This window comes from Haliotis rubra, unplaced genomic scaffold (genome assembly GCF_003918875.1).
Source record: "Haliotis rubra isolate DU_JTF1 unplaced genomic scaffold, ASM391887v1 Scf952, whole genome shotgun sequence".
NCBI classification, from domain to species: Eukaryota; Metazoa; Mollusca; class Gastropoda; order Lepetellida; family Haliotidae; genus Haliotis; species Haliotis rubra.
Window position 1 is genome coordinate 4,576 of NW_025767693.1, and position 288,358 is coordinate 292,933.

At 39.9% G+C, this 288,358-nt stretch overlaps 5 protein-coding genes, 5 long non-coding RNA genes and 1 pseudogene across 15 annotated transcripts; 4 read left to right on the forward strand and 7 right to left on the reverse strand.

Moving 5' to 3' along the window:
- Positions 1-14,387: 14,387 nt before the first annotated feature.
- On the reverse strand, positions 14,388-178,483 carry LOC124264963. Its single transcript, XM_046699748.1, has 10 exons — positions 178,128-178,483; positions 174,307-174,387; positions 162,475-162,525; positions 161,891-162,010; positions 160,581-161,301; positions 103,992-104,164; positions 99,713-99,880; positions 97,694-97,861; positions 20,562-20,672; positions 14,388-14,515 (listed from the first exon to the last, which is right to left on the reverse strand). The coding sequence occupies exons 2-10, from the start codon at positions 174,332-174,334 to the stop codon at positions 14,388-14,390; spliced, it is 1,668 nt and encodes a 555-aa protein (XP_046555704.1). The 5' UTR covers positions 174,335-174,387; positions 178,128-178,483.
- On the forward strand, positions 79,345-81,129 carry LOC124264973. The gene is made up of 3 exons (XR_006895307.1): positions 79,345-79,462; positions 79,538-79,574; positions 80,670-81,129. It is a non-coding gene; the product is annotated as an uncharacterized LOC124264973 (long non-coding RNA).
- Positions 82,197-83,411, reverse strand: LOC124264972. Its single transcript, XR_006895306.1, has 4 exons — positions 83,397-83,411; positions 83,330-83,365; positions 82,910-83,149; positions 82,197-82,250 (listed from the first exon to the last, which is right to left on the reverse strand). It is a non-coding gene; the product is annotated as an uncharacterized LOC124264972 (long non-coding RNA).
- LOC124264969 lies at positions 82,249-84,027 on the forward strand. Of its 5 annotated transcripts, XR_006895301.1 has the most exons (7): positions 82,249-82,356; positions 82,477-82,716; positions 82,956-83,285; positions 83,346-83,381; positions 83,442-83,675; positions 83,736-83,741; positions 83,802-84,027. It is a non-coding gene; the product is annotated as an uncharacterized LOC124264969 (long non-coding RNA). The 5 variants fall into 5 exon arrangements; XR_006895300.1 differs by having other exon boundaries at positions 83,442-83,741; XR_006895299.1 differs by lacking the exon at positions 83,736-83,741 and having other exon boundaries at positions 83,442-83,711.
- On the reverse strand, positions 105,603-125,298 carry LOC124264968. The gene is made up of 4 exons (XM_046699753.1): positions 124,972-125,298; positions 118,717-118,797; positions 107,170-107,894; positions 105,603-105,755 (listed from the first exon to the last, which is right to left on the reverse strand). The coding sequence occupies exons 2-4, from the start codon at positions 118,742-118,744 to the stop codon at positions 105,723-105,725; spliced, it is 786 nt and encodes a 261-aa protein (XP_046555709.1). The 5' UTR covers positions 118,745-118,797; positions 124,972-125,298; the 3' UTR covers positions 105,603-105,722.
- A 20,026-nt stretch (positions 178,484-198,509) lies between the features above and the next one.
- LOC124264970 lies at positions 198,510-205,827 on the forward strand. The gene is made up of 15 exons (XR_006895303.1): positions 198,510-198,548; positions 198,609-198,637; positions 198,758-198,816; positions 198,937-199,027; positions 199,209-199,267; positions 199,447-199,536; positions 199,808-200,192; positions 202,072-202,136; positions 202,458-202,607; positions 202,846-202,905; positions 203,381-203,470; positions 204,155-204,303; positions 204,867-205,016; positions 205,047-205,495; positions 205,605-205,827. It is a non-coding gene; the product is annotated as an uncharacterized LOC124264970 (long non-coding RNA).
- On the forward strand, positions 200,272-201,200 carry LOC124264971. 2 transcript variants are annotated; one of them, XR_006895305.1, is made up of 4 exons: positions 200,272-200,287; positions 200,559-200,588; positions 200,768-200,857; positions 201,129-201,200. It is a non-coding gene; the product is annotated as an uncharacterized LOC124264971 (long non-coding RNA). The 2 variants fall into 2 exon arrangements; XR_006895304.1 differs by lacking the exon at positions 200,272-200,287 and having other exon boundaries at positions 200,454-200,588.
- Positions 205,828-206,272: 445 nt separating the features above from the next.
- On the reverse strand, positions 206,273-208,062 carry LOC124264967 (putative ankyrin repeat protein RF_0381). The gene has a single exon (XM_046699751.1). It carries the CDS (start codon positions 208,056-208,058, stop codon positions 206,922-206,924), a length of 1,137 nt encoding a protein of 378 aa, XP_046555707.1. The 5' UTR covers positions 208,059-208,062; the 3' UTR covers positions 206,273-206,921.
- Positions 208,061-209,272, reverse strand: LOC124264964 (putative ankyrin repeat protein RF_0381). Its single transcript, XM_046699749.1, has one exon. It carries the CDS (start codon positions 209,270-209,272, stop codon positions 208,061-208,063), a length of 1,212 nt encoding a protein of 403 aa, XP_046555705.1.
- Positions 209,273-210,462: 1,190 nt separating this feature from the next.
- On the reverse strand, positions 210,463-248,614 carry LOC124264966. Its single transcript, XM_046699750.1, has 11 exons — positions 248,543-248,614; positions 233,004-233,114; positions 222,348-223,072; positions 221,563-221,608; positions 221,032-221,151; positions 219,706-220,426; positions 219,388-219,560; positions 211,546-211,698; positions 211,073-211,165; positions 210,835-210,909; positions 210,463-210,624 (listed from the first exon to the last, which is right to left on the reverse strand). The coding sequence occupies exons 2-11, from the start codon at positions 233,059-233,061 to the stop codon at positions 210,581-210,583; spliced, it is 2,208 nt and encodes a 735-aa protein (XP_046555706.1). The 5' UTR covers positions 233,062-233,114; positions 248,543-248,614; the 3' UTR covers positions 210,463-210,580.
- Positions 248,615-277,504: 28,890 nt separating this feature from the next.
- Positions 277,505-288,358, reverse strand: part of LOC124264965 — an 18,884-nt pseudogene continuing 8,030 nt past the window's right edge.

Consider the following 288,358-nt stretch of genomic DNA (forward strand, 5'->3'; position numbering starts at 1 on the left):
CTGTCACCAGCAGACGACTGATCTAACTGAATTTTCGCTTGCTATTTTTTGTTATAAAGCGAACTGATTTTGCCTCGTAAGTGGTATTAACGATCTCGGGTAAATGATATTGATGTTTGTTTGCTTTTTATATAACTTTACTTCCTGATTTCCATTGTCAATAAAACTTCTCACGACAGCGACTGGGCACCCGCCCTACCAGTGAAACTGTTTGTGCACTCCGATCGCACACATACTCATCTGATATAGCGCGAGCAATGCAATCATCGAAATCACCAGAACGTCGAATTCAGTTCGTGTTGGGATACATGTCTTTCATCTTCAATATAGCCCTTGCAGGGCAGAATATACACATACGATAATCATATGGGGTAATTGTTTGGCTGCCACATCCAACTGCAAGTCTGAAGCTATTGCAACAAAATAAGGTTATTACTTTCTGCTAAAATATCTTATATGGAACTCACTCACGCACTCACTCATAAGGGGAAATGGATTTTATTATACCAATGGCTTTTCATTAGACACAATCTTATATGGAACTCACTCACGCACTCACTCACAAGGGGAAATGCATTTTATTATACCAATGGCTTTTCATTAGAAACAATCTTATATGGAACTCACTCACTCACTCACTAATAAGAGTAAATACATTTTATTATACCAATGGCTTTTCATTAGAAACAATCTTATAGGGAACTCACTCACTCACTCACAAGAGTAAATACATTTTATTATACCAATGGCTTTTCATTAGAAACAATCTTATATGGAACTCACTCACTCACTCACTCACAAGAGTAAATACGTTTTATTATACCAATGGCTTTTCATTATACACAATCTTATATGGAACTCACTCACTCACTCATAAGAGTAAACACATTTTATTATACTAATGGCTTTTCATTAGAAACAATCTTATATGGAACTCACTCACTCACTCACTCACAAGAGTAAATACGTTTTATTATACCAATGGCTTTTCATTATACACAATCGTATATGGAACTCACTCACTCACTCATAAGAGTAAACACATTTTATTATACTAATGGCTTTTCATTAGACACAATCTTATATGGAACTCACTCACTCACTATACACATACGTTTATCATATGGGGTAATTGTTTGGCTGCCACATCCAACTGGAAGTCTGAAGCTGTTGCACCAAAACAAGGTTATAACTTTCTACTAAAAAGGGAGAAGTTGACATGCTAAATAGGTTTCGTTGCGTAGGTGAGTGAGTTTAGTTTTACGCCGCACTCAGCAATATTCCACCTATATGGCGGCGGTCTATAAATAATCGAGTCTGGACAAGACAATCCAGAGATCAACAGCATGAGCATCGATCTACGCAATTGGGAACCGATGACATGTGTCAACCAAGTCTGCGAGCCTGACCACCCCGTTCGTCGTCTCTTACGACAAGCATGGGTTGCTGAAGGTTCATTCTAACCCGGACCTCCACGGGTTGTTTCGTTGCGATTCATACTGACAGTAATATTTTCATTTGGGTGAGGGGCGGTGGGGTAGCCTAAAGGTTAAAGCGTTGGCTCGTCACGCCGAAGACCCGGGTTCGACTCCCCACATGGGTACAATGTGTGAAGCCCATTTCTGGTGTCCCCCGCCGTGATGTTGCTGGAATATTGCTAAAAGCGGCTTAAAACCAAACTCAGTCAGTCAGTCAGTACATTTGGGTGAAGCGTTTACGTTGCTGAAGGAAGCAGTCATAATATATCTGTTTGAAAATTACAATAAATGTATCTCTATCATCGCTATTAGACGGCGTTTCATAAAAAAGTCGTGATCGCACAATCGCCTCTTATTTCTTCTTAATAATCTTTGTCGCTTTTTCATAACATCATTTAACTATTTCTCTTTGATGGATGAAAACTATCTTTTAAAATATTGGGCCAGTCATAAATTCTTCAAGGAAAGTATATACTAGTACATGCTTAAGACTGGGTAATAACATCACATACCTATGGTTGGTTCACAAACGTAGTCGTCATTCCTGTGATCTGAGGCTGAGGTAATTTCCAGTCTATGTAAGTTCAAAAGTTAATGTTAGAGCGTTAACGCCGAAGTCTCATTTCACCTATAACACGCTGGCTTGCTGCCTTCGAGCCTTTACCAGCCGGAATAGAGGGACATCACTCGCAAACAGACAATCGACTATCCGATCCATCCCAGACGACCTTTATGACAATTATCGGTTTCTCTGAACAATTTTCTCTCTTGATTTTCAACCAAAGCCGGGAGCCTTACCACATTTGTCACTTGTCACCTTCCCGCCTTCGTCGGTTCTTCAGGCAAGCATAAGATACTGATGGAATAAGACATTAAACACTTCAGAGCTAACCCGGTTTACAAAATAATCTTTTCGCTCTGCGCCATGAGAAACACAATCTTTAGAGAAAGCCAGTTCAATCTGAAAATCTGGCGATTGGGCAGCCTGATGGTTAAAGCGTCCGCTAAAAGCGCCGTTATTTTCTCACTCACTCATTCACTCATCATAATCATAAGTGGATGAGTTTTGCGCAGTTGTAAACATATTCCAGGGATATCTGGGAACTGTGGAATAGGCTGCACACAATGGACAATCTGGTAATCGAGGCAAATTCCTTAACCAGGGACACCGATAAACTGAAACCTCACGATCGTATGTATGTATGTATGTGTGTGTGTGTGTGTGTGTGTGTGTGTGTGTGTGTGTGTATGTGTGTGTCTGTGTGTGTATGTATTTATGAATGAATGTGTCTCTGTACATGTCTGTCTGTCTGTGTATGTATGTATGTGTCAAGTATTACACTCAACGGGGAGTATAACAGTATTTTATTCAGTACAACAGTATTTTATTCACGTTTGTGTGAGTACACATGAAAGCACATGGTCGCCATGCTGTTCGCTGCTCGTGCGCATGCGTGCTGGGGGAGTCCTCCTTAATACCTCAACAGGGACCATTAATTTAGCTATTCTGCCACTGCTGTCCCGATACGTCACAATATGTATGTATGTATGTGTGTATGTATGTATGTATGTATGTATGTATGTATGTATGTATGTATGTGTGTGTGTGTGTGTGTGTGTGTGTGTGTGTGTGTGTGTGTGTATGTGTGTGTGTGTGTGTGTGTGTGTGTGTGTGTGTAGTATGATGTATGTATGTATGTGTATCTGTATATACATGTATGTATGTATGTGTATCTGTGAGTGTATGTGTATGAGTGTTCAAATAAATCACTGTAAGTTGTCAGTCTGTAACATCAGGTGCGTTGATTAAAGCTCCACCTCCGGTGTATCGGCCACCTCCGCGGTGTAGTGGTTAGAGCGTCCGCCCGGAGAGCGAAAGGTCGTGGGTTCGATCCCCGGCTGCGTCATACCAAAAGACGTAAAAATATGGGTACAACAAGGACTGGTTGACTCTTAAGTGCGACGTTAAACTCCATTTCACCTCACTTCACTTGGTGTATCGTAAACTGCCACAGTGGTTCTGGTTTGCCTAGAATTGAATCCTAGAAGGGACAAGCAAAATGTGGCAAAATTAACCATAATAATGTCGATAATGATTTGGATGAATAAATAGATAACCCGACATAGCGACAGTGTCCCTTCTAGGATTCCATACTTGTGCACAACGAATTGCGGCACCTGTCACGCATGACCTCATTAGTGACTGACCATTTAGAGGACTAATGTATATGCTTTGTTTGTAAATGATTGTTTTGGACAAGGAACACTAGATATCCCTGTCAAGAAACCGATTCGGAACAACACACACTTACAACCCTCCCAGTGGTTAAAGCCTTCGCTCGTTCATCATACCTGCATAATCTTAAGTATTGACATGGATAATCTTAAGTATTGACATGGATAATGAATATAGCTATCCACACACATGTATAAACAATCACCCTACCTGATAACCCAAGCTGCCTGTTAGGCGCTAGAAGGTTATAGTACCACTTTTTTTGAACAAACTCACTTGCCATGGATACATGATGTGGAGTTAGACTCAAGTAACATAGGTATGCCAAAATACCCATCCAAGGACTCTCCACACCTGTATAATTTTGAAGAATGTGCAGGACCACGGAAAATAAGTATTTACATGGATAATGAGGAGTTGTCACATGGATATACCATCAACCTGTATAATTTTAAGAACAGGGAAAATCACTGTCTGTCACCTGGTATAAAACCATTCTACCTGTATAATATTACGTATTTATAAGGATAATGAATGTAGATAGTTGTCACATAGGTAAAAGTTCCATTATACCTGTATAATAATTAGTATTTAAGATAACATAAGATAACATAAGATAAGATAAACTTTATTTTCCCGCAAGGGAAATTTTCAAATAGCCAATGCAAAGCATGTAACAACAAATAATTAATATACATACATATATACACACAGTCGAGCACCGTTGTGTCGAAATCTGACAACTCGATATATCTGTTGTCTCGATATAACATCACGTTCCCGTCAAAATCATCATTCATCATTTATCATTATTCAAACTCTTTAAACTCGATACGGATGTCTCGATATTTTGGATATCTGGATATAATTTCATGGTCCCAACACGAGAAATTACCCCTTTAACTCGGTATTTGAAAAGAAACTCGATATTCACCTACCTTTCATGGGCAAGTACTGGGGCTAATTGAGTTGAAGATGTCACTTGTTTGTTATTAAATTAGGATTAATTAAGAAGGATTTAATTATGAAGTACTCATGTTACGACTAAATACTACTGATAACGGATTATAGTTTCGTATGAAAACATAAATAGTGATATGTTATGATATGCCATGGTCTGATGTCTCGAAGTTAGGATAATTTGATATCTTTTTCTTGGTCCAATGAATATCGAGACAACGGTGCTCGACTGTATATACAATGTCAAGCTAATCACAATATAATGATGAATCACAATCAAAGTACATAATATGATAATCACTCGTGCCACATCATTGATTTCACTATTACAATTTTGGAGGAAGATTTAGAAGTTATATACTGTATGGGACAAATGATTTTTAAGTTCTATTAGTTTTGTAATAGATGATTTTGAAACGGCGGCCAGAAAGCAGAAATTCATAACATTCATTTAAAAGGTGTGATGGATCCGATTGCATGGCCAGAACTTTCTTTTTAACTTTCTTGGATAATGGATAACTTTCTTGGATAATGGATAACTTTCTTGAATAATGACATGGATAATGAGTAGTAATCTGTCATATTAGGTATTAAAATCACCCTACCTGTATAATCTTTATAAGGATAAGTATTTTATACTACAACCAATGTTATAAAAACATTGTAAATAAACATATTGAACATGGCACAAATCGATAAACAATTACTGATAAAGAGTAATTAATGCATATGACAATCAAAATTAGCAAACGGCAAATTGAATATGATTGAATATCATACATCAGTATTTGTGATCAGTATACGTTTTCAGAGTAGGTATTCCTCTACTATAAAATGCATATCACAATACATATTCCAGCGTTAGACAGTACAATAAATTGAAACAGAAATAGCGCGATCTAATTACAAACTTATTACAAAGCTGGAATATCAGCAAAGGCACGATGCGGTAAAACAACCGCAGAAACATGAAGATAATGTAAAAACCGAATCGACAAGTAAATTTCGGGTTAACTTATTATTATTACAATAAATTACCCCCTTAATTTACTTGTTGATTCTCAAGCTTAAACAATAAGTTAACCCTTAATTTACTTGTTGATTCCCAAGCTTAGATAATAAGTTGACCCTTATTTACTTGTTGACTCTCAAGCTAAACAATAAGTTAACCCTTAATTTACTTGTTGATTCCCAAGCTTAAATAATAAGTTGACCCTTATTTACTTGTTCATTCCCAAGCTAAAAACAATAAGCTAACCCTTAAGTTACTTGTTGATTCCCAAGCTAAAATAATAAGTTAACCCTTAATTTACTTGTTCATTCCCAAGCTAAAATTATAAGTTAACCCGACATTTATATTTCTTCAAGAAAATCTAATGATATACGAGACCAGGTGTCTACCATTGATATGTTTGGATTTGGAAAAACAAAACAAATATATGCATTTGCTAAACAAGAGAGATATATTATCATGTTTCAATGATCACGTGATTATAACATTCAATACACACACAAAGGAAACATTATTCTATCTTTCCAAATATGATATAAACGAAATACTATAAGCTTCAGCAACATATTATCAACAACGATGATTCTTCACCCGTGTTGGTGAGGGTTAGAATTGATCTTCAGTAACCCATGCGTGTCGTAAGAGTCGACAAACGGGATCGGGTGTCAGGCTCGCTGACTTGGATGACACATGTCAATTGCGCAGATCGTTGCTCATAGGTTTATCAAGTTAAGAACCCATATCCACTCATAATACTCGTAATTATGGCATTAGCAACTACATCCAACATCAGAAACTATATCTATCCAATGGGGAACATTCCTGGAGTTGCGCACCCCTTGCCCGCTTGGGGCACTGTGGTAGTTACGGTCCAACAATCGCGGGTTTGAACACCCAAGGGGGGAGTATATCGGACTCGCTCGAACTTCAGTAAAACATTATACTTAGCGGTGTAAACACTTCTCTGAACAGCTTCGAAATACCGGAAGTACTCGTAGGACCGTAGTGGTTGGTGCCACCTCTTGGCGAAGTGGTCAAGGGGGATAACTGAGGAATGTTCCCCATTACCAGAAAATACATCTAGATGAGAAATTTATTTGTTTCATACAAAGATAAATTCGAGCAAACAAAGTTTACAATGATCACATAAGTAAATATTTACAAAATATTTGCATAAGATATAATGTTACCATTCCAATATCTGAAACAAAAATAACCCCAATACCAGAAACTAAGTGATGACGAGAAAGTACATTTTGCATACAAAGATATATTTGAAACATACAATGTATACAATGATAACATAAGTAAATACTTACAAATACGAAATCGCCATGCACAAACTACCGTAGTTTGCATTGTATATATTGTTATCGTCCACCTTGTGTATCAGCAACAATGTTTAATTACAATATGAGCTGCTTGGTGTCCATCCGGGTTGTCATTGATGGAAACACCACAATATACTGGACAAAATAAGTTAGGGATATTGGTATTTTTATGATTGATATTTTATCAGTGTGTCAATGAATAAATAGGTCATTATTCATAATTTCAAAATTTACATATATCCCTAACTGTTTTTGTCCAGTATTTTTCTGCTGGTGGGACACTGTACTCCATTGTTAGGATTTTCAGCAGAATAACAGGGGCGGCAGGGTAGCTTACTGTTGGATTCATTAAGCCATGTCTCTACTTGAAATTGACGATATGTAATGTTGTGCATTCCTATCGCAGAATTTAAATCCCAGTCATTAGGATAAGAATCCTCTTGAATATTCTTAAGTATTTACAAGGATAACGAATGTAGATAACTCCCACATAGGTGTAAATACCATCACACGTGTATAATCTTCAGTATGTACATGGATAATGAGTAGTAAGCTGTCATATACGTATAAATATCATCCTACCTGTATAACCTTAATTTTATCATGACTACGTAAAATACTCGAATTTGATTGGACATTAATAAAATTAAACGCTATCAGTTTGGATTGAAAATGCGTCTGATTTTATGACAGCTTCACCACTGCGCACGTATACAACACTGCCGCACTACTTCAGCTTGACCACCAACGTGGCTAAAATCAACACAGTAGACGTGATGGAAATGCTTATAAAACATGCATTAAAATCGAAAAATACAAATATATGATTTTACCTCCACAATTATTAGGGAACCTCACTGTCATATTACCTTCTATTATAAAAATATTCAAACCCAAAATATTCATAGCCCTAAACATAAACAAACAATATCTAACTTATAAATCAGAAAGCCTTGTAAAAATACACCCCTATTTATACACAATCTGCTGAGAAACGTTAGTAAACTTTTGCCTACCTGGTAAATGGTATGTTTGTTTCCTTTTAGAATGGGAAATTCGCAAGATAACGGTCAGGCGAAACACCAAATATTTGCCACTCATACTCCATCATGTCCCGTTTCATCGTTAATAAATACATGTCAAAAACTCAAAAATTGAACCACCAGAATTCTGCTTTCTTCCAGCTATCCCGCAGTCACTACTGGTGATCCATGTTCGTATACTTTGAAAAAAGCTTGGCCACAATCCAGTCCCAAATGATGAACACAATTTCCAAGGAATCCCAAGTTAGTCGCATGTACACAAATCATTGCGTTAGGCCAGCACTGTCACTCTTTTGTCGCATGCCGGGGTAGAGGCACGTACGTGAAATCATGATGGAAACTCGCCGGTCATAAAAATCAACAGTCTTTGATGAGTTACAACAAAGTTCAGTTCACCTCTCGTCCCATGCCGGGTTACGCTACGCGTTCGGCTTAAAATGAAATTTAGAGTCAATCAATTCCTTTTAAGTTCATCTAATTTCCAAACACAGAACGTTTTTCTCCTAAATATATACAGTGATAATGAATGTAGAAGGTTTTCACATGGGTACAAATATCATCCTACCAGTATAACCTAAAGTATGTACATGGATAATGAGAAAAAAGATGTCACATAGGTATAAATATCATCCTACCTGTATAATCATAAGTATTGACAAGGATAATGTGTAGTAAGCTGTCACCTAGGTATAAATATCATCCTACCTGTATAATCATAAGTATCGACAAGGATAATGTGTAGTAAGCTGTCACCTAGGTATAAATATCATCCTACCTGTATAATCATAAGTATCGACAAGGATAATGTGTAGTAAGCTGTCACCTAGGTATAAATATCATCCTACCTGTATAATCATAAGTATTGACAAGGATAATGTGTAGTAAGCTGTCACCTAGGAATCATAAGTATTGACAAGGACAGTGAGTAGTAAGATGTCACCTAGGTATAAATATCATCCTACTTGTATAATCATAAGTATTGACAAGGATAATGAGTAGTAAGATGTGACCTAGGTATAAATATCATCCTACCTGTATAACCTTAATTCTACCATGGCTACGTAAAATACTCGAATTTGATTGGACAATTAATAAAATTAAACGCTATCAGTTTGGATTGAAAATGCGTCTGATTTCATGACAGCTTCACTGAGCACGCATACAACACTGCCGCACTACTTCAGCTTGACCACCAACGTGGCTAATATCAACACAGTAGACGTGATGGAAATGCTTATAAACATGCATTAAAACTCGAAGAATACAAATATATGATTTTACCTCCACAATTATTAGGGAACCTCACTGTCATATTACCTTCTATTATAAAAATATTCAAACCAAATTACAATGCATAGCCCTAAACATAAACAAACAATATCTAACTTATAAATCAGAAAGCCTTGTAAAAATACACCCCTATTTATACACAATTTGCAGTGAAACGTTAGTAAACTTTTGCCTACCTGGTAAATGGTATGTTTGTTTCCTTTTAGAATGGGAAATTCGCAAGATAATGGTCAGGCGAAACACCAAATATTTGCCACTTATACTCCATCATGTCCCGTTTCATCGTTAATAAATACATGTCAAAAACTCAAAAATTGAACCACCAGAATTCTGCTTTCTTCCAGCTATCCCGCAGTCACTACTGGTGATCCATGTTCGTATACTTTGAAAAAAGCTTGGCCACAATCCAGTCCCAAATGATGAACACAATTTCCAAGGAATCCCAAGTTAGTCGCATGTACACAAATCATTGCGTTAGGCCAGCACTGTCACTCTTTTGTCGCATGCCGGGGTAGAGGCACGTACGTGAAATCATGATGGAAACTCGCCGGTCATAAAAACAACAGTCTTTGATGAGTTACAACAAAGTTCAGTTCACCTCTCGTCCCATGCCGGGTTAGGCTACGCGTTCGGCTTAAAATGAAATTTAGGTCAATCAATTCCTTTTAAAGTTCATCTAATTTCCAAACACAGAACGTTTTTCTCCTAAATATATACAGTGATAATGAATGTAGAAAGTTTTCACATGGGTACAAATATCATCCTACCAGTATAACCTAAAGTATGTACATGGATAATGAGAAAAAAGATGTCACATAGGTATAAATATCATCCTACCTGTATAATCATAAGTATTGACAAGGACAATGTGTAGTAAGATGTCACCTAGGTATGAATATCATCCTACCTGTATAATCATAAGTATCAACAAGGATAATGAGTAGTAAGCTGTCACCTAGGTATAAATATCATCCTACCTGTATAATCATAAGTATTGACAAGGGTAATTTGTAGTAAGATGTCACCTAGGTATAAATATCATCCTACCTGTATAATCATAAGTATTGACAAGGATAATGAGTAGTAAGATGTCACCTAGGTATAATATCATCCTAAACATCCTGTTCAACAAAACCATCAATTAATAATATGTCTCTTTCATATGCTTAAAACATTGTAAAAAGTACTCCTACACGTTGATATAAAACTTTAGTCAGCATTTACATGCTTTGAATCTTTGAACGATAAAAGATGTAGCCCATCTCACACGTGTTATGTAAACTCATTACCACATAGAATACAACAATTATACACTAAACACCTAAAGAAACGTTACCCTCCTACCTTTATGAATTGCTTAAAACTGTCAAAGATCTGTTAGAAGGTATTAGTTTACAAGAAAGCTTAACAGCACAGGCTTATGCAAATCACGAAATCAAATTCTCAAATGCATTCATATTTTGGTGAAATGCATCTTTTTCAGAAGAGTTGAATGGTCATATTTTCGTCCATGCCGAAATAAACCAATAACAGTGATTTGGATGTCCAAAAGAACGACTGAAATAAAATTCTGCTTTGAGACAAAGATAAATCATTTAAAGTCACAATTTTTCAACCATTAAAATAAGAAACAACTGTTGTAGAGTGTGTAAAATTGTAAAATATTCATGAAAACAAGTAAAACGTGTCTCTGATATTGTGAAAACTTGTTTAGGAACATCTAAAATTATATTGTTAACATTTTTGCTTGCAAAGTAACAGTTTTCCATTTTCTGTTTACACATATCAATATCAATCGCCAAAACGCAGCAATATTCAAGCAGTATTTGCATCCATTTCACCTGTAGAATGATTCTATATGGTATAAAGAGAGCCTAAAATGCGTGATATGATACACAAGTACGATAAATATACCACGATTAACAGCTGAAGACAGAAAGAGCCATTGGGATGGTGCAGATGGTGTCGACATAGATTGCTGTTTCCAACGCCCTCGGATGCCACCGTATCACGGTTATAAGACTTATTCAGGGCTACAGACACTGGGGTCACCGTATAGGCAGGCCAAGAAGTGGACGTCCACGCATCACAACGTCAGCTGAAAGTTTCTCCGTCATTAAGGAAGGGGGGTAAGGTTTCTTTTAGCGTTTAGTGTATTTATGGTCTTGGGTGTACATTGTTCTACATGAGCAATATGTGTACTTTATTACCCATATTATGAAACATAAGCAGTGTCATATATATCATATGTGCACGTGTGCAGATACCAATTTTTGCCAAGCAACCATTGTTTCTGTGTTTCGTCGTCTGTGACGTCATTAAACAATTGAACGTGACGTCAATGAAGAGGGCCATCACACTTGTTTATCGTGTTCTACTGCGCAAATGTACATGCATAAAGTGGATGCTCGAGCAACTATGTCATATGACATATACGAAACGAGTGCAAAATGTCACATTCTTTTCGTATAAGTCGTATGGCACACTTACGCAATGATCTCTATTTATCATGTCCAGCGTAAGCACATTTCTCTTGTGATAATACTTAATACATATCTTCATGCACTTGATATTGATGTCACATATCCTGGGGTGAATTTTGGCATGGCCTCGCTATGGTTTTAACAGTTGAAGCCTCTTCAAAAGTAGCAATCCTGGATCCCTTGCAAGCAGCATGAAATACAGGTAAAAATGTCCCCTTAAAAGAGCACAGTCACAAGCCTGTATACTTGTCATATCAAGCAGAGTCGTGTTACAGTTAGCCCTTAGCAGTATCTCCACTATATGTTTTCTACCTCTCCAGGCGGAAATATGCAAGCCCATCTTTGTCTCTGAGGTTGAGGTCAGCCCCAGCGTGGATGAATATCTCCGCAATAGTAGAGCTCCCGTTGGCACATGCAATATGGAGAGGTGTTACTCCCTTGATATTTTCAATGTTTACATCTGCACCAGGTTGAACGCATTGTGAAACTAGTGATGAATGGTCCAAATAAGTACTTACACTGAGGAGAGACTCATTGGTAACTGTCCTTGCATTAACATTAGCCCCTCGATCTAATAGTTCACGAGCCACATCCACACTGCCTGAATGAACTGAGTGATGAAGTGGGGCATGGGGCGTTGATATCCATGTCAAGTGCTAAGAGAAACATCACTAGTTTTCTATCAGGGAGTGTTGCAGCGTGTTCGAGAACAGTCACATCCCTTGCAGGTTTATGCTGAACATCACAATGCATTTGTAAGAGAGATATCAGAGCACTTTCCACATATTTAACTGCTGTAAGAGATCCTGTTTCCACTATCAAATGCAAGGGTGTGTTGCGCCCGTCTTATCCTTAACCTGCATGTTTAATCTTTGTTTCAACAAGTTAATGATGTCACAAAGTCCTGACGCCATAGGAAACAACATCCGGAAGGAGATCCACGTTGCCTGTTTCCACAGCTGTATGCAATAGTGATTCCACATCCTGTCCTAGTAGATGAACATTAGCTCCTCTTGACCGCAGCCATCTCATCCAAACAATGAATGAACCTCTGCCAGGGGTCATGAACTTAATCCATCCATCCTGTGCAAAAGTTTGACTAATTCAACATTTCCTCGAAGGCTTGCAAAGGGCAAAGCAGTCCAACCTTTTTCATGTCTCACGTTTACCACAACTGCAATATCAATCAGTGATTCAACGATTTCTTTTAAACCCTTTTCAGCAGCTTTGATGATCATTCTGTTGAAATGAATACGTTGGTGTTGATTCTGAAGATTCAACTTTCTAATAAGTGTCTTGATTATAGCAGTTTGGTTATTGTCGATGGCAGTTTGGAATGCTGCCTCTACAAAATCACTTTCAAAAGATAATGCTTTGCACAATGCTTCTGATGAGATTTTCATCTTTATTGCTGCACACTAGGTAGAGGAATGAATGGTTTGATCTTGTATCTTTCGTGCGTAATAGTCTTTGTATATTTACCTTGGATAAAAACTCCACGACTCCTTCGTGTGTCTTAAACACACTATGACTGAGTACTTCTGAAATGTTACCTTCAATCAGTTCAGAAACGAGTCTATTCATAAAATCTGACATGGGCCATTTAACCAGAGGTATGTCTAAACAGGAACTGATACCTCCATCATCATTGAACTGGACAATGTCCTTCAGATATATTATAGGCTGGAATGATCAATTATAAACTTCACTTTATGCTTACCAATTACAGCAGATACTCTTTCCTAACTGAAGCATGGGAAAAGCAAACAAAAAGTTCTTCTGTCTTCAAATGAGAGCTCATCATATTCTCAATTGCTTGCTGTAGTTTCATGAAATGAACACAGAGGCTTTCACTTGGAATGACATCATCGTTTCCAAAGATTTCTTTTGACATGTTTGCAATCTGATGCTGTTCTGCAGTAGGTTCTTTCGATAAATTTAGTTTAGAAACGTGAATCCGACCCTCTTCATAAACAAGAAGGCAGTAAGCAGCTCTTTTGTACAAATCTTGCCAGGTAGCTGTGATAGTGTCATCAAGAAACAGTTTTGGATTCTCAAAGAATTCTTCTGGACTGTCCGTTGTACTTCTAAGGGTGAAAAACAATAGGCTAATGGAAGGAAAACCATAAGGGAAAGTCAGTCCAATGAGCTTGACAATGTCTTCATCAGACAGCTGTTCTTTCTCGGGATGTTGAAGTTAATAGCATTTGAATCATTTCATCTGAAGTTGATCTTGAATTTTTGTAATGTTGGAATCTTTGGCCTTGAAAACATAAAGATTTGAACCTTTTCCAATTGGGGGGTAGCTTCTTGAAGTATGTAATCCCTGGATGTAAATAGTGCCAGAAATCCGGGGTCTCTAGAAGAATACAATCTTTTGTTTACATCTTCAATGAATGGTTTCCATCGTCTTAATTCATTTGTATCAAAATAGATGGATCACAATATGTCATTAAATAAGATAAGAATATGCAGTTGAAAAGATTCCTCGGGACTTTTTGCCCAAACACTTTTCATCCCTCTTTGTTAAAAATCCATTTAAGAAAAATATCATTCAGTTGACTTTCCTTCTCCTGGTGCCCCAGCTACAGTTAAGTTTCCTACAGTCTCCAGTTATTTTCTTGCCCCCAGCACAATTTTCAGTGTTAACAGAACGCGTCTCAACCTTCAGCTTTGGCCATTCTGCAACAACAACCAGAAAAGATGGAAGATTCATGCAAGCCATCTATTAAAGAACAAATAAACTTTTTTTTTACTCTTTTAACCATTACATATGAAAGATGTGTGGTAAGTCTTATGCAGAACCCCAAATTCATTCTTGAAAACCTTGTGGTTAATTAATACCGAGCGATTGAAAAGTTGCCCCAAAGTTGCCTGTTTCTCTCTCGCCCGCAAACGAAACCACAGACAGGTTACGTAACGAAACGATATCTTACGATTTTGTTAGTTCAGATCATTGTAGCACGTCATTTTGATGATTTAAAGAATCAAAACTACTTACTAGTTATAGTAGGGGAAATATGTATATGATTTGATGACCATAAAGATGTTTTTCCATGACACAACTTGTCAACATAACGATTTCTTCCAGTTATAGTAAAATATGCGAGGTTGTGGTCCATGAAGTAACAATAATATTGTAAGTAGTACTGTATTGACACCCGCCTCGCTTCCAAGAGAGAAATTGTTATGTTATTAGCTATGTCATGCAAAATCCTAATGGCAATCAATCAAATACATAATTTACTACCAGTAGAAAGTAGTTTTGATTTTGTAACTCGGTGAAAACAAACCTAAAGAGCATTCATCCTCAGACTGGCGGATGTTCGCGACAGGGCGCCGCTATTTTTTAAAATCGTAAAGTCACAGGCTAAAGTCTGTAAGAATTAATGAGATTATGGTTTGTTTTCATCAAGTTAGGAAATCAAAACTACTTTCTACTCGTAGTTACATATGTATTTGAATCATGACCAAAAGGATCTTGCATGACACAACTTGTAACATAACGATTTCTTCCACAGAAGCGAGGTGGGGGTCGAAGTCACAATACTGCGCGATAATTTTCTTGCTACATTCACGTGGTTAACGTCCACTCCCCAGTATGTAGATACCAGTCAATGTACGTCTTTATATTTGGTCTTATAATCCTTATTAGTTTAGTCACACTTGTATGCACTTTGAAATTAAATAAAAAGCAGACGATATGCTGATACTTATAGTGAATTTATAACAGGACTGTAATATCTAGACACTTTATAGTTTGCCAATGTGAATCATAATTCGCACACACGCCCTATATGTATGTTGTCTGTGTCATTTCATCAAGTTAGAAAACTAGTATAAAACTGTTGTCTGTCTCATTCTAAATCGCATTGTGTAATCATGTCTCATTACACTTCACAGCGAAAACAATGATTCTGTTGAATGCTACGACAAATGAATAAAAACATAATGCATGTATTGAAATTAAAACAGATTAAAGTTACAGGAACAATGCCAGGCTATTACCTTGTTCGAGGAATGTATTCATCAATATCCACAAAAACGAGTGATATGACATTTATCTGCAGCTGTTCCAAGTGATGTGTCTAATATACGAAAAAGTGATATATCGTTATAGGTATTTCACATTGGTGTATAGTCTCATTGGTCACCCAAGATAGCACACCTGGCAACTAATTGCATAATGTCCGTCATTCTTTAAACAAAGAGTAATTTAGTTAGCCAATAATGAGCAATCAATCAATGTATTGGCGGTTAATCCTTTGAAAGAAGGACGTTGTTTTTACACAGACACTACACTACCTTTTGACAAATCCGCTGTGCAAGATAAAAGTAATTAATCAATCAGCGTGTTATCGGTTAATCCTTTGACCGATGTTTATGATGTTGAGACACAAGAAATGCCAAATAGGACCTTTGTCGGGTAATCTATAGTTTGGCATGAAATGCATGTGGACCCGGTTTTTTGTAAATATCTCTTCATCCAATGACCCAATCGATCTCAAACTGTGCAAGTGGATGTTTTGTCAGACAACCTAAGCACATTGTAAATCACCGATTTTATGCATTTGTATTACAGAATCTGTCTATGTTACTGTCAACAAAATAAACAGCAGAACGCAAACTGCTTGCAGAGGGAAGGAGCCAATGACTTGTAATTGTTACCACTAATTATACCTGTTATAATTTCATTAACTGACCATCAAGTGAATAATGACAAATAACGTGTAGGTTTATGCCACGTAACACGGGTTACAACAAGGGAGTATTAATTGCTTTATTGCATGCAATTTTAATTGCATGTGAAAACTTATGGGCCGCCACTGTTTTGAGAATACGAACAGTACCTTATTGTTGCATAAAAAGTACATATAAGCATTTGCTGTGTGCCAAAACTGTATGTACCTATTTACCTAAGTAAATGTTCAGATTCTTCTAGCAATGGCAAAGTAGGGTTGTTTAGTTTACGGATTCAAATAAATCAAATGTCAATTTTTACTATCATACGTAATAGACGTCATATGTTTACATGACATGATCAAATATCGAGGTAAAAAAAACACAGAAATGGGATCAATTTGGATCAGTCATTATACCATCAAGGCATTAGAAAACCTGAAAAAGCCCACACTGCTTTGATACTTTATTACAATCAGACAGGAACTACCAGGGATATTTTCAAATAACTGCATCTGATGGGCATCCAACCTTCTTAATGTCGTACTGTTTAGGTTGAAGAAATTAACCGTAACCGTGATGAGCGAGGCTGATCATCGTTTTCACTATCACTAGCGTCTGGCTCGAACAAATAAGGCCTACCGACACCAAGCGATTTTGACAGAATCGTCTATGAAAACAAGTTGTAACTCGGAAACTAGGCAAATCAGGAGACAAAAGTAAATGACGGTAGATTGTGAGAACATATAGCTTTCATTTTTCACAATAGTTGTCACGATTTCAGGTTTATACAAACCTGAAAACAAAATAATTTACCCCCTGAAATGTACATGAATTCAGCATTGGCCCTCATATCTATTCCTCATAGGACGTAACAGAGACGCGCGGCTCTAATTGGTTGAATTTCGTTCACGGGGGAGAATTGTGCACTGTTGTCACAAAGGTCGATTTCAGTTAATTAAAGATCGAAATGAGTAGTTTTAATGACGGGCTTTCATTTATAACGAGGCCATTTAGTGATTTATGTATTTGTACCCCGTAGAGTATATATACGATCTTGAGCTGTCCCTGGAGCTGCATTGCGCCATCGTGTGCGGTCAGACGGGGTGCGGGAAGACCGTTTTTGTATTGGATATGCTGGAAGGGTATTATCGGGATGTGTTCGATCATATTCTGATTCTTTGCCCTACTATACGCGTCAATAAAATGTACACAGAGAGAGCGTGGGTGGTGAATGGTGTGAAGGTGAAAAAATCGACCCGGGAGTACGTTTACAGGACTGGTTGCGAGCCTTTCACGACAAGTTCGAGGGAGAATCGGCGCTGTTTATCCTAGACGATTGCAGCGCGAATAAAGGGATCACCAAAACGAGGGATATATTATCGTTTTTAGTGTTTTCGGGACGCCATATGAAACATAGCGTTTGGGTCCTCACGGAAACATTCAACTTGGTCCTGAACGACCTCAGGGAAAAGACGAGATGGGTTGCCTGATTCCACTGCAAGGATAGGGATTCGTTCGAGGAATGTTTAAGAGAAAACAACGTGATTCCCACCAAACCCGAGCCAGAACGCGTGAGAACATTGTTAGCCGAAACAAAACACGCTAAACTAGTGCTGAAACCAGAACAATCCGTGGCTTATGCGGTGTGTTTGCTAAGCAACACTTAGCAAAATCAAGCAACCTGCTTAGCAAAATCAAGCAGCCTGCTTAGCAAAATCAAGCAACCTGCTTAGCAAATTAAATGTATAACCATGACGACATTTGAAATTCTAGTTCTGTTTACATGACATTCATATCGTTCTGTTTGGATTTTGCCGGATTTTATTATATTAGATTTAAAAACAGATTGATGTATTAGAAGATAGAGTTTGTCAACATGCTCAAACAAATAATATCAGAGAAGGGAGATGTATCGTCCCACATCGGGGATAAGCGAGAAAGACTCGTGGCTCTCGCCGTGGGTGCGAAGGGGGAACAATACTTGGGTGAAAACATCACCACCGATAAAACTTATAACATGTCCGATGGAGACATCAATAAACTGTACACGAGATACAAAGCCCGATTCGGTGCTGAAATGACAAAAACCGAAGGGTTGACTATAACGCAATTCTACACCGTTATAGCTTCGTTTCTGCTTACCATTCTGCCGGAACGTCGACTTTATTTGTGCGAAGATCTCGACGCGATCGAGCCTTGAACATCCTCAGTTGTGAGTTGTATCACCGATATGGTATGTTCTTAGCTCCCGTCACTGCGGCGATCATTATGGCGGAGCATTGTCAATTTAAGCATAAATATTTGACTAATGATATATAAGATGATGGAGCCAAAGATCCAAACGACCTCGACACCTGTGGAGGAGACCCCTTAAGTGATTGATCCCATAATGAAGAAACCCAAGAATCCGAAAAAAGTAGCCGCCGGTAAAAATGGGGGTTAGCAAGGCATCATAAACCGGTGATTACCCCACCGTGCATTCCGTACGCTGTGGCAGCCACCACTTTCGTGGGTATCACCACGGCTGTATAGTTATATCAACAAAACAAAAAGACGACACTACCGGTTCAACCATTAACCACACAATTACAGGTAAACCCACACGTTATGCTATAATCATGTCCACCGCCGACGGAAAAACATTTGTCAACGATGCGTTCACTCATGGTCAGTGGTCTAGCCATCGGCTACGCGCGTTTAAGTAAAATGATCACGAAAAAAACAACTCCAAAACTCGATTTCAACACGTACGACATGGGCATGCTCGTCCTAGATTTGGCAATGGCGATGACCACCAAAGATATGCCTATCAAGCAAGGGATCATTCCAGAAAACATATTAAAGTAAGAGTCATGATATCAAACATAAATGTCTACGTTCGCGATGATGCTCGGTGGGGCTTTAGTCAACGTCATAGCCTTTTCGGGGAGCAATTATCTCTTCTCCCAATTACGAACGTCAAACAAGACCGAAATCGAAGCGGAACGGAAATGTCATGATTTAGTCATCGAGAAATTACAAGCCTACTATGCAACAAAACGCATGCAGAGAATAGATTTTATCCACGACCAACGAGACGGTCGTGCCGTTCGAACGTTTAAGTACGTGGACGAAGCCATGCACGTGTATTATCTCATCACCGGAAAACGACGAACCCACACTCTCGCCATATTACACACCTTTCCCGGAACAGAAAGATCGTGAGTTGACCTTCGTGGCATTAGGGTTAGCTGCGACCGTGTTGATCATCAATCAATTAGACTAAAGTATATCCAAGTTCATATAGCGAAGATGAGACCCAGCCCGTATCATTGCAAATGCGTGCTTCTGGGAAAAGCTGAGACCTGTGACAAGAAATGCAGGACCGAGTACTGTGGGATAGACATGATGTCTATCAGAAAGGGTTTCGTGAACTACACGTGTTCTGTATGCAGTATTGGAGTGAAATGCCATTATGGTTTGTGCAAAGCCAATGGAGCAGACCAGGTGCGAAACCAACTTATTTATGATAAGAAAAAAGATTATCTGAATGAACATAACCGACTACTGCTGTCAAAAAACAAAAAAACAAAACAAAACAAAAAAACATGTGCGACAAAACACTGATGCACATGACATGCTCCAAAATATGAATCATAATTTTTTTCGCGGGGCATGAGGGAACAAAATTAACCACAAATAAAACCATCGGGGTACCCGGTATTAGAACCCCCACTATTAATACTACTTGCCTCATACATCCTTAAAATCCACATTTCTGAGAAATTTGACTAGATTAATACCAGAGAACAAATTCTAGCCTCCACATCATTTAGCAGATTTCCTGTAATATCTTTGTTCAAATTTGAGCCTCAACGTTGCCAAAATATGTTTATTTAGCCCCATGCTTATGACACACGTTAGGAAAACAAATTTAACATAGTCACTGGGATTCCTTACGTATCATTAAACGGCAAATTGATCTTGGGGGGATCTCAATACTTTCTTTGAGTTTCATAGTTACGAATGCACTGCGTTCATATATATTTCCTGATTAGTGTTAAACCTGTGTCTAGTGTAGTCCAGATCGGCGTGGGCTTATCCGGTCCTTGCCCAAGTGGCACCCAGTCATCCACAGATTTCAGCTTTCCTTCATGATCAGTTTCTTCTGTTGCAACTGAAACATATTAAATGTAATGGTTTATTGCAAAATGGTGAGTTTGGTTTTAGTTAAAACGACTGAAGTAAGCATCATAATGTATACTCAAAGGCAAAAGTAAGTGTGATGAACACATGTGTTTATATAAATGAGAAAGATTTAAGATTCTTTATAATACATTTAATCCATAACCTAAACAGGGATCTATCGGTAGTTTTTGTTTTGCATATGTTTTTCATGCTTTCATGGCGTCCATGGTAAAAGAAAGGCATAGAACGTGCCCTTTAAAAAGCTTTCCTCTAAACCTCGGATCATTGGCACCCAAATCAACATTTAGATGTTGACGGGTCCGAAAAACACAAATTTGGAAGAAGCTGTTTGCATTAATATATGCCATGTCTCGCTGAAATTGAAAGATGGCAAGCCACAGGAATGCTTGAAACTGGAACACGCCAGTGCAACATTGCACAACAGTTTACTGGGCTCAGGAACACCATGTGCCACTTGTGGAATCGTTATCAACAAAATGCCATCGTTGCAAATCGTCCCCGAAGTGGCGGTCCATCTGTAACCATGCACTAAACAATTGTTGGATTCCAACCACCCATCAGCGCCAAAGATTCCAATCAGCCACACTGACAGCCCTAACAGATGAGATGTTTGATTGGCTCTATAAGGCGCAGGTGTCAAGCATGTATCCATGCTCATGGTGGACAATCAATCAATCATTTATTCAACAGAAAGGCCACTGGCCCACGTATAACACATTTCAAGCATATTTTGTCGTGACATTTTGATACATTTTATATAAATTTACATATCGAGCTGTTATTTTCTCTGTAAGAGAGCTTCCTTGATTATTATAGGACAATTGTGAATTATATATGATGAACAGAAACCCAACAAAATTATATATGACTGAACAGTGACATTTGTGCAATAATAAGGCAGGAAATGTTTTAATCTTATGCTTTTGTATAAGAGGCATTTAAGGAGGAAATGGTATTCATCTTCAACTGCCTGTAATTCACACACTTGGCAGATCCTTTTTTTCATGAAGCAACCCTTCCCATCTTCCCGTGTTGATTCTTAGTCTTAATTCGGATGAACGGTTAGAAACAATAATCTTTTTAATTCCTGTTTCTTGACAGTTGATAGATAAAACCTCTGTATTTAGAACGAATATAAAGTCTTTGCAATATGTCATTTGTCTTGATGTTTATATGCCTCTGTCCATTCTTGTTGATAACAATCTTTAATCCTTTGTTTAAATGTAATTGTGACATCCAAAAGAATCCAAAAACCGTACTGAAAAAGTTCTTTTATATGACTGGCCCATGTTTTTCTGTTGCTTAAGTCCAGTTTAAACATCATGGTATACACCTGTTTCAGGTGTCTGTTTGATGGTAGCCGTAGCACCTTACACTATAATATACATCTTGCGTGGTAGTACCTTACACCAGTATATACATCTTTCTGATCCATAAATATGATTGGCTTGATCTGAACGTTGACTATCTTATACAGGATATGTAGTGATATGTTCTTCAACCGTCCCGGGAGAGCTTTGATCCTGAACAATGTTTTGCTGGCCTTGGATGTTAGTACATACATAGCCTTGATCTATGATAATTTCGAGACCTAGATAATTATAATCAGGAGAGATCTTTATATCAACTTCGCCATATTTCCATTTTTCTGTTTCTGGAAACTATCATGTCGGGTTTTTTCTAAGTTTACTTATAATGACCCCTTGAGACAAAACTTCTTTAAAAAGTCAATCTTCCGTCCATTCCTATTACTGTATCATAAAAATGCACACATCATTGGCATAGAATAATAAAAGAATTTCTAAGAAGTCTTGTCCAACAAATATCTCTCTCATGCAGTTCCGAATCCAGTATCATGTGCTCCAATTATACAATGTATAACGGGAACAAGATCGAACCTAGATGGCAGCCTTGTCTCATTCCACTCACAGTATCGAAATAGTCAGTAATAGATGAATTAGCCATCCTAACAGCAGAATCCACGTTTGAATATATATCCTCTAAAATATGAAAGAATCTTCCGTGAATACCTTTCCTCAGTATCATAAACCATAACAACTTTGTATTCACACAGTCAAATGCCTTGGGAAAGTCTACAAAGAGACAATAGAATCGTCCTTTCCGTTTCGATAGGTATTTATGTGCTAAAACCTGGAGACAAAACATGTTATCCACTGTATTGTAACCTGACCGAAATCCAGCCTGTGATTCTGGGATATTCTCACATATTTCACAAAATGCTTACAAACGTTTATTCAATATATGCGTAAATAACTTTCCCAATATGTCGATCAAAGAAATTGCTCTGTAATTATTTACATCTTGAGTGATTCCTTTCTTGTGGAGAGGTTTAATGCGTGCCCGTGACCATATGTCTGGAAACGTTCCTGAATACAATATTTTATGAAACAATACTGACAGGTATCGGAGTAGTATAGTTTTGCAGCTCTTGATCATCTCCGGAGTATACCGTCAGGACATACACATTATCGACTGTGTGGTATTCATTTTGACCGTTCTCTCACTGAGACCGCATTAGAATGTGTCCGCCATAAAAGTTGCGCCATTTGCAGTTCTATTGTGGACTGATTTTCTTGCAATATATACAAAGTCTCATCATAAATATACTAGCCACATAAAGAAACTGTGCATTGTCAAAATATTATCCCAGTTGATAAGTACGATAACAATGTCAAAGGTACATATAAACTTTAATGGAGGGATCATGACACCATAACAAGTGGGGAGACTTTCAATTGAAAAGTCAATCAAAATGACGTCACGAGTCCACAAGCGGGACAGGGGTCAAACGACCATGTCACAAGCTCAATAACGGGTATGTCCACCATCGGCATTGAGAACAGCAGTGCATCGACGACGCATAGAGCCTATCAAACGTGCAAGGAAGGCTTGTGGGATGTCACGCCAGATTCTCTCAAGTTCTGTTGCAAGGTCAAGGACGTTATCTGGCGGATGAGGAAGACGGCGTAGACGTCGATCCATCTCGTCCCAAGCATGCTCTATCGGGGAGAGATCCGGTGAATTTGCAGGCCAAGGCAGTAAGTCAACGTTGTGGTGTTGTAAGAAATCCATAGCAACCCTTGCCGTATGAGGGCGGGCATTGTCCTGTTGGAATGTTAACCCAGGGCCATGACGTTGCAGAAAAGGAATTTCCACAGGTCGAAGAATCTGATCCCTGTAGCCCACACCAGTTGAGTTGCCCTGAACAATCACCAAAGGAGTTCTTTGGCGTGCTGTTATTCCACCCCAAATCATCACGGAACCACCACCAAAGCGATTCCTCTCCAAGACACATGCCTGTGCATAACGTTCTCCCACGCGTCTATAGGCACGTTGACGTCCATCACTATGGGAAATGTTAAACTTGGACTCATCTGTGAAAACAACATTTCTCCACCAAAACAAGGGTCTGCGGACATGATTTCGGCACCACATTCAGCGAGCTTGTCGATGACGTTGTGTCAGGATAGGCCGTATGGTGGGACGTCGTGGTCTGATCCTGTGATGACGTAAACGTTGTCGAACTGTGTTGGGGTGGATACGGCGAAGTCCTGGGATGGTTCGGGCAGTCATCACTGCTGTCTGAAACCTGTGGCGCAGATGGGTCACCCTTATCCATCTGTCCTGTCTTGGCGTTGTTACACGTGGACGTCCAGAACGTGGCCGATCGATGACGTCATTTGTGTTCTTGTAGCGTCTCACCAGTGCAGAAATGGTGTTCCGGTGGCAGTGGAAATGTGCAGCCACTTGTCGTTGAGACATTCCCCCACGGACCATCCCAATAGCCCCATGACGTTGTGCAAACGTGAGCCTTGGCATGTTATGCGTTTCAATAGCCGTTTAATTTTTTGAACGATCTCAAGGGCAAGGGTTAAGCTTTCCAAAGTGACAGTATTGTGTGGCATTCATTTGCTCTGTTTCTCTTTCCCTCAATGCAGGTGCAACAACGTATTGCACGTCTCAAGGACGAACCCACTGACGTCACGGAACGTGGCACGCGCATGCATGTTGGATACATGTCACTAATCTCTGAGTTTAAATCCTTATGTGTCTACACAGGTTTGATAAATTTAGATGTTAAATGTTTGTATGCACAGTTTCTTTATGTGCCTAGTATCTTATGTGTCTACACAGGTTTGATAAATTTAGATTTTAAATTTTTGTATGCACAGTTTCTATACTAACTCTTGCCTTTGAGTACATTAACGATTCTGACATGAATATGATATCCATGTTGTCTTTCCTTATACTCCTTCTTAAAATATCTTTTTACTTGAACAAGTTGTGCAATGCTAATTTCAAGACCTTGGAGTTGACCCATTAGAATTGATCTTCAGCAACCCATGCTTCTCGTAAAAGCCGACAAATGGGATCGTGTGGTCAGGCTTGGTGACTTGGTTGAAACGTGTCATCATATCCCAATTGCAAAGATCAATGCTCATGATGTTGATCACTGGATTGTCTGGTTCTGACTCGATTATTTACGGACTGCTGACATATAGTTGGAATATTGCTGAGTTGCCACACCAAGCAAACAAATTCTGGGAAGTAAGTGCTTACTTTTCCTTCATAGCAAGCAGTACATCTTTAACCCATCAGTAGAGGAAGTTTTTGCTCCGAGGGAAAGATTGCTAAGAACTGTCTCCCATATTCAGGAAGAAACCATTCACACATTGTCTGATTCCAGATGATATCCCATCAATCAAAACTGTTATCGTGGAGTAAGTGAGAGAGTGAGTGAGTGAGTGAGTGTTTACCATCACATCGGCAATGTTTCAGCCATATGATGACAAGACCAGATTTTACGTTCATAATGAATATACATGTATATTATATAAACTAACACAATCATTAAAAAAAACAGGTTGGACAAGAACGTGTTAAACAAATAGTGCAAATGTTGGATGCATCTATCATTCAGCCATGCGAGTGTTAGTGGTGCTCTCCACTAGTTATGGTTAAAAAGAATGATAATTATTTTTAGATTTCCTGTTGAATACCGAAAATTAAATGAAGTCACAAAACCTGCATGCTATCCTCTCTATTTACTATTCTGGATTGTGCAAGCGGATTCTGGCAAGTACTACTGCATTCAAAATGTAAGCATAAATCAGCATTCATAACTTAAAGGGGGCACTGATCCAGAGCAATTTCCGTGGACCGGTTGTTGCTTTTGTTATTGTTTTTCTCCCGTGAGTACTCGGATGATATCCCAGAATTCGTGACTGCTTCGTGACCTCTGCTGCGCCACCCACAGGCATAATTGATAGTATATTTGATAGTTGATTGATCAACAAAGATGGAATCTTTCTTACTCGATAAAATTTCCATCTTCATTATTATGAGAACAAATGAAAACATTTTGAAGTTTAACCATCTGCCCGTGGTAAAAACAGTTAGAACTGAAAAATAACGAAGTCAATATATGTCTTTATATTTTGCCTTATAATCCTAATTCTACCACGACTTCAGTAAATACTGGATTGTGATAGGTTAATCAAAGTCATTCAGAAGTATATAATCACATTATATTCCTCTGATTTTCCAACACAGTATGTATTTTTTTTTTAAATATCAACAACGCAGGTTATGGTTCAATGGAGATAAACGTACTGTGTTGGAAGATCAGAGTAATATAATTAAATTATAATAGCTCTAATATATTAATTTAAAACCTCGTTCAGATTTAAATAAAATTTAGAGCTATTATATTTTCGTTATATACCTCTGATTTTCCAACACAGATAGCACACCCAAGATAGCACACCCTGGCAAGTAATTGCATGATGTCAGCCATTCGTTAAAAAAGTAATTCAGTTAGCCAATGCTGAGCAATCAATCAACGTATCGGCGGTTAATCCTTTGAAGGAAGGACGTTGAATTTTACACAGGAAACTCTACGACAGGGTGTATTCAGTATGGATTAGTAAATCTACATACATAAACACTACCTTTTGACAAATCCGCTGTGCAAGATATATGTAATTAATCAACCAGTATGTTTTCAGTTAATCCTTGACCTTAATTTACGATGTTAAGTATTTACTCCAGACGAGAGAAATGCCAAATGGGAATCTATGTCGGGTAATCTGATTTGTATTACCACTAATAATACCTGTTAAAAATTTATTAACTGACCATCAAGTGAATGATGACAAATAACATGTGTAGGTTTACACAACACAAATACTGGTTGCAGCAAGGGAGTAGTAATCGCTGTATTGCATGCAATTTTAATTGCCTGAAAAAAACTTATGGGCCGACACTGTTTTGAGGAAACGAACGGAACTTCATTGGTGCATAAGAAATACATAGAAGCATTTGCTGTGCACATAAGTTAGAAATTGTATATACATATTTACCTAAGTATATTTTCAGATTTTTCTGGCAATGGCAAAGTGGGGTTGTTATGGATTCAAATAAATGAAATGTTTGTTTTATTACCAAAGTTAACAGACATCATGTTTTTTACATGGCATGATAAAAGATCGAGGTTAAAAACACAGAAATAGGGTCAAATTGGATCAGTCGCTATACCATCCAGGCATTAGAAAATCCGAAAACCCTACACTTCTGAGATAGTTTATTACAATCAGACAATAACTACCGGGTATATTTTCAAATAACGACATCTGATGGGCATCCACCTTTTCTAATGTCCCACTGATTAGGTTGAAGAAATTCTGCCAAGGTGGACAGTAGCCCAGTCCCCGTCACGGTCGAGGGAGCAGGTACTGACCAGCTTGCAGCTAGGTTTCATAATTGGACTGTTGGCGAGAAACATTAATCGGTCTGGATCAGTGCCCCTTTAAGAAAGTCTCTTTGAGTTTAATCGTTTGCCCTTAGGCTTAAAGAATACATTAATGGATTTTCATTCAACTCTCGCTCAAGCTCTCCAAGCAATCAATTGGAAATTTCTATTAATATACATGTATGTTTTGATCTATTCCAAAACATTTTAAGAGCATTTGAAACATCTCAAAGCTGGCTTTTGCATAAAAAAGGTCAGTTATCTAGAACATATAATTTGAAAAAATATCACTGTTGCTACAGACAAAATTGTGAAATCATGTCCAGTTCTAAATTCCCAGCAAAACTTCTGCCAACTTCTTATATTATCTGCTAACGGAAATCTGTTCCAAATTATTCTGAAGTTGCTGTTCCACTCACACGGATGATACATAATGCCTAAGCTTACATTAAGATGTGCAAGAACAATGGCACTGGTCGTCTTGTGCGTTATGAGTTGGTCCCTGATCCTCCAGGAATATGACTTTGAACTTCAGGGTGCAGGAATTCTGAGTCCAGAAGACAATATTTCGAACAAGAGGCCAGCAAATACTGATTACTTTCCATACACATGATCTGCAGTTTGATCTGCACGCTTCAACGGTTGAAGCAAAGAGTATTTAGTGACGTTTGGATACCCGACCAAATGCCTTGCATACCAGCAGTCACTAAACCGGATCACATTCCCTAGATTGCCCCGATTATATCCCTATCTTCAGCTCCAGGAGAAGAAAGAATTGCTACCTGATTACACAGAAGCCCAGATTAAATGATTGCAATTGAATACGACATTGTTAACAACAACACTCTATTATATCTACTACCCCAAACAAAGAGAAGCTAAACCAGGCAGACCTTCTTCAGTAACACATTTTTTCCCTTTTCTTATTCCATTTCATACATTTATGCATATACAAGGCAGACATCAGATGTGGAAAATATACATTTCAATGGTCAATAATTCAGTCATGTTATGCAAATTTTGGATAAGTGTAATGGATACGTAAATGCTTTAACAGATTAATTCAATCCATACTACAAATAATACACACTGACACTATACATACTTCCCATCAAAAGTTTAGACTCACTAGTATAGATATAGCCACTTACTTCAGGCAACTGTTGTAAGCTATATCTTTCACAATATTCCATACTGTTATACGGTACTGTTTACACATGCATGAACTGTTATATTGTAAAACAAATTCGTAACGTTGAAAAGATTATTGTCACGAGTTCAATAAATGATGATCTTAAAGTTTTACACAAAAACGCAGCGGTTACACATGCACGATATCTGCACGTGCTTTTCAGCAATTTGAAGCATAATCCTCGTGGAATTCATCTGATGCAGTTGGTTCCCCAAGTCAGTGGAGAAATTCATCTTCAATGTAACCACTATTTATATATTTCTTATATATCTTTTTATATATTGATATATATAGTTTAGTGTTACGCCGCTTTTAGCAATATTCCAGCAATATCACGGCGGGGGAAACCAGAAATGGGCTTCCCACTAGGGCTGAGACGGATAGAAAAAATGGAATCGAGTACCCGCATGTACTTACCCGAATCGAAATCGAGTACCCAGAAATGTAAGGAATAAAGCGCTTCAGTCAACTTTCTGAATATTCAATCATGAGTTGACAGGGATTCGTATAGAAAAAGTATGGCAATAAGACACTGAAACTGAACTTAGGCTATTCAATTCACGTCTGTTTAACAAATATAGAGAGTTACACCATTCCTCGTTAAAACACAGAACTTTTCGTTACCGTTGTTACTGTAACTTGACTCCTCACTGCTCATGCTCAGATATAATTCAGTCGTTAATAATAGCCCCTATTAATCGCACAATAACAATGATGCAAATGCGTGTTACGTCAATAATGAAAAAGACATTATCTGCCCTTGCCTTTACAGAGTTCTCTCCTTTCCGGGTACTCGATTCCTAGAAATAGGACTCGATTCCAGTTGTACCCGACCCGGATTCGAGTACCCGAGTACCCAGTGAAGACCCTTGAGGCTACTAAAGTTGCAGACTTGATGGTTACAAGTTACAAGGTATGGTACACCAAAATCTTTGGTCACAGACAGAGGAAGACAATTCACCTGCAAGCTTTGCAATACCATCTGTGCGCTGTACAAAATTCAACATCACAACATATCACCCTATCACCCGTAAACCAATGGAGTCTGTGAAACAAGAAACAAGGACATTTCACAAAGCCTGCAGATCTATGCCAACCCCCAACAGGACAACCGGGATGAGGTTGTAAAATTGGAATCAGACGCTCCCTGTGCCAGTCAAACATGAAATGTTCATCCCTTGTGACACCAACATCCTACCAAAGGAATCCATGAGAAAAGATGTGATAGATCTCCTCAAGGAACTATTGGATAACCTGAAGATCACTGATAATATCGCCAGACAGAATATGGAATCCAGTCAAGAAGAGGTATGACCAAAAGGTGGCCAGCGGTGCAGAAACGTCTTAGTTGTAATAATAATTCCATTTGTACACACAAATCCACACATCAATGCACACTCAAAGCGCTTTAGTAAAGAAAGTCCAGAGTCAGAGATAGTTGTTGAACAGATAGGTCTTCAGGAGGGCTTTGAATGATGGAAGAGAGTCAGAGTTTTTCAAAGAGTCAGGGAGCTGATTCCATTTGACAGCTGCTGTCACACTGAAAGATCTGCCTCCGAATGTTTTTAGCTGAAATCTGGGAAATGTCAAGGAATGTAAACTGACATAAGCAAGCATTGGTGCCTTATGATCATGGTCAGATGAGACAGTAGTAGAATGGATGCCAACATGATCCACCCCTGATAGACACCAGTGGTCTAAAAGGTCACTTAGGTCAAGCTGACCTGTCAAAACAATAAAACTGAATACCTTGCATTGTTAAATGAATCCCAGAAGTTTATTCAGTTTGTAGTCCATCGGCCAATGTAAACTTGCGGGGGAAAGAAACGCCACCGAAATGATTTTTTTGATCATTTACCGTACACTAAGTGATTATTCATATTTGTAGTGCACACTTTCATCATTCAGAATGTTGTAAATCCATTAATTTTCCACATATGATTGTTAAATTTCCAAAATCTGAGTTTGTTGTTTTGTGACATGTTAAAAGAGCGAGGTGACGTTTCTTCCGCTCGTGAGTGTACAACAGCAATAAAAATGATATTGTGTATAATGGCAATAGGCAGACATTTGCGTTGTCAATTTACAGAAGATCGACATTTAAGAGATGATTTGATAGATTTAGTACAACATAATAAAAGTACCATGTCATTAGAAATTATTAACCTAGAATTTAGAAATTACAAATATTTGTTAAATTATTCCATAGAGGTAAATACCTTTTTCGTAGTGTTACATTTTTATCTCATTCAAACAGGAAGTCGACCTCATCTTCATTTCAATTACTATTACACATCTTACAAATTACATCAGAGTTCCTTTCCATCTAATATTACATCGCAATGGTAATGCATTGAATCTTAAAGGTCACATGCAACGTAAAACACAACTTTGCAGATTCTGATACCTTTCAATATGGACATACAGTAAAAAATTATCAAAACTGCAAATTAAACTCATGGCGCATGCGCAGTGAATAGGTTCGCGCAGCAACTGAGGCGGGGATGTCGATAGTATAAGGAGCAGGGGTAGTCTAATCTTGGTTGTGTACACAAACAACAAATAGTAATTAACCTACTCGTTACATAAAAGAACCATATTAAGGATCTAGATCTACTCAGCTATGTGTCAACCAGTGAGGCGTTCGACATTTCAAGACGGAAAACCTTCGCTGGCAGTGAGTACTCGGAGTAGGCTTTGATGTGAGCTATTTTTCTAACGTTTTGTTGATATTTCACAGGTGCGAGCTTTTTATATGTTATGACAGTAGATAACCGATTTCACTGCATATATAATTTCATTTGACTATTTCACCACACGTTCTTCTTACCCATACACTTTCTCAGTTCAATACTTAAAAGCAACGTCATTATTTAGCATTGTCAGAATTTCTAGCTGTGATATAGATGTGCCTCTGTCACAGACAAAACTCAATCTGCCTGAGTAGTATATACAATGATTGTCCGAGATCAGTTCCAACAAAAGCCTCTGTAAAGCTTTATTTCACAAAAAAAGCTTTTGTCAGGCCCTTAGATCTCGCCCCCATCGTATATACTACTTTTGAATCCCGAGTTAACTTCCCGGCCCACACGTGACACAATAGTGTCACTATGACCGCGAACTAGCACTTTCCTGATCATGTGACATGTCGTGTCGACAGGATACTATTGGGATTACTCAACAGTAAGTGTTAAATATTTTGCTTGGGGGGTAACATTGTGCCGTACGGTATAACTAATAATTCCTTCTCTAATGAAACATCTCCCTGGCCCATCTCTCAAGTAGTAAGAGTTCGGCTCGTCGGCTTTGATGTCTACTTTATCTATGTTGTAAGTTTTGACTGACCATATCGGATCGGTGGCTCGTTTCCGAGTGTCCCCTTCGTGTTCCCCCGACTGGTAGAGGTACATCACGAAGGACCCTATCGGGTATCTGTTTCTCCTTCCCACGCGATGGTGCAGCCGGTTCGGCTATCACAGATTTCAGTTTGATAGCGTCGGCTGGTTTCTTGCCGGTGAGACGGGTGGTTTCGTGGTTGATGGCCGACAGCCTGAGGTAGCCGAGCTACCCATTGAGTTGATCGTTTCCTCGGGTTGGCCATCTCTCTTGCATACTGGTGCCTGAATAAGCGCTCGGCCAAAGTCCGATTGAATCTCTCAACTATGGCTTGGCTGCGATGGGCTCTGGCCATGCCACGCCTGACCTTGGTATCATGTTTGTCTAGCAGGTGTGACACGGCACCCATGAACTCCCGCCCGGGGTCGACTTGCAGCTCTGTGGGCCACGGGCTGCGTTTGTATATGCGTTCGAATCCGCAGGCTACCTGGGACGAGTCTTTCGCGGTTAAGGGTTCGGCTTCTTTGTAGCGGCTGGCCACGTCCATGACAGTTAGGGCATACTTGTACCTCTTGTCGTTGGGTAGGAACAGGAGGCCAGCCTGGAGAATGCTATTGGGTATGTTAATGCCAAACTTTCTTCGGGGCACGTAGCGTGGTGCCGGTAAATAGATCTGCCACAGGGCTTGTTTTTCAAGTCACCCTTTGGCTTCGTCCAGGGGTACTCGCGCCATTTTAGCCAGCTTATGTACGGCGCTAGCTCCTTTCCAGTACCCACACGGGCTGTAGTAAATAGCCTCAAACTTTCTTTGGTTCCGTGACATCCTGACAGGGTATTTATATATACACCTATGTTCTCGGTTCCATTTTCTCATGCCCGTACGCGTACGTGTTGATCCCGTCGATGGCTATCCAACGCTTCGTGTCCATCGGTGATAGGGACGTCTTGTTTATCGTCAGTCTGTATATCCTGTGCCCGTCGCTTCTCAGCATGTTCATTTGATGCCTGAAGGTGCGGGTCTTGAACAGGGCTTCCTTGAATCTGGCGTGTTTGATGTGTTGTTTAACCACGTACTTCTTAACACCCTTCGCCTTTCGGATCTCACCATTGTCGGCCTTCAGGATGGAGTACATCTTGGGTCTCAAGCCTATGTACTCAGCTATGGGCGTGCCAGCACACTCGTCCTTCATCTTACCGAGGACCTTTATATTTACCTTGCTGTGTATGGCATGGCCCTTGGGGTAGTCGCTGGTGTCATACAAATCGAGGCGTTTCTTCATGTCCTCGTACACGTCCTCGGTTCGAATCTCCATCAGCAGGGAGTCCCTGTCCGTGTACAGTACTTCGCACCTGTCGCCGTACTGTTTCTTGAGCTCGTTTTAGTAAAAGTCGTACATCAGGTGTTTGGAAAAATCGAGGATGCTCATCCCCACGTAAACAGGCCGGTTGAATTTGATGTGGCTTTTCTTCATGTGTAGGGCCACCAGGTCGTCGATGAATATCTTGCTCCGGTTGAATGCCGGGCTGGCTATCAGTTTCCTGAGCTTGTCTTCCTCTTTCGACCGAACCAGCTTCAGGGTCACGCGTTTCCTCAGGTTCTCCATTGTCTTACCGAACACCGAGTTGTTCATGAGCTTGTAGAGGTTTTTCTCAAAGTCACTGGTGGCAGCTTTCGCAGGTCCGTGTTCATTATGATGTAGGGTTCCATCCAGGGGCTCTGGTCGAACGTGAGCACCCTGTGTATTTTGGTCAGCCTCATACCCAACGACAGGTACAGCTGTAGGTTGCGATAGTGAACGATGTACTTGGGCTTATTCATTAAGTTGGGCACTAGTTTTTCAACGTCTGCCACCCGCCCACCTAACAAGTTATTTTGGTACTCGGACATCCAGTCTGGGTTAACCCTCATACGTTCGAGGGCCAGGGGGTAGCTGTTGTGCGATGTGTGCAATGCCAAGTCCACTTCGAGGATATAGCCTTTGTTTCATAACATCGATCTCGGGTGATGCCCATTCGATTCCCCATGTGGGTAGATTCTGGCTCATGGCCCAACCGTACAGGTTGTTGGCATCGAGGTAGAGGATGTGATTGGTTGGCTTGTTCGAGTCGTAGCCCTTCACGTATTGATTATTGGCTTTCGCGTAGCGTTTAGAGGCCATGGAAATCCCACCTCGCAAGCCTTTCTCAATGAACAAGTGCATGTCGTAATCGGTGAGCAATTCCAACTTAACTCCGGTTTTCTTCAGCAAGGCATCCCAAGATAGACCTGGGCTGGTGTAGTACCATGCGGGGTCGAGTTGATACTGCTTAAAACACGTCCTCCTAAACGTCTCGAACACGTCGGCTAGCAGGAGTACGTCTGTTCTCAAGTACAGGTCGTGGTAGTCACCCAGATTCTTACAGCCAAGTTTATTCCATACGTTAATCGCGTGCGAGTAATCATCTTGGGTGATTGTCGAGTCGGTCAGGTTGCTGTAAAATCGGTTGATAGGAGGCAGTCGGGTCTCGGCGAACTTGGCCCAGCCATCCATGTACTCGTAGGGGTACACACCCTTCCTCATCAGCAGGGGTCGAGTCTCGGCGTCGGTGTATCGATCAGTGATGGGGAAGGTATCGTTGGACTTGACCAGACTGTCGAGTGACGACAGGAGGAACTGAACCGAGTCGATGAACCTCAGGCCATTCAAGCTGAAGGAGATGTATCTCTCCATGTTGTTGGGGATGCATGTCAGGTTGCCGTCGACTTTCGCGATGGCCTGCATGGAAGACCACAGGGATGTTTATTGTCTTGGGGTTGATTCTTAGCTTGAGGTTACAAGCGTTGTGAGCGGCGCCTCTATACTTACCAGTGACATGGCAGTGATCTCTCACCACGCCGTTCAGTGGGCTATCACCGCCGTTCAGCGGTTTATCACACACATGACAGTGAGTGCTGCAGCCGTGAGCTAGCCGGTCGGCTTGAGTCATACGCATGGGAGCGACTGTATACAGCGCATCCCTGATAGTTTTCTCTTCCTCCTGCAAACACTTTAGAAACTTTTCAGCCGCGTCGGGACCCCTGTACACTACGGGAGCTTTCGTTTCCCCATCACATCGGACGACCACGTATCCAAACCCACAGGCCTCGTGCTCCTGTGTTTTTTGTGTGTTGGGGGTACCCCCAGCCGCCTCAACGGGTTTGACCAAGGCTTCGAAGTCGGCGTAGATGACATAAGGCACGGGCATCTGGTTCTTGTGGTTGTCGAATTTTAGGATATTGTTGCCTTCATTGGGCATGTCGACTCGTATGGCCGTCTGCCCCACACCTTGGCAATCCTCCCGGTGAGAATTCCAGCAGGGTGGGTCGACTGAAACCGTGCAGGCATCGTACGCAAAAGTGTTTTTTCCCAACGTGTTTCGACTGGTTGTGCAACAGGCTGCTGAGGTTTTTCATCCACGTGTAGTGATACTTATCACCTCGCTGGATCATGAATATATTGATCACGCGGCGACCCAACATTGGACTGATCCTGTGCACGACCGTTGTGTTGCCTTTGGGCCCTAAGAAGTTTATGGCTATGCCGTTCTGTTTTTCTATTTTAGTGATCTGGGATATGGGGGTTGGTTCGGTTATACCATCCCAGTTGAGCCCATCGTCTTGGGGATAGCTAGAAGGCCTGTTCGAATTAGTGTCAGCTGGAAACAAGGCTGACCTGATAGCTAACCTCATGCAATCGTCTCCTCTATTCTTGATGTTGACTATGGCCTGTTTTGCCTTGTAGTAGGGGGGCAAGTCTAGGGACGACCGCCCTCTGAATGGTACGTAGTTAGCTACAGTAGATCATGGTTATAGCGAACACAGATATAGCGTACAAACGGATATACCAACAAATTTAAAAGTCCTGTCAATAGTCCTTTATAATATCATTGAAATTATACGTGAATAACGAACTCGTGAGTAGCGAATTAACAGCTATAGCAAACTGATTTACTACCCCGAAGACCCAATTAATGACGTGATTAGCGAACTCACTCAGTGTCAGCTCAGCCACTTAGCGGTACAGTATACATCAATCTTGTTGGCGGTGAATCAACAATGTTTGATCGTCATTAATTAATTAACAAAACAAACATATCGTGTTTAACCCATTCAACACTGCAGGCCGAATAATCGGCCACAGCATTATGAAAAACGAAAGTTTTCATTGACGAGGACGGTATCCATTGCCGTAGTATGATTGGCTGCCTTAGGTCACGTGTCTGATTTTGACCAATCATGATCCTTATAGCAGACTGTGGCGAAAAAGCGTCATTAGAAACCAATCTTTATCCAATAAAATCGCTTTTTACAACTGTGAAAATACTCTCGGTGATATTGTTGATGTTCCAGAGCTGTCTAACGATACCAGACACCACACAATTCGCCTCACATGTTATTCATACGAAGCTTCGAAAACGGAGGTATTTCCCGTTGTTGTGTCATGTTAACGAACGGAAAGCCTGATAAATGAAAATATAAAGGAAAAAAGCACGGGCATGTTATGACATGTCACAAATGGAAAAAAAATCGCTACAGATTTTGCTTCTTTCGTGGTTTATCTGGACATTATAAATGTAAGCTGGCAGTTTCATTAAAAAATAAATTTATTTAAGTTGTAGTTGTATTATTTCAATTTTATTATAAAAATAAACTTGATATTTATCAACATGATATAGGTAATGTCTGTGAATGTCTACATCTCTACAATCCATGGTGGTCAATGTGAATAACGAACCACGGATATAGCGAACTAAATTTCTTGGTCCCTTGGAGTTCGTTATATCCGTGTTCTACTTTATGTCTAGATAGACATTATCGATTTTATCCACGAACCAACCGTAACCCATGTGTGTGTAGCGTTCTAGGTATTCTCGTATCTGCTGAAAACTGATATCGATTGACTCGTCTATAGTATCGGTATGAGTCACAACTTCTTGTTTACCTCGGAAGTAAGGCTGAAGGTACTCAATGACCCCAGTGGGGGTTCCCCCTGCTGTTTATCGAGTGACATTTTCACTGTGATTTGAAACTTTATACTTCCCAAATCGTTTAGTTCCTCATTAACTTTATCAGCGATTAGAGGCTTGATGTCGGCGATGTCTATGTTCTTATCAACATGCATGCGCCAGCCTCTAAGATAGTTACATACAGCATGCTCAGTGCGCATGAACTCTAGGTCAATAGCTTTATTCTGACGTAATAGTTTGACAAGCTGGGGCTTCCTCATACGGGAATAACCTACTAACTCCAGCTCGTGGGCTTCCTGTTTGAGTTGTTTCACAGTGTGGGTCTTTACTACGGAGTCGTTTAATAGTTCGACTAACCCGGCTTTCCCCAGGCGGGAATAACCCGTCAACCCCAGCTCTTTCGGTCGGAGTTTTAGTTGTTTTACCGTTGGAGAGGGAGTTGTATATTGAGTAATCTCAACAACTCTGGTTTCTTCATTCGGGAGTAACCCACTACACCTCGTTCTGTCGCAATCTGCTTGAGCTCTCGGACAGTAGTCATTGTTATATCCATTTGTTACAATCTCTAATTGGGCCACCGGCAAGGGAGGTAACTCCTCTCAACACGAATCTAGTCCCCCGCCCAGTGCTATATTTAGAATAACCGTATCGATTCTGGGCTCAGGATAGCTTTCACTTTTTTATTATTTCCAGAACGTTGGGTATACACGTATATATATTAGCTGATTCAGTCAATACTTGTTCTCTGAAGACATCCAGCTTTGTAGTAACAATCATTTGAAAGTTGATGTGTCCCAATTCATTTATTTCCTCTTCGAGTTTGCTAATTACCAGAGGTCTGATGTTATCAATACTACATTTACCCGGAAACATCAACCAGCCTCTCAGGCCAAAAGCCAGGGGGTGGAATTCGTATGAACACAGGCATTATTATACTTAGGTGTACACAGGCTCTAATTGGGTCACTGGAGGTAACCATTAAAAAATTACACCTCCATACTAAGGAGGCGTCTACATTCGTTTATGTAGTCTTTTTTCTTCTCGTAGATAAGCTGGTGCCTGACTACGTTTGCCCCATGGGCTTTACATAAACAGTAGTGACATTTCACTCCAATACCGCACACGGAACACGTGTAGTTCGCAAAACATCTCCTATGAAAACAGCAATACCCCTCCATCCTACATTTCCTACTGCAGGTCTCGGTCTTCCCCCTAAGTATGTACTGACATCGGTACGGGGCAGGTCTCATCTTTGGTATACTCATATGGGGACTTAGTCTAATTGCTTTACAACCAACGCAGTCGCTGCTAGACCCAGCGCAATAAAGATCAATTCCCGGTCCTTTTGCCCCCGGGGATGGTGTGTAGTACTGAGTGAGTGTGGGCTTAGGAGGGAGTGGTTCGAGCTGTTTGTCGGTTAGTAGGTAGTATTCTCTCGTTGCGGCTTCGACATCATGGAATGTTTTAATGGAATGGTTCTCAGGCTGGAGTTAATGTGATCGAGCCTCTGCTTGCACGGCCTGGAATTGCTCCAAGGCCAAATCGTGACGCTTCCGTTCCGCTTCTATCTCGGCCGCGTTCGACTCCAGTAGTTTCGAGAAGAGGAAATTACTCCCGGAAAATGCCAGGGCGTTTACTAACGCCCCACCAACCATCATGGTGATCGTAGCCATCCATATAGTTACATTTACTTCAAAATATTTTCCGGTAGGATCCCTTGTTTTACGAGGATGTCCTTGGTGGCCGTCACCATACCCAGGTTCATTATGAGCATACCCATATCCTGCAGGTTGAAATCTAGCTTGATAGTCAGTTGTTTAAGCACCATTTTGGTCACCCGAGCGTACCCTACGGCTAGACTGGCGACCACAGTGGCGTGGTATGCATCGTTGACGAACGTTTTCCCCTCAGACATTGTGTATATGATATAAAAATATATATTTATAACATGATATGTGGGTTGACCTCTAATTGTGGGGGAGGGTGAGGGATACCCTCCCGGGGTGGTTGTTTATTATATAATAATAATGAGAGAGCCGCGGCAGCAGTTGCGCCTGCAATCCAAAGGAGTGTAGGGCTCCACGTGTAGTTACTCTTGTGATGCTTGGTTAAACCACCTTTTCTACCGGCGGCGACACTCTTAGGGTTCTTCTTCCTGGTTACTGTAGGATTCTCCTAGGGAGGATTCTCCTCCGGGGGAGGGTTTCCCTCCTGTGGGGGGTTCCCCCCTATTGGGGTCTCCCCCAATGGGGTCGGAGTCACTTCTTGATCCATCTTGTATACCATTACTATTATTTTTCCCCTCCTTAAATTGGCAATGCTTTGCTGTGATAATCGCCGCCGTCACCGGGGCTAAAAACATACCATATTTGTGGTACAGCACGCAGCTGATAGAGCTCAAGGCGTGTTCAATAAACGGGTCTTTCTCAAGGTCCTCCCACAGGTAAAGTTGACGTTCCTGGGGAATGGGAAGGAAGTACGACGCAATACCAGTGTAGATCCGGGTCATAGCCGATCCTATAGTCTTTGTCATCTCGGCCCCGAGTCTAGTCTCGTATCTCGCGTACAGCTTATCGATTTCTTCGGCTGACATTTTGTGAATTTGATTGGGAGTGTAGTCCCCAAAGTATTGTTTGGCTTTACCACCAACAGCCAGTGCCACCAGTCTCTCTCGCTTGTCATCGCCCACCAGTTCCTCCTGCTTATTCCCCTCCACCAACAGTTGTTCTAGCAGTTCATCACACTCCATTTTATAATGTAATAAGCAAGTTTTAGTTTTTTTATAATATAATACCCGATGCAGGTGAAACATAATGAGATAAAGGTAAAGTTGCATACGACGAGCACTTCAAAAACAACCATCGGAAGACTCGTCTTCCCTATAGAACTGTAACAATTAATTGCTAAGCTTTGCTAAGCATTTGCTAAGCATTGCTAAGCTAAAACACCCTATAGGCCACGGGTTGGTTGGTCTTGAGCACGAGCTTAACATGCTTAGTTTCAGCGAGCTGTTTCTTCACACGTTTTCGTTCTAGTTTGCTCATCACATCGTTCTCTCTCAAACACTCCTCGAACGAATCCCTCTCCTTGCAGATGAATGAGGCCACCCATCTGGCCACACGCGTCTGCTCCCTGAGGTCTTTCAACACCGAGTTGAACTTCTGCGTCAGCACCCAGACGCTGTGCTTTGCGTGCCGGCCGGAGAAGGCCTGGTATGATAGCATGTCTCTCTTTTTTGTTATCTCTCGATTAGAGCTGCAGTCGTCCAGTATGAACAGCGTCGACTCCCCTTTAAATTTGTTGTGATATGCCTTCAACCAGTCCTGCAGATGTGTCCCCGGGTCGACTTTGTGTACGTCCAGGTCCGTCATCACCCAAGGTCTTTCCGTGTACGTTCTATTCATGTGCAGAGTAGGGCACATGATAACGATATTGTCGAACACATCCGGGTAGTACCCCTCCAACATATCCAACACGAAAACGGTCTTCCCACAACCCGTCTGTCCACACACTATGGCACAGTGCGGGTCGTGGGGTAGATCAATAGATGGCTTGCCACCGGCAGGCAGTGGCTTGCTGCCGTCAGTAGATGGCCGCCGGCCATCAATAGATGGCTTGCACGAATCTCCCATTCTCTATATTAAGTTGCGCGTCCATAATCACGTACAGATATAATTTCAACTTGCCCGCGGGTTGAGCCTTCTTGGTAATCTGGATTGTTATCCCCTCGCTGCCACTGTCGATGTGGCGACCACTGCCGTGCAGTTGATCATCGTCCATGGATCACATGTCCAACCATAGCGCGTACTTGGTGGTCAGGTATTCACCGATCTGAACAGAGGATAGGTCCAGGTCTTTGGTTATGTGTGGGTGTTGTTTGATAGCCGGTAGCTTTTTTATCTCATCCCACTGCTGGTATGCCCTCATACCATGACTGAACATCTGGTTGGGCACGCCCTCGATGGTCACTTCCACCTTTTCAATCTCGGGGTTGAAAAACTTCTCGCTGTCCCTTCGGAACGGCTCGTAATCCTCCACGGGGACGACCAGGATACCTTTCATCGATCGCGCCGGCACGTTCAGGTTGATGTTCCTCACAGTGTCGCTATAATCCCGCACGACCGATCTATGCCGCAGGACCCGGTTGTACAGGATGGCCACCTTCCTTCGAACCTGCCTGGCCAGCTCCGGGCTAGTGACCATGTCGAATTCCAGAGAGATGTTGTCGATGGCATAACTGGCTTCATCACCGTTCGGCGTACGCACGACTTTGCTGTAGTCGTTAATCGTGAGCTCGTATTCAAGCCTATCCCCCAATGCAGCCTGGTAAAATGGCGTGCCCGTCCGCGGAGCTTCGAAGTCGAAGCGGCACGCAGAACCTGTTCCCGTACGCTTGGGCGATGGCCTTTTCACCCTCTGAGATCTTGTCTAGCTGGTCTTGCTTGAAGCCGTACCCCACGCGCAACCGAGACGATTTGCTGATGCCTTGGTACACGTCATTGACGCGTTCTCCCTCGCTTTTCCAGAGGTCCCCATAGCAGTGAAACACATTGCTGTCGTTGATGCTCAGCAGCTCGTTACCACTGATCTTGATAGTGGTTTTCTTGATGATGGCTCGACCTATTTTCCGCACGAGCTCGCGTTTGTCGTTGGCGGAGGTCAACGTGAGATTGAACGTCAGTCGAACCGTGACTGGTACGATGAGGTCATTCTCACCTAGGTTTGGGAATCTAACCAGCAGCGTTTGGTTCTGGTCTATCTTGCTGGGATTGTTGTTGATGGTCACCGACTGGCGCACGGCTCTGACGCCTGGAGGCTCTCTTGATCTTCTGAAAGGATCTAGTTTCCTACCATACATTGTTATATAGATAAAATATAAAAGTTAAATATAAATAATGGCTGAAGGCGGCCATGAGGACATCCTGATGGATGATATGGGTGCTGGTGCTGATGGGGATTACGATGACACCTCATTCACGAACAACTCCTTGGGGCTCGGCCACCCCTAAAGTGCTGAACTTGTACATCCTGCCGTCGACGATTATTACGACGCAGTTGAAAAGAGAGACAACATCAAGCCATTGGTACGAGACTATACCAAGTTTACCATCGAAAAGAAGGGCACACTGCGATCGAAGGCTCACCCGGGGGTCGATATCATGAAAAAAGACGGGAAAGGACCGTATGCTTTGTCAACACTCGCCAGTCGCCCTGGTGGGAGTCAACTGATCTATGATGAACTAGGCTTCATAGATTACGGTGGCACCAGGCCTAACCTTCCCCCCCGAAGGCCATCCAAGATCTGCAAGCAGCCAGGCCCAAACTCAGCGGTGAAGGTGATATGCCCCAATGTGCTAAAGAAACATCAGACAGTCTCGAAAAAATATTGGCCATGTACCATGCCAAACCCTTGCCGGGTCTCGAATTTACCCTGAGGGAACTGCGAGGACTAGACGAAGCCTTGAAACGTGTACGCGGAGAACTCGTGAACAACATGGGGAAACTGAACGAACTTGATGCGCACATCGCGCTCGAGAGAAGAAAACTCACCCAAACGGACGACGAGGATATGAAGCGCCATATCGAAAAACGGCTGCGCGAATTACAAGATCATAGATGGACTCGGTGGGAATCCGCTTCCTCGAACCGGGAACAGCTTCGATCCCAGATCAGCCGCGCGCGGGAAACCATCGATCAAGTCCTAAATGAAGACACCACGTTGGCCAACAGGATCCGATTCCTCTTCCGAGAGCAAGGGATTACTATCGCCAGCATTCTGACTGCATTGGGCTTCATCATATCAACCCTGGTCATGTCGCTGAGTGGTGGTACCCCCCACACCCATCCCACCAACACCCACTGGTGACGTCAGAGACTGGATAAAAAAACACCTGAAATCACCCGGGGAGGCACTGGCTAAACTCGCTGGTAAGGCCGCCGAAGCCATGCCTGGCATCCTGGGTAGCATCGTCTCGTGGCTGCTGAGCACGCTGGCTAAAACTGTGATGTGGCTCGGTCAAAACCTGTGGGCAGCCGTCGTCGCCGTGGCGGGTCTGGTGTACATAGCGGCTAAGGAATTTTTAACCAAATGAGACCCAATCGCGACCCCACCAACCACCAGCGCTGTTTTACGGTCGATGTGCTGCTGATTGGAAGCCTGCTGTTGGGGTTGTGGGGGTGTGGGTTGAACCCTGGGCTCCGGGGGTGGTACGACTATACCCGTATCACCGGTCGTGGGGAGTGGTAGGTGGGGGACGTTGACATCGGGGTTGATACCCTGCTTCTGTTCGGGCGTGGCTACGGCGATTTTGTTGTTGTAGCCCACCACTTTGTTGATTCTCAGTCGCATATCGCGAACACGTAGTCGACTTTCGATCGGGCATGTTCCAACACGTCTTGGTATCGTCGGATGGCACCCGGTAGATCGACCGGGGAGGCTATGGCATCCTCGACGTTGGACACGAACTGTTTCTGCGTGTCGTAAGCAGTCCCCTTACCGATAATACTGGAAACTCGTTTGTTGTGAGGTAATGATACGACTTGTAACCCCATTTTTTTCACCAGCAGTTTGCTGGCTTCCACGATGTGCATATTGTGAGCGATGGGGATACCCAACCCATGGTTCGGGCCCGGCAAACGCCAATCTGTCTTCGGGTCTAGTTCAAATTCGTTGCAAACGCGTTCGTAGACCCGTCTATCGTACTGGTTCTTTACTGCGTCCCATGCTTTGTCCTGTGGGAGCGGGGCGCTGATCTCTTTGAGGATACGTCTGACCTGGTAGTACACGTGAAACGTGAACACAGACTGACTGAGTGTCGGTCAATGTCAAGCCACACCCCGTTGTAGCGCACCACATGGATAAGTTGAGTTGATTCTGCCAGAACTGCATTGGGTTGTTGAACCAAGCGTGGACTACCTTAGCTTTAGTCACCGAAAACCTATACCTGGCAAATACATCTATAAACTGGGCGCCGAAATACAGCCCATCAGCGACCACGATCTTCATGTGCGGGAAATCTATGTCCAGTTTAGGGTAAAACACTCCCCCGGAGCGTAAAACAATCCTGGTTTGTACGTTTTTAAAGTATTATATAATGGGTATATATACTCTAACATGTACGTAACACTTCCAGGAATGACGAGATGCGAGTCCGTTCAGCTGATGCACGCGATCGATAACACGTCGGGCCAACTCGAAGTCACACTCTGCGATATCACCTACCTACCGCGATGGACTAACATCAACGCCAACAACAACAAGCTGTTTGTCAGTGGCACCCGCAACCAGATAACTGACGGCTACTACAGCGTGTGCTCGCTAAGCGACGAGGTCTTCAAATCCTTGGGAGCCAAACTCAAGATGAATGACTCAAACGGCACAGTGGTGTTAACCAACAACGGAATAAACCCCCTGAGGTTCGGCCGACCATTGGCGAGGACACTCGGGATGTCGCCGGGCGAGATAAAACCCACAACTACCATCACAGGCACGAAGTTACCCAACCTAGTACCGTCCCGAGAGCTGTGCATTCATCTCGGTCAGTTGAGCACAACGGACAACATTCAAGGTGGTCACCCTTCCATGATACTGAGAGCCGTACCGGTGAAAATGGAGATATACAACGACGGTAGCACGGAGTCGTTTTCACCGCGGCAGTATAAGAGGTTAACTCGGGGCAACATCCCTGAGTTGATAATATCTGTGTTAGATATAAAGCATAATGCTGTGAATATAGGATACCTCAGCATAACGCTGCACATAAAATGACCAGCGCACAAGGTCCCGGGATGAAGTTGAAAAAATGCGTCAATGTGGGGATCTCCGACCTCGGGGACACACGCGGATTCGACGACCCCGGAGTAGATGGTAAACTGTACACTTTGCAACTGAAAAACAACATTTACAAAGGCGTTGAAGTCCCCTCCATCGGTAGAACCCTAGGTGACATAGTAGATACCTCAGGAGCGGCCCTCAACACTCGGTTCGACCTAGTCCGCATTGGTGATGATAGATGGGCGGTATCCCAATCGTTCGGAGGCAAACTGTTCGACTTAGAAGAAGTTGATAGCTCGGCCGTCGCCCGAAACAAGCAGTATACCCTCTTCTTCACTGACGACGACAAGTGGGTGTTGTTACCCTCTCGAGTAGATTCGTTTCTCAACATTAGGCTCGGCTCCCCCTACGTGTTCACGGAGAGCAAAGACAACTACCTAAACAAAGTCGTGAACAACGGAACCCTGCTCGTGGCTTACATCCCGGCGCAGAGACGTAGCGTAGTCATCAGCCCAGTCTCGAGTGCTGCAGCCCACATGTTGTCGAGCAAGCCCGGGATGCAAAACATGGCATTGCAGGTGGGGTCTGAATTCGAAGGCATGGTCAACATCCTTGAGAGTCTACCGGCAAACTCCACGCTGGTCATCCAAGTCTACCTAGGGGAACCATCGTGGGATGAAGTCGAAATCGTGAAGGGAATCAAACACCGGTGGGTGAAACGGCACCAGTATCAGGCTTGCACAGTTTACGTGCGGGTGGGTGTCGACTCCCACACTAGTCTGCAGGGGGTCACTGTGACCGTGGAAGACACGATATCACTCACCAAGATCTTCCTGCCCGACAACATACACTTCATGGGGGTGAAGTGCACCCCTGAGAAATTATCAGAAAAACAATTGGAAACTATCTAGTAATAGTATTATAGCAATGTCCAATCGTCATCGGCCCAACGCCACACTTAACGATCTAGGAGACACGGAGGGATTCGATCTGCCCGGCGAGGAAGACCCCTCGTCATCCTGCACTTAAGAAACGGCATGTACATGCGGCGGCGCCTGCCAGACGACTTTATAGAGCCCAAATGGTTGCTCAACATGATCCTCACTGAACTTGTGTTTGATTATGCAGAACGGCAACTTTTACCCGGGGTGACAATACACTATAACGCCCTACACATGGCCGAACATTGCCGGACCCCTCAACGGGTTCTATAGTCCCCTCAGTAAGCCTCGATGATGTTTGTGTGGACGCAAAGTTACCTATTAGACCCTCACCTATTTCCCTGTACGATAGTCTAATACTTGTAAGCTTTACATACACTGTGCAAAAAGTAAATTAGGCACATTTTAAACATATTTTTAGAATACACTGTGCAAAAAGTAAATTACGCACATTTTAAAGATATTTTTTAGAATATATTATATGCACAGGATGGGCCTGTACCCAGTCGTAGAGGAAGTCGCGAAGACACTGGAAACCGTAGACGGATTCCGCTTGAGACAGTTATGTGATGTAACACGCCAACTAGAACAAGACCACGACACACGGAAAGCACTATGTAAGAAGTACCATAGAGCTTTCAATATCGTTGACGGGGCTGATACTGTCCTTACGACAACCAGCATGGGACTAGGGAGGCAGGTGTTGGGTTGTTAACCACCATCGTGGCCGCACCTCTAGTGCTAGGCATTGAAATAACAGCTGGGGTGGTAGGGGTGGCAGGGTTGGTGTTTAAGTTTGCATCCTGCAGACTGCATCATTAAGCGTTGAAACACGACGAGATCAGGGTTCTAGCTGAACACGGTAAGTGAGCGTATTTCCACAGCACTCACTGACAGTAAGATCTCAGAGGAGGAATTTCGTTCAATCCTCTCTGAACTCGACAAGTACCGTAAGATGAAACAAGAAATCCGGTCCAATTCTCGTAAGTCTGCTATCAGCAAAGACTAGAAAAAAAAGTACATAGAACAAGGGGTACGAAAAGCCCAGCAAGCCTTTATTACGAACACCAAAGAGATCATAGGCGATTCACATTAAACTGTTTCATCGAGGTCAACACGACATAGTGTCACGTGATCAGGAAAGTGCTAGTTCGCGGTCATAGTGACACAATAGTGCCACGTGTGGCTGGGAGGATAACTGGGGATTCAAAAGTAATATATACAATGGTGGCGAGATCTAAGGGTCTGACGAAAGCTTTATTTATAAAACATAGCGAGATAAAAGTTAAGTTACACACTATAGTCGACATTGTATATATCTTATTAACAGTAGCCGGGATGCACTACTGTAGCAAGTATAGACGGAGCCCAGCTTTGGAGGATGATGCAATCTCAGGATAGACCCGTTAAACTGAGATTTTTCAGCTAAGTCCCAGGTAGCTCATTCGGTCGAGTGGTGCGGCTCATTATGTATAGTTTGAGCGGGTTCGTATCCCGCCGTTGCCTCAGTGGAGATTCCTTGCAACTTTGTGTGATGTGAGGTGTTTCGGTAAGGAATCAGGATCATATCAGTTGGGTCGCTGAAAAGGGCTTAGCTGAGTGGGGCACTCTCATGGCGAGAGAAAGGCAGCCGACGCAATTCCTCTTGGGAGAAGCGCAACATCATCTTTCGATTTCACCCTGGGGAATTGTGGCTGTCGGGGACATTTTACTACTTTTTAGAACCTTTCTATCTTTCTATAGGTATATTCGCTGTCATAGTGACACAATAATGTCACGTGTGGCCGGGAAGTTAACTGGGGGGTCAAAAGAAGTATATACAATGGCGGCGAGGTCTAAGGGCCTGACAAAAGCTTTATTAATGCAATAAAGCTTTACAGAGGCTTTTGTTGGACTTGATCTCGGACAATCATTGTATATACTACTGCCTGCCATGACAATATGCAATACACAACTTCGATCACTGACCACATACAATCTGAACTTAACACCTATCAGGCTATACACCATAAACAAAACGCATTGATTTATGGCTCGTGCACCCCGAGTTCTGTCTCTGTCACATTATGTAATTACACAAACACACAGGTGTGATTCTTGTACACATGACATGTTATGATGTCTGTTGATTGCAAAATGTTATACACAAAAATTGAGCATGTATTTACAAAACCCAATATCTCTATACACACACAAAGAGCCCTGAGTGTATCGGAAATGAACCGGCCAATGAAAGCCTTCATCACACTTAAGTGCACACCCACCCGCTCTGACTGGGTTCGGTATCCCGGGTGCTTCGTTTCAAGGGAAATAAACCCAAGTACTCAATGCTCTTTTGATTTGCGATTGTACGCTTATAATTTTGTTCATTTGTGTTTTTCATAATCAGCTATGTATATTATGTGTCATGAATAAGTGATAATTGTGTTTTAATTATGCTTGTGTTTTTTTGGTTGCATGTGACTTTTAACAAACATAAATATCTTCTTAAATCTCTAACATTAATTCCTTAAATGTGATTATCAAGCGGCAAAGAGGATATAATACTTTTAAAATGTACAAGACTGGATAAATCCATGATATTGGTACTTATATTTTGTTTTGAACAAATCAACTAACCTCTGCTTAAAAATGATAGAAATAATGATACATTTCCAATGTCTTGGGAAAGCCAAACGTTACCAAATCTATACTCATATAAAAGCTTACGTATTTTTGAAACCCAAGTAATCCCACCAACAGAATCTATTCAAAGTATATAATTATAACAGTGTTTAGGATAACGATCATTAATAGCTTCTTGATAATGTACACCAAAATGTAACACATTTATGATTATAATCTACTTTCATACTACATCTTTCACATTCAGCTAATGCTGCATTACTTGATGTATGTTTACCAACCCCTAAAACAAATTTACAAAAAATATTATGAAATTTATTAACAATATTTCTTTCCAGAAATCCCCCAAGAATGGATCAGAGACAAACTGGGGGCCAGAAGATAGCATTGAAATTGAACACAAAGGTCAAAGGAAGCGCAAGAAGAGGCCACTCTTCAGTAGAGTATAAGCATGCTTGCTAAGTGTAGATCTTCAGTTACCACAGATTCAATGTGACAATGGAACATACTAAGTGTGAAATAGACATTTACGTTTTATTAGGCTTACCTTTCTGCCAGGTCCTCCCAAGTTTGTTTAGACCGTGAACCTTCTCAGAGATATCACAGTCTGCCACTATATTGACAATGTCTGACGTCTCACTGAAAGTCTCCTGTCCAAGTTCATCAGCTGGGATGATGCGATCCTGGCATATGGACAACCTCCTGAAAGAAAATTAATGCATTATGATGTATTGATACACTGTTCATAAAAATATTGTTGAATATTAGGAATTTGAGATCAACAAAAAGAACTTAATGAAGAAGAAATCAGCTGTTATTTTATGGAATTTGAAGGAGAATGAAGTACCTGGCACTCTTTAGTAGTGACTCTGACTTTGCAACAATTGCCGTATGGCCTGATTTTTCTAGTCTTTGTGCGATCACAAGTAGCAGGATGTTCCCTCCACAAGAAGGTTCCGAACTCACTTCCACTTGGTTGTAGTCAATGTTTTCGGTGAGGACCCGAAACTGCTCCAACGTGAGACAGTTCAGCGAATTACCTTCCTCCTCTGTGAAAACACAATTGGTGAAAGCAATTGACATGATAAATGCAGAAGTGACTTCCTTGAACTTTTTCTCTGACATACTCAGTGTAACTGGAATGCACCATTTGGACGTTTTGACTTTGATTGTGTCCATGGCTTTCTTAAACTTGTCATCATCCTTGAGGTCAGTTTCTGTCATCAGCCCAAAAACCACACTAAACTGTTCTTTTGCATACCTTCGGACAGATGCCACAATACCTTTTGCGAGTGTCTGGTTATACTCAAGTACTCTGCTCTTTCGTTTGCTGTTAACTTTGTCACTGATAACTGTGAATACTGTTGTAGGTCCATCTGGGACAAACACGATCACATCGTAAATGGCCTCAGCTGAATTTGGTTTGGCAGCAATATTAGCAGACACTGCCATCAGTTTGGCTGTGTAGGCAAAACATGTCTTGTAGCTGCTCTGGAGTCTCTGATGTATTGTCCATCGGATTCCAGAGTCTTCATTGATGTCGAGTTTGGGATATATACACACTTCCCCTAGAAGGGAAGAACAGTGAATACATGAAATTACATTCTTTGTTAGTTTCATTTCTAACATCAATATTGCAGAATGTGCCATTGGCCTGGAGATAACCGAGTCTGGACCTCTCAGTATTTGATGTCGTTTATGGTCAACATGTCCTTTACTGCAATAAAACTGGAACAGGTCTATTATCTTCACATTTTGCCTAGAGTGAATACGAACATCTACATACTATTTCGATTGAACTTATCATGTTATTTCAGGGAAATGAAAAACACAAAACGTTTGGGGAAGACAATGACTTGTTATCGATGTATATGCAGAGATAGTGAGACATTTGATCTGTTTAATAACAGATGACACGACCAATCTTTCTATGGTGTACACAGAAACATGCACTACATACCTCCACTGAATACATGCTGTTTTATCAAGTCGGTACTGTTTCCAACCTGCAAAAGGCGTGGACGATGATGGTCAAAAGACACAATATTTACTTCTTGGATACGCGCCTTTGAAACAGGTTCTGAAACATAAACACAGATTCGGCTTCAGTATGTATCTTTGAACTGTAAATATATGAAAAGGCATTAGAACGTGTTTGTGGGCAGTTGAAAAAAACAATTCCTGTTTCCCCATGTTGAATGTTCTTCAAAATGGTATTATTACGTGACCAAGGGTGTGGAAAGGGCGCATTATAAATATGCATTTATTATTATTATCATTACCACAGTACATTCACTTGTCTAAGAACAAGATGATCATGAGTTCTGCTTTAAGATAATGATATCTGATTTCTCAGAACCCTAAGACCCATGTGTTTCATCAACGTGGTATCTTTTGTCGACCTGTGCCTCTTGTGGCTTTCTTCCCAAGATACTGTTAACTCAAGCATAAGGGATTGCGTACATAACCTAAACAATTCACTTGGTATTACTCGTCTTATGAAGCCATGAAAGTGATTGAACAAAATACCCACCTGTTATCACTCCGTGTCTTGATTTATGATACGCCATATCTGCTTTCTGTTATAATAAAAATATTATATTGTTATACTAAATTATATTTGAATTGGGATAACATGAGCATAAATCTAAGAGAGAGAGACTAAGCACTATTGTTTTAAAACTGCACTATTTTTGCTTAAAAATTATGATAATTTTTTACAGTGGATTTATACTTTCCACTTTTGAATCAGAAGAACTTATTTTAAAAAGTAACATCCTATATTTGTGTTTACATACAATATGACATTTTGCTACATTAAGAATTGTCATGATGAAAAGATAGAAATAGCTTTGTTGGTAATTACACATTAAGAGTCTGGTACGCCACTGGTTTGCGGTAAGTCGTATGCAAGATCCAGACTCCCCTGGTCCTAATTCATATGCCTCTGGTCCTTCTTTGTCATAGAACACCAAGCCATTAATGGCTGGTACGGCAACCTCTATGACAAAATGCTTATTTTCAGTTGGATGGAACTTAATCCTCACAAGTTCTGGTGGCAGCGGGCCAGGTTCAAGTCTTTCGTCAAAGTAGAGCACGAGAGTTTCAGTCCCAATTTTATGTCTTATTTTATCTGCTACAGATGAGTGATAAGTTTCAGGAACATCAATTCCATCAACAACGTATTTGCGAGACGTATAGGATTTATACTTTGTATCCTGTTCAGAGATTCCAACATAATATGAACCTCCACCATCAACCTTGGTAAAGGCACTGATGTAATGGTTTAGTCGAAGCGGATCCCAAATATGATTTACCAGTCTTTCAGGGTTGTTGAGAATGTTGCCAGTGGCATCTGCTCCTGCTCCATCTGGTTGAACTGACTTGAATTGCATGCATCGACTTTCATGTAAACGGTCCAAATTGTCCAAATTACGTATTTGAGCTGTAACATTTTGGAACAATGGCTTCAACTTTAAGAACTGTACTATTTCAGTATTCACTGGATCTACAACACTGTTGTCAAGTGGGAGTTTTGTTTTGAAGTCAGTTGTTACCACTGAGAAAGAAGGTACTACTGTCACACCAACTACATCTCTATACAAATTGTAATCTGTGGCTTCTTCAGTGGAATCTTCATCTGTATCATCTCCAGACTCGCCTTCGTCATCAGAACAATCAGCTAAACAGTATAACCAATTCTTCCTGTACACTTGGATAAACAGACTTCCATCTTCAATAATTTGACTGAATTTGACATCGACAAGTTCATGGAAATAGTCCAGGTATTTATCTTCACGGTCAAGGTCGACTATATGTAGAAGTATGACTCCTCCTCCTGAGTTCCGTAATGCTGATATGTATTTCTTGAGTTTCAGAAGTAATGTAACTCGATCAACCTTCCTATCAGACTTTTCTTCTTGAAGAAGTTCTTCATTTGGCAGGTTGATAAGAACAGATGATGCATGCAAAAACAGGAATTTGTTTTCAGCTGAGAAGATTTTATCCTTCTTCCTGAATAGTTCTGAACAGGTTGGGCACGCTGGAAAAAAGACGTTAAAAGTGTAGCAGATTTGTGAGTATATCTGACATATATATCATAATTGAGATTAGATGGGGACAGATGAATATGCTTGCACAGATCGTTTGCGAACGATTACAATCAAAGGCAATATACTATAAGCCTTTGAAATATGCATGAATGACAGAGGGATGTTGACGAAGGAATGGTTGTTGGCATTTAAGGCTGAAGAAGAAGGATCAGCATGAAGCAGAGAAAATTAGCAGAAGCTAATGTCCAGAGTTAAAGTTGTGAAATTATTAAGGGACACTGGTTGAAATATTGACCTGTATTATGAAGAATATAATATAACAGGTCAACAGAGGGGTATATCCTACAGAAAATACAATATGTATGAACATATTCACATGTGTAATAACGTTCTTAACAAATCCAATTGAAACGAAAGATATTTTACGTTCCAGAATTTGCGTGGGTTTCAATACCATTCCCTGTAGAAAAAACTGTGTCCCAAAATATCCCACAATGTTTCAAATTTCAGGAACAACCAATTATGTCCCTTCCCTACAGTTGCACTGTTTCATCGCGGTTGTTCAGAATGTGGAATTGGCAGCTCACGATGCAAAGTCGATGCTGTCGAAGTATATAAAAATGTACACACACACAATAACAAAGAGACCAAAAGAGAAAAGAAAACTGTAGAACGTCTTTTAGAGTGGGTTAAGTCAAAACACGAGGGGAAAGAAATGCAATAAACCTGTTGTGTCCCAGCCAACTGCCATCCAAAGTCTTTCTGCCCTGCATGTACAGTTTGCAGCTGTTCCTACTGACAGGCTTCAAATAACATAACCATTATTTGTGAACATACCTACATGAACTGTTTGATAAAAAAGCTTGGCACAGGGGCTATATCAAATAATGCCACATAAAAGGTCTTTATGTTAAGTAATCTGCCGAAACCATTCATTGTTACCATCTACTTTAAGAAAACTACTATTTTGTACTGGATTTCAACATTCAATAAAATCCGTACAAAGAGATATTCTGCCTGGTCCAGCAAATACATACAACCACATCCTTAACTCAAAGATTAACCGTTACCCTTAATCCAGGAAGAATTTTCTCTGTAAACACAGAAAGTATTTGATACAAGCGGGATCAATACCACGTAGATTCTTTTCAGCTTCAACGTTACACATCACTATCCCACATGACAAACTAGAAGAAAAATATTCATTTCTTGATCCATGGATATCTATCCTAACAGGTTCAGAACAATTTGTCCAAAATGAACGTGGAAATTAATATGTGAAACTCTGTAGTTTTTCTGATCACCAGAAAATTGTGTTGGCACACGAAATTGTGGTCACATGAAGGGTTGCATTTCACAAAAGAGCATGCACTGCATGCACACTGGGTGGTTCACCACGGCTTAAATGGCTGGATGCATCAGTTACCCTTCAAGATGGCCGCCACTGGATATACATAAATATTGCATTTCACAATAAAGTCGCAAAGATTTGTCGTATTTGAATGGTCTTGGTGTCAAAGCATACATTTTTTTACTAATAGAATCCGAATTGTGAACAATGTTTCTACTCTCTAGCTTCCTTGTACAATATCAGTCCCGGAATTATAATTAGGGTAAAAAGTGACGACATATTATTGGATGGACATGTACGCAGTAGGCTTACACTTACTGTCTTGCCGCCTGGATGGCATTATAACTAACTTGTCCTCACCGTAGATTTCAGCCAGAGCCAATAGATTTACTTGGCTACTGCATATATTGGCTAGTCAGCAGCAATGACTGGCACCTGCCCGGGGTTCAGAAATGCCACTATCTCCTTGATCATGTCCATAACATGCCTGACTGTAGCAAATGAGTGGGCCTGGTTTCACAGCAGAGGCAAAAGTGAAGTAATGCTGACATCAAATGGTTTTCCTCTTTTCTGTGAAGCATGGTGGGCTGACCAAGTCACATCCACTGGCCCATCTGTCACAGTGACCTTCTCCAGCCACGCATACTCCATTGCCAGTTGTGGCCTTAATAGACTGGTGTCTGGGTATGTCACACCATTCTGGGAAGGAGAGGGTTTCTTGGTGAAGAAGGCGGGTCGGACATTGGTGAAAGAGTCCGGAAGTTCTGGAACAGTCTTCACTTTCTCCTCTCCAAACTTCAGTTGTCCATGCTCTTCATCTTTGTTTTCTTTGGCTGGGTGCTGGAAACCAGAGATGCTGGTTCCATGGAAAGAAGTTGTCGCTGTCATTGCAGTGGGATTGTGGTGTATGTTGTCCATGGCTGAAGTGGTGAACAGCCCTTTTTGCAGGACTGGTGGACAGACCACCCCATTTTCCACGTACTTGTTGACTATATCTCCCAGCTGTGCATATATCTCTAGCCCCCTGCCGTATGCATGACATGCTGATTTCATGCTCGTTTAGCATTTCCACCAACGTTCTCTTTCTGGTCTTTGTGTAGACTGGGAATGGGGTTTCTTTGTCTTTGGAGTGTCTGTGAGTTGCTGCTCTTTCTTTGAACCTTGCGTAGGAGTTGTACTGAAGCAGCTGAGCAATTGTTAGGTCTGTCTTTGATGCACCAAACCTCAGTGGACATTTGATATCTGCTCCGTGTTCAAGCCTGTCACAAACTGAAGAAGAGTGCACACCTCATGGAAAGTTCCGTCAAATATGGACTTGTGGTGCAGCATATGTCTTCTCAAGATGTTAGTTGCTTTGCCAAGGATAAGAGCTTCACTACAATAGTCAGAAGCTTCTGACAAAAGCCCACATCTTTCTGGAAAACCAGAAGAACACCCCTTCCCTGTTTGTGAGCTTCCAGCTCAGGTATTTGTGACAGCAGGGTTTCTGCCAGTCTTGTGGAGTTGACAGCAGGTGCATCAACACCCATCTGTTCTAGGCGCCGGGCATACAGATGTACTATGTCTGCAAGTCAGAAGCAAAATGGTATTTTAGCTCCTGTGCAATAGTATCTCCACCGCTGTATCTTGCAAGAAGTTTTCCATCATATTAAGTTTGGGCACATTCATTTCCCCGCTAAATGTCAGGATGGGTCTTCTTTGTCACTTATTAAGCACGCCTGACCTTGCGGCTGGTTCTACGCAGCTTGGTCTGGCATTCTACTGGCTTAGCACTCTCTGCTCTTCTTTTTCTGGCTCTCTGAAGTTTTGTGTCGTTGAACACAAGGTAACAACTATGGTGATATTGCGCCTTGCTCCTCCTAAGAGTTTCTTCAATGCCACCACCATCATCAAGTCAGGCTGGATCCAGAACAATCGGCATCTCATTAATTGCGTGAAAGAAGGGAATGCTATTTCGCGATCACAGTGTAGCCTTCATGTTCTTGTGGTTGTTGAACACTTGGTGACTTGAGCTCTTCACATATTCTTCTTCTTCATCTGGCAAAGACAACACTTGCTCCAGTCAGTCCGGAATTTAGACGTGTTGGTGAATAGTTATCCGGGTATCACAATATAATATTTATATGTATTTAGTGAATCAAGGCCGAGGGGTTATCCGTTTACCACCTTGATCACATTCACGCACAATATGGTATGGGATATGACTAGGTTCGGGGATAAAATATGTGACCTACACCTTGCCCAATCGTTCATCCAGTATCATTTAAGTCCCAAGCGATCTGTACACCAACCAGGTATCGACATGCAAAGCAATGTAAAGCCCCGTTACCCTTGGCTCGGCTCTACCACACCCTGTCAGTTCAGGCGAGGCAATCTAATTAAACATCTATGTTAAACCACACTAGCTAACTGATGCGGGGCTAATTAGATAGCATTTAGGACACTAAACTGATTATTTAGCTATACTAAGCTAATTATTTATCTGATACTGAACCCCATGCAGAGTTTCATAACAACGGTGCCACCAGTGTGCCCTGGTTGTGCGCTGACATCCGGTCAGTTGAGCTACTACTCTATACCAACCACTGCAAGTCTCTCAACGTCCAAATGTCTCAACACCCACCCCACACCCTCACACTTCGTGTCATGTCCAGCTTGGAAGCCTTCCACAGAAAGATGCTACACATACAAAACCTCAAACACAACTGCCATATAAATTACCATGCATTTTAGCAGAGTCAGACGTAACACGAACCTCTTATTTCGCAGAATGTTAGGGTTTTGGGACTAATAGAACGTACAAGGAAGCCAGTGAATGAGTCCAAGGTTCAAAATTCGGATTCTACATAGTCAGAAATGTATGATTTGAGGCCAAGATCGTTCAAATAGGACAGGTCTCTGCGATTTTATTGCGAAAAACAATATTTTTTTTATATTCAATGGCGGCCATCTTGATTTTTTAGCTGAAAGAAGTAAAAGTATCAAAGTATCAAAAGAGTAATCCCCAAGGAGTATGTGTGCCAGTTTTGGTGCTTGTTTCCGGAAGTGAACGATTCTCAGTTCAGTTATCTGCTCCAGTAGTATATATGCTGGATCCAGTACCTTGTTCTACCACCGCAAATTACCCACCCTTGATTTTCATGTATTTTCTTAGGAAAGCTGAACATCCACATGAGGGAATTGTCAAGCGAGATAACTTGTAAATACCCTGAAACCAAATCTACATGGCGTTGAAGACATTATTTCAATACTCATTTTCTTGCAAGCTTGATCATGACCAATGGGAATTGCTGCAATATTGCTGATCCTGTCCAAGCCACCAACACTTTCGCTGTGTCAGTCCTATCTCATTCTTTTGGAGTATTTGATTGGAAAAAAACGCCTTTTGACCGGTTTTGCCTGTTACACAAGCACACCACCTTCATTCCTATTTTAATCGTTTAAATATATCAGTTAATTCAGGATGTAGGGATTTTATTATTGTGGAGGCTCTTCATGATAGAATGATATCGTGTACTTTTGCACATGTTTATGGTGAAGCATGTCAAGGCTAATTATGAAATATAAAATTCCATAGCTGTTTTATCACAGAATCACAAAGTCGAAGATGATTTTGAATAGCAATCCAAATGATTCCTCCGCCCGATGAAGTCAACTGGTCCTAAGTGTGAAAATGAGGGTTTTCTTTTTGCTGCTCAGGATCAGTCACTTCCCACATGTAATCGCCAAAATGTGATTCTTAAAGAAAATAACAATATGAACCGTTGACTTTGCAATGAATTAACTGAGACTGCCCAAGACCTTGTCAGTGGTTGCCCTTCATCAAACATCATATCTTTAACAACATAATGGCATGGCTCATTGCTTCTACTACCGTCTCCTTTTTGATATAGCCAATGCAATTTATCCATGCTATTGAATTTTCTGTCCCAACGAGGTAAGATTCAGGAAAAGCATGCTAAATGTGCAGACCTCGCCTTTGGAATTTCTCGCTTGCATTCCAAGTACAATGTCGTCAGGCTCCCCATTGTTCTCAGTGCCCTTGGTGTGGAACCTCCTGATGCCTTGGTGCAGATCAGAAGAGTCCGCGGGTTCTCCACCGGGAGCACAGCCCTTCTGACACTTTGGGTAATGCAGAAGGCTGCATTCTTGGGGAGCCTTCCTATTCTCCAGAAAGTTCTTAGTGTGTTTGACAAGGGAGAAGTCACAATCGCTCTCTGGGCTACGTGTAGAGGGGGCTAGGGCCCTGAGCTGATGATGAGCCTAAATAGCCTGACTGTGCAAGGATCACGCGAACATTTCTGCTGCATACTATTTTTTAATCTACCTCTATAGATGCACTACAATAAAAACACATGGTGGGTTTGAAGAGTTAGTAACAGTTGCTCTTGAAAAGATTGAATTTCAAGTGAGATTTGAAACTTGTGGGAAAGTTTAATGTTGACTGGTAGAGAATTCCACAGACATTGAGCTGCACGTCGGAAAGATCGCTTGCCGAATGAAGTTAAGCAGATCTTGGGGTCTGTTCACAGGAACTTATTCTGGGAATGAAGAGTTCTGGCTGGGATGTATTCTGTGTAAACACTTATAGACAATGCAGAGGAGCTTACAGTCAATGTAGGGATTTGAGAACAATCTTTCTCTGCAATCTGTACGAGTTTTGTATTGTGTCGCTGAGAAGACAAATACATCCAGACCAAAAACAAAAATTGTTCAAACACAAACATTTGTTTTAAAACAGATTTAGGGTGCTTTGTTAATCAGTGTCAACAAACTCAAGATAAAGGAACACAATTTATGGTGCCATTCAAGGTTTGATTTGGCAAATGACCCGTCTTGCACTTGCCACTACCTACTTTAATATATAGTTAAATGTCCTTTTCAACTATACAGAACCACAAAAGAAATGTCGCGTCGATAGCGGTTTCTTAAAGCACACATTTTAATTCACTCTAATTAACAATCAAAACGGAGGATTGAGTCCAAACTTGTCAATTATGGTTAACACATTTTCGGGAATCACATTTAGAGTTCACACAAACAAAATCACCAAAAATGGTACCATTAAAATATCCCAAAATCAGTATTGTGTGTGGCCTCTATGGTCATCAATGGAAGCATTGTGTCGTCTGTACATGGAATGAATTAGCCGGTTGATGAAGACCATAAGCACTTAGGCTCCATACTCTGTGAAATGCCTGATCGAGTCTAGCAGCAGTTCAGTCTTCTTTGAATCTCATCCCGAAGGTGTTCTATTCAACTCAATCAAGACTGAGTGCAGGCTATTGTAGAGTTTGGATGCCATGTGCAGTCGATACACCGCCGAGGCGTCTCGGTCTCTGCTGCTGAGAAAGGGTGTTTATCCGTACGAGTACCTGGACGACTGGTCGAGATCTGATGAAACGCGATTACCTCCCATGGACCACTTTTACAGTCACTTGACCGACTCGGTCATCATTGAGAATGATTACTCACATGCAACAAACGTGTGGGATAAAGTCGGCTGCAAGACTTTGGGCGACTACCACGATCTCTACTTGAAAACGGACTTGCATCTGCTAGCCGACGTCTTTGAAACGTTCAGAAAAACCTACCTGAAACAATACAGCCTGGATCCTGCTTGGTACTGCAACAGTCCCAGTCTCTCCTGCGATGCCTTTTTGAAAAAGACCGGTGTGGAATTGGAACTGCTGACTAACTACGACATGCACCTGTTCGTCCAGAAAGGTTTCAGAGGCAGGATTTTGATATCCACCAGGCGCTACGCCAAAGCCAACAAGAAGCACGTGGATGGCTACGATTTGAGCAAATCCACCAAACACATACTCTACCTCGACGCCAACAACCTGTGGTTTCGAGTGGTGCGACGTCGGCATGATCGGCGACATCGCGAGCATCCTCCAGGTTCGAACGTCAGCTACATGCTCGAAGTCTACTTGGACTATCCTACCTGCTGGCTCCCGAGATGTTGACGTTGAACCGAGACTGGCTGTGCCCAACTACCAGCGACACTTGCTTGGCGAAAAAGGCAAACTGGCCGACATGCAAAAACTCGTGCCCAACTTGATGACTGACTGACTGAGTTTGGTTTTACGCCGCTTTTAGCAATATTCCAGCAACATCACGGCGGGGGACACCAGAAATGGGCTTCACACATTATGCCCACCCAACTTGATGAACAAGAAGTACATCGTGCACTACAGAAACCTGCAGCTGTACACATCATTGGGAATGAAGCTGACGAAAATACACCGAGTGCTACATTTCGATCAACGGCAGTGGATGGAGCCGTACATCTGAATGAACACGGATCTGCTAAAACTGGCCACCAGCGATATCGAAAAAAATCTGTACAAACTCATGAACAACTCGGTTTTCGGCAAAACCTGCGAAGGCGAGTTGACGTGAAACTGGTCCGAGCTCACAAGGAAGAAAAAATCAGGAAGCTGATAGCCAGCCCGGCATTCAACCGAAGCATAATATTCTCCGACGACTTGGTGGCGCAGCACATGAACAAAAGCCACATCAAATTCAACCAGCCTGTTTACGTGGGGATGTGCATCCTGGACTTGTTAAAACACCTAATGTATGACTTTTTCTAGAACGAACGCAAAACGGAGTACAGCAATCAGTGCGAGGTGCTGTACACGGACACGGATTTACTGCTGATGGAAACCCACACCAAGGACGTGTACGAGGACATGGCGAAACATATGCACCTGTACACCACGAGCGATTATCCCAAAGACCATCCGCTGCACAGCCAAGTCAACAAAAAGGTGCTCGGAAAGATGAAGGACGAATGTGCAGGCACGCCAATCGCAGAATATGTAGGCCTGAGACCCAAAATGTATTCATCAAGAAAGCCGATGACGACAAAATCAGAAAGGCGAAAGGCCCTGTTCTAGAAACGGACCTTCAAACACCAAATGAACATGCTGAGAAGTGAGAAGCACGCGATATATAGTCTGAGAATAAACAAGACGTTGAAGTAACAAGTTCGCCAAGACGAGAATTAACAAGTATGCCCTGACCATTGTGGATGTCACCAGTCGCTTCAAAGAGCCTGAACCATTAATGATGAAAGACTCGTCCGAAGTCACGAGTTCCTGGGACGCGAGTTCATGGGAGCCGTATCGCAGCTGTTAGCCAAGCACAAAGTCGAAATCAGCCAGGTTACAGCTGGAGCGCATCAAAGCCAAGCCATGGATAAGAGATTTAATCGTGCCTTGGCTGAGCGGCTATTCCTCCACCAGTACTCCCAAGATTTGATCAATCCCAACTCATGGGCAAGAGACCAGTCGAAGCCATCAAAATGAAATCCGTCACCATCGAATCGTCCGGACCACCTCATGCCAAAATAGAGAAACAGCTACTGGACAGGATCAGCTTGGGGTATTTGTAACAGCCGGGTGAACACGAGGGAGATAGCAGAAAGCGTTCAACGGAATTAATATGGTCGCTGAAAACCTACAGCATTGACCGAGTCGATATCCGAGATGGTGAACCCAATCTGTATTATCTCAGAGACGGGCCAGTCAGACCATTCGTCAGAGAAGAATTACAAGTTGCTTCCCAGCTCAGTGTAGCTCTGCGATTCACTTATCGATCACCGTACACACAGTGAGCGAGAGAGAGAGAGACGGACATCCGTGTATAGATTACTATGATTTAACATCTAGCTATCGGAGCTGCGGTGGCTCAAGTCACAGGTGACTGTGGGATCAGTCTTATATTGTAGAGCAGCACAACTCGAAAATGTGAGTTCGTATCCCGGTGAGGCCTCTGTGGATGTCTTGCAACTTGCAATTTCGCTACCGCAAGGCATCAATAGCATATCGGAGAAACCTTGGACGTGTCTTCTGAGAGGGGCCCTCTCAATACGAGAGCTTAAATGCAGTCGACACAATCCCTTAGGGAGGAAACTGCGGTAATAATGACAAACATGCCTAAACATTGTAAAGCACCATAATGCTATTCGTGTTGATGGAAATGGTCTTCTAAACAGAATAACCTGAGCATTTTAATGATGAATATAGTGACGGACGATACCGTACATCGCTTTGTTAGCGCCATATTTTTCCCAAATACAAAACTAAACGTCATCACTCCAAACTGTATTTAGAGTTAGCTCCCTGCACAACTCGAACCACTGATAATGCGGTTTCTGCCTGTTGGTAACGTTTTTTTCACTTCATGCTCTCGTCTTCGTGTATGCGCATGTTTCGCCACATACATGTTTGGAAAAGAAACAAGAAAAGATTGCTATATAGTTCAGTGTCTCGAAAATAGTAGCCACAGCAATGCCCAATACCAGCCTACCAAACGGATGTCATTTACAATTAGCGTTTTACTGTAATGTACATGTACACATAGTAAACGTGTCAGCCAATAATTAGTATGGCACCTCCCACCCTCCTGAAAGTCTTGTCGCCTTGGAACTGGCTACAACAAACTGCTTGGCTCACACAGTCCACGTCTAAGGTTTGAGGACGTAGGTTACAAGGATCAAGATTGAGATTAACAGTATTAACTGCATGAAAATGATGCAAATTATAAATTTCATCACCTTACTCAGATATGTTTTATAGTCGAGAAGCATTTCACTCTATATAAACAAAGAAAGGGGCAGGGTTCAATGCACGAACTTGAACAGGTACATTGGGAAGTTATAAACGTTTGATATAGTGCAACTGAAATACTACTATATATAATAACGGTCAAGAGAGCAGATATATATACTGAACCACAAAACCAAATGCAAGAGTGTGTTCTTAGTGGCGTTTTTATAATGATTGTATCCTTTGGTTAACATGTTTTTCAATCCAAATTGACAGTTATTACCAACATCAGTGTGTTTTCTGATGAAAAAGCATACCGACCAAATGCACCTAAAAAGGCAGACGTGGTAAAAGGTTCCGTATGACATTCGTGAAAATGAAAATGCACGTGCATATCGTGACAACCCTATCACTGAAAACGAGTCCCAAACTCGCTTGAAATCATTTTGCCATGGCACGACTTAAAAGAGATCAGAGGAACCAAGTCTTGGGACAATTGCAAGCTGGCCAGACTGCACGGAGGGTAGCCAATCATTTCAATGCTCATGTTAGGACAAGCTACCGACTGCAGGAGTGGTATCAGGTCACTAACAGCATCCAAGACCGTCAGCGCAGTGGGCGACATTCAGTAACATTACAACGTCAAGACCAACAGATCTGCAGGATCGCTTCCCCAGAGCGACGGAAACAGCATGCCAGACCATTGGGACTGACAACAGACCCATCAGTGTCGATGCAATGAGTCTGCGTTTGCGCAGAAGAAACCTCGTAGTCCTGTTGTCCTAGGCAAATGTAACTCACTGAGGCGCTGTGCTCACAAACTGTATGACTATTAATCCCCAAATATGGAGCATTGATGAAAAATCTGGTGTAGCATAAAGCCCTATGGTCCTTGGCTTGTAACGAGCTCCAGATTTGTTCATTTTTATTACACAACTATAAAAAAGAATTTATATGTTTTACAGTTTTGGAAATCGTACGTTATTTTCGAGTATAACTTCTTTGTTCAACAGTATAACTAATGCCAGAACGGAACAAAGGAACAATCCCACAGTGTCAAAGATTCGAAGGATTGTGAAAACCAGTGTATTGGCCGCATGAAGTGTGCATTGCTCTATAAATATTATTTGACACAATTATGACGAGTTATTCTTCAGTGATGGTATATGATGGCATGTGCAGCATTGCCCTAACGAAGGTGGTGACGTCACGATCAGTAGTGATTTGTTTTACCTGATATTGGTATGTCTGGATCTCGTCTGTATACAATTTCACGACCAGCTTCTGTCATTGTCCATCAAGAACTTTCATGGATTTTAAAATGAGATGGTTCATTATCCACACCTGCAAATTATGAAAGCACCTTGTTAAATTCATACCACAAAACCATTTCAAAGAAAACCAAATATGGTAGTAAGCATTTATAAAATCATCAGACCTGTGAGGTTATTTTGTATTTTAAGTGGGTGACAACTTGCTTCAAATGTCTGAAACATGTTGTTTTTTCTTACAATTCCCAGTCCTCAGTTCGGACACTATGATGTTCTTAAGCAAACTATTTGAATCACTTAAATATTGTTTCAGACAGACATGAAATGAAACACAAAACATGCGTGTATCTCTTCGACATTAGCCTTACAGAATTACCTTGAAATGAATATATCGTAGAACAGAAACACTGCTTACAGATCCGACTCAGAGGCCACCCTACGTTCACAAATATATTTTAACAAGAAATCAAATTAAAATCAATTAAATTAAAATTCAATGATGTAAAAACAAACTCGATACACTTTATGTTGCCTTTTTGTACATGAAGCCTGTCCGTCATGGAGAAACTTTCAATTTTAATTGAATTTCTGTCTTGTATTCAGTTATTACAACGTGCAAGCTTTATGTTACAGTAAACCTGGTTATGGGCGTATTGGTTGGTGGGAGTGCTGTTCATATGGGACGAAACATTTCAAATGTAATTGAAAAGACATCATTGTCATACATAAATCGTTTTTCATTCATTAAAGCTGCTTTAAGACTCAAAAGGTATCGCGAGATGCTTTTTTTCAGTCAATACGAGTCACATAATGCCTTCATCATTATTTGTCTGACAAAGAAGAGCTCATTGAAGTTGTATGGATATTCACTCTTGTTTTGTTTTGTTTTTGTTTTGTTTTTTGTGTGTAGCAGTAGATTCGCTTAATTAGACAGTAACTAAAGAGTGATGGGGAATGACCACACCACAAGTTAATGCAAACAATGTTCGATCTAAGTTTTGGTAGTCGATTCTGTCAAATAATACACTGGACCGTTACTATTCTTAATTTATATCAACGACTAATTATGTCATGATCACATGAATGAGTATATTTACGCCAAATAACATACCGCCGCCTTAGGTTGGGATGCAGTGACGTAAACAGTGATAAATATAATAGTTTCATTTCAGGTAATGCTTCTTGTTCCATCTCACAAGATTATGAGGATGTATTCCTTTATTTTTTTATGTGTCCTAAATTTAATAGCATTCGATACGAATCATATTTCTATGCGAAAGGTTTCTCCCTGCGGGATGTGCTAGATGATAATAATCTGACGAATATGGATTTATGAATATGGATATTCTACAGTCAGTTCATCAAAACGATTTGATTCATAAAAGATTTGTAGCTTCTATTATTTTCCAATTTGTATCAACTGGACATTAAACAAAACTAAGATAAATTGTTGCTATCTAAGATTGTTATTATCCAGAGATAACTTGTCATTATAGATAACTATTATTTACAACATTACGCATAAATGTGAACCTCCACATGTATTCTGGTGTAGCATTAATATAAGCTTGTTTGCCCATCCTTTTCTTTCTTTCCCTTTGAATGGAATAAATACGTTTCTCATACCCCTTCGAATGTGTAAAGGGTGTCCTCCCGCCTAGCCTAAAATCCAATTTCCCCTTTTCCCGCCTTACCAAAAGTCAAAAGTGTGATGTTGTTACAAGGGATTAACGCTCTGAGTTATAGCCTGTATATATAGTATAGGTGGACATAAAGTGGACATAAAGAAAGAAGAAAGAAGGTCGCCAGACATGGAACCACTTTGACACCCAGGGTCCCCGTACAACACACCATCTTGATGGGTGGCACCATAAACTCGACAACGCCATCAAGACACCCCATCTTAATCTGTACAAGTTCATCAGTGTCATCAAGACCAAGTAGGCCAAGAATGAAACTTCAATCATCCAACCCCAGGCCACAGGCAGACAACTAAAGTGCAAGTAGAAGTATCAAGATATGCAGACTCAACTCCACACACTGAAGACCAGATATCGATGTGGCGAAATTGTCGGTTTCATGTTTGCTGAAGCTGCTTCCTATTTAATAAATGTTGGCTTCTAAATGATTGTTTAAGGACTAGAAGTGTAGTGGTCTAAATAAACTGGAACATACTATATCAATCTGTATAGAAGTTTGTGTTTATTTAGTACTGGGAGTAGTCATGATGGGAATGAACCTGGGGGAAGGGATCTCATCACTTTGCCAACACCTGCTGTTGATTGCAATATATAATTTTTGGACTCTGGCATTAGTCGGTTCATTCCCATAATGACTACTCCCAGATGCCTTACGCACAATATGCGGTGCAGTTAGAGGTACGAGCCATGCAAAACCATATGAGGAGGCCCTTCATCAAGGTCGAAGGACAAAGCTTTAGTTTTTAGATGCCTCTGGTCATCTCTTGAAATTGTAGATTGATGATGATGATCATGATGATGGTGATGATGATGATGATGATGTCATTACAATCAATATGATTTCTGGTGTACATGTCTATATTTCATATATAGCATGTTATCTACTATACATAAAATATAAATGCAATGAAGATTGTGTTTTGTTATTGTCATGGGCAAGTTCATTTCTAAATTAGGGGTGGCCTGATTTTTCTCATTCTGCCTACACTTTTATTAGGTCTGTAGAATGAGATGTAGGCAGAATGAGAGTAAACCAGTTTGACTACCCGTCCATTACACAACCTGTTCCAGTCGATTGGATTTTAAGTACTAAAGTACTGTCGGAAATAGAAAAAAACCACGAGGGGCCCTCGTCTCACCTGGCATGAAATGCACGTCCTGCCTACAGGCACAAGGGGTCATCTCAATGATATTTTATGTTTTTTCATGTGTGTTGAATATGTCTCATCTATTGATCTAAAAGTTTATGTGGAGATACGTAAAAGGGTATGATACCCATGGAAAAGCTTAAATCAGCCATCGTATTAAATGTCTCAAAATATATAGGTGGCATGACCACCCGAAGATCGACAGGACTGGATATTATTTGTAAATTGTTATGACACGCCGTTTGCTTCCCAGTTTAAATCCCCTAAAGGATTATCTTATCTCAGTTTATATCTCTATCCCCCAGCCCGACCCCAACCACCGTCTGCGACACCCGCCCTGGATTTTCTTTTGAGACGACCCCTCCTACCTGTTTCTTTTTACAGTAATAGTGAGATTCCATGGCAGCTACGTCCTTCATAGTTTCAGAATTAAAGTTATTATCTTTTACGTCAGCTATCGTTTCTAATGAAGCGAAGTTTAATTTCAAAATGGACATTTAAAAATTGTCCGTTGTAATATAACATCATCGCAAGGAAGGGGTGGCGAGCCCCTACCTCATCGACGAAAGCGGCGCCAAGTTCACTGAGAATGTACCCATGAAGATCCGGGTTAGAATCTTGTCATAAGAGGCGAGTAACTGGTTCGGGTGGTCAGGCCCGCTGACTTGGTTGACACATGTGATGGTATCCAAATAGCATGGATCGATGTTCATAATTTTGATCACTGGATTGTCTGGTCCAGTCTTGATTATTTACAGACCGCCGGAATAGCTGGAATATTGCTGAGTGGGGCATTAAAACAACCAAACCAAAAACTTAGGGATAACTTGACCTTTTGTGAAACTACCTATAATTTGTCTGATAAAACTGTCATGTGTCAACAAGCACCTGTAAAACCCAAGGGGTCAACATGTGTTAAAGAATTGTGAATAGGAAAAACAATCAAAACAAACAAATGATACATACTGTTTGAAATTCAGAGTTCTCTCTGTGACCACAGCCGATACCTGTCACAGCATTACCGCAGCTCCTTCCAGGAAAATTGCGTGCGTACCCAGTCCTTGTGTTGATACTATTGAGGAGTACATGTAGTGGGATTGATCTATACAACTTCCTTCTGTATGTCTTGACTGGCGATAGGGAATGTTCATAGCTGTTGACACATTTCTGGGCGTGACATCTGTGTTACACAATCAGAAGTATCAATACAAACAGTTTGCGCCAAGACTACTGACTGTTGTCACTGTGTCGTGTCTATTCAGAGCTGTAAAAGATGCTTAAAGCATTTGTTCGTCACATGAGCATGACAGCCCACATATTTGCGTTGTCGTAAGTTTATGCTGTACTGAATATAACCATTGAGTCATGCAGCTTGAATGTTGCTCGACGGGTACAATCAAAATTGCATAATGTTAACCGCAGTGAAATCTTTAGTTATCGCGTAAACAAGATGTTAAATGACTGCGCAATATTTCATTTTATGCGAGAGAAAGTCTCTTCACTTCAACAGATAAATATTGTGGTCGCCCATGTACGTAAAACGGGGGCTGAAACGTTCTGAGTTTGAGTGCGGTTGACTGCATCGGTTACTAAATATACTGGACAACAATAGTTAGAGATATATGCAAATCTTGAAATTATGAATAATGATCTATATATTCATTGACACACTGATAAAATATAAATCATAAAAATACCAATATCCCTAACTTATTTTGTCCAGTATATTTCAAGCATAAATCCCATCCGAGTTCCACAAACTTCTCAAGAAGATGCTTAATATTGAATGAATGTAACTGGTGTAGAAGGTCTCTCCCTGGACGTGTACCAATGTCTGTTTGTTGGTTGGTTTTTGTTTGTTTGTTGCTGTTGTTTTTTTGTTGTTTAATGTTTGTTTTGGGGGGGTTCTTGCGTTTTTAGCCCAGAGGTTGAATCGTTCGCTCGGCACGCCGAAGACCCGGGTTCTATTCCTCACATTTGGTACAAGAAGCGGCGTAGAACAATATTCACTCACTCACACACTCATAAGATGTTTATTGTATGAAATGCCTCCAATATACATGAGAGTTACAGTGATATAGCAACATTCTATATTCAAATAGATATTTAAGGGTATGCCATTCGTTTTATAAGATTTGTATTTGCTAATGCATGCTTTATATACTAAGTCAGTTGAACAAAGATATAAGAATACAGGGGTTGTTATGCTAGTAAATGGTCTGGTATATATTTCTACCTTAATTCGTGATAACAAGGACATATCAGTGCAAAATTAATTTCATTTTCTATTCCAAAGTTACATAAAGGACAATGAAGGTTTTTCTACCCTCGTGAATCATTAAAGATAACAAACCTGAACCATTTGTAGAATATATACAATAACTACATTGTACTTTCTTATTTGTGCTCTTCCTTTCTTCAGTTACATGTTATTTTAAATGAACCATTTTCAAAAATGTTTCGGAGCGGACATTTATGTTATTTTAGTTATTTAGTTTTGTAGCAATAGTATTTTTCATGTTTGGGTGCAGCTTAGCATGGCAACATGTCGGAGCGTAAAGTATGCTTTCATATAGATATAATGCTTTAAACAACGTTGGAAAAGCTGTCTGTTTACTCTGTACAAAACACATCAGGAACAAAAATAGATAATCCACGTTCTTTGTGTGAAAGCAATTCTGTTTAACCACGTTACAAATGTGTTTTGTCAATTTTCGATAGAGCTGGTGTGTCGCCATGGACCAGCTCACAATGACTGTACTACCTTTGTACCGAATACGTGTCAGGTTACAGCTTTGAATGAAATCCACTCTCTTTGTAAGAAACAGCCAACATATAATGTGTCGCATTTATCCTGAATTCACGTCTGGGCATTTTCATACAAATCTTTTCGTCAATTGTTGATTTGTCTGAACACAAGTTTCCTTGTGAGATTGTGGAGTTGTGTGGCAATGTAAGTATTTATAGTAGTGTATAGTGAGTCAGTTTGGTTTTACACCGCTTTTAGCAACATTCCAGCAATATCAAGGCGGGGTCACCAGAAATGGGCTTCACACATTGTACCCATGTGGGGAATCGAACCCGGGTCTTCGGCGTGACGAGCGAACGCTTTAACCACTGTGCTACACCACCACCCATTAAGTAGTTCATTGGCAGAATGCCAATAATTGCATGCAATACAGCACAGTTCTAAATATTGATAACCTCTGCTGAAATATATTAAAATACACCATTTATGACATTACATCAATATTCTATTTTAGATTTCCGTGCAATACTATGATAACGTTTGAGGAAACAATATGACGCAGAGAAGTAAGAGGTTTTTCAATTTCATGCAAAAAATAAAATGTCACAATCAAGTACATATTAAACGCTTTAACAGAATGAAAGGGTTGATCAGTTTATCTCTCTCCCTCTGTGTGTGTGTGTGCGCGCGAGCGAGAGCTCGCCTGCCTGTCTGCGTGTCACATGTTTGTGTGTGTGCGCCTGTCTGACTGCGTGTCACGTGTTTGTGTGTGTGCGCCTGCCTGTCTGCGTGTCACATGTTTACCCTGAATACTGCATTTAAAGTATGTACAGAAATACCACTTGACAAGATAAGGCCATTCAGGACATTTACGCTAGCACGCGCGTTCGATCAAAAACGTATTCTGGGATCGGCATTAAATCACCTCATTGTGGCCTGAAAGGAAAAGCGCATAAAGATATTGTGGGAGGGTTGAGGTTTATACGAGATAAGAGATAAGACAGCACACATGCACACATGCTATATCTACAGAAAAAAATTGATACATTTATTGTGAAAAGGTACAAGGATATCTCATGATACTTTCGGATTTTTCCGAACAAACTTTTGGCTTACCCCCGATTCCACTACTATACTAAGAGTGAGTGAGTGAGCTTGGTTTTACGCCGCTTTTAGCAATATTCCAGCACGATGATAGCGTGCCTAATAATTAAGATTCAAGATTCCTAACAATGTGACACCGGTAATAATATAAATCTTGTGTCTCGAATCAGTGCAATCAAAAACTTTACGCATTACCATTATCAGACACGATGAAGAGTTGAGATGTCATTTACTCAGATATCGCCAAGAACATCGATCCTTCTCTGAACGGGATGTTATTCAATCCGAAATCCAGGATGTATGGTGTTATCAAAACGTGTACTCACCTGGATAATGATTAAATGAGGATCCGTACATAAATAATGCAGAATGTAACATAAAATGGTTGCAATATTAGATTGCTGCTTTGTTGTTTAACGCCGCACTCAGCAATATTCCAGCTATGACAGGGGTCTGTAAATAATCGATTCTGGACCAGACAATCTAGTGTTCACACCATGAGCATCGATCTACGCAATTGGGATACGATGACATGTGGGCACCCAAGTCAGCGAGCCTGACCACCCGATCCTGTTAGTCGTCTCATACGATAAGCATGGGTTACTGAAGATCAATCTAGCAAGGATCTTCATGGGCTGCATTATGATTAGTATTATTATATGTTATATTATATGGGTATTTATATAACACTATAGTCCATCCCACATGCATGCTCAAATGTGCTCTGTATTATTTTATTATTATAGGATATTTTTTTATTACAGGATATTTACATAGCGCACATATCCACGCAACTAGTACATGCTCAAGGCGCTGGTATTTTTTTCCCTCGATCATTGGATGTCAATCTCAACGCACATCGTATTTTCAATCTCAGCTCCCTGGGGACCATACAACTCGTGCAGCCCCTAGGAGCACCAAATTGATGGGGCTTTCCCATCCTTGCTAAGTATTCATTCACAGTTGGATGGACTAGGACACAGAGTCAAAGTACTTTGTCCACGTTTACTGCACGCTGCTGTACCCGCAACTTGGTGTTTGCACGTATTTATGTGGCCACCATCTGGTCATTTACCAACGGATTCATGGGTTCTTTTAAGTGCACAGGGTTGATTCAAAATACTGGGCACAATGTGTTAAGCCCATTTCTGGTGTCCCCCGCCGTGATATTGCTGGAAAATTGCTAAAAGCGGCGTAAAACTTAACTCAGTCAGTGATTCGAAATACACGCTGGATGTAAAAGATGGATATTTGCTTGGATTCGAGCTGACCAGCTCGAATGGGAATGGGAATATGATGAAATAATGAGACTAACTTATAATAGTTTGAATTGTGAATGATAGTGCGTGTCTTTAGGAAACACAACCATTAGCCTATTGGCCTTTTTCAAGAAGCAGGGGTTTCGGAAGACGAACAGTAATCCGGATCTTCTAGAGTGTCAAGGACAAAGAGGAAAGAGGACACCTGGACAAAGACATATCACATGACCCGAAGCTACCATTATAACAAAGCTCGGGCTACGTACACATGATTGTTGCTTAAAAGGTTAGACAAGCCTTCAATGCTATCTAAATATGAAGCTTTACAGCAATATATCAGCAAGATCACCGTGGGAAACACCAGAAATGGGCTTCACACATTGTACACATGTGGGGAATCGAACGCAGGTCTTGGGCGTGACGAGCGCAAGCTTTAACCACTAGGCTACCCCATCGCCCCGCATGTGACTGGAAGCCTTACGGTTGTAGATTTGTGAGAGAAGTAAAACAAATATTTCTCAGCATGTCAGGCAATAAATGCTTACTCTTAAGACAAATTTGCTTTTGAACCGCAGATGTTACATCCTGAGAGCAAACTATTGAGCTGCAATATGGTACAACTGTCTGGAAGCTGAATGACCAATTCCACGGGCAACAGATGGTCATGGATAGATGGAAGAAAATGGTCACATGGCGTTGTGGGATCGTGAGGCTGAAACATGGCATAAGCAATTTGCTTGAGGTTGGCACTTAATATGTATAAAAATAAAACTTAAAAACAGCACAATTTTCTAGGTGGGGCCGACAACTTTGGGCAGCCCCTCGTATGAGTTAAACTCTTTAGTTTATGTTATCAATTTATCGGTAATGAATAGACATACTTGTTGCAATACAAATATTCTTTAGATCTACAACATTGCTCTTTATTGCTGTGAAATGTCAATGTCAAGGCCAACACGATAAAGGAAGTAACTCCAGTTTATTTCCTAAGTAAATTTTCACTTTGTAAGATGACGCATATTCGGAGTTCAAGCCATGATTTTCATAAAAAACAAAGAAAATGAAAATATTGTTTGCACATTTCTGATTGCTTTTTTGCAGACTTTCAAACTCTGAAGAAAATTTTTATCTCCTTGTTGAATAAATGAATTTTATGTCATGAAAATATCGAATATACTGAACATCATTTAAAACTCACCACCTGTATATTTTGAAACATGGTAATAGGAATGATTTGAGAGTGAAAATGAACGTTGGAAATGTTGTTAATAACACAAAAGACAATAAATAATGCTGTACAGTAAAACACGGATTGCCCGAACACATCATGGGACACATCACAAAATTCATGCACAACACACACGAAAAGCACAAATTGCATGCGTAAAACATGCTGATTAGGGGTATAAATGACCGTCGGCAAAAAACCGTTCTCATTTTAGTTGTACCTCCGCATGTAAAGTTTTTTTGCAATGCCAAGATTGTCACCAGAGGAACGAGAACGGGCGCTGGGCATGTTGCAGGTTGGCACATCAAGCATGATTATTGCCAGACGATTTGGTTGCCATCATTCCACCATCATAAGACTTGCCAACAAGTACCAACAAACGGGGAGAACGTTACCATCAGGACTATATAATTCTCAAAACTTTAGTACTATTGATCCCGACTGCAAAAGCTGTAATTGTATACAACCATCACCCTCAAACATTTTTTGTTATGGATATTGTCACCCGGCATCAGTCTCATAAATGCTTCAGCTGTTGGTGGATTAATCAAATAATTTGGAAACCATTCCCGTCTCACTTGCATATTAGCAGTACATGTCTTTCATCTTCAATATAGCCCTTGCAGAGCAGAATATACACATACGTTCATCATATGGGTAATTGTTTGGCTGCCACATCAAACTGTAAGTCTGAAGCTATTGCACCAAAACAAGGTTATTACTTTCTACTTATAAGGGAGAAGTCGACATGCTAAATAGGTTTCGTTGAGTGAGTGAGTGAGTTTAGTTTAACGCCACACTCAGCAATATTCCAGCTATATGGCGGCGGTCTATAAATAATCGAGTCTGGACCAGACATACCAGTGATCAACGGCATGAGCATCGATCTACGCAATTGGGAACCGATGACATGTGTCAACCAAGTCTGCGAGCCTGACCACCCCGTTAGTCGTCTCTTACGACAAGCATGGGTTACTGAAGGTTCATTCTAACCCGGACCTTCACGGGTTGTTTCGTTGCGATTCATACTGAGAGTAATATTTTCATTTGGGTGAGGGGTGGTGGGGTAGCCTAATGGTTAAAGAGTTGGCTCGTCACGCCGAAAACACGGGTTCGAATCCCCACATGGGCACAATGTGTGAAGCCCATTTCTGGTGTCCCACGCCGTGATGTTGCTGGAATATTGCTAAAAGCGGCGTAAAACCAAACTAGGTCAGTCAGTCAGTACATTTGGGTGAACCGTTTACGTTGTTGAAGGAAGCAGTCATAATATATCTGTTTGAACATTAACATAAATGTATCTCTATCATCGCTATTAGACGGCGTTTCAGTAAAAAAAAAACATACTCACGAAAGAGTCGTGATCGCACAATCGTCTCTTATTTTCGTGAATATATATTTCTTATGGATATGAATAATCTTTGTCGCTTTTTCATAACATCATTTAACTATTTCTCTTTGATGGATGAAAACTATCTATTAAAATATTGGGCCAGTCATAAATTCTTCAAGGAAAGAATATACATGCTTAAGACTGGGTAATAACATCACATCTACCTATGGATGGTTCACAAACGTAGTCGTCATTCCTGTGATCTGACGCTGAAGTAATTTCCCGTCTATGTAAGTTCAAAAGTTAATGTTAGAGCGTTAACGCCGAAGTCTCATTTCACCTATAACACGCTGGCTTGCTGCCTTCGAGCCTTTACCAGCCGGAATAGAGGGACATTACTCGCAAACAGACATCCTGACTATCCGATCCGTCCCAGACAACCTTATTGGCAATTATCGGTTTCTCTGAACAATTTTCTCTCTTGATTTTCAACCAAAGCCGGGAGCCTTACCACATTTGTCACTTGTCACCTTCCCGCCTTCGTCGGTTCTTCAGGCAAGCATAAGATACTGATTGAATAAGACATTAAACACTTCGGAGGTAACCCGGTTTACAAAATAATCTTTTCGCTCTGCGCCATGAGAAACACAATCTTTGAAGAAAGCCAGTTCAATCTGAAAATCTGGCGATTGGGCAGCCTGATGGTTAAAGCGTCCGCTAAAAGCGCCGTAATTTTCTCACTCACTCATTCACTCATCATAATCATAAGTGGATGAGTTTTGCGCAGTTGTAAACATATTCCATGGATATCTGGTAATCGAGGCAAATTCCTTAACCACAAGACATCGCGGACACCGATAAACTGAAGCCTCATAATCGTATGTACGTACGTATGTATGTATGTATGTATGTATGTATGTATGTATGTATGTATGTATGTATGTATGTATGTATGTATGTATGTATGTATGTATGTATGTATGTATTGTATGTATGTATGTATGTATGTATGTATGTATGTATGTATGTATGTATGTATGTATGTATGTATGTATGTATGTATGTATGTATGTATGTATGTATGTGTATCTGTAAGTGTATGTGTATGAGTGTTCAAATAAATCACTGTAAGTTGTCAGTCTGTAACGTCAGGTGCGTTGATTAAAGCTCTCTTACAGCACCTGGTGTATCGGCCACCTCCGTGGTGTAGTGGTTAGAGCGTCCGCCCGGAGAGCGGAAGGTCGTTGGTTCGATCCCCGGCCGCGTCATACCAAAAGACGTAAAAATATGGTACTTGTTGGTCTCTGCCTGGCGCTCGGCATTAATGGGTACAACAAGGACTGGTTGACTCTTAAGTGCGACGTTAAACTCCATTTCACCTCACTTCACCTGGTGTATCGTAAACTGCCACAGTGGTTCTGGTTTGCCTAGAATTGAATCCTAGAAGGGACAATCAAAATGTGGCAAAATTAACCATAATAATGTTGATAATGATTTGGATGAATAAAAAGATAACCCGACATAGCGACAGTGTCCCTTCTAGGATTCCATACATGTGCACAACGAATTGCGGCACCTGTCACGCATGACCTCATTAGTGACTGACCATTTAGAGGACTAATGTATGGATCGCCCGAAAGGAACCCTAGATATCCCTGTCAAGAAACCGATTCGGAACAACACACACTTACAACCCTCCCAGTGGTTAAACCCTTCGCTCGTTCATCATACCTGCATAATCTTAAGTATTGGCATGGATAATGAATATAGCTATCACATATGTATAAATATCATCCTACCTGTATAATCGTAAGTATTTACATGGATAATGAGGAGTTAGCTGTAACATAGGTATAAATACCATCACACCTGTATAATTTTAAGAATGTGCAGGGAAAATCACTGTAGCTGTCACATGGATATAAACACCATTCTACCTGTATAATATTACGTATTTATAAGGATAATGAATGTAGATAGTTGTCACATAGGTATAAGTTCCATTATACCTGTATAATAATTAGTATTTGAGATTAGATAAGATAAGATAAGATAAACTTTATTGTCCCGCAAGGGAAATTTGTCTTGCATTCAAAGACCCAATACAAAGCATGTAACAACAAATAATTTATATACATATATACACACCGTCGAGCACCGTTGTGTTGAAATCTGATAACTCGATATCTCTGTTGTCTCGATATAACATCTCGGTCCCGTCAAAATCATCATTCATCATTTGTCATTATTCAAGCTCTTTTAACTCGAAACGGATGTCTCGATATTTTGGATATCTGGTTATAAATTCATAGTCCCAACACGCGAAATTACCCCTTTAACTCGGTATTTGAAACGAAACTCGATATGCACCTACCTTTCATGGGCAAGTACTGGGGCTAACTGAGTTGAAGGTGTCACTTGTTTGTTATTAAATTAGGACTAATTAAGAAGGATTTAATTACGAAGTACTCATGTTACGACTAAAGACTACCGATAACGGATTATAGTTTCGTATCAAAACATACATAATGATATGTTATGATATGCCATGGTCTGATGTCTCGAAGTTAGGATAATTTGATATTTTTTTCTTAGTCCAATGAATATCGAGACAACGGTGCTCGACTGTATATACAATATCAAGCTACTCACAATATAATGATGAATCATAATCAAAGTACATAATATAATAATCACTAGTGCCACATCATTGATTTCACTATTAAAATTTTGGAGGATAATTTAGAAGTTTTATGCTGTATGGGACAAATGATTTTAAGTTCTATTAGTTTTGTAATACATGATTTTGAAACGGCGGCCAGAAAGCAGAAATTCATAACATTCATTTAAAAGGTGTGATGGATCCGTTTGAATGGCCAGAACTTTCTTTTCAACTTTCTTGGATGATGGATAACTTTCTTGGATAATGGATAACTTTCTTGGATAATGGATAACTTTCTTGAATAATGGATAACTTTCTTGGATAATGGATAACTTTCTTGGATAATGACATGGATAATGAGTAGTAATCTGTCATATTAGGTAAAAATATCCCCCTACCTGTATAATCTTTATAAGGACAAGTATTTTAAACTACAACCAATATTAAAAAACCCATTATAAATAAACATATTGAACATGGCACACATCGATATACAATTACTGATAAAGAGTAATTAGTACATATGACAATCATAATTAGCAAACGGCAAATTGAATATGATTGAATATCACACATCAGTATTTGTTATCAGTATACGTTTTCAGAGTAGGTATACTATAAAAGGCATATCACAATACATATTCGAGCGTTAGACAGTACAATAAATTGAAACAGAAATGGCGCGATCTTATTACAAACTTATTACAAAGCTGGAATATCAGCAAAGGCACGATGCGGTAAAACAACCGCAGAAACATGAAGATAATGTAAAACCTCATAGCATATACTAAAGATTTAACATTCTATACCTAACACCCACACAGTGATTTGCATAGATTTGTTAACTTTGGTTAACTTTAAAATACAATTGTTAAGTGTATCACGTTTCTTTGCTGTTTCTTGTTTTCACACCGAGTCAATATAGGAACAGATTTCGGGTTAACCTTTTGTTTCAGTTTGGGAATCGACAAGTAAATTTCGGTTTAACTTATTATTATTACAATAAGTTAACCCTTAATTTACTTGTTGATTCTCAAGCTAAAACAATAAGTTAACCCTTAATTTACTTGTTGATTCCCAAGCTAAAATAATAAGTTAACCCTTATTTACTTGTTGATTCCCAAGCTAAAACAATAAGCTAACCCTTCAGTTAGTTGCTGATTCCCAAGCTAAAATAATAAGTTAACCCTTAATTTACTTGTTGATTCCCAAGCTAAAACAATAAGTTAACCATTAAGTTACTTGTTCATTCCCAAGCTAAAATTATAAGTTAACCAGACATTTATATTTCTTCAAGACAATCTAATGATATATGAGACCAGGAGTCTACCATTGATATGTTTGGATTTGGAAAAAACAAAACAAATATATGCATTTGCTAAACAAGAGAGATATATTATCATGTTTCAAAGATCACGTGATTATAACATTCAATACATACACAAAGGAAACATTATTCTATCTTTCCAAATATGATATAAACGAAATACTATAAGCTTTAGTAACATATTATCAACAACGATGATACTTCACCCGTGTTGGTGAGGGTTAGAATTCAGTAACCCATGCGTGTCGTAAGAGGCGACTAACGGGATCGGGTGTTAGGCTCGCTGACTTAGTTGACACAAGTCAATAGCGCAGATCGTTGCTCATAGGTTTATCAAGTTAAGAACCCATATCCACTCATAATACTTGTAATTATGGCATTAGCAACTACATCCAACATCAGAAACTATATCTATCCAATGGGGAACATTCCTGGAGTTGCGCCCCCCTTGTCCGCTTGGGGCACTGCGGTAGTTACGGTCCAACAATCGCGGGTTTGAACACTCAAGGGAGTATATCGAACTTCAGTAAAACATTATACTTAGCAGTGTAAACACTTCTCTGAACAGCTTCGAAATACCGGAAGTACTCGTAGGACCGTAGTGCTTGGCGTCACCTCTTGGCAAAGTGGTAAAAGGGGGATAACCGAGGAATGTTCCCCATTACCAGAAAATACATCTAGATGAGTAATTCATTTGTTTCATACAAAGATAAATTCTAACAAACAAAGTTTACAATGATAACATAAGTAAATATTTACAAATATAAAGTAACTACATACAAACTACCCTAACATTACTTTACATATAATGTTACCATTCCAATATCTGAAACAAAAATAATCCCAATACCAGGAACTAAATGATGACGAGAAAGTACATTTTTCATACAAAGATACACTTGAAACATACAATGTATACAATGATAACACAAGTAAATACTTACAAATATAAAATCGCCACGCACAAACTACCGTACTTTGCATTGCATATATTGTTATCGTCCACCTTGTGTATCAGCAACAATGTTAAATTACAATATGAGCTGCTTGGTGTCCATCCGGGTTGTCATTGATGGAAACACCACAATATACTGGACAAAATAAGTTAAGGATATTGGTATTTTTATGATTGATATTTTATCAGTGTGTCAATGAATAAATAGGTCATTATTCATAATTTTTAAAATTTGCATATATCCCTAACTATTTTTGTCCAGTATATTTCTGCTGGTGGGAGACTGTACTCCATTGTTAGGATTTTCAGCAGAATTTAAATCCCAGTCATTAGGATAAGAATTCTCTTGAATATTCTTAAGTATTTACAAGGATAATGAATGTAGATAACTCCCACATAGGTGTAAATACCATCAAACCTGTATAATCTTAAGTATGTACGTACATGAAGAATGAGTAGCAAGCTGTCATATACGTAGGAATATCATCCTACCTGTATAATCGTAAGTATGTACATGAATAATGAGTAGTAAGCTGTCATATACGTATAAATACCATCAAACCTGTATGATCTTAAGTATGTACATGCATAATGAGTAATAAGCTGTATAACCAATATTCTATCATGGCTACGTAAAATACTCGAATTTGATTGGACAATTAATAAAATTAAATGTATCAGTTTGGATTGAAAATGCGTCTGATTTCATGACCGCTTCACTGCGCACGCACACAGCACTGCCGCACTACTTAGCTTGACCACCAACGTGGCTAATATCAACATCGAAGAATACAAATATATGATTTTACCTCCACAATTATTAGGGAACCTTACTGTCATATTACCTTCTATTATAAAAATATTCAAACCCAATTACAATGCATAGCCCTAAACATAAACAAACAATATCTAACTTATAAATTAGTAAGCCTTGTAAAAATACACCTATATTTATACACAATTTGCAGTGAAACGTTAGTAAACTTTTGCCTACCTGGTAAATGGTATGTTTGTTTCCTTTTAGAATGGGAAATTCGCAAGATAACGGTCAGGCAAAGCACCAAATATTTGCCACTCATACTCCATCATGTGTCGTTTCATCTTTAAAAAATACATGACAAAAACTTAAAAATTGAACCACCAGAATTCTGCTTTCTTCCAGTTTTCCCGCAGTCACTACTGGTGATCCAGGTTCGTATACTTTGAAAAAAGCTTGGCCACAATCCAGTCCCAAATGATGAACACAATTTCCAAGGATTCCCAATTTAGTCGCATGTACACAAATCATTGCGTTAGGTCAGCACTGTCACTCTTTCGTCGCATGCCGGGGTAGAGGCACGTACGTGAAATCATGATGGAAACTCGCCGGTCATAAAAATCAACAGTCTTTGATGAGTTACAACAAAGTTCTGTTCGCCTCTCATCCCATGCCGGGTTACGCTACGCGTTCGGCTTCAAATGAGATTTAGAGACTATCAATTCCTTTTAAAATTCATCTAATTTCCAAACACAGAACGTTTTTCTCCTCAATATATACAGTGATAATGAATGTAGAAAGTTTTCACACAGGTACAAATATCATCCTACCAGTATAACCTAAAGTATGTACATGGGTAGTGAGAAAAAAGATGTCACATAGGTATAAATATCATCCTACCTGTATAATCATTAGTATTGACAAGGATAATGTGAAGTAAGCTGTCACATAGGTATAAATATCATCCTACCTGTATAATCATAAGTATTGACAAGGATAATGAGCAGTAAGCTGTCACATAGGTATAAATATCATCCTACCTGTATAATCATAAATATTAACAAGGATAATGTATAGTAAGATGTCACATATGTATAAATATTATCCTCCCTGTATAATCATAAGTTTGACAAGGATAATGTGTAGTAAGCTGTCACATAGGTATAAATATCATCCTACCTGTATAATCATAAGTATTGACAAGGATAATGTGAAGTAAGCTGTCACATAGGTATAAATATCATCCTACCTGTATAATCATAAGTATTGACAAGGATAATGTGTAGTAAGCTGTCACATAGGTATAAATATCATCCTACCTGAAAATCATAAGTATTGACAAGGATAATGAGCAGTAAGCTGCCACATAGGTATAAATATCATCCTACCTGCATAATCATAAGTATTGACAAGGATAATGTGTAGTAAGCTGTCACAAAGGTATATATATCATCCTACCTGTATAATCATAAGTATTGACAAGGATAATGAGTAGTCAGCTGTCACACAGGTATAAATATCATCCTACCTGTATAATCATAAGTATTAATAAAGATATTGAGTAGTAAGTGAGTCAGTGAGTTACTTTTTACGTCACAGTCGGCAATATATCTACCATAACGTGACGACAAAAAGTCATATAGTGATAATATAATTACATTCAAACCTTTTTATAAAGCAGTCAGCGGAGGACAATACGACAACTAGATTATCACAAATTATTTGGAACTAGTTTGAGTTCAGGATAAAATGCTTCATCATTTCCAAACAACACAATATAAAATCGCGCTATAGATCGAAAGGAACTGAAGGTAGATCACAGTGCTAGGGACCAGGGGGACTTTCATTACTTTTGCTACCTGCATAGACCAAAACTGGATTTACATCATCTCTACAGCTGAGTAATTAAGTCATAAATAGAAAATAACAAACATTCTACTATTAAAACTCTGGCAATGATCAAATACATCGGATGATGTGGTCTTTAGTACCCTCTTCGGAGGACAATTATTTTGCACCACAGGAACCTCCTCTGAGGGTACAACTGTTAACAATCAAAGTTATTTTTTCAATCGACCAAAATTAAAAAAGAACTCATCGATTACAGTACACGATCAAAATTTATGAATAAACCCAACTTCCCTTACAACAGTCCTTTAAAGATGAACCTGTGAAATATCGATCCAATGAGTAGCAAGCTGTCACATAGGTATAAATATCATCCTACCTGTATAATCTTAATTATTTATATGGATTATGCACGTAGATAGATGTCACATCCTACCTGTATAATATTAAGTATGTACTTCAAAACTTCCACTCAGATAAGGTGCTGGTTGCAAAATGCCACTCAGATAAGGTGCTGGTTGCAAACTGCCACTCAGATAAGGTGCTGGGTGCAAACTGCCTCTCAGATAAGGTGCTGGTTGCAACATGCCACTCAGATAAGGTGCTGGTTGCAAACTGCCACTCAGATAAGGTGCTGGTCGCAAAATGCCGCTCAGATCAGGGTCCGGTTGGAAACTGCCACTCAGATAAGGGTCCGGTTGCAAACTGCCACTCAGATAAGGTGCTGGTTGCAACATGCCACTCAGATAAGGTGCTGGTTACAAACTGCCACTCAGATAAGGGTCCGGATGCAAACTGCCACTCAGATAAGGTGCTGGTTGCAAAGTGCCACTAAGATAAGGGTCCGGTTGCAAACTGCTTCTCAGATAAGGGTCCGGTTGGAAACTGCCACTCAGATAAGGTGCTGGTTGCAACATGCCACTCAGATAAGGTGCTTGTTACAAACTGCCACTCAGATAAGGGTCCGGATGCAAACTCCCACTCAGATAAGGTGCTGGTTGCAACATGCCACTCAGATAAGGTGCTGGTTACAAACTGCCACTAAGATAAGGGTCCGGATGCAAACTGCCACTCAGATAAGGTGCTGGTTGCAAAGTGCCACTAAGATAAGGGTCCGGTAGCAAACTGCTTCTCAGATAAGGGTCCGGTTGGAAACTGCCACTCAGATAAGGTGCTGGTTGCAACATGCCACTCAGATAAGGTGTGGTTACAAACTGCCACTCAGATAAGGGCCCGGCTGCAAACTCCCACTCAGATAAGGTGCTGGTTGCAACATGCCACTCAGATAAGATGCTGGTTACAAACTGCCACTCAGATAAGGGTCCGGATGCAAACTGCCACTCAGATAAGGGTCCGGATGCAAACTGCCACTGAGATAAGGTGCTGGTTGTAAACTGCCGTTCAGATAAGGGTCCGGTTGCAAACTGCCATTCAGAAAAGGGTCTGGTTGCAAACTGCCACTTAGATAAGGGCCCGGTAGCAAACGGCCACTCAGATAAGGTGCTGGTTGCTAACTGCCATTAAGATAAGGGTCTTGATGCAAACTGCCACTCAGATAAGGTGCTGGTCGCAAAATGCCGCTCAGATAAGGGTCCAGTTGCAAACTTCCCTTCAGATAAGGGTCCGGTTGCAAACTGCCACTCAGATAAGGTGAGGGTTGGATTCTGCCACTAAGATAAGGTGCTGGTTGCAACATGCCACTCAGATTAGGGTCCAGTTGCAAACCGCCACTCAGATAAGGAGCTGGTTGCTAACTGCCACTCAGATAAGGGTCCGGATGCAAACTGCCCTTCAGATAAGGGTCAGGATGCAAACTGCCTCTCAGATAAGGGTCGGGTTACAAACTGCCACTCAGATAAGGTGAGGGTTGGAATCTGCCACTAAGATAAGGTGCTGGTTGCAACATACCACTCAGATAAGGTGCTGGTTGCAACATGCCACTTAGATAAGGTGCTGGTTGCAAACTCCCACTCAGATAAGGGTGTGGTTACAAACTGCCTCTCAGATAAGGGTCCGGGTGGAAACTGCCACTCAGATAAGGTGCTGGTTGGAAACTGCCACTCAGATAAGGGTCTGGTAGCAAACTGCCTCTTAGATAAGGGTCCGGTTACAAAATGCCACTCAGATAAGGTGGTGGTGGCAAACTGCCACTCAGATAGGGGTAAGGTTGTAAACTGCCACTCAGATAAAAGGGGCCGGTTACAACAGGCACTAGCAGACTCGTCTGCACTAATGACATTTGCGTTCCTCTGTCATCTTACATCTTGATGTACATCATTAGCGTCAGAGGGGTCACTGGTGTAGGAAACGTCAGCTCCGACGTTGGGATAGTCGACGTCGGGCTACTGTCATGTTTTCTGGCAAACCGAGGTTCACTTTAGCCTTCCGTATGCGAAGTAATCAGGTTTGGACACGTCCTATATATAGATCGTTTTAGGCGGTTGGCCATTAATGGTTACGGCGTGGTATCTCATAGTCTTGCCGAACTGTGGTCCATACTGCCCCTGGCAGCGTCACAGATGAATACCATGAGAACATTGTGGTGCCATTTGCACAGGGTGTTGGATAACGTTTCAACTTTCAGGACCACAATGCCAGGATTATGACACCATCCAAACATCATATCAAGTACTGACCAGCACTCAGTCATGACCTTTTCCCCAATGAACACGTCTTGGAGGTCATGGCAGACGTGTGCGTCAACGTCAAAATCCACCTACCACTTTCAATAAACTCGGTAGTGATTTCACCGATGAGTGGAAAAACATGAGTAAGTGTGCCACTGGTGGACTAATCTGAAGCATGCCTTCAACAATTTGCGATTTTCTTTTCAGTGACAATGACTTAAAAATGCAAATTCCTAATTAGACCAGCGACCTCTTTAACGGCCTGGTGCGCCATCACCTCATCACATTAACCATTCGAACCAGGTAGATCAAGTAACCCAAACCTCAGGAGAAACGATAATGATTTCAATTTGCCAATACAATATCACATACTGTTTGCCCATATACTCATGGAAACGAATACGGGAACACATGAAAGTACAAGTGTTCCTTTATTCTTTTCCAGATTTCTTCACAAGGTAAGTATTGCACTGTGGGTGCAATTCTAGAAATAAATAAAGGAACACTTGTACTTTCATGTGTTCTCTTATTCGTTTCCATGAGTATATTATATCTTGAAACATGCATCATTCAATTTCAGAATAACTCACACACACACACACACACACACACATACACAAACGTGTATACTCATACTCGCACACGCACGCACACGCACGTGCACATACATAATCACATGTGCTAGCATAAATATCCATAGGACATTCTTGCAAATGACATATAATTTCATACATGTAAATACAACCAGATTACACTTACACAATGATCTCTATTTATCATGTCCAGCGTAAGCACCTTTCTCTTGTGATAATACTTCAAGAGTGACATTGTGTGTAGGTTAGCCTCTCAGATTAACATCTTTTCCTTCATGCACTTGATATTGACGTCACATATCCTGGGGTGATTTTTGCATGTCCTCGCTATGGTGTTAGCAGTTGAATTGCTATGAAGGGAAGCTTCTTCAAAAGGCTCAATCCTGGGTCTCTTAAACTCAGCATGGTATACAATTCAAAATGTCCGCTAAAGAGAGCATAGTCAAAAGCCTGCATACCTGCCATATCAAGCAGTGTCGTGTTACAATTAGCCCTTAGCAGTATCTCCACTATCTCTTTTCTACCTCTCAAGGCTGAAATATGCAATGGCGTTAGCCCATCTTTGTCTCTGAGGTTGACGTCAGCCCCAGCCTGGATAAGTATCTTCACAATAGCAGAGTTCCCGTTGGTACATGCAATATGGAGAGGTGTTACTCCCTTGATATTTTCATTGTTCACATCCGCACCACGTTGAACGCATAGTGAAACTAGTGATGAATGGCCAATATATGTACTTACGCCGAGGAGAGAATCATTGGTAACTGTCCTTGCATTAACCTTAGCCCCGCGATCTAATAGTTCACGAGCCACATCCACACTGCCTGAAAGAACTGAGTAATGAAGTGGAGTTCGCCCTTTTTGACATGGGGCGTTGATATCCATGTCAAGTGCTAAGAGAAACATCAGCAGTTTTCTATCAGGCAGTGTTGCTGCGTGGTGGAGAACAGTCACACCCATTGGAGTTTTATGCTGAACATCACAATGCATTTGTAAGAGGGATATCGCTGTCTCCTCATTTCTCCTCATGCATGCAACATGAAGGGGTGTCAGTCCTTTTACTGTTGTTGAATTGGGGTTAGCACCTTCAGCAAATAGTATCTTTAGTATATCCGGATGGCCGCTCTGTGCCGCAAAGTGGCATGGTGTCCACAGCCTTTCATCAGCTATATGGACATCTCCATCGTGTGATATCAAGAGTTTAACAATTCCTACATTGCCCACACCACAAGCTGTATGTAGTGGTGTTTTGCCATCATTCAATCTCGCATTCGCATCCCCCCCGCTAGAAACGATGACTTTGACTACACTTTCGTGATTACTCATAGCAGACACATACAGTGGATTTGAACCAATGTTGTTCCTTGCATTGACGTTCAACCCAGCTTTTATAAGCGCTTCTACTGTTTGTGTATGTCCATGTGCGGCTGCAAGAATAAGAGCTGTATCTCCTGTCCTGGTTGTCATGTTCAAATCTGCTCCCTGCCCTATGAGTGTGAGAACATTTTGCTTCAAACCATTCGTCGCAGCAATGTGTAGTGCAGTCTCCCCTTTACTGTCTCTGTGAGAACGTCTCATGTTAATATCTGCACCATACCGTAAGAGAACTCTCACGAAGTAATCATCTGTTTTTTCTGCAGCATAATGGATAGGTGCATAACCAGACCGACACGTTTTATTGACACTTGCTTTGTTCTGTAAAACACACTCAAAGATCTGCTTATGGTTCCCTATTACTGCCAGGTGTACTGCTGTAAGGGAATTGGGACCTTTGAAATCAACGGAACACCCGTGTTTTAGTAACAATTCCAAAATGTCCAAATAGCCTCTATGAACAGCTGTATGTATCAAAGCAAAACCAGCCTGGTTTCTTTTATGTGCACTGAACATATTCAGAGCACTTTCGACAGATTTAACTGCTCTAAGAGATCCTGTTTCCACTATCAAATGCAAGGGCGTGTTGCCATCCTTGTCCCGATCCAGCATGAAAATTAACCTTTGTTTCCACAAGGTTATGATGTCACAAAACCCTGAGGCAGCTGCCAAGTGAAGCGCTGTTTGTCCCTTCGTATTTGTTTTCAGATTTTGCCTGACGCCATAGGAAATAACTTCCCGAACGACTTCGAGTTTGCCTGTTTCCACAGCTGTATGCAATAATGATTTCCCATCCTGTCCTAGTAGATGAACATTAGCTCCTCTTGACCGCAGCCATCTCATCAAAGCAATGAATGAACCTCTGACTGCCAGATGTAAGGGACTTAATCCATCAAAAGTGCATACGTTTATTTCACCTCCTCTCCTGTGCAATAGTTTGACTAATTCAATATTTCCTTGAAGGCTTGCAAAGTGCAAAGCAGTCCAACCTTTTTCATCTCTCACGTTTACCACAACTGCAATATCAATCAGTGATTCAACGATTTCTTTTAAACCCTTTTCAGCAGCTTTTATGAACATTCTGTTGAAGTCAATACGTCGGTGTTGATTCTGAAGGTTCAACTTTCTAATAAGTGTCTTGATTATAGCAGTTTGGTTATTGTCGATGGCAGTTTGGAATGCTGCCTCCACAAAATCACTTTCACGTGATAATGTGCGGACATGCCCTCCACAATACGACTGCATAAGTTCAAACGCAGACTGGTTGCCATATTCACAACAACCAAGTACAACTTCTTCTACCATTTCTTTTGAAAATGTAGAATTTTGCACAATGCTCCTGATGAGCTTTTCATCATTATTGCTGCATACTAGGTAGAGGAATGAATGGTTTGATCTTGCATCTTTCATGCGCAATACTCTTTGTATAGCTGCCTTTGATAAAAGCTCCACGACTCCTTCGTGTGTCTTAAACACACTGTGAGTGAGTACTTCTGAAATGTTACCCTCAGTCAGTTCAGAAATGAGTCTGTTCATCAAATCTGACATGGGCCATTTAAGCAGAGGCATGTCTAAACAGGAACCAATAGTTCCATCATCATTGAACTGAACAATGTCCTTCAGATATGATAGGCTGCAATGATCAATTATGAACTTCAGTTTATGCTTACCAATTACAGCAGTTACTCTTTCCTGAACTGAAGCATGGGAAAAGCAAACAAAATGCTCCTCTGTCTTCAAATGGGATCCCATCATGTTCTTAATTGCTTCCCGTAGTTTCATGAAAAGAACACAGAGGCTTTCATTTGGAATGATATCAAATTCTTTTAACATGTTCGCAATCTGACGTTGTTTTCCTGTAGGTTCTTTCGATAAAATTAGCTTGGAAACGTCAAGCCGACCCTCTTCATAAACAAGAAGGCAGTAAGCAGCTCGTTTGTACAAATCTTGCCAGTTAGCTGTGATAGTGTCATCAAGAAACAGTTTGGGATACTCAAAGAATTCTTCTGGTTTGTCCGTTGTACTTCTAAGGGTGAAAAACAGTAGGCAAATGGACGGAAAACCATAAGGGAAAGTCAGCCCAACGAGCTTGTCAATCTCTTCATCAGCCAGCTGTTCTTTCTCGGGATGTTGAAGTTGATGGCATTTGAATATTTTCTTTTTGTCTGACGTTGATAATGACTTTGTTGTAATGTTAAGAATCTTTGGCCTTGAAAACAAAAAAGTTTGAAACTTTTCCAATTGGGGGGTAGCTTCTTGAAGAATGTAATCCCTGGATGTAAATAGTGCCAGAAATCCGGGGTCTCCAGAGCAATACAATCTTTTCTGTACATCTTCAAGGACTGGTTTCCATCGTCTTAATTCATTTGGATCAAAATAGATGGATCCAAAAATGTCATGAAATAAGACTATTGTCTTTGACTGAATACACAGTTGAAAAAATTCATCTGGACTTTTTAGCACAAACACCTTCCATCCCTTTTCCAATAAAGCATTCAAGATTAAATATGCAACGGTTGACTTTCCTTCCCCTGGTGCCCCAGTTACAGTTAAGACATTGTTCTTCTCCAGTTGTTCCCTTGCTGTCTGCACAATTTCAGTGTTGACCATATTTTGAGAACACCTCCCAACCTCTGCCTCTGACCGTTCTGGAACAATAAGCAGACCAGGTTCGATAAACATGAACATGTTATCATGTTATGCCTATGGAAATATTAATCAATTTCAGTTCCACTAATAAACATCCTGGCAAATGGACTATCTTCAAAATGTCAAGTTTCATAATTTTGCAGTCTAATTGAAAACAACACCACAACTTTGAGTTGCTGTCTAACACTGATGGACTGACTAACGCACTTGATGGGAAACAGGCTACCGTCTGTAAGGACAACAGCAATTTGTAATAGATAATGAATGGATATCTGTACCCATTTCTAAATATTTCGTAGTTATGTATGGTATCAGAAGATGCTGATATTTTAATTGTGCATGTTGATATATATATTCAACCTAAAATCCCCAGAAAAAATGAATGATGCAAGCACATTGGATGATGTTATTTAGAAATACCCTTGATGATTGCAATTTGTGACACAGGGGTGGGCTAAATGTCTATATTGGTTATGACCACCAGGATATTGCATAACATGGGGGTTAATGTCATGGAAAGTCTTCCAGTTCCCCAAAAACCAACCTGGATGGACACATTTGTGATCAGCTGGGAAGAGGAGTGAAAAATGAATCAACATCAGACGTAGTGGGAACTTGATCAACAACTCGTTGCGAAGTAATGGCGACTTGGTGTTGCCGCCATGGCCACACCAACCTAGGAGGTCACAGTTGTTTTTACCCTCACTAGCACACTCCTTCTTTGTGATGGGACATATGTTGTGATTAGAATCCCATTATTGATGACTTTCGTTAAAAAATTATCCTTAGTCTTCGCAAACACAAAGGGAGAAACGAGGGTGATATTGAGTTGCCAGTCGATTTTGGGTGAGATCAATGTCCATTGGTTATCGAGATTGTACAACATGTTTTTTAAGCAGCCCCTGTTCTCAACATTGTGTAAAATGCCTAGATTGCCATCGATAGCTGGGACCAACACCCATTTATTATTGTCATTGCGGACGAGATTTTACTGCCGGCCTAACCATAGTCTAAATCTCCTAGGTTGCCACCACCACTGGTGGAGGTCACTTCTGTCATCTGTAAACATTGTTTCTTAATTCATTACATGAATTAATTCAATATAACGTGCCTTCAATACCAGGTTCATCAAAGCATCGCATCTCCCCGAGATCAGTCATTGCCACGGTTCTTAACAGAGTCGAAGGGCGTTTGCCTTGAATATTCTCGGTCATGCTTATCTGATCGAGATGAATGTACAGCCCATGATAGAGAATGATGTCCGGTAATTTCGAGCCTGTTATGGTGATTTTGGGTCGTATTCCATTTGACATCAACACGAGTGTTCTTGCTAAGGGCCTACCGAGTCTTATGGTATCATTCCAACTGGTTAAGATCAGCGTTCCATACGACTCGTTTAGTTTAGACTTGCTCCAATAGGTTTAATATTTTTTTCGTTCAGTATACAAACGCTATAATAACGGTTGGCCAAAGTGTTTCGGTTTCCAATGATAAATAGCTTGTTGTTACCTTTACCATGACTGATATTAGTCCATTGCAGGTAAGACGTGAGATCGCAGAGCGACTTCAAGTTGCTCTGACGTGTTATCGGTAGCGCAAAGCAGTTGAATAGGATAACCTCTTAATAATGATAATATGTGTATTTATAATGCGCTGAATTCCACACATAAGGCATACTCAAAGCGCTACATATTTACAAATATTTACAAAGCAATGGTTATGCTAGAACGAGGGTGACATTTTGGAAAGTTAAGTTATAGATTGTAAAATTTTCTGAAAAGATGGGTTTTCAGGGAACTTTTGAATGAGTCAATGGAGGGAGACATTTTGAGTTCAGTCGGGAGTTGATTCCACAACTGTGGAGCACCATAGCTGAAGGAGTGAAACCCGCATGCCCGGAGTTTCTGTCTGGGAATGGTGAGAAGGTGTCTATCTGCCGATCTTAACATTCTGGAAGGATTGTGCTTGGTGACTAGTCTGGTAGTCTGAAGCCGTAAGATGGTAACACTGATAGGCAAGACTCAGGACCTTGAATTTAATTCTGACTCTGATTGGTAGCCAGTGAAGAGACTTAAGAACAGGCGTTATGTGGATCCTAGAGGGAACTTTGCTGACAAGTCGAGCTATAGAGTTTTGTACTTTCAGGACTTTTGATAGAAGTTTTTCGGAAAGTCCATAGAAGATGCTATTACAGTAGTCAATATTTGAGAGAACCAGAGATCGCACCAGTGCATGAGCTGCCGCTGTAGTAAGGGAGCTTCGGATGCTGCTAATGTTCTGCAAATGGAAGTAAAAGGATTTGCAGACTGCGTCAATATGAGCTTCCAAAGAGAGATCAGAGTCCAGATGAAGTCCAAGGATTTTTACGGTTTTCCAAAATGGAACGACAGTGTTGCAAACTGTGACTGAGTTAGTCATCACTTGATGAAGATTCTTCTTAGTGCCGACAAGCAACGCCTCTGTTTTCGTCTCATTCAGTATGAGCAAATGTGTCGTCATCCATGATTTTACGTCACTTGTACACTCTGACAGTCGCTCCCACATTCGATCTACTGTGATTCTCGGGGGCGTGACAAACATGTTAAATAATTAAAGGTATCGTCATCTGTCACACATTATACTTTCAACATGTTTATACAAAAGTACACGCCCACGTTGTATCCTAAAAGTGATCGTGTAAGTGCTTCCGATTTCACGAAAAATGAAGATTGTGGTGGATGTGGATGGCTCGCATTTTCAAGCTTGGTTTATCGATGTATTTAAAAAGTATAAATTGTCTGTCATGAAGGTGAAAATGGTACAAGCTTGGTTTCCGAACCCATTTTGCAATTCTGGCAAAATCAATTCAACTTTGCCATGTGGTGCGTGACAATGGGGTGTGGTGTGGATTTGAATGACACTCGTCGTGATCCATATTCTCATTTCACATTTATTACCATATCAGGTGAATCCTGAAAGAAATAAGTGCACTGATTCCACAGGAGAATGCGTGGGATGCGGCGAACGATTGGCGTGCATAGGAACGTATTTGCGGTGAATTTGATATAGATCCGAAGATGGATTGGGGGTTGCAAGGTGTGAATCATGGCTTGGGTATTCCTTACAGTGGAGTACACACTCTTAAAGAAGTCGGCAATGATTTACTGAAAAGAGGTTTACTTCGACAGGACGTTGCTCTTTCAAATAATGAATGGAGAGATGATCGCATGAATTTCAAAGGTGGCATTGATTTGAATGTAAGAAAGGTTAAACAACCAAAAGGCTCCATAGATGATTGGAAAAAATTGATGTTGGATACGTTGAAAGGGTTTTCTCATCTCGTAAGATTTAACATTCGATTCGCACGTACATGTGGGCTATTCTTGGGGTGCAGGCTCAAACGCATTCCATTATTTTAGGTCGGGGGATGGCTTTCAATGTACAGAAACAATTCATGGCAAACGTCAAGATGCCATCTCCAGACAGCAATTGAACGCTATCAAAATACACTGGAAAATGCCACTTTGAAAGTCAACTACGATTTCGGAACGGGTTGTACATGGCCCCAAGCGACATGAAACTGAGGGTGAATAAAGTGGTGGGTTATAATAACAACATCGTCATCACCACAAGTGAGCAAAACATACGCGTGAATCCCAAGATGAACGTCAGTCACATCACATCACACGACCCACAAGTAATGGGGAAATAGCAATAATGAAGTGCCATCACCGGAGCCAACTGTTCAACCCACACCTACACAACACCTATCGGCATGCCTGGTTGTAAAAAATCATTGAAAAAACACATCGATCATAAAACAGCGCTTGCAGTTGGCGGGATTGTGGTCGGATTGTGCCTTGTTTGGTGGTGTTGGGCTTGGAGTGGTACAACCACCACCAGTGAGAGAGACAATTTAAGTCAATATGGTGCGGTTAGAATACTGGCAATGGTGACTTCTTGCCTTCGTTCAGGACTCATGAATGTGATTGATTTGGGATCACAGCGCTTCTTGGTTGGTGGAAGCCACTTCTAATTAGGATGATCTTTCGTCTTCAAAGTCACAATCCGACGTTGGCTGATCTCGTTATCCGTTTTGTCAAGTTTTCTTTTCTCAAGAGCGATATGGTCATCAAGTGCGTCCAGTTTGAGGTTGTTCTCTTTAGAAAGAATCATTCATCAATATGGAATAGAATAGTCACGATAAAGAGATGCGGGATTTTCATTTTGCTCTGTGGTATCGTAAAAATCATTCACGGTAGTCTTTAACAGGGTTTCGCCAATGCTTTCAGCCATGAATGATCATAATTGAGCAATTGGGTTCTATAACCCAAATCATTCATCTCCATATCTTCACCCAGAAATTCATCAGCCATGTTTTATTCATGACGATCATGAATGATCCGAGTACGATTGATCAAAACCAAATCCTGTTGGTTTGATTTCCTAATCTGGGCGTGAATGACGTCATCGTCCCCGGACGGCTCGCCTGGCTTTTCAGATCAGTTTGGATTCCATGGATGATAAACGTGAACTGGGTCAAGTGATTGTCGAGGCATTTGCTGAGGGAACATAAGGCTATAGCCAATGCATTCGGTAACCGATTTTGCACACGGAGATGCGTAAAATCGATCCAGGAGAATGTTTACAGGTGTGATTGCGAATCTTTTCACGACAGGTTCAAAGGAGAATTGATACTGTTTATCCTAGACAATTGCAGCATATTATGTTATAATAAATCATGTCTACCAACGATGGAGAAACGTTTGTCAACGACACGTAGCGCTCCACAGTGGTCAGCTCTAGCCATTGGCTACGCGTGTTTAAGTAAAATGATCACCAAACAGGCAACTCCAAAACTCCATTTCAATGCATACGACATGGGCATGCTCGTCCTAGATTTGGGACTGGCGAAGGATACCAAAGATATGCTCATCAAGCAAGGCGCATTCCGGAAAGCATATTAAAGTAATATTGTTATTTTATACATAAAATGGCCATGATTGCCTTGATGGTCGGTGGGGTTATAGTCACCGTGCCTGCATTACGAACATCCAATGCAGCTGAAATAGAAAAAAAGAACAGAAGCATCATGATTTAGACATTGAGAAATTACAGGTTGCTGGGCCAAGTAATCGAAAAAACGAATGCAAATATTACAATATATTACACACCTTCCCAGTTTCAGAGAGACAGCGAGTTGACCTTAATTGTGTTAGGCCTAGCCGCGACGGCGCTAATCGCTAATCAAATGTTCATCTATGTGTTTAGTCACACTACTTGCAAAATCAATGAGACTAATATTCATCAATGTACATATAGCAGCAAAGATTAGACACGCTCCATATCATTGCAAATACGTACTTCTGGGAAAAGCCAAGACTTGCAGCTAGACTTGTGGCTTGACCGAAAATTGCGGAATACACATGATGTCTATCAGAAAGGTGAGTGAGTTTGTTTAGTTTTATGCCGCACTCAGTAATATTACAGCTATATGGCGGCGGTCTGTAAATAATCGAGCCTGGACCAGACAATCCAGTGATCAACATCATGAGCATCGATCTACACAATTGGGATACGATGACACGTAGGTATATTATCACGTGGAAATTGATCGAGAAACAATTGTTCAACCACATCGCAGTGGACATCGAAGGGCTTGATATTTATTCAGCCCTACACCGAGTGATTAATCAAGGTTAATTCACGACCCTGTATGACACAGTTTAGGTATGGTGGGCACCAAACAGTCACAACTTCTCATGGATACTTTAGTCGATTATAGCGAATGCACTGACCCATACTCAACCTACTCCTAAGCTTACTTAGATCCATAACATAATCGCTAAACAATATGGCTACTATTAAGAAAATATACATAAAAAATATATAATTTTGGGGGGGAGAAAAAAAAATGTAGGGGACATCCACAGTGAAAGACGACATTTTTTAAACAATTGTGGAAGCTCTTTTGGCCACAAATAACCCTCTGAGGCCAGGTACAAAATGAGCCAGAATCACCATTACCTATACTACTATACACATGGAACTTATTAAACACCCCCCCGATTTTTTCATATTGCCATTAGTATGTATACTCGAAAGTTTAAACGCCATGATTTCCTGAAAGTTGACATTTGGACTAAAGAATAACATCAAAATCATGAAAATTTGCAATATTTTGATTTACAAAATAACATGAAAACGTCAGGGATGTTTTGTCAACAAAATGTATCCCTGTATAACTATGGCTCCGCACACTTCCAAAATGGGAGAGCTGAGTGTCTCTCAGTCTGAAAATGTTCTCTGTCATCTTCAGACAACAGATCACATGAAAAATATTAATAGCGTGCATATCCACCTTGTGCATGGATGACTGCTTTGACCCTCCTTATGCTTGTTGTGAGTCTCTGGATTCGCTCCAGAGGCAGCTGCTACCATTCCCGCCTCAAAGCTGCTTCCAAACATGCCAGATCTGGTACAGGCGGATCCAGTGCTTGCACTTGGTGTCCAAGAATGCCCAAGACAGGCTCCAATTGGTTCAGATCCGGGCTCGTAGCAGACCATGGAAGTTTGGTTACAGCATTGTTGGAGAAAAACTGTCATAAGTTGAGAACGATATGGTCGGGCGTTGTCATCCATAGATACAGGGCAAGTGGCTAATGGGTGGTTATCAAAACGTGGCACAAGAATAGAATCCAGAATGTCCCAATTTTGTAGTCGCTACTGACATTTCCACGAACAGTTACCAAGTCCAGTTTACAATCATGGGAGAAACAACCATAGACCATGACAGATCCACCAATACTCTGATGTTCTTAGGCTTATAGGAACTGTCCTTGGCCCGTCTGTGACGTGAAATACAAAGTCACTCTCATCCGACCAATGTACCTTCCTCCATCCAACGAGGATGAGGTGCAACCAGTTCAAGTCTTAACCAGTATCATAGGGTATCGACCAACTGCCAATTATTTGAATAGTTCTTTTCTGGTCTTACTTTGGTGTTGGAATCCCCCGTCTAAATCGTAGACTTTAAGGAATTTTCATGCGCCAGACTTATTTCTCAAAACCAGGTCTATTCTTAGGAATGAAAGATGAGATGTACCCTTTGGACTGCTTGTGAACCTGTCATCATTGGCACTCCAGAAGGGTAGAATACAACCACTGAAAAGCATTGATGATCAGTTTTCTGAGTCAATACTTTCTCCAATAATAAACTGACGGCCAATAGAAACTTCACCTTTTAATGAATGTGCTAGATAAATGAAAAGATAGACGCATGCAGTAAAGTGATTTGAAAATATAGAAATCATGACAGTTGCCTGACTCGAGGTGGAAAAAAGAAGCTTTCAACAAAATGGACAATGGGCACACACATCAAACTTCAATCAAGTTCAATGTCATGTCACATGCTGTATAGCATGTATATCCCCCCTACTATAAGTCACATAAAACCCATCCAGTGCAAGTTGGTGCAAAACACTTGAAAATACTGACTAAAACCTGAAAACATCAAGAAGATATCTTTCGATACACAACTGAAGTTACACGTCCTACAATGGACTAAAATCAGCACGGCAGTCGCCATGATGCTGACGAAGTAGATGTGGTTTTCATGTCACGAAATTGATAAAACTTCAAAATCAAAACGAAGAAGGCATTCCAAACTCTTCCAAACGAAGAAGGCATTCTGTATGCAACTCCTCAGCAAAGTAGCCAGCGATTACCAGATGATGACATCTTATTAGGCATTGTGTCAAGGCCTGTACGTGTGAACGCTGCGTAAAAAACTTAAGCAACAGCCCCCAGGACCATCTTTATAAAGAACTGGCAAAATTATTGGAAAGGCAAGAAAGCAAAGGTGAGGTGGTGACTGCCAGTGGGGTATTTTGGTACCGTGGTGTAGGATTCGGGAACAAGCAGAACATGCAGGATATTGTAATGGTCTCTGCAGGACAGGAAATCGTTTTTCACAGGATCAGTGTCCATTTCCAGTGTCAGTGTCTCACGTGATCATAGATAAATGAGCTGCCACAACTAGAATACAAAGGAATGATTGATTTCAAGTTGTGACTGCACATGGCATTTTTGTAGGAATTGTAAGTCAATGCTTGATTGCGGTTTAAATGCTGTATTGCACCAACCTTGCAAATGACGAGCACCATACTGGGTCGGAAGATGCGGCTTGACTGCTTGAAGTACACATATGTTGCGGGCTGCAGAGTCAAAAGAATTTATTTTGGATTATTCTGTTTATTTCAGTGAAAATAACATGAAGTGGGTTTTTAATACTAAAGAATCAATAATAATAAAATAACAGTTTTGGTTGATATAGATCCACGTTGTTAACTAAAGCTTCTATACGTCAACAATGTTTGCAAAATTTACTTACCCATGACAGGTCTCAAGAATTGCTCAGGCTCTGGTTGGTCAGAATTGATGGTGTTATATCCAATAACGATATGAGAAATTATTTCTGGGGATGAAGACAATATCAGCTGCAACAATTACCTTCTTTGATTTAAAGATGTTGATAATGTTGATAATCCTTTGTTTGATGAGGATTGATGTATTCTATAGTACAGACACAAATTTTAGCTTCCACATCAATTAACAAATTCCTGTAATACTTGTGCTCAAATTTGAGCCCCAACAATATGTTTACTCAGCCCCATGCTTATGATAGATGTTAGACAAACATAATATATACCTTTCACATGGTCACTGGGATTCATTACATCTCATTGAATGGCAAAATGATGTTGGGCAATCTCAATAATTTCATAGTTACGAATTAGTTATTGTACTTCTCGAATGCACTGCGTTCATATATACTTACTGATTAGTGTTAAACCTGTGTCTAGTTTAGTCAAGCTCGACATAGGCGAATTCGGTCTGTGTTCAAGTGGCTTCCAGTCTGTCAAAGTTTGGTTTTCTGGTGTCATCACGTCCATATTGTCATTCGCAGATTTCAGCTTTCGTTCATGATCAGTTTCTTCTGTTGCAACTGAAATATAAAAAAATGAAATGGTTTATTGCAAACAAATGACATATGTTAGGAGGTGAGTGAGTTTGGTTTCAGTTAAAATGATTGAATTACAAGCATCACAATGTATACTCAAAGGCAAAAGTAGATGTGATCGACACATTTGTTTATATAAATGACAAAATGTTTTATGACGCATTTAAATATTCTTTATACTACACATAATCCATAACCTAAACAGGGCTCTGTTTTTGTTTTACATGCATTTTCCGTGCTTTCAAGAAGTCAGTGGAAAAAAAGGCATAAAACGTCCCTTTAAAAAAGTGTGGCTCTAAACCTCGAATCATTGTCACCCAAGTCAATGTATTGACGTCCTGACAGACGAAAAATTTTGACATTATATCACCAACGTCTACGACTGCAAGTAGTGCAGACAACATCTGCGGTGGAGAGCACGTGAGTGGAGGTGTTTTCTCTTCACTGATGAGCCCAGATTCCTCTTGCACCGGACTGATGACCGAAACAGAGTTTACCAGCTAAATCCCAAGATCTGTCCCCTGTCGAACACGTCTTGGTCAAAATGAAGAGGAGATTAAGACGTTGGCCAAATCCCCCAGACATGCTTCAGGAACCCCGCCAAGTGCTTCCACAGATAAGAGATGCCATTCCACAATACTTCTTTTTTTTTTTTTGCAATGTGTTTTGAATAGATTCAACGTCATTTGTATATTTTGAAATTTTAATGATTACTCCCTTTCGTTTGAAATTAGTGAAGGGTCCCGGGTACTTGCTTCCGGTGATGATGATGGCGCAACATGGCGCAACATGACGCAGAGATGTTTTCGTTGCTATTACTTAATATTCAGCTCGGAGAGATCCACTCTTCAGGCGAATACTATTTTTTTTATGTGCAGGTTTGATGATATATGTGTTTTATATCGCAAGTGTTTTAAAATACTCAAAATTTGATGGAAATGCCATGAGGTCAGTTTTCTTAAACGAGGCTATTTTTCACGTAGGGGTGTTGTGTATTTGAGTGATATTTGCAGTTTTATATGTGCATTTTACTTACGTTCTTGTCTGGGATTATCATCTTAACATTACTTTTTTATAAAAACATGTTTTGTCCGATTAATGCAAGATGTAGCAATTTTCGGGAAAGTTATATTCTCGATAACCTGTCACCCCTACTGTAGGAAGCTTCTATTTTGCGACAGTCGTTGTTTACATAGTCTGTCACTGTACCTAGTGCATAGCATCACGTTGAGATTTAACATCCCATCCCATCCATCCATCCATCCATCCATCCATCCATCCATCCATCCATCCATCCATCCATCCATCCATCCATTCATTCATTCATTCATGTTGGTAACTAAAGCTATTACACTTCAACACTGATTGCTCATTTACTTACCCATGGCACTCCTGACAGGTTTCAAGAACTGCTCAGGCTCTGGTTGGTCAGAATTGATGGTGTTATCTCCAATTGCCATAAAAGAAATGTTTTCTGGGGAAGAAGACAATATTAGTTGCAACAATTGCCTTCTTTGATTTCAAGATGTTGATAATGTTGATAATCCTTTGTTTGATGAGGATTGATATATTCTATAGCAGAGAACAAATTCTAGCTTCCACATCAATTAACAAATTCCTGTAATACTTGTGCTCAAATTTGAGCCCCAACAATATGTTTACTCAGCCCCATGCTTATGACAGATGTTAGACAAACATAATATATACCTTTCACATGGTCACTGGGATTCATTACTTCTCATTGAATGGCAAAATGATGTTTGGCAATTTCAATAATTTCATAGTTACGAATTAGTTATTGTACTTCTCGAATGCACTGCGTTCATATATACTTACTGATTAGTGTTAAACCTGTGTCTAGTTTAGTCAAGCTCGACATAGGCGAATTCGGTCTGTGTTCAAGTGGCTTCCAGTCTGTCAAAGTTTGGTTTTCTGGTGTCATCACGTCCATATTGTCATTCGCAGATTTCAGCTTTCGTTCATGAGTAGTTTCTTCTGTTGCAACTGAAATATAAAGAATGTAATGGTTTATTGCAAACAAATGACACATGTTAAAATGAGTGAGTGAGTGTGTTTGGTTTCAGTTAAAATAATTGAAGTAAGCATCACAATGTATACTCAAAGGCAAATGTATGTGTAACACATTTGTTTATATAAATGACAAAATGTTTATAACGCATTTTAATATTCTTTATAATGCACTTAATGCTTATAAACAGGGCCCTGTCGGTAGTTTTTGTTCTGCATGCATGTTTCGTGCTTACAAGAAGCCAGTGCAAAAAAGGCATAAAACGTCCCCTTTAATAAGTGCGGCTCCAAACCTCAAATCATTTTCACCCAAATCATTGTTAAGACGTCGACGGGTCCGAAAAAAACAAATTTGGAAGAAGCAGCTTGCATTTCTCTATGCCATGGCTAACTGAAATTGAAAGATGACAAGCCACTGGAAAGCTGGAAACTGGAACACCCCAGCGCAACGTTGCACAACCATTTAATGTGCACAGGAACATATGCCACTTGTGGAGACGTTATCAACAAAATGCCGTCGTTGCAGACTGTCCCCGAAGCGGCCGTCCTTCTGTAACCAGGCCAAGCAACAATCGTAATGTTCGAAGCCCACATCTGCGCCAAAGATTCCAATCAGCCACACTGACATTCCTGGTGTCAACAGGATATCGTCAAAGACCAATTGCCAGCATCTCGCTGCACACGGGATACGTGGTTGACGTCCTGCCAGACGACACCAACGTCTACGACTGCAGTGGTGCAGACAACGTCTGTGGTGGCAAAATTACTTTTGCACCGGACTGATGACCAAAAGCGAGTTTATCGGCAAAATCCCCAAATCTGTCCCCTTTCGAACACGTCTGGACCGAAATGAAGAGGAGATTGAGACGTTGTCCAAATCCCCCAGTCAAGTTTCAGGAGCTCTGCCAAGTGCTTCCACAGATATGAAATGTCATTCCACAAGACTTCTTGTGATGTTTCAATGTCTCTATAAGGCGCAGGTGTCAAGCAAGCATCAATGCTCATGGTGCACAGACACATTATTGACTGTGTGGTTTTAATTTTGACCGTTCTCTCACTGTGAGCTCATTTGAATGAATAAAAGTTTAAAATGTGTCATTTGCAATCCTATTGTGGAATGATTTTCTTGCAATATTAAAAAGGTTTCATCATAAAAAAATCAGTTGTTAATTCACATACCTAACATATATAACTTCAAGTCAACCACACTTTTCCCTTTGAGTACATTAACGACTGTGACATGAACATGATATCCCTGTTGTCTATTCTTGTACTCCTTCTACAAGTATCTTTTCACTTAAAGAAGTTGTGAAATGCTCATCCCAAGACCTTGGAGTTGACCCGTTAGAACCTATGCTTTCTGTAAAAGATGAAAAATGGGATCGAGTGGTCACGCTCAATGAGTTGGTTGACACATGTCATCATATCCCAAATGCATAGATCAATGCTCATGATGTTGATCACTGGATTGTCTGGTCCAGACTCGATTATTTACAGACTGCTGTCATATAGCTGGAATATTGGAGTGTGGCATTAAACAACAAACAAACAATTTCTGGAACTTTTCCTTCATAGCATAAAGCACATCTATAAATCAACAGCAGAGGAAGTCTCCCATATTCAGGAAGAATCCCCTCACACATTGACTGGTTCCAAGCATCCAGTTGACATCCCATCAATCTATACTATTATCATGGAGAGAGGTGCTAAAGAATCTCAGTGATTCTAACCTTTCTGATACTGAAACATTGCAACTGCATCAGTTCTAACAAACCCAAAAAGATGTTTTTGACATAGACCGACAGGAGTAAGGTAAGACAATCTCCATTATCATTAGACAGAGACAGGCAGTGCTAATCTGTCAGGAAGCCTTTCTACAGACAGTCTGTTCAGGTAAGACAATTGAGTGAGCAAGTGAGTTAAAATGTATCGTCACATCGGCAATATTTCAGCCATATGATAACAAGAACAAATTTTACATTCATAAAGAATATACATGTATATTATATAACAAATTCAGTCATTATAAACAGGTGAGACAAGAATGTGTTAAACAAGTACAGGAAATGTTGTAAGTCACTTAGGTGTAAATTTGCCAAGCTTTCATGTTCAAGTCAATCAAGTAAAGCGCTCATACAATATACAGTTTTTACCTGCAGGATAAGCCATACAGAGTTGCTTCCCTTCAACTGTTAATCTATCTGAATTTGATAGAATTTGTGTAGCCTATTTTAGTGTGTATTTCATTATTCAATATTTGGGAAATTGTGTAATTTTCTCACATTGTTTTGATCTTTAGGATTGTGGCAGAATATTCAGGAAAACACTTGGTTTAGGTATTGTGTGGACGTTAAGGAATATTTGAGGACATATACGAGGGTAGATCAAAAAGTACGTAGACTTACTGTATTCTGGATGTCCAATGTTTGAAAGGCTTCCATTTCATTTTGAAGGAATCTTTGGCAAAGTGATATCCAAAATTTCACATATGTGGGTAATGTGGTTAATGAGTAATTAGTCATCACAACACATTGTGGTGGAACATTTCTAACAAAACTGCAGAAAATGAAAAAAGATCTATCATTTGGTACCTCTTGGATAATGGTATGCCCTCAGAGTATATCATACAAAATATGTTCAGTATAGTATTGGATGACTTCCCGTCATAATCAACAGTCACAGATTAGGATGTCTTAGTTTATATTTAGTCGAGGGCTGTTTTTTAAGGACACCCCCATTTCGGTCTTCCTAAAACATTGTGTCCAGATATTCCATCTGGTACTGTTGCCAATAGATTGTGAGCTGACACTTGTGTGACCATTCAGTGGTTAGTTTGAACCCTTGGAGTCATGTATGGATAAGTCAAAACATGAATAAGTTATGAAAGGGGATGGGTAGTATCTCCAAAACAAGCTCTTTTAGGCAACATGAGGCGGGGGTGGGGGTGGGGGTGGGGGTTTGTTTCACTTTAACAGGCGATTGAAATTTCAAATTGCTTTTTTATGAACTTTAATATCTAAGTGTGATTCTAGGGGACGTCTATCAGTCTCAAACACACAAAATATTTCTTGCATATTTTGTTTCCTGAAGTTTGTGATGCATTTATTGTAGATTTTGCGTTTTTGGAGGGTACCAAGTTAAAGGGTCAAACAAAATGGGGATGTGAGACTGGAGCATAGCAAAACCAAATTGCTTGACCTTGACAGATAATATGAAGAAAAATAAAACATAAAAATGACTGCATTTGTATCGTTTTCTTGGTATTTTTACACACTTTTTGATCGCCTCTCGTACTATTGTCAATGTCTTTTGTAGTTGCATGTCCTGTTTAGGTTATCATTGTGACAGCTTTGGATATCACCTTTAGGCATACCTTGACTAAATGACTTAGTGCTATGGCATGTAATACTTTCCATATTCAGGTCTTTTACCCTCCTCCTCCTACCTACCTTCGGTGCTACATTTTAACATCTTGCAAATAAAGAGGGTTCGCTATCCACAATAACTTCTTTCCTGAAATCCCCACAGATCGGATCACAGCCAAAATGGGAGCCAGAAGATAACATTGAAATTCAGCGCTGAAACACCTTCAACGCCAAATACGCGCAGATGGTCAAAGGAAGCGAGAGAAGAAGACGCTCTTCAGTAAAGTATAAGCATGATTGCTAATCTAAACTTTATTGATAGTTTATTGATTTTGAGTTGTTATTTTCTAGTTGCATATATGTAATTGTATTCCATAAGTACGTATTTAAGGTGAGTGTGTCAGTATGGGAATCAAACACACAACAAATGCATGTTCAAATATCTTTTGACTGGATTTTGACAGACGTTACAACAATTACCTCAGAAGAGGGGTGTTTTTTGAGGATACAATAATCAAGGTAAAAGTAACGTAAACAATGAAATATCTTATTCATAACGATAGAGGTTTATCAATGAAAGACGAATGGCCATGTGTCACTAGGTGTATTTACAATTCCTGAACTGTTGAAAGCCGTTACCATAGGTCTTCCGTTACCACAGATTCAATGTGACAATGGCACATACTAAGTATGAAATAGACATTACGTTTTTATAGGCTTACCTTTCAGAGATCCACGAACAAATTGCCAGGTCCTCCAAAGTTTGTTTATACCTTGAACCTTCTCAGAGATATCACAGTCTGCAACTATATTGACAATGTCTGACGTCTCACAGAAAGTCTCCTGTCCAAGTTCATCAGCGGGAATAATGCGATCCTGGCAAATGGACAACCTCCTGAAAGAAAATTAATGCAGTATGATGTATTGATACACTGTTCATAAAAATATTGTTGAATATTAGGAATTTGAGATCAACAAAAAGAACTTAATGAAGAAGAAATCAGCTGTTATTTTATGGAATTTGAAGAAGAATGAAGTACCTGGCACTCTTTAGTAGTGACTCTGACTTTGCAACAATTGCCGTGTGGCCTGATTTTTCTAGTCGTTGTGCGATCACAAGTAGCAGGACGTTCCCTCCACAAGTAGGTTCCCAACTCACTTCCACTTGGTTGTAGTCAATGTTTTCGGTGAGGACCCGAAACTGCTCCAACGTGAGACAGTTCAGCGAATTACCTTCCTCCTCTGTGAAAACACAATTGGTGAAAGCAATTGACATGATAAATGCAGAAGTGACTTCTTTGAACTTTTTCTCTGACATACTCAGTGTAACTGGAATGCACCACTTGGACGTGTTGACCTTGATTGTGTCCATGGCTTTCTTAAACTTGTCATCATCCTTGAGGTCAGTTTCTGTCATCAGTCCAAAAACCACACTGAACTGTTCTTTTGCATACCTTCGGACAGATGCCACAATACCTTTTGCGAGTGTCTGGTTATACTCAAGTACTCTGCTCTTTCGTTTGCTGTTTACTTTGTCACTGATAACTGTGAATACTGTTGTAGGTCCATCTGGGACAAACACGATCACATCGTAAATGGCCTCAGCTGAATTTGGTTTGGCAGCAATATTAGCAGACACTGCCATCACTTTGGCTGTGTAGGCAAAACATGTCTTGTAGCTGCTCTGGAGTCTCTGATGTATTGTCCATCGGGTTCCAGAGTTTTCATTGATGTCCAGTTTGGGATATATACACACTTTCTCTAGAAAGGAAGAACAGTGAATACATGAAAATACATTCTTTGTTAGTTTCATTTCTAATGCCGCACTCAGCAATATTGCAGAATGTGCCATTGGCCTGGAGATAACCGAGTCTGGACCTCTCAGTATTTGATGTCGTTTATGGTCAACATGTCCTTTACTGCAATAAAACTGGAAGAGGTCTATTAACTTCACATTTTCAGTCACCTTACCGGGAAAGGTCCAAAAAGCCAAACTTTCTAAACATGGGTGGCTGATTCGAACCTCTTCAACAAACATGTTGAAATGCATGATGTATTACACTTGTCATTTTGACATCAGGCACTTTACCCTACATATGATGATCATATATTTTAAAATGTTTAAATCACAGAATAGGCTCATATTAAAATCAAAATTCTGGTTCCTAGAGTAAATACGAACATCTACAAAATATTTCGATTGAACTTATCAAGGTATTTTAGGGAAATGAAAAATACAAAACGTTTGGGGCAGACGATGACTTGTTATCAATATGTTTGCAGAGATAGTGAGGCATTTGATCTATTTAATAACAGATGACACGACCAATCTTTCTACGGTGTACATAGAAACATGCACTACATACCTCCACTGAATACATGCTGTTTTATCAAGTCGGTACTGTTTCCAACCTGCAAAAGGCGTGGACGATGATGGTCAAAAGACACAATATTTACTTCTTGGATACGCGCCTTTGAAACAGGTTCTGAAACATAAACAGACTGACTGAGTTTGGTTTTATGCCTCTTTCAGCAATATTCCAGCAACATCACGGCGGGGGACACCAGAAATGGGCTTCACACATTGTGCCCATGTGGGGATTCGAACCCGGGTCTTCGGCGTGACGAGCCAACGCTTTAACCATTAGGCTACCCCACCGCCCCTGAAACATAAACACAGATTCGGCTTCAGTATGTATCTTTGAAAGTAGACCTAACTGTAAATATATGAAAAGGCATTAGAACGTGTTTGTGGGCAGTTGCAAAAAACAATTCCTGTTTCACCATGTTGAATGTTCTTCAAAATGGTATTATTACGTGACCAAGGGTGTGGAAAGGGCGCATTATAAATATGCATTTATTATTATTATCATTACCACAGTAAATTCACTTGTCTAAGAACAAGATGATAATGAGTTCTGCTTTAAGATAATGATATCTGATTTCTCAGAACCCTAATACCCATGTGTTTCATCAAAGTGGTCGACCTGTGCTCTTGTGGCTTTCTTTCCAAGATACTGTTAACTCAAGCATAAGGGATTGTGTACATAAACTAAAGAATCCACTTGGTATTACTCGTCTTATGAAGCCACGAAAATGATTGAACAAAAAACCCACCTTTCATCACTCTGTGTCTTGATTTATGATACGCCATATCTGCTTTCTGTTATAATAGAAATATTATATTGTTATACTAAATTATATTTGAATTGGGATAACATGAGCATAAATCTTTGCAACAGAGACTAAGCACTATTTTTTTTAAAACTGCACTATTTTATTCTTAAAAATTACGATAATTTTTTACAATGGATTTCTACTTTCCACTTTTGAATCAGAAGATTTTTTAAAAAGTAACATTCTATATTTGTGTTTACATACAATATGGCATTTTGCTACATTAAGAATTGTCATGATGAAAAGATAGAAATAGCTTTGTTGGTAATTACACATTAAGAGTCTGGCACGCCACTCGTTTGCGGTAAGTCGTATGCAAGATCCAGATTCCCCTGGTCCTAATTCATATGCCTCTGGTCCTTCTTTGTCATAGAACACCAAGCCATTAATGGCTGGCACTGCAACCTCAATGACAAAATGATTATTTTCAGTTGGATGGAACTTAATCTTCACAAGTTCTGGTGGCAGCGGGCCAGCTGCAAGTCTTTCGTCAAAGTAGAGCACGAGAGTTTCAGTCCCAATTTTATGTCTTATTTTATCTGCTACAGATGAGTGATAAGTTTCAGGAACATCAATTCCATCAACAACGTATTTGTGAGACGTATAGGAGTTATACTGTGTATCCTGTTCAGAGATTCCAACATAATATGAACCTCCACCATCAACCTTGGTAAAGGCACTGATGTAATGGTTTAGTCGAAGCAGATCCCAAATATGATTTACCAGTCTTTCAGGGTTGTTGAGAATGTTGCCAGTGGCATCTGCTCCTGCTCCATCTGGTTGAACTGACTTGAATTGCATACATCGACTTTCATGTAAACGGTCCAAATTGTCCAAATTGCGTATTTGAGCTGTAACATTTTGGAACAATGTCTTCCACTTCAAGAACTGTACTATTTCAGTATTCACTGGATCTACAACACCGTTGTCAAGTGGGAGTTTTGTTTTGAAGTTAACTGTTGCCACTGAGAAAGAAGGTACTACTGTCACACCAACTACATCTCTATACAAATTGTAATCTGTAGCTTCTTCAGTGGAATCTTCATCTGTATCATCTCCAGACTCACCTTCGTCATCAGAACAATCAGCTAAACAGTATAACCAATTCTTCTTGTACACTTGGATAAACAGACTTCCATCTTCAATAATTTGATTGAATTTGACATCGACAAGTTCATGGAAATGGTCCAGGTATTTATCTTCACGGTCAAGGTCGCAAATATGTAGAAGTATGACTCCTCCTCCTGAGTTCCGTAATGCTGATATGTATTTCTTGAGTTTCAGAACTAATGTATCTCGATCAACCTTCCTATCAGACTTTTTTTCTGGAAGAAGTTTTTCATTTGGCAGGTTGATAAGAACAGATGGTGCATGCAAAAACAAGAATTTGTTTTCGGCTGAGAAGATTTTATCCTTCTTCCTGAATAGTTCTGAACAGGTTTGGCACTCTGGAAACAAGACGTTAAAAGTGTAGCAGATTTGTGGGTATATCTGACATATATATCATAAATGAGATTAGATGGGGACAGATGAATATGCTTGCACAGATCGTTTGCGAACGATTACAGTCAAAGGCAATATACTATAAGCATTTGAAATATGCATGAATGACAGAGGGATGTTGACGAAGGAATGATTGTTGGCATTTAAGACTGAAGAAGAAGGATCATCATGTAGCAGGGAAAATTAGCTGAAGCTAATGTCCAGAGTTAAAGTTGTGAAATTATTAAGGGATACTGGTTGAAATATTGATCTGTATTATGAAGAATATAATATAACAAGTCAACAGAGGTGTATATCCTACAGAAAATACAATATGTATGAACATATTCATATTTGTAATAACGTTCTTAACAAATCCGATTGAAACGAAACATATTTTACGTTCCAGAATTTGCGTGGGTTTCAATACCATTCCCTGTAGAAAATCTGTGTCCCAAAATATCCCACAATGTTTCAAATTTCAGGAACAACCAACTATGTCCCTTTCCTACAGTTGCACTGTTTCATCGCGGTTGTTCAGAATGTGGAATTGGCAGCTCACGATGCAAAGTCGATGCTGTCGAAGTATATAAAAATGTACACACACACAATAACAAAGAGACCAAAAGAGAAAAGAAACCTGTAGAACCTCTTTTAAAGTTGGTTAAGTCAAAACACGAGGGGAAATAATTGCAATAAACCTGTTGTGTCCCAGCCAACTGCCATCCAAAGTCTGTCTGCCCTGCATGAATAGTGTGTAGCTGTTCCTACTGACAAGGCTTCAAATAACATAACCATTATATGTTAACATACCTACATGAACTGTTTGATAAAAAAGCTTGGCACGGGGGATATATCAAATAATGCCACATAAAAGGTCTTTATGTTAAGTAATGTGCCGAAACCATTCATTGTTACCATCTACTTTTGACTTTAAGAAAATTACTATTTTGTACTGGATTTCAACATTCAATAAAATCCGTACAAAGAGATATACTGCCTGGTCCGGGAAATACATACAACCACATCCTTGACTCAAAGATTAACCTTTACCCTTAATCCAGGAAGAATTTTCTCTGTAAACACAGAAAGTATTTGATACAAGCGGGATCAATACCACATAGATTCTCTTCAGCTTTAACGTTACACATCACTATCACACATGACAAACTAGAAGAAAAATATTCATTTCTTGATCCATGGATTTCTATCCTAACAGGTTCAGAACAATTTGTCCAAAATGATAGCAAACGTCTTCTAGAGTTTACTTGGAAATTAATATGTGAAACTCTGTAGTTTTTCTGATCACCAGAAAATTGTGGTCACATGAAGGGTTGCATTTCACAAAAGAGCATGCACTGCATGCACACTGGGTGGTTCACCACGGTTTAAATGGGTGGATGCATCAGTTACCCTTCAAGATGGCCGCCACTGGGTATACAAAAATATTGCATTTCACAATAAAGTCGCAAAGATTTGTCGTATTTGAATGGTCTTGGTGTCAAAACATACATTTTTTACTAATAGAATCCGAATTTTGAACTATATTTCTACTCTCTAGCTTCCTTGTACAATATCAGTCCCGGAATCATAATTAGGGTAAAAAGTGACGACATATTATTGGATTGAAATGTACGCAGTAGGCTTACACTTACTGTCTTGCCGCCTGGATGACATTATAACTAACTTGTCCTCACCGTAGATTTCAGGCCAGAGCCACTTGATCTACTTGGCTACTGCATATATTGGCTAGTCAGCAGCAATGACTGGCACCTGCCCGGGGTTCAGAAATGCCACTATCTCCTTGATCTTGTCCATAACATGCCTGACTGTAGCAAATGAGTGGGCCTGGTCTCACAGTAGAGGCAAAAGTGAAGTAATGCTGACATCAAATGGTTTTCCTCTCTTCTATGAAGCATGGTGGGCTGACCAAGTCACATTCACTGGCCCATCTGTCACAGTGACCTTCTCCAACCACGCATACTCCATTGCCAGTTGTGGCCTTAATAGACTGGTGTCTGGGTATGTCACACCATTCTGGGAAGGAGAGGGTTTCTTGGTGAAAAAGGCGGGTCGGACATTGGTGAAAGAGTCCGGAAGTTCTGGAACAGTCTTCACTTTCTCTTCTCCAAACTTCAGTTGTCCATGCTCTTCATCTTTGTTTTCTTTGGCTGGGTGCTGGAAACCAGGGATGCTGGTTCCATGGAAAGAAGTGGTCGCTGTCGTTGCAGTGGGATTGTGGTGTATGGTGTCCATGGCTGAAGTGGTGAACAGCCCTTTTTGCAGGACTGGTGGACAGACCACCCCATTTTCCACGTACTTGTTGACTATATCTCCCAGCTGTGCATATATCTCTAGCCCCCTGCCGTATGCATGACATGCTGATTTCATGCTCGTTTAGCATTTCCAGCAACGTTCTCTTTCTGGTGTTTGTGTAGACTGGGAATGGGGTTTCTTTGTCTTTGGAGTGTCTGTGAGTTCCTGATCTTTCTTTGAACCTTGCGTAGGAGTTGTACTGAAGCAGCTGAGCAATTGTTAGGTCTGTCTTTGATGCACCAAACCTCAGTGGACATTTGATATCCGCTCCGTGTTCAAGCCTGTCACAAACTGAAGAAGAGTGCACACCTCATGGAAAGTTCCGTCAAATATGGACTTGTGGTGCAGCATATGTCTTCTCAAGATGTTAGTTGCTTTGCCAAGGATAATAGCTTCACTACAATAGTCAGAAGCTTCTGACAAAAGCCCACATCTTTCTGGAAAACCAGAAGAACACCCCGTCCCTGTTTGTGAGCTTCCAGCTCAGGTATTTGTGACAGCAGGGTTTCTTTCAGTCTTGTGGAGTCGACAGCAGGTGCATCTACACCATCTGTTCCAGGCGCCGGGCATACAGACGTACTATGTCTGCAAGTCAGAAGCAAAATGGTATTTTAGCTCCTGTGCAATTGTATCTCCGTCGTTGTATCTTGCAAGAAGTTTTCCATCATATTAAGTTTGGGCACATTCATTTTCCAGGTAATGTCAGGATGGGTCTTCTTTGTCACATATGAAGCACGCCTGACCTTGAGGCTGGTTCTACGCAGCTTGGTCTGGCATTCTACTGGCTTAGCACTTTCTGCTCTTCTTTTTCTGGCTCTCTGAAGTGTTGTGTTATTGAAAATAAGGCGACAACTATGGTGATATTGCGCCTTGCTCCTCCTAAGAGTTTCTTCAATGCCATCACAATCATCAAGTCAGTCTGGATCCAGAACAATCGGCATCTCATTAATTGCGTGAAACAGAGGAATGTTAGTCGCGGTCATAGTGTAGCCTTCATGTTCTTGTGGTTGTTGAACACTTGGTGACTTGAGCTCTTCACATATTCTTCTTCTTCATCTGGCAAAGACAACACTTGCTCCAGTCAGTAAAGAATTTAGACGGTCCTGTATCTGTATTTGCCATCTTGGTGAATAGTTATCCGGGTATCACAATAAAATATTTATCTGTATTTAGTGAATCAAGGCCGAGGGGTTATCCGTTTACCACCTTGATCACATTCACGCACAATATGGTATGGGATATGACTAGGTTCGGGGATAAAAATATATGACCTACACCTTGCCCAATCGTTCATCCAGTATCATTTAAGTCCCAAGCGCTCTGTACACCAACCAGGTATCGACATGCAAAGCAATGTACAGCCCCGTTACCCTTGACTCGGCTCTACCACACCCTGTCAGTTCAGGCGAGGCAATCTAACTAAACATCTATGTTAAACCACACTAGCTAACTGATGCGGGGCTAATTAGATAGCATTTAGGACACTAAACTTATTATTTAGCTGTACTAAGCTAATTATTTAGCTGATACTGAACCCCATGCAGAGTTTCATAACAACGGTGCCACCAGTGTGCCCTGGTTGTGCGCTGACATCCGGTCAGTTGAGCTACTACTCTATACCATCCACTGCAAGTCTCTCAACGTCCAAATGTCTCAACACCCACCCCACACCCTCACACTTCGTGTCATGTCCAGCTTGGAAGCCTTCCACAGAAAGATGCTACACATACAAAACCTCAAACACAACTGCGATATAAATTACCATGCATTTTAGCAGAGTCAGACGTAACACGAACCTCTTATTTCGCAGAATGTTAGGGTTTTGGGACTGATAGAAGGTACAAGGAAGCCAGTGAATGAGTCCAAGGTTCAAACTTCGGATTCTACATATTCAGAAATGTATGATTTGAGGCCAAGATCGTTCAAATAGGACAGGTCTCTGCGATTTTATTGCGAAAAACAATATTTTTTAATATTCAATGGCGGCCATCTTGATTTTTTAGCTGGCTAGCGGGTTTTATCAAAAGAGTAATCCCCAAGGAGTATGTGTGCCAGTTTTGGTGCTTGTTTCCGGAAGTGAACGTTTCTCAGTTCAGTTATCTGCTCCAGTAGTATATATGCTGGACCCATTACCTTGTTCTACCACCGCAAATTACCCAACATCCACATGAGGGAATTGACAAGCGAGATAACTTGTGAATACCCTGAAACCAAATCTACATGGCGTTGAAGACATTATTTCAATACTCATTTTCTTGCAAGCTCGATCATGACCAATGGGAATTGCTGCAATATTGCTGATACTGTCCAAGTCACCAACACTTTCGCCGTGTCAGTCCTTTCTCATTCTTTTGGAGTATTTGATTGGACAAAACCGCCTTTTGACCGGTTTTGCCTGTTACACAAGCAAACCACCTTCATTCCTATTTTAATCATTTAAATATATCAATTAATTCAGGATGTAGGGATTTTATTATTGTGGAGGCTCTTCATGATAGAATGATATTGTGTACTTTTGCACATGTTTATGGTGAAGTATGTCAAGGCTAATTATGACATATAAAATTCCACAGCTGTTTTATCACAGAATCACAAAGTCGAAGATGATTTTGAATAGCAATCCAAATGATTCCTCCGCCAGGATGAAGTCAGCTGGTCCTAAGTGTGAAAATGATGGTTTTCATTTTGCTGCTCAGGGTCAGTCACTTCCCACATGTAATCGCTAAAATGTGATTCTTAAAGAAATAACAATATGAACCGTTGACTTTGCAATGAATTAACTGAGACTGTCCAAGACCTTGTCAGTGGTTGCCCTTCATCAAACATCATATCTTTAACAACATAATGGCATGGCTCATTGCTTCTACTACCGTCTCCTTTTTGATATAGCCAATGCAATTTATCCATGCTATTGAATTTTCTGTCCCAACGAGGTAAGATTCAGGAAAAGCATGCTAAATGTGCAGACTTCGCCTTTGGAATTTCTCGCTTGCATTCCAAGTACAATATCCTCAGGCTCCCCATTGTTCTCAGTGCACTTGGTGTGGTACCTCCTGATGCCTTGGTGCAGATCAGAAGAGTCCCCGGGTTCTGCACCGGGAGCACAGCCCTTCTGACACTTTGGGTAATGCAGAAGGCTGCATTCTTGGGGAGCCTTCCTATTCTCCGGAAAGTTCTTAGTGTGTTTGACAAGGGAGAAGTCACAATCGCTCTCTGGGCTGCGTGTAGAGGTGGCTAGGGCCCTGAGCTGATGATGAGCCTAAATAGCCTGACTGTGCAAGGATCACCCAAACATTTCTGCTGCATACTATTTGTTAATCTACCTCTATAGATGCACTACAATAAAAACTCATGGTGGGTTTGAAGAGTTAGTAACAGTTGCTCTTGAAAAGATTGATTTTCAGGTGAGATTTTTGAATTTGTGGGAAAGTTTCATGTTGACAGGTAGAGAATTCCACAGACATTGAGCTGCACGTCGGAAAGATCGCTTGCCGAATGAAGTTAAGCAGATCTTGGGGTCTGTTCACAGGAACTTATTCTGGCTTGGATGTATTCTGTGTAGACACTTATAGACAATGCAGATGAGCTTACAGTCAATGCAGGGATCTGAGAACAGGAGTTATGTGATCTGACTTGGATTTTAAAGAAGCAATTCGATCTGGTGTATTCTATTTTTGCAGAAATGGATTAATGAGGGGTGTTGAACTTGTGTGTAATTGAGGAATGCCGATTCATGTTGAGGAGGGAGAGAATTTGGTCCCAGAACAGAGCCTTATGGTACACCACAAGACAAGAATGCCTTCTTGGAGAGTTTTACTGCCACTAGCACTGCCTGACTTCTGTCATATGCAATATGAACGAGTTTTCTATTGTGTCCCTGTGAAGACAAATACATCCAGACCAAAAACAAAATTGTTCAAACACAAACAATTGTTTTAAAACATATTTAGGGTGCTTTGTTAATCAGTGTCAGCAAACCCAAGATAAAGGAACAAAACTTATGGTGCCATTCAAGGTTTGATTTGGCAAATGACCCGGCTTGCACTTGCCACTACCTACTTTAATATATAGTTAAATGTCCTTTTCAACTATACTGAACCACACACGAAATGTCGCATCGATAGTGGTTTCTTAAAGCACACACTTTAATTCACTCTCATTAACAATCAAAACGGAGGATTGAGTCCAAACTTGACAATTATGGTAAACACATTTTCGGGAATCACATTTAGAGTTCACACAAACAAAATCACCAAAAATGGTACCATTAATATGCCTCAAAGTCAGTATTGTGTGTGGCCTCTATGGGCATTGATGGCAGCATTGCATCGTCTGTACATGGAATGAATTAGCCGGTTGATGAAGACCATAGGCACTTAGGCTCCATACTCTGTGAAATGCCTGATCGAGTGTAGCAGCAGTTGTCGGCCGTGGGTGGTGGTCATTCAGTCTTCTTTGAATCGCATCCCGAAGGTGTTCTGTTCAACTCAAATCAAGACTGAGTGCAATCTATTGTAGAGTTTGGATGCCATGTGCAATCGATACACCGACGAGGGGGTCCGGCCTCTACTGTTGAGAAAGGGCATTTATCGGTACGAGTACATGGATGACTGGTCGGGATCCGACGAAACGCGATTACCTCCCATGGACTGCTTTTACAGTCACTTGACCAACTCAGTCATCAGTGAGGATGATTACTCACATGAAACAAACGTGTGGGATAAAGTGGGCTGCAAGACTTTAACGGACGTCAAAACGGACATGCAGCTGCTAGCCAACGTCTTTGATATCCGCCAGGCCAAATCCAACAACAAGCACGTGGACGGCTACGAGCAACCCATCAAACACATACTCTACCTCGACGACAACAACCTGTGGATTCGAGAGGTGCGACGTCAGCATGATCGGCGACATCGCGAGCATCCTCCAGATTCGAGCGTCAGCTACATACTCGAAGTCTACTTGGACTATCCTACCTGCTGGCTCCCGAGAGGTTGATGCTGAACCGAGACTGGCTGTGTCAGACTACCAGCGACACTTGCTGGGCAAAAAAGGCAAACTGACGGATCTGCTAAAACTGGCCACCAGCGATTTCGAAAAAAATCTGTACAAACTCATGAACAACTCGGTTTTCGGCAAAACCATGGAAAATCTGCGAAGGCGAGTTGACTTGAAACTGGTCCGAGCTCACAAGGAAGAAAAAATCAGGAAGCTGATAGCCAGCCCGGCATTCAACCGAAACATGATATTCTCCAACCACTTGGCAGCGCTGCACATGAACAAAAGCCACATCAAATTCAACCAGCCTGTTTATGTTGGGATGTGAATCCTGGACTTGTTAAAACACCTGATGTATGACTTTTTCTAGAACGAACTCAAAACGGAGTACGGCGATCGGTGCGAGGTGCTGTACACGGACATGGATTCGCTGCTGATGAAAACCCACCCCAAGGACGTGTACGAGGACATGGCGAAACATATGCGCCTGTACAACACGAGCCATTATCCCAAAGACCATCCGCTGCACAGCCAAGTCAACAAAAAGGCGCTCGGAAAGATGAATGCGCAGGCACGCCAATCGCAGAATATGTAGGCCTGAGACCCAAAATGTATTCATCAAGAAAACCGATGACGACAAAATCAGAAGGCGAAAGGTGTGAAAAAATACGGACCTTCAAACACCAAACGAACATGCTGAGAAGTGAGAAGCACGCGATATATAGTCTCAGAATTAACAAGACGTCGAATTAACAAGTATGCCCTGACCATTGTGGATGTCACCAGTCGCTTCAAAGAACCTGAACCATTGATGACGAAAGACTCGTCCGGAGTCGCAAGTTCATGGGACGAGAGTTCATGGGAGCCGTATCGCAGCTGTTAGCCAAGCACAAAGTCGAAGTCAGCCGGGGTACAGCTGGAGCGCATCAAAGCCAAGCCATAGACAAGAGATTTAATTGCACCTTGGCTGAGCGGCTATTCCTCCACCACTACTCCCAAGATTTGATCAATCCCGACTCATGGGCAAGAGACCAGTCGAAGCCATCAAAATGAAATCCGTCACCATCAAATCGTCCGGACCACCTGATGCCAAAATAGAGAAACAGCTACTGGACAGGATCAGCATGAGGTATTTGTAACAGCCGGGTGAACACGAGGGAGATAGCAGAAAGCGTTCAACGGATCTAATCTGGTCGCTGAAACCCTACAGCATTGACTGAGTCGATATCCGAGATGGTTAACCCAATCTGTATTATCTCAGAGATGACCATTCATCAGAGAAGAATGACAAGTTGCTTCCCAGCTCAGTGTAGCTCTGCGATTCACTTATCGATCACCGTACACACAGTGTGAGAAAGAGAGATGGACAGCCGTGTATAGATTACTATGATTTAACATCTAGCTATCGGAGCTGCGGTGGCTCAAGTCACAGGTGACTGTGGAATCCATCTTATATTGTAGAGCAGCGCAACTCGACAATGTGAGTTCGTATCCCGGTGAGGCCTCTGTGGATGTCTTGCAACTTGCAATTTCGCTACCGCAAGGCATCAATAGCATATCAGAGAAACCTTGCACAGGTGTCTTCTGAGAGGGGCCCTCTCAATACGAGAGGTTAAATGCAGTCGCCACAATCCCTTTGGGAGGAAGCTGCGGTAATAATGACAAACACGCCTAAAACTTGTAAAGCACAATAATGCTATTCGTATTGATGGAAATGGTCTTTCTTTACAGAATAACCTGAGCATTTAAATGATGGATATAGTGACAGACGATACATTGCTTTGTTAGCGCCATATTTTTCCCAGATACAAAACTAAACGGCATCACTCCAAACTGTATTTAGAGTTAGCTCCCTTCACAACTCGAACCACTGATAATGTGGTTTCTGCCTGTTGGTAACGTTTTCTTCACTTCATGCTCTCGTCTTCGTGTATGCGCATGTTTCGCCACATACATGTTTGGAAAAGAACAAGAAAAGATTGCTAGTTCAGTGTCTCGAAAATAGTAGCCACAGCAAGTACAAAACAAGGTATCTGTTCCCCGTCACTGTATTCCTTCCGAATGAAAGTAATGGGTCCGCAAACATCCAATACCCAATACCAGCCTACCAAACGGATGTCATTTACAGTTAGCGTTTTACTGTAATATACATGTACACATATTTCGCTTACTTTATCAGTAGTCACATTTTAATTACCAATATGATAAACAGGCCTTTTGAAGTCATGTAATATAAGTGTCATTCACCTTAATCTTTTATTCACAATTTATAAGTCTAATTTTGTCACATATGCAATGACAATGTTAAAAGTTTGTGGAGACTCGTGGGGTGGTCCAAGCATCATGGTGTGGGGTGCAATCGGTCTGAACCGGATAGTTGGCACCGTGGTGTTCCAGAATCTCGGCCAAGTCATAAGACCCCCACCATGTACCACATTTTGGACGTTACAGAAATCACATCTTCCAGCAAGACAACGCTCGTGCCCACACTGCCAGAGCAACATTGGACTTCCTAAGACAACATGGCATCCAAACACTACAATAAGCTGCACTTAGCCCGGATTTGAGTCCAATAGAACACCTTTGGGACGAGATTCAAAGAAGACTGAATGACCTCCAACCAAAGCCGATGCAACGTTTTCATCGATGCTCGAGGCCACACACAATATTGACTTTTGGGTATTTTAATGGTACCATTTTTTGTTTGTGTGAACTCTAAATGTGATTCCCGAAAGTGTGTTAACCATAATTGTCAAGTTTGAACTCACTCCTCCGTTCTGATTGTTAACTAGAGTGAATTGTGGGCTTTAAGAAACCGCTATCGGTGCGACATTTCGTTTGTGGTTCAGTATATTTCCTTTGGATGAACGTTTTTTAAAATCTGTAGCTGATATCACAATACACGTGGTTCAGTCATCAGGGGAAACAGCAAAGAGCAACAATGATGAGTGACTTCATGTAACATTCATTCTCTCTCAACTCAACTAGGTAAATTGAACTCACTGAGCCGCTGTGCTGACAAACTGTATGAGTATTATAACCCTGGTCTAATGGAGGTTGACCAGCACTGGTGTTCCACATGGTCCAAATATGGAGCATTGATGAAACATCTGGAGTAGCATAAAGCCCTATTGTCCTTGGCTTGTGACGAGCTTCAGATTTGTTCATTTATATTAAACAACTATAACTAAAGAATTTATATGTTTTACAGTTTTGGAAATCGTACGTTATTTTCGAGTATGACTTCTTTGTTCAACAGTATAAATAATGCCAGAACGGAACAAAGGAACAATCCCAAAGATTCGAAGGATTGGGAAAGCCAGTGTATTGCCGCATGAAGTGTTCATTGTTCTATTAGTTAGTATTATTTGTCTCAATTATGATGAGTTATTCTTCAGTGATGGTATATGATGGCATGTGCAACATTGCCCTAACAAAGGCGGTGACGTCACAAAGAGTAGTGATCTGTTTTACCTGATATTTCACGACCAGCTTCTGTCATTGTCCATCAAGAACTTTCATGGATTTCAAAATGAGATGGTTCATTATCCACACCTGAAAATTATGAAAGGCACCTTGTTATATTCAAACGACAAAACCATTTCAAAGAAAACCAAAGATGGTAGTAAGCATTTATAAAAATCATCAGACTTGTGAGGTTATAATGTATTTTAAGTGGGTGACAACTTGCTTCACCACATGTTGTTTTTTCTTACAATTCCCAGTCCTCAGTTCGGACACTATGATGTTCTTAAGCAAACTATTTGAATCACTTAAATATTGTTTCAGACAGACATGAAATGACACACAAAACATGCGTGTATCTCTTCGACATTAGCCTTACAGAATTACCTTTAAATGAATATATCGTAGAACAAAAACCCTGCTTACAGATCCGACTCAGAGGCCACTCTAAGTTCACGAATATATTTTAACAAGAAATCAAATTAAAATCAATCAAATTAAAAATTCAATGATAAAAAACAAATTTGGTACACTTTATGTTGCCTTTTTGTACATGAAGCCTGTCCATCATGGAGAAACTTTCAAATTGAATTAAATTTCTGTCTTGTATTCAGTTATTACAACGAGCAAGCTTTATGTTACAGTAAACCTGGTTATGGGCGCAATGGTTGGTGGGAGTGCTGTTCATATGGGACGAACCATTTCAAATGTAATTGAAAAGACATCATTGTCATACATAAATCGTTTTTCATTCATTATAGCTGCTTAAAGACTCAAAGGGCATTGCGAGATGCTTTTTTTAGTCAATACGAGTCACATTATCTGTCTGACAAAGAAGAGCTCACTGAATATTCACTCTTGGAAATGCAGCATGGTTACAGCTGAACATATGTTTATGCAATACAAACGATTCATAAAGGCAGACAGCAACATCGTAGTTGTCCTCTTGACAGTGAGCTGGAAATGTCCACAATTACATTCCTTAATGGCTATAGTTAAGTATGACTTTCTGAATTCAGGACTGTCTGTCCACATATTCCAGCTTAGTATAGTAGTTGCAGTCGAAGGCTATTCCTTGAAATGAGTGAGTTTAGTTTTACGCCGCATGTAGCAATATTCCAGCAATATCTCGGCAGGGGGACACCAGAAATGGACGTCACACATTGATCCCATGTGGGACATTAAACCCGGGTGTTCGGCGTGAAATAGTTTGTTGTGGAGCAGTAAATTCAGGCGGATGAGAAATCCAGACGGCCTATAATATTAATTTGACACTAATTTATATGAATAGCTTAATTAGACAGTAACTAAAGAGTGATGGGGAATGACAGATTATCTTTCCCGAGTGAAACTAATTACCAGTGCGTAATTCTCAAGCCTTTGCGATGTTTCCCATTTGTGTAGATCCATACATTGGATTGACTGGTAAAGACTCGAATATTTGCAGACCATGTACCTGAACATGGCTCAGTGCGGAGTTAAACAAGTTAGGAATGCAGATAACAAGTGCTGTCGTTCAAAACAGACACAAAATGACGCCGTTAATGTTGTATAAAATGGCGACGTATAAAGTATTAAAAAATGTTGCATAAAAAAGGGGACGTTTACCATCTACCTATTATGAGGGGTCATTTTAAGCACTTTGGCTTACCTAAAATGACACTGGGTGATGTCAACATTCAGGACATTTCCCGCAGAATTCAAAATTGTGAAGTGTGTGTCTGTGCTTAACATATTTTGATTTTTTTCCGGCTTCAAAGCTATGGTTGAATTGAAGGGGAAAACATGTCCTCCTGGCATCCAGGCTGTTACATATCGGCATTAAAGAAATTACTATCTATTATATTCTCACATTTTGTATTTCTTATAAATGACGGCAAAACAATTTCAGCACATCGTTTTATTACAGATAAGGTTGTAAAATGTTATCTTTTCAGAAAAGAAATTCGTTTGAAAACGTCTGTCCTTCGCTTCAGCAATTTTACAAACTTTTTTGGCCACAGTTGCATAACAATTATCATTATGATGAACGTAACTGTGTTTAGGAAACATATATTCAGTGAACTTTACAATTTTATGAGTTCATACTTCCATAAACGCCAAAAAAAGACATATCAAGACCGATTCTTATAACTAAATACATCAAAATTACATTTAAATGTTCAAGAATTTCTAATGAAATTATTAAATGAAAGAAAGCTGCAGATAACCATCATGCAAGACAATGATAAAACACAAGCCCACCCATTCACGTTTAAACCAGTCAAGAGTATCCTATTGAAGGAGGGTCAAGGATGACTTTTAATGAAGTATTCGTGGTCATTTCAATAACAATGTGGTCTAATTTGTAGATAAACATAATAACAATGCACATACATTGACAGGTGACAGCCTGGAGTCGATAGCTTGCAGATTATGCATGCATCTATGTATTCAGGTATCATCACTTCGAGGGAGTCGTTGTTATGAGCACCTAGGCTAAGGTATTACTTTCTTGATTTTCGTCTCCGAGCAGCAAAGTCACCTGACATGGATTAAGTCATAAATATGGCGAAAGTGAGTTAAACATGGACCATGTGTCATGTTTGGGATGACACATTCCCTAAAAAGTCCAAAGACAGATAGTCTAGATGACATACTATTAAACAGTAACAAGACAGTAAACCTGAGAGTGTTAATCTTGCAACTTTTCTTGGTGGTGTTGAATTACTGTCTAGACACTACTATAACTATGAGTGCTATTATTACTACTGTACATTCAAATATGACAATGCAGTAAGTCATATGGTCAAAGTTTCAGTTTGATCTGCTTTTATGAATCTTTTGAATTACAAAAGCACGTTTAACGTCGTAAACACGTTACATTTCAGAAGGTGAAATGCTTTCCTTTATCAACCATGTCATCGCTGGGCGTGGGATGCGAGTTGACTGAAAGCTAATTTGTATGGAATACCTTCTCCCATTAAAATACGACATCTATCTGACAGCTTTAATTTTTAAACTATATTTGAGAAGGGTTCCTCCTTTGTGTGGTCTCTCATTATTATTGCATTCTTAAACATATTCTCAATGAGACCACGGAGACTTTACGTTTCTGATAGTCAATAATTCATTCATGTCAAGCAAGTCAAGCCTTTGACGTTCACCTCGATTGAGGTTGTTTATAAGTTGTTTGGTCAACACTACAACACTCGGCGTCAAAAAAAAGTAGTGTATGGTAGTTTTTATTTATAGATTTAACGCATAAGTGACAAACATGATCATACTTTCCACATGTTGACTTGCTCAGTATGTTTCCGTGTCTTGTCAGATGAAAAGTTTACTTTCCTTTGCATGTGTTTGTGATGCGTGCTACTAATGGGGACTGATATTCTTACCCTTACACATTGTACAAATTTCCTTGGGCGATCCAACATATAAAATTATCCTTGGTGGCCTCAATCGCCGTGATGTATTTGCATTATTTTGCAAACCAACAAAATTCAAATAAATATCATGCAATCAACAAGTGTATTGTAGGATTATAAACAAATACTAAGTACAGCGACACAAAAACAATCACGTGGCAGTACAAAATTCAATGGCAACAGAATTGCAATGGCAGTGTGAAACAAAATAGCAGCGGTAGCAGAAATAAAGTCAATGAAAAAAATGAACTTGCAGCAACAGTGGACAAGCAAAATACTCAACTATTGGTCTTCCTGTTACGCATATCACGCCGCCATGGTTGCCGGACTAACCGTAGGTTACGCTCGCTTGATGAAAATGGTTCTCAAACAGCCTACGATCAAACTCGATTTCAACGTGCAGGACATGGGCATGCTCGTCATGAACTTAGGGATGGCGATGTCCACCAAAGACATTCTCGTGAAACAAGGAATTATACCAAAAAATATTTTGAAGTAATATTATGCCAAAAAAGAAGAATGGCTACGATCGCCATGATGGTCGGTGGTGCATTAGTCAAGGCCCTCGCATTTTCAGGCAGCAATTATCTCTTCTCCAAATTACGAACGTAGAACGCGGTCGAGGTGGAAGCGGAACGTAAACATCACGATTTGTCCTTGGAGCAACTGCAAGCCGCTCAAGCCAAGTACGCTAAAGGACACGTGCAGAGAAAACAGTTCATCAACGACAAACTCGCGCGCGAAAACCACGCCGTCAAAACGTTCGAGAACGTCGACGACGCCATGCGAGAATACTATCTGCTCACCGGCAAACGACTCGTATCTCTCGGCAACGACGAACCCACCCTCTCACAGTTTTACACGCCTTACCCAAAACAGAAAGACCGGGAACTGATTTTCATAGTGCTGGGTCTAGCTGCGACAGTGTTGATCGCTAAACAATTAAATTAATTTTTTTTTTAAATATATTTATGTGAATATAGAAAAAAGATGGGAAGGCATGCACCATAAAACTGCAAGTACATGCTGCGGGAAAAACCGAAACCTGCGGCAGGAAATGCACCACTGAATATTGTGGCATACACATGATGTCCATACGAAAGGGTTCCGTGAATAACACGTGCGAAATGTTTTGCGTGGGCGTGAAATGTGATTATCGTCGTTGCAAAGCCCACGGAGCGGGACTTGCCGGAGCGTGGGACAGATGGCAAGAGCATGAAGCCTGCGGGATCTGTTAGGTGGTCGTTCGATGCGACGGGCAAACAACCGCTCCCGTGGTCTACAGAGATCCTGACGCGGCCGAACGATTTCTCACATGCTTGCAAAACTAAGAGAAATTCATCAGGAAGCAGTTGTACACCATCGCCCCCATTCACATGAACCAAGACGAGTGGCGAACTCATGAGAAGTCTATGAATTGCCACGTGTGCGACGAACCCCTGAATGGGGATGTTGTGAGAGATCACTGCCACGTCACCGGCAAGTACCAAGGCGCCGCTCACAACGCCTGCAACCTGAAACTCAAAATCAATTCCAAAACCATCAAAATTTCTGTTGTGTTCCACAATCTTCGTGGGTACGATGCTCACTTGATCATGCAGGCCATCTCGAAGGTCGACGGCAACCTGACGTGCATCCCCAACAACATGGAAAAATACATCTCGTTCTCCTTTAACGGTCTGAAATTCATCGACTCAGTTCAGTTCCTGCTGTCGTCTCTGCATAGCCTGGTGAACGCCAACGGCCCGAACGACTTCGACATCACCAATCAATACACCGACGCCGAGACTCGACCTCTGCTCCGGAAGGGCGTCTACCCCTATGAATACATGAACGATTGGTCCAGGTTCGACGAGACGCGATTACCTCCCATCGACCGATTTCACAGCAACTTGACCGACTCGGCCATCACCCCCGACGATTACGCGCATGCCCTCAACGTGTGGGACAAACTGGAGTGCAAGGCTTTGGGCGACTACCACGACCTGTACCTGCTGGCCGACGTGTTCGAGATATTCAGGAAAATATTGGGATGCCTTGTTGAAAAAGACGCAAATTGAATTGGAATTGTTAACTGATTATGACATGCACCTTTTCGCGGAGAAAGTCTTGCGAGGCGGGATTTCCATGGCATCCAAACGATACGAAGCCAACAACCAGTACGTTCCCGGACATGACTCGACCAAACCGACCAACCGCATACTCTATCTCGACGCAAACAACCTGTACGGCTGGGCCATGAGCCAATATCTCCCCACCGGGAAAATCGAATGGTATAAGTACACGATATATGAGTGAGTGAGTGAGAGTTTAGGTGTACGCCGCTTTTAGCAATATTCCAACAATATCACAATGGGGGACACCAGAAATGGGCTTCACACACTGTAAACATGGTTTCGCTGATGAAGCCTTACTGACAAAGGAAAGCTGGTAGTTCGATCCCCTGTCGACGAGGAAAGGGTGCCGAGCCCCTAGCTCATCGACGAAAGCAGCGCCAAGATCATTGAGAATGTACCCATGTGAAGATCCGGGTTAGAATCTTGTCGTAAGAGGCGAGTAACTGGTTCGGGTGATCAGACTCGCTGACTTGGTTGACACGTGTGATGGTATCCATAGATCGATGTTCATACTGTTGATCACTGGATTGTCTGGTCCAGTCTCGATTATTTACAGATCGCAGGAATAGCTGGAATATTGCTGAATGCGGCGTTAAAACAACCAAACCAAACCAAAACTACCTATAATGTGTCTGATAAAACTGCCATGTGTTAACAAGCACCTGTAAAACCCAAGGGGTCAACGTGTGTTAAAGAATTGTGAAAAGGAAAAACAATCAAAACAAACAAATGATACATACTGTTTGAAATTCAGAGTTCTCTCTGTGACCACAGCCGATACCTGTCACAGCGTTACCGAAGCTCCTTCCAGGAAAATTGTGTGCGTTCCCAGTCCTTGTGTTGATACTATTGAGGAGTACATGTAGTGGGATTGATCTATACAACTTCCCTCTGTATGTCTTGACTGGCGATAGAGAATGTTCATAGCTGTTGACACATTTCTGGACGTGAAATCTGTGTTACACAATCAGAAGTATCAATACAAACAGTTTGCGTTAAGACTGCTGACTGTTGTCACTGTGTCGTGTCTATTCAGAGCTATATTTCTTAAGAATACTAAAAGCATTTGTTCCTCACATATTTGTGCTGTCGTAAGTTTATGATGTACTAAATATAAACATTGAGTCATGCAGCTTGAATGTTGCTCGACGGGTACAATCAAAGTTGCACAATGTTAAACGCGTTGAAATCTTTAGTTATCGAGTAAAAAAAAAGTTAAATGACTGCGCAATATTTCATTTTATGCGAGAGAAAGTCTGATGTTTTAAACTTCAACAGATAAATATTGTGGTCGCCCATGTACGTAAAACGGGGGCTGAAAGGTTCTGAGTTTGAGTGCGGTTGACTGCATCGGTTACTAAATATACTGGACAACAATAGTTAGAGATATATGCAAATTTTGAAATTATGAATAACGATCTATATATTCATTGACACACAGATAAAATATCAATCATAAAAATACCAATTTCCCTAACTTTATTTGTCCAGTATATTTCAAGCATAATTCCCATCCGAGTTCCACAAACTTCTCAAGAAGATGCCTAAATGAATGAATGTAAGTGGTGTAGAATGTCTCTCCCTGGACTTGTACAAATGTCTGTTTGTTTGTTGGGGTTTTGCGTTGTTTTTTGTTGTTGTTGTTGTTTTGGGGTTTTTAGTTTGTTCTTTTTGGGTGTGGGAGTGGGGGGTGGGGGGTTAGCTTGGGTGTGTGTGTGTGTGTGTTTAGCCTAGTGGTTAAATCGTTCGCTCGGCACGCCGAAGACCCGGGTTCTGTTCCTCACATTTGATACAAGAAGCGGCGTAGAACAATATTCACTCACTCACACACTCATAAGATGTTTATTGTATGAAAGGCCTCCCATATACATGAGAGTTACAGTGATATAGCAACATTCTATATTCACATAGATATTTAAGGGTATGCCATTCGTTTTATAAGATTTGTATTTGCTAATGCATGCTTTATATACTAAGTCAATTGAACAATTAGCTTGTAACAAAGATATATATGGATACAGGGGTTGTTATGCTAGTAAATGGTCTGGTATATATTTCTACCTTAATTCGTGATAACAAGGACATATCAGTGCAAAATTAATTTCATTTTCTATTCCAACGTTACATAAAGGACAATAACGGTTTTTCTACCCTCATGAATCATTAAAGATAACAAACCTGAACCATGTGTAGAATATATACAATAACTACATTGTACTTTCTTATTTGTGCTCTTCCTTTCTTGAGTTACATGTTATTTTAAATGAACCATTTTTAAAAATGTTTCGGTGCGGACATTTATGTTATTTAATTTTGTAGCAATAGTATTTTTCATGTTTGGGTGTAGGTCAGCATGGCAACATGTCGGAGCGTAAAGTATGCTTTCATATTGATATAATGCTTTAAACAACGTTGGAAAATCTGTCTGTTTACTCTGTACAAAACACGTCAGGAACAAAAATAGACAATCCACGTTCTTTGTGTGGAAGCAATTCTGTTTAACCACGTTACAAATGTGTTTTGTCGAGGTTCGATAGAGCTGGCGGTCGCCATGGACCAGCTCACAATGACTGTACTACCTTTGTACGGAATACGTTTCAGGTTACAGCTTTGAATGAAATCCGCTCTCTTTGTAAGAAACAGTCAACATATAATTTGTCACATTAATCCTGAATTCACCGAAAGGGTAAACGTCTGGGTCATTTTCATTCAAATCTTTTCGTCAATTGTTGATTTGTCTGAACACAAGTTTCCTTGTGAGATTGTGGAGTTGTGTGGCAATGTTAGTATCTAAAGTAGTGTATAGTGAGTCAATTTGGTTTTACACCGCTTTTAGCAACATTCCAGCAATATCAAGGCGGGGTCACCAGAAATGGGCTTCACACATTGTACCCATGTGGGGAATCGAACCTGGGTCTTCGGCGTGACGAGCGAACGCTTTAACCACTGGGCTACCCCACCAGAATGCCAATAATTGCATGCAATACAGCACAGTTCTGAATATTGATAACCTCTGCTGAAATATATTTAAAAGACACCATTTATGACATTACATCAATATTCTATTTTAGATTTCCGTGCAATACTATGATAACGTTTCACGAAACAATATGACGCAGGGAAGAAAGAGGTTTTTCAATTTCATGCAAAAAATAAAATGTCACAATCAAGTACATATTAAACGCTTTAACAGAATGAAAGGGTTGGTGAGTTTCTCTCTACCTCTGTGTGTGTGTGTGTGTGTCTGTGTGTGTGTGTGCGCGCGAGTGAGAGCTCGCCTGCCTGTCTGCGTGTCACATGTTTGTGTGTGTGCGCCTGCCTGTCTGCGTGTCACATGTTTACCCTGAATACTGCATTTAAAGTATGTACAGAAATACCACTTGACAAGATAAGGCCATTCAGGACATTTACGCCAGCACGCGTGTTCGATCAAAAACGTATTCTGGGATCGGCATTAAATCACCTCATTGTGGTCTGAAAGGAAAAGCGCATAAAGATATTGTGGGAGGGTTGAGGTTTATACGAGATAAGAGATAAGACAGCACACATGCACACATGCTATATCTACAGAACAAAATTGATACATTTATTGTGAAAAGGTACAAGGATACCTCGTGATCCTTTCGGATTTTTCCGAACAAACTTTTGGCTTACCCCCGATTCCACTACTATACTAAGAGTGAGTGAGTGAGCTTGGTTTTACGCCGCTTTTAGCAATATTCCAGCACGATGATAGCGTGCCTAATAATTAAGATTCAAGATCCCTAACAATGTGACACCGGTAATAGTATAAATCTTGTGTCTCGAATCAGTGCAATCAAAAACTTGCAATAGAACTACACTTTACCATTATCGGGCACGATGAAGAGTGGAGATGTCATTTCCTCAGATATCGCCAAGAACATCGATCCTTCTCTGAACGGGATGTTATTCAATCGGAAATCCAGGATGTACTTGGTGTTATCAGAACGTGTACTCACCTGGATAATGATTAAATGAGGATCCGTACATAAAATGGTTGCAATATTAGATTGCTGCTTTGCTGTTTAACGCCGCACTCAGCAATATTCCAGCTATGGCGGCGGTCTGTAAATAATCGATTCTGGACCAGACAATCTAGTGATCACACCATGAGCATCGATCTACGCAATTGGGATACGATGACATGTGTCAACCAAGTCAGCGAGCCTGACCACCCGATCCTGTTAGTCGTCTCATACGATAAGCTTGGGTTACTGAAGATCAATTCTAACAAGGAGCTTCATGGGCTGCATTATGATTAGTATTATTATATGTTATATTAGATGGGTATTTATATAGCACTATAGTCCATCTCACATGCATGCTCAAGTGCTCTGTATTATTATAGGATATTTTTTTTATTACAGGATATGTACATAGCGCACATATCCACGCCACTAGTACATGCTCAAGGCGTTGGTATTGTTTTCCCTCGATCATTGGATGTCAATCTCAACGCACATCATATTTTCAATCTCAACTCCCTGGGGACCATACAACTTTGCAGCCCCTAGGCGCACCAAATTGATGCGAAGTACTCACTCACAGCTGGCTGGACTAGGACACAGAGTCAAAGTACTTTGTCCACGTTTACTGCTCTTTGCTGTACCCGCAACTAGGTGTTTGCACGTATTTATGTGGCCACCATCTGGTCATTTACCAACGGATTCGTGGGTTTAAGTGCACAGGGTTGATTCGAAATACACGCTGGATGTAAAAGATGGATGTTTGCTTGGATTCGAGCTGACCAGCTCGAATGGGAATGGGAATATGATGAAATAAAGAGACTAATTTCTATTAGTTTGAATTGTGAATGATAGTGCGTGTCTTTAGGAAACACAAACTATTAGCCTATTGGCCTTTTTCAAGAAGCAGGGGTTTCTGAAGACGAATTGTAATCCGGATCTTCTAGAGTGTCAAGGACAAAGAACAAAGAGGACACCTGGACAAAGAGATATCACATGACCCGAAGCTGCCATTATAAAAAAGCTCGGGCTACTTACACATGATTGTTGCTTAAAAGGTTAGACAAGCCTTCAATGCTATCTAAATATGAAGCTTTGCAACCTATCGGGCTTACACGCCTGGTAACCAAAGGATGGTTTTGACATGTCGGACAGATATGTTAGTGGATCATAGCGCTGAATGTTGCTGAAGATATAATGCTGTTCAAGATATTGGGTTCTACCACTCTTCTTTCTAAGGTAAATTATTTACTTTGCACGTGACTGTAGTGGGTATTGTTTTACGCCGCATTTAGCAATATTCCAGCAAGATCACGGTGGGAGACACCAGAAATGGGCTTCACACATTGTACACGTGTGGGGAATCGAACGCAGGTCTTGGGCGTGACGAGCGCAAGCTTTAACCACTAGGCTACCCCATCGCCCCGCATGTGACTGGAAGCCTTACGGTTGTAGATTTGTGAGCGAAGTAAAACAAATATTTCTCAGCATGTCAGGCAATAAATGCTTACTCTTAAGACAAATTTGCTTTTGAACCGCGGACGTTACATCCTGAGAGCAAACTATTGAGCTGCAATATGGTACAACTGTCTGGAAGCTGAATAACCAATTCCACGGGCAACAGATGGTCATGGATGGATGGAAGAAAATGGTCACATGGCTTTGTGGGATCGTGACGCTGAAACATGGCAAAAGCAATTTGCTTGAGGTTGGCACTTAATATGTATAAAAATACAACTTGAAAACAGCTGCATTTGCACAATTTTCCCCTCGTATGAGTTAAACTCTTTAGTTTATGTTATCAATTTATCGGTGATGAATAGACATACTTGTTGCAATACAAATATTGTTTAGATCTACAAAGGAGATTTGTTCATTTCTTACCTATTCTGACCCTTCTTATTCACAACATTGCTCTTTATTGTTGTGAAATGTCAATGACAAGGCAAACTCGATAAGGGAAGTAACTCCAGTTTATTTCCTAGGTAAATTTTCACTTTGTAAGATGACGCATATTCGGAGTTCAAGCCATGATTTTCATAAAAAACAAAGAAAATGAAAATATTGTTTGCACATTTCTGATTGCTTTTTTGGCAGACTTTCAAACGCTGAAGAAAAAATATTATCTCTATGTTAAATAAATGAATTTTATGTCATGAAAATATCGAATATACTGAACATCATTGAAAACGCACCACCTGTAAATTTTGAAACATTGTAATAGGAATGTTTAGAGAGTGAAAATGAACGTTGGAAATGTTGTTAATAACACAAAAGACAGTACATAATGCTGTACAGTAAAAAACGGATTGCCCGAACACATCATGGAACACATCACATGACAACAACAAAATTCATGTACAACACACACGAAAAGCACAAATTGCATGCGTAAAACATGCTGATTAGGGGTATAAATGACCGTCGGCAAAAAACCGTTCTCATTTTAGCTGTACCTCCGCATGTAAAGTTTATTTTGCAATGCCAAGATTGTCACCAGAGGAACGAGAACGGGCGCTGGGCCTGTTGCAGGTTGGCACATCAAGCAGGATTATTGCCAGACGATTTGGTTGCCATCATTCCACCATCATAAGACTTGCCAACAAGTACCAACAAACGGGGAGAACGTTACCATCAGGACTATATAATTCTCAAAACTTTAGTACTATTGATCCCGACTGCAAATGCCGTATTTGTATACAACCATCACCCTCAAACATTTGTTATTGTGGATATCGTCACCCGGTATCAGTCTCATAAATGCTTCAGCTGTTGGTTGATTAATCAAATAATTTGGAAACCATTGCCGTCTCACTTGCATATTAGCAGTACATGTCTGTCATCTTCAGTATAGCCCTTGCAGGGCAGAATATACACATACGTTCATCATATGGGGTAATTGTTTGGCTGCCACATCCAACTGGAAGTCTGAAGCTATTGCACCAGAACAGGTTTATTACTTTCTACTTATAAGGGAGAAGTTGACATGCTAAATAGGTTTCGTTGCGTGAGTGAGTGAGTTTAGTTTTACGCCACACGCAGCAATATTCCACCCATATGGCGGCGGTCTGTAAATAATCGAGTCTGGACCAGACAACCCAATCATTAACAGCATGAGCATCGATCTACGCAATTGGGAACCGATGATATGTGTCAACCAAGTCAGCAAGCCTGACCACCCCGTTAGTCGCCTCTTACGACAAGCATGGGTTACTGAAGGTTCATTTTAACCCGGACCTTCACGGGTTGCTTCGTTGCGATTCATACTGAGAGTAATATTTACATTTGGGTGAATTGTTTACGTTGTTGAAGGAAGCAGTCATAATATATCTGTTTGAAAATTAACATAAATGTATCTCTATCATCGCTATTAGACGGTGTTTCATAAAATAAAACATACTCACGAAAAAGTCGTGATCGCACAATCGCCTCTTATTTTCGTGAATATATATTTCTTATGGATATGAATAATCTTTGTCGCTTTTTCATAATATCATTTAACTATTTCTCTTTGATGGATGAAAACAATGTATTAAAATATTGGGCCAGTCATAAATTCTTCAAGGGAAGTATATACATGCTTAAGACTGGGCAATAACATCACATCTACCTATGGTTGGTTCACAAACGTAGCCGTCATTCCTGTGAACTGACGCTGAGGTAATTTCCTGTCTATGTAAGTTCAAAAGTTAATGTTAGAGCGTTAACGCCGAAGTCTCATTTCACCTATAACACGCTGGCTTGCTGCCTTCGAGCCTTTACCAGCCGGAATCGAAGGACATTACTCGCAAACAGACAATCGACTATCCGATCCATCCCAGACAACCTTTATGACAATTATCGGTTTCTCTGAACAATTTTCTCTCTTGATTTTCAACCAAAGCCGGGAGCCTTACCACATTTGTCACTTGTCACCTTCCCGCCTTCGTCGGTTCTGCAGGCAAGCATAAGATACTGATGGAATAAGACATTAAACACTTCAGAGGTAACCCGGTTTACAAAATAATCTTTTCGCTCTGCGCCATGAAGAAAGACAGTTCAATCTGAAAATCTGGCGATTGGGCAGCCTGATGGTTAAAGCGTCCGCTAATAGCGCTGTAATTTTCTCACTCACTCATTCACTCATGCATGTATGTATGAATGAATCTGTCTGTATATGTCTGTCTGTATGTATATATGTCTGTCTGTATGTGTATGTATGTATGTATATATGTCTGTCTGTCTGTCTGTCTGTCTGTGTATGTATGTATGTATGTATGTATGTATGTATGTATGTGTATGTATGTATGTATGTATGTATGTATGTATGTATGTGTGTATGTCTGTATGCATGTATGTATGTATATATATATGTATGTATGTATGTATGTGTGTGTATGTATGTATCTATAATCGTATGTATGTATGTACGTATGAATGAAATGTCTGTATATGTCTGTCTGTCTGTATGTATGTATGTATGTATATATGTATGTATGTCTGTCTGTCTGCCTGTGTATGTATGTATGTATGTATATATGTCTGTCTGTCTGTCTGTCTGTCTGTGTGTATGTATGTATGTATGTATGTATGTATGTGTGTGTATGCATGTATGTATGTATGTGTGTGTGTGTGTGTGTGTGTGTGTGTGTGTGTGTGTGTGTGTGTGTGTGTTTGTATGTATGTATGTGTATCTGTAAGTGTATGTGTATGAGTGTTCAAATAAATCACTGTAAGTTGTCAGTCTGTAACGTCAGGTGCGTTGATTAAAGCTCCCTTACAGCACCTGGTGTATCGGCCACCTCCGTGGTGTAGTGGTTAGAGCGTCCGCCCGGAGAGCGGAAGGTCGTGGGTTCGATCCCCGGCCGCGTCATACCAAAAGACGTAAAAAATATGGGTACAACAAGGACTGGTTGACTCTTAAGTGCGACGTTAAAATCCATTTCACTTCACCTGTTGTATCGTAAACTGCCACAGTGGTTCTGGCTTGCCTAGAATTGAATCCTAGAAGGGACAAGCAAAATGTGGCCAAATTAACCATAATAATGGCGATAATGATTTGGATGAATAAAAAGATAACCCGACATAGCGACAGTGTCCCTTCTAGGATTCCATACATGTGCACAACGAATTGTGGCACCTGTCACGCATGACCTCATTAGTGACTGACCATTTAGAGGACTAATGTATGGATCGCCAGAAATGATTGTCTTGGACAAGCAACACTAGATATCCCTGTCAAGAAACCGATTCGGAACAACACACACTTACAACCCTCCCAGTGGTTAAAGCCTTCGCTCGTTCATCATACCTGCATAATCTTATGTATTGACATGGATAATGAATATAGCTATCACATATGTATAAATATCATCCTACCTGTATAATCGTAAGTATTTACATGGATAATGAGGAGTTAGCTGTAACATAGGTATAAATACCATCACACCTGTATAATTTTAAGAATGTGCAGGGAAAATCACTGTAGCTGTCACGTGGATATAAACACCATTCTACCTGTATAATATTACGTATTTATAAGGATAATGAATGTAGATAGTTGTCACATAGGTATAAGTGCCAATATACCTGTATAATAATTAGTATTTAAGATAAGATAAGATAACATAAGATAACATAAGATAAGATAAACTTTATTGTCCCGCAAGGGAAATTTGTCTTGCATTCAAAGAGCCAATACAAAGCATGTAACAACAAATAATTTATATACACACATATATACACACAGTCGAGCACCGTTGTGTTGATATCTGATAACTCGATATCTCTGTTTCCTCGATATAACATCACGGTCCCGTCAAAATCATCATTCATCATTTATCATTCTTCAAGCTCTTTTAGCTCGATACGGATGTCTCGATATTTTGGATATCTGGTTATAATTTCATGGTCCCAACACGCGCAATTACCACTTTAACTCGGTATTTGAAACGAAACTCGATATTCACCTACCTTTCATGGGCAAGTACTGGGGCTAACTGAGTTGAAGGTGTCACTTGTTCGTTATTAAATTAGGATCAATTAAGAAGGATTTAATTACGAAGTACTCATGTTACGACTAAATACTACCGATAATGGATTATAGATTCGTATCAAAACATACATAGTTATGTGTTATGATATGCCATGGTCTGATATCTCGAAGTTCGATATTTTTTTCTTGGTTCAATGAATATCGAGACAACGGTGCTCGGCTGTATATACAATGTCAAGCTAATCACAATATAATGATGAATCATAATCAAAGTACATAATATAATAATCACTCGTGCCACATCATTGATTTCACCATTACAATTTTGGAGGAAGATTTATAAGTTTTATGCTGTATGGGACAAATGATTTTGAAGTTCTATTAGTTTTGTAATACATGATTTTGAAACGGCGGCCAGAAAGCAGAAATTCATAACATTCATTTAAAAGGTGTGATGGATCCGAGTGAATGGCCAGAACTTTCTTTTTAACTTTCTTGGATAATGGATAACTTTCTTGGATAATGGATAACTTTCTTGGATAATGACATGGATAATGAGTAGTAATCTGTCATATTAGGTATAAATATCCCCCTACCTGTATAATCATTTTAAGGACAAGTATTTTATACTACAACCAATGTTATAAAAACATTATAAATAAACATACTGAACATGGCACACATCGATAAACAATTATTGATAAAGAGTAATTAGTACATATGACAATCATAATTAGCAAACGGCAAATTGAATATGATTGAATATCATACATCAGTATTGTTATCAGTATACGTTTTCGGAGTAGGTATTCCTATACTATAAAAGGCATATCACAATACATATTCCAGCGTTAGACAGTACAATAAATTGAAACAGAAATGGCGCGATCTTATTACAAACGTATTACAAAGCTGGAATATCAGCAAAGGCACGATGTGGTCAAACAACCGCAGAAACATGAAGATAATGTAAAAACGTCATAGCATATACTTAAGATTTAACATTCTATACCTAACACCCACACATTGATTTGCATAGATTTGTTAACTTTGGTTAACTTTAAAATACAATTGTTAAGTGTATCACGTTTCTTTGCTGTTTCTTGTTTTCACACCGAGTCAATATAGGAACAGATTTCGGGTTAACTTTTTGTTTCAGTTTGGGAATCGACAAGTAAATTTCGGGTTAACTTATTATTATTACAATAAGTTAACCCTTAATTTACTTGTTGATTCTCAAGCTAAAACAATAAGGTAACCCTTAATTTACGTGTTGATTCCCAAGCTTAAATAATAAGTTAACCCTTATTTACTTGTTGATTCCCAAGCTAAAACAATAAGCTAACCCTTAAGTTACTTGTTGATTCCAAAGCTAAAATAATAAGTTAACCCTTAATTTACATATTGATTCCCAAGCCAAAACAATAAGCTAACCCTTAAGTTACTTGTTGATTCCCAAGCTAAAATAATAAGTTAACCATTAATTTACTTGTTGATTCCCAAGCTAAAACAATAAGTTAACCCTTAAGTTACTTGTTGATTCCCAAGCTAAAATAATAAGTTAACTCTGAATTTACTTGTTGATTCCCAAGCTAAAATTATAAGTTAACCCGACATTTATATTTCTTCAAGACAATATAATGATATACGAGACCAGGAGTCTACCATTGATATGTTTGAATTTGGAAAAACAAAACAAATATATGCATTTGCTAAACAAGAGTGCTATATTATAATGTTTCAAAGATCACGTGATTATAACATTCAATACATACACAAAGGAAACATTATTCTATTTTTCCAAATATGATATAAACGAAATACTATAAGCTTTAGTAACATCTCATCAACAACGATGATACTTCACCCGTGTTGGTGAGGGTTAGAATTGATCTTCAGTAAGCCATGCGTGTCGTAAGAGGCGACTAACGGGATCGGCTGTCAGACTCGCTGACTTGGTTGACACATGTCAATTGCGCAGACCGTTACTCATAGGTCTGTCCAGTTAAGAACCCATATCCACTCATAATACTCGTAATTATGGCATTAGCAACTACATCCAACATCAGAAACTATATCTGTCCAATGGGGAACATTCCTCGAGTTGCGCCCCCCTTGCCCGCTGGGGCACTGCGGTAGTTACGGTCCAACAATCGCCGGTTTGAACACCATAGGGAGTATATCGAACTCGCTCGAACTTCAGTAAAACATTATACTTAGCGGTGTAAACACTTCTCTGAACAGCTTCGAAATACCGGAAGTACTCGTAGCACCGTAGTGCTTGGCGCCACCTCTTGGCGAAGTGGTAAAGAGGGGGATAACTGAGGAATGTTCCTCATTTCCAGAAAATACATCTAGATGAGTAATTCATTTGTTTCATACAAAGATAAATTCGAACAAACAAAGTTTACAATGATAACAGAAGTAAATATTTACAAATATAAAATAACTACATATAAACTACCCTAACATTCCATTACATATAATGTTACCATTCCAATATCTAAAACAAAAATAACCCCAATACCAGAAACTAAAATAATGACGAGAAAGTACATTTTTCATACAAAGATACACCTGAAACATACAATGTATACAATGATAACATAAGTAAATACTTACAAATATGAAATCGCCATGCACAAACTACCGTACTTTGCATTGCATATATTGTTATCGTCCACCTTGTGTATCAGCAACAATGTTTAATTACAATATGAACTGCTTGGTGTCCATCCGGGTTGTCATTGATGGAAACACCACAATGTACTGGACAAAATAAGTTAGGGATATTGGTATTTTTATGATTGATATTTTATCAGTGTGTCAATGAATAAATAGGTCATTATTCATAATTTCAAAATTTACATATATCCCTAACTATTTTTGTCCAGTATATTTCTGCTGGTGGGAGACTGTACTCCATTGTTAGGATTTTCAGCAGAATAACAGGGGCGGCAGGGTAGCTTACTGTTGGATTCATTAAGCCATGGCTCTACTTGAAATTGACGATATGTAATTTTCCGTGCATTCCTATCGCAGAATTTAAATCCCAGTCATTAGGATAAGAATCCTCTTGAATATTCTTAAGTATTTACAAGGATAACGAATGTAGATAACTCCCCCATAGGTGTAAATACCATCACACCTGTATAATCTTCAGTATGTACATGAATAATGAGTAGTAAGCTGTCATATACGTATAAATATCATCCTACCTGTATAACCTTAATTCTATCATGGCTACGTAAAATACTCGAATTTGATTGGACAATTAATAAAATTAAACGCCATCAGTTTGGATTGAAAATGCGTCTGATTTCATGACAGCTTCACTGCGCACGTACAATACACTGCCACACTACTTCAGCTTGACCACCAACATGGATTATATCAACACAGTAGAAGTGATGGAAATGCTTATAAAACATGCATTAAAACTTGAAGAATACAAATATATGAATTTACCTCCACAATTATTAGGGGACTTAATTGTCATATTACCTTCTATTATAAAAATATTCAAACCCAATTACAATGCATAGCCCTAAACATAAACAAACGATATCTTACTAATAAATCAGAAAGCCTTGTAAATATACACCTCTATTTATACATAATTTGCAGTGAAACGTTAGTAAACCTTTGCCTACCTGGTAAATGGTATGTTTGTTTCCTTTTAGAATAGGAAATTCTCAAGATAACGGTCAGGCGAAACACCAAATTTTTGCCACCCGTACTCCATCATGTCCCGTTTCATCGTTAAAAAATAGACGACAAAAACTCAAAAATTGAACCACCAGAATTCTGCTTTCTTCCAGCTTTCCCGCAGTCACTAATGGTGATCCATGTTCGTATACTTTGAAAAAAGCTTGGCCACAATCCAGTCCCAAATGATAAACACAATTTCCAAGGAATCCCAGGTTAGTCGCATGTACACAAATCATTGCGTTAGGCCAGCACTGTCACTCTTTCGTCGCATGCCGGGGTAGAGGCACGTACGTGAAATCATGATGGAAACTCGCCGGTAATAAAAATCAACAGTCTGTGATGAGTTACAACAAAGTTCAATTCGCCTCTCGTCCCATGCCGGGTTACGCTACGCGTTCGGCTTTAAATGAAATTTAGAGTCAATCAATTCCTTTTAAAGTTCATCTAATTTCCAAACACAGAACGTTTTTCTCCTAAATATATACAGTGATAATGAATGTAGAAAGTTTTCACATGGGAACAAATATCATCCTACCAGTATAACCTAAAGTATGTACATGGATAGTGAGAAAAAAGATGTCACATAGGTATAAATATCATCCTACCTGTATAATCATAAGTATGGACAAGGATAATGTGTAGTAAACTGTCACATAGGTATAAATATCATCCTACCTGTATAATCATAAGTATTGACAAGGATAATGTGAAGTAAGATGTCACCTAGGTATAAATATCATCCTACCTGTATAATCATAAGTATTGACAAGGATAATGAGTAGTAAGATGTCACCTAGGTATAATATCATCCTACCAGTATAACCTAAAGTATGTACATGGATAGAAATAAAAGATGTCACATAGGTGTAAATATCATCCTACCTGTATAATCATAAGTATTGACAAGGATAATGTGTAGTAAGATGTCACATAGGTATAAATATCATCCTACCTGTATAATCATAAGTATTGACAAGGATAATGTGTAGTAAGATGTCACCTAGGTATGAATATCATCCTACCTGTATAATCATAAGTATTGACAAGGATAATGAGTAGTAAGATGTCACCTAGGTATAAATATCATCCTACCTGTATAATCATAAGTATTGACAAGGATAATGAGCAGTAAGATGTCACCTAGGTATAATATCATCCTAAACATCCTGTTCAACAAAACCATCAATTAATAATATGTCTCTTTCATATGCTTAAAACATTGTAAAAAGTACTCCTACACGTTGATATAAAACTTTAGTCAGCATTTACATGCTTTGAATCTTTGAACGATCAAAGATGTAGCCCATCCCACACGTGCTATGTAAACTCATAACCACATGGAATACAACAATTATACTCTAAACGCCTAAAGAAACGTTACCCTCCTACCTTTATGAATTGCTTAAAAACTGTCAAAGATCTGTTAGAAGGTATTAGTTTACAAGAAAGCTTAACAGCACAGGCTTATGCAAATCACGAAATCAAATTCTCAAATGCATTCATATTTAGGTGAAATGCATCTTTTTCAGAAGAGTTGAATGGTCATATTTTCGTCCATGCCGAAATAAACCAATAACAGTGATTTGGATGTCCAAAAGAACGACTGAAATAAAATTCTGCTTTGAGACAAAGATAAATCATTTAAAGTCACAATTTTTCAACCATTAAAATAAGAAACAACTGTTGTAGAGTGTGTAAAATTGTAAAATATTCATGAAAACAAGTAAAACGTGTCTCTGATATTGTGAAAACTTGTTTAGGAACATCTAAAATTATATTGTTAACATTTTTGGTTGCAAAGTAACAGTTTTCCATTTTCTGTTTACACATATCAATATCAATCGCCAAAACGCAGCAATATTCAAGCAGTATTTACATCCATTTCACTTGTAGAATGATTCTATAGGGTATAAAGAGAGCCTAACATGCATGATATGATACACAAGTACTAGAAATATACCACGATTAACAGCTGAAGACAGAAAGAGCCATTGGGATGGTGCAGATGGTGTCGACATAGATTGCTGTTTCCAACGCCCTCGGATGCCACCGTATCACGGTTATAAGACTTATTCAGGGCTACAGACATGGGGTCACCGTAGGCAGGCCAAGAAGTGGACGTCCACGCATCACAACGTCAGCTGAAAGTTCCTCCGTCATTAAGGAAGGGGGGGGTAAGGTTTCTTTTAGCGTTTAGTGTATTTATGGTCTTTGGTGTACATTGTTCTACATGAGCAATATGTGTACTTTATTACCCATATTATGAAACATAAGCAGTGTCATATATATCATATGTGCACGTGTGCAGATAAAAATTTTTGCCAAGCAACCATTGTTTCTGTGTTTCGTCGTCTGTGACGTCATTAAACAATTGAACGTGACGTCAATGAAGAGGGCCATCACACTTGTTTATCGTGTTCTACTGCGCAAATGTACATGCATAAAGTGGATGCTCGAGAAACTATGTCATATGACATATACGAAACGAGTGCAAAATTTCACATTCTTTTCGTATAAGTCGTATGGCACACTTACGCAATGATCTCTATTTATCATGTCCAGCGTAAGCACATTTCTCTTGTGATAATACTTAATACATATCTTCATGCACTTGATATTGATGTCACATATCCTGGGGTGAATTTTGGCATGGCCTCGCTATGGTTTTAACAGTTGAAGCCTCTTCAAAAGTAGCAATCCTGGATCCCTTGCAAGCAGCATGAAATACAGGTAAAAATGTCCCCTTAAAAGAGGACAGTCACAAGCCTGTATACTTGTCATATCAAGCAGAGTCGTGTTACAGTTAGCCCTTAGCAGTATCTCCACTATATGTTTTCTACCTCTCCAGGCTGAAATATGCAAGCCCATTTTTGTCTCTGAGGTTGACGTCAGCCCCAGCGTGGATGAATATCTCCGCAATAGTAGAGCTCGCGTTGGCACATGCAATATGGAGAGGTGTTACTCCCTTGATATTTTCAATGTTTACATCTGCACCAGGTTGAACGCATTGTGAAACTAGTGATGAATGGTCCAAATAAGTACTTACACTGAGGAGAGACTCATTGGTAACTGTCCTTGCATTAACATTAGCCCCTCGATCTAATAGTTCACGAGCCACATCCACACTGCCTGAAAGAACTGAGTGATGAAGTGGGGCATGGGGCGTTGATATCCATGTCAAGTGCTAAGAGAAACATCAACAGTTTTCTATCAGGGAGTGTTGCAGCGTGTTCGAGAACAGTCACATCCTTTGCAGGTTTATGCTGAACATCACAGTGCATTTGTAAGAGAGATATCAGAGCACTTTCCACATATTTAACTGCTGTAAGAGATCCTGTTTCCACTATCAAATGCAAGGGTGTGTTGCGCCCGTCTTATCCTGAACCTGCATGTTTAATCTTTGTTTCAACAAGTTAATGATGTCACAAAGTCCTGACGCCATAGGAAACAACATCCGGAAGGAGATCCACGTTGCCTGTTTCCACAGCTGTATGCAATAGTGATTCCACATCCTGTCCTAGTAGATGAACATTAGCTCCTCTTGACCGCAGCCATCTCATCCAAACAATGAATGAACCTCTGCCAGGGGTAATGAACTTAATCCATCCATCCTGTGCAAAAGTTTGACTAATTCAACATTTCCTTGAAGGCTTGCAAAGGGCAAAGCAGTCCAACCTTTTTTCATCTCTCACGTTTACCACAACTGCAATATCAATCAGTGATTCAACGATTTCTTTTAAACCCTTTTCAGCAGCTTTGATGAACATTCTGTTGAAGTCAATACGTTGGTATTGATTCTGAAGGTTCAACTTTCTAATAAGTGTCTTGATTATAGCAGTTTGGTTATTATCGATGGCAGTTTGGAATGCTGCCTCTACAAAATCACTTTCAAAAAGATAATGCTTTGCACAATGCTTCTGATGAGATTTTCATCTTTATTGCTGCACACTAGGTAGAGGAATGAATGGTTTGATCTTGTATCTTTCGTGCGTAATAGTCTTTGTATATTTACCTTGGATAAAAACTCCACGACTCCTTCGTGTGTCTTAAACACACTATGACTGAGTACTTCTGAAATGTTACCTTCAATCAGTTCAGAAACGAGTCTATTCATAAAATCTGACATGGGCCATTTAACCAGAGGTATGTCTAAACAGGAACTGATACCTCCATCATCATTGAACTGAACAATGTCCTTCAGATATGATAGGCTGCAATGATCAATTATAAACTTCAGTTTATGCTTACCAATTACAGCAGTTACTCTTTCCTGAACTGAAGCATGGGAAAAGCAAACAAAATGTTCCTCTGTCTTCAAATGAGAGGGCATCATATTCTCAATTGCTTGCTGTAGTTTCATGAAATGAACACAGAGGCTTTCACTTGGAATGACATCATCTTTTCCAAAGATTTCTTTTGACATGTTTGCAATCTGATGCTGTTCTGCAGTAGGTTCTTTCGATAAATTTAGTTTAGAAACGTGAAGCCGACCCTCTTCATAAACAAGAAGGCAGTAAGCAGCTCGTTTGTACAAATCTTGCCAGGTAGCTGTGATAGTGTTATCAAGAAACAGTTTTGGATTCTCAAAGAATTCTTCGAGGCTGTCCGTTGTACTTCTATGGGTTAAAGACAATAGGCTAATGGAAGGAAAACCATAAGGGAAAGTCAGTCAAACGAGCTTGGCAATGTCTTCATCAGACAGCTGTTCTTTCTCGGGATGTTGAAGTTAATAGCATTTGAATGATTTCATCTGAAGTTGATCTTGAATTTTTTCTAATGTTGGAATCTTTGGCCTTGAAAACATAAAGATTTGAACCTTTTCCAATTGGGGGGTAGCTTCTTCAAGGATGTAATCCCTGGATGTAAATAGTGTCAGAAATCCGGGGTCTCTAGAAGAATACAATCTTTTGTATACATCTTCAATGAATGGTTTCCATCGTCTTAATTCATTTGGGTCAAAATAGATGGATCCAAATATGTCATTAAATAAGATAAGAATATGCAGTTGAAAAAAATCATCTGGACTTTTTGCCCAAACACTTTTCATCCCTCTTTGTTAAAAATCCATTTAAGAAAAAGATCATTGGTTGACTTTCCTTCACCTGGTGCCCCAGATACAGTTAAGTTTCCTACAGTCTCCAGTTGTTTTCTTGCCCCCAGCGTAATTTTAGTGTTAACAGAACGCGTCTCATCCTTCAGCATTGACCTTTCTGCAACAACAACCAGAAAAGATGAAAGATTCATGCAAGCCGTCTATTAAAGAACAAATAAACTTCTTTTTTTTTACTCTTTTAACCATTACATATGAACGATTTGTGGTAAGTCTTATGCGGAACACCAAATTCATTCTTGAAAACCTTGTGGTTAATTAATACCGAACGATTAAAAGTTGCCAAAAAGTCGCCTGTTTCTCTCTCGCCTGCCAACGAAACGATATCTTACTTGTGTTCAGATCATTTCACGGAAGTTAAAGAATCAAAACTACTTACTAGTTATAGTAAAATATGTATATGATTGATGACTATAAAGATTTTCCATGACACAACTTGTAACATAACGATTTCTTCCTCGGAAGTGAGGTTGTGGTCGAAGTAACAATAATATTGTAAGTAGTATTATATTGACACCCGCCTCGCTTCCAAGAGAGAAATTGTTATGTTATTAGCTATGTCATGCAAAATCCTAATGGCCATCAATCAAATACATAATTTACTACCAGTAGAAAGTAGTGTTGATTTTGTAACTCGGTGAAAACAAACCTAAAGATCATTTATCCTCAGACTGGCGGATGTTCGCGACAGGGCGCCGCTATTTTTTTAAAATCGTAAAGTCACAGGCTAAAGTCTGTTAGAATTAATGAGATTATGGTTTGTTTTCATCAAGTTAGGAAATCAAAACTACTTTCTACTCGTAGTTACATATGTATTTGAATCATGACCAAAAGGATTTTGCATGACACAACTTGTAACATAACGATTTCTTCCACAGAAGCGAGGTGGGGGTCGAAGTCACGATACTGCGCGATAATTTTCTTGCTACATTCACGTGGTTAACGTCCACTCACCAGTATGTAGATACTAGTCAATGTACGTCTTTATATTTGGTCTTATAATCCTAATTAGTTTAGTCATACTTGTATGCGCTTTGAAATTAAATAAAAAAGCAGACGATATGCTGATACTTATAGTGAATTTATAACAGGACTGTAATATCTAGACACTTTATAGTTTGCCAATGTGAATCATAATTCGCACACACGCCCTAGTGTATGTTGTCTGTCTCATTTCATCAAGTTAGAAAACTAGTATAAAACTGTTGTCTGTCTCATTCTAAATGGCATTGTGTAATCATGTCTCATTACACTTCACAGCGAAAACAATGATTCTGTTGAATGCTACGACAAATGAATAAAAACATAATGCATGTATTGAAATTACAACAGATTAAAGTTACAGGAACAATGCCAGGCTATTACCTTGTTCGAGGAATGTATTCATCAATATCCACAAAAACGAATGATATTACATTTATCTGCAGCTGTTCCAAGTGATGTGTCTTTTAACAGTCTAATATACGAACAAGTGATATATCGTTATAGGTATTTCAAATTGGTGTATAGTCTCATTGGTCACCTAAGATAGCACACCTGGCAACTAATTGCATAATGTCCGTCATTCTTTAAACAAAAACTAATTTAGTTAGTCAATAATGAGCAATCAATCAATGTATTGGCGGTTAATCCTTTGAAAGAAGGACGTTGTTTTTACACAGACACTACACTACCTTTTGACAAATCCGCTGTGCAAGATAAAAGTAATTAATCAATCAGCGTGTTATCGGTTAATCCTTTGACCGATGTTTATGATGTTGAGACACAAGAAATGCCAAATGGGACCTTTGTCGGGTAATCTATAGTTTGGCATGAAATGCATGAGGACCCGGTTTTTTGTAAATATCTCTTCATCCAATGACCCAATCGATCTCAAACTGTGCAAGTGGATGTTTTGTCAGACAACCTAAGCACATTGTAAATCACCGATTTTATGCATTTGTATTAAAGAATCTGTCTATGTAACTATCAACAAAATAAACAGCAGAACGTAAACTGCTTGCAGAGGGAGGGAGCCAATGACCTGTTACAGCGGCAGTAACAATAAGGCCTACCGACACCAAGCGATTTTGACAGAATCGTCTATGAAAACAAGTTGTAACTCGGAAACTAGGCAAAGCAGGAGACAAAAGTAAATGACGGTAGATTGTGAGAACATATAGCTTTCATTTTTCACAATAGTTGTCACGATTTCAGGTTTATACAAACCTGAAAACAAGATAATTTACCCCCTGAAAAGTACATGAATTCTGCATCGGCCCTCATATCTATTCCTCATATGACGTAACAGAGACTAATTGGTTGAATTTCGTTCACGGGTGAGAATTGTGCACTGTTGTCACAAAGGTCGATTTCAGTTAATTAAAGATCGAAATGTTTTAATGACGGGCTTTCATTTATAACGACGCCATTTAGTGATTTATGTATTTGTACCCCCTAGAGTATATGTGATCTTTAAGTTCGATATTGAGCTGTCCCTGGAGCTGCATTGCGCCATCGTGTGCGGTCAGACGGGTTGCGGGAAGACCGTTTTTTGTATTGGATATGCTGGAAGGGTATTATCGGGAGGTGTTCGATCATATTCTGATTCTTTGCCCTACTATACGCGTCAATAAAATGTACACAGAGAGAGCGTGGGTGGTGAATGGTGTGGAGGTGAAAAAATCGACCCGGGAGTACGTTTACAGGACTGGTTGCGAGCCTTTCACGACAAGTTCGAGGGAGAATCGACGCTGTTTATCCTAGACGATTGCAGCGTGAATAAAGGGATCACCAAAACGAGAGATATATTATCGTTTTTAGTGTTTTCGGGACGCCATATGAAAAACAGCGTTTGGGTCCTCACGCAAACATTCAACTTGGTCCTGAACGACCTCAGGGAAAAGACGCGATGGGTTGCCTGCTTCCACTGCAAGGATAGGGATTCGTTCGAGGAATGTTTAAGAGAAAACAACGTGATTCCCACCAAACCCGAGCCAGGACGCATGAGAACATTGTTAGCCGAAACGAAACACGCCAAACTCGTGCTGAAAACAGCCAACCCGTGGCTTATGCGGTGTGTTTGCTAAGCAACACTTAGCAAAATCAAGCAACCTGCTTAGCAAAATCAAGCAACCTGCTTAGCAAATTAAATGTATAACCATGACGGCATTTGAAATTCTAGTTCTGTTTAAATGACATTCATATCATTCTGTTTGGATTTTGCCGGATTTTATTATATTAGATTTAAAAACAGATTGATGTTTTATAAGATAGAGTTTGTCAACATGCTCGAACAAATAATATCAGAGAAGGAAGATGTATCCTCCCACATCGGGGATAAGCGAGAAAGACTCGTGGCTCTCGCCGTGGGTGTGAAGGGGGAACAATACTTGGGTGAAAACATCACCACCGATAAAATTTATAACATGTCCGATGGAGACATCAATAAACTGTACACGAGATACAAAGCCCAATTCGGTGCTGAAATGACGAAAACCGAAGGGTTGACTATAACGCAATTCTACACCGTTATAGCTTCGTTTCTGCTTCCCATTCCGCCGTAACGTCGACTTTATTTGTGCGAAGATCTCGACGCGGTCGAGCCTTGAACATCCTCAGTTGTGAGTTGTATCACCGATATGGTATGTTCTTAGCTCCCGTCACTGCGGCGATCATTATGGCGGAGCATTGTCAATTTAAGCATAAATGTTTGACTAATGATATACAAGATGACGGAGCCAAACATCGAAACGACCTCGACACCTGTGGAGGAGACCCCTTAAGTGATTGATCCCATAACGAAGAAACCCAAGAATCCGAAAAAAGTAGCCGCCGGTAAAAATGGGGGTTAGCAAGGCATCATAAACCGGTGATTACCCCACCGTGCATTCCGTACGCTGTGGCAGCCACCACTTTCGTGGGTATCACCACGGCTGTATGGTTATATCAACAAAACAAAAAGACGACACTACCGGTCCAACCATTAACAACACCATTAGAGGTAAACCCACATGTTATGCCATAATCATGTCTACCGCCAACGGAAAAACATTTGTCAACGATGCGTATCACTCATGGTCAGTGGTCTAGCCATCGGCTACGCGCGTTTAAGTAAAATGATCACGAAACAACCAACTCCCAAACTCGATTTCACCACGTACGACATGGGCATGCTCGTCCTAGATTTGGCAATGGCGATGGCCACCAAAGATATGCCTATCAAGCAAGGGATCATTCCGGAAAACATATTAAAGTAAGAGTCATGATATCAAATATAAATGGCTACGATCGCAATGATGCTCGGTGGGGCTTTAGTGAACGCCCTAGCCTTTAGGGGAGCAATTATCTCTTCTCCCAATTACGAACGTAGAACGAGGCCGAAATCGAAGCGGAACGGAAATGTCATGATTTAGTCATCGAGAAATTACAAGCCTACTACGCGAAAAAACGCAAGCAGAGAATAGATTTTATCCACGACTAACTCCAGCGAGAAGGTCATGCCGTTCGAACGTTTAAGTACGACTTGAACCTCTCGGCGACGAAACCACACTCTCGCAGTATTACACACCTTCCCCGGAACAGAAAGATCGTGAGTTGACCTTCGTGGCATTAGGGTTAGCCGCGACCGTGTTGATCGTCAATCAATTAGACTAAAGTATATCTAAGTTCATATAGGGAAGATGAAACCTAGCCCGTATCATTGCAAATGCGTGCTTCTGGGAAATGCTGAGACCTGTGACAAGAAATGCAGGACCGAGTACTGTGGGATACACATGATGTCTATCAGAAAGGGTTTCGTGAACTACATGTGTTCTGTATGCGGTATTGGAGTGAAATGCCATTATGGTTTGTGCAAAGCCCATGGAGCAGACGAGGTGCAAAACCAACTTATTTATGATAAGAAAAAAAGATTATCTGAATAAACGTAACCGACAACTCAGAATTAAAATTAAAAAAACACACCAAAAAATAACAAAAAACAAAACAAACATGTGTGACAAAACACTGACGCACATGACATATTCCAAAAAATGAATCATAATTTTTTTCGGGAGGCATGAGGGAACAAAATTAACCACAAATAAAACCATCGGGGTACCCGGTATTAGGTCCCCCCACTATAAATACTACTTGCCTCATACATCCTTAAATCAACATTTCTGAGAAATTTGACTAGACTAATAGCAGAGAACAAATTCTAGCCTCCACATCATTTAGCAGATTTCCTGTAATATCCTTGTTCAAATTTGAGCCCCAACGTTGCAACAATATGTTTATTTAGCCCCATGCTTATGACACATGTTAGGAAAACAAATTTCACATAGTCACTGGGATTCCTTACGTATCATTGAAGGGCAAATTGATCTTGGGGGATCTCAATAATTTCTTTGAGTTTCATAGTTACGAATTAGTTATTGTACTTCTCGAATGCACTGCGTTCATATATATTTCCTGATTAGTGTTAAACCTGTGTTTAGTGTAGTCAAGATCGACGGTCTTTGTTACACACTCAGAGTTTATTACTCAAAAGATGGAACCACCTCCGGTGGCACATGAGTACATAAAATGGGATGCAGAATATACAAAGTATGCAAGAAGATGACAGGGAATATACGCAATTACTGATCGTCGGTCTTTGTTCAAGTAGCTCCCAGTCATCCACAGGCATCAGCATTCGTTTATGATCAGTTTCTTCTGTTGCAACTGAAACATATAAAATGTAATGGTTTATTGCAATATGGTGAGTTTGGTGTTAGTTAAAACGACTGAAGTAAGCATCATAATGTATACTCAAAGGCAAAAGTAAGTGTGATGAACACATGTGTTTTTATACATGAGAAAGATTTAAGATTCTTTATAATACATTTTATTCATAACCTAAACAGGGATCTGTCTGTAGTTTTTGTTTTGCATACATTTTTCATGCTTTCATGACGTCCATGGGATAAGAAAGGCATAGAACGTGCCCTTTTAAAAGCTTTCCTCTAAACCTCGGATCATTAGCACCAAAATCAACATTTAGATGTTGACGGGTCCGAAAAACACAAATTTGGAAGAAGCTGTTTGCATTAATATATGCCATGTCTCGCTGAAATTGAAAGATGGCGAGCCACAGGAATGCTTGAAACTGGAACACGCCAGTGCAACGTTGCACAGCAGTTTACTGTGCTCAGGAACACCATATGCCACTTGTTGAGTCGTTATCAACAAAATGCCATCGTTGCAAATCGTCCCCGAAGTGGCCGTCCATCTGTAACCATGCACTCAACAATTGTTGGATTCAAACCACCCATCAGCGCCAAAGATTCCAATCAGCCACACTGACAGCCCTAACAGTTACTGGTGTCATATCACACGACTTCTTGAGATGTTTGATTGGCTCTTTAAGGCGCAGGTGTCAGGCATGTATCAATGCTCATGGTGGACAATCAATCAATCATTTATTCAACAGAAAGGCCATTGGCCCACGTATAACACATTTCAAACATATTTTGTGATATTTTGATACATTTTATATAAATTTACATATCGAGCGGTAATTTTCTCTGTAAGGGAGCTTCCTTGATTATCATAGGACAATTGTGAATTATATATGATGAACAGACACCCAACAAAATTATATATTACTGAACAGTGACATGTGTGCAATAATAAGGCGGGAGATGTTTTAATCTTATGCTTTTGTATAAGAGGCATTTAAGGAGGAAATGGTATTCATCTTCAACTGCCTGTAATTCACACACTTGGCAGATCCTTTCTTCATGTAGCAACCCTTCCCATATTCCCGTGTTGATTCTTAGCCTTATTTCAATTGTGACATCCAAACGAATCCAAAACCGTACTGAAAAAGTTCTCTTATATGACTGGCCCATGTTTTTCTGTTGCTTAAGTCCAGTTTAAACATCATGCTCAGGTGTCTGTTTGACGGTAGCCGTAGCACCTTACACTATAAGATACATCTTGTGTGGTAGAACCTTACACCAGTATATACATCTTGTGTGGTAGTCGACGTATAATGCATGGCGTTCACAGTCGCCGAGAGCCGCAACATTACAGACGTGATTCCCGGATGAAAGAATGAATTTGCAGAAGCTTAAATGGAATTATTCGACGATATATCTTCTTTCGTACCCCCAGATTTCTTATCCATAAAAATGATTGGCTTGATCTGAACGTTGACTATCTTATACAGGATATGTAGTGACATGTTCTTCAACTGTCCCAGGAGAGCTTTGATCCTGAACAATGTTTTGCTGGCCTTGGTTGTTAGTACATACATAGCCTTGATCTATGATTATTTCGATGAAAATATCAGACCTTGATAATTATAATAAGTAGAGATCTTTATATCAACTTCGCAATATATCCATTTTTCTGTTTCTGGAAACTATCATGTCGGTTTTTTTCTAAGTTTACTCATAATCCCCACTTGAGACAAAACTTCTTTAAAAAGCCAATCTTCCGTCCATTCCTATTACTGTATCATAAAAATGCACACATCATTGGCATAGAATAATAAAAGAATTTCTAAGAAGTCTTGTTCAACAAATATCTCTCTCAGTTCCGAATCCAGTATCATGTGCTCCAATTATACAATGTATAACGAGAACAAGATCGAACTTAGATGGCAGCCTTGTCTCACTCCACTCACAGTATCGAAATAGTCAGTAATAGATGAATTAGCCATCCTAACAGCAGAATTCACGTTTGAATATATATCCTCTAAAATATGAAAGAATCTTCCGTGAATACCTTTCCTCAGTATCATAAACCATAACAACTTTGTATTCACACAGGCAAATGCCTTGCGAAAGTCTACAAAGAGACAATAGAATCGTCCTTTCCATTTCGATAGGTATTTATGTGCTAAAAACTGGAGACAAAACATGTTATCCACTGTATTGTAACCTGACCGAAATCCAGCCTGTGATTCTGGGATCTTCTCATATATTTCACAAAATGCTTACAAACGTTTATTCAATATATGCATAAATAACTTTCCCAATATGTCGATCAAAGAAATTGCTCAGTAATTATTTACATTTTGAGTGATTCCTTTATTGTGGAGAGGTTTAATGTGTGCCCGTGACCATATGTCTGGAAACGTTCCTGAATACAATATTTTATTAAACATTACTGACAGGTATCGCAATAGTATAGTTTTGCAGCTCTTGATCATCTCCAGAGTATACCGTCAGGACATACACGTTATCGACTGTGTGATTTTCATTTTGACCGTTCTCTCACTGAGACCTCATTAGAATGTGTCCGCCATAAAAGTTGCGCCATTTGCAGTTCCATTGTGGACTGATTTTCTTGCAAAATATAAAGTCTCATCATAAAGATATCAGTTGTTAATTCACATATCTAACTTCAAGTCAACCACACTAACTTTTGCCTTTGAGTACATTAACGATTGTGACATGAATATGATATCCCTGTTGTCTTTCCTTGTACTCCTTCTTAAAGTATCTTTGTCTTGAACAAGTTGTGCAATGCTAATTTCAAGACCTTGGAGTTGTCTCAGTAGAATTGATCTTCATCAACCCATGCTTCTCGTAAAAGCCGACAAATGGGATCGTGTGGTCAGGCTTGGTGACTTGGTTGAAACATGTCATCATATCCCAATTGTCATCATATCACTGGATTGTCTGGTTCTGACTCGATTATTTATAGACTGCTGACATATAGTTGGAATATTGCTGAGTGCGGCAACCCAGCAAACACATTCTGGGAAGTAAGTGCTTACTTTTCCTTCATAGCAAGAAGTACATCTTTAACCAGTCAGTAGAGGAAGTTTTTGTTCCGAGGGAAAGATTGCTAACAACTGTCTCCCATATTCAGGAAGAAACCATTCACACATTGTCTGATTCCAGATGATATCCCATCAATCAAAACTGTTATCGTGGAGTAACTGAGTGAGTGAGTGAGTGAGTGTTTACCATCACATCGGCAATGTTTCAGCCATATGATGACAAGAACAGATTTTATGTTCATAATGAATATACATGTATATTATATAAACTAACACAATCGTTAGAAAAACCAGGTTGGACAAGAACGTGTTAAACAAATAGTGCAAATGTTGGATGCATCTATCATTCAGCCATGCGAGTGTTAGTGGTGCTCACCACTAGTTATGGTTAAAAAGAATGATATTGTTTTTTAGATTTCCTGTTGAATACCGAAAATCACAAAAAAAGTCACAAAACCTGCATGCTATCCTCTGTATTTACTATTCTGGATTTTGCAAGCGGATTCTGGCAAATACTACTGCATTCAAAATGTAAGCATAAATCAGCATTCATAACTTAAAGGGGCACTAATCCACAGCAATTTCCGTGGACCGGTTGTTGGTTTTGTTATTGTTTTTCTCCCGTGAGTACTCGGATGATATCCAAGAATTTGTGACTGGTTCGTGACCTCTGCTGCTCAATCCACATGCATAATTGATAGTATTGTATAGATTGATCAACATAGATGGAATCTTTCTTACTCGATAATATTTCCATCTTCATTATTATGAGAACAAATGAAAACATTTTGAAGTTTAACCATCTGCCCGTGGTAAAAACAGTTAGGACTGAAAAATAACAAAGTCAATATATGTCTTTATATTTTGCCTTATAATCCTAATTCTACCACGACTTCAGTAAATACTGGATTGTGATAGGTTAATCAAAGTCATTCAGAAATATATAATCACATTATATACCTCTGATTTTCCAACACAGTATGTATTTTTGTAAAATATCAACAACGCAGGTTATGGTACAATGGAGATAAACGTACTGTGTTGGAAGATCAGAGTAATATAACTAAATTATAATAGCTCTAATATTTTTATTTAAAACCTCGTCCGGATTTAAATAAAATTTAGAGCTATTATATTTTCCAACACAGTACGTTTATCTCCTAATTAGCTTATCATCATATTTGAATGCATTTTGAAACTTAATGAAAAGCACACAATCTGCTTGTACTTATACTGAATTTATAACATGACTGTAATATGTAGACATTTTATAGTATGACAACGTGAATCATCTTTCACACATATGCTCTAAGTATGACCTAGTCTATGTTGTCTGTCTCATTACACTTCGCTGCAAAAAATGATTCTGTAGAATGCTACAACAAATGAATAAAAACAAAATGCAAATATTAAAATTAAAGTTACAGCAACAATGTCGAGGATATTCGAGGAATTTATCCATCAATATCCATATCAAGGAAGGATATGCCATTTATCTGCAGCTGACAAAGAATCCTGTCCCATGTTATCTGTCTTTTAACAGTCTTATATGCGAAAAAGTGATATATCGTTTCAGTTTTTATAAACTGGTGTATAGTCTCAATGGTAACCCAAGATAGCACACCCTGGCAAGTAATTGCATGATGTCAGCCATTCGTTAAAAAGGTAATTCAGTTAGCCAATGCTGAGCAATCAATCAACGTATTGGCGGTTAATCCTTTGAAGGCAGGACGTTGAATTTTACACAGGAAACTCTACGACAGGGTGTATTCACTATGGATTTGTAAATCTACATGCATAAACACTACCTTTTGACAAATCCGCTGTACAAGATATATGTAATTAATCAACCAGTATGTTTTCAGTTAATCCTTGACCTTAATTTATGATGTCCAAGATATTTTATGGATTAAACTTCTTTTTTAATTTCTCTCACAACGTTTCGAGACCATTCCAGGTCCCTTCATCAGGTGAACTGGCAGTTAGGACTATGACGTCGTCACTATGACGTCATAACTGAGTTATAACGTCACAATGCATTTGACATCACAGTACACTAGGGAGAGTATTGAAGAGTTAATTACATAATGATGAAATTCATGCTAAATAATAGAGTTGAAAGTTGAATTGTCAATACACAACAACTGTTCAACAACAACAATTTAACTCTATTTAACTCTCAGTTAATCCTTGACCTTAATTTATGATCTTAAGTATTTACTCCAGACGAGAGAAATGCCAAATGGGAATCTATGTCGGGTAATCTGATTTGTATTACCACTTATAATACCTGTTATAAATTTATTAACTGACCATCAAGTGAATGATGACAAATAACATGTGTAGGTTTACACAACACAAATACTGGTTGCAGCAAGGGAGTAGTAATCGCTGTATTGCATGCAATTTGAATTGCCTGAAAAAACTTATGGGCCGCCACTATGGGCCGCCACTATGGGCCGCCACTGTTTTGAGGATACGAACGGAACTTCATTGATGCATAAGAAATACATAGAAGCATTTGCTGTGCACATTTAAAATTGTATATACATATTTACCTAAGTATATTTTCAGATTTTTCTGGCAATGGCAAAGTGGGGTTGTTTAGGTTATGGATTCAAATAAATCAAATGTGTGTTTTATTACCAAAGTTAACAGACATCATGTTTTTACATGACAAGATAAAATATCGAGGTAAAAAACACAGAAATAGGGTCAAATTGGATCAGTCGCTATACCATCCAGGCATTAGAAAATCCGAAAAACCTACACTTCTGAGATACTTTACTAGAATCAGGCAATAACTACCGGGTAAATTTTCAAATAACGGCATCTGATGGGCATCCACCTTTTCTAATGTCGCACTGTTTAGGTTGAAGAAATTCTGCAAAGGTGGACAGTAGCCCAGTCCCCGTGTCCGTCACGGTCGAGGGGAGCAGGTACTGACCAGCTTGCAGCTAGGTTTCATAATTGGACTGTGGGCGAGAAACATTAATCGCTCTGGATCAGTGCCCCTTTAAGAAAGTCTCTTTGAGTTTAATCGTTTGCCCTTAGGCTTAAAGAATACATTAATGGCTTTTCATTCAACTCTCGCTCAAGCTCTCCAAGCAATCAATTGGACATTTCTATTAATATACATGTATGATTTGATCTATTCTAAAACATTTTAAGAGCATCTCAAAGCTGGCTTTTGCATAAAAAAGGTCAGTTATCTAGAACATATAATTTGAAAAGATATCACTGTTGATTCAGACAAAATTGTGAAATCATTACCAGTTCTAAATTCCCAGCAAAACTTCTGCCACCTTCTTATATTATCTGCTAACGGAAATCTGTTCCAAATTATTCTGAAGTTGCTGTGCCACTCACACGGGTGTTACAAAATGAATCAAAATTTGAATGGGCCCAAGCTTGTCAGAAAGCATTGATAATCTAGTACACTCAGCCCAAACTAATGCTCCAATATTTGCTTACCCTCACTTTACAAAGCCCTTTATACTAACCCCCGATGCAAGTGGAGAAGCCCTTGGTAACATTTTCGGTCAGCTAAATTATGCTGTCAAGAGAATGTCATAGGATATGGAGGAATGTCTTGCAATACTGGAAGACATCAGAAACGTCAGGTCTTACTTAGCTGAGAGTAAATTCAAAATTTACACAGACCATTATGCCTTAGCTTACATTAAGAAGTGCAAGAACAATGGCACTGGTCGTCTTGTGCGTTTTGAGTTGGTCCCTGATCCTCCAGGAATATGACTTTGAACTTCAGGGTGCAGGTAAGTCAATTAGGAATTCTGAGTCCAGAAGACAATATTGTGAACAAGAGGCCAGCAAATACTGATTACTTTCCATACACATGATCTGCAGTTTGATCTGCACGCTGCAACGGTTGAAGCATAGAGTATTTAGTGACGTTTGGATACCCGACCAAATGCCTTGCATACCAGCAGTCACTAAACCGCATCACATTCCCTAGATTGCCCCGATTATATCCCTATCTTCAGCTCCAGGAGAAGAAAGAATTGCTACCTGATTACACAGAAGCCCAGATTAAATGATTGCAATGGAATACGACATTGTTAACAACACTCTATTATATCTACTACCCCAAACAAAGAGAAGCTAAACCAGGCAGACCTTCTTCAGTAACACATTTTTCCCTTTTCTTATTCCATTTCATACATTTATGCATATACAAGGCAGACATCAGATGTGGAAAATATACATTTCAATGGTCAATAATTCAGTCATGTTATGCAAGTTTTCGATAAGTGTAATGGATACGTAAATGCTTTAACAGATTAATTCAATGCATACTACAAATAATACACACTGACACTATACATACTTCCCATCAAAAATTTAGACTCACTAGTATAGATATAGCAACTTGCTTCAGGCAATTCATCTGATGCAGTTGGTTCCCGCAAGTCAGTGGAGAAATTCATCTTCGATGTAACCACTATTTATATATTTCTTATATATCTTTTTATATATTGATATATATAGTTTAGTGTTACGCCGCTTTTAGCAATATTCCAGCAATATCACGGCGGGGGAAATCAGAAATGGGCTTCCCACTAGGGCTGAGACGGGTAGGAAAAATGGAATCGAGAACCCGCATGTACTTATTCGAATCGGAATCGAGTACCCAGAAATGTAAAGAAATAAAGCGCTTCTGTCAACTTTCTGAATATTCAATCATGAGTTGACAGGGATTCGTATAGAAAAAATATGGTAATAAGACACTGAAACTGAACTTAGGCTATTCAATTCACGTCTGTTTAACATATATAGAGAGTAACACCATTCCTCGTTAAAACACAGAACTTTTCGTTACCGTTGTTACTGTAACTTGACTCCTCACTGCTCATGCTCAGATATATTACAGTCGTTAATAATAGCCCCTATTAATCGGACAATAACAATGATGCAAATGCGTGTTACGTCAATAATGAAAAAGACATTATCTGCCCTTGCCTTTACAGAGTTCTCTCCTTTCCGTGTACTCGATTCCTAGAAATAGGACTCGATTCCAGTTGTACCCGACCCGGATTACCAAGTGAAGACCCTTGAGGCTACTAAACTTGCAGACTTGATAATTACAAGTAACAGGGTATGGTGCACCAAAATCTTTGGTCACAGACAGAGGAAGACAATTCACCTGCAAGCTTTTCAATACCATCTGTGCGCTGTACAAAATTCAACATCACAACATATCACCCTATCACCCGTAAACCAATGGAGTCTGTGAAACAAGAAACAAGGACATTTCACAAAGCCTGCAGATCTATGCCAACCCCCAACAGGACAACCGGGATGAGGTTGTAAAACGGGAATCAGACGCTCCCTGTCCCAGTCAACATTATCTTCAACCATGAAATGTTCATACCTTGTGACACCAACATCCTACCAAAGGAATCCATTATCACTGATAATATCGCCAGACAGAATATGGAATCCAGTCCAGAAGAGGTATGACCAAAAGGTGGCCAGGGGTGCAGAAACGTCTAAGCTGTAATAATAATTCCATTTGTACACACAAATCCACACATCAATGCACACTCAAAGCGCTTTAGCAAAGAAACTCCAGAGTCAGAGATAGTTGTTGAACAGATAGGTCTTCAGGAGGGCTTTGAATGATGGAAGAGATTCAGAGTTTTTCAAAGAGTCAGGGAGCTGATTCCATTTTACAGCTGCTGTCACACTGAAAGAGAAATCTGGGAAATGTCAAGGAATGTAAACTGGCCAAGAAATCCATTGGACCCTTTATAGGCGATAGGCCCCAACCACTCCGACAACTCTTAATATTGTACAACAATGAAATTATGGAAATCTGGAAGTCACGATCGTGTGAAGATGCATCAGCAGAGACAGCCATTACCCCACCCTGACAGCAACAGGAGATCCTTCAGCATAAGCAAGCATTGGTGCCTTATGATCATGGTCAGATGAGACAGTAGTAGAATGGAGGCCAACATGATCCACCCCTGATAGACACCAGTGGTCTAAAAGGTCACTTAGGTCAAGCTGACCTGTCAAAACAATAAAACTGAATACCTTGCATTGTTAAATGAATCCCAGAAGTTTATTCAGTTTGTAGTCCATCTGTCAATTTAAACTCGCGGGGGAAAGAAACGTCACCAAAATGATTTTTTTTATCTTTTACCGTACACTAAGTGATTGTTCATATCTGTAGTGCACACTTTCATCATTCAAAATGTTGTAAATCCATTAATTTTCCACATATGATTGTTAAATTTCCAAAATCGGAGTTTGTTGTTTTGTGACATGTTAAAAGAGCGAGGTGACGTTTCTTTCGCTCGTGAGTGTACAACAGCAATACAAATGATATTGTGTATAGTGGCAATAGGCAGACATTTGCGTTGTCAATTTACAGAAGATCGACATTTAAGAGATGATTTGATAGATTTAGTACAACATAATAAAAGTACCATGTCATTCGAAATTATTAACCTAGAATTTAGAAATTACAAATATTTGTTACATTATTCCATAGAGGTAAACACCGTTTTCGTAGTGTTACATTTTTATCTCATTCAAACAGGAAGTCGACCTCATCTTCATTTCAATTACTGTTACACATCTTACAAATTACATCAGAGTTCCTTTCCATCTAATATAACATTGCAATGGTAATGCTTTGAATCTTAAAGGTCACATGCAACGTAAAACACAACTTTGCAGATTCTGATACCTTTCGATATGGACATACAGTAACAAATTATCAACACTGCAAATTAAACTCATGGCGCATGCGCAGTGAATAGGTTCGCGCAGCTTGGAAGCGGGATGTCCATTGTATAAGGAGCAGGGGTAGTCTAATCTTGGTTGTGTACACAAACAACAAATAGTAATTAACCTACTCGTTACATAAAAGAACCTTACTAAGGATCTAGATCTACTCAGCTATGTGTCAACCAGTGAGGCGTTCGACATTTCAAGACGGAAAACCTTCGCTGGCAGTGAGTACTCGGAGTAGGCTTTGATGTGAGCTATTTTTCTAATGTTTTGTTGATATTTCACAGGCGCGAGCTTTTTATATGTTATGACAGTATATAACCGATTTAACTGTATATATAATTTCATTTGACTATTTCACCACAGGTTCTTCTTACCGAGTCACTTTCTCAGTTCGATACTTAAAAGCAACGTCATTATTTAGCATTGTCACAATTTCGAGCTGTGATATAGATGTGCCTCTGTCACAGACAAAACTCAATCTGCCTGCCATGACAATATGCAATACACAACTTCGATCACTGACCACATGCAATCTGAACTTAACACCTATCAGGCTACACACCATAAACAAAACGCATTGATTTATGGCTCGTGCACCCCGAGTTCTGTCTCTGTCACATTATGTAATTACACAGACAGACAGCTGTGATTCTTGTACACATGACATGTTATGATGTCTGTTGATTGCAAAATGTTATACACAAAAAAAGAGCATGTATTTACAAAACCCAATATCTCTATACACACACAAAGAGCCCTGAGTGTATCGGCAAATGAACCGGCCAATGAAAGCCTTCATCACACTTAAGTGCACACCCACCCGCTCTGACTGGGTTCGGTATCCCGGGTGCTTCGTTTCGAGGGAAATAAACCCAAGTACTCAATGCTCTTTTGATTTGCGATTGTACGCTTATAATTTTGTTTATGTTTTTTTCATAATCAGCTATGTATATTATGTGTCATGAATAAGTGATAATTGTGTTTTAATTATGTTTGTGTTTTTTTTGGTTGCATGTGACTTTTAACAAACATAAATATCTTCTTAAATTTCTTACATTAATTCTTAAAATGTGATTATCAAGCGGCAAAGAGGATATAATACTTTTAAAATGTACAAGACTGGATAAATCCATGATATTGGTACTAATAGTTTGTTTTGAACAAATCTACTAACCTCTGCTTAAAAATGATAGAAATAATGACACATTTCCAATGTCTTGGGAAAGCCAAACGTTACCAAATCTATACTCATATAAAAGCTTACGTATTTTTGAAACCCAAGTAATCCCACCAACAGAATCTAATCAAAGTATATAATTATAACAGTGTTTAGGATAACGATCATTAATAGCTTCTTGATGATGTACACCAAAATGTAACACATTTATGATGATAATCTACATTCATACTATATCTTCCACATTCAGCTAATGCTGCATTACTTGATGTATGTTTACCAACCCCTAAAACAAATTTACAAAAAATATTATGAAATTTATTAACAACATTTCTTTCCAGAAATCCCCCCAGAATGGATCAGAGACAAACTGGGGGCCAGAAGATAGCATTGAAATTGAGCACAGAAACATCTTCAATGCCAAATATGCGCAGAGGGTCAAAGGAAGCGCAAGAAGAGGCCACTCTTCAGTAGAGTATAAGCATGCTTGCTAAGTGTAGATCTTCAGTTACCATATATTCAATGTGACAATGGAACATACTAAGTACGAAATAGACATTTACGTTTCTATGGGCTCTTTGTCTGCTTACCTTTCTGAGATTCACGAATAAAATGCCAGGTCCTCTCAAGTTTGTTTATACGTTGAACCTTCTCACAGTCTGCCACTATATTGACAATGTCTGACGTCTCACAGAAAGTCTCCTGTCCAAGTTCAGCTGGGATAATGCGATCCTGGCATATGGACAACCTCCTGAAAGAAAATTAATGCATTATGATGAATTGATACACTGTTCATAAAAATATTGTTGAATATTAAGAATTTGAGATCAACAAAAAGAACTTAATGAAGAAGAAATCAGTTGTTGGAATTTGAAGAAGATTGAATTACCTGGCAGTCTTTAGTAGTGACTCTGACTTTGCAACAATTGCCGTGTGGCCTGATTTTTCTAGTCTTTGTGCGATCTCAAGTAGCAGGACGTCCCCTCCACATGAAGGTTCTGAACTCACTTCCACTTGGTTGTAATCAATATTTTCGGTGAGGACCCGAAACTGCTCCAGTGTGAGACAGTTCAGCGAATTACCTTCCTCCTCTGTGAAAACACAATTGGTGAAAGCAAGTGACATGATAAATGCACAAGTGACTTCCTTGAACTTTTTCTCTGACATACTCAGTGTAACTGGAATGCACCACTTGGACGTGTTGACCTTGATCGTGTCCATGGCTTTCTTAAACTTGTCATCATCCTTGAGGTCACTTTCTGTCATCAGCCCAAAAACCACACTAAATTGTTCTTTTGCATACCTTCGGACAGATGCCACAATACCTTTTGCGAGTGTCTGGTTATATTCAAGTACTCTGTTCTTTTGCTTGCTTTTTACTTTGTCACTGATAACTGTGAATACTGTTGTAGGTCCATCTGGGACAAACACGATCACATCGTAAATGGCCTCAGCTGAATTTGGTTTGGCAGCAATATTAGCAGACACTGCCATCACTTTGGCTGTGTAGGCAAAACATGTCTTGTAGCTGCTCTGGAGTCTCTGATGTATTGTCCATCGGATCCCAGATTCTTCATTGATGTCCAGTTTGGGATATATACACACTTTCCCTAGAAAGGAAGAACAGTGAATGCATGAAAATACATTCTTTGTTAGTTTCATGTCTAATGTCGCACTCAGCAATATTGCAGAATGTGACATTGGCCTGGAGATAACCGAGTCTGGACCTCTCAGTATTTTACATGTCCTTTACTGCAATAAAACTGGAAGAGGTCTATTAACTTCACATTTTCAGTCACCTTACCGAGGAAGGTCTAAAAAGCCAAACTTTCTAAACATGGGTGGCTGATTCGAACCTCTTCAACAAACATGTTGAAATGCATGATGTATTACATTTGTCATTTTGACATCAGGCACTTTACCCTACATATGATGATCATATATTTTAAAATGTTTAAATCACAGAAGAGGCTCATATTAAAATAAACATTCTGATACCTAGAGTAATTACGAACATCTACATAATATTTCGATTGAACGTATCAAGTTATTTCAGGGAAATGAAAAATACAACACGTTTGTGGCAGACGATGACTTGTTATCAATATGTTTGCAGAGATAGTAAGGCATGGCATTTGTTTAATTAAAAGATGACAGGATTAAGTTTCTACGGTGTACATAGAAACATGCAGTACATACCTCCACTGAAAACATGCTGTTTTATCAAGTCGGTACTGTTTCCAACCTGCAAAAGGCGTGGACGATGATGGTCAAAAGACACAATATTTACTTCTTGGATACGCGCCTTTGAAACAGGTTCTGAAACATAAACACAGATTCGGCTTCAGTATGTATCTTTGAAAGTAGGCCTAACTGTAAATATATGAAAAGGCATTAGAACGTGTTTGTGGGCAGTTGCAAATAACAATTCCTGTTTCACCATGTTGAATGTTCTTCAAAATGGTATTATTACGTGACCAAGGGTGTGGAAAGGGCGCATTATAAATATGCATTTATTATTATTATCATTATCACAGTAAATTCACTTGTCTAAGAACAATATGATCATAAGTTCTGCTTTAAGATAATGATATCTGGTTTCTCAGAACCCTAATACCCATGTGTTTCATCAACGTGGTATCTTTGGTCGACCTGTGCCTCTTATGGCTTTCTTCCCAAGATACTGTTAACTCAAGCATAAGGGATTGTGTACATAACCTAAACAATCCACTTGGTATTACTCGTCTTATGAAGCAATGAAAATGATTGAACAAAATACCCACCTTTCATCACTCCGTGTCTTGATTTATGATACGCCATATCTGCTTTCTGTTCTAATAAAAATATTATATTGTTATACTAAATTATATTTGAATTGGGATAACATGAGCATAATCTTTGCATATTTTAATCTTAAAAATTATGATAATTTTTTACAGTGGATTTCTACTTTCCACTTTTGAATCTGAAGAATTTATTTTAAAAAGTAACATCTTATATTTGTGTTTACATGCAATATGGCATTTAGCTACATTAAGAATTGTCATGATGAAAAGATAGAAATAGCTTTGTTGGTAATTACACATTAAGAGTCTGGTACGCCACTGGTTTGCGGAAAGTCGTATGGAAGATCCAGATTCCCCTGGTCTTAATTCATATGCCTCTGGTCCTTCTTTGTCATAGAATACCAAGCCATTGATGGCTGGTACGGCAACCTCTATGACAAAATGATTATTTTCAGTTGGATGGAATTTAATCTTCACAAGTTCTGGTGGCAGCGGGCCAGGTGCAATTCTTTCATCAAAGTAGAGCACGAGAGTTTCAGTCCCAATTTTATGTCTTATTTCATCCGCTACAGATGGGTGATCAGTTTCAGGAACATCAATTCCATCAACAACGTATTTGTGAGACGTATAGGAGTTATACGTTTTATCCTGTTCAGAGATTCCAACATAATATGAACCTCCACCATCAACCTTGGTAAAAGCACTGATGTAATGTTTTAGTCGAAGCTGATCCCAAATATGATTTACCAGTCTTTCAGGGTTGTTGAGAATGTCGCTAGTGGCTTCTGCTCCATCTGGTTGAAAGGACTTGAATTGCATGCATCGACTTTCATGTAAACGGTCCAAATTGTCCACATTACGTATTTGAGCTGTACTATTTTGGAACAATGTTTTCCGCGTTAAGAACTGTACTATTTCAGTATTCACTGGATCTACAACACTGTTGTCAAGTTGGAGTTTTGTGTTGAAGTCAACTGTTACCACTGAGAAAGAAGGTACTACTGTCACACCAACTACATCTCTATACAAATTGTAATCTGTGGCTTCTTCAGTGGAATCTTCATCTGTATCATCTCCAGACTCGCCTTTGTCATCAGAACAATCAGCTAAACAGTATAACCAATTCTTCCTGTACACTTGGGTAAACAGACTTCCATCATCAATAATTTGATGGAATTTGACATCGACAAGTTCATGGAAATGGTCTAGGTTTTTATCTCCAAGGTCAAGGTCGAGAATATGTAGAAGTATCACTCCTCCTCCTGAGTTCCGTAATGCCGAAATGTATTTCTTGAATTTCAGAACTAATGTAGATCGATCATACTTTCTGGAATCCTTTTTTTCTTGAGGACTATCTTCTTTTAGTGGGTTGATAACACCAGATGGTGCGTGCAAAAACAAGAATTTGCTTTCAGCTGAGAAGATTTTATCCTTCTTCCTGTACAGTTCTGCACAAGTTTGGCACTCTGGAGAAAAGACGTTAAAAGTGTAGCAGATTTGTAAGTAGATCTGATATACATATCATAAATAGGTTAGTACAGGCGATGGCAGTCAAAGGCAATATACTATAAGCATTAAAAATATGTATGGATGACAGATGGTTGCTTATGAAGGAATGATTGTTGGCAGTTAAGGCTGAAGTAGAAGGATCCTCATAGATCAAAGGAGATTAGCAGAAGCTACTTGTAATGTCCAGATCTAAATTTGTGAACACATGTAAGGAATTGAATACTTAGTAATATGTACAATTAAATGCATTTTGTTTGTAGTGATTAAAAACGTGGCCATTGTAGTTGAGTTTAAGGTTAATGTTATACGTATCACATTCACTGAAATTTAAGAACTCAGAATTGCCAACAATAACATTGTTCATCTTCTTGCGTACTTAACTCACTTAAGTAAGCGAAGGAGTAAGTAAAAAATTGTCAACATTTCATACGTTCGTATTAAATGAATTTATACAGTATACATCTGTTAAATCAAACAGCAAACCCGTATGGTTATGAATTTGAAAACTGTAAACAAGGGAATTGATGGCTTGATTATCAATACCATTCTCCTCAGAAAATCTATGTCCCAAAATGTCCCACAATATTTCAAATTTTAGGAACAACCAACAATGTCCTTTTCCTACAGTATCACTATTTCATCAATGTTGTTCACAGCTATTCAACTATGGCCCAAAATATTGTGACCAGTCTCCCTCATCTTGAAATCAATAGTAACATTTTTATGGATGCTGTCGAAGTTTCTAAAAATACACCCCAAAAAGACCACAAGAGAAGAATAACATGCATAATGTCGTTAAGAGTGGGTTAAGTAAAGAATGGGTGGGGAAATAATTGCAATAAACCCATTGTGTTCCAGCCAACTGCCATCCAAAGCCTGGCTGCCCTGCATGAACTGTTTGCAGCAGTTCCTACTGACAAGGCCTAAACATGAACTGTTTGATCAGAAAGCATGACACAGGGGCCATATCAAAGGCTGCTACATAAAAGGTCAGTGAGGAAGAAATCCTTGCTAAGATCTAATTTTGACTTGCTGTTTAAATTCCATTAAATCCCCACAATGAGAGCAATATTGCTGGTACAATAATGTTCGAAAATTAATTTAACTCTTGTGATATCAATGTACCACGTTCGATAACCTTATACTTATGCAAGTTATTTAAAAAGAGATCGACAAAGAGGTAACACTCTGATATGTGACCTCAATATAAACTGACGGCCAAAAGAAACTTTACAAACATATAAATGGAATAACTGGAATGAAAAGTAGGTTGTACGTCTGTAAACCAATGAAAACACATCGCTGGAACAAAGCAACCCTCGATACAACACGTGAAACGCATGCTTTGCATGTAAAGATGTGAAAATGCGAAAAGATCAAAATCAGGTGACTAGTTCAGTATGAAACCTGCACGTGCATGGTGGGTATAAAAAGGGGTTTGAAGGCTTACCCATCATTAAAACATTTCTGCAATAGAAAAACAAAGAGAAATGCCACTCCTTACAGCTGCAGAGCGAGAACGAGCCATGGGAATGGTCCAGATCGCAGCCACCGACGCTGACATTGCCAGAATCAACTTGATACAACGTTTCCGACAGACTGTACAGACCTCTGACAGACCAAGATCAGGGAGACCCAGAATTACTACCCCTAACGACATGACCCCTATAGAACACCTTGGGGATATCCTGGATCGTCACATCCGAACGAACGCGCACGCCAGCTAACCAACAGGACCTCATTCAAGCACTCCAGGAGGAATGGCGGCGCATACCACGTGGTCTCATCAGACGACTGACTGTCTCCATGAGAAGGCGGGTTCTTGCTTGAATTGATGTCCGAGGGGGCCACACACGTTATTGATTAAACTTTTCAGAGAGGAATGGGACACTGTTTCTTGCTCATATTCTGTGAACATTTTGGACATTCAACTTCTGTACCCCACCTAACTTTAATCAACTGCTGTGCTTGATCCGAAAGTGGTATGGATTTCATGCTTTTGTGTCATTTCGTGTTGGGATTGATCTTTTGAAACAGTCATATTGTATCTTGTGTTTTCTATGACTGTTTGAAACTAAGTTTTTTTTGGCCGTCAGTTTATTTTAACCCACAACTGTATTATGGGAAATCTAGCCTGGATTACGAAATACACTTGATAAATTGACTGGGAGGGTAACGTGCTCCAACTGGATTTCAGTAGAGGGCGCTGGGATCCAGAGACGTCGGACTGGAGGATAGCTGCAGGGTTCTGGCTGTTAAGATTGATCCAGACGCAAGTGAAGGGTTAGTAAGGGATCCGCAATCGCCAGTAATTTGGAAAACAGCTGCACTCGGTAGCCGTCACAAGTACAGCACAAGATCCATAGAATGCCATGGCCAGCAACTGACCCACTTCCCCATACCTTTCCCCATTAACTTCCTGGATGCCAATCATTTATTCTGAATCACATTTTCATACGATCCGAATAGTGAACGTTGCATGATAACTGCGTTCTGTTAAGGGTTGTCCGAAATTTTGTTTTGCGTCAACAGACAATTTTTTCCGCTTTTTATCGTACACAATGTGCGGCGATGTTTTATTTTTTAAAGTTTTTGGGGTCAAACAAAATACTGTGAGCAAACAAAATACTGCCTGATACCCGAACGACATATCAGTATATCAGATGATTTTGTATGCTCATATATAACATTATACATTCAATGTATAAGATGGCTTGCGATAAACCACAAAAAAAATAGAAACTTGTTCATCTCTGTTGTCAAACGGGGACAGAGAGGTCACACACGCATAAAGATAAGAGGGCATAACCCTGCAATGCTTAACACATTAATGCTATTCGCATTGATGGAAATGGTCTTCTAAATAGAATAACCTGAGCATTTGAAATGATAAATATAGTGACGTACGATATCGTACATCGATTTGTTAGCGCCATATTTTTCTCAGATACGAAACTAAACATCATTGCTCCGAGCTGTATTTAGAGTTAGCTCTCTTCACAATTCGAACCACTGATAATGCAGTTTCATTCGTCACCACTTGCCTCTTTCCGTAACCTATTCGGCTTGTCCCGGAATAACACGAGTTGGTCACGAATGAATGCAGTTTCTGCCTGTTGGTAACGTTATTTTAATTCATGCTCTCGTCTTCGTGTATGCGCATGTTTCTCCACATTCCATGAAAAGGAACAAGAAAAGATCGTTAGTTCGGTGTCTCGAAGATAGTAGCCACAGCAAGTACAAAACAAGTTATCTGTTCCCCGTCACTGTATTCCTTCCAAATGAAAGTAATGGGTCCGAAAACACTCAATGCCCAATACCAGCCTACCAAACGGATGTCATTTACAGTTAGCGTTTTACTGTGATATACATGTACACATATTTCGCTTACTTTATCAGTAGTCACATTTTAATTACCAGTATGATAAACAGGTGTTTGGAAGTTATGTAATATAAGTGTCATTCTACGGAAGCGTCCTAGTGCCACAGTCAGAATTTTTTTTTAACTCCTCATTAGGACTTAGCTATCTCCTAATTAGGTGATACTATCTCCTAAGTAGGTGATACTATCTCCTAATTAGGACTTAATATCTCCTAATTAGGACTTAAGGATCTTATAAATATGCTTGAAAAAGTCGACCAGTAGTCATTCACTTCTTCTGTTTGGGTTTAGCATCTTGGATGAAGTCATGGATGAAAGCATAATGTATTTATTTCATGTTGGGCTTGCAGTATTCAGAATTTTTGTCTTCTTTGGTCCATTTAAATGGTATCATTATCAGCATGAAGTCTTTGGAAAGGAAATCAAAACGACTGAAACTGTGTAGGCGAAGACATACTAGTGATATTGCAAAAGTTGTTATGTTCGTAGTGAAAGAGGTAGAAGAATCAGTAATTAGACAGTGCCGTTTAGAAATTGGTCAGATGTAACCTATGTTATATTTGGAATTACCCTTTCTGAGTAAAGTACAAATTCTAGTACTTTTGTTGGGTTGAGTCCCATCCGGGATTCTAACCCACACCCTCAGAGTCAGGCCCCTAATCGCCAGCGGTGGCTGGAAGTCGCGGTGGCTGAGCCGGCTGACTTTGTGTGCTGGCGATTGGGTGCCTGACTCTGGGTTCGAATCCCTGATGGGACTCAACCCAATAAAAGTACTAGAATTTGTACTTTACTAAGAAAGTGTAATTCCAAATATAACATATGTTATACAAGAATCAGGACAAATGTGTGGTTACAAGCTTATGCATCTAAAATGCATACAAGAGGGATTCACTGTCAGTCAAGACACGGTGTCATTTGCTGCATTTAGTAGTGGTAGAAAAGGGAGTACCAGAACACCCAACGCTAATGACGTCACCTGCTCATTATTATTTATCCACAGTATCGCATAATCCATATAATCTATGAGATCAACAGTCACATGTTTTCACATCGCCATTTAAGCATGCCTTGTCATATAAACACAGTCCTTACTGTCCTACGAATCTGTGACAGGCTACATACATAAGTCTTCCCAACTGAACAGAAGGCTGTCCCAGGTTTAGTTTTACATATAGTGTAATGTCTGTCCACTTGTATCCAACAATATATTTCGAGTCTTAACCTGGCTTTGTACAACAGACATGACCTGTATAACTAGGTCAGTGGGTTAGCAGGCCTACCTTTCAAATCGTTTTGCACAACTATAGAGTAAACCATGCTTATATAAAAACAAAACGTAATCACTAAGTTTTACAATCATTTTTACACGTGTGATCACAACAATTAATTTAATAGTAGTTCTATTAGCATTTCCCATATTACCCCATTTTATGTATTGATATTTGGTCGTCTCCCTTCAATGACAAGCAATATCTTCTCGAAGATTGTGTAACCAGTCTGGCCTATGGTCATTGGAGAATCAGAGAAGAGCCAATGAATGGAGGAATGAATAGCCCAGAACTTTGTTCTTCTGTCACTGGAGGAGAAACATCAAGATGAATATCTGTTCTTTGTGTGGAAATACTTATACATGGTCTTATGATTAGAAGACTGACTGACTGACTGAATTTGGTTTACACCACTTTTAGCAATATTCGAGCAACATCACGGCGGGGGACATCAGAAATGGGCTTCACACATTGTACCCATTTGGGGATTCGAACCCGGGTCTTTGGCGTGACGAGCCAAAGCTTTAACCACTAGGTTTCCCCACCGCCCCTATGATTTGAAGAGACACATAAGAGTCAAACATTTTGATGATCGCAAAATGTGGTTCCTATGACGCTGATGATGATGCAGCCGCAGTCGCAGCAGCAGCAGATACAGCAGCACCACCACCACACACACAAACACACACCACCACCACCATCACCACCACACACCACCACCACCCAGCACCACATGGTAGAGAGATGTGTAAAGTGTATTTGTATATTTTAAGAGACATCTGTATATAGATTGTAAGGATGGCTTGGGGAGGCTCTCTGACCCATGTCCATTCTGCATGCACGGGTATATTAAATATTGTGTATAGAAGTTGTATGTTGTCATTGTTTGTTTGGCTCTATAGATTTGCATTTGTGCAGTCATGTGTCATTACACAAACGGACGACTTGAGTTTTTTTCAACATGACGTCGGCCCACACTATAGAGGAAGCGAGGGGGATTCCCCCTCGTGACGTCATTAGCGCGGTAGCCTCTCACATTCAGCGATTCCAGGAAGAAGACACGGGTGATTAAGCTCTGACAATTCAGCGACTTGATCTGAGCCCAGTTTCGCTCAAAGTGTGTATAATTACCGTTTGAGCTTGAACACCCACTCTTAGTGTGTATAATTACCGTTTGAGCGTCGACAATACAGATATTGGGAAAAGCAGTTGCAGCGATCAACCACTACCCCCCTGGGGTGTCAGCCAAGATGGCGGACGGCATGGATTCTGCAGAATACATTCCCAGAGGCTGTGAGTTGAACACTCTAACAGACCGGACTGATTCCTCACCGACCAAGGTCACAGGATATCTCAGGCAACATCAGGACGCTAGCCTTACGGGAGCACCAGCATATACTGGACATTACTCTTCACATTGTGACATCCTCGCTGAGAACCCTGCGGGGTCCAGCATTGCCGCCATGGACAATCCTCCCGAGGTAGGTCAGGACTCGGCCTTGGTACAGTTGATGACACAGAACGCTGATACAAATCAACTCAGGGCGGAAATGAGTCAATCTACTTCCTCTCTTGGAGCTACTTTGACAGCTCTGTTGACAGCAAAGTGTTTACCTAGCCAAACCAGTGCTACCATTACCCGCACACAGAGGCAGAGAGAGGGGAGGTGGAGGCAATGGGGTCGAGAGCTGAGCGGTCTAACAACAGTGAGAGCGTGGCCTTGGAAGAACTCTTTGATGATGCCGACTCAAGGGCTGCATCCACTGACTTGGATTCAGTTGGCGAGCCTTGTGATCTTTTGGATACCTTTCTGCAGGATTACGGCAACACAGACATTCAAGGCCCATCTATACAACCAAAGCTAGCAGAGGCGATGAACAACATGATGTTCAAGAGAATGCCTGAGGAAAAGCTGAAGGAGAAACTTTCCAATTACAAGTCCCCTCAAAATTGTGACCTGCTCAAAGTTAGCAAAGTCAATCTAGAAATTTGGGATAAACTGAATCACAGGAACGGTCCAATGACCTCAGAGATCAGAAACTGCAGAACCCTATCATCAGAGCAGCAGTGCCCATGCTAAACATAGCAAGCGAAATTCTCAAGGTTCAGCAGTTAGACATTAAGTCTTTGGCGAAACAGGCTACAGATGCCATTAGTGGCTCCATTGTGGCCGACGCAACTATGGTTCCCACGACTCCTCAGATTCCTCACCCAAGTACCAGTGGCTCTTCCGCCAGTCTCCCAGATTCTCCGCCTTCCTCACAACGAGTCTACAAGACACCCCCTCAGCAGAATGAAACTTGCAGTGTTTCCTTATCAGGCAATCTCTCACACGGAGAGGAGTTTCGGACAGAGCTGCCAGTGTTATCCTACAATCCTGGCGCAAATCCACCACTGACCAGTACTCATACATCAAAAGATGGATTGAGTTTTCTCATCAAAGGGAAATTGATATGCTGTGTCCATCTGTGACGGAAGTGTTGGACTTCCTTACCGAGCTGTACGAGTTGCATAAACTTGGGTACAGTGCGCTAAACACAGCCAGATCGGCTCTCTCAAGCTCCATCACTGTAGATAGTGCAACCCTCGGTTCACATGTCACTGATCAACCGATTCATGAAAGGAGTTTTCAAGGCTCGTCCCTCGCTTCCCAGGAACACAGTGATACAAACGTGGTCCTTATTTACCTTAAAACACTGGTGCCTCTGAAAGAACTTTCTTTAAAAGTTCTCACCCTCAAGACAGTTGCTCTGATAGCCCTCTTCACAGGACAAAGACTGCAGACCGTTCATTTGCTAGACATTAGAGATGTTACTTTGTCGGATAGTTGTTGTAGACTAAGAGTAGGTAGTCTTCTTAAGCAGTCAAAACCTCGCGTTCACCAGGCGGAGCTAAATTTGCCAGCATATTCCCAGGACACAAGTTTGTGTATTGTGAGTGTTTTACTGGAATACCTGGCTAAAACCGCTCCCGTGCGCGACGTGTCAATCAGTTGTTTATTAGCTACACACGGCCATAGAAGGCTGTGAGTAAGGATACTGTGTCCCGCTGGATTAGACAGGTGTTGCAGTCGAGTGGGGTGGACATGACTGTCTTCACCCAGCACAGTACCAGAATGGCGTCTACCAGTGCAGCTTTGAGACACTCTGTACCGCTCCAGACTATACTGAAAACAGCTGGCTGGAGTAGTTCTGCAAGTTGTATGACAAACCAATGACTGACAATAATTTGCATTAGCTTTACTTAATAACAACTGAATTGGTATTATACCACACATTACGCGTTCTCATTGTTATGTTTGTGTAGCAATGCAGGACTTGTTATCTTGCAAGAGGTTAGATCATTAAAGATTCTCTTAAATTCTACTTAAACTCTCTCTCATTTGTTTGAAACCCTGGGCTTTGAACATGTCACGTGATCACGATCTACGTCGTGATTGGTTGAAATATAATCGAAGATTAAACGAGACTTACCTGTAAGTTGAAGGTTGATATAGATTATATGAAACTAATCACAAGTAGGAGGGATATATATCAGTCGCATTATTGTTGATTTTCATTATTGTATCTGTACAATGGCTCTTTCTGCCTGCAGTGTTGAGGTGACAACAAGCCAACCTGTTTTTTAGGTTTCACCTGGACTGTGCAGTCGGAACTTGCAACTCTGTTACCAAGACTTTTATTTTAATACATATTATTACTGTCTTTCTGTGTTGTGTCATCTTTGACTGGAGCACTTCGCGCAATAGACACACTTGCCCATCCCTTTTCCCGTGACGTAATTGTTACACAACCACAGCAATTACCCAAGTCTTACAGAAGTATGTTCGTTTCGTAAACACACCTAACAGCTTTGGCCTACCTCTCAACATTTTGTTATATGTCATTGTCAAGTGTTTGAGTAACTCGCAAACACCAGACATTAGAAACATACAGTTTGGGTAATGTCTGTGTCGCTTTTCTCGTTGCTTATGAGGCAGAACCGTAATGAATAGGGTCGCAACAATAGTCCCGGCTAGAAGTGCGGTCCTATTTATCTCTAATGTTCATCAGGTAATAAAACCGTCAAAATTATTTCCATAATCGTAATAGATATCTGCCTGACTGCGAGCTTTTGAAATCTCAAGAATGAATCATGAAAGTCGAGGTGACCCAGCCCCACCGGTGGGACACACAAACAAATCCGAGGCGAAATGCAAGAGAAGTGCCTATCATGTAGAATCTCTCATCAACAGTAAACGTGTCAGCCAATAATTAGTAGGACACCTCCCACCCTCCTGAAAGTCTTGTGGCCTTGGAACTGGCCACAACAAACTGCTTGGCTCACACAGTCCACTCCTAAGATTTGAGGACGTAGGTTACAAGGATCAAGATTGAGATTAACAGTATTAACTGCATGAAAATGATGCAAATTATAAATTTCATATGTTTTATAGTCGAGAAGAATTTTACTGTGTATAAACAAAGAAAGGGGCAGGGTTCAAATCACAAACTTGAAAAGGTACATTGGGAAGTTATAAACGTTTGATATAGTGTAAATGAAATACTACTATAATAACGGGCAAGAGAGCAGATATATATACTGAACCACAAAAGAAACGTCACCTTTGAAAACCAAATGCAAGAGTTTCTTCTTACAAAGTGGTGTTTTTATAACGATTGTATCATTTTGTTAACATGTTTTTCAATCCACATTGACAGTTATTACCAACATCAGTGTGTTTTCTGATTAAAAAGCATACCGACCAAATGCATCTAAAAAGGCAGACGTGGTAAAAGGTTCCGTATGACATTCGTGAAAATGAAAATGCACGTGCATATCGTGACAACCCTACCAATAAAAACGAGTCCCAAACTCGCCTGAAATCATTTTGTTTTGACACAATAAAAGAGATCAGAGGATCCAAGTCTTGGGACAACTGCAAGTTGGCCAGACTGCACGGATGGTAGCCAATCATTTCAATTTTCATGTTAGGACAAGCTACCGACTGCAGGAGTGGTATCAGGTCACTAACAGCATCCAAGACCGTCCACGCAGTGGGCGATATTCAGTAACATTACAACGTCAAGACCGACAGATCTGCAGGATCGCTTCCCCAGAGCGACGGAAACAGCACGCCAGACCATTGGGACTGACAACAGACCCATCAGTGTTGATACAATGCGTCTGCGTTTGCGCGTCCTAGGCAAATGTAACTCACTGAGGCGTTGTGCTCACAAACTGTATGACCATTAATCCCCTGGTCTAATGGAGGTTGACCAGCACTGGTGTTCCACATGGTCCAAATATGGAGCATTGATGAAACATCTGGTGTAGCATAAAGCCCTATTGTCCTTGGCTTGTAACGAGCTCCAGATTTGTTCATTTATATTACACAACTATAACTAAAGAATTTATATGTTTTACAGTTTTGGAAATCGTACGTTATTTTCGAGTATGACTTATTTGTTCAACAGTATAAATAATGCCAGAACGGAACAAAGGAACAATCCCAAAGATTCGAGGATTGCGAAAGCCAGTAAATTGCCGCATGAAGTGTTCATTGCTCTATTAGTTAGTATTATTTGACACAATTATGATGAGTTATTCTTCAGTGATGGTATATGATGGCATGTGCAACATTGCCCTAACAAAGGCGGTGACGTCACAAAGAGTAGTGATCTGTTTTACCTGATATTTCACGACCAGCTTCTGTCATTGTCCATCAAGAACTTTCATGGATTTTAAAATGAGATGGTTCATTATCCACACCTGCAAATTATGAAAGGCACCTTGTTATATTCATACGACAAAACCATTTCAAAGAAATCCAAAGATGGTAGTAAGCATTTATAAAAATCATCAGACCTGTGAGGTTTTTTTGTATTTTAAGTGGGTGACAACTTGCTTCAAATGTCTGAAACATGTTTTTTTTCTTACAATTCCCAGTCCTCAGTTCGGACACTATGATGTTCTTAAGCAAACTATTTGAATCACTTAAATATTGTTTCAGACAGACATGAAATGAAACACAAAACATGCGTGTATCTCTTCGACATTAGCCTTACAGAATTACCTTGAAATGAATATATCGTAGAACAGAAACACTGCTTACAGATCCGACTCAGAGGCCACCCTAAGTTCACAAATATATTTTAACAAGAAATCAAATTAAAATCAATTAAATTAAAATTCAATGATGTAAAAACAAACTCGATACACTTTATGTTGCCTTTTTGTACATGAAGCCTGTCCGTCATGGAGAAACTTTCAATTTTAATTAATTTTTTGTCTTGTATTCAGTTATTACAACGTGCAAGCTTTATGTTACAGTAAACCTGGTTATGGGCGTATTGGTTGGTGGGAGTGCTGTTCATATGGGACGAAACATTTCAAATGTAATTGAAAAGACATCATTGTCATACATAAATCGTTTTTCATTCATTAAAGCTGCTTTAAGACTCAAAAGGTATCGCGAGATGCTTTTTTTCAGTCAATACGAGTCACATAATGCCTTCATCATTATTTGTCTGACAAAGAAGAGCTCATTGAAGTTGTATGGATATTCACTCTTGTTTTGTTTTGTTTTTGTTTTGTTTTTTGTGTGTAGCAGTAGATTCGCTTAATTAGACAGTAACTAAAGAGTGATGGGGAATGACCACACCACAAGTTAATGCAAACAATGTTCGATCTAAGTTTTGGTAGTCGATTCTGTCAAATAATACACTGGACCGTTACTATTCTTAGTTTATATCAACGACTAATTATGTCATGATCACATGAATGAATATATTTACGCCAAATAACATACCGCCGCCTTAGGTTGGGATGCAGTGACGTAAACAGTGATAAATATAATAGTTTCATTTCTGGTAATGCTTCTTGTTCCATCTCACAAGATTATGAGGATGTATTCCTTTATTTTTTTATGTGTCCTAAATTTAATAGCATTCGATACGAATCATATTTCTATGCGAAAGGTTTCTCCCTGCGGGATGTGCTAGATGATAATAATCTGACGAATATGGATTTATGAATATGGATATTCTACAGTCAGTTCATCAAAACGATTTGATTCATAAAAGATTTGTAGTTTCTATTATTTTCCAATTTGTATCAACTGGACATTAAACAAAACTAAGATAAATTGTTGCTATCTAAGATTGTTATTATCCAGAGATAACTTGTCATTATAGATAACTATTATTTACAACATTACGCATAAATGTGAACCTCCACATGTATTCTGGTGTAGTATTAATATAAGCTTGTTTGCCCATCCTTTTCTTTCTTTCCCTTTGAATGGAATAAATACGTTTCTCATACCCCTTCGAATGTGTAAAGGGTGTCCTCCCGCCTAGCCTAAAATCCAATTTCCCCTTTTCCCGCCTTACCAAAAGTCAAAAAGTGTGATGTTGTTACAAGGGATTAACGCTCTGAGTTATAGCCTGTATATATAGTATAGGTGGACATAAAGTGGACATAAAGAAAGAAGAAAGAAGGTCGCCAGACATGGAACCACTTTGACACCCAGGGTCCCCGTACAACACACCATCTTGATGGGTGGCACCATAAACTCGACAACGCCATCAAGACACCCCATCTTAATCTGTACAAGTTCATCAGTGTCATCAAGACCAAGTAGGCCAAGAATGAAACTTCAATCATCCAACCCCAGGCCACAGGCAGACAACTAAAGTGCAAGTAGAAGTATCAAGATATGCAGACTCAACTCCACACACTGAAGACCAGATATCGATGTGGCGAAATTGTCGGTTTCATGTTTGCTGAAGCTGCTTCCTATTTAATAAATGTTGGCTTCTAAATGATTGTCTAAGGACTAGAAGTGTAGTGGTCTAAATGAACTGGAACATACTATATCAATCTGTATAGAAGTTTGTGTTTATTTAGTACTGGGAGTAGTCATGATGGGAATGAACCTGAGGGAAGGGATCTCATCACTTTGCCACCACCTGTTGTTGATTGCAATATATAACTTTTGGACTCAGGCATTAGTAGGTTCATTTCCATAATGACTACTCCCAGATGCCTTACGCACAATATGCGGTGCAGTTAGAGGTACGAGCCATGCAAAACCATATGAGGAGGCCCTTCATCAAGGTCGAAGGACAAAGCTTTAGTTTTTAGATGCCTCTGGTCATCTCTTGAAATTGTAGATTGATGATGATGATCATGATGATGGTGATGATGATGATGATGATGTCATTACAATCAATATGATTTCTGGTGTACATGTCTATATTTCATATATAGCATGTTATCTACTATAGATAAAATATAAATGCAATGAAGATTGTGTTTTGTTATTGTCATGGGCAAGTTCATTTCTAAATTAGGGGTGGCCTGATTTTTCTCATTCTGCCTACACTTTTATTAGGTCTGTAGAATGAGATGTAGGCAGAATGAGAGTAAACCAGTTTGACTACCCGTCCATTACACAACCTGTTCCAGTCGAGTGGATTTTAAGTACTAAAGTACTGTCGGAAATAGAAAAAACACGAGGGGCCCTCGTCTCACCTGGCATGAAATGCACGTCCTGCCTACAGGCACAAGGGGTCATCTCAATGATATTTTATGTTTTTTCATGTGTGTTGAATATGTCTCATCTATTGATCTAAAAGTTTATGTGGAGATACGTAAAAGGGTATGATACCCATGGAAAAGCTTAAATCAGCCATCGTATTAAATGTCTCAAAATATATAGGTGGCATGACCACCCGAAGATCGACAGGACTGGATATTATTTGTAAATTGTTATGACACGCCGTTTGCTTCCCAGTTTAAATCCCCTAAAGGATTATCTTATCTCAGTTTATATCTCTATCCCCCAGCCCGACCCCAACCACCGTCTGCGACACCCGCCCTGGATTTTCTTTTGAGACGACCCCTCCTACCTGTTTCTTTTTACAGTAAGAGTGAGATTCCATGGCAGCTACGTCCTTCATAGTTTCAGAATTAAAGTTATTATCTTTTACGTCAGCTATCGTTTCTAATGAAGCAAAGTTTAATTTCAAAATGGACATTTAAAAATTGTCCGTTGTAATATAACATCATCGCAGGAAGGGGTGGCGAGCCCCTACCTCATCGACGAAAGCGGCGCCAAGTTCACTGAGAATGTACCCATGAAGATCCGGGTTAGAATCTTGTCATAAGAGGCGAGTAACTGGTTCGGGTGGTCAGGCCCGCTGACTTGGTTGACACATGTGATGGTATCCAAATAGCATGGATCGATGTTCATAATTTTGATCACTGGATTGTCTGGTCCAGTCTTGATCATTTACAGACCGCCGGAATAGCTGGAATATTGCTGAGTGGGGCATTAAAACAACCAAACCAAAAACTTAGGGATAACTTGACCTTTTGTGAAACTACCTATAATTTGTCTGATAAAACTGTCATGTGTCAACAAGCACCTGTAAAACCCAAGGGGTCAACATGTGTTAAAGAATTGTGAATAGGAAAAACAATCAAAACAAACAAATGATACATACTGTTTGAAATTCAGACTTCTCTCTGTGACCACAGCCGATACCTGTCACAGCATTACCGCAGCTCCTTCCAGGAAAATTGTGTGCGTACCCAGTCCTTGTGTTGATACTATTGAGGAGTACATGTAGTGGGATTGATCTATACAACTTCCTTCTGTATGTCTTGACTGGCGATAGGGAATGTTCATAGCTGTTGACACATTTCTGGGCGTGAAATCTGTGTTACACAATCAGAAGTATCAATACAAACAGTTTGCGCCAAGACTACTGACTGTTGTCACTGTGTCGTGTCTATTCAAGAGCTATATTTCTTAAGAATACTAAAAGCATTTGTTCCTTACATGAGCATAATAGCTTACATATTGTGCTGTCGTAAGTTTATGATGTACTGAATTTAAACATTGAGTCATGCAGCTTCAATGTCGCTCGACGGGTACAATCAAAGTTGCGCAACGTTGAACGCGATGAAATCTTTAGTTATGGAGTAAAAAAAAGGTTAAATGACTGCGCAATATTTCATTTTATGCGAGAGAAAGTATCATGTTTTAAACTTCAACAGATAAATATTGTGGTCGCCCATGTACGTAAAACGGGACTGAAACGTTCTGAGTTTTAGTGCGGTTGACTGCATCAGGGACTAAGTATACTGGACAACAATAGTTAGGGATATATGCAAATTTTGAAATTATGAATAATGATCTATATATTCATTGACACACTGATAAAATATCAATCATAAAAATACCAATATCCCTAACTTATTTTGTCCAGTATATTTCAAGCATAATTCCCATCCGAGTTCCACAAACTTCTCAAGAAGATGCTTAATTGAATGAATGTAACGGGTGTAGAATGTCTCTCCCTGGACTTGTACCAATGTCTGTTTGTTTGTTGGATTTTTTTTGTTTGTTGCTGTTTTTTTAAATGTTTGTTTTGGGGGTTCTTGCGTTGTTTTTGTGTTGTGTGTGTTTTTGTTGTTTTTGCTTGCGGGTGGGGGTGGGGGTGGTGGGGTGTCCTAGAGGTTAAATCGTTCGCTGGGCACGCCGAAGACCCGAGTTCTATTCCTCACATGGGTACAAGAAGCGGCGTAGAACAATATTCATTCACTCACTCACTCACTCATAAGATGTTTATTGTATAAAAGGCCTCCAATATACATGAGAGTTACAGTGATATAGCAACATTCTATATTCACATAGATATTGAAGGGAATGCCATTCGTTTTATAAGATTTGTTTTTGCTAATGCATGCTTTATATACTAAGTCAATTGAACAAGAATAATTTCATTATTAGCTTGTAACAAAGATATATATGGATACAGGGGTTGTTATGCTAGTAAATGGTCTGGTATATATTTCTACCTTAATTCGTGATAACAAGGACATATCAGTGCAAAATTAATTTCATTTTCTATTCCAACGTTACATAAAGGACAATAAAGGTTTTTCTACCCTCATGAATCATTAAAGATAACAAACCTGAACCATGTGTAGAATATATACAATAACTACATTGTACTTTCTTATTTGTGCTCTTCCTTTCTTGAGTTACATGTTATTTTAAATGAACCATTTTTAAAAATGTTTCGGTGCGGACATTTATGTTATTTAATTTTGTAGCAATAGTATTTTTCATGTTTGGGTGCAGCTCAGCATGACAACATGTCGGAGCATAAAGTATGCTTTCATTTAGATATAATGCTTTAAACAACGTTGGAAAATCTGTCTGTTCACTCTGTACAAAACACGTCAGGAACAAAAATAGATAATCCACGTTCTCTGTGGGAAAGCAATTCTGTTTAACCACGTTAAAAATGTGTTTTGTCAAGGTTCGATAGAGCTGGCGGTCGTCATGGACCAGCTCACAATGACTGTACTACGTTTTTACGGAATACGTGTCAGGTTACAGCTTTGAATGAATTCCACTCTCTTTGTAAGAAACAGCCGACATAAAATTTGTCACATTTATCCTGAATTCACCGAAAGCGTAAACGTCTGGGCAATTTCATTCCAATCTTTTCGTCAATTGTTGATTTGTCTGAACACAATTTCCTTGTGAGATTGTGGAGTTGTGTGGCAATGTTAGTATTTAAAGTAGTGTATAGTGAGTCAGTTTGGTTTTACGCCGCTTTTAGCAACATTCCAGCAATATCAAGGCGGGGTCACCAGAAATGGGCTTCACACATTGTACCCATGTGGGGAATCGAACCTGGGTCTTCGGCGTGACGAGCGAACGCTTTAGCCACTGGGCTACCACACCACCCATTAAGTAGTTCATTGGCAGAATGCCAATAATTGCATGCAATACAGCACAGTTCTAAATATTGATAACCTCTGCTGAAATATATTAGACACCATTTATGACATTACATCAATATTCTATTTTAGATTTCCGTGCAATACTATGATAACGTTTGACGAAACAATATGACGCAGAGAAGTAAGAGGTTTTTCAATTTCATGCAAAAAATAAAATGTCCCAATCAAGTACATATTAAACGCTTTAACAGAATGAAAGGGTTGGTGAGTTTCTCTCTCTCTCTCTCTCTCTCTGTGCGCGCGAACGAGAGCTCGCCTGCCTGTCTGCGTGTCACATGTTTACCCTGAATACTGCATTTAAAGTATGTACAGAAATACCACTTGACAAGATAAGGCCATTCAGGACATTTACGCTAGAACGCGTGTTCGATCAAAAACGTATTCTGGGATCGGCATTAAATCACCTCATTGTGGCCTGAAAGGAAAAGCGCATAAAGATATGTACAGTGGGAGGGTTGAGGTTTATACGAGATAAGAGATAAGACAGCACACATGCACACATGCTATATCTACAGAACAAAATTGATACATTTATAGTGAAAAGGTACAAGGATACCTCGTGATACTTTCAGATTTTTGGCTTACCCTCGATTCCACTACTATACTAAGAGTGGGTGAGTGAGCTCGGTTTTATGCCGCCTTTAGCAATATTCCAGCATGATAGCGTGCCTAATAATTAAGACTCAAGATTCCTAACAATGTGACACCGGTAATAGTATAAATCTTGTGTCTCGAATCAGTGCAATCAAAAACTTGTAATAGAACTACACATTACCATTATCGGACACGATGAAGAGTGGAGATGTCATTTACTCAGATATCGCCAAGAACATCGATCCTTCTCTGAACGGGATGTTATTCAATCCGAAATCCAGGATGTATGGTGTTATCAAAACGTGTACTCACCTGGATAATGATTAAATGAGGATCCGTACATTAATAATGCAGAATGTAACATAAAATTGTTGCAATATTAGATTGCCGCACTCAGCAATATTCCAGCTATGACGGCGGTCTGTAAATAATCGATTCTGGACCAGACAATCTAGTGATCACACCATGAGCATCGATATACGCAATTGAAATACGATGACATGTGTCCACCCAAGTCAGCGAGCCTGACCACCCGATCCTGTTAGTCGTCTCATACGATAAGCATGGGTTACTGAAGATCAGTTTTAACAAGGATCTTCATGGGCTGCATTATGATTAGTATTATTATATGTTATATTAGATGGGTATTTATATAGCACTATAGTCCATCTCACATGCATGCTCAAATGAGCTCAGTATTATTTTGTTATTATAGGATATATTTTTTTTACTGGATATTTACATAGTGCACATATCCACGCAACTAGTACATGCTCAAGGCGCTGGTATTGTTTTCCCTCGATCATTGGATGTCAATCTCAACGCACATCATAATTCCAATGTCAACTCCTTGGGAACTATAGAACTCTTGCAGCCCCTAGGCGCACCAAATTAATGGGGCTTTCCCATCCGTGCGAAGTACTCACTCACAGCTGGGTGGACTAGGACACAGAGTCAAAGTACTTTGTCCATGTTTACTGCACGTTGCTGTACCCGCAACTTGTTCTTTGCACGTATTTATGTGGCCACCATCTGGTCATTTACCAACGGATTCGTGGGTTCTTTTAAGTGCACAGGGTTGATTCGAAATACACGCTGGATGTAAAAGATGGATTTTTGCTTGGATTCGAGCTGACCAGCTCGAATGGGAATGGGAATATGATGAAATAAAGAGACTAACTTATATTAGTTTGAATTGTGAATGATAGTGCGTGTCTTTAGGAAACACAAACTATTAGCCTATTGGCCTTTTTCAAGAAGCAGGGGTTTCTGAAGACGAACTCTAATCCGGATCTTCTAGAGTGTCAAGGACAAAGAGGAAAGAGGTACCTTGACAAAGACATATCACATGACCCGAAGCTACCATTATAACAAAGCTCGTGCTACTTACACATGATTGTTGCTTAAAAGGTTAGACAAGCCTTCAATGCTATCTAAATATGAAGCTTTGCAACCCATCGGGCTTACATGCCTGGTAACCAAAGGATGGATTTGACATGTCGGACAGATATGTTAGTGTATCATAGCGCTGAATGTTGCTGAAGATATAATGCTGTTCAAGATATTGGGTTCTACCACTCTTCTTTCTAAAGGTAAATTATTTACTTTGCACGTGACTGTAGTGGGTATTGTTTTACTTTGCATTTTACGCTTAGACACCAGAAATGGGCTTCAAACATTGTACACATGTTGGGAATCGAACGCAGGTCTTGGGTCTGACGAGCGCATGCTTTAACCACTAGGCTACCCCTAACGGAGAACGGGCGCTGGGCATGTTGCAGGTTGGCACATCAAGCAGGATTATTGCCAGACGATTTGGTTGCCATCATTCCACCATCATAAGACTTGCCAACAAATACCAACAAACGGGGAGAACGTCACCATCAGGACTATATAATTCTCAAAACTTTAGTACTATTGATCCCGACTGCAAATGCCGTAATTGTATACAACCATCATCCTCAAACATTTGTTATTGTGGATATCGTCACCCGGCATCAGTCTCATAAATGCTTCAGCGGTTGGTGGATTAATCAAGTAATTTGGAAACCATTCCCGTCTCACTTGCATATTAGGAGTACATGTCTTTCATCTTCAATATAGCCCTTGCAGGGCAGAATATACACATACGTTCATCATATGGGGTAATTGTTTGGCTGCCACATCCAACTGCAAGTCTGAAGCTATTGCACCAAAACAAGGTTATTACTTTCTACTTATAGGGGAGAAGTTGACATGCTAATGCGTGAGTGAGTGAGTTTAGTTTTACGCCGCACGCAGGGATATTCCAACTATATGGCGGCGGTCTGTAAATAATCGAGTCTGGACCAGACAATCCAGTGATCAACAGGATGAGCATCGATCTACGCAATTGGGAACCGATGACATGTGTCAACCAAGTCAGCGATGACCTGACCACCTGATCCCGTTAGTTGCCTCTTACAAGCATGGGTTGCTGAAAGTTCATTCTAACCAGGACGTTCACGGGTTGTTTCGTTGCGATTCATACTGAGAGTAATATTTCGTTTGGGTGAATTGTTCAAATCTTAAAATAGGGGGCGGTGGGGTAGCCTAATGGTAGCCTAATGGTTAAAGCGTTGCCTCGTCACGCCGAAGACACGGGTTCGAATACCCACATGAGCACAATGTGTGAAGCCCATATCCGGTGTCCCACGCCGTGATGTTGCTGGAATATTGCTAAAAGCGGCGTAAAACCAAACTCAGTCAGTCAGTACATTTGGGTGAAGCGTTTACGTTGTTGAAGGAAGCAGTCATAATATATCTGTTTGAAAATTCACATAAATGTATCTCTATCATCGCTATTAGACGGCGTTCATTAAAAAAAAACATACTCACGGAAAAGTCGTGCTCGCACAATCGCCTCTTATTTTCGTGAATATATATTTCTTATGGATATGAATAATCTTTGTCGCTTTTTCATAAGATCATTTAACTATTTCTCTTTGATGGATGAAAACTATCTATTAAAATATTGGGCCAGTCATAAATTCTTCAAGGAAAGTATATACATGCTTAAGACTGGGTAATAACATCACATCTACCTATGGTTGGTTCACAAACGTAGACGTCATTCCTGTGATCTGACGCTGGGGTAATTTCCTGTCTATGTAAGTTCACAGTTAATGTTAGAGCGTTAACGCCGAAGTCTCATTTCACCTATAACACGCTGGCTTGCTGCCTTCGAGCCTTTACCAGCCGGAATAGAGGGACATTACTCGCAAACAGACAATCGACTATCCGATCAATCCCAGACAACCTTTATGACAATTATCGGTTTCTCTGAACAATTTTCTCTCTTGATTTTCAACCAAAGCCGGGAGCCTTACCACATTTGTCACTTGTCACCTTCCCGCCTTCGTCGGTTCTTCAGGCAAGCATAAGATACTGATGGAATAAGACATTAAACACTTCGGAGGTAACCCGGTTTACAAAATAATCTTTTCGCTCTGCGCCATGAGAAACACAATCTTTGAAGAAAGACAGTTCAATCTGAAAATCTGGCGATTGGGCAGCCTGATGGTTCAAGCGTCCGCTAAAAGCGCCGTAATTTTCTCACTCACTCATCATAATCATTAGTGGATGAGTTTTGCGCAGTTGTAAACATATTCCAGGGATATCTGGGAACTGTGGAATAGGCTGCACACAATGGACAATCTGGTAACCGAGGTCAATTCCTTAACCACAAGACATCGCGGACACCGATAAACTGAAACCTCATAATCGTATGTATGTATGTATGTGTGTGTGTGTGTGTGTGTGTGTGTGTGTGTGTGTGTGAATGTATGTATGTATGCATGCATGTATGCATGCACGTATGTATGCACGCATGTATGTGTATATATATATATATATATATATATATATGCATGCATGCATATATGAATGAATGAATGTGTGTCTGTATATGTCTGTCTGTCTGTCTGTATGTATATATGTCTGTCTGTCTGTCTGTGTATGTATGTATGTATGTATGTATGTATGTATCTGTATGTATGTATGTGTGTGTGTATGTATGTATGTATATATGTATATATGTATGTATGCATGCATGCATGTATGTATGAATGAATGAATGTGTGTCTGTATATGTTTGTCTGTCTGTATGTATATATGTCTGTCTGTCTGTCTGTGTATGTATGTATGTATGCATCTATGTATCTGTATGTATGTATGTATGTATGTATGTATGTATGTATGTGTGTGTGTATGTATGTATGTATGTATGTATGTGTATGTATGTATGTATAATCGTATGTATGTATAATCGTATGTATGTATAATCGTATGAATGAATGTGTGTCTGTATATGTCTCTGTCTGTCAGTGTGTATATATGTATGTCTGTCTGTTTGTCTGTGTATGTATGTATGTATGTATGTATGCATGCATGTATGTATGTGTGTGTGTGTATGTGTGTGTGTATGTATGTATGTATTTATGTGTGTATGTATGTATGTATGCATGCATGCATGTATGTATGTATGTGTGTGTGTATGTATGTATGTATGTATATATGTGTATCTGTAAGTGTATGTGTATGAGTGTTCAAATAAATCACTGTAAGTTGTCAGTATGTAACGTCAGGCGCGTTGATTAAAGCTCCCTTACAGCACCTTGTGTATCGGCCACCTCCGTGGTGTAGTGGTTAGAGCGTCCGCCCGGACAGCGGAAGGTCGTGGGTTCGATCCCCGGCCGCGTCATACCAAAAGACGTAAAAATATTCTACTTGTTGGTCTCTGCCTGGCGCTCGGCAATAATGGGTACAACAAGGACTGGTTGACTCTTAAGTGCGACGGTGAACTCCATTTCACCTCACTTCACCTGGTGTATCGTAAACTGCCACGGTGGTTCTGGTTTGCCTAGAATTGAATCCTAGAAGGGACAAGCAAAATGGGGCAGAAATTAACCATAATAATGGCGATAATGATTTGGATGAATAAAAAGATAACCCGACATAGCGACAGTGTCCCTTCTAGGATTCCATACATGTGCACAACGAATTGTGGCACCTGTCACGCATGACCTCATTAGTCACTGACCATTTAGAGGACTAATGTATGGATCGCCAGAAATGATTGTCTTGGACAAGCAACACTAGATATCCCTGTCAAGAAACCGATTCGGAACAACACACACTTACAACCCTCCCAGTGGTTAAAGCGTTCGCTCGTTCATCATACCTGCATAATCTTAAGTATTGACATGGATAATGAATATAGCTATCACATATGTATAAATATCATCCTACCTGTATAATCGTAAGTATTTACATGGATAATGAGGAGTTAGCTGTAACATAGGTATAAATACCATCACACCTGTATAATTTTAAGAATGTGCAGGGAAAATCACTGTAGCTGTCACGTGGATATAAACACCATTCTACCTGTATAATATTGTGTATTTTTAAGGATAATGAATGTAGATAGTTGTCACATAGGTATAAGTTCCATTATACCTGTATAATAATTAGTATTTAAGATAAGATAAATGAATGAATAAATGAATATCTTTATTTCCTCCAGATTATATTCCGAAGATCATTATAAACATGTACACGAAATATTTACAGCAACATAATCACAGCAATATATTCACAACACATTCATATAGTCATATATATGTACAAAGAAAAATGAAAGGTCTAGAATACACAGTTTAGTGAGGGAAGCAAGGAATATAGGTATTTACAGAAGAGGACAATCATACATTTCCATGACATTTCATCAATATCGTTAGTAACTAGTAGTTCACCCCAGAAAATAGTGATGACATTTCATCTTCAGATAATAATTCTATTTGTACATAAACATCCACATCAAAGAGATCTATAAATTTTGAAAAGAAATTATTTCTGTTGTACATATAGTGTTCACAGTGTAGAATTACATGGCAGTCATAATCATTACAATATCTTTTGCAGAGTTCACAATGTTTTGAGAATTTTCCCCTTGAGCTGATTTGTACACAAAACTGTAATATACGTATCTTTAAACTGTGGGTAAAAAAACATCAAACAATACAATCTATGTACACCAAAAAAGTTGTGGGTCAAGCGATATCTATTCATATCGTGCCTTACACACACTTGAGATACCCATCGTTCAGTTTCAGATTTATTTATGCAATTAATAGTTATTCTTCGCCATGACGATTTACATGGAAACCTTCGAAAATCGAGATAGTCACTAAGATAATTGAAGAGATTGTATTTTAAACTGGTTTGACTAAGTGTGTCACATATACTGTGTAAGACAGCTGTTCTGTTTTGAAAGGTGGCTAAATGTACACAGAAAATATCCTTAAATGAAGAGTTACACTTGCTGTTGCACAGCTTGCCGAGAAATAATAGTCTACATTTATCTATATAACCATCCATGCTCCACAATCCAAGGTTACCTAGCACTGAAGCAGAGGAAAAGCGCACCGAAACCCTGAATGCATCTGGCAAAATATCTCTGTGTACTTTCTACCAAGTCATAATCTTTACCTCGAAGAATGGGTAAAAGTTCACAACCGTAAAAGCTCGTTGGAAGTATCATTCTTTTCCATATTTTAACAGAAGAAGTAGGGTGGAGATCTTTACCATTTAAACCAAGACTTTTTAGAGAATTTACAGATTGCCGTGCTTTCTGGCAGTATGAATATACTCTATAGATTTTGGGGATAGATCAGACGAAAGTAAAATGCCTCCATACTTAACACAATCACTTGTTGGTATGTCTGAATCACCAAATTTGAAAGAATAATTACCCAGACGTTTCTTATATTTGCAGAAAATGACACAAGTGCTTTTAGAACCGTTATACGTTAGACGCCACTTACAAGCATAGATATACACAGTATCAAGTGATGATTGAAGACCTTTTGGAGAGGTGGAAGCAAGTGTTGTGTCGTCAGCCAATAGAATACATGGGATATTAATGCCACTTACACAAATGCCATTGTTCAAATCTCTAAGTTCACATATCAAATCATTAATAAAAACAAGGAAAAACCAGGAAGACAAGACTCTACCTTGCCCAACACCTTGCTTGATAACATATTCATTTGATCTCAGACCACAATATTGCACAAAAGCAGAGCTTGATGTATAACTTTGATATAGGAGCTGCCACATTTTGCCCTTTATACCCATTTGATATAGCTTTAAAAAGAGTCCATTATGCCATATGCGATCAAACGCCTTCTCATTGTCCATAAAGGCTGTATAAACTGGAGAACCTCTGCTTAGATAATATGATAAGCTTTCGTTTAGAGTAAAGACTGAAGTGGTTGCCCCATGTTCCTTTCTAAACCCAAATTGGAGCTTGTCTGGAAATGAGGGTATGTATTCTTGTACCCAGATTTCTAGTCTAGCCAATAAGACTTTTTCCAAAAGTTTACCAATACAAGAAATTAGAGTTATTCCTCTATAATTTTTTGGATCATTTTTCGCCTTTTTACCTTTATATATTGGGATAATTACACCTCTTCTGAAAGTGCTAGGAACATATGCAGATCCTTAAATAGAGTAAAAAGTGCCGTTAATGTATTTACTATGTCATCCGGGCCAGGAGATTTATTTTTGTGGAGATTACTGATATGTTCCTTTACTTCATCACTTTCAATATGTTTACATAAAATATCTCCTTTGCATGAGGATTGTTTCTGGTTTATATTTCTAACCTTCCTGTCAACTGTTATTAGAAAGTTGCTATCAAATAATGGAGAGTAATGAGGTTTGGCGAGATCTGCAAAGTAATCACCCCATAGTTCACAAATATCTTCTGCCGTGTTTGCACATTTATGACCAAATACTAGCTCTTTAACAACTGGACTCTGTCGCCTCATTTTGCGAACTGATTTAAAGAAAGTACCTATATCAGCATCGGAGCACCTTTCTAATTCGCTACTTAAGTCTGACTGCTGTTTCCGTTTAGACTTACGATGTAATCGTCTAAATTCCCGCTTAGCTGATTTGTAATTAATATACAAAGGCGAGTTACCTGTCCTTGGTTTACCATCAACCAACCACTCGCGTCTAGCTACACGCATATTGTAATGCAAAAATCGTTTAGTCCGTCTGATTTCCAGTATGGCTTTAAATGTGCTTTAAAAACACCCGAAGGAATACACCGGTAACTGGCGGATTGTAGAGCATTTATAACATTACATGTGTTTGATTCAATTTCATGGGGAGGTAGGGGATGAGAGGGGATAGTAATTTCTGAGAGAAGTCGGGAAATCTCCTCGCTGTATACGTTAATGTCACATTGGTCAGCTTTATGCCATTTTGGAAAATAGAGGCTATCAGATTTGCGTACATGTTCCTGTTGTCTAGATACAATAGTAAGACATGGGTAATGGTCAGATACAGCGTAGCTACAATCATCCATTACACAACAATAGGCAAGCTGATCGGTCAGGTGTGACGGGAGGAGTATGTAATCAATGAGCGATTTAAATCTGCTGTCCTTACTTCTAAATGTATGGTCAGGCCCATGGTTGCGTAATGTACTAACAGCATGTATAAGATGCCGTTCTGTGATATAGTTATAAAGCACACTATCACGTGGGGATAATATGTTTTTACAGATATCTGCATTGAGGTCACCCAGTATAAAAGTATCACCCTTTTGACTAAGGATATCATACATATCAAAGAGTTGTTCAACTGTATCTACATACACAGAGTGCAGAACATTAGTAGAAGGTAGTCGGGAAGATATTACATATATATCAGGGTATCCATGTGCATATACAATAGAGGGACATTACTCGCAAACAGACAATCGACTATCCGATCCATCCCAGACAACCTTTATGACAATTATCGGTTTCTCTGAACAATTTTCTCTCTTGATTTTCAACCAAAGCCGGGAGCCTTACCACATTTGTCACTTGTCACCTTCCCGCCTTCGTCGGTTCTTCAGGCAAGCATAAGATACTGATGGAATAAGACATTAAACACTTCGGAGGTAACCCGGTTTACAAAATAATCTTTTCGCTCTGCGCCATGAGACACACAATCTTTGAAGAAAGACAGTTCAATCTGAAAATCTGGCGATTGGGCAGCCTGATGGTTCAAGCGTCCGCTAAAAGCGCCGTAATTCTCTCACTCACTCATCATAATCATTAGTGGATGAGTTTTGCGCAGATGTAAACATATTCCAGGGATATCTGGGAACAGTGGAATAGGCTGCACACAATGGACAATCTGGTAATCGAGGCAAATTCCTTAACCACAAGACATCGCAGACACCGATAAACTGAAACCTCACAATCGTATGTATGTATGTATGTATGTATGTATGTATGTATGTATGTATGTATGTATGTGTGTGTGTGTGTGAATGTATGTATGTATGTATGCATGCATGTATGCATGCACGTATGTATGTATGCATGCATGCATTATGTATGTGTATGTATGTATGCATGCATGCATATATGAATGAATGAATGTGTGTCTGTCTGTATGTATGTATGTATATATGTATGTATGTATGTCTGTCTGTCTGTCTGTCTGTCTGTGTATGTATGTATGTATGTATGTATGTATGTATGTATGTATGTATGTATGTATGTATGTATGTATGTATGTATGTATGTATGTATGTATGTATCTGTGTGTATGTATGTATTTATGTATGTATGTATATATGTATGTATGCATGCATGTATGTATGAATGAATGAATGTGTGTCTGTATATGTCTGTCTGTCTGTCTGTCTGTGTATGTATGTATGTATGTATCTGTATGTATGTATGTGTGTATGTATGTATGTATGTATATATGTCTGTCTGTCTGTCTGTGTATGTATGTATGTATGTATGTATGTATGTATGCATGTATGTATCTGTATGTATGTATGTATGTATGTATGTGTGTATGTATGTATATGTGTGTGTGTATGTATGTATGTATGTATAATCGTATGTATGTATAATCGTATGAATGAATGTGTGTCTGTATATGTCTCTGTCTGTCTGTGTGTATATATGTATGTCTGTCTGTCTGGTTGTCTGTGTGTGTATGTATGTATGCATGTATGTATGTATGTGTGTGTGTGTATGTGTGCGTGTATGTATGTATGTATGTGTGTGTATGTATGTATGTATGTATGTATGTATATATGTGTATCTGTAAGTGTATGTGTATGAGTGTTCAAATAAATCACTGTAAGTTGTCAGTATGTAACGTCAGGCGCGTTGATTAAAGCTCCCTTACAGCACCTTGTGTATCGGCCACCTCCGTGGTGTAGTGGTTAGAGCGTCCGCCCGGACAGCGGAAGGTCGTGGGTTCGATCCCCGGCCGCGTCATACCAAAAGACGTAAAAATATTCTACTTGTTGGTCTCTGCCTGGCGCTCGGCAATAATGGGTACAACAAGGACTGGTTGACTCTTAAGTGCGACGGTGAACTCCATTTCACCTCACTTCACCTGGTGTATCGTAAACTGCCACGGTGGTTCTGGTTTGCCTAGAATTGAATCCTAGAAGGGACAAGCAAAATGGGGCAAATATTAACCATAATAATGGCGATAATGATTTGGATGAATAAAAAGATAACCCGACATAGCGACAGTGTCCCTTCTAGGATTCCATACATGTGCACAACGAATTGTGGCACCTGTCACGCATGACCTCATTAGTCACTGACCATTTAGAGGACTACTGTATGGATCGCCAGAAATGATTGTCTTGGACAAGGAACACTAGATATCCCTGTCAAGAAACCGATTCGGAACAACACACACTTACAACCCTCCCAGTGGTTAAAGCGTTCGCTCGTTCATCATACCTGCATAATCTTAAGTATTGACATGGATAATGAATATAGCTATCACGTATGTATAAATATCACCCTACCTGTATAATCGTAAGTATTTACATGGATAATGAGGAGTTAGCTGTAACATAGGTATAAATACCATCACACCTGTATAATTTTAAGAATGTGCAAGGAAAATCACTGTAGCTGTCACATGGATATAAACACCATTCTATCTGTATAATATTACGTATTTATAAGGATAATGAATGTAGATAGTTGTCACATAGGTATAAGTTCCAATATACCTGTATAATAATTAGTATTTAAGATAAGATAAGATAACATAAGATAACATAAGATAAGATAAACTTTATTGTCCCGCAAGGGAAATTTGTCTTGCATTCAAAGAGCCAATACAAAGCATGTAACAGCAAATAATTTATATACATACATACAGTCGAGCACCGTTGTGTCGAAATCTGATAACTCGATATCTCCGTTTTCTCGATATAACATCACGGTCCCGTCAAAATCATCATTCATCATTTATCATTATTCAAGCTCTTTTAACTTGATACGGATGTCTCGATATTTTGGATATCTGGATATAATTTCATGGTCCAAACACGCGAAATTACCCCTTTAACTCGATATTTGAAACGAAACTCGATATTCACCTACCTTTCATGGGTAAGTATTGGGGCTAATTGAGTTGAAGGTGTCACTTGTTGTTATTAAATTAGGATTAATTAAGAAGGATTTAATTACGAAGTACTCATTTTACGACTTAATACTACTGATAACGGATTATAGTTTCGTATCAAAACATACATAGTGATATGTTATGATATGCCATGGTCTGATGTCTCGAAGTTAGGATAATTCGATATTTTTTTCTTGGTCCAATGAATATCGAGACAACGGTGCTCGACTGTATATACAATGTCAAGCTAATCACAATATAATGATGAATCATAACCAAACTACATAATATAATAATCACTCGTGCCACAACATTGATTTCACTATTACAATTTTGAAGGAAAATTTAGAAGTTTTATGCTGTAAGGGACAAATGATTTTGAAGTTCTTTTAGTTTTGTAATACATGATTTTGAAAAGGCGACCAGAAAGCAGAAATTCATAACATTCATTTAAAAGGTATGATGGATCCGATTGAATGGCCAGAACTTTCTTTTTAACTTTCTTGGATAAATGATAACTTTCTTGGATAATGGATAACTTTCTTGGATAATGGATAACTTTCTTGGATAATGGATAACTTTCTTGGATAATGGATAATGTTCTTGGATAATTACATGGATAATGAGTAGTAATCTGTCATATTACATATAAATATCCCCCTACCTGTATAATCTTTTTAAGGACAATTATTATATACTACAACCAATGTTATAAAAACATTATAATAAACATATTGAACATGGCAGAAATCGATAAACAATTACTGATAAAGAGTAATTAGTACATATGACAATCATAATTAGCAAACGGCAAATTGAATATGATTGAATATCATACATCAGTATTTGTTATCAGTATACGTTTTCAGAGTAGGTATTCCTCTACTATAAAATGCATATCACAATACATATTCCAGCGTTAGACAGTACAATAAATTGAAACAGAAATGGCGCGATCTTATTACAAAAGTATTACAAAGCTGCAATATCAGCAAAGGCACGATGCGGTCAAACAACCGCAGAAACATGAAGATAATGTAAAACGTCATAGCATATACTAAAGATTTAACATTCTATACCTAACACCCACACAGTGATTTGCATAGATTTGTTAACTTTGGTTAACTTTAAAATACAATTGTTAAGTGTATCATGTTTCTTTGCTGTTTCTTGTTGTCACACCGAGTCAATATAGGAACAGATTTCGGGTTAACCTTTTGTTTCAGTTTGGGAATCGACAAGTAAATTTCGGGTTAACTTATTATTATTACAATAAGTTAACCCTTAATTTACTTGTTAATTCTCAAGCTAAAACAATAAGGTAACCCTTAATTTACTTGTTGATTCCAAAGCTTAAATAATAAGTTAACCCTTATTTACTTGTTGATTCCCAAGCTAAAACAATAAGCTAACCCTTAAGTTACTTGTTGATTCCCAAGCTAAAATAATAAGTTAACCCTTAATTTACTTGTTGATTCCCAAGCTAAAACAATAAGTTAACCCTTAAGTTACTCTTTGATTCCCAAGCTAAAATAATAAGTTAACCCTTAATTGACTTGTTGATTCCCAAGCTAAAACAATAAGTTAACCCTTAAGTTACTTGTTGTATCCCAAGCTAAAATAATAAGTTAACCCTTAATTTACTTGTTGATTCCCAAGCTAAAATTATAAGTTAACCCGACATTTATATTTCTTCAAGACAATCTAATGATATACGAGACCAGGAGTCTACCTTTGATATGATTGGATTTGGAAAAACAAAACAAATATATGCATTTGCTAAACAAGAGAGATATATTATCATGTTTCAAAGATCACGTGATTATAACATTCAATACATACACAAAGGAAACATTATTCTATCTTTCCAAATATATAAGCTTTAGTAACTTCACCCGTGTTGGTGAGGGTTAGAATTGATCTTCAGTAACCCATGCGTGTCGTAAGAGGCGACTAACGGGATTGGGTGTCAGGCTCGCTGACTTGGTTGACACATGTCAATTGTGCAGATCGTTGCTCATAGGTTTATCAATTTAAGAACCCATATCCACTCATAATACTTGTAATTATGGCATTAGCAACTACATCCAACATCAGAAACTATATCTATCCAATAGGGGACATTCCTGGAGTTGCGCCCCCCTTGCCCGCTTGGGGCACTGCGGTAGTTACGGTCCAACAATCACGGGTTTGAACACTCAAGGGAGTATATCGGACTCGCTCGAACTTCAGTAAAACATTATACTTAGCGGTGTAAACACTTCTCTGAACAGTTTCGAAATACCGGAAGTACTCGTAGGACCGTAGTGCTTGGTGCCACCTCTTGGCGAAGTGGTAAAGGGGGATAACTGAGGAATGTTCCCCATTACCAGAAAATACATCTAGATGAGAAATTCATTTGTTTCATACAAAGATAAATTCGAGCAAACAACGTTTACAATGATAGCATAAGTAAATATTTACAAATATAAAATAACTACATACAAACTACCCTAACATTGCATTACATATAATGTTACCATTCCAATATCTGAAACAAAAATAATCCCAATACCAGAAACTAAATGATGACGAGAAAGTACATTTTTCATACAAAGATACATTTGAAACATACAATGTATACAATGATAACATAAGTAAATACTTACAAATATGAAATCGCCATGCACAAACTACCGTACTTTGCATTGCACATATTGTTTTCGTCCACCTTGTGTATCAGCAACAATGTTTAATTTAAATACGAGCTGCTGGGTGTCCATCCTGGTTGTCACTGATGGAAACACCACCATATACTGGACAAAATAAGTTAGGGATATTGGTATTTTTATGATTGATATTTTATCAGTGTGTCAATGAATAAATGGGTCATTATTCATAATTTCAAAATTTACATATATCCCCAACTATTTTTGTCCAGTATATTTCTGCTGGTTGGAGACTGTACTCCATTATTAGGATTTTCAGCAGAATCAAAGGGGCGACAGGGTAGCTTGCTGTTGGATTCATTAAGCATTGGCTCTACTTGAAATTGACGATATGTAATTTTGTGCATTCCTTTCGCAGAATTTAAATCCCAGTCATTAGGATAATAATTCTCTCGAATATTCTTAAGTATTTACAAGGATAACGAATGTAGATAACTCCCACATAGGTGTAAATACCATCACACCTGTATAATCTTAAGTATGGACATGCATAATGAGTAGCAAGCTGTCATATACGTATAAATATCATCCTACCTGTATAACCTTAATTTTATCATGGCTACGTAAAATACTCGAATTTGATTGGACAATTAATAAAATTAAACGCTATCAGTTGGACTGAAAATGTGTCTGATTTCATGACAGCTTCACTGAGCACGCATACAACACTGCCGCACTACTTCAGCTTGACCACCAACGCGGCTAATATCAACACAGTAGACGTGATGGAAATGCTTATAAAACATGCATTAAAACTCGAAGAATACAAATATATGATTTTACCTCCACAATTATTAGGGAACCTTACTGTCATATTACCTTCTATTATAAAAATATTCAAACCCAATTACAATGCATAGCCCTAAACATAAACAAACAATATCTAACTTATAAATCAGAAAGCCTTGTAGTGAGTGAGTGAGTTAAAATTTAACGTCATATCGGCAATATTTCAGCCATATCGTGACGAGAACATTTGATATTGAAAGGAAATATATGTATATTATAAAAACCTGCCGACGATGGACAGTAAAACAACTAGAATATCACAATTAGAATTAAAACTAGCGTGGAAAGTTTAAAACTAATAGCACTATTGGGACAAACAATATAAAAACAGGCTAGAGATCGTCAACAACAGAAGGTAGATCACCATACTAGGGACCATGGGGACTTACAGTACCTTTGCTACCTTCATGGACCCTAGCTGGATTTAAACCATCCCTTCAGCTGCTGGCGATTATAAGAAAGCCTTGTAAGAATACACCCCTATTTATACACAATTTGCAGTGAAACGTTAGTAAACTTTTGCCTACCTGGTAAATGGTATGCTTGTTTCCTTTTAGAATGGGAAATTCGCAAGATAACGGTCAGGCGAAACACCAAATGTTTTGCCACTCATACTCCATCATGTCCCGTTTCATCGTTAAAATGTATATGTCAAAAAATCAAAAATTGAACCACCAGAATTCTGCTTTCTTCCAGCTTTCCCGCAGTCACTACTGGTGATCCATGTTCGTATACTTTGAAAATAGCTTAGCCACAATCCAGTCCCAAATGATGAACACAATTTCCAAGGAATCCCAAGTGAGTCGCATGTACACAAATCATTGCGTTAGGCCAGCACTGTCACTCTTTTGTCGCATGCCGGGGTAGAGGCACGTACGTGAAATCATGATGGAAACTCGCCGGTCATAAAAATCAACAGTCTTTGATGAGTTACAACAAAGTTCAGTTCGCCTCTCGTCCCATGCCGGGTTTCGCTACGCGTTCGGCTTAAAATGAAATTTAGCGACTATCAATTCCTTTTAAAATTCATCTAATTTCCAAACACAGAACGTTTTTCTCCTAAATATATACAGTGATAATGAATGTAGAAAGTTTTCACATGGGTACAAATATCATCCTACCAGTATAACCTAAAGTATGTACATGGGTAGTGAGAAAAAAGATGTCACATAGGTATAAATATCATCCTACCTGTATAATCATAAGTATTGACAAGGATAATGAGTAGTCAGATGTCACATAGGTATAAATATCATCCTACCTGTATAATCATAAGTATTGACAAGGATAATGTGTAGTAAGATGTCACATAGGTATAAATATCATCCTACCTGTATAATCATAAGTATTGACAAGGATAATGAGTAGTCAGCTGTCACATAGGTATAAATGTCATCCTAAATGTATAATCTTAAGTTTTTATGAGGATTATGAATGTAAATAGCTGTCACATCCTACCTGTATAATATTAAGTATGTACATGGAGTGAAGTTATCTGTCACACATTTTAAAATAACTTCCAGTTTGTCAGAAATAAAACATCAATACGCCCACAGTATTTTTCACTGTTCATATTATCTAGTCACGTGCCTGACATTGTTTATGGTTTACACACACACACACACACACACACACACACACACACACACACACACACACACACACACACACACACACACACACACACACACACACACACACACACACACACACACACACACGCACACACACACACACACACGCACATTTCTTTTGGGAAATACATCAAAAGATTTAGTCATAAATCTGATAAATGATTACTAATGAGTGAGTAAGTTAAGTTTCACGCCACTTTTAGCAATATTCCAGCAATATCACGAAGGGGGGACACCAAAAATGGGCTTCACACATTGTACCCATGTGGGGAATCGAACCCTGGTCTTCGGCGTGACGAGCGAACGCTTAAACCACAAGGTTACCCCACCGCTACGTTTAGTAATGACATATTCAGGGACAAAACCCATACTTAAAAACACAAATTCTGAAAGGGGAGTGGTGTGACAATGGCGTGTCACGCGCGACTGAAGCTGACGGCGCTTTGAAGATACCAGATCATTGAAAACAGCCAAAGGGAAATTGTTATAATGTCAGGAAAATATTGCGTCAACTGAGTTAGCCTTAAAGGTTGGTTCAGCCTCTATCGTCGATCCATCTCATCCCACACATATCCTATGGCTAAACAGCCACAGGAGGGGCGGGGCAGTACTGTTGCGTTGCCTCAAAAGGTGTGTAACAATACAGGCATGATTATACTTCTGCATACGTCATACAGTTATATGGTTTTCTTCTTGACGTGATGTTATATATGGACAAGTCATTAGTGTTTCTCGCCTGCAGATAACTTTTCCAAAGGATGATATTGTGTTTTGATAAACATAAAATGTCTTCGCAGCATACCCTGGGTGTTGGTTGTCAGCAAGCCGAGGCATTGTCTTAGCGTTATTTACGGTCAAACGATAAGGGTCCGGTTACAAACTGCCTCACAGATATGATGTCTGTTGCTAATTGCCACTTAAATAAAGGGCTGGTTACAAACTGACACTCAAATAAAAGGCTGGTTGCAAACTGCCTCTCAGATAAGGGTCCGGTTGCAAACTGCCCTTCAGATAAGGTGATGGTTGCAAACTGCCTCTCAGATAAGTGTCCGGATGCAAACTGCCACACAGATATGATGCCTGTTGCAAACTGCCACTCAAATAAAGGGCTTGTTGCAAATTGCCACTCAGATAAGGGTCCGGTTGCAACCTGCCACTCAGATAAGGTACTGGTTGCAAACTGCCACTCAGATAAGAGTCCGGATGCAAACTGCCTCTCAGGTAAGGTGCTGGTTGCAAACTGCCACTTAGATAAGGTGATTGTTACAAACTGCCACTCAGATTAGGGTCCGGTTGCAAACTGCCACTAAGATAAGGTGCTGGTTGCAAACTGTCACTAAGATAAGGGTCCGGATGCAAACTGCCACTCAGATAAGGGTCGGGTTACAAACTGCCGCTCAGATAAAAAGCTGCCTGCAAAACTGCCACTCAGATAAGGGTCCGGCTGCAAACTGCCGCTAAGATAATGTGCTGGTTGCAACATGCCACTCAGATAAGGGTTTGGATGCAAACTGCCGCACAGATATAATGCCTGTTGCAAATTGCCACTCAAATAAAGGGCTGGCTGCAAATTGCCGCTCAGATAAGGGTCCAGTTGCAAACTGCCACTCAGATAAGGTACTGGTTGCAAACTGCCACTCAGACAAGGGTCCGGATGCAAACTGCCACATGATATGATGCCTGTTGCAAATTGCCACTCAAATAAAGGGCTGGTTGCAAACTGCCACTAAGAAAAGGGTCCGGATGCCAACTGCCACTAAGATAAGGTTCCGGATGCAAACTGCCACTCAGATAAGGGTCTGGATGCAAACTGCCACTCAGATAAGGGTCCGGATGCAAACTGCCACTCAGATAAGGGTCCGGTTGCAAACTGCCACTAAGATAAGGTGCTGGTTGCAAACTGCCACTCAGATAAGGGTCCGGATGCCAACTGCCACTCAGATAAGGTGCTGGTTGCAAACTGCCACTAAGATAAGGGTCCGGATGCAAACTGCAACTCAGATAAGGGTCGAGTTACAAACTGCCACTCAGATAAAAAGCTGCTTGCAAAATTCCACTCAGATAAGGGGCCTGTTATGAAGCTGCCTCTCAGATAAGGGTTGGGTTACAAACTGCGGCTCAGATAAACGGCTGCTTGCAAACTTCCACTCAGATAAGGGTCCACTTGCAAACTGCCACTCAGATAAGGTGCTGGTCGCAAAATGCCGCTCAGATAAGGGTCCAGTTGCAAAGTGCCACTTAGATAAGGGGCTGGGTGCAAACTGCCACTGATAAAAGGATCCGGTTGGAAACTGCCACTCAGATAAGGGTCCGGATGCAAACTGCCCTTCAGATAAGGTGATGGTTGCAAACTGCCTCTCAGATAAGGGTCCGGATGCAAACTGCCACACAGATATGATGCCTGTTGCAAACTGCCACTCAAATAAAGGGCTTGTTGCAAATTGCCACTCAGATAAGGGTCCGGTTGCAACCTGCCACTCAGATAAGGTACTGGTTGCAAACTGCCACTCAGATAAGAGTCCGGATGCAAACTGCCTCTCAGGTAAGGTGCTGGTTGCAAACTGCCACTTAGATAAGGTGATTGTTACAAACTGCCACTCAGATTAGGGTCCGGTTGCAAACTGCCACTAAGATAAGGTGCTGGTTGCAAACTGTCACTAAGATAAGGGTCCGGATGCAAACTGCCACTCAGATAAGGGTCGGGTTACAAACTGCCGCTCAGATAAAAAGCTGCTTGCAAAACTGCCACTCAGATAAGGGTCCGGCTGCAAACTGCCGCTAAGATAATGTGCTGGTTGCAACATGCCACTCAGATAAGGGTTTGGATGCAAACTGCCACACAGATATAATGCCTGTTGCAAATTGCCACTCAAATAAAGGGCTGGCTGCAAATTGCCGCTCAGATAAGGGTCCAGTTGCAAACTGCCACTCAGATAAGGTACTGGTTGCAAACTGCCACTCAGACAAGGGTCCGGATGCAAACTGCCACATGATATGATGCCTGTTGCAAATTGCCACTCAAATAAAGGGCTGGTTGCAAACTGCCACTAAGAAAAGGGTCCGGATGCCAACTGCCACTAAGATAAGGTTCCGGATGCAAACTGCCACTCAGATAAGGGTCTGGATGCAAACTGCCACTCAGATAAGGGTCCGGATGCAAACTGCCACTCAGATAAGGGTCCGGTTGCAAACTGCCACTAAGATAAGGTGCTGGTTGCAAACTGCCACTCAGATAAGGGTCCGGATGCCAACTACCACTCAGATAAGGTGCTGGTTGCAAACTGCCACTCAGATAAGGGTCCGGATGCCAACTACCACTCAGATAAGGGTCGAGTTACAAACTGCCACTCAGATAAAAAGCTGCTTGCAAAATTCCACTCAGATAAGGGGCCTGTTATGAAGCTGCCTCTCAGATAAGGGTTGGGTTACAAACTGCGGCTCAGATAAACGGCTGCTTGCAAACTTCCACTCAGATAAGGGTCCACTTGCAAACTGCCACTCAGATAAGGTGCTGGTCGCAAAATGCCGCTCAGATAAGGGTCCAGTTGCAAAGTGCCACTTAGATAAGGGGCTGGGTGCAAACTGCCACTGATAAAAGGATCCGGTTGGAAACTGCCACTCAGATAAGGGTCCGGATGCAAACTGCCCTTCAGATAAGGGTCCAGTTGCAATCTGCTACTAAGATAAGGGTCCGGTTGCAAACTGCCACTCACATAAGGGTCCGGTTGCAAACTGCCACTCAGATAAGGGCCCGGTTGCAAACTGCCGCTCATAAGGTGAGGGTTGGAAACTGCCCCTCAGATAAAGTGCCCGGTTGCAAACTGCCACTGAGATAAGGGTCTGGTTGCAAACTGCCTCTCAGATCAGGGTCCGGTTACAAACTGTCACTCATAAGGTGAGGGTTGGAAACTGCCACTAAGATAGGGTCCGGTTACAACCTGCCACTCAGATAAGGTGCTGGGTGCAAATTGCCACTCAGATAAGGGTCTGGTTGCAAACTGCCACTCATAAGGTGCTGGTTACAAACTGCCACTCAGATGAGGGTCCGGTTGCAAACTGCCTCTCAGATAAGTACCCGGTTGCAAACTGCCACTCTTAAGGTGAGGGTTGGAAAGTGCCACTAAGAGAAGGTGCTGGTTGCAACATGCCACTCAGATAATTTGCCGATTGCAAACTGCCTCTCAGATAAGGGTCCGGTTGCAAACTGCCACTCATAAGGTGAGGGTTACAAACTGCCACTCAGATGAGGGTCTGGTTGCAAACTGCCTCTCAGATGAGGGTCCGGTTGCAAACTGCCACTCAGATAAGTGCCCGTTTGCAAACTGCCACTCCTAAGGTGAGGGTTGGAAACTGCCACTAAGATAAGGTGCTGGTTGCAACATGCCACTCAGATAAGTTGCCGGTTGCAAACTGCCACTCAGATAAGGGTCCAGTTGCAAACTGCCACTCAGATAAGGGTCCGGTTGCAAACTGCCACTCAGATAGGGTCCGGTTGCAAACTGCCACTCAGATAAGGTGCCGATTGCAAACTGCCTCTCAGATGAGGGTCCGGTTGCAAACTGCCTCTCATAAGGTGAGGGCTACAAACTGCCACTCAGATGAGGGTCTGATTGCAAACTGCCTCTCAGATGAGGGTCCGGTTGCAAACTGCCACTCAGATAAGTGCCCGGTTGCAAACTGCCACTCCTAAGGTGAGGGTTGGAAACTGCCACTAAGATAAGTTGCCGGTTTGAAACTGCCTCTCAGATAGGGTCCGGTTGCAAACTGCCACTCAGATAGGGTCCGGTGCAAACTGCCACTCAGATAGGGTCCGGTTGCAAACTGCCTCTCAGATGAGGGTCCGGTTACAAACTGCCACTCAGATAAGGGTCCGGTTGCAAACTGCTACTCAGATAAGGTGCTGGTTGCAAACTGCCGCTCAGATGAGGTGCTGGTTGCAAACTGCCTCTCAGATAAGGTGCTGGTTCTAAACTGCCACTCAGATAAGGGTCTGGTTGCAAACTGCCTCTCAGTTGAGGGTCTGGTTGCAAACTGCCTCTCAGATGAGGGTCCGGTTGCAAACTGCCACTCAGATAAGTGCCCGGTTATAAACTGCCGCTCCTAAGGTGAGGGTTGGAAACTGCCACTAAGATAAGGTGCTGGTTGGAACATGCCACTCAGATAAGTTGCCGGTTGCAAACTGCCACTCAGATAAGGGTCCAGTTGCAAACTGCCACTCAGATAAGGGTCCGGTTGCAAACTGCCGCTCAGATAGGGTCCGGTTGCAAACTGCCACTCAGATAAGTGCCCGGTTGGACTCTGCCACTAAGATAAGATGCTAATTGTAACATGCCACTCAGATAAGTTGCCGGTTGCAAACTGCCACTCAGATAAGGGTCCGGTTGCAAATTGCCACTCAGATAAGGTCCGGTTGCAAACTGCCACTCAGATAAGGGTCCGGTTGCAAACTGCCACTCAGATAAGGGTCCGCTTGCAAACTGCCGCTCAGATAAGTGCTCGGTTGGAAACTGCCACCAAGATAAGATGCTAATTGCAACATGCCACTCAAATACGTTGCCGGTTGCAAACTGCCACTCAGATAAGGGTCCGGTTGGAAACCGCCACTCAGATAAGGGTTCGGTTGCAAACCGCCACCAGATAGGGTCCGGTTGCACACCTGCCGCTCAGATAAGGGTCCGGTTGCAAACTGCCACCAGATAAGTTTCCGGTTGCAAACTGCCTCTCAGATAGGGTCCGGTTGCAAACTGCCACTCAGATAAGGTGCTGGTTGCAAACTGCCACTCAGATAAGGGTCTGGTTGCAAACTGCCACTCAGATAGGGTCTGGTTGCAAACTGCCTCTCAGATGAGGGTCCGGTTACAAACTGCCACTCAGATAAGGTGCTGGGCACAAACTGCCACTCAGATAAGGGTCCAGTTGCAAACTGCCACTCCTAAGGTGAGGGTTGGAAACTGCCACTAAGATGAGGTGCTGGTTGCAACATGCCACTCAGATAAGTTGCCGATTGCAAACTGCCTCTCAGATAAGGGTCCGGTTGCAATCTGCCACTCAGATAAGGGTCCGGTTGCAAACTGCCACTCAGATAGGGTCCGGTTGCAAACTGCCACTCAGATAAGTGCCCGGTTGGACACTGCCACTAAGATAAGATGCTAATTGTAACATGCCACTCAGATAAGTTGCCGGTTGCAAACTGCCACTCAGATAAGGGTCCGGTTGCAAATTGCCACTCAGATAAGGTCCGGTTGCAAATTGCCACTCAGATAAGGGTCCGGTTGCAAACTGCCACTCAGATAAGGGTCCGCTTGCAAACTGCCACTCAGATAAGTGCCCGGTTGGAAACTGCCACTAAGATAAGATGCTAATTGCAACATGCCACTCAGATACGTTGCCGGTTGCAAACTGCCACTCAGATAAGGGTCCGGTTGGAAACTGCCACTCAGATAAGGGTTCGGTTGCAAACTGCCACTCAGATAGGGTCCGGTTGCACACTGCCGCTCAGATAAGGGTCCGGTTGCAAACTGCCACTCAGATAAGTTTCCGGTTGCAAACTGCCTCTCAGATAGGGTCCGGTTGCAAACTGCCACTCAGATAAGGTGCTGGTTGCAAACTGCCACTCAGATAAGGGTCTGGTTGCAAACTGCCACTCAGATAGGGTCTGGTTGCAAACTGCCTCTCAGATGAGGGTCCGGTTACAAACTGCAACTCAGATAAGGTGCTGGGTACAAACTGCCTCTCAGATAAGGGTCCAGTTGCAAACTGCCACTCCTAAGGTGAGGGTTGGAAACTGCCACTAAGATGAGGTGCTGGTTGCAACATGCCACTCAGATAAGTTGCCGATTGCAAACTGCCTCACAGATGAGGGTCCGGTTGCAAACTGCCACTCATAAGGTGAGGGTTACAAACTGCCACTCAGATGAGGGTCTGGTTGCAAACTTCCTCTCAGATGAGGGTCCGGTTGCAAACTGCCACTCAGATGAGGGTCCGGTTGCAAACTGCCTCTCGGATAAGTGCCCGGTTGGAAACTGCCACTAAGATGAGATGCTAATTGCAACATGCCACTCAGATAAGTTGCCGGTTGCAAACTGCCACTCAGATAAGGGTCCGGTTGCAAACTGCCACTCAGATAAGGTCCGGTTGCAAACTGCCACTCAGATAAGGTGCTGGTTGCAAACTGCCAGTCAGATAAGGGTTCGGTTGCAAACTGCCACTGAGATAGGGTCCGGTTGCACACTGCCACTCAGATAAGGTGCTGGTTGCAAACTGCCACTCAGATGAGGTGCTGGTTGTAAACTGCCACTCAGATAAGGGTCTGGTTGCAAACTGCCTCTCAGATGAGGGTCCGGTTACAAACTGCCACTCAGATAAGGTGCTGGGTACAAACTGCCCCTCAGATAAGGGTCCGGTTGCAAACTGCCACTCAGATAAAAGGGGTCGGTTGCAAACTGCCACTCAGATAAAAGGGGTCGGTTACAACAGGCACTAGCGATGGTCCAGACTCGTCTGCACTAATGACATTTGAGTCCCTCTGTCATCTTACATCTTGATGTACATCATTAGCGTCAGAGGCGTCACTGGTGTAGGAAACGTCAGCTTCGACGTTGGGATAGTCGACGTCGGGCTACTGTCATGTTTTCTGGCAAACCGAGGTTCCATTTCGCCTTCCGTATGCGAAGTAATCAGGTTTGGACACGTCCTATATATAGATCGTTTTAGGCGGTTGGCCATTAATGGTTCGGGGTGGTATCTCATAGACTTGCCGAACTGTGGTCCATACTGCCCATGGCAGCGTCACAGATGAATACCATGAGAACATTGTGGTGCCATTTGCACAGGGTGTTGGATAACGTTACAACTTTCAGGACCACAATGCCAGGATTATGACACCATCCAAACATCATATCTGTACTGACCAGCATTCAGTCATGACCTTTTCCCCAATGAACACGTCTTGGAGGTCATGGCAGACGTGTGCGTCAACGTTAAAATCCACCTACCACTTTCAATAAACTCGGTAGTGCTTTCACCAATGAGTGGAAAAACATGAGTAAGTGTGCCACTGGTGGACTAATCCGAAGCATGCCTTCAACAATTTGCGATTGTCTGGCTAACGAAAGTGTTTTCAGTGACAATGACTTAAAAATGCAAATTCCTAATTAGACCAGCGACCTCTTTAACGGCCTGATTTCAATTTGCCAATACAATGGGAATCAGAAGATAGGTCTTCATGATTCCCAATATCACATACTTGGCCATATACTCATGGAAACGAATACGGGAACACATGAAAGTACAAGTGTTCCTTTATTCTTTTCCAGATTTCTTCACAAGGTCAGTATTGCACTGTGGGTGCAATTCTGGAAATAAATAAAGGAACACTTGTACTTTCATGTGTTCCCTTATTCGTTTCCATGAGTATATTATATCTTGAAACATGCATCATTCAATTTCAGAATAACTCACACACACGTGTACCCTCCCACCCCACTCCTCCCCCCCCACACAAACGTGTACACTCATACTCGCACACGCACGTGCACATACATAATCACTCGTGTTAGCATTAATTGCCATAGGACATTCTTGCAAATGACATATAATTTCATACATGTAAATACAACCAGATTACAAAGACATAATTCTCTATTAGATAAGATCAATTAACATGTGTTACAATCAAGAGAAACGTTATTTCAACATATCCACACATTTGTGAACTATTTGAAGTATATTGGACAAAATAAATTAGGGATATTTGTATTTTTATGATTGATATTTTGTCAGTGTGTCAATGAATAAATAGATCATTATTCATAATCTCAAAATTTACATATATCCCTAAATATTTTGTCCAGTATACATACAATATATACAATTCACCTAACATTGTAATGGCGTCAGTTATAAAATATAAATTGTAAACATCCTGTACAAGAAAACGATCAATTAATATAATGTCATGTTCACTTCTTACAAACATTGTAAAAGTACGCCTACGCGTTGAAATATAACTTTTGTCAGCATTTACATACTTTAATCTTTGAACAATATGACTTATACGAAACGAGTGCAAAATTTCACACTCGTTTCGTATAAGGCGTGTGACACTTACACAATAATCTCTATTTATCATGTCCAGCGTAAGCACATTTCTCTTGTGATAATACTTCAAGAGTGACATTGTGTGTAGTTTAGCCACTCAGATTAACGTCATTTTTCTTCATGCACTTGATATTGATGTCACATATCCTGGGGTGAATTTGGCATGGCCTCACTATGGTTTCAGCAGTTCAATTGCTATGATGGGAAGCTTCTTCAAAAGGATCAATCCTAGGTCTGTTAGAATCAGCATGAGATACAAGTCAAAATGTCCGCTTAAGAGAGCATAGTCACAAGCCTGTGCACCTCTCATCGTTAGCAGTGTCGTGTTACAATTAGCCCTTAGCAGTATCTCCACTATATCTTTTCTACCTCTCAAGGCTGAAAAATGCAATGGTGTTAGCCCATCTTTGTTTTTGAGGTTGACGTCAGCCCCAGCGTGGATGAGTATCTCCGCAATAGTAGAGTTACCGTTGGCACATGCAATATGGAGAGGCGTTACTCCCTTGATATTTTCATTGTTTACATCCGCACCACGTTGAACGCATAGTGAAACTAGTGATGAATGGCCCAAATATGTACTTAGACTGAGGAGAGACTCATTGGTAACTGTCCTTGCATTAACATTAGCCCCGCGATCTAATAGTTCACGAGCCACATCTACACTGCCTGAAAGAACTGAGTGATGAAGTGGAGTTTCCCCTTTTTGAGATGGGGCGTTGATATCCATGTCAAGTGCTAAGAGAAACATCAGCAGTTTTCTAGCAGGCAGTGTTGCTGCGTGGTGGAGAACAGTCACACCTTTTGCAGTTTTACGCTGAACATCACAATGCATTTGTAAGAGGGATATCGCTGTCTCCTCATTTCTCCTCATGCATGCAACATGAAGGGGTGTCAGTCCTTCTACAGTTGTTGAATTGGGGTTAGCACCTTCAGCAAATAGTATCTTTAGTATATCCGGATGGCCGCACTGTGCCGCAAAGTGGCATGGTGTCCACAGCCTTTTATCAGCTATATGGACATCTCCATCGTGTGATATCAAGAGTTTTACAAGTCCTACATTGCCCACATCACAAGCTGTATGTAGTGGTGTTTTGCCATCATTCAATCTCGCATTCGTATCCCCTCCGCTAGAAACGATGACTTTGACTACACTTTCGTGGTTACTCATAGCAGCCACATACAGTGGATTTGAACCAATGTTGTTCCTTGCATTGACGTTCAACCCAGCTTTTATAAGCGCTTCTACTGTTTGTGTATGTCCATGTGCGGCTGCAAGAATAAGAGCTGTATCTCCTGTCCTGGTTGTCATGTTCAAATCGTTTGCTCCTGCCCTATGAGTGTGAGAACATTTTGCTTCAAACCATTCGTCGCAGCAATGTGTAGTGCAGTCTCCCCTTTACTGTCTCTGTGAGAACGTCTCATGTTAATATCTGCACCATACCGTAAGAGGGCTCTCACGAAGTAATCATCTGTTTTTTCTGCAGCATAATGGATAGGTGCATAACCAGACCCACACGTTTTATTGACACTTGCTTTGTTCTGTAAAACACACTTAAAGATCTGCTTATGGTTCCCTATTACTGCCAGGTGTAATGCTGTAAGGGAATTGGGACCTTTGAAATCGACAGAACACCCATGTTTAAGTAACAATTCCAAAATGTCCTTATAGCCTCTATGAACAGCTGTATGTATCAAAGCAAAACCAGCCTGGTTTCTGATATGTGCACTGAACATATTCAGAGCACTTTCGACAGATTTAACTGCTCTAAGAGATCCTGTTTCCACTATCAAATGCAAGGGCGTGTTGCCATCCTTGTCCCGATCCAGCATGAAATTAAACCTCTGTTTCCACATGGTTATGATGTCACAATGTCCTGAGGCAGCTGCCAAGTGAAGCGCTGTTTGTCCCTTCGTATTTGTTTTCAGATTTTTCCTGACGCCATACGAAATAACTTCCCGAACGACTTCGTGGTTGCCTGTTTCCACAGCTGTATGCAATAACGATTTCCCATCCCGTCTTAGTAGATGAACATTAGCTCCTCTTGACCGCAGTATTCTCATCAAAGCAATTAATGAACCTCTGACTGCCAGATGTAATGGACTTAATCCATCAAAAGTGCATCCGTTTATTTCACCTCCTCTCCTGTGCAATAGTTTGACTAATTCAATATTTCCTTGAAGGCTTGCAAAGTGCAAAGCAGTCCAACCTTTTTCATCTCTCACGTTTACCACAACTGCAAAATCAATCAGTGATTCAACGATTTCTTTTAAACCCTTTTCAGCAGCTTTTATGAACATTCTGTTGAAGTCAATACTTCGGTGTTGATTCTGAAGGTTCAGCTTTCTAATAAGTGTCTTGATTATAGCAGTTTGGTTATTGTCGATGGCAGTTTGGAATGCTGCCTCCACAAAATCACTTTCACGTGATACTGCGCGGACATGCTCTGCATAATACGACTGCATAAGTTCAAACGCAGACTGGTTGCCATATTCACAACAACCAAGTACAACTTCTGCTACCATTTCTTTTGAAAATGTAGAATTCTGCACAATGCTTCTGATGAGCTTTTCATCATTATTGCTGCACAAGGTAGAGGAATGAATGGTTTGATCTTGCATCTTTCACGCGCAATACTCTTTCTATAGTTGCCTTTGAAAAAAGCTCCACGACTCCTTCGTGTGTCTTAAACACACTGTGAGTGAGTACTTCTGAAATGTTACCTTCAATCAGTTCAGAAACGAGTCTATTCATCAAATCTGACATGGGCCATTTAACCAGACGTATGTCTAAACAGGAACTGATAGTTCCATCATCATTGAACTGAACAATGTCCTTCAGATATGATAGGCGGCAATGATCAATTATGAACTTCAGTTTATGCTTACCAATTACAGCAGCTACTCTTTCCTGAACTGAAGCATGGGAAAAGCAAACAAAATGTTCCTCTGTCTTCAAATGAGAGCCCATCATATTCTCAATTGCTTGCTGTAGTTTCATGAAATGAACACAGAGGCTTTCAGTTGGAATTATATCATCTTTTCCAAAGATTTCTTTTAACATGTTTGCAATCTGACACTGTTCTGTAGTAGGTTCTTTCAATGAAATTAGTTTAGAAACGTCAAGCCGACCCTCTTCATAAACAAGGAGGCAGTAGGCAGCTCGTTTGTACAAATCTTGCCAGTTAGCCGTAATAGTGTCATCAAGAAACAGTTTTGGATTCTCAAAGAATTCTTCTGGATTGTCCGTTGTACTTCTAAGGGTGAAAAACAGAAGGCAAATAGACGGAAAACCATAAGGGAAAGTCAGTCCCACAATCTTGTCAATGTCTTCATCAGCCAGGTGTTCTTTCTCAGGGTGTTGAAGTTGATGGCTCTTGAATATTTTCTTTTTGTCTGCCGTTGGTATTGAATTTTGAGTAATGTTAAGAATCTTTTGCCTTGAAAACAAAAAGGTTTGAAACTTTTCCAATTGGGGGGTAGCTTCTTGAAGGATGTAATCCCTGGATGTAAATAGTGTCAGAAATCCGGGGTCTCTAGAAGAATACACACTTTTGTTTACATCTTCAAGGACTGGTTTCCATTGTCTTAATTCATTTGGATCAAAATAGATGGATCCAAATATGTCATTAAATAATACAATTGTCTTAGACTGAATATGCAGTTGAAAAAATTCTTCTGGACTTTTCAGCACAAACACTTCCCATCCCTCTTTCCAAAAAGCATTCAAGATTAAATATGCAACGGTTGACTTTCCTTCCCCTGGTGCCCCAGTTACAGTTAAGACATTGTTCTTCTCCAGTTGTTCTCGTGCCGTCTGCACAATTTTAGTGTTCACCATATTTTGAGAACACCTCTCAACTCTGCCTTTGACCGTTCTGCAACAATAACCAGAACAGGTAGATAAACATGAACATGTTATGCCGATCGAAATATTAATCAGTTTCAATTCCAATAATGAACACTTCTTAGCAAGTGGACTATCCTCAAAGTGTCAAGTTTCATATTCCTTTCAGAAGAAGTCTTGGGGCCTTGTAGGCCTTGTATGTCAATGTTGGTTTGTGGTTTAAATGTTGTATTTCACCAACCTTGCAAATGGCGTGCACCATACTGCGTGGGAAGATACGGTTTCACTGCTTGAAGTACAAATATGTTGTGGGCTGCTGAGTAGAAAAAAACTGTTTGGGATTATTCTGAATTTCTGATTATATTGAGTGAAAATAACGTTAAGTGGTTTCTTAATTTTTTGCAACAGTTTTGGTTGAAATAGATCCATGTTGGTAACTAAAGCTACAATACTTCAACAGTGATTGCTCATTTACTTACCCATGACACTCCTGACAGGTTTCAAGAATTGTTCAGGCTCTGGTTGGTCAGAATTGATGGTGTTATCTCCAATAGCCATAAAAGAAATGTTTTCTGAGGAAGAAGACAATATCAGTTGCAACAATTGCCTTCTTTGATTTAGAGATGTTGATGATGTTGATAATCCTTTGTTTGATGTGGATTGATACATTCTATAGCAGAGAACCAATTGTAGCTTCCACATCAATTAACAAATTCTTGTAATACCTGTCCTCAAATTTGAGTCCCCACAAAATATGTTTACTCAGCCCCATGCTTATGACAGATGTTGCACAAACAAAAAACATATATCTTTCACACAGTCACTGGGATTTATTACATCTCATTGAATGGCAAAATGATGTTGTTGATCTCAGTAATTTCATAGTTACAAATTAGTTATTGTACTTCTCGAAAGCACTGCATTCGTATATATTTATTGATTAGTGTTAAACCTCTGTCGTTTTCAGGCATGATCGCCATGGGCGAATCCAGTCCGTATCCAAGTGGCTTCGGGTCTGTCAAAGTTTGGCATTCTGGTGTCGTCACGTCCATATTGTCATTCTCAGATTTCAGCTTTCGTTCATGATCAGCTTCTTCTGTTGCAACTAAAATATAAAGAATGTAATGGTGTACTGCAAACAAATGACACATGTTAAAATGAGTGAGTGAGTGAGGTTGGTTTAGTTTAAAATGATTGAAGTGCAAGCATCACAATGTATACTCAAAGGCAAAAGTAGATGTAATGAACACACTTGTTTATATAAACGACAATTTTTTAGAACGCATTTTAATAGTCTTTATACTAGACTTAATCCTTAACCTAAACAGGGCCCTGTTTTTGCTTTACATGCATTTTTCGTGCTTTCACGAAGTCAGTGGAAAAAAAGGCTTAAAACGTCCCTTTGAAAAGTGTGGCTCTAAACCGCGAATCATTGTCACCCAAATCAATGTATTGACGTCCTGCCAGACGACAAATTTTGAAATTATAACACCAACGTCTACGACTGCAGTGGTGCAGACAACATCTGCGGTGGAGAGCACGTGAGTGGAGATATTTTCTCTTCACTGACGAGACCAGAATCCTCTTGCACCGGACTGATGAACGAAACCAAGTTTACCAGCTAATCCCAAGATCTGTCCCCTATCGAACACGTCTTGGCCAAAATGAAGAGGAGATTTAAACGTTGGCCAACCCCCCAGACATTGCTCCAGGAACTCAGCCAAGTGCTTCCATATGAGATGCCATTCCACAAGACTTCATGCAATCTTTGGTTTGCTCTATAAGACGCAGGTGTCATGCATGCATCAATGCTCATGGTGGACACACACATTATTGACTGTGTGATTTTCATTTTGACCATTCTCTCACTGTGAGCTCATTAAAATGTGTAAAAGTTTAAAATGTGCCATTTGCAATCCTATTGTGGAATGATTTTCTTGCAATATTAAGAAAGTTTCATCATAAAAATATCAGCTGTTAATTCACATACCTAACATATATAACGTCAAGTCAATCACGCTAACCTTTTGTCTTTGAGTACATTAACGACTGTCTATTCTTGTACTCCTTCCACAAGTATCTTTCCACTTAAAGTAGTTGTGCAATGCTCATCCCAAGACCTTGGAGTCGACCGTTAGAACTGATCTTCAGCAACCCATGCTTGCCGTAAAAGGCGACAAACGGGATCGAGTAGTCAGGCTCAGTGAGTTGCTTGACACATGTCATCATATGTCCATTTGCATAGATCAATGCTCATGATGTTGATCACTGGATTGTCTGGTTCGATTATTTACAAACTGCTGTCATATAGCTGGAATATTGCTGAGTGTGGCATTAATATTTTTATATATTATATTATATAAACAAATTCAGTCATTATAAACAGGCGAGACAATGTGTTAAACAGTAGAGCAAATGTTGGATGCATCTATCATTCAGCCATGTGAGTCTTAGTGGCGATTACCATGAGTTATAAAGAATGATATTTTTTTAGATTTTCTGTTGATTTCCGAAAATTAAATGAAGTCTCAAATCCTGCATACTATTTACTGTTCTGGATTGTGCAAGTGGCTTCTGGCAAACACCACTGCATTCAAATCTGAGCATAAATCAGCACGTGTAACTTAAAGAGGCACTGGTCCAGAGCAAGTTCCGTGGATCGGTTGTCGCTTTTGTTATTGTTTTTCTCCCGTGAGTACCCGGATGATATCTTAGAATTCGTGACTGGTGCTGCATCACCCGCATACACAATTGATAGTTTCGTATACATTGATCAACAAAGATGAAATCTGTTTTACTTATTATGATAACAAACGGAAACATTTTGAAGTTGAATCATCTTCCTGTGGTAAAAACAGTTAGGACAAAAAAATAACGAAGTCTGTATGTCTTTATATTTTGTCTTATATAATAATAATAGTGGATTTGTATTGCACTTTTCCAAACTTGGATATTATGCTCAAAGCGCAGTGAGCTTTGATCAGAAGAAAGCTTGGCGGAAAAGATGGGTTTTGATAGCTGTTTTGAAGGCAGAACAGGTTTGACACTGGCGGACATCAAGGGGAAGATTGTTCCAGGCAGTGGCTGCAGCATATGCAAACGATTTCTTCCCATAACTAGAGAGTTTCACTTTTGGAACAATAAACAGATGTGTGAATTCAGACCGAAGGGTTCTGCTGGGACAGTACAATGGAAGTAAGACACAGAGATACTGTGGGGCTGTTTGAAAGTAGCATTGGAATGCCAGATAAAGGAGCTCAAAGTCGATTCGTTGTTTTACCGGAAGCTAGTGGAGTTCTTGAAGGATGGGTGTGATGTGGTTCGACATGGGTGACAGAGAGACAAGGCGAGCAGCTTTATTTTGAATCCTTTGGAGTCTGTGTAGGTTGATATTTGGAGAGTTGGCGAGAAGACTATTACAATAGTCAAGGCGAGAAATGATAAGAGAGAGAGTCAGCATTTTTGTAGCTTCTTTGGTGAGACAGGGTCTGATCTTGTTGATGTTCCTTAATTGTAGGTGGCAGACTTAAGAGAGTTGACTGATTTGCCTGTCCAGACAAAGTTCAGAATCGATGACAACCCCGAGGTCTTTCACATGGGATGACAGAGGTATGGTAGAGTTGTTCACTCTCATCGAGTGAATTTGGCATTTCTGACGCCTCTGTGATGGACCAATGAGAATTGCTTCAGTTTTCTCCTCGTTCAACTGTAGCTTGTTGTTGGTCATCCAAAGTTTGATTTCTTTACAACAATCGGATGTTCGGTAGATAGCCATGGCAGCTGCAGAAGGACTTGGTGTGAAAAGATTACACAGCTGAGTGTCATCAGCATACAAGTGGTGTAGGAGATTATGTTTAGTGCTGATGTTGCCTAGAGGTCTGGTGTAAAGACTGAACAGTGTGGGTCCTAAAACCGATCCTGGCAGGACGCCGCATTGAAGTTGAACAGGACTAGATGAAATTCCATTGATGACTACTTTCTGTGTTCTATCTATCAAGTAGGATTGAATCTACTTCAGTAACGATCCCCTAATTCCGAATTCTGAGTCAAGACGTGTCAAAAGGTTTTTTATGATCAGTGGTGTCAAAACCTGCACTTAGATCAAACAGAATTAGAAGAGCAACATCACCATTCCTAATTAGTTTATTATCTTATTTGTATGCATTTTGAATCTTAATAAAACGCACACGATCTGCTTGTCCTTATAGTGAATTTATAACATGACCGTAATATGTAGACATTTTATGGATTGATAACATGAATCATATTTCACACACACGCCCTAAGTGTAACCTAGTCGATGTTGTCTGTCTCATTGCACTTCACTGCAAGAAGAATGATTCTGTTGACTGCTACAACAAATGAATAAAAACAAAATGTAAATATTAAAATTAAAACAGACTAAGGTATAGCACCAATGTCAGGCTATTTTCTTGTTGTTCAATTTTTCACATTGGTGTATAGTCTCATTGGTCACCCTAGATAGCACACCTGGCAACTAACTGCATGATCTCCGCCATTCTTTAAAAAGTAATTTAGTCAGCCAATAATGAGCAATCAATCAACGTAATGACAGTTAATCCTTTGAAGGAAGGACGTTTTTACACAGGCACTCTTCGACAGGATGTATTCAGTATAGATTAGTACGTCTACATACATAAACACTACCATTTGTCAAATCCACTGTGCCAGACAAATGTAATTAATCAGTCAGCGTGTTTTAAGTTAATTCTTTGATCTATGTTTGTTTTGAAACTCAGCTGATAAATCATTTTGCTGCACTTCCATGTGCATATTACATTTTGCCACATCAGACCTTAATTTGTAATGTTGAGTATTTACTTCAGACGAGAGAAACGCCAAATGGGAACCTTTGTCGGGTAATCTGAGTGGTATTACCAATAATTATACCTGTTATAAATTCATTACCTGATCATCAAGTGAATGGCGGCAAATATCATGTGGAGGTTTAAAAGTCACATGACATTATACCTGTTATAAATTCATTAACTGACCATCAAGTCAATGATGGCAAATAGTATGTGAAGGTTTATACCACACAAACACGGGTTATAGGAAGGGAGTTGCCATTGCTGAATTGCATGCAATTGTAATTGCCTGAACAAACTTATGGGCCGACACTGTTTTGAGGATACGAATGGAACTTCATTGTTGCATAAGAAATACATATAATCATTGCTGTGTTCTTACGTTAAAACAGTATATACATATTTACCTAAGTAAATTTTCAGATTTTTCTTGCAATTGCAGTTTAGTTTATGGACTCAAATAAATCAAATATGTGTTTTTAATACCATAGTTAATAGACATAATATTTTTACATGACATGATTAAATATCAAGGTAAAATTCACAGAAATAGGATCAAATTGGATCAGTCACTATACCATCCAGCCATTAGAAAATCCGAAAAGCCTACACTGCTGATATACAACAATCAGACAAGAACTACCAAGTATAATTTCAAACAACGGCATCTGATGGGCATCCACCCTTCCAAATGTCCCACTGTTAAGGTCGAACAAATTCTGTTCCAAATTATTCTGAAGTTGCTGTTTCACTTACAAAATGAATAAAGATTTGAATGGGCCCAGGCTTGTCAGAAAACATTGATAATCTAAAACTCAGCCTAAACTAATGCTCCAGTATGCTTACCCTGACTTTACAAAGCCCTTTATACTAACCACCGATGCAAGTGGAGAAGCCTTGGATACATTCTTGGTCAGCTACATGATGCTTGTCAAGAGAATGTCATAGCATATGGAGGGATATCTTGCAATTCTGGAAGGCATCATAAACTTCAGGTCTTACGTAGCTGACAGTAGAGTCGAACTTTACACAGATCATAAAGCCTTAGCTTTAACATTAAGATGTGCAAGAACATTGGCACTTTTCTTCTTGCGAGTTGGTCTCTGATCCTCCAGGAATATGACTTTGAACTTCACGGTGCAGGATGAGACAGTTAAGAATGCTGAGCCAACAACAACACTCCATTATATCTACCACCCCAAGCAAAGAGGCGCTAAACCAGACAGACCTTCTTCAGTAACCCACCTGACAGTTCCACATCAGGACTGAAAAGAACTGCTATCTGCGGACCATAACTCATAAGTCGCGGCACACCACCTTCAAAGAGACTCCACAAGAAAGCAATCCAGCACAAAATCTATTGGCCAAACATGTATCAAGACATAGAAGAGTACATCAAGACCTGTGACCTTTGTGACCCGTGGTACCTATGCCAAATGAGGGAACCTTTCAGCACTTCCATGTTGATATCCTAGGACTAATGCCAAAGACCAAAAATGATAACAGGTATATTCTTCAAGTAAGATTTGCAGACTTGATGGTTACAGGTTACAAGGTGTGGCGCACCAAGGAATTTGGTCACAGTTAGAGGAAGACCTCCATGCTTGTCAATGCTATATGTGAGCTGTATGAAGTTCAACATCACTACACATCACCCTACCTGCCACAAACCAATGGAGGTTGCAAAAGAAGAAACAAGAACATTTCACAAATCCTGAATGTCTATGCCAACCCTCAACAGGACATCTGGGATGAGGTTGTAAAATGGTAAAATGGGAATCAAACGCTCCCTTTTCCAGTCAACATTATCTTCAGGCATGAAATGTTCTTAGTTTATGACACCAACATCCTACCCAAGGACCGTCATATAGCTGGAATATTGCTGAGTGAGGCTTACAACTAAACTCACTCCTACCAAAGGAATCTATGAGAAAGGATGTGTTGGATCTCCTCAAGGAACTATTGGATAACCCAAAGATCACTGATAATATCGCTAGATGTAGAATCCAGTCAAGAACAGGTACGAACAAAACGTAGCCAGCGGTCCAGAAACGTCTAACTTGTAAACTGACAAAGGAATTCATTGGTCCCTTTGCAGGGGATAGGCCCCAACCACTCAGAAAAATGTTGTACAACTACAAAATTATGGAAATCTGGAAGTCACGATCGTGTGAAGATGCATCAGCAGAGACAGCCATTACCCCACCCTGACAGCAGCAGGAGATCCTTCAGCATAAGCAAGCATTGCTGCCTTATGAGCATGGTCAGATGAGACAGTAGTAGAATGGAGGCCAACATGATCCACCCCTGATAGACACCAGTGGTCTAAAAAGGTCACTTAGATCAAGCTGACCTCTCAAAACAATAAAACTGAACACCTTGTTAAAATGAATCCCTGAAGTTTATTCAGTTTGTAGGCCATCGGCCAATGTAACTCACGGGCGAAAGAAACGTCACCAAAATGTTTTATCTTTTATCGTACACTAGTGATTATTCCTATCTGTAGTTCACACTTTCATCATTCAGAATGTTGTAAATCCATAAATTGTCCGCATATGATTGTTAAATTTCCAAAATCTGAGTTTGTGACATGTTAAAAAAAGCGAGGTTACGTTTCTTTCGCCCAATGTACAATGATATTGTGTTGTCAATTTACAAAAGTTCGACTTTTAAGAGATGATTTGATAAATTAAGCACAATTCAATCATGTCATTAGAAGTTATTAACTTTATGAATTTACAAACATTTGTTAAATTATTCCATAGGGGTAAATAAGCTTTTTGGATTGTTACATATTTATCTCATTCAAACAGGAAGTGGACCTCATCTTCGTTTCTATTACTATTACATATCTTACAAATTACATCAGAGCTCCTTCAGTTTCCTTCCATCTAATATTACATCGTAATGGTAATGCATTGAATCTTAATAAACATAAATATATTCTTAAATCTCTTACATTAATTCTTAAAATGTGGTTATCAAGTGGTAATAATGATATAATACTTATAAAATGTACAAGACTGGATGAATCCATGATATTGCTACTAATATTTTGTTTTGAACAATCAACTAACCTCTGCTCAAATAAAGATAAAAAAATGACACATTTCCCAGTCTTGGGAAAACAAACATAACCAAATCCATAACTCATTTAAAAGCTTACTTGTTTTTGAAATCCTAGTAATCCTACCAACAGAATCTAATCTAATTATATGATTATAACATTGTTTAGGGTAACGATCATTGCATGTTCTTAATAGTTTACACAAACATGTAACACATTTAAGATGATAATCCACAATCATGCTATATTTTCTACATTCAGCTAATGCTGCATTACTTGATGTATGTTTACCAACCCCTAAAACAAATTTACAAAAGTTATTATGAAATTTGTCAACAACACTTCTTTCCTGAAATCCCCACAGATCGGATCACAGCCAAATTGGGAGCCAGAAGATAACACTGACATTCAGCACTGAAACACGTTCAATGCCAAATACGTGCAGGCGGTCAAAGGAAGGGCAAGAAGAAGACGCTCTTCAGTAGAGTATAAGCATGATTGCTAATCTAAATATGTTTATTTACTTATAATTTGTTGATTTCTTATTGATCTTGAGTGGGTTTTTTTCATATATGTAATTGAATTCCAATAGTACGTATTTAAGGCTAGTGTGTCAGTATGGGAATCAAACACATAGCAAGTGCATGTTCAAATATCTTTTGACTGGATTTTGACAGACGTTACAACCATTACCTCTGAAGAAGGGTGTTATTTTGAGGATAATACCGATGACCTACAATAATTAAGGTAAAAGTAACGTAAACAATGACATATTTTATCCATAACGATACAGGTTTATCAATGAAAGCCTTTACCATAGATCTTCCGTTACCACAGATTCAATGTGACAATGGCACATACTAAATATGAAATAGACAGTACGTTTTTATAGGCTTACCTTTCTGAGATCCACGAACAAATTGCCAGGTCCTCCCAAGTTTGTTTATACCTTGAACCGTCTCAGAGATATCACAGTCTGCCACTATATTGACAATGTCTGACGTCTCACAGAAACTCTCCTGTCCAAGTTCATCAGCTGGGATAATGCGATCCTGGCATATGGACAACCTCCTGAAAGAAAATTAATGCATTATGATATATTGATACACTGTTCATTAAAATATTGTTGAATATTAGGAATTTGAGATCAACAAAAAGAACTTAATGAAGAAGAAGTCAGCTGTTATTTTATGGAATTTGAAGGAGAATGAAGTACCTGGCACTCTGTAGTAGTGACTCTGACTTTGCAACAATTGCCGTATGGCCTGATTTTTCTAGTCGTTGTGCGATCACAAGTAGCAGGACGTTCCCTCCACAAGAAGGTTCCGAACTCACTTCCACTTGGTTGTAGTCAATGTTTTCGGTGAGGACCCGAAACTGCTCCAACGTGAGACAGTTCAGCGAATTACCTTCCTCCGCTGTGAAAACACAATTGGTGAAAGCAATTGACATGATAAATGCAGAAGTGACTTCCTTGAACTTTTTCTCTGACATACTCAGTGTAACTGGAATGCACCATTTGGACGTTTTGACTTTGATCGTGTCCATGGCTTTCTTAAACTTGTCATCATCCTTGAGGTCAGTTTCTGTCATCAGCCCAAAAACCACACTAAACTGTTCTTTTGCATACCTTCGGACAGATGCCACAATACCTTTTGCGAGTGTCTGGTTATACTCAAGTACTCTGCTCTTTCGTTTGCTGTTTACTTTGTCACTGATAACTGTGAATACTGTTGTAGGTCCATCTGGGACAAACACAATCACATCGTAAATGGCTTCAGCTGAATTTGGTTTGGCAGCAATATTAGCAGACACTGCCATCAGTTTGGCTGTGTAGGCAAAACATGTCTTGTAACTGCTCTGGAGTCTCTGATGTATTATCCATCGGATCCCAGAGTCTTCATTGATGTCCAGTTTGGGATATATACACACTTCCCCTAGAAAGGAAGAACAGTGAATACATGAAAATACATTCTTTGTTAGTTTCATTTCTAATGCCGCACTCAGCAGTATTGCAGAATGTGACATTGGCCTGGAGATAACCGAGTCTGGACCTCTCAGTATTTGATGTCGTTTATGGTTAACATGTCCTTTACTGTATAAAACTGGAAGAGGCCTATTAACTTCACATTTTCAGTCACCTTACCGAGAAAGGTCCACAAAGCCAAACTTTCTAAACATGGGTGGCTGATTCGAACCTCTTCAACAAACATGTTGAAATGCATGATGTATTACAATTATCATTTTGACATCAGGCACTTTACCCTACATATGGTGATCATATATTTTAAAATGTTTAAATCACAGAAGATGCTCATATCAAAAATAAAAATTCTGATGCCTTTAGTAAATACGAACATCTACATAATATTTTGATTGAACGTATCACGTTATTTCAGGGAAATGTAAAATACAAAACGTTTGTGGCAGACGATGACTTGTTATCAATATGTTTGCAGATATAGTAAGGCATGGGATTTGTTTAATAACAGATGACACGACCAATCTTTCTACGGTGTACATAGAAACATGCACTACATACCTCCACTGAATACATGCTGTTTTATCAAGTCGGTACTGTTTCCAACCTGCAAAAGGCGTGGACGATGATGGTCAAAAGACACACTATTTACTTCGTGGATACGCGCCTTTGAAACAGGTTCTGAAACATAAACACAGATTCGGCTTCAGTATGTATCTTTGAAAGTAGGGCCTAACTGTAAATATATGAAAAGGCATTAGAACGTGTTTGTGGGCAGTTGCAAAAATCAATTCCTGTTTCACCATGTTGAATGTTCTTCAGAATAGTATTATTACGTGACCACAGTACATTCACTTGTCTAAGAAGAAGATGATCATGAGTTCTACTTTAAGATAATGATATCTGGTTTCTCAGAACCCTAAGACCCATGTGTTTCATCAAAGTGGTATCTTTGGTCGACATGTGCCTCTTATGGCTTTCTTCCCAATATACAGTTAACTTAAGCATAAGGGATTGTGTAAATAAACTACAGAATCCATTTGGTATCACTCGTCTTGTAAAGCCAAGAACATGATTGAACAAAAAACCCACCTTTTATCTCTCCGTGACTTGATTTATGATACGCCATATCTGCTTTCTGTTATAATAAAAATATTATATTGTTATACTAAATTATATTTGAATTGGGATAACATGAGCATAAATCTTTGCAACAGAGACTAAGCACTATTTTTTTTTAAAACTGCACTATTTTATTCTTAAAAATTACGATAATTTTTTACAATGGATTTCTACTTTCCACTTTTGAATCAGAAGATTTTTTAAAAAGTAACATTCTATATTTGTGTTTACATACAATATGGCATTTTGCTACATTAAGAATTGTCATGATGAAAAGATAGAAATAGCTTTGTTGGTAATTACACATTAAGAGTCTGGCACGCCACTCGTTTGCAGTAAGTCGTATGCAAGATCCAGATTCCCCTGGTCCCTAATTCATATGCCTCTGGTCCTTCTTTGTCATAGAACACCAAGCCATTAATGGCTGGCACTGCAACCTCAATGACAAAATGATTATTTTCAGTTGGATGGAACTTAATCTTCACAAGTTCTGGTGGCAGCGGGCCAGCTGCAAGTCTTTCGTCAAAGTAGAGCACGAGAGTTTCAGTCCCAATTTTATGTCTTATTTTATCTGCTACAGATGAGTGATAAGTTTCAGGAACATCAATTCCATCAACAACGTATTTGTGAGACGTATAGGAGTTATACTGTGTATCCTGTTCAGAGATTCCAACATAATATGAACCTCCACCATCAACCTTGGTAAAGGCACTGATGTAATGGTTTAGTCGAAGCAGATCCCAAATATGATTTACCAGTCTTTCAGGGTTGTTGAGAATGTTGCCAGTGGCATCTGCTCCTGCTCCATCTGGTTGAACTGACTTGAATTGCATACATCGACTTTCATGTAAACGGTCCAAATTGTCCAAATTGCGTATTTGAGCTGTAACATTTTGGAACAATGTCTTCCACTTCAAGAACTGTACTATTTCAGTATTCACTGGATCTACAACACCGTTGTCAAGTGGGAGTTTTGTTTTGAAGTTAACTGTTGCCACTGAGAAAGAAGGTACTACTGTCACACCAACTACATCTCTATACAAATTGTAATCTGTAGCTTCTTCAGTGGAATCTTCATCTGTATCATCTCCAGACTCACCTTCGTCATCAGAACAATCAGCTAAACAGTATAACCAATTCTTCTTGTACACTTGGATAAACAGACTTCCATCTTCAATAATTTGATTGAATTTGACATCGACAAGTTCATGGAAATGGTCCAGGTATTTATCTTCACGGTCAAGGTCGCAAATATGTAGAAGTATGACTCCTCCTCCTGAGTTCCGTAATGCTGATATGTATTTCTTGAGTTTCAGAACTAATGTATTTCGATCAACCTTCCTATCACACTTTTTTTCTGGAAGAAGTTTTTCATTTGGCAGGTTGATAAGAACAGATGGTGCATGCAAAAACAAGAATTTGTTTTCGGCTGAGAAGATTTTATCCTTCTTCCTGAATAGTTCTGAACAGGTTTGGCACTCTGGAAACAAGACGTTAAAAGTGTAGCAGATTTGTGAGTATATCTGACATATATATCAAAAATGAGATTAGATGGGGACAGATGAATATGCTTGCACAGATCGTTTGCGAACGATTACAGTCAAAGGCAATATACTATAAGCATTTGAAATATGCATGAATGACAGAGGGATGTTGACGAAGGAATGATTGTTGGCATTTAAGACTGAAGAAGAAGGATCATCATGTAGCAGGGAAAATTAGCTGAAGCTAATGTCCAGAGTTAAAGTTGTGAAATTATTAAGGGATAGTGGTTGAAATATTGATCTGTATTATGAAGAATATAATATAACAAGTCAACAGAGGTGTATATCCTACAGAAAATACAATATGTATGAACATATTCATATTTTTAATAACGTTCTTAACAAATCCGATTGAAACGAAACATATTTTACGTTCCAGAATTTGCGTGGGTTTCAATACCATTCCCTGTAGAAAATCTGTGTCCCAAAATATCCCACAATGTTTCAAATTTCAGGAACAACCAACTATGTCCCTTTCCTACAGTTGCACTGTTTCATCGCGGTTGTTCAGAATGTGGAATTGGCAGCTCACGATGCAAAGTCGATGCTGTCGAAGTATATAAAAATGTACACACACACAATAACAAAGAGACCAAAAGAGAAAAGAAACCTGTAGAACCTCTTTTAAAGTTGGTTAAGTCAAAACACGAGGGGAAATAATTGCAATAAACCTGTTGTGTCCCAGCCAACTGCCATCCAAAGTCTGTCTGCCCTGCATGAATAGTGTGTAGCTGTTCCTACTGACAAGGCTTCAAATAACATAACCATTATATGTTAACATACCTACATGAACTGTTTGATAAAAAAGCTTGGCACAGGGGATATATCAAATAATGCCACATAAAAGGTCTTTATGTTAAGTAATGTGCCGAAACCATTCATTGTTACCATCTACTTTTGACTTTAAGAAAATTACTATTTTGTACTGGATTTCAACATTCAATAAAATCCGTACAAAGAGATATACTACCTGGTCCGGGAAATACATACAACCACATCCTTGACTCAAAGATTAACCTTTACCCTTAATCCAGGAAGAATTTTCTCTGTAAACACAGAAAGTATTTGATACAAGCGGGATCAATACCACATAGATTCTCTTCAGCTTTAACGTTACACATCACTATCACACATGACAAACTAGAAGAAAAATATTCATTTCTTGATCCATGGATTTCTATCCTAACAGGTTCAGAACAATTTGTCCAAAATGATAGCAAACGTCTTCTAGAGTTTACTTGAAAATTAATATGTGAAACTCTGTAGTTTTTCTGATCACCAGAAAATTGTGGTCACATGAAGGGTTGCATTTCACAAAAGAGCATGCACTGCATGCACACTGGGTGGTTCACCACGGTTTAAATGGGTGGATGCATCAGTTACCCTTCAAGATGGCCGCCACTGGGTATACAAAAATATTGCATTTCACAATAAAGTCGCAAAGATTTGTCGTATTTGAATGGTCTTGGTGTCAAAACATACATTTTTTACTAATAGAATCCGAATTTTGAACTATATTTCTACTCTCTAGCTTCCTTGTACAATATCAGTCCCGGAATCATAATTAGGGTAAAAAAGTGACGACATATTATTGGATTGAAATGTACGCAGTAGGCTTACACTTACTGTCCTGCCGCCTGGATGACATTATAACTAACTTGTCCTCACCGTAGATTTCAGGCCAGAGCCACTTGATCTACTTGGCTACTGCATATATTGGCTAGTCAGCAGCAATGACTGGCACCTGCCCGGGGTTCAGAAATGCCACTATCTCCTTGATCTTGTCCATAACATGCCTGACTGCAGCAAATGAGTGGGCCTGGTCTCACAGCAGAGACAAAAGTGAAGTAATGCTGACATCAAATGGTTTTCCTCTCTTCTGTGAAGCATGATGGGCTGACCAAGTCACATTCACTGGCCCATCTGTCACAGTGACCTTCTCCAACCACGCATACTCCATTGCCAGTTGTGGCCTTAATAGACTGGTGTCTGGGTATGTCACACCATTCTGGGAAGGAGAGGGTTTCTTGGTGAAAAAGGCGGGTCGGACATTGGTGAAAGAGTCCGGAAGTTCTGGAACAGTCTTCACTTTCTCTTCTCCAAACTTCAGTTGTCCATGCTCTTCATCTTTGTTTTCTTTGGCTGGGTGCTGGAAACCAGGGATGCTGGTTCCATGGAAAGAAGTGGTCGCTGTCGTTGCAGTGGGATTGTGGTGTATGGTGTCCATGGCTGAAGTGGTGAACAGCCCTTTTTGCAGGACTGGTGGACAGACCACCCCATTTTCCACGTACTTGTTGACTATATCTCCCAGCTGTGCATATATCTCTAGCCCCCTGCCGTATGCATGACATGCTGATTTCATGCTCGTTTAGCATTTCCAGCAACGTTCTCTTTCTGGTGTTTGTGTAGACTGGGAATGGGGTTTCTTTGTCTTTGGAGTGTCTGTGAGTTCCTGATCTTTCTTTGAACCTTGCGTAGGAGTTGTACTGAAGCAGCTGAGCAATTGTTAGGTCTGTCTTTGATGCACCAAACCTCAGTGGACATTTGATATCCGCTCCGTGTTCAAGCCTGTCACAAACTGAAGAAGAGTGCACACCTCATGGAAAGTTCCGTCAAATATGGACTTGTGGTGCAGCATATGTCTTCTCAAGATGTTAGTTGCTTTGCCAAGGATAATAGCTTCACTACAATAGTCAGAAGCTTCTGACAAAAGCCCACATCTTTCTGGAAAACCAGAAGAACACCCCGTCCCTGTTTGTGAGCTTCCAGCTCAGGTATTTGTGACAGCAGGGTTTCTTTCAGTCTTGTGGAGTCGACAGCAGGTGCATCTACACCATCTGTTCCAGGCGCCGGGCATACAGACGTACTATGTCTGCAAGTCAGAAGCAAAATGGTATTTTAGCTCCTGTGCAATAGTATCTCCACCGCTGTATCTTGCAAGAAGTTTTCCATCATATTAAGTTTGGGCACATTCATTTTCCAGGTAATGTCAGGATGGGTCTTCTTTGTCACATATGAAGCACGCCTGACCTTGAGGCTGGTTCTACGCAGCTTGGTCTGGCATTCTACTGGCTTAGCACTTTCTGCTCTTCTTTTTCTGGCTCTCTGAAGTTTTGTGTTATTGAAAATAAGGCGACAACTATGGTGATAATTCACCTTGCTCCTCCTAAGAGTTTCTTCAATGCCACCACCATCAAGTCAGGCTGGATCCAGAACAATCGGCATCTCATTAATTGCGTGAAACAGAGGAATGTTAGTCGCGGTCATAGTGTAGCCTTCATGTTCTTGTGGTTGTTGAACACTTGGTGACTTGAGCTCTTCACGTATTTTTCTTCTTCTTCTGGCAAAGACAACACTTGCTCCAGTCAGTCCGGAATTTAGACCGTCCTGTATCTGTATTTGCCATCTTGGTGAATAGTTATCCGGGTATCACAATATAATAATTATCTGTATTTAGTGAATCAAGGCCGAGGGGTTTACCTTTTACCACCTTGATCACAAATCACGCACAATACGGTATGGGACACGACTAGGTTCGGGGATAAAAATATATGACCTATTACTTGCCCGATCGTTCATTCAGTATCGATCTGTCCCAAACGGTCTGTACACCATCCAGGTAACTACATTCAAAGCAATGTACAGCCCCGTTACCCTTGGCTCGGCTCTACCACACCCTGTCAGTTCAGGCGAGGCAATCTAACTAAACATCTATGTTAAACTACACTAGGTAACTGATGCGGGGCTAATTAGATAGCATTTAGGACACTAAACTAATTATTTAGCTATACTAAGCTTATTATTCAGCTGATACTGAACCCCATGCAGAGTTTCATAACAACGGTGCCACCAGTGTGCCCTGGTTGTGCGCTGACATCCGCTCAGTTGAGCTACTACTCTATACCATCCACTGCAAGTCTCTCAACGTCCAAATGTCTCAACACCCACCCGAAAACCACACATTTCGTGTCATGTCCAGTTTGGAAGCCTTGCACAGAAAGATGCTACACATACAAAACCTCAAATACAACTGCGATATAAATTACCATGCATTTTAGCAGAGTCAGACGTAACATGAACCTCTCATTTCGCAGAATATTAGGGTTTTGGGACTGGTAGATTGTACAAGGAAGCCAGTGAATGAGTTCAAGGTTCAAAATTCGTATTCTACATAGTCAGAAATGTATGATTTGAGGCCAAGAGCGTTCAAATAGGACAGGTCTCTGCGATTGTATTGCGAAAAACAATATTTTTTTTATATTCAATGGCGGCCATCTTGATTTTTTAGCTGGCTAGCGGGTTTTATCAAAAATGTAATCCCCAAAGAGTATGTGTGCCAGTTTTGGTGCTTGTTTCCGGAAGTGAACGATTCTCAGTTCAGTTATCTGCTCCAGTAGTATATATACCGTTATATATACCTTGTTCTACCACCGCAAATTACCCACCCTTGATTTTCATGTATTTTCTTATGAAAGCTGAACATCCACATGAGGGAATTGACAAGCGAGATAACTTGTAAATACCCTGAAACCAAATCTACATGGCGTTGAAGACATTATTTCAATAATCGTTTTCTTGCAAGCTCGATCATGACCAATGGGAATTGCTGCAATATTGCTGATACTGTCCAATCCACAAACACTTTCGCTGTGTCAGTCCTTTCTCATTCTTTTGGAGTATTTGATTGGACAAAACCGCCTTTTGACCGGTTTTGCCTGTTACACAAGCCCACCACCTTCATTCCTATTTTAATTGTTTTAATATACCAATTAATTCAGGATGTAGGGATTTTATTATTGTGGAGGCTCTTCATGATAGAATGATATCGTGTACTTTTGCACATGTTTATGGTGAAGCATGTCAATGCTAATTATGAAATAAAAAAATATTTCTATTTTTTAATCTACCTCTATAGATGCACTACAATAAAAACACATGGTGGGTTTGAAGAGTTAGTAACAGGTGCTCTTGAAAAGATTGATTTTCAAGTGAGATTTGAAACTTGTGGGAAAGTTTAATGTTGACTGGTAGAGAATTCCACAGACATTGAGCTGCAGGTCGGAAAGATCGCTTGCCGAATGAAGTTAAGCAGATCTTGGGGTCTGTTCACAGGAACTTATTCTGGGAATGAAGAGTTCTACCTGGGATGTATTCTGTGATTTCGAAAGATTGTGTAGACACTTATAGACAATGCAGAGGAGCTTACAGTCAATGTAGGGATTTGAAAACAGGAGTTATGTGATCTGACTTGGATTTTAAAGAAGCAATTCGAGCTGGTGTATTCTATTTTTGCAGAAATGGATTAATGAGGGGTGTTGAACTTGTGTGTAATTGAGGAATGCTGATTCATGTTGGGGAGGGAGAGAATTGGGTCCCTGAACAGAGCCTTATGGGACACCACAAGACAAGAATGCCTTCTTGGAGAGTTTTACTGCCACTAGCACTGCCTGACTTCTGTCAGTCAAATATGATGAGAACCATTATAATGCAGTACCACCGATTCCAACCAGTGTGTGTTCCACTGTGTCCAATCAAGACTGAGTGCAGGCTATTGTAGAGTTTGGATGCCATGTGCAATCGATAAACCGACGAGGCATCTCGGCCTCTGCTGCTAAGAAAGGGCGTTTATCCGTACGAGTACCTGGATGATCGAGATCTGACGAAACGCGATTACCTCCCATGGACCGCTTTTACAGTCACTTGACCAACTCGGTCATCATTGAGGATGATTACTCACATGCAACAAACGTGTGGGATAAAGTGGGCTGCAAGACTTTGGGCGACTACCACGATCTCTACTTGAAAACGGACGTGCAGCTGCTAGCCGACTTCTTTGAAACGTTCAGAAAAACCTACCTGAAACAATACAGCCTGGATCCTGCCTGGTACTGCAAGAGTCCCAGTCTCTCCTGCGACGCCTTGTTGAAAAAGACCGATGTGGAATTGGAACTGCTGACTAACTACGACATGCACCTGTTCGTCAAGAAAGGTTTCAGAGCCAGGATTTTCATATCCGCCAGGCGCTAGCCAAAGCCAACAACAAGCACGTGGACGGCTACGACTCGAGCAAATCCACCAAACACATACTCTACCTCGACGCCAACAACCTGTGGATTCGAGTGGTGCGACGTCAGCATGATCGGCGACATCGCGAGCATCCTCCAGATTCGAACGTCAGCTACATACTCGAAGTCTACTTGGACTATCCTACCTGCTGGCTCCCGAAAGGTTGACGTTGAACCGAGACTGGCTGTGCCCGACTACCAGCGACACTTGCTGGGCGAAAAAGGCAAACTGTCCGACATGCAAAAACTTGTGCCCAACTTGATGAACAAGAAGAAGTACATCGTGCACTTCAGAAACCTGCATTGGGAATGAAGCTGGCGAAAATACACAGAGCGCTACATTTCGATCAAAGGCAGTGAATGGAGCCATACATCCGAATGAACACGGATCTGCTAAAACTGGCCACCAGCGATTTCGAAAAAAATCTGTACAAACTCATGAACAACTCTGTTTTCGGCAAAACCATGGAAAATCTGCAAAGGCGAGTTGACGTGAAGCTGGTCCGAGCTCACAAGGAAGAAAAAATCAGGAAGCTGATAGCCAGCACGGCATTCAACCGAAGCATGATATACTCCGACGACTTGGCGTCGCTGCAAATGAACAAAAGCCACATCAAATTCAACCAGCCTGTTTACGTGGGGATGTGCATCCTGGACTTGTTAAAACACCTGATGTATGACTTTTTCTAGAACGAACTCAAAACGGAGTACAGCGACCGGTGCAAGGTGCTGTACACGGACACGGATTCGCTGCTGATGGAAACCCACACCAAGGACGTGTACGAGGACATGGCGAAACATGTGAAACTGTACAGCACGAGCGATTATCCCAAAGACCATCCACTGCACAGCCAAGTCAACAAAAAGGTGCTCAGAAAGATGAAGGACGAATGTGCAGGCACGCCAATCGCAGAATATGTAGGCCTGAGACCCAAAATGTATTCATCAAGAAAGCTGATGACGACAAAATCAGAAAGGCGAAAGGTGTGAAAAAATACGAGGTGAAAAAACACATCAGGCCCTGTTCTAGAAACGGACCTTCAAACACCAAATGAACATGCTGAGAAGTGAGAAGCACGCAATATATAGTCTGAGAATTAACAAGACGTCGAATTAACAAGTACGCCAAGACGAGAATTAACAAGTATGCCCTGACCATTGTGGATGTCACCAGTCACTACAAAGAGCCTGAACCGTTGATGACTAAAGACTCGTCCGAAGTCGCGAGTTCATGGGACGCGAGTTCATAGAAGCCGTATTGCAGCTGTTAGCCAAGCACAAAGTCGAAGTCAGCCGGGGTACAGTCAGGCGCATCAAAGCCAAGCCATAGACAAGAGATTTAATCGCGCCTTGGCTGAGCAGCTATTCCTCCACCAGTACTCCCAAGATTTGATCAATCCCGAAAAACAATCAACGTAATGGGTCGCACGTTTGCTCGTGTGGTGGCGGTCTTCGTATAATGTGCATGTTTCGCCACATACATGTTTGGAAAAGGAACAAGAAAAGATTGCTAGTTCAGTGTCTCGAAAATAGTTGCCACAGCAAGTACAAAACAAGATATCTGTTCCCCGTCACTGTATTCCTTCCGAATGAAAGTAATGGGTCTGCAAACCACCCAATGCCCAATACCAGCCTACCAAACGGATGTCATTTACAATTAGCGTTTTACTGTAATATACATGTACACATATTTCGCTTACTTTATCAATAGTCACATTTTAATTACCAATATGATAAACAGGCGTTTTGAAGTCATGTAATATAAGTGTCATTCACCTTAATCTTTTAATCACAATTTATAAGTCTAATTTTGTCATATATGCAATGACAATGTTAAAAGTGCAATCTATCTATCCGTGGTAAACATTCAGATGATTTCAGCATCCCCTCTGAAACCTCTGTGCTGAAGGTGTGAAGGACGTATGTTCGTTTCGTAAACATACCTAGATGCTTTTGTTATATGTCATTTTCATGTGTGTAAGTAACTCGTAAATACTAGACATTAGAAACATACAGTTTGGGTAATGTCTGTGTCGCTTTTCTCGTTGCTTACGAGGCAGAATCGTAAGGAATAGGTTCGCCACAATTGTCCTGGCTAGAAGTGCGGTCCTATTTATCTCTAATCTTCATCAGGTAATAAACCGACAAAATTATTTCCATAATCGAAATAGATATCTGCCTGACTGCGCACTTTTGAAATCTCAAGAATGAATCATGACACTCGGGGAAAGTCGAGGTGACCCAGCCCCACCGGTGGGACACACAAACAAATCCGAGGCGAAATGCAAGAAAAGTGCCTATCATGTAGAATCTCTCATCAACAGTAAACGTGTCAGCCAATAATTAGTAGGACATCTCCCACCCTCCTGAAAGTCTTGTCGCCTTGGAACTGGCCACAACAAACTGCTTGGCTCACACAGTCCACTTCTAAGATTTGAGGACGTAGGTTACAAGGATCAAGATTGAGATTAACAGTATTAACTGCATGAAAATGATGCAAATTATAAATTTCATGTTTTATAGTCGAGAAGAATTTTACTGTATATAAACAAAGAAAGGGGCAGGGTTCAAATCACAAACTTGAAAAGGTACATTGGGAAGTTATAAACGTTTGATATAGTGTAACTGAAATACTACTATAATAACGGTCAAGAGAGCAGATATATATACTGAACCACAAAAGAAACGTCACCTTTGAAAACCAAATGCAAGAGTTTGTTCTTACAAAGTGGTGTTTTTATAATGATTGTATCCTTTTGTTAACATGTTTTTCAATCCAAATTGACTGTTATTACCAACATCAGTGTGTTTTCTGATAAAAAAGCATACCGACCAAATGCACCTAAAAAGGCAGACGTGGTAAAAGGTTCCGTATGACATTCGTGAAAATGAAAATGCACGTGCATATCGTGAAAACCCTACCAATGAAAACGAGTCCCAAACTCTCCTGAAATCATTTTTGTTTTGACACAATCGCCATGGCACGACTTTAACAGATCAGAGGATCCAAGTCTTGGGACAATTGCAAGTTGGCCAGACTGCACGGAGGGTAGCCAATCATTTTAATTTTCATGTTAGGACAAGCTACCGACTGCAGGAGTGGTATCAGGTCACTAGCAGCATCCAAGACAGTCAGCGCAGTGGGCGACATTCAGTAACATTACAACGTCAAGACCGACAGATCTGCAGGATCGCTTCCCCAGAGCGACGGAAACAGCACACCAGACCATTGGGACTGACAACAGACCCATCAGTGTCGATACAATACGTCTGCGTTTGCGCAGAAGAAACCTCGTAGCCCTGTTGTCCTAGGCAAATATAGCTCACTGAGGCGCTGTGCTCACAAACTGTATGACTATTAATCCCCTTGTCTAATGGAGGTTGACCATCACTGGTGTTCCACATGGTCCAAAATGGAGCATTGATGAAAAATCTGGTGAAGCATAAAGCCCTATTGTCCTTGGCTTTTAACGAGCTCCAGATTTGTTCATTTTTATTACACAACTATAACTAAAGAATTTATATGTTTTACAGTTTTGGAAATCGTACGTTATTTTCGAGTATGACTTCTTTATTCAACAGTATAAATAATGCCAGAACGGAACAAAGGAACAATCCCACAGTGTCAAAGATTCGAAGGATTGGGAAAGCCAGTGTATTGGCCGCATGAAGTGTGCATTGCTCTATTAATATTATGTGACATAAGTATGACGAGTTATTCTTCAGTGATGGTATATGATGGCATGTGCAGTATTGCCCTAACAAAGGCGGTGATTTCACAATCAGTAGTGATCTGTTTTACCTGATATTGGTATGTCTGGATCTCTTCTGTATACAATTTCACGACCAGCTTCTGTCATTGTCCATCAAGAACTTTCATGGATTTTAAAATGAGATGGTTCATTATCCACACCTGCAAATTATGAAAGGCACCTTGTTAAATTCATATGACAAAACCATATCAAAGAAAATCAAAGATGTTAGTTATTTATAAAAATCGTCAGACCTGTGAGGTGATTTTGTATTTTAAGTGGGTGTCAACTTGCTTCATCTGTCTGAAACATGTTGTGTTTTCTGTCAATTCTCAGCCCTCAGGTCGGTCACTATGATTTCTCCATGGACGTAATGTGAGGTATGCATGTGAGGGGCGCTGTAGAATTCATGTACATTTCCGGGGGTAAATTATCTTGTTTAATCTAGTCACCTGCTTTGCCTAGCTTCCGAGTTACAACTTGTTTTCATAGACGATTCTTGTCATAACGGTAACCTGTTGGTTAGGTCTGGCTTTTGTTCCCCAAAACAATCGCTAGGCCTTATTTGTTTGAGCTAGACGCTAGTGAAAGTGAAAACAATTATCAGCCACGCTCATCACGGTTACAGGAAGAAGATCAACTAGAATCTACTTACTGGTGAGTGGACGTTAACCACGTGAATGTAGCAAGAAATGTATCGCGCAATATTGTCACTTCGACCCCCACCTGGCTCTTTGGAAGAAATCGTTATGTTACAATTTGTGCCATGCAAAATCCTTTTGGTCAAACTTTAAAGATTGTTTTCACCCAGTTACAAAATCAAAACTACTTTCTACTGGTAATAAAATATGTATTAGTAGTTACATAGTGGGGGTTCTAGACCCGAAAGGCAAGGGCGTTAAGTAAAGTCCCACCAAGAATCATACCAATCGTTGCCATTTATATTTGATAGTTTCTTACTTTAATATGTTTTCTGGAATGATCCCTTGCTTAATGAGCATATCTTTGGTGGCCATCGCCAGTCCCAAATATAGGACAAGCATGCCCATGTCATACGCATTGAAATCGAGGTTTGGGAATTTGTTGTTGCGTCATCATTTTACTTAAATGCACGTAGCTGATGGCTAGACCGCTGACCCGGCGCTTTTATGATGCAGTTGATCGATGTGAGGGTTGACAAATGTTTTTCCGTTGGTGGTAGACATAATTATAACATAACGTGTCCGTTTACCTCTAATTGTTTTGTTAATGGTTGGACTGCTGGTGGTGGTGTCATCTTTTTGTTTTGTTAATACAACCATACAGCTGCGATGATACCCACGAAAGTGACTGCCACGGCGTACAGTGGGGTATGAATAGGTTTATGATGCCTAGCTAACCCCTTTTTTACCGGCAGCTACTTGTTTTTGGATTCCTGGGTTTCGGATTCGTGACCATGGTGACGGGAGCTAAGAATACACCATATCAGTAATACAACTCACAACTGAGGATGTTCAAGGCATGACCGATAAACAGATCCGTGTCGATTGGCACAAATAAAGTCAACGTTCGGGTGGAATGGGAAGCAGAGACAAAGCTATAATGGTGTAGAATTGCATTATAATCGACCCTATGGTTTTCATCATTTCAGCACCGAATCGGGCTTCGTATATATGGTAATGTTTTCACCCAAGTATTGTTTCCGCTTCCCATCCATGACGAGGACTACGAGTCACGGGCCGCGTTTATTCTCGCATCGGGAGGGCATATCTTCACCCTCCTCGTCCTCGGATATCATTTGTTCGAGCATGTCGTCCAACTCCATCTTATATACATTAATCAGGTTTTAAATCTAATATAATAAATCCGGCATTAGCCAAACAGAACGAGATGAATTTTAGGTAACCAACACAAGATTTCAAACGTCGTCATGTTTTTTATATAAAGGTTATACATTTAATTTGCTAAGCAAGCTGCTTGATTTTGCTAAGCAGTTTGCTAAGTTTTGCTAGAATTTTGCTAAGTGTTGCTTAGCTAGCACACGGTATAAGCCATGGGTTGGTCTGTTTTCAGCATGAGTTTGGCGTGTTTCGTTTCAGATAACAATGTTCTCACGCTTTCTCGCTTGGGTTTGGTGGGAATCATGTCGTTTTGTCTTAAACATTCCTGGAACAAATCCCTATCCTTGCAGCGAAATAAGGCAACCATTGCGTCTGTTCCCCAGAGGTCTTTGTGGAGTGAGTTGAATTTTTGTGTCAGCACCCAAACGCTGTGTTTCATATGGCGTCCCGAAAACGCTAAATACGATAATATATCTCTCTTTTTGGTGATCTCTTTATTCACGCTGCAATCGTCTAGGATAAACATCATCGATTCTCCCTCAAACTTCTTGTGTAAGGCTTGCAACCAGTCCTGTAAACATACTCCCGGGTCGATTTTATACACCTCCTCGTGTTTCATCACCCACGCTCTCTCCGTGTACGTTTTATTAACGCGTATAGTAGGGCAAAGAATCACGATATGATCGAACACCTCCCGATAATACCCTTCCAGCATATCCAATACAAAAACGGTCTTCCCATACCCCGTCTGACCGCACACACGATGTCGCAATGCAGCTCCAGGGACAGCTCAATATCGAACATGTACAGTGAGTTGTGCATCCATAATCTCGTACAAATATAGGTATAATTTACCAGCGTTTTGAGCCTTCTTGGTGATTTGGATCGTAACCCCCTAATCGCGTCAAAGAGTTGATTGGGCATGCCCTCGACGGTCACTTCCACTTTTGTGATCTCAGGGTTCCAATATTTTTCGTTAATTCTTAGAAACGTCGAAAATTCTTCCAACGGAATGATCAAAATGCCCTTCATCGATCGAGTGGGTACGTTCAGATTGATATTCCACAATGTATCGGTTTTATTAAGATGGCTAACGATCCCGAATACTGGTTGCGTTACCTTGTTGAACTCCAACGAATTATTGTCGCTGGTATAGCTGCTGGGATCGCCTCTCTCCTTAAATCTTATGTGGTTTAAATCGTTAAACATCAGTTCGTATTCTTGTCTATCAACCAGCGCGGCTTGGTAAAACAGCATGTGACCCTCCAGTAGTTTCAAGTCGAGTGGAATGCAAAATAGGTTCCCGAATGCTTCGGCTATAGCCTTATGTCTCCTTGACATAGCGGCGAGATGGGCTTGTTCAAAAGGATACCCCACATGCAAACGAGTCAACGGACGATTGGCTGGACAAATGCCTTGGTTTTTCATGTTTTCCCGATCGCTCGCGGTTCTCCAGAGGTCCGTGTAACTGAAAAATACATCACTGTCATCGATGCATAGGATTTTGTTCCCGCTTATTTATATGGTCATTTTTTTCACAATGGCGCGACCCAAGTTCGCCACGATTCTCTTTTATCATCCTCGGAATCGAAACTGATATGAAAAGACAGGTGATCCGTCCCGTTGACGATGACGTTGTTCACGCCCAGGTTGGGAAAGCATAACAACAGCGTTTGGTTTTCATCGATTGTGCTCGGATTGTTGGTGATCGTCACAGATTGATGAATGGCTTTGACCCCCAGGGGTTCCCTCAATCGTCAGAAAGGGTTTAATTTTTGTCCGTATGCTGACGACATAGTTTATATTGAAAATATGTTTTTATAGCTTTAATATAACAGAACTGTGGCTGAAGGTGGTGAAAATATTCCAATTGCTCGATGATGGTGATGAGGACACCTCGTTTACTGTTAAATACGGCCGTGAATGACTATTAACATACCCTAGGGAAATTTAGCTCCTCTTTATCGCAAGTATTCTTGTTCGAAATCGATGATTGAGGGATACTGTGACTGAAAGAGGCTCCGGACCTCGATCTTATGCATTCACCTATGAGAAAACATCTCGCCTTGTCTACGCTGGCCAGTCGCCACGGTACCCACTTTATCCATGACAAATCAAATATAGTCAGCTATCGACAAAATATTTTCGTGAAGACCCCTTAGGCTTTACAAAATGTGCGGACCAAGCTGGGTGCCACGGTGAGTGTGATCGATCGAAACGATTATTTGAGAGACATGCCGCAATGCACTCAAGAAGGTTCCAACGGGCTCGACAATCTATTGACCACCTTAAACGATACCGCATTAGAAACACCTGTAATTTACCGTTCGGGAACTGCGAGGGCTAGACAAGGCCTTGCGAACCAATCGTGGATCGCTCGTGGACAACATGGCCAACTGAAAGAACTTGACGATCGTATCACTCAAACAAGCGGATGACGATGACGAGATCACACGACGTCGGATCGAGGAAAGGCTACATAACTTGCAAGACGAATGATCGACCTGATTGGAACGGGCATCGTACAACAGAGAAGCGCTTCAATCCCAAATCGGCCCCAAACGCAAAACTATCGAACGAGTCCTCCATGAAGACACCATGTTAGCCGGAAGGCTAAGAACGTTATTCAGATAACGAGGGATCACCATCGCTAGCGCATTGACTGCACTCGAGTTTATCCTATCGACTTTAGTCATCTCTCCGATTGGTGGAACGAAGGCACCGAAGGCACCGAGTCCCTAGTGGCAAGAAAGGGGTTAAACAATGGATACAAAAACCATATAAATCGCTCGGTGAAGCCCTGGCGAGACTGGTCGGCAAAGCCGCTGAAGCGCTGCGTGGTATCTTGGGCAGCATCGTTTCCTTGCTGTTAGGATTCTTATCGAAAATGGTCACGTGGTTCAGTCAAAACCTGTGGGCGTTTGCCGTCGCCATGGTCGGTCTGGTGTAAGTCACCGCTACAGAATTTTTAATCCTATAAGGCACAACCCGAAAGCGATTCCACCGACCACGAGCGCGGTTTTACGATCGATGTGTTGCTGGTTTTCGACCACCGTGCTTGCCGATAGGTGTGGTTTGGGTTGATTGCTGGGCACCGGGGATGGTGGCGGCGTTACTATCCCCGTTTCACCGGTTCTCGTGGGTGGTGTGACGTTTCAGAGGTTGGTATCGGGGTTGACACCAAACTTTTGATTGCTAGTCACTATGACGATTTCGTTGTTGTAGCCCAACACTTTATGGATCCTCAGTTGCATGTCTCTCGGAGCCATGTACAACCCTACACCAAACACATAGTCGACTTAAGACGGGGCAGCGTGTCTTGGTAACGCTTAGTAGCCGTCGGTAAATCCACCAGTCTGGCAATGGCATCCTTGTTTCTGTACGTCACTAGCTGTTCCCTTACAGATGATACTGGAAAGCGTTTGCGCCTGCGTGCGAAAAATCGTCCACACGTACGTTCGAATCGAATCGTTTAAGCGGATGGTGCCAGCATGAGTAAACCCTTTCTACGTATCCAACAGAAATATTTTCCAATCGTTTTTGACATTGGGCTGCTGCTCAACCTTTTTAACGATGAAAGCAATGTCGCCTCTAAAATCCATACGATCATCTCGACATTCATTACTCGACAGAGTAAATTCTGATTGAAGATAACATCGTTTCAACAAATCATCGCTGAGCTCTTTTATGGTTTTTGGTCCTATGTATGTATTTTTAGGAACGAGGTTGGCGAATGCCTGGAAGAAAATACCCGAACTAAACAAATGTTTATCGCTATATCTTTTCGTAATGATTTATGGGAAGCCTAAATGTGTATCGACTACCAAACCGTGATTCACTTCTCCCCATATACGCCAATCCGTTTTTCGATTTAGTTCGAATTCACCGCAAATCTGTTCGTATGCACGCCGATCATACGGAATGTTTGATGCATCCCACGCCTTGTCATTGCAGAACCAGGGTCGCTTATTTCTTTCAGGATGCACCTGATCTGGTAGTACACGTGAAACAAGAACACGGACTGACTCAGCGGATCGCGACGAATGTAGTTCAAGGTCACGCCGCATCCGGTGGTCGCGCAACACATGCCGAAATTGACTTGATTCTGCCAGAATTGCATCAGGTTCGAAAACCAAGCATGTACTGCCTCAACACTCGCAACCGAAAGCCTATACTTTTTAAATACATCGATAAATTGAGCTCGAAAGTGGGAACCATCGGCATCCACTTAATACTCGGTTGCGTAAGATCGGTAGCACTTATATGATCACTTTTAGGATAAATCACTGCTGGCTTGTACTTGGGTGAAGACATATTGAATGTATATTGTAGTGTCTTGCATATATGTAACGTGTTCGTCACGCTCTCGGGAATCAAGAGGGGTGAACCCATCCAATTGCTTCACGCAATCGATAGCATGTCGGGACAACTTGAAGTCGCTCTCTGCGATCTTATGTATTACCCACAATGTTCATATCAGTCAACATAGAGGGAACAACAGGCTATTCATCGATGGAAATCGCCATGATTTGTGTGTGACGATTATAACAGCGTTTGTATGCTGAACGATGGAATTTTCAAACCCATTAGAGCCCATCTCAAACTAAACGAGTCGAATGGAACACTGACGTTAACGGCTGGGGAAAAACCCATCCAACTCGGTAAAGCCTTGTCGAGAACTCTCGGGTTGCCGTCGAACGAAATGTGACCCCGAGACACCTTAATGAGTTTGCAATTACCGAGCTTCGTTGTCTATCATGAGCTGTTCATTCATCTTGGGTAAGCACGACTGATAATATTCAAGGCAAATGCCATTTGACTCTGCTGAGAGCCGTGCCGGTGAAAACGGAAAAGTGCAACGACGGTTGAACAGAATCATTCCCGTTCCTACATTAAAAAAGTTAACGCAGGGCATTATTATGGAATTCAAACTATCTGTTTTAGATATAAAACATAAACCGGTGTATATGGGATATCTAAGTGTAACACTGCATCTCAAATCATGAATGCTCCTGGTCCCTGAAGAGCCATACAACTGAGAAAATGCACCAACATAGCAATCTCTGACCTCCGGGGGCACTCACAGATTCGACGAGCCAAGAATGGATGGCAAACTTAAAAACAACATTTACCAACGCGTCGAAGTGCCATCCGGCGGATCCAGCAACGGCGGTAGCAGCGCCCTAGGCGATTTTATTGATACTGGAGGAGCGGTCAGCAACCCGTGGTACGACCTGGTCCGCTATGACGATGATGACGACCACGACGAATGGACGATATCCACAGCGTTCGGCGGCCAGCTGTTCGACCTGGACGACGTCGAGACCACAGTTGTCGCCCGAAACACGCAGTACACTCTCGTCTTTACCGAGGACAACAAGTTTGTATTAGTGCCATCTCAAATCGACTGGAATCTCAACATTACGCTTGGTTCTCCCCATGTTTACACGGAAAACATAGACCACTACCTAACGAAAGTCGTGAACAACGGAACGCTGCTCGTGGCCTACGTCCCGACCCAGCGTGATCATCAACCCACTGTCACATAAAATAGCTGTGGGTTTGCAGATGGTGTCGGAATTCGACGGTGTGGTCAACATCCTGGAAAATCTACCGGCAATTCCACGCTGGTTATCCAAGTCTACCTCGGTGAACCATCGTCATCGCACGAAGTTGAAATCGTACTGCAAATACCGGGTCACACGGGCAACATTGTTAGCTCCAGTCAATGATTATGCAGCTTTTGTAATGCACGACATCCCCGTTTACCAATAGTATTTTTGCGATTCAAATTATGGCATCAAATTACACACCACGCTCGTAATAGAAGTCTATCTCGTAAAAGCTTCCGATGTACGCTATCTTTCTTGTGAATAGGTATTACCGATGCTTCTTTCCATGGACTGGGAAAAATTGACAGGCTAAGGGACAAATTGAATAATTTCGTAAGTATGGATGTTAGACTATTTGCGGTATATCTAAGTATTTTATTTCCTATCCCATCCGGACCGGTCGCTTTTGATGTGTCCAGTGACATTAAAATATCTCTGACGTCATCGCGGGTTAGAGTGATGTTAGTTAATTTTGGGCTGCAAGGAAACTCGGTATCGGGCAAATCTCGATTTGGATCAGCAATAGTCGACTGAGCGATAAAGTAATGGTTTAAGACGTTTGCGATTTCTTCAGGGTCATTATAGATTGTATCGTTAAAGATAATTGTCCCAAATTGATTGTCATTGTTACGTGATTTTATGAACCCTCTCGTCAGACGCCACCACGTTTTCGAACCGATCGAAGTATTAACAGAGTCTTCAATTTTAGAAACGAAAATTTGTTTAGCAGTTCTAATAGCGGAAGTAACTTTATTTCTTGCTGATCTGAAGTTAGCCCACTTCGTTGGATGGTTACATTTCTTTGCAATTTTATGTAGGCGATTACGTTTCCGAATCAAAGAACGTATTTGGCTCGTCATCCAGAGCGGATCTGCAGGTCTAATAGTGACAGCCTTATTTGGTATATGTTGATCGCAGATTTTCATTATTGTGGATGTTAAATCGGTTGCAATTTTATCTATATTATTGGAAGAAAAGAAAATATCACCATCAATATCATCGACACTCTTGTTCCTGCTTACAGTATCAACTAACGAATAGTAATAAACTTTCCTCTTATAATTTATAAGGAGGGGAATTGGTTGTTTGATGGTCACAAATATCGGACAATGGTCACTGCAGATAGGGTCAAGGACTCCCGAGTCATTTACAGCTTTAATATTCGAAACAAAAATCAGATCTATCAGGGTACAAGTGTGCTTCACTAACTTTGCGAAATGTGACCAAATACCACATCTCATATTCAACCGATGGATGCAGGAATAATTCAGACATTCAAGGCATACTACAATAGATCGCTTGTTAGACATTACCTCACCTGTGCTGAGGAAGGACGTGTATATGGTGGCGGTCTACACATAATCAAGTCTGGACCAAACAATCCGGGGATTTACAGCATGAACATCGATCTGCGCAATTGGGATACGATGACATGTGTTAAACAAATATAATGAAATATCAGAACAAACAAATAGGATAAAATATCAGAACAAACAAATAAGATAAAATATCAGAAGAAACAAATAGGTGAAAATATCGGAACAAACAAATAGGTGAAAATATCAGAACAAACAAATGGGATAAAATAACAGAAAAAACAAATAGGATAAAATAACAGAACAAATAGGATAAAATATTAGAACAAAGAAATGATACATCCGGTGGCGCTCATGGCGACAGGTCGCATATAACATCTCCCGAGCGAATCCATCCATATCTGTAACATCATGGCCAATCCAAGAAAAAGTCACAGAGGAAAAGCAGATGCAGAACCCCTAAATCAAGATCAACAATTAAAATTGGACGCCCAGCCAGCGGCTAAGCAGAAAACCTCTACATGTATCGGAGCTACCTCGACACAGGAAAATGCATCGGCCGCCATGTCGGTAAGCAAGATCGATGAAATGAAATATTTCATTAGAGACTCATTGCAGCAACAAACAAATGAAATCACTTCGATTATAACCGGTTATAACCTGGATACCATTCTTAAGGGAAACAAAGAACTTACTCCCTGTGTAAACCAGAAAATAGTTGAATCCGTCCACGATTATATAACCAAGGCACAACGCTTCAAATTTTCTCAGGAAAATAATTAAATGTACTCAACAACCTTCTCATGATTGATTTATATTTCTACAATGGCTTGTGAGACACACACAACTGTAACTCTCTAACTTATGACTACTTAGAGAATAGTTGTATTTCATGTAATCTATATATATTTATACATTTTAAATATATTATATTTATGCAATGGTCAGTATCGTTGACGTCAAATCCTCCATTTTCATGTTGTATTATATGTTGCATGGGAGCGGTGTTAATATAAGCAGTAATGCGTGTTCACCAATCCCAATTCATCTTCATGAATAAAAATATGTTAAAATCAAATCACTTCGATAATTGACAAAGTGAATGTCGAAGTAGCAAAATTGCAATCCAAAACGGATGATATTCTCCGATCAGTCGAGTTTAACTCGGAACAGATTAATGTAAACAAAGCCGAGATTCAAATGCTCAGAGACGAAATGGACCAGTTACGAAAAGACACTGAAACTAAACTATTGACACAAGAGCTTTATTTTCGCAAGAATAACTTGCTGATCTATGGTATACCCGACGAACAAGACCCAGAATCAGCTTGCAGAGATCTTTTCAAGGATCTGGGAATATCGCATGCTCACGACATAAACATTGTGAATATTCATAGGCTGCCGCGTCAGAGTACAAATCCTCGTACAGCTGCTTCTCCAAAGCCTATAGTGGTCAAATTTGTCAACATGTGTAACAGGCAAGCTATTATTGAACCCAGTTTTCGTAAGAGTGCCATACTGCGAGAGAGACATGTGTCTATCCGCACTGACCTCCCAGTTCCCTTGAAGAAGATTCGTGGAAAACTGGCCAACAAAGCATACGAATTGAGGCAGAAATGCATGGTTCAAACGCGTATTCAGGAAAAGGGAATTGAAATTATACTACAGTGTAGAAAAACCTCAGACCGACCTCGGAAAACAGTGAAACTTGAGGATGACATTGATCAAGCATCATTGTAAGAGCTTGTCGCATTGTGTGATACTAACTCTCAACTGTTTGTGAAAATCGTGCACTGTGTTCTTTGTTATCTCTTTATACCTTTACAAGAATTAATACGACTGAACTTCATGGAGCACAACTGGGTAACGACTATATAACAATAATCCCTATCGAAGATAAGCAATCGGAAGACTATTGATATGGATATTAATCAATATATACTATCTTCACAGCTCTCATGAGCAGTTTGTTTACATGTCTATTTTTAGACCCATGTGTGCCCGCGATCATGTGACTATTGTTGACATTCGCTACCTCACGGATAGTGACAATGCATTTGGTGTCACCTTCTAATGAAACAACATCTATTACACACAAATATCTCTATCAGTTTTAAGACTTTTGTCTGAATGCTGTATTTATATATGACTACCATTTGAGGATGTCAATGATATGCTTTATAGCCGCATGAGTAATACGGTCACTGATCACGTGCTTTGTACCGAATCATGTGACTATTGTTGACATTCGCTACACTGATAGTGACAATGCATTTGATGTCTCCGTTTAATGAAACAGCATGTATTACATATAAATATCGCTATCAATATTAAGATTTTTTCTGATTGTTGTACTTATATATGATTACCACTTGAGGATGTGAATGATATATGCTTTTTAGCCGCATGTGTAATACGGTCACTGATCACGTGATTTGCACTGAATTGTCGAGGGACAAGCAAGTCTGTTACCAGTTCACGACTGCCTGTCTGCAGTATGGTCTCCAGACGCCAAAAAGTGAGTTTGTAGCATATAAATATATGCATAGAAGAACAAAACATTCCTGCTGACAATAATTCTTGTACATTGAAAGATTTATTAATGTCAAATATATCGAGACTGTTATCGAACTGACCAGAACCGGAGTTACCTCCCTTATTTGACCTAGTTTTAAGACACCTCTTGTACACAGTTCTCTTGTATACATGCATTTCTCCATAGAATTTATACCAGATGTTATGAAGAAAGTGACACAGCGGCCATTACTTATACTTATTTACTAGAGGATGGATTTGACTTGTGGCAACGCCTTTTTTCAGCTTTTATGTTTTCAGATTTCTTTTATTATCTTGTTTTCTCCAAAAGAATGATAAACATTCATATCAGTAGGCATTTGACTTATAATACCAGTACACACATTATGAAGCAATATGGGTGATAAGATAAGAATAGCTTCAGCCAATTGTAGAGGCCTGGCAGAAAAGACCAAACGTAAAGAAATATTGAACCTTTGGCGTAAAAGAAAGTTTTCAATTATATGTCTGCAAGATATTCATATTTCCAAGGAAGATGAAACTACTATGAGAGATGAATGGGGTCTTCAAAGCATTATAGCACCATATAAATCAAATGCAAGAGGGGTCGCTATTTTATTTAACAATAATTTGGAAGTAAGTATCCACAAATTCAAGACTGACAACAGTGGAAACTATATAATAGCAGATGTAACTATAGAAGGAATAAGAATCACATTGACTAATATATATGGTCCTTATCAAGATCAACCTGATTTTTATAATGCATTATTTCATAAAATTGATGAATTTGAAAATGAATCTCTCATAATATGCGGAGACTGGAACTAAGTTCTTAATCCTTCCATAGACTTAGAAAATTATAAAAATATCAATAATCCAAAAGCAAGAAAAGTAGTGTTAGATAATATAGAAAAGTATGATTTGACAGACATCTGGAGGGAGAGAAATTATGATGTAAAGAAATACACATGGTGGAAAAGAAACCCTAAACAACAGTCCAGACTTGACTTCTTTTTAGTTTCTCAAGATTTAGCAAACATGACAACGGACTGTTCAATACTTCCAGGATATAAATCGGATCATTCAGCAATTACCATGTCTTTTTCTAATCAACTTAATAAGGAACGGGGTGGAGGATACTGGAAATTAAATACATCATTACTTTATAACCAAGAATATGTAAACAAAGTCAATGGTATGCTTTTTGAAACAAAATTAGAATACTGAACCTGCACTGAGGATGAACTAGGTGATATTGAAGATTCTAAACTACAACTTAACATAAGCGACACTTTGTTCTTAGAAACATTTTTAATGAAAGTAAGGGGAAAAACAATATCATTCTCTTCCTACTTAAAAAAAATCAAAACTGAAAAAATCAAAAATTTAGAAGGAAAGATTTTGGCAATGGAAGAAGAAATCAGAGAAAATTTCCAAACCATATGTGAAACTAAACTTTCTGAACTATCCAAATGTAAATTAGAGTTTGAAAAATTAAAAGAAGATGAAATAAGAGGTATACAGATAAGAAATAGAATTCAGTGGTATGACGAAGGAGAAAAACCAACCAACTATTTCTGTCATCTCGAAAATAGAAACTATACCAGTAAGCTTTGGAATAGTGTTATCAATGACAAAGAGGAAGTAATATCAGATGGTAAGGCTATATTAAATGAACAAAGACAATTTTATGAAAATCTATACTCATCAGGTGGTAAAATAACAGATAAATATATTAATATATTTGATGATATTATTACACCCAGACTGCACACTGTACAGGCTGAAAATCTTGAGGGTGATATTACTATAGATGAAATAACACGAGCCGTTAAATCAATGAAAAATAACAAAAGCCCAGGAGTAGATGGTTTCCCAATAGAATTGTTTTAATTTTTCTGGAAAGATCTTCATATTTGGGTTTGTAGATATATATCAGAAGCATTCAGGCAAAATATGTTAAGTCCAACAATAAGCAGAGGCGTTATCACATGTATTCCAAAAATAGACAGTTGTTAAAAAACTGGCGCCCAATTTCCCTACTGAACTCTTTATATAAAATACTCAGCACATGGATAGCCAATAGAATTAAAAAAAACATTGAATACTCTTATTCATGAAACTCAGACAGGTTTTATACCTGGAAGGTGTATTAGCGAGAACATAAGATTATTATACGACATTATGTTTGAAGCAAAAGTACAAGATAAAAAGGGACTCTTGTTACTTATTGACTTTGAAAAAGCTTTTGACACTGTCTCTAAAGAATTTATAATTTGAACAATTGGAAAGTTTGGCTTTGGACCCAATATGGAAAAATGGATCAAAATATTAATCAATAATGCTACATCATGTGTTATACAGAATGGTCATTTATCACAATTTTTTGACAATGAAAGGGGCTGTAGACAAGGGGACCCAGTCTCTCCCTATATATTCATCTTAGTGGCTGAAATTTTAGGAATAATGATCCGTAACAACACTGCAATAAAAGGAATTACATTGAATAACACTGAACATAAAATTGGACAGTATGCAGATGATACTGAATTATTTATCGATGGGCATGAAGAAAGTTTAAGGGCAGCAACTGACACTCTCAATAATTTCTACAAAATGTCTGGTTTAAGAATAAATATAGATAAAATGAAAGCAGTGTTGATAGGCTCAATGGCAGGTAAGAGCATGATTTTATGCCAGGATCTTCAGCTTGATTGGCATAATGGGGAATTTGATATTCTAGGAATAAGACTTAATCCTAATTTAAATAACCTTTGGGTAATTAATACAAGAAAAAGACTAGAAATTATTTATAGAACTCTAGGGAATTGGAGGAAAAGAAAGTTGACATTAATAGGGAAAATAACTGTTATTAAAACTTTAGCACTTTCATCATTGGTGCATATATTCACTTCACTCCCAAATCCTCCAAAGGAATTCATTGACAAATTAAACAATATATTTTATAAATTCATCTGGAATGATAAGCGGGATAGGATAAAGCGAACGACACTTATTAGAAAATATGAAGAGGGGGGACTCAGAATGGTTAATGTACAGGTATTCATAAACTCTTTAAAACTGTCAGTTTTACATAAATATCTTCAAAATAATAGCAGTTCTGGCCCTAGTATCTTTCCATTTAAAAGATATATTTCTGCTTGGAGCCAATATTGAAAATTATGTCAGTATTATGAATCCCTATTGGAAAGATGTATTGGCTGCATGGGGAATATTCTATAAAACACATAAAACTGATTTTACAGATATTGATCAAATCTTATCCCAAACCCTTTGGTTCAATCACCAATTCCAAAATAGTAATTTCATTATAAGACATTGGCATCTCAAAGGTATTCACTCTATAAGAGACTTGTGTAATGATCAAGGTATTTTGCCATTTAGTGAACTTAAGAAAACTTACAAAATTAAAGGCACAATTCTTGACTATTATCAGGTTCTTCAAATATACCCCAAAAATGGAAAGAAACTATAAGAAAGAATTTATTGATTGTTCATAATCATTATCTTGACACATCACTGATAGATTTACTTTCAGCACCAAAGAGATCCAGATATTTCTATGATAAACTTATAACTACTGAAAACCTACCTTCATCATGGGAAAATGGCAAAATATCTTTGACATTGCAATTCCATGGCAAGATATTTTTAGAAAATATAGAAGATGTACAAAAGGTACTAAATTGATTGACTTCCAGTTTAAATTTTTCCACAATATTGTCTACACAAAGAAAGAATTATTGAGAATGAAATTAGTAGATGATGAACTTTGCTCATTTTGTAATTTAATGTCAGAAAATTTGATACATTTTTATTGGGAATGTGAGTGTGTGAAAACGTTCTGGCTGAAACTGAAAGAATATATTGAAGATAAATCATCAGAAAATTTTACCCTGACAAAATATACAGTCTTAATTGGCGGAAATAATAACGACCTTATGAATCACATACTTCTTGCCAGTAAAAAATATATCCATATATCAAGTATTAAAAAAAATAAGTTATCACTGGATACATTTGTAAAAATATTGAGTGATATTTTCAAGACAGAAAAGTTTATTGCCAGTAGGAATCAAAACATATTACAATTTGACAGAAAATGGTCATCTCTACTGCACACATTCCCAGCCTAATGAATATCCCAATATGTGTAATGCCAACCCATATGAATTTCTGTTCTACGGTGTACAAGTGTTGTTGCATCATGTTCTTTGTATACTTGTATCTACTGATTTTGAATGAATAAAAAAACAACAACAAAAAAACAAATGATACGTACTGTTGGAAACTCAGCGTTCTGTCGATGCCCACTGTAGATACGTGTCACGACATCAGAGTAACTGGTTCCAGTGGTTGCGTGCGTGTTTAGGTATAACTGCTGTCACCAAGGCCTTCACCAACGAAACGAGGTACTTCGAAGCACGTCCACAAAGATACAATCAATAATATGATTTAAACATATTTGTATTCATGAAGATGAATTGGGATTGGTGAATAAGCATTACTGCCTATATTAACACCGCTCCCATGCAACATATAACACAACATGAAAATGGAGGATTTGACGTCAACGATACTGACCATTGCATAAAAATAATATATTTAAAATATATAAATATATATAGATTACATGAAATACAACTATTCTCTAAGTAGTCATAAGTTAGAGAGTTACAGTTGTGTGTGTCTCACAAGGCATTGTAGAAATATAAATCAATCATGAAATCAAGAAGGTTGTTGAGTACATTTAATTATTTTCCTGAGAAAATTTGAAGCGTTGTGTCTTGGTTATATAATCGTGGACGGATTCAACTATTTTCTGGTTTACACAGGGAGTAAGTTCTTTGTTTCCCTTAAGAATGGTATCCAGGTTATAACCGGTAGTGTAAAAATACATATTAAGTCTTATCCGAGTATAGTTACGGCAAGTAAGGAAATAGTGTAGGGCGTTTTCACTCTGATGTCCACAAGAACAACAAGGGCTGTCTATTAAATGTCTGTTATACTTATCGGCGTTGAGGTCGCTACATCCGAGCCTGAGGCGGCAGTGAACGATTTGGCAAAAACGAGTGCAATAATTAAGGTCAAAGTAAATCTTATTTTCAGTTTTTGTAATCAATAATATAAATCGGCTTACTGTTAAACGCGATCATGTGAGTAGTGTCGAGAATAATGTCACTGTGACCTGTTTATCCTCTGTTTTAATTATTTAGAATGCTAAACGGAGCATAACTGGCTTGGCAGTTTGTGGGTTCTAAAGTCAGATTCTCCCTGGTTGTGGCGTGTGGTTTGTGAGCACCTGGTGTCCCACGTTTGAAATATTGTTCAAAATGATGTTAAACAAAGCCTATGTGATATGATAGATTGATGATATGATAGACAGACAAACACTGACTTACAGACATGTTATATGATAGGTAAGATAGATGAATTGATGGAGGGATGATACATACATTCTTGTAATAGGTGTAGTATTTGTGTAGCATACATTCTTGTAATGTGTGTAGTATGTGTGTAGCATACATTCCTGTAGTGTGTGTAGTATGTGTGTAGCATAATTCTAGTAATAGGTGTAGTATGTGTGTAGCATACATTCTTGTAATGTGTGGATTATGTGTGCAGAAGATACATGTAAGTTGCATGTGTATGAATAATTCATATTACCTTATAAATAAGTCTATGCAAATGCGAACTTGTAAATATGTGTGTGTGTATGCATGTATATGGACAATTGTGTATGGTTTGATGAAAGCATTTATGTATACAATGGCGTGCCTATGCGTTTGGAAGTGAATGTATAGATTGTGTAGATATTTAGTTAACCAGCTTGTAATTGCTTACCTGAAGATTCTCCGTTGTCCCTAGTTTTTGGGTTGTTCCTTCCATAAAGGCGCATCTTGTCTTTTTGTTTCTTTTATTAAGCCATATCATGGTTATGGCTTACTTTATTTTCCTTTCTAGTTTCTTTTCATTGTTTCACTCAAAATCATGTTACACAGTGTCAGTTGACCTATACCTACATCAAATTACAACAAACGTAGTTACATGTATTAGTTTCTTTAGTTCAGTTTGTTAGTGTCTACCGCCATTGAATAACCCACTGGAGCCCACTGTCTTACCTGTTGCGACTCTATGTATGATATTTGATTATGGCTGATATTGAGCAGTACAGACAGGCAGTGGGTTCCTTTGCTGCAAAACTACATTCAAAATCTGCTGTCCGAGTTATGAAATCCATACACAGTTTTAAGTTCTTGAGTCTCTACAGCACCCAAGTATCTGTAATTGCCTCTCTCATCCTTCTCTGCTGTGGCGATATCCATCCGAATCCTGGGCCGAAATATTTCCGAGACCTTAAAATAATACATTTGAACGTACGCAGTTTGAAAGACAAAACTGATTTACTTGACGCAGAATTTCGATCTTATGACGTTATATGTCATACTGAAACCTGGTTGCATGCAGATTTTCGCAGTGTTGATATAGCAATACCTGCATATCACCTACCATTCAGGAAAGATAGGCAAACGCATGGTGGCGGTGTCGCGATGTATGTCAAAAGCAACTTACACGCCAAGCATATTGACAACCTTGACACCCCCGGGCTCGAGGTGGTGTAGATACAGATAAAGTGTAAACACCGTTATTACCTAATCGGATCCGTCTATCGAGCAGATAAGAGCGCGGGGTACTGGAATCTGATTAAGGAATCTGTCGGTAACGCCGTCTACCTGAACATGTATACTATCGTTGTCGGTGACTAAAATAGATAACCTTCAATTGATGTATGACCTTAAACAGATTATATCAGAACCAACTAGAATTACACCACATTTAAGTATCCTGATAGATCTGATTTTTGTTTCGAATATTAAAGCTGTAAATGACTCGGGAGTCCTTGACCCTATCTGCAGTGACCATTGTCCGATATTTGTGACCATCAAACAACCAATTCCCCTCCTTATAAACTATAAGAGGAAAGTTTATTACTATTCCTTAGTTGATACTGTAAGCATGAACAAGAGTGTCGATAATATTGATGGTGATATTTTATTTTCTTCCAATAATATAGATTTAACACCCACAATAATGAAAATCTGCGATCAACATATACCAAATAAGACTGTCACTATTAGACCTGCAGATCCGCTTTGGATGACGAGTCAAATACGTTCTTTGATTCGGAAACGTAATCGTCTACATAAAATTGCAAAGAAATGTAACCATCCAACGAAGTGGGCTAACTTCAGATCAGCAAGAAATAAAGTTACTTCCGCTATTAGAACTGCTAAACAAATTTTCGTTTCTAAAATTGAAGACTCTGTTAATACCTCGATCGGTACGAAAACGTGGTGGCGTCTGACGAGAGGGTTCATAAAATCACGTAACAATGACAATCAATTTGGGACAATTATCTTTAACGATACAATCTATAATGACCCTGAAGAAATCGCAAACGTCTTAAACCATTACTTTATCGCTCAGTCGACTATTGCTGATCCAAATCGAGATTTGCCTGATACCGAGTTTCCTTGTAGCCCAAAATTAACTAACATCACTCTAACCCGCGATATCGTCAGAGATATTTTAATGTCACTGGACACATCAAAAGCGACCGGTCCGGATGGGATAGGAAATAAAGTACTTAGATATACCGCAAATAGTCTAACATCCATACTTACGAATTTATTCAATTTGTCCCTTAGCCTGTCAATTTTTCCCAGTCCATGGAAAGAAGCTTCGGTAATACCTATTCACAAGAAAGATAGCGTACATGACTGTTCTAACTACCGCCCTGTCGCACTCACATCTTGTTTATCGAAAGTCTTTGAGTAATGTGTATTTAAATATGTATTCAATTTCTTAAGAGATAACGACTTAATGACAAATTTACAATCAGGATTCATGCCAGGAGACTCCACAACAAATCAATTAACCTTTTTGTACAACTTTATAGCCAAAGCTCTTGACGAAGGAAAAATAAAGCCTTTGATAAGGTCTGGCATAGAGGAATTATTTATAAACTGAAAACCTATGGTATCCAAGGCGAACTATTACAATGGTTTGAAAGTTATTTAGAAAATAGGGTACAACGGGTCGCAATTAACGGCTATAAGTCTGACAAGAAAACTGTACTAGCTGGAGTACCTCAGGGCTCTGTCCTTGCACCACTTCTTTTTCTGATATACATCAATGATATTGTATGTGATGTTGACAGTACCATTCGTCTCTTTGCGGATGACACCTCATTATATGTTATCATAGACGATCCATCAGTTGCTGCTACCTGTCTTAACAAAGATCTAGATAGAATTTCACAATGGGCCCATAAGTGGCAGGTTACATTTCATCCAAATAAAACCGAAACTACTCAGTTCTCACGTAAAACGAAACCGTCTGTAAAACCGAACCTATTCATGGACGGAACAATCATAAAAGAAGTCCAAAGTCATAAACATTTAGGATTAACACTCCAAAGCGATTGTACGTGGAATGATCGAACTAATGATATTGTACGTAAAGTTCGCCCTATGATCGTTGTCTGAGGAGTTTTAAATACCGATTATCACGTAAAACGTTGGATATTATGTATAAATCCTATATCTTGCCAATATTTGACTATTGTTCGCATATTTGGGATAACTGTACTTCTGAGCAAATGCGTACATTAGAAAATTTACATCTTGATGCTCTGAGAACTATATGTGGTGCCGTTCGTGGCACAAGTCATAACAAACTTTATAATGAAACCAAATCTCAGGCCATGCAAGATGGAAGGTATTGCCAGAAGTTAACTTTTTTCTAAAAGATGTACAACAACCAATTGCCAAAATATCTTTGTGACCTGATCCCAAACTCCGTCTCCGGAACTACAAACTACAGCTTGAGGAATAACTCTGAAATACAAGGAATTTACAGTCGCACTGCCTCTTATGCTAAATCCGTTTTACCTGCCACAATAAATTTATGGAATGCCCTACCAAATTCAAAAGCGTCATGTTATCTCACAGAATTTAAAAACCTAATTACAAAAACTGAAAATAAGATTACTTTGGCCTTAATTATGGCACTCGTTTTTGCCAAATCGTTCACTGCCGCCTCAGGCTCGGATGTAGCGACCTCAACGCCGATAAGTATAACAGACATTTAACAGACAGCCCTTGTTGTTCTTGTGGACATCAGAGTGAAAACGCCCTACACTATTTCCTTACTTGCCGTAACTATACTCGGATAAGACTTAATATGTATTTTTACACTACCGGTTATAACCTGGATACCATTCTTAAGGGAAACAAAGAACTTACTCCCTGTGTAAACCAGAAAATAGTTGAATCCGTCCACGATTATATAACCAAGACACAACGCTTCAAATTTTCTCAGGAAAATAATTAAATGTACTCAACAACCTTCTCATGATTGATTTATATTTCTACAATGGCTTGTGAGACACACACAACTGTAACTCTCTAACTTATGACTACTTAGAGAATAGTTGTATTTCATGTAATCTATATATATTTATACATTTTAAAAATATTATATTTATGCAATGGTCAGTATCGTTGACGTCAAATCCTCCATTTTCATGTTGTATTATATGTTGCATGGGAGCGGTGTTAATATAGGCAGTAATGCTTATTCACCAATCCCAATTCATCTTCATGAATAAAAATATGTTTAAATCGCATAGATGACAGATCTATCATATAATTTCTTATTATATGTTGTGATATGATACACATATATAAAGATCGATGATATCATAGATAGATAGAGGATATGACAGATTGATGGACAGCTAGCTAGAGATAGATAGATGGATGGATAGACAGACAGGTAGATATGATGATAGATATATATCTGAGATATGGATATAACACGTCACAATTTAATTCTGGACTCACAAAAGTCCAGAAACTCTCCGCATTGTGGGCGCTTTCTGACAAGGGATTTGACCGAATTAAATATGCAGTTGTTATGAATATATGCCAAGGATGAAAAGATGAAAAAAAAACATTTTTTCGAAAACTTTAAATTTAAACTCGCTCGCCCATGGGCCTGCCCATGGGCGAGAATGTTTAATTTTGCTCAGAATTCATGTTTTGGAGGTTGTAAATGAATAAGTGTATGTTTGTAAGCATCATGACACAAATGAGAACTCATTTTGACTTAATTCGACTAACTTAGAGCGATATTAAAAAATCTCGCTATTGGGCGAAAAATATGTTGGCCCATGGTCGAGGATGTTTAATTTCGCTCAAAATTCATGTTTTGGAGGTTGTAAATGAATGAGCGTATGTTTATAAACATCATGACACAAATTTCAATTCATTTTGACTTAATTCGGCTAATTTAGAGCGATATTAAAAAAATCTGCATTATTTACAGTAACATGGATTAGCTAATAGCGCATTGCCGGGAGACCCACATTCACACGATCACTCAACCATACCCATTGCCGGTTGGGCCAAACCATTTTCAACTCTTAAAAGTGGCTTTCCCGGGCTATAACTATCAGCACACCCCAATCCGACCATCGGTCATTAATTACCTGTCATGAGCTATCAGTTGTATTGAAAGCTCTTGCTTATTGTTTCTTTACTTAATTGTTTCACGGATAGTTATGTAGTCACTCCAAATTCACCATATGTGCGTGACTGTCCTCTCCGACGTCCGCGCCCGACTCTCAACCTAACAATCTCGATCCACTTTCTGCTCACTATCAAGCCATCTATAACTTCACCTCTCTCTCCAACCACCTGTCTTCTCAGAGGTCCGCGCACCTCTCTATTCCTTCATTATTTCACACCAACTCTACCTCCCAACAACTACTGTCTCCTCCGAGGTCCGCGCGCCTCCAGCCACCACCGACCTCCGCCGCCTCTCAAGCACCAACCATAACAAACTCCACGGTCAAGGCCGCCCATAGCCCCTCAGTTACTACACTCGCTCAGCCTACCTCGCCCCCCCCCCCCCCTCTCAATGCTCCCATACCACCCCTTCACCCCACCCACCCTAGAAGGACTTACATGGTCCCTTCATACATTGGCAATTGTGCACAAATTGAGCCATCACTTAAAAACACAAGTATCCTACTATTATAATCCTGGTATATCTAAATTTACTTCAAATGTTTTGAGACTTACGTACCCTCTCAAGAAGACAAAACTGTGAAACCCGTGAAGGTCCGGGTTAGAATTGGCCTTCAGTAACCCATGCTTATCGTAAGAGGCGACTACGGGATCGGGTGGTCAGGCTCGCTGACTTGGTTGACAACTGTCATCGGTTCCCAATTGCGCCGAACCCGTGAAGATCCGGGTTAGAATTGATCTTCAGTAACCCATGCTTGTCGTAAGAGGCGACTACGGGATCGGGTGGTCAGGCTCGCTGGCTTGGTTGACACATGTCATCGGTTCCCAATTGCGCTGATCGATGCTCATGCTGTTGTCTGGTCCAGGCTCAGACCGCCGCCATATAGGTGGAATATTGTTGAGTGCAGCCTAAAACTAATCTCACTCGCTCACTCACTCCAAACTGTGAAAATTAGGAACACCTCTAGCTACCAACAATGTCAACAAGAACATAATGGAATCCCTGCATCAATACATCTTCAAGACTCAACGTATTGATAAATTATTCTAGACCAATATCTGTACACAAATAATGAAATGTAACTGCAAGTTCAAGGTTCCTAAGCACGTACAATGTACATTTACCCTACCTCATGTAATAATGTCTATCTCTGATTGATTCACGTGACCTAGGACAAATGGTGGACGGAAAAAATTCATGGGAAAAAAGTCATTGGAAAAAATGTCATGGAAAAAATTCATAGGAAAAAAAGTTATGAAAAAAAAGTCATAGGTAAAATAACTATCATAAAACATCATGTTCTTCAGTTACTTACTTTGTTTATACTATTTCACTTTCAAGTTAATTATTCCTTTAGTGTGATGCTGTAAGCAATTGGATTCGGTTAAATAAAATGTGCTAGGACAACTGACTGATGTAGTGCTGTTGCAGACGAAAGTGTTATGATGATAGTGCATTTTATAATGTCATGTATTTTACTTGAATGATTACATTAATTTTATAAGTTAGGTTCAAATGTGGTAGTGCTGTTGATGATAATATTGTTATGACTTGTTAAATAAATACATTATCAATACTGACCTTTTTTGAGTTATGACTTTTTTCCTACCCAAAACTATGACTTTTTCCATGACTTTTTTTCTACAACCGAACAAATTACAATGTATGCCGGGTGCACGTTTGTGCACTGCTTGGATGGTGTTGTACAAATCATCAGGCAGAATAAATCATTTATATCCCGCCCATGGAAAAAACCGGTATCTTCCCATAAGATAGACCTCCCAAAAGACAGACCGCTTAAAACAGCACATTTTATGGTTGGTTGCATAAGGCTTAATGAAGCTGTACCCTTGATAATATGCATCCACAGCAGTCAGTGAACCGTGAAGCAGTGGTTCAAATCGACTAGTCAGTACCATGTTAGTGAAATATATGACTGAATTTCATGCTATATTTACATGAAGAAAGATTTAAGATATTTTTGCCTAAGGTTATGTATTTATATGGTTTTATAAAAATCTTTCTTTGATGTATATTTTGACCCTCTAGATAACAGTATCTCATTAGCTTGTTAAGGCTGGATGTATGTAAAACATTATGTGTTTATTTTATATGTATTTTATATCTTGTTTACATACATGGGACACTTTAATAAACTATGTCTATCTGTCTGTCTGTCTTTAAACATTCGTTAAGATAAATTCTGTTTACTATTGTGATGCGGTGTATACGGGGATTTTTGCGTCCCGTTTTATCCACCTAGCCGAAGGCGTCAGTGACAGTTTGCTTCTACTTATGATAGGAAATAATTTGACGTTTTTGTGTATCCCGTTCTTGTGTATTCTGTTATAGTATATATGTACCGGTGAGGTAATTAATAAAAGCAATGTTTTGCTTGTTTACCAAACCAGATTATCTGAGAATAAAAATATGAATACGTCAGCCACACCCTTGTTCTATCATTTCATCTACACCACCGCCCTAGAACGCACCTTACCGTGACTAAACGCTAGCATAGGGAGATACACTGCTCAACGTTCATGATGCCAAAAAAATGGATCCCTAATGTGTAGACTTAAATCTACGTATGTAATTACCCCTGTCAAAGTATAAGTAGTATATTACCGTTACGATTGCTATGTACAAGTAGTCATTTGTCATCGTGTACGACATTTCAGTAAATGCTTACATCGTAATGTATAAAAGCGCAGATGCAAGGCTAGTGAAAATTTGGCATTGTACCCATCAAGGATATGAAAAAAGGGTGAATCCCCCCAAAGGATTACCCAGGTTTAGTCAATAGTTCAAAATTGTTTTTGTATAGCTTTACAAGTGTGAACTACCTCTTTCAAACAAACATTCTGTAAGCCCATATAGGCGTCAGTTTCATTGAATAAACTTATGTTGTGGGTCCTGACAATATTTGAATAATATCATTAATATTTGAATACGAAAAATGCCTGTCAAGAACGAAATAACGCATTTGCGAAAATATATTGGTTGTTTACATTGATTGTATAGACAGTGTTTTGATATAAACGACATCTCGGTACGCCATTTCCTGATACAAAATCTATAATGTGTAATTATTGTACTAATATATATATTTTTAAATTATTTATAATATCCTCTAATTTGTTTGTTTTTAATTTGCATGCCAGTTTCATCACGTATACGCAAGATAGTTGACAGAGAGCATGTGTTTCGTATATACATGCTCATCTCCGCTTGATATGCAAACAACGCATATTCTTATCAGTCGTCATGAACATATTAAAACTGCCCACAATGATACTTCCAATACAATATCTGGCTGTATATTAAATACATCGACACTGTAGCTCATTTCACCCAAATCGATTTCATCTTATGTCAGGGCATCTGTCACCAGAAACAGACAAGCTGAATAGTGTTATCCTCCGGCTATAAACATTGTACATTTCTAAAGTCCTAATCAATATTATCGATGTATATTTCATGAGCTCCACCTACCATCAGTACTGGTATCGATTACATACTTACATTGTGTGGAGATCGGCTAACAAGAGAGCGCAGCTGCAACACTCGTGACGGAGAGTACATGTAGGTATTATGTACATGTCACTGTGTACTCCCTGTGTTAGTATGACAGAAAAAACAAGGCTCTTGTAATGTAATTGACATTATTTGGTTGGTTGTTTCACGCCGCACTCAGCACTATTCGAGTTATATGGCGGCAGTCTGTAAACATCGAGTCTGGACCAGACAATCCAGTGATCAGGGTCATGACCATCGATCTAGGCAACTGGGATACGATGACGTGTCAACCAAGTCAGCGAGCCTGACTACCCAATCCCGTTTGCTGCTCTGTCGGTGGATACAGACACGCTAAAAGTTAACTGTGCCCTTTAGTATGCCACTTCTTGTCTTGGGATCTTATCAAAACAGGAGAAATGAACAGATTATTATTTGTTTACTTCTTAACGGATTGTGGGATTAAAAGTCACATGATTGTTTGTTTAACTAGCTTTGAGCTTGACGATATCACACCGATTAATGAACTCTTGGGATTATCAGTTAATGCTTTTACTCAAATGGCTTCCTTCTAGCAGCTAATATAAGACACGCTGGCCGTAAGACTGTGATCCAAACTCTTCACGGCATTGGCTGGAACATTCGGTTAAATAAAATGTGCTAGGACAACTGACTGATGTAGTGCTGTTGCAGATGAAAGTGTTATGATGATAGTGCATTTTCTGATGTCATGTATTTTACTTGAATGATTACATTAATTTTATAAGTTAGGTTCAAATGTGGTAGTGCTGTTGATGATAATATTGTTATGACTTGTTAAATAAATACATTATCAATACTGACCTTTTTGAGAGCTATGACTTTTTTCCTACCCAAATCTATGACTTTTTCCATGACTTTTTTTCTACAACCGAACAAATTACAATGTATGCCGGGTGCACGTTTGTGCACTGCTTGGGTGGTGTTGTACAAATCATCAGGCAGAATAAATCATTTATATCCCGCCCATGGAAAAAACCGGTATCTTCCCATAAGATAGACCTCCCAAAAGACAGACCGCTTAAAACAGCACATTTTATGGTTGGTTGCATAAGGCTTAATGAAGCTGTACCCTTGATAATATGCATCCACAGCAGTCAGTGAACCGTGAAGCAGTGGTTCAAATCGACTAGTCAGTACCATGTTAGTGAAATATATGACTGAATTTAATGCTATATTTACACGAAGAGAGATTTAAGATATTTTTGCCTAAGGTTATTTATTTATATGGTTTTATAAAAATCTTTCTATGATGTCTATTTTGACCCTCTAGATAACAGTGTCTCATAAGCCTGTTAAGGCTGGATGTATGTAAAACATTATGTGTTTATTTTATATGTATTTTATATCTTGTTTACATACATGGGACACTTTAATAAACTATGTCTATCTGTCTGTCTGTCTTTAAACATTCGTTAAGATAAATTCTGTTTACTATTGTGATGCGGTGTATACGGGGATTTTTGCGTCCCGTTTTATCCACCTAGCCGAAGGCGTCAGTGACAGTTTGCTACTACTTATGATAGGAATTAATTTGACGTTTTTGTGTATCCAGTTCTTGTGTATTCTGTTATATTATATATGTACCGGTGAGGTATTAATAAAAGCAATGTTTTGCTTGTTTACCAAACCAGATTCTCTGAGAATATAAATATGTTTAAACCATATGTTCAAAATTGAAATACAATATGAACATGCACACAATAGCAAAATTGAAAGGCACATCTTGCCAAACAAGGTTTTCAAGAGCATATACGCATAAATGTGCACGTCTTGAGAAAGGTCAAAGTTCCTATTCCTATCTCATTAAACAGGGTTGTTCAGTCACACATATACACACCAATTTTGCATGACAAATAAGTTAATGCACAAAAGAGAACACCATTTCGACACCTTATAAAACAATCAATTCGAGATTTCCTTAGAATGTACGATAGTCAGTCTTTTTAAAGAAAACACCCTCACGAGCACCTGTACATCTCACACCCAGCCCAGGGTGATCAATGGATTGTATATATGGAAAGCAAAATACACTTGAAAGTCGTGGCTGTTTAACTCCAATACACAAGACCAACGGATGGGACACAACGACTTTTTCGGCGCAAATTGTCGCAGGCGCTTTGCGGAAATTACGTAACTGAACGCGGAGATACACTAAACGTCATCGTTCCGCTCCGTGACCTCGTCTTTGCGAGCTACACTGCAATACTCAACTGAGGTGAAACTCAGAATGATGAAATTGGAAAAGAGGAAGAAACCAGCTAAATCAACATGTGGATGACAACACAATAACTTGAAAATCTCTCATGAATTCGTATGACAGTGCAATATCTGTTGAGACCATGATAATTTGAACAACGGAGAAAGTTATATGGATATACAACTTCTTTATTATAATGTAAGCGGCGTTTCGGCGGTGTACCCCCAAAAGGCAGCAGTGGGTTACCTGGGATAAGAGGACACGCATGAATGAGCGTGCAGGGCAGGTTGTTCCGTGTGTAATATGGTCCAGGGTATTTTGGCTGCCCATAAAATTGACGCTGTGACTTCATTCATTCATGTATTTCAATGTACATATTATCATCAGCATCAATCTCATCAACAGTATTATGAAATACAACCATTAGGCAATATTAGCACTGCCATCATGATACAAACATACATTATTACAAAATATCACATTGTACACAATATCACAAGCATACATCATTATTCATAGTCCCACAAGGTGAGACCGTAAGCAAGTGGAGTCTCGACACCATCTTGCAGCAGTCTATCCTCGCGGTCTAGCCGTTCTTCAAGCTGGCGATATTTGTTCTTCTTAGGTCTCACACAACCACCACCCTGCAACTGCATCAATGTTATTTCTTTGTAGTTCTGTTGTGACCTTATCAGATTGATATGTCAACGAGATAAGTGATGTGTTCAGTTTAAACTTAACATCAATCATTAATTTAATCACTCACTCGTATTAGTGTCAGTTCAGGTGAACTGTGTTCACGAGCTCAGCGCAGTGGTAAGGTGAACTGTGTTCACCAGCCCAGGGGTAACTAAAAAGTGTATCACCTGTTGTTTCAAGAGATTAGCATGGTTCAGTGACCTGAAACCTTTAAACAATATCTGCTGGCTAACTGGGGACACCCCGTTTCGGCGTAGCTGCTAAAACCGTTATCAAGCAAGTGATGTCTACTGGGTAGTCCCGTAAGTTTAGACCTTTGGGTCGAGGTAAAAATCCTTGGATGTTTGATGTTGTGACGATGGTGTTGTTTTAAGGGAATAGGACACTAGCTTTCTACCAAATGTAAAATGTGTTAACGCAGCTCACCCAGGAAACGAAATAAGACACGTGTACCAGAATGTGAGTGAATTTGTAAGTTATGGCAAATGCACAATCAGACTTCAAAGTTTTCCCTACATGTCGTGGTGGAAGATACCTTTGTGTAAATGGTTATATGTTCATAGTGAAAAAGAGGAAAAGGGGAGAATGGATCTCGTGAAAATGCATGCAGAAAGACTGCATACAGATCAACACTCTCAACTGTCTTAACGACATACTAGTAGCTTTAAAATCCCAAGAGACCACAACCACGGACCTGTACATAACGAAGTCAAGGTAAATCTTTTCGGCTGTACCAAAAATATTGACAATTTTTAAAAAGGTAAAGCAAACTCAATCTTGAATATATTGTGTATTCCTCATTGCCTAATGTAAAGACTACATATTAACACTATGGATATTTTAATGTATAGTTTAAACAATGTCATGTTTTCTTCAAGTAATCATGACGGGATTGGCAAACAAACGTAAACATGCATCTCAATGCCGCTCCATAACAATAATACAATTACATAGATAGTGATGTACACTGTGTGCAAAACATAATGTGTGCAAATCATAATGGAAATCCACTAGGGCAATATTAAAAATATTGCATGCAACTTACTCTCTGGTGTCCTCCGATCAGTTAGACGTCCCAGACACGTTATATCAACAAAAGTTATGGTTGGTTGCACTCAGGTACACTGCACTGTTACCTTTATTGGGTAATGGATTGATCCAAAGTTATGTGCATAAGAATATATTAAGCGATATAATTAATAGGGCTGTAATGATGCATCAAACTATCGATGAATTGCAATTATTCCGAAAGCAATTAATCGATGGTAGAAATGAAAACCTATAGATGCATCGATAGTATGTGTGACTATCGATAGTTTAGAGATGGTTATTTATTCTTATTAAATATTTGTGTTGTTTTGATTTTTTTAATTGTTTAGGTGCAAACTTGCAGGTTCATTGAGTTTATTTGTAATCACAGTCACGCCTGATTGATCCAAAGTTGTCTGATAATTGGCGTGTCTGACAAATGGGATGTCTAACTTATGAGAGCAAAAGCATACATGGAATTGGAGACCCCCTTCTTCATCTCGGTTAAATGTGTGTTTAGCAATAATAAATCCTAAATAAAAATCCCCAACTTGCTTATATATACAGGATGTACAGGAGGACTGCAACAGTCACAATGGATTGACATGAGAGTGACGATGAGAGCTATCGGGATAGGTTTGTATGTTGAGGTACAATATATTCTTATAAGGTTTCATTACTATCAATGTATCCCACTAATATATGTTAACATTCATGATAACAGCACTCCATGTCCAGCTCGTTAAACAACACAATAAAAATACAATTATTATAATAGACTCACTCAGCGGGCCCCAGCCGTTAAAACACCAAAATAACCAATCTAAACAAATAAATGAAGTACTAAAAAGCACCAAGAATCTGCACGCCTCAGGTAAAGAGGTAGAATGCACAAGTGGCAGAACCGCCAAAATAGTGCCAATCTTACTCTGCTCAATAAATGAGAATGGTCTCAGTGTTAGCATTGCCATATTGTATGTACTTTGCAGGTTTATTTATGTGGAATTGCTATGTTAGTTGAATTAAGTCAAAATGAGTTGAATTTGTTTTATGATACCCATAAGTATACACTCATTCATTTACAACCTCCAAAACATGGAAACAACATGTATTTTGAGTAGAAGTAAATATTCTCGCCCATGGGCCAACATATTTTTCGCCCAAATTTGGAGTGACTACATAACTATCCGCGAAACAATTAAGTAAAGAAACAATAGGCGAGAGCTTTCAATACAACTGATAGCTCATGACAGGTAATTAATGACAGATGGTCGGATTGGGGTGTGCTGATAGTTATAGCCCGGGAAAGCCACTTTTAAGAAAACAAGAGTTGAAAATGGTTTGGCTCAACCGGCAATGGGTATGGTTGAGTGATCGTGTGAATGTGGGTCTCCCGGCAATGCGCTATTAGCTAATCCATGTTACCGTAAATAATGCAGATTTTTTTAAATATCGCTCTAAATTAGCCGAATTAAGTCAAAATGAATTGAAATTTGTGTCATTATGTTTATAAACATACACTCATTCATTTACAACTTCCAAAACATGGAAAAAACATGAATTTTGAGTAAAAGTAAATATTCTCGCCCATGGGCCAACATATTTTTTAATATCGCTCTAAGTTAGTCGAATTAAGTCAAAATGAGTTGAAATTTGTTTCATGATACCCATAAGTATACACGCATTCATTTACAACCTCCAAGACATGGAAAAACATGTATTAGCCGGTGTCCTCCCATTACGCAGACAGGCAGTTCGCAGACACCTTAAAACAACAACATTTACGGTTCAGTGAACAGATTATCTACTACCTGTTACCTACACATTATAATGGACAATTCCAAATAAAAACACAGGAACAAACTGAAGCTATATTATTTATTTTGAAAGATGGACGAAAAGACAGTAATTTGAATTTTTATTTCTGCAATATAAAAAAAAAGTTTATTTTCATAAACATTTCGGTTTAACCTTCTAGTCTAACGGGAGTCGGCATCATCATATTGAAAACATTAGCTTAGCTATTAGAAATTGTGACACTGTTGTATCATATAAATCAAATAAAGACAAATGTGAACCTAAATATTATTCATATGGAATAAAGAAGTTATATGTTTTGCACACAATATTAAGATATATGACGAGTGCACTTAATTACGATATATTTAGAATAAATATTTAAAATATGACGCATCACGTGAATGTGGCCATGGATGTGAAAATGTTTTTCATTACTTCCTTGAATGTCCATTGTATACTACTCAAAGACATAAACTGTTACAATCTTTAGAAAGTATTGTTAAAATTAAAACACTGATTGGTATTAATCGTATCTTACATGGCAATGCAGGTGTCTCATTTACTGCAAATCAGAATGTTTTCAAATATGTACATATCTATATCTCTCCATCAAAACGTTTTCTCAGTTAACTTATGTTGTACATATGCTATTATTGGGAGGGGGTCTTTTCTATCAATAAACACATTTAAACCTCTCAGTGACAAACCTGTTTTTATGTTTGATAGTAATTGATAGTAAAATCAATTTTCAGAAGAGAAATCATTTATCATATAATCACAACAAAGTTCTATTTACCCACAATCAAACTTCTCAGTAACGAACCTGTTTCAGGCTCACCCTGCTCTACTCACAAGACAGTGGACTGTTCCATTATACCCATAGGTGTTACCCTAATTAATCTAGTTCAGTGTCTGTAAACTGGGTGTCTGTCAAATGGGTGTCTGTCAATTGGGAGATAAAAGTAAATATTCTCGCCCATAGGCCAACATATTTTTCGCCCATGGACGAGATTTTTTAATATCGTTCTAAGTTAGTCGAATTAAGTCAAAATGAATTGAAATTTGTGACATGATGCTTATAAACATACACTCATTCATTTACAACTTCCAAAACATGAATTTTGAGCGAAATCAAACATTCTCGCCCATGAGGCCAACATATTTTTCGCCCATGGGCGAGATTTTTTAATATCGCCCTAAGTTAGTCGAATTAGGTCAAAATGAGTTGAAATTTGTGTCATGATGCTTATAAACATACACTCATTCATTTACAACCTCCAAAACACGAATTCTGAGCAAAATTAAACATTCTCGCCCATGGGCCACTTTTCGCCCATGGGCAGGCCCATGGGCTAGCGACTTTAAATTTACAGTTTTCGAAAAGAATTTTTTATTTTTTTCATCCTTGCTATATATTCATAACAACTGAATGTTTAATTTGGTCAAATCCCTTGTCAGAAAGTGCCCACAGTGCGGAGAGTTTCTGGACTTTTGTGAGTCCAGAATTAAATTGTGACGTGTTGTATGTACTTTAAATGAAACACCGAGAACAAGTAGGGTTGGTCTAAGTTAACGCTCATCACGTACCGCACATGCATTTGTTTCACTGTTCCATCTACTGCCCTTACCCCCTTGTAATACAAACCCATAATAGCGATTTGAATCTATGATCGTTTGTTAAACAACTTTTACCCTAAGTTGAATAAAAATATGAGATTTAAATGTTCATTTGGCAAGGTAAACTTATGAGGATTCGCAATCTTAATTTCACTTAATTTGATTTACTTGTTTGTTTAAAGTGATATTCATCGGTACGTTTTCACTGCAAACAGACTGTAACACTTATCAGAGGGGTACATAAAGTCCGCAGTCTAGGCTACCAGTTGTCCGACTTCCATTTTCGTGGAAGCCGAGGTGTCTGAGCGGTCTAGGCGTCTGACTTTGTGTGCTGGCGATTAGGTGCCTGACTCTGAGGGTGTGGGTTCGAATCCGGATGGGACTGAACCCAAAAAAGTACTAGAATCTGTACTTTACTAAGAAAGTGTAATGCCAAATATAACACGTGTGACGTAAGGCGAGCTCCCAGTATACATGACTGATGTAATCAGACGAGCCATTACAACAATCTGATCTTTGTTGGTTGCCTGGTTACTGTCACGTGCCCACACATGGCCATGACTCGTTATCGAAGTAGTGCGCCTTAACTTTTGAAACTAATTTTAAAGTGAGTTACGTGATGTGAGCTCCCTACAAACACACCTACCTTCAAGGATTCTGTTTTGCCATCGACACCTCGTCTAATGTTGAACATAATATTTCAAAATATATACGAATTAAAGATTAACAATATATATTTCAAGTCTATTTGTAATAGTTTTTGTTTCAATTTGGCTTATGAGTACTTTGAATAAGTCATGACATTGGTAATGGTAAAATATTTACTGCTCTTTTTAAACAAAGATTCAATATTTCAAATATTCCTTGAGTCACGAATGGCACTGTATAACTTTACAGTTGAGTAGGTCTCACACGTTTGTCAATTTAAAACAATGTTACATGTTGAATCGTATCTCTCAATGGACATTCCTTTGCATCTAAGAACAGTTATTTATAAATTCAGGTGCAACAATTTCAGGTTAACAATCGAAAGAGGAAGGCATTGTAATATTATTGCTAAAGTACTGTCGGAAATGCTAGAAAAATGCTTTTCAGCCTTAATATCTCTATAAAGGTGATAAATGGACTATGTTGTCAATATATCAACTCGCCTTTAGTGTACCTAATTTTTATTTCAATCGATTTAAAGGGCAGTTTAATGGAGAGAATTTGGTACCAAAACAACAACAGAAATCTGAAATAGTCTTTACATTTATGCTAATAATACAGGCAGTGTAAAAATATGAATTAGCGTTTTGCTTAAACAAATAAATGTTGAATGTTTCTGCTACTTTAATTTATTATCGTTTCTTTATTGAAGAAATATTAATATAAATGTTAAGTCTTGATAAATAAGTTTCCCGTCATGCATGCACATCTTTATCACAGCGTTCACTATGGCCAACTATTTGCCGTCGATTGTTGCAAAGGTTTATAAGTTTTTTTGTTCGTGAAAAAGACAGAGGTATACCTTTCATTAGTTGAGAAAGGGTATATTACAGAACTTGTAGAGCTGTTGGTATGTCTTACCAACAAGTTTACAATATTGTAAACAAATCAGATAAGACAGGGACCGTCTCAAGAGCAAAACCTGGACGTAAAACCATCCTTGACAACTTTGACAAGGGTTGTACTTAGACGGGCGGTCTACAAACTTTAGGAGAAGAAGAATATATATATTCTAAAGAAGCTACACCAGTGACTTAGTTAAATCTTTGGCCAATATTCACAATTAGATTAAACTGACAGAATTACATCCATATTTTTGCAATGAAATATACTGTTGACATGCAAAACATTTATTAAAACGTTGCACATTTCTGCAATCAATCGATAAGATAACACAAGTGATAGGATTCTTACCAATGTACAGTAATTCGTACGTTTATTTCAAAACAAACACACACACACACAGACACACACACACACACATATATACACGTATACTATACGTACACATATTCAACATTTTGAAGAAAACATCTATTCGACAATTCGACAATTTTATTACTCAAAAAACCAACCGGTGGTACAAGAGCATATTTTAACAACAATTTATGTACAATTCATATGCATGCGTCTTAGATAGACAACTGAATATAATAAATAATTCCTTATACATATGTACAGTTCCCTATATATAAATAAGTGCATATATTAATAGGTGGATAAACACAAACGCTTATTAAAGATTGGTTAGCATTTTTTGCACCTGTATGATAAAATTTGACAAAAATTTCTTATATCTAGTAGTAATCGGCGAAAGAACAAGGAGTAATTTAGATGTATTGTTAAGATATTTTGTGGTGGGTATATATTGTTCACGATATGAATTATTCATATTCAACATTTTGAAGAAAACATCTATTGAGATGACCCCTCGCCCGAGCGTGTGCTCAGATGTCAATTTCACCTGTCGATACCGTGCATGCTGATGACGTAACACAGGCAGTTAAAGTTTGTATCAAATAACGTCCCACTACCGCTTATTTTTCTAAGTTTTGGGTATTTTCATCAGTAAAAACACATTTTAGGGCATGCCTCAAAATTTATTCCCTCGGTCTACATTAGGTAGATGTTTCTTAAAGTGATATTTGTTATTTAAGTAACTGTAATATGAGTCAAAAAGCATTTTTCTAGCATTTTCGACAGTACTTTAGTGAAACGTTTTGTTCTTATTGTTACGTTAAAAATGTATCCCTTGTAGAAGATGAATTTCATCTCTTAATGATTTGTCAACGCTATGAAGCTGCAAGAGTAGAATATTTTCATCCTAGCTTAAGAAATAACCCTTCTATGGACATTTTTGTTACAATCATGTCGAGTAGTGACAAAATATATTGTTATGTTTAACAAAGTTCTCATATAAAGTCGTGGAGAAAAACATCGACTTTGATTAGATTTTCAGCATATGAGCTGAAGTATTGTATGAATAACATCTCTATTGTAAGTTTACGAGAGCCAATGTACGACCATCATTAACACACTCGTCACAATATTGTAATATAGGCCTTGGCCTAAAAACATGAATAAAATTGTCTGTCTGTCTATAATGATTTTTGGAAAATCTGTAGGAGTTACGAATAACAGAATACAATGCTCCCCTTAGATTTTCCTACTTTATCTATATACAATCATCATAAAGTTGCGAATGGTCCCAAGACATATTGCTCAAAATAGCGTCTTTCGCATGAGTGTCAAGATCACAATTAGTATGATGCATGTAATTTTTTATGTTTGCGGTGTGATACGGTCGGAGTGAGGAAGTGCAAGATAGAGCGGGAGTGTAAGTAGAGAGCTATTGTCTGCGTTGGAGTTCTGTAGTATAAGAGACCATTGTATGAATCTTGGACGTAAACTCGGGGGTTCGTCAAGTCGGGTATGATAGTTTGGAGGTATATAAAGACAGATTCAAAGGATGAGAGATTCCAACCAGCTGGAAAGCGTATGTGCATGCCGAGTTGGCTCGTTTTCCTGTACATTCGACTGGTGTCAGTATAATAATATTATGTTAGTTATAAAGTATGTAGGTTTTTTGTGTAGAATTGTGTCCAATATTATTGATGACGTTAGTGATGATCTGGTAATGCAGTTTATATCAAATCATGCTATTATGTCACTAAGGTAATATACTGGCGTAATGATAATATTCGGTCATCAGGTCACATGTACTGTAGACTGGTATTGCTGTGTTTGTGGTAGTGAAGCAGGTATCAGTGAAACAGAACTGTAAACGTTTTGTGTATGTGAAATGTATGTGTATATGAGGGGAAATTGGGTTTAACGTCGTGCTTGAGAATATTTCGCTCATATGACGACGTGCATGCGTGTGTATGTGTATGTGCGGCTGCTCGTACTAGCCCAGCCTGAAGCTGGTTTTATAGTGCTAGCACACTGAGATACCATGCCGCAGTGAAGCAGTGAAGCTCTCCGGGCGGACGCTCTAACCACTACACCACGGAGGCGGTCGTGAAATGTATGTGTATATGAAAATGTTCATATACTATGTTTTAATCACCGCACTTTAAACGCCGCACTCAGCAATATTCCGGCTATATGGCGGCTGTCTGTAAGTAATCGATTCTGGACCAGACAATCCAGTGATCAACAGAATGAGCATCGATCTACGCAACTGGGATACGATGACATGTGTCAACCATGTCAGTGAGCCTGACCACCCGATCCGGTTAAGTTGCCTCCTACGACAAGCATGGATCAATTCATTATTACATCGAACGATTTAAAAGTCTTATAGTTTCTATTATATCCTTACTTGTATCAACTGGCCATGAAACAAAACTAAGGTAATTTGCTAATATCCAGGATTGTTATCAGTCAGAGATAAATGTGCATTTTCACAATTTCATATGTGTGTATGTGTGTGTGTGTGTGAACTTATACATGTATTGTGGAGCGGCATTAATATAAGCCATTTATGCTTTTTTGCCAATCCTTTTCGTTTCCGAATACAATATGTTAGAACCACTGAAGACCAAGTCTAACCCGGATCTTCACGGATCTAAATAATGATAATGGCTATTTATAAAGCGCCTGTTTCCACGCAACTTGTGCATGCTGAAGGCGCTGACACAACATGTAACAGTTGGCGTTATACGGAAAGAACTACATTGGCCTGAATTTATGCATTTGTTTTGTGACTTTGCAGGTATGGATGGGCTTGTACTTTGTGATAATAATGCATTTAATGCATTTGAGGGTATGAACAGACGTCAGTGTGAATAAAATAAGTGGTTAAGGAATGTAGGTAGTGCCATCCGAGTGACACCCGACTCAGGTAGTGAAGTCTTTAAGCGGAGTAGAGCAGAGTATAGTGGAGCGGAATGGAGCAGAGCAGAGAGGAGTAGAGTACAGCAAATTGGATTGGAGTTGACAGGAGCAGAGCAGAGAGGAGTAGAGTACAGCGAATTGGATTGGAGTTGACAGGAGCGGAGCAGAGAGGAGTAGAGTACAGCGAATTGGATTGGAGTTGACAGGAGCAGAGCAGAGAGGAGCAGAGTACAGCGAATTGGATTGGAGTTGACAGGAGCGGAGCAGAGAGGAGTAGGATACAGCAAATTGGATTGGAGTTGACAGGAGCAGAGCAGAGAGGAGTAGAGTACAGCGAATTGGATTGGAGTTGACAGGAGCGGGGCGGAGAGGAGTAGAGTACAGCGAATTGGATTGGAGTTGACAGGAGCAGAGCAGAGAGGAGCAGAGTACAGCGAATTGGATTGGAGTTGACAGGAGCGGAGCAGAGAGGAGTAGGATACAGCAAATTGGATTGGAGTTGACAGGAGCAGAGCAGAGAGGAGTAGAGTACAGCGAATTGGATTGGAGTTGACAGGAGCGGAGCAGAGAGGAGTAGAGTACAGCGAATTGGATTGGAGTTGACAGGAGCAGAGCAGAGAGGAGCAGAGTACAGCTGAATTGGATTGGAGTTGACAGGAGCGGAGCAGAGAGGAGTAGGATACAGCAAATTGGATTGGAGTTGACAGGAGCAGAGCAGAGAGGAGTAGAGTACAGCGAATTGGATTGGAGTTGACAGGAGCGGGGCGGAGAGGAGTAGAGTACAGCGAATTGGATTGGAGTTGACAGGAGCGGGGCGGAGAGGAGTAGAGTACAGCGAATTGGATTGGAGGTGGACAGGAGGAGCGGAGAGGAGTAGAGATACAGCAAATTGGATTGGAGTTGACAGGAGCAGAGCAGAGAGGAGGAGTAGAGTACAGCGAATTGGATTGGAGTTGACAGGAGCAGAGCAGAGAGGAGTAGAGTACAGCGAATTGGACTGGAGTTGACTGGAGCGGAGCGGAGAGGAGTAGGATACAGCAAATTGGATTGGAGTTGACAGGAGCAGAGCAGAGAGGAGTAGGATACAGCAAATTGGATTGGAGTTGACAGGAGCAGAGCAGAGAGGAGTAGAGTACAGCGAATTGGACTGGAGTTGACTGGAGCGGAGCGGAGAGGAGTAGGATACAGCAAATTGGATTGGAGTTGACAGGAGCAGAGCAGAGAGGAGTAGAGTACAGCGAATTGGATTGGAGTTGACTGGAGCGGAGCGGGAGAGGAGTAGGGATACAACAAATTGGATTGGAGTTGACAGGAGCAGAGCAGAGAGGAGTAGAGTACAGCGAATTGGATTGGAGTTGACAGGAGCGGAGCGGAGAGGAGTAGAGTACAGCGAATTGGATTAGAGTTGACAGGAGCGGAGCGGAGAGGAGTAGAGTACAGCGAATTGGATTAGAGTTGACAGGAGCGGAGCAGAGGAGTAGAGTACAGCGAATTGGATTAGAGTTGACAGGGAGCGGAGCGGAGAGGAGTAGAGTACAGCGAATTGGATTGGAGTTGACAGGAGCGGAGCGGAGAGGAGTAGAGTACAGCGAATTGGATTAGAGTTGACAGGAGCGGAGCAGAGAGGAGTAGAGTACAGCGAATTGGATTGGAGTTGACAGGAGCGGAGCGGAGAGGAGTAGAGTACAGCGAATTGGATTAGAGTTGACAGGAGCGGAGCGGAGAGGAGTAGAGTACAGTGAATTGGATTGGAGTTGACTGGAGCGGAGCGGAGGGTAGTGGAGCAGAGTATAATGGAGCGGGCAGAGTGGAGTAGAGAGGAAAGGTGTGGAGCGGAGAGGAGTGGAGTACAGGGACGGATACAGCTTTTTGAGAAAGGGGGGTGAAAGGGAGGGGTGAGGCGCACGCTTCATTTGCACCCGTTGTCACGAGAAATGGCCATTTAATAAACTTTCAGGAAAGGTTTAGCTGTGAATGTCCTTGGCAAGAGTCATTACAACCGGAGAGCATTTGCTGGTCGCCTGGCTACTATCACGAGTGTCTGCAAAGAGAAAACCTTGTATTTAACCACGTGTGATCATATAGAATTATGGAGGTGTTTGATTTTCATTAACATTTGGTGAACTTTGTGGATAACAACCTTTTGTTTACTGCACTTAACGGCGTTTTGGAGTATCATACTTCAGCTTAATAGAGGCGTATGAATCAAAATCACAACGTGGCTAAATGCACTAAACTAATAGTGTTGCATGAGTGAAAGAGTCAACGTACTTCCCTAACTGTCTATCGTCTTCAAACAAGCTACTATCCTCAAAAGTAATAGCCTGGTGTTTATTTCATGTTAGCCTTTTGTGTAAAATGTCAAAATATTTTTCTTTTGGATTCGTTAATGCAAATTATGAGCTTTTGTAATGTAGTTGTTTTCCTGTTCGTTTAAGGTTTCTAAGCTATCTAACAAAGGATATTTATACGTATTGTGTGTACCAGGTACGGAAATATATTATATTAAGTACTAGGGAGGATGGGGTAGCCTAGGGGTTAAAGCGTTCGCTCGTCACGCCGAAGTCCCGGTTTCGATTCCTCACATGGGTACAATGTGTGAAGTCCATTTTATGTTCCTTGATATTGCTGGAATATTGCTAAAAGCGGCGTAAAACTAAACTCACTCATCCACAAGTAATAGCCTTGTCTAAATTTCATGTTGTTTTTTGTATATATTTTTTAAATGTCAAAATTATGTTTTGTATTTGTTTATGTAAAGTATGACCTCTTGTAATGTAGTTGTTTTCCTGTTTCTTTTTCGGTATGAAGGTGTCTAACATATGGTATTTCTACGTATTGTGTGTACCAGGTGCGGCCTATCAGTGCAACGTTTGTTTGTCGGGCTGATAACAATCTCTCTGTCAAGAGTCATTACAGCTGGGTGCCCCTGTGTGTCGACAAGCTACGACCAAGGGTGTAACAAAAAGTAATAAATTGTGAAAAAAGGACAACGTCTCATTTTAAAAGTTTTTTTAAGCCTGAGTCAGCTGACAAAAATGCCATTTAATTGGCCAGCTACAGTTAGGCGTGTCTGAAGAGTGAATGAAATAGAGGATGATATGCAGATGTACTTTGTTATTGAAAGTTTTGAAATGTTGTGATTTCGTGATGAAATTTTACATTGATTCCAGAATTTTCATATTTTCAGAAGTACTAAAGTATCCTTTCCGTATATTCGTAAAACAATCGGCGGCGTATGATTTGACAAAAACGAGATCCCAAATTTAGGCGAAATTAACAACTACCGGGCAAACGAAAGTCATCACCTTTTTAAAGTATTTCTATTAAAAAAACAATCGCTGGTACAGATTTGAACCCAAGCAAAACACATTCGCCAGAACGCAACATGGTCCCCGATGACAATGCAGCTGTCCGAAAACTTCGTACGAAGCTGGAGTAGATCAAGTTTTCTTTGTTTGGTGTTTCTTCCAGTGGCTGGTCGCGAGTATTGGCGTCGAAGACAAAAGTGTCAATTACAGAAAAGATGGGAAACAGTGGAACAATTGTATATACTGTACAGAGGACTGCCATGATGACAAATTTACGCAGTGTTACCAATGTGAATATGAACTATGAGTTACTATTACATGGCAATGCAGATCTGACTGTTCTCATAATCAAAACATATTTAATATTCTTCAAACATATACTTGTTAATCAAAAAGATTTTTCAATTATTGCAATTGTTCCATTGTTTCCAATTCTTTTGTTCTTGCCTGTCCATCTTGTATAAAGAATTAAATAATATTATGTCAATATTCCGGAGAGGGTGTTCTAAGTTGTATAACTTGCATCTAATCCTTTTCTGATGAATAAAATATGTTTTAAAAAAGAGAGAAAAAAAGAGAAACGCAAAGGTAAGTTGTAGTGTTATCCTTGACAACTTGGAGGCTGAATAGGATATTTAGATGATTTGAGGGTCGATAACACTGAGTGAGTCAGTCAGTTTGGTATTACGCCGCTTTTAGCAATGTTCCAGCATTATCACGGCGGGGGACACCAGAAATGGACTTCACACATTGGGGTCACAGCTATTAGTTATCCAAAGGAGTAACTTATTCAAAAAAGCCTTCACTTCATGACACTCCTCAAAAAGATGCAAAATGCTTTCCTGTTCAGAATTACTGAAACTGCGCAGAGGACACTCGGCCTTACCAATTTTAAATAATTGTACATTTGTTGCAATTATTCTGTGCAGCAGTCTATATTAAAACCATCGTAATTCTGTGTCTTGTGTAGCCTCGAAAGGTTTAAGATAAATGTTTGGCCAGTCAAAAGTTTGGAATAAGACCATTTGGTAACTTCAAAATGTTATCAGACCGACATGGATTTAACCAGAGCAGACAATTCCAAGAAAATAACATTACTACATACACACGTCTCAGGTTCATTTAATTATTCATTTTAAGTTACAATGAACAATTAAATGAACCTGAGACGTGTGTATGTACTCCGCGCATCGATAGGTGTCGCAGTATAAGTGACACTCTTTTTCAACGCAGTGCTTTGAGCTTCAGATACGATAGTTCAATGTTCAAACAGTAATTGTCAAGTCTAAATGTAAAGCTCAGTTTGAAAATTAGATTTTATGATATGGTGAAGTTACTCAGATGTATGAAACATGTTTTCTTAAATGTTTACCAGACCATAGGGCTGACTGGCGTTAATTTTAGATCGTCCGCCAGAAATCTAGCTCGTCTCGGGCGGTCGGACGGGTCTTATTCCATCCACTGTTTTAACACCATGAGGCCTGGCAACGTGTAAGTTTAAACCGTCTCTTCCTATGAGAAATCCATGACACATCATTCACCCACCAATACATACAGAACCAGATCAGGGGAGATAAGGGCGGTTAGTCATGAGGCTATTTTAGTGGCATGAAGCTGGAAGAAATGATAGAGTTGTTTCCCTTAGCCCATCGCGCGACAAAAAATACTCTTGGCGAATTTCCTAGCAATGTGACACCACAGGCCCTCGTGTCTTTGCGAGGATTAATGATTAAAAAAAGATTGTTTTTGAGATGACCCCGACTCGAAATGCTTCACAGTACAATACATCATGACAAGGCCAGACACTTCGGAGCACCCCGACCCGTGAAGATCCTGGGTAGAATAGGTCTTCAGCAACCCATTCTTGTCATAAAAGGCGCCTATGCTTGTCGTATGAGGCGACTAACGGGATCGGGTGGTCAGGATCGTTGACTTGGTTGACACATGTCATCGGTTCCCAGTTGCACAGATCGAAGCTCATGCTGTTGATCACTGGATTGTCTGGTCCAGACTCGATTATTTACAGACCGCCGCCATATAGCTGGAATATTGCTGAGTGCGGCGTAAAACTAAACTCACTCACTCACTCGGTGCACCCCACCCGACTGCTTTGCCGATCGCTACGCTACCATCGCATACAATCGATTAAAACTTAATGTAAACATAATCATGGATGATTGGCCTATCGAGCATCATACATGGCACCTAGCAATTCTTTATTGTTATTTCTGCAAGTCGATTGAAAGCCGATTTTGACCCTCAACTAAACGATCTTGACACAAATGGCTGACGATATATCCGCATAAAACGGGGGTGTGGTCGGAAGATGGTTTGGACATGTGGGACAGATATGCTAGTGTATCATAGCGCTGAAGTTTTCTGAAGATATTGTGCTGTTCAACATATTGGGTTCTACCACTCTTCTTAAGGTAAACTATTTACCTTGTATGTGTAGTGAGTGTGGTTTTACGCCGCTTTTAGCAATGTTCCAGCAATATCACGGCGGGTGGCACCAGAAATGAACTCCACACATTGTACCCATGTCGGGAATCGAACCTGGGTCTTCCGCGTGACGAGCAAACGCCTTAACCACTAGGCTACCCCATCGCCCCGCATGTGACTGTAAGTCTCACGGTTGTAGATTTGTGAGAGAAGTAAAACAAATATTTCTCAGCATGTCAGGCAATAAATGCCAACGTTTTATGCAAATTTGCTTGAACCGAGGGTGTTACCGGAAGGACAGGGCAGACCTACCCTTTTCCCGAACACCTGGTGTCATCACTAATAATAAATAAGGGATAAAGAACCATATGTCTTGGTACCAAGTATTAGAACAAAGATAAGGTTTGGTGATACAGCGACACACACGTTCGCAGAATTCTTTATTTTGACACATTCCAGCAAGGTTGATCCATAGAATGCCACGGCCAGCAATGACCTCACGTCTTTACTCGTGGAAGGGTGACGGGTGTGTCAACGTCATGAGCTGCCGATCGCTTGGGTTGAACTTGGCAAAGCGCTGCAAAAGGAGTAGTACAGGGCCCACTAATCGCCACTGAGAGACATACTTAGTTTGTCTCGTCGAGTGGAGGGATTTTTGACTAATCATGGCGGTATTACCCACTGTTGATCAAAAACGTAAACGTGAGCTTTCATTTCTTGTTCCTATCATCATCTGTCATACTTCGGTTGTAATGAGTACCCAATTCGTTCTTTACTATCACTCAACTATAACTAGACATTTTCACCTCGTACAGTCTTGGGCATACTTAGCTGTTTCCCTGTATCCCATGTATTTCTCTAAGAGTACACGCGTTCGCTCGTCACGTCGAAGGCCAGGGTTTCCCCACATGGATACGATGTGTAAAGCCCATTTCTGGTGTCCCCTACCGTGATATTGCTGGAATATTGCGTAAAACCCAATACTCTCTCTCACTCACTCGGGGGGAAAACTCTGGAATATGTAATAGACAGGTGAGTGGGTGAATTTTTGCTGTTCCTTTCTTTATTTTTTTCTTTATTGTGTCTTTGTTTATTTTCATTAATTTGGCCACGCTTTCACATAAGCCTTTACATGCCCACGTGGTTGGGAGCTGCAATAAAAGAAACAAGGTTTGAGGGAATTTCATTTATAACCGCCTTAATTTGAGTTTCAGATATTGCTTACATACCAAACATTATTTCAGGATATGGTCAGTTAGAGGGGACCATCTAAAATGATACATGTCAAAGAAGTTTTCCACTTTGGTAATCTCTAGCTTGCTGCTAACCAACCAGGTAACACAATCAGGTCGAATCTCGGATTCGATACAAAGTTCATGGGTTCCTAGCGCGTCTAAGGGACGCAACTCCAAGCTCATTCTCGTCCAGTCTCAATCCAACGAAGCATCGTGTTCAATTCTATCACAATTTTCATCATACGATTTATGACCACACACATGTCGTCGATTTATCACAATGATGTACATCGGCCATTTCTGTTACATGATTTGATTGGCAGGTCTGTTACAGGATCCGATTATTCCAGGACATCGACTAGATATAGACACCAGGAGGACGAGATCAGATCACACTGGGCATCACACCCAGGTCACAACTTCAGCGTAGTCCACACGTAACGGTCTAATGACCCATTCGCTGACCTCATGATGAAAGCTGTTGCTATGGCCCCTCCAAACATGAACGGCACGGCTATGAAGCTCAGCCAGGCCAGCAGACCCATTCCGGATAGACCGTGACCGCTGAAAAATTAAACAGATATTTCGTTACACTGTTTGTTGTTATTGTTATTGTTGTTTGCTTTCGTTTTGTGGTTTTGTTGTTGCCGTTTTGCTTGAGTTTGTTTTCTTCTTGTTGTTGTTTGTTTGTTTGGTTGGTTTTTTGTATGTGTGTTTGGGGGAGATATTTGTTGTTTTAGTTTGTTCGTTTTTGTTGTTGTTTTTGAGTGGATTTTTAAATTTTTAATGCTTCGCTAAGAAAACTGGCTGATATATGGTAGGATGAAAAAGATCGAAAGTGATCAATGTTCCAAAACACGGATCCCATTTCTCAAATGATCGTTAGTGTCATTATTATTGACTTAAGGAAATCGTATTTGACAAACACAGCGCGGGGAATTTATTTCTAATCAACATCCTCCCGAAATCTAAGACTTGCGAAGCCTTGCAGACAAATCCAGAAAACAAATTGGGGCATGGGCATGGCTTCCTGGCACCCTACACTGACGCAACTCTGGACAAATTGCATCCTCGATATTTTGTCCCTTAATTAGATAAATGTGGCAAGAAAAGACAGATTTCCTCAATGTCTTGATTTCGGCAGGATCCAGGAGTTGACAAGAAAAAGGACACGAACAACCTGGAGATAAGTTCCCCAGTACCTTGTACATCCGGCGGCTAGCCTCGCCCCCAGTAGCATTAAAATTCCTCAAAAAGCCTTCCAGTAGCCCGACACCTTGGGTCGAGGCTAGTGAAGTGTGACGTCACCGCCGACATAAGTCCCCAATGATAGCGCAGCATACGTATATCACCTGAAACATTTACTTTCTTATTACCCATATGGTGAAACATAACCTGTGTCATATATATCATATGTGCACATCCTTTTGCCTATCAACCATTGTTTCTGTATTTCGTCGTCAGTGACGTCATTAAACAATTGAACGTGACGTCAATGAAGAGGGCCGTCACACTCGCTTACCGTGTTTCACTGCACAAATGTACATGAATAAAATGGATAATAAAAAATTATTACACTCGGGCAATACAAAATTTCACACTCCTTTCGTATGTGTCGTATGACACACTTGCTCGTGTAATAATCCCTATTAATACAGCCTACTCAAGCTGATCATTCTCATGTAATATTTGTTGCCATTCATCCTTCGACAAAGAAATGCCCATGAACCTTATCCCCCATCTAGGAAATGCCCATGAACGTAATCCCCCATCTAGGAAATGCCCATGAACCTAATCTCCCATCTAAGAAATGCCCATGAACGTAATCCCCCATCTAAGAAATGCCCATGAACCTAATCTTTCATTTAAGAAATGCCCATGAACCTAATCTTTCATTTAAGAAATGCCCATGAACCTATTACCCATCTAAGAAATGCCCATGAACCTTATCCCCAAAATAAGAAATGCCCATGAACCTTATCCCCCATCTAAGAAATGCCCATGAACCTAATCCTTCATCTAAGTAATGCCCATGAACCTAATCTTTCATCTAAGAAATGCCCATGAACCTTATCCCCAAAATAAGAAATGCCCATGAACCTAATCCCCCATCTAAGAAATGCCCATGAACCTAATCCTTCATCTAAGTAATGCCCATGAACCTAATCTTTCATCTAAGAAATGCCCATGAACCTTATCCCCAAAATAAGAAATTCCCATGAACCTAATCCCAATCTAAGAAATGCCCATGAACCTTATCTCCCATCTAAGAAATGCCCATAAACCTAATCTTTCTTCATTTTTTAAGAATTTCCCATCCATATATCTTATCCTTACGTGTACTTATTCAGCTGCTATATTAAGGAACAGAAACCTTTTCACCTCTCCACTTAATCCAGCATTGTGTCCAGTTTGTAAACAAATGGAGTTTGAGTAAGAGGAGGTAATGGAGTTTGATGAAACGGTGTTTGAATTAATGGAGTTTCAAGTAAAGGAGCTTTGGTTTAATTATATGTTTGGGTTAAAATCAACAGGAAACATCCTACCTGCCACCAGTTGCTAATCCCGGTTCGTTTCGCTGCCATATACGGGAGTTTCTCTTGTAGTGTTTTGACACAACCCATTGTGATGTAATAGTGACGTAGCTGGTACTTCCGCCTATAGTGTCGCCCAAAACAAGTACGACTGGTACTTGTAGGATGCCAACGATGATTCCTGTAAATATACGCAGAATAACATCAACGTAACATCAGTTTCAGTAAGTTATGTAGTATTGCGAACCGTGAAAGACTTCGCTCGTCAAGCGAAGCCCCAGGATCGATTACCAGCATGGGTAAAATGTGTGGAGCCTCTTTTAGTATCCCCGCACAGAATATGCTGGGGTATTGCTGGTCCGTCTCAAAGTCTCTCAGTCCTTTATTTTCCCTTCCGCCCAGCCCATTCTGCAACGCTAAAGTCCTAAATGAAGCAAGTCTAGATTTCCTCAAGGCTGAATCTCATTCGTGACCAACTCGTGTTATTCCGGGACAAGCCGAATAGCGACTCGTGCCCCTCTGAAAGGCTTTCATATTGGCAGAACTACTTTAAACAGGAACGATAACTGTATTCTTGTTTGATTCCAATGGTACTTAATATCACGGACGTAATCATGCATTGTATTGCTGTTTTTGTTTTTAAACCTTTTTGATACAACTAAAAGAAGGAGAAAAACTTATTTGTTACAGACTGATTCTGACGTAATCATTACCAGATGTTCACCTTTTATTTCCAATTTTATTTCTAAATAGGGTTTTATAATCACAAATGGGATTTGTTTTATTAAATATGTAAATAAAAATTATAAAAAGCTAACTGAAATCCCGAAGCAGAAACTCAGAAATGACTTTAAAATATTTCTCAGACTGTACATTCGTGTAACCTTGCTGTCTTACCCGAAGTGGAATTTTAAATGAATTCGCTGAAAAAATATAGTAATTACCCAAAAAATGTCAGACTAAAATATTCCCAGAGATGTTAAATATGCCCAATGATAAAGATTAAAGTTGATTAGTTACATGCAGATATATGTACAATATTATTGTTTTGAAACTCGTAGCAATTTATAATTACATTTCCTAAAATTGTTAGAAGCGCACGTACAATCTCCATTTCAAGCCCGCAAGATCGTCAAATACCCTCAGTTGGACCAATGAGAGCCGTTATGTCCAACAAACGCACGTGCGTGCTTATTATTTGAATCTCACCGCCAATCGCATGATTCTTATCAAAAACTCCATAATAGACAGCAAAATTCTGTTAGCTAAGTTCTTTGTACTTTCAATATGACGATACATATTTTTCATGACTTTTAAACAATGACATAATGCCATAAACGACTTAAGTACTCAGGATTATTTTTACCAAAAGCTTCCGCAGTCATTTACGCGCGTTCTGATTGGTTTGTCGTATTTTCGCACATAACAAGCATCGAGAGGGGAACGAGTCTTCTTGGAGGTTACGGAAAGAGGCGAGTAGTGACGAATGGTCTGAATCTGTCATCTTACTTTCAATTTAGATGGAATTATTTGTTTCTATCAAAATTCAATATATACAGAGACTAAGTGTACTGCTTCAGAAAAAGGTTCGTACCGCTTATTTTATTCACAGTTTTACCCTAGTTAAATACATTGGTGGGAGAATATTCCATCTCGATAACTCTGCAGACAACACAACATTGTCGCGAGTTGAGAGCACATGGATGATTTTGGTTGCATGCAGAAAGTACAAGAAGCAAAGGGGCGCAACTCGTGGCTGGCTTATGACCTAAGCGTTACTTGCAAACAAGGATAAGTTGAGCACCGACCTGACAATTGACCCGTATTAGCATGTATGAGTGCCGCCCACTGGCGCTTGCCATTGTAAGCCAAAGGGTCCCAGGTTGTCTGCGATCAAGTGTAGTGCGATGAGTGAAGCAAGGTGAAAGGCGTGTGCAGCTACGCGTGGAATCAGTTTCATCTTCATGTAATGCACGTGCACAAGCGTACATCTGCTCCACCTTTCACAAACCAAATGGCTTTGCTCATTGCCGTGCACCGCCTACTTCTCGTACACGCGTTCTCTGCGCCGGTCCAACTTATCCTTGTTTGCCAGTAGTCTAAAGTATAAAGGCTTCGTAAATCCGATCTCCCATTCTCGTGGTAATTTAAGGTTATGTAGATGGGACCTCAATGAAACATGGCTCGCTTGTCTACATGTATTTACAAAATCATATCCAACCCACTCACCCCTCCAACCTACTCACTCACTCACACAACGTTCGTCTTACCTGAGGCATAGGGAGGCCATGCTATTGTCTGAATGATGTTCCATGACAGCTTCTCTGGCCGCTGCAATAAGAATAAGCAATAGAAGGATAATAAACTCATACATGTGCCCCATAATCAAAAGCTGATAACTTGTAGATTCTGATGCAAAATCTTCAAACCCTCTGCGTGAGGAGCGAACGCTTCAACCACCAGCCTACCCCAACCTACCCCTAACGTTTATAACATTTGGAATGGAGGTCTATAGATTGGAAATACATGCATTATTGGGTAAAATCCTTTTTACAGAAGATTCTTAATTTGTTTTTTGGAGTCGGCAATATATTTGATATGTTTCAGGCATCTCTAACGAAATTAGGATTTCAGGCAATTCTCGTCGCGTGCTGCTTCAGAATTGCTTCAGCGTGACCCGTGGAGATCCGGGTTTGAACTGGTCTTCAGCAACCCATGCTTGTCGTAAGAGGCGACTAACGGGATCGGGTGCTAAGGGCCGCTGCCTTGGTTGACACATGTCATCGTTTCCCACTTGCATAGATCGATGCTCTCAAGTTGTTGATCACAGGATTATTTGGTCCAGTCTCGATTATTTACAGACCGCCGCCTTATAGCTTGAATTTTGCAGAGTGTTGCAAACTCTTTACTGAGGCGGTGGGGTAGCCTAGTGGTTAAGGCGTTCACTTGTCACGCTGAAGACTCGGGTTCGATTCCCCACATGGGCGCAATGTGTCAAGCCCATTTCTGGTGTCCCCCACCGTGATATTGTTGGAATATTGCTAAAAACTGCGTAAAACCCACTCACTAACTGGACATTCACTGTAACATATTCTGAATGTGAAAACGAAAGTAAAGGAAGCTGTGTAAAATCTTCTTACATTCAGATCTTGTTGATATGGAATATAGAACTCGAGCAGAAACACTGTTACTCCAAGCATCACAGACATTGGAAGAGCGAACATGATGTACGGCTTGTTGAACTTCGTGTCGATTCTGAAACAGTGAGTGGAGATGTTACTTGACCCGGTACTAAGTTCAGAGATGTAAATTGAAACTACATGTATGATAGTGTTTTGGTTGTTAAACGACGCTGTCAGATGTTGGCATGTCTTAATGACGCATCTGTCACAGACGAGGTGAGGTGAGGTGAGGTGAGGTGAGGTGAGGTGAAATTGGGTTTAAGGTAGTGCTTGAGAATATTTCGCTCATATGACGACGTGCATGCGTGTGTATGTGTATGTGCGGCTGCTTGTACTAGCCCAGACTGAAGCTGGTTTTATAGTGCTAGCCCACTGAGATCCCATGCCGCAGTGAAGCATGAATACCCAACTCAGACACATTATACTGACTCCGAGCCGACCAGTCCTTGTTGTACCCATTAATGCCGAGCGCCAGACAGGGACCAACAAGTACCATATTTTAACGTCTTTTGGTATGATGCGGTCGAGGATCGAACCCGCGACCTTCCGCTCTCCGGGCGGACGCCCTAACCACTTCACCACGTTACGGAGCACCTGTCACAGCCAATTAGGCTTCGAAGACTAAGTTTGTTTGTTATGTCACACTCAGCAATATTCCAGCTATAAGGTGGCGGTTTGTAAATAATCGAGTCTGGACCAGACAATCCAGTGATCAACAGCATAAGAATCAATCTACGCAATTGGGAAACGATGGCATGTGACCACCCTCTCGACAAGCATAGGTTACTGAAGACCAATTCTAACCCGGATCTTCACGGGTCTCGAACACTCATGATGATGATGATGATGAGGAGGAGGAGGAGGAGAAGTTGGTTTAATGCGTTTCTAAAGTAAAATCCACAATTCTACCATGGCTACGTAAAATGCTCAAATTTGATTGGTCAATCCATAAAATCAGATAGTATCAATTTGGATTGAAAATGCGTCTGATTTCACGGCGCTACACTGCGCACGTATAGAACACTGCCGCACTACTTCAGCTTGGCCACCAATATGACTTTTTTGTAATATCAACACAACAGACGTGATGAAATGCTGCTGATGAAACATTTATTAAAACTCGAAAAATACAATTATACGATTTCTCCTCTACAGTTATTAAGGAACCTCACTATCATAAATATAACCTTCTATTATAAAAATATTCAAACTCAATTACAACACACAGCCCCAAACATAAACAAACAATATCTAACAAAAAATCAGAAAATCTTGTAAAAATACATCCCTATCTATCCCTATTTGTGCGGCAAAACTTTCGTAAACATTTACCTACCTGTTATTGTTTTATTTGTTTCCGTTTATAATAGGAAATTCGCAAGATAACGGTCAGGCGAAACACAAAATTTGCCACTCATACTCCATCATGTCCCGTTGCGTCGTTCAAAACGTAACATAATTGAACCACGAGAATTCCGCTCTCTGCCACCTCCCCTGCAAGGCTGTCACTGCTATGTTCGTAGACTTTGAAAAGCTTGGCCACAATCCAGTCCCAAATGATGAGAACAATGTTCCAAGGAATCCCAAGTTAATCGCATGTAAACAAAGCAGCCCTGTCTCTCTTTCGTCGCATGCCGGGGTGGAGGCACGTACGTGAAACCATGATCGACACTCGCCGGTCTTTGATGAATTACAGGTCATAGGTCGATCAGAAAAGGATCTATACTTCAATTCTGCAGGGTTCAGGTTCGACAGTCAGTCAAGTATTTTCCACTGTCACTTCGAATTTCAACCTTTCGCAAAATGTAAACACTGGCTCCACTGCCATTTCAAACTGCGTAACTGTCTACTTCCAAGAAAACAATTAGGTCAGACGTTTCCATTATAGTGTGGCCAGGGGGGTACAGTAACACGGCACACAAAACAATAGGCTGGTTTCAGTCGTGTGGAGTTATAAAAACCAAGCTCTTAGGTGTTATATTATTGCATTGAATAAACAGTAGCTTGTTTTCTTTGGACAGAATAGTTTTTATGTTGCAATGTTAAAAAAAATACGAACGGAACCTACCACTCCCTTCGCAGACAAGTTCAATTCGCCTCTCGTCCCATGCCGGATTACGTCGTGTTTTCCGCAGGACGAGGAAGTTCGATGTCAAATCGGTTATGGTAGAATGGAGATAAACATACTGTGTTTGGAAATTAGATGAATGTTAGACCGAATGGATAGTCTCTAAATTAATCATTTGAAACCTCACGCTACATTCATTTAATTTCCCAACACAGTACGTTTATCTCCTAAATATCACGTCGTGTGACATCATATTTTGGGAAAGATGACCACCACGACCACGACGATGATGTCTTTGAATATTTCTAACATTATCTTTAAGCAGCATTTGAAACGACAGCGCAAGAGACTATCTTCTCTAGAAACAGTTTCCATGGGCATTAAAGGGAGATTAGTGGTTAAGACGTTTATATAAGGATCACTGAGTATGGAGCCTTTTGTCTATCGAAATTTGACAGCATGTTGCAACAAATACATATATAATATTTTAATACATGTAGTTGTGAAGCTACTTAAGTTACTTATTTGTAATTGTAATTGAGGAAAATCAAAGTAATTTTATTTTAATTCATTACATTTCAAATAATTGAACCCATAGAGTTTACATTCAGGTAGACCTGCCCCCACCCCCAAAACATGAATGAATGAATGAATGAGTGAATGAATGAATGGGAGAGGGAGGTAGGGATGAATGAATGAATGCGACAACAGAAAACAAAAGTAATAAATATCATCAATGCAAGGTACCCTAGAAAGGCAAAACTCACTGGTGTAATTTAAAGGGGTTCTTCGGTTTAGTTATCCTGGTGACAGCTGGGGCGACCAGACCATACAGCAAAGCCCCAATTAAAGCTCCAACCAACGTGAAGACTGAAATAATAATAATACTTTGTCAAAGAATTATTTATCTTAGTAGCGTGAAGATTGAAATAATACGGACACGTTGTCAATAGAATAATTTCCTTAGTAGCCTGAAGACGGAAATAGTAATGATACGTTGTTAATAGACTAATTTCCTTAGTAACCTGAGGCTGAAATAATAATGATACGTTGTCAATAGACTAATTTCCTTAGTTGCCTGAAGACGGAAATAGTAATGATACGTTGTCAATAGACTAATTTCCTTGGAAGCCTGAGGCTGAAATAATAATGATACGTTGTCAATAGACTAATTTCCTTAGTAGCCTGAAGACGGAAATAGTAATGATACGTTGTCAATAGACTAATATTTTGGAAACCTGAGGCTGAAATAATAATGATACGTTGTCAATAGACTAATTTCCTTAGTAGCCTGAAGACGGAAATAGTAATGATACGTTGTCAATAGACTAATTTCCTTGGAAGCCTGAGGCTGAAATAATAATGATACGTTGTCAATAGACTAATTTCCTTAGTAGCCTGAAGACGGAAATAGTAATGATACGTTGTCTTTAGACTAATTTCCTTAGTAACCTGAGGCTGAAATAAAAATGTTACGTTGTCAATAGACTAATTTCCTTAGTAGCCTGAGGCTGAAATAATTATGATACGTTGTCAATAGACTAATTTCCTTAGTAGCCTGAAGACGGAAATAATAATTACACGTTGCCAATAGATTATTTCTCTTAGCAGTAATTTTGGTAAGACAATTCTAGTTTATTTTTCTACAAGACGTAACCGTTACTAATCTACTCTGGTATAAAAGTCGTTCAAGTGTTGGTGGCGAGGTTTTACAACTGTCATTTCAAACCTAGAAAAACGCTGAATGTACGCATGTGTACAAATACTCACTTGCGTTGGGAACCCAGGCTCCCACCTGAATAAGCACCATCCCCGGACACTGAAACATAAATAGACACTTAGATCACAGGTAGAGTGAGGGAGGGAGGGAGGCAGTGAGTGAGTAGGGAAGTGAGTGAGTGAGGAGGAAGGGAGGGAGGGGAGGAAGGGAGGCAGTGAGTGAGTTAGGAAGTGAGTGAGTGCGAATTTACCCCGCCTTTAGCAATATTCCAGAAATATCACGATGTGGGACACCACAAATGAGCTTCACGCGATATTAGGTAGCAACATGTACAACAGGCACAACATCCAGGTGAGAATGTAGTTTTATGCCGTCGTAACCAGCGTTATACGGCAGCCTATAAATAATCGAGGAGGGGTGGTGGGGTAGCCTAGTAGTTAAAGCGTTCGCTCGTCACGCCGAAGACCCGGGTTCGATTCCTCACATGGGTGCAATATGGGAAGCCCATTCTGGTGTCCCCCGGCGTGATATTGCTGGAATATATTATATTTTGGGTTATAATCTCCCCGGGGAGCTGAGAATGACAACAAAGCGCACCCTGATTCACGATCAATTTTCGCTATATGGAAGCAGTATAAGACATTACATATTGTATATTATTTATTATGACTGTGTTGGGTGGTTGGTTGTTTAACGCCGCACTCAGCAATATTCTAGCGATATGGCGGAAGTCTGTAAATAATCGAGTATGGACCAGACAACCCTGTGATCAACATCATGAGCATCGATCTACGCAACTGGGATACGATGACATGAGTCAACCAAGCCACCAAGCCTGACCACCCGATTCCGTTAGTCGCCTCTTAAGACACGCATGCGTTACTGAAGACCAATCCTAACCCAGATCTTAACGGGTCTACTATGACTGTGAGTTGCTGAAAGGTACATCTATCACTCACCGCTCCTGCCAAGGTCATGCCAGCACCTAGAATGAAGGGACCGAGAGAACTGGTCAGTAGACCCTTGTCCACGAAACACTGGACGAACTCTGAACTGGCCAGCTCAAACTTGTACTTCGTGACCGGGACGACGGACAGTATTGCCAGGAACAGCTGACCTAAAACAGAAAGAAACTCACCATCTCACCATATACATTACAGAATATATACAGCATTCACCATCACAGGATGCTTTCACCCAGTTCATCACTCTCAATATAAATACAACGTATTCATCACATTCTTCACTCTTACCATTAATACAATGCACGTACCAAATTAGTGCTA

Bases quoted from the DNA above. Each gene is read 5' to 3' on its own strand.
- LOC124264968 (XM_046699753.1), bottom strand. From the start codon at position 118,744: ATGACAGAAGCTGGTCGTGAAATATCAG. The intron at 107,895-118,716 runs GTAAAACAGATC...TCTTGTTTCCAG, and splicing joins AGCTGGTCGTGAAATATCAG to AGTGCCAAACCTGTTCAGAA. The intron at 105,756-107,169 runs GTAAATCATATT...TTTATGTTTCAG, and splicing joins TCAACAACCCTGAAAGACTG to AACCTGTTTCAAAGGCGCGT.
- LOC124264963 (XM_046699748.1), bottom strand. From the start codon at position 174,334: ATGACAGAAGCTGGTCGTGAAATATCAG. The intron at 104,165-160,580 runs GTAATTCAATCT...ATTTTCTTTCAG, and splicing joins TCACTACTAAAGACTGCCAG to GAGGTTGTCCATTTGCCAGG. The intron at 14,516-20,561 runs GTTTAACACTAA...TTGTTGTTGCAG, and splicing joins CTGGACTACACTAGACACAG to AATGGCCAAAGCTGAAGGTT.
- LOC124264967 (XM_046699751.1), bottom strand. From the start codon at position 208,058: ATGACAACCAGGACAGGAGATACAGCTCTTATTCTTGCAGCCGCACAT.
- LOC124264964 (XM_046699749.1), bottom strand. From the start codon at position 209,272: ATGGTAGCAGAAGTTGTACTTGGTTGTTGTGAATATGGCAACCAGTCT.
- LOC124264966 (XM_046699750.1), bottom strand. From the start codon at position 233,061: ATGACAGAAGCTGGTCGTGAAATTGTATACAGAAGAGATCCAGACATA. The intron at 221,609-222,347 runs GTAAATCATATT...TTATTATAACAG, and splicing joins TCAACAACCCTGAAAGACTG to AAAGCAGATATGGCGTATCA. The intron at 210,910-211,072 runs GTAAGTAAATGA...TTTTCTACTCAG, and splicing joins ACCTGTCAGGAGTGTCATGG to CAGCCCACAACATATTTGTA.